Raw genomic sequence first — 288,358 nt, 5'->3', positions numbered from 1 at the left:
AACAACGTATTATTCAAAATATATGTTTTCTAATCACATTAGATCGTTCGCAAATGTGTAATAAAATTATACATCTTCGGTCTGTTGTTCTAGTATACCATTTGATAGACTGAGCGCTTTTATCCTATACACTTAGGTAAGTAAGTTCACGACTCCAAACATTGAGTATTAAAGTAGAAATTTTCAACATTTAAGTGTTTAACTACGGATTTATCTCTTGAAGAAAAAAAACGATAAACATATTTTTCATACATTCCATTCCAACTTGCTATAGGAATGCTCTTTTCCTACCTTAATATTATGCATTAAACTAATCAGCTAAAATAGGAGCTCAGTCAGATTTTCTGTCAAATAGAATTAAAAAATAGTTCTGACCATTCAAAAAATTTTATTCCAGAAGTTGGAATTCAAATCCTTAATGGAAAAGTTGCTTTGAATCTATTAGATATTCTATTTATTTGTTTAGAGTACATGACAGAAGAACAACATACAGATATAACTATTCGTAAAATACATCCTGAAACTAATAATTCTCGCTTTCAAATATTCATCAGTGTTTGAGCTTCCTATTTGCTTAAAGTACTTCAGCACTTGTTAATCTAACGATAATATTTAACCAGCTTATCTACTTAATAATGATAACTAAATATCGATCAATATTTAACCAACTTATCTGGCTAACAATGATAACTTCACATCATTAACATTTAACCAGCTTATCTACCCAACAATGTTAACTAAATATCATTAACATTTAATTAGCTTATCTACCTAACAATGATAACTTAATATCGATCAATATTTAACCAGCTTATCTACCTAACAATGATAACTTAATATGATTAACATTTAATTAGGTTATCTACCTAACAATGATAATTTAATGTCGATAAATTTTAACCAGCTTATCTTAACAATGATAACTACATCATAACATTTAACCAGCTGTTAACTAAATAACATTTAATTAGCTCTACCTAACAATGATAACAATATCGATCAATATTTAACCAGCTTATCTACCTAACAATGATAACTTAATATGATTAACATTTAATTAGGTTATCTACCTAACAATGATAATTTAATGTCGATAAATTTTTAACCAGCTTATCTTCCTAATAATTATAACTTAATATCGACCAATATTCAACCAGCTTATCTAATTAATAATGATAACTAAATATCATTAACATTTAATTACTTTATCTTCCTAACAATTATAACTTAATATCATCAATATTTAACCAGCTTATCTTCCTAACAATGATATCTTAATATCGATCCCTATCTCACAATGACAATTTAATATCGATCAATATCTAACCAGCTTATCTAACAATGATAACCTAATATCGATCAATATCTAATCAGCTTTTCTATTTAACAATAATAACGTAATATCGACCATAATTTAACCAGTTTATCTATCTAAAAATGATAGCTTAATATCGATCAATATCTAACCAGCTTATCTTCCTAACAATGATAACTTAATATCGATCAATATTTAACCACCTTATCTACCTAACAATGATAACTTAATATCATCAATATTTAACCAGCTTATCTTCCTAACAATGATATCTTAATATCGATCCCATTTATCTCACAATGATAACTTTAATATCGATCAATATTTAACCAGCTTATCTAACAATGATAACTTAATATCGATCAATATTTAATCAGCTTTCTACCTAACAATGATAACGTAATATCGATTATAATTTAACCAGTTTATCTACCTAACAATGATAACTTAATATCAATCAATATTTAACCCGCTTATCTTCCTAACAATGATAACTTAATATCGATCAATATTTAACCAGCTTATCTACCTAACAATGATAACTTAATATCGATCAATATTTAACCAGCTTATCTACCTAACAATGATAACTTAATATGATTAACATTTAATTAAGTTATCTACCTAACAATGATAATTTAATATCGATAAATTTTTAACCAGCTTATCTTCCTAATAATTATAACTTAATATCGACCAATATTTAACCAGCTTATCTAATTAATAATGATAACTAAATATCATTAACATTTAATTACTTTATCTTCCTAACAATTATATCTTAATATCGATCAATATTTAACCAGGTTTATCTTCCTCACTATGATAACGTAATATTATCAATATTTAACCAACTTATCTTCCTAACAATATCGATCAATATCTAACCAGCTTATCTATCTAACAATGATAACTTAATATCTATCACTATCTCACAATGGTAATTTAATTCGATCAATATCTAGCTAAATTATCTAACAATGATAACTTAATATCTATCACTATCTGACAATGTTAATTTAATATCGATCAATATCTAACCAGCTTTTCTATTTAACAAAAGTAACGTAATATCGACCAATATTTAACCAGCTTATCTTCCTAACAATGATAACGTAATATCGATCAATATTAATCCAGCTTATCTACCTAACAATGATAACTTAATATCTATCACTATCTCTCAATGACAATTCAATATCTAACAAGCTTATCTATCTAACAATGATACCTTAATATCGAACAGTATCTAACCAGCTTTTCTATTTAACAATAATAACGTAATATTGACCAATATTTAACCAGCTTACCTATCTGAAAATGATAACATAATATCATTAACATTTAATTACTTTATCTTCCTAACAATAATATTTTAATGTCGATCAATATTTAACCAGCTTATCTTAGTTACAATGATAACATAATATCGATCAATATTAATCCAGCTTATCTACCTAACAATGATAAAGTAATATCGATCAATATCTAACCAGCTTATGATTCTAACAATGACAACTTAATATCGATCACTATCTCACAATGACAATTTAATATCGACCAATATCTAACCAGCTTATCTATCTAACAATGATACCTTAATATCGATCAGTATCTAACCAGCTTTTCTATTTAACAATAATAACGTAATTATCGATCAATATTTAACCAGCTTGCATACCTAACAAGGATAACTTAATATTGATCAATAATTAACCAGCTTATCCACCTAACAATAACTTTTTCTCTAATCTGCAATTATAATTTGTCAAAATAATTTATCACGTCGTATTAGTTGTAGTTTTTCATATGTGCTGAACTATATAACTGTTACGTAACATAATTATGTTTAGCTTTTTTCCACTTTCATATTCTTAAATATAGTTGATTTTTGTTATTTTTTATCTGGGAGCATATTGGTACATAGGTTATTTTCAATACATTAATAAGTTTTATAAAAACGCAAAATTTTCAAACGAGAGACATAACACAAAAGATGTACGTTTGAAAAACTATCATACGTATTTACTGACGATCCATACTGAGAGAGAAGTGCTTCCAATTTAACGAAGATATTTGACTATGTAATGGCAAAATCTTGTCTTACAAATATTTTGATATTTACTTTAAAGGTTACTGCTTTTGTAGATGAGGATAAGGGTGTAACTTTAGGTGTATTTAGATTTTTAGAAATAATTTGACAAAGTGCCACATAAAGGACTTGTAAATATCATGTTTCCATAGATGCAGGGGATAATTTAACAAATTGGATAGAACAGTTACTGGATGAAAGAAAGCAAAGGACGTTATTAAATAAATTTAGTCAAACTGGATTAATGTCTTAGGACCTTTACCCTTTATTATTTACATCAATGACATAGATAAAGGAACGATCAATAAATGACTTAAATTTGCTGATGACATCAAGGCCTTGATTGTTGATAGCTGTGGAGAGGATTCTGCTGATTTACAAAAGGATTTAGATCATTTATTGGTTTGGGCAAATAAATGGCAGATGGGTTTTGGTTATAATAAATGTTAGATAATGCATATGGGTTATCATAATTTGAATTATAAGTATAATTTGTATGTGAATAACCTTAACAGTGTCATGAAATAAAGGATCTTGGTGTAATAGTTGATCAGTCACTAAAGCATCCAAATCAGTGTGCTGTAGAGACAAATATGATTTTAGATTATATCTACAGAAATATTAAATACAAATCTAAAGAGGTTATAATTTCATTGCGTAGGTCACTGATTAGGCCACATTTGGAATATCGTGTTGAGTATCAGACTTCTTACCAAAGGAATTGTTAGAAATGATTCAGAGAAGGTTACCAGAATGGTGCCTGGGATGGAGGGGTTATCTTATGAGGAGAGAATAAGGTTTCTGATATTATTTCCTCTTGAACAAAGAAAAGTTGGGATGATCTGATTAGGGTGTTTAAGATTGTAAAGGGAATTGATAATGTTGACGTACCAACGTTTTTCGTACTTAACGGCGAGCATAGTAGGACTAGGAAACAAAGATATAAATTTTGGCAAGGTAGAAGTCATCTTTGGCTAGGACAATTTTATTTTTCTAAGTGGGTGGTTTGCCCCTGGAGTGGGTTGCCTTCGGAGTTTGTGGAGGTAGTAAGTTTAAAATAAATCCTTAAGTATATCAATGATAATAAGTAGCTTTATATTTTTAATTAATTTATTTATTTGATGGTTTTACTTTAGTGATTGGACAACCGAAAGGAAACTGTTTGTTTGTTTTGAATTTCGCGCAAAGCTACACGATGGTTATCTGCTCTAGCCGTCCCTAATTTAATAGTGAAAGACTAGAGGGAAGGCAGCTAGTCAATTCCACCCACTGCCAACTTTTGGGCTACTTTTTAGCAAAGAATAGTGGGATTGGCTGTACATTATAACGCCTCCACGGCTGAAAGGGTGAGAATGTTTGGTGTGACGGAGATTCGAACCAGCGACTCTTGGATTACGGGTCGAGTGCCTTAACCACCTGGCCAATAAAATAGTACACCCCTCCTCTTCCTAAGAGCTCTGATAATTCTGTTCCATTAACTTTGCATATCATTTATGAGATATTTAAAATAACCAGTCAGAGCTTCAAACCACATCATTTTTATAGTATGTGAATTCTTTCACTCTAGCCTTTCCACCTGGTGGCACAAGTATTACAACATCGCATTATTATTAATTAATACATTGAACTATTCAGCTTCCTAGTTGTCTAAATAATAAAATTCGTTGTTTATATTATCTATAACTTCCATGACATTCTTATTAATACACATATAAAAATAGTATAAAATTTTGGACGCCATTAGACTTAGCATCAGTGAGAAAATTCATTACGGGTTTTAGATTACAGAATAATGAAAAAAAAAGGCTAAGTTTAACATTACCTTCTCATGAATATAAGACCTAGTGATTTCCGACACCATATTTTGACATACAACATTAGGTTCAACAATAAATGTTCTCTGAGAAACGATAAATAACATAAAATGGAAACCTGAAGATTGTTGTAAGTCGTCAATATTTTTTAAATATCAGTAATTTTATTTTATTTCAACTAAGCCGTTCCGAATTTAGCAGTGTAAGACTAGAAGGAAGGTAACTAATCATCACCACCCACTGCCAACTCTCGAGCTACTCTGTTACCAACGAATAGGTTATATTTGTAAAATATAAAGTTAATTATAAAGATACTGGTTTAATGAAACCTACGATTTCATCTACCAAAAACAAACTACATCGCTACCTCATGCAGAAGGATATTAATAATTTATTTCCTGTTAATAATAAGACAGGATCTTTCAAAATTACAAAAGGAACAAGTTAGACGTTTAGTAGACATTGGGTGTACTTTTCTGAGAAATATTACAAAGATGCCCGGCATGGCCAGGTGATTAGGGTGCTCAACTCGTAATCTGAGGTTCCCGGATTCGAATCCCCGTCACACTAAAGATGCTCACCCTTTCAGCCATGGGGGCGTTATAATGTACGGCAAATCCCACTTTTCGTTGGCAAAAAGTGGTCCAAGAGTTGGCAGTGGATGTTGATGACTAGCAGTCTTCTCTCTAGTCTTACACTAGATATAACAAATATAACAAAAGTAGATTATTGTAACGTTTAACTAATTTAAATCTTAAGTGGCAAACTAATGTTGCGTCATAGCAATAAAGATTCAATCTTGTGATCAGATGTTGACCTATAGCAAATCACTATCCGCTTGTTTTTGTTTTGTTTTTAAATTTCGCGCAAAGCTACACGAGGGCTATCTGCTCTAGCCGTCCCAAATTTAGCAGTGTAAGACTAGAGGGAAGGTAGCTAGTCATCACCACCCACCGCCAACTCTTGAGCTACTCTGTTACCAACGAATAGTGGGATTGAACGTCACATTATAATGCTTCGACTGCTGAAAGGGTGAGTCGAGCACCTTAATTGCCTAGTCATGCCGGGTTCTGTCCGCTTGTAATGAGACATACGTAACTGTCAGTGTGAGAGACATATTACACCCAGGTGACTGGGTGTTTTTCTTTATCATATGGGTATTTATAAGTTTACCACTGTTTATCTCATTTTCGACACACTCGCGGTGGAGCAATCAGGAATAGTCGATAAATGAAAATAAAAAATCCAGGTTCCTATGCTGTCACCAGGAAATACACTTGCACCACCTATCGACCAATTTTCTTTGTCTTAACGCTGTAGCTTGAAAACTGAGAGTCGCGTACGTGTCGCCGATTGAAATAAATCTGTCCCTTATCGCCACGTTATATGTTGTTCCTCAGTATACGACTTTAACTCTTTTAAGTAATAAATGCCACAGACTAAATCAAGATGGGAATCGTTAGAAATTATGGAGAAGTTAAACGGTGCAACATAAATCGTAAATAGCCAAGCAGTATCGTACAAGGCTAAATCTTTATGTTTGTTTTTGTCTCGACACGCGGGTGGTAAACACCATAAGTTCTCTGTTCCAATCTCATCGAGAAAGGCGTGGCACATAAATTAAAGAACACATTATATGGAAGTATATTTTGCTGAAAACAAGAAAAATCACTAAAGTTATCGAATATTTAGCGAATTAAGAATTGTATCTTCCACATGGAACCCGCTTATTTTTGTACTCCTATCTTCTGCCATTCTATTTACGCCTGCCCGGTATGACCGGCTGGTTATAATGTGACGGTTAATCCCACTAGTCGTTGGTAAAAGAGTACCCCAAGAGTTGGCGGTGGGTGGTAATGACTGGCTACCTTCCCTCTAGTTTTACACTGCTAAATTAGGGACAGCTAGCGCAGATAGCCCTCGAGTAGCTTTGCGCGAAATTCGAAACAAACCAAACCAATCACGGAGAACGGGCCCGGCATGGCCAGGTGGTAAGACACTCGACTCTTAATCCGAAGGTCGCGAGTTCAAATCCCCGTCACACCAAACATGCTCGCCTTTCAGCCGTGGGGTCATTGTAATGTTTCGTTGGTAAAAAAAGTAGCCCAAGAGTTGGCAATGGGTGGTGATGACTAGCTGCCTTTCCTTTAGTCTGACACTGCGAAATTAGGGACGGCTAGCGAATATAGCCCTCGAGTAGCTTTGCGCAAAATTCAAAAGAAACCAAATCTATTTATGCCCTCTATATACATGTTTTGAAATTTAGAAGGTTCAAAAGACTAAGTCCTTCTAAAAGCACGCAGTTCAAAACTTGCTTTTAACTAACATCACCATAGTTACATTACAGGGCGTCCGAAAATATTGGTACCATAGATGGTCTGCAATTTATTAATTTCAGACCTTTATCGAATAGTATCTTCCCAGGGCATTGCATTGACAGACGTGGGCGTAAGGAGTGGGTTCAAAGACGTCCGAACTTGATTCCCTTGGATATATTTTTCTGGGGACTGCTCACGGCACGTGTGTACAAAGGACACTGGACGTCTGAAACAACGAATTCGAGACGATTATCGAACTATTGACAATGGCATGAGTATGCTTCACAGTGTCCATAAAGAATGAAAATATCGTTTCCAAACTGGTTTCGAATTACAAGGACAGCACGAGGAAGACATTCTATGAAGTTACTTGACGTGTGCTGGCTTTTTAAAATGTTGATTCCAAACCTGTCACCGTGTATCCCCTGTATCTATTCTCTTAGAGCAAAATTTGCAGCATCTATCACTATCAACACGGCGTGTACAACATGACCTTTCACTGGTGTTTTTTTTTTCACGTATGATATGCACAAGACTCCCTGGAGCCATTTAAATCACATCTTCATTCGATTTGATTGCAAACACATGAATTTTTTATTGACGGCCATGTTTTAAATCTAGTCCTAATAACGTGGAAGGTAACAACAAACCTTATTAAGGATGAAATGAACGGAATGAATTATAAATTTAAAGCCTTTAGTTCTACAAGGCTAATTTTTCTTACAGAGAGCAAGTTCGTTTTTCTTTATCCAATGCGAGACTGAAATATAGTTGGAATAAACATCATATTCAAAATAAACGAGAAAGTTTATACCTTCAACGTATAAAGACGAACCACGTGTTGTAATATAGCACAGTAACTTTGTATCAACTGAGAACTCCTAATTCGATTGTTTGTTGGTTTGTTTGTTTTATTTTAAAATGCAAGTCAGCTCAATGAACTTATTTGGAATCTGTTCACCACAGGGATTGAACCCTGAATTTAGCGTTATGAGCCTTCGGGTTCGAATATCCTTCGTCTTTAGTTATAACTTGTTTAGAAAAAAACAAACGCTGTTTCAGCTTAGATTGATGACTTTAGCAATAAATGCATGTTTTATTTGGTTTGTTCACCTGAACATCGAATAACGTAGTCTAATTTTCATGCTATTATTCAACGAATAAAGAAATATCTAAGTACATTAACTTATTATTATTTTTTATTACGCTTTCGAATTTCTTCTTTCTTATCGTTTATTTCAATAACTAACAAGGAAGTTTACCTAAAATCAGAAAACAACATATTTAACAAATTTTTTTAGCCAAATTACCTTCACAGTTTCTCGCCCCAGAATACATTATAGACTTGTCTGTTTATTTGTTTGTTCTTTTAACAAGATTTTAGGAACAAACAGTTGGAACTTTTCTCTTCTGGAGTCCAGTTGTTTATTAGTTTCTGTTTGTTTGATTTTTTCCAAAAACACCAGTTAATGTTCGAGGTTTATTTTCGAACAGAAAAATACTTTACTGGTCCACTAATTATTGACACGTCCATCCATAACATCTTTCATTTCGAAAGTGTTATTTTAAACTGTCCAGAGTGCAGTGAGTGGTTCGAGCACTCTGTTTCCACCGGAGTTATGAGCCATAATGGCAAACACATAGATGATTACACTCTATGAAAACGAAACAAGTTATTAGAGGCTCCACCAGTAAACACAACACTAGCTTATTTTACCCACATCCAAACCCTGCAGGTAATACCTTATGTTGTTTATCGACCTGGCTAACCGACTAGAATTGAGATTACTAGAAGGTTCAAGAGAAAACAAACTGGTTCCCATACGTACAGCACAATTCGAGCATGGTCCTTCTTATAAAACATATTTTATTTTGATTACTACTAGCTCTAACATCTAATTTACTAAAGGACGTCATTAGATGCACGGAGTGTACAATAAGAAATTACTTTCCTAAAGAAAGAAATTCTTTACCAATTTTTGAAATTCTTGAGCAAACAATCGTGACGAAAAGCATTTATGAAACACACAAACTAAAGCAAAGCAGACCTGTTCACTAAACTAATTTATCGTCATATTTTGCAGAAGAAGTGGAAACACAAATTATCTCAGAGCTTTTGGAACAGTTAATCATTTTCAAAACTGTTATATATATGAATAATGAACAAGTCATTCCGATTTATTCATATTACGTTCACCCTATCTACATTTAGTATTTATAGCTGCTCATATGGAACTCCATCAGATTTTGCCCCTGAAGAAGAAATGTCCATTTTTGAAAACGCTCGAGTTACAGGGTTTCTGTTTTATTTCCTACGGCCCGGTATGGCCAGGTGGGTTAAGGCGTTCGACTCGTAATCTGAGGGTCGCGGGTTCGAATCCCCGTCACATCAAACATGCTCGCCCTTTCAGCCATGGGGGCGTTATAATGTGACGGTCATTCCCACTATACGTTGATAAACGAGTTAGCGGTAGGTGATGATGACTAGCTGCGTTCCCTCTAGTCGTAAGCTGCAAAATTAGGGACGGCTAGCGTAGATAGCCCTCGTGTAGCTTTGCGCGAAATTCAAAAAACAATTATTTCCAACATAAATTTAAAAATATGTAATATACGAACTCCACCCGAACCGTATAAACATAAGTAAGTGACTTTAAAATCAGTAGACCACCATAAGAGACCATGATTCCAAGCTTTTTAATTATTTAGATAGCAAAGCAATACAACTACCATTATTGTATTTCTGCTTCTGCAAATAATAAAGGAATTGTAAAAATAATCAATATTACTTGAATATTTACCCCTAAAGAAGAAAGGTCTACCTTTTGAAAGCACTCTGGTTATTATTTTTATTTCATTTCTATCAAGACTTCTTGAACATACGTGTTTTTCTAACAACATGAACTTTAATACTTGGAGATCCAGTGAGTACAATACAACCTTTCCGCTACATTTAGGGAGCAATTATTTATTCACAGCCTCGTTCGGGATGACTATGTTACTAGCGAATAAATATTTAAATAATAATTTTTGACTGAGGAGTTGATTGGTTGGCCAAACAAATCTTTCTAATGCAGGAAGCAATGCATAAGGAATGAAGGCCTAAATCTTCCGAGTATAGTACAAAGCCCTAATCAAATAGATATACTGTTTATATTTAATTAGTCACTTCGTTGCTAGGAAACGATAACATCTAGGAGTCTGAAAAAAAATCCATTAATTTTATTATTAAAATTTAATAGACAGTATATAGCACATTATGCTATGTTTTAATGTACATCAGAACTGAATTAATCAGGTTTGAGACACAGAATACACTATATTATAAATATTCCTTATTTTCATTGGCCCAACGATAGTAAGTAGCTGTGCGCATGACCTTATAACTCTGGTTAAAATATTACCACAAGTTAATGATAGTCCCAGATAATATATATATTAATACATCTCTTGGATCTTATGCGTCACAAAAAAAAAAAAAAGTGAATTAACAAAACAGGGGCGCTTTATTTCTCTAATTATTCGTATTATAAAATTCAAATTTCCTAAGTATTCAGTTGATATACTTTTGTATTCTCTTGTTCGCCACTAGGGAACAATGTGAAGAGAGAATTGCAAGTTAACGTATCTTCGAATGTTCTTATTATGTGAGCAATGTTCACAATACGTACAAGTATTTGACGGATTTTTCGCATGAAATAAATATTAACTTTATAATCTGACATGTGGAAAAGTCTTAAGTTTGAAAGGTAATACAATTTATAATAAGGATATAATAATGTATAAATGTTTACATTTTTAGCGAGTATAAAATCACTTTGAAGCAAAATGTTGATTTTTATATACGCCATATTAGAGATAATTTTGAAACAACACTTGTGTAAAACATCTATTTATAATTAAATGAAATACAACGTTAATATCTTACACAGTAATTAGTGATGTCGAGAAAACCCACTTGTAGAGAAATATATATGCAAAAACGGCTCGTTTGGGTTGAGAAAATATTTTACATAGAAGAGCGAACAACGTTTCGACCTTCTTCGGTCATCGTCAGGTTCACAAAGAAAGAGGTAACTGACCGGAAGCTGACCACATGTTTGGAAGGGGTTGTGTAACTGAGTGTCGGAATGTAGAGGGCGGTGTTAGATGTTTGAATATATAATTTTATTTATTTTATTATATTAATATAGGTATAAAGGCGTTCCTTTATATTGGTTTATTTTGGCTTTAAGTTGTTGTATAAGTAAGGCTTCTTTAATTTTGCGTTTGTTTATGTTTGTTTCTTTATTTAGTATTTGAGTGTTTTCTATGGTTATGTTGTGTTTATTTGACTTGCGGTGTTCGAAAACGTATGAAGGTGACTTTTTATGTTCTTTGAATCTGGTTTTCATTTTTCTACTTGTTTCTCCAATATAGAAGTCGTGGCAGTTATCACATTGTATTTTATAAATAATGTTGGTGTGGTGTTTGTCAGTGTAGTTTTTACATAGTATAGACCTCAGTTTTGCGCCTGGTTTTTGAATAAATTTGGTATTAACTGGAATGTCATATTTTGTTACTAATTTTTGCCAAATGTTGGTTATTTGTTTGCTGATGTCAGGAATATATGGTATACAGCAGTATATGGTTTCGTGATTTTTTTATTCGTGAGATATATTTACTTTAGTTGCTTGATTTTGCTTTCTGTCTAGGTGTGTGCGTATAATGTTTTCTACGGTTTGTGGAGGAAACTTATTGATGTTGATGAAGTATTGTTTTATTTTGTCTAATTCATCGTTAATTTTATCTGGTGAGCATAGTTTTATGGCTGTGTTTATTTGGTTTCTTAGTATGTTGAGTTTTTGTTTTGTTTCATGTGCTGAGTCCCAAGGAATGTATAGTCCAGTATGGTTGATTTTTCGGTGGATTTCTGTTTTGAATTGTGTGTCGGTTCTTGTAATTTTGAGGTTAAGAAATGATATTTGATTGCTTTCTTCCTGTTCACATTTGAAGTTACTGTTGGGATGTATAGAGTTAATGTGATTGAAAAATTAAGTATGTGTTCTATAGATTTGAATCCCGCAACCGTGTCATCTACATATCTGTACCAGTATAGTGGTGGATGTAATGCTGTGTTAATTGCTTGTGTTTCAACTTGTGTCACAAAAATATTGGCTAGAACTGGTGATACTGGGTTGCCCATGCTTAGGCCATTTGTTTGTATATAGTTGTGGTTGTTGAACATGAAGTTTGTCTTTATCGTGGTGAATTCTATGAGAGTTGCTAACTGGTTACTGGGAATTTCTATAGTTGGGTTAGGGTCTCGGATATAGAGTTCTAAGGCTATCTTGCAGGCTTCAGTGGTTGGAACTTCTGTAAAGAGGGATATAACATCGAAACTGGCCATTAAGGCTTTATGATTAAGTTGATTTAGATTAGACTTGAAATTAAAAGAGTCTTCGATGAATGAGCTGGCTGATGTTACATATTTGGAGAATGCCCATGCTATGTATTTACCAAGATTGTAATTAAACGATTCATATGTGGACATTATTGGTCGTAATGGACAATCTGGTTTATGAGGTTTGGGGATGCCGTATATTTGCAGTGTGCGTGAGTCAGTTTTACGTAAGTAGGAATAAAGTGTTTGTAAAATTGTGTTGGCTTTTTTCATTTGTAGTAGTAATTTGTTCAGTTGCGTCTCGTGTGTCTTTGTTGGATTTGTGAGTATTGGTTTAAATTTGTTCGTGTCTGATAGGATGTTATTCATTTTTTGGATGTATTCATTCGTGTTCATTATGACTATAGCGTTACCTTTATCTGCTTTTAGAATTTTTATGTTTTTGTCGTGTTTTAGGTTTTTAATGGAATTAATGTCTCTTTTTGTGAGGTTGTTTTTTAGTTTTCTGTTTTGTGAAATTATGTTGATGGTTTTGTGAGAAAATTCTTTGAAAAAATTGTTTAAGATGTTGTTTTTAGGTGTTTCTGGAAAATATAAATTTATAATTTTACCTGGGAAGTTTGGCTGTTGGATGTCAATAAAATTATCTAAGTTGTCTTCTTTTGAAGAGCGAACAGGGCCTGGCATGGCCAAGCGCGTAAGGCGTGCGACTCGTAATCCGAGGGTCGCGGGTTCGCGCCCGCGTCGCGCTAAACATGCTCGCCCTCCCAGCCGTGGGGTGTATAATGTGACGGTCAATCCCACTATTCGTTGGTAAAAGAGTAGCCCAAGAGTTGGCGGTGGGTGGTGATAACTAGCTGCATTCCCTCTAGTCTTACACTGCTAAATTAGGGACGGCTAGCACAGATAGCCCTCGAGTAGCTTTGTGCGAAATTCTAAAACAAACAAACAAGAGCGAACAACGTTTCGACCTTCTTCGGTCATCGTCAGGTTCACAAAGAAAGAGGAAGCTAACCACATGTTTTAAAGGGGTTGTGTAACTGAGTGTCGGAATGTAGAGGGCGGTATAAGATGTTTGAATATATAATTTTAGTTATTTTATTATATTAATATAGGTATAAAGGCGTTCCTTTATATTGGTTTATTTTGAGTTTAAGTTGTTGTATAAGTAAGGCTTCTTTAATTTTGCGTTTGTTTCTTTATTTAGTACTTGAGTGTTTTCTATGGTTATGTTGTGTTTATTTGATTTGCAGTGTTTGAAAACGTGTGAAGGTGACTTTTTATGTTCTTTGAATCTGGTTTCCATTTTTTACTTGTTTCTCCAATATAGAAGTCGTGGCAGTTATCACATTGTATTTTATAAATAATGTTGGTGTGGTGTTTGTCAATGTAGTTTTTACATAGTATAGACCTCAGTTTTGTGCCAAATGGCAAAAACTAATAACAAAATATGATATTCCAGTTAATACCAAATTTATTCAAAAACCAGGCACAAAACTGAGGTCTATGCTATGTAGAAACTACACTGACAAACACCATACCAACATTATTTATAAAATACAATGTGATAACTGCCACGACTTCTATATTGAAGAAACAAGTAGAAAAATGGAAACATAAAAAGTCACCTTCACACGTTTTCAAACACTGCAAGTTAAATAAACACAACATAACCATAGAAAACACTCAAATACTAAATAAAGAAACAAACATAAACAAACGCAAAATTAAAGAAGCCTTACTTATACAACAACTTAAAGCCAAAATAAACCAATATAAAGGAACGCCTTTATACCTATATTAATATAATAAAATAAATAAAATTATGTATTCAAACATCTAACACCGCCCTCTACATTCCGACACTCAGTTACACAACCCCTTCCAAACATGTGGTCAGCTTCCGGTCAGTTACCTCTTTCTTTGTGAACCTGACGATGACCGAAGAAGGTCGAAACGTTGTTCGCTCTTCTATGTAAAATATTTTCTCAACCCAAACGAGCCGTTTTTGCATATAAATTTCTTACACAGTAATTGCTCTGAAATGACCCATTTTAGGGCAAGTCTCTGTTTTTAATAACTATTTATTGTGTAGAATTTTAACATTGTATTACTTTTAATTGTAAATTAAACCAACACCCAAAAAGGTAAGAAAGAGGCCTAGGATAATTGACAAATTTGTTAATAGTAAAGACAAGTGCTACTCTAAAATAATCTGAATTTGTTATTATTGGATATCGAAAACACTTATACCAGAAAAAAAGCTCAATTGTTATTTTTCCGTCAGACTGCCCACTTTTACTGAGGTCTTTTAACAAATAAATTCGATTCGTAATCTGAGGGTCGCGAGTTTGAATCACCCGATATCTAACATTCTTTACCTTTTAGCTGTAGGAGCGTTATAATTTTAGTGTCACTTCCACTGTTCGTTGGTAAAACATCAACTCAAGAGTTTGCGGTGGATGGTGTTGCGTAGCTAGTTACCTTCCATCTAACCTATGATTGCTAAGTTAAGGACGCCTGACGCAGACATTCCTCGTGCAGCTTTGCGCGAAATTCAAAACAAAACCAAAACATTAATAAACAAACGTAATACCTTAAAACCATTAAGTCTCGTCATTTTCCGTATAAATCCACTTCATTTATTCTTTTAACTTAGAATTTGGCTCACATTCGGCCACTACATTTATTCAATGGAAACATTTAAATATAGACACGTCAAATGTTTGGAAGCAATAAATGATGCACAGAAAGATTGTGAAGGAGTACATATTGTTCCTTCATTTTCTCTTAATAAATTTTTTGTCTCCCGGAACAAAAAACTGTCTCTTCTTTGAAAAGTAATTCTACATATACTAACGCAAAATTTTCTCGTAAATTTAATAAGAAATCCAATGCGTCTTATTAGAAAAACTGTTTGTTCGTTTACTGATTTTCGAGCAAAGCAACTCGAGCGCCATCTATGCTAGTCGTCCCTAATGTTGAAGTGATAGACTAAGGGAAAGGCAGCTAGTCAACACCACCAATTATTGAACTACTTTCTACCAACCAATAGTGGGATTGACTGTCCCATTATAACGACCCCATGGCTGGAAGAATAAACATGTTCAGTGACGTCGTTTGAACCCAAGAGAGTTATGCAACTGGTGTGGGTGTGTGTTGCTGATAAACATTAGTTAAACATCAAAACCCTACGGTGGCTCATTAGTGTGACTGTACGTTTCTGCTCACCAACAAATTAAATATATTGATTTTTATGAATATCCAATTTTCTTTTTTTCTCTGATTATATAAAAAAGTTTAAAATGCGTTTTGCCCCAGAATTAAAGCAGTCCGAAATATGACCTGGTTACTTCCATAGTATTATAAGGCAGCAACTTTTTTCATTAAATCACAAACTTGTACTTCTCACAGAAACATATCTTTAGTGTTGGAACACTTGACTGTATTTCCAGGTTCGTTGCTGAATTTACCATACAATTATTTTGATAATAAAATTAAAAAACAACAATGTTATTACGCTAACGTAACAGACTGCTAATACTTGGTGTTTTATTACATTAATGTAACAGATTGCTAATACTTGGTGTGTTATTACACTAACGTAACAGACTTCTAATATTTGGTGTTTTATTACATTAACGTAACAGACTGCTAATATTTTATATGGTATTACACTAATGTAACAGACTGCTAATATCTGATATGATATTACACTAATGTAACAGACTGCTAATATCTGATATGATATTACACTAATGTAACAGACTGGTAATATTTGATATGTTATTTCACTAATGTAACAGACTGCTCATACTTAGAGTGTTATCACACTTTCTTATCAGTGTGTGTAGTGTATTTTTGAACAGAAAACAGCTGTCTGTTAACCTAGACAGATATTATTTACTTCTCATTACATCACTCGTTTCTTTCAAACTTTCACCTGTGACGTTTTTCTATTATTCAACTTTGAAATATTTATCTTAAAAATATATTCAACGAAAAGTAACTAATGACGTCACAAGAACAAAATGGCGAGATCTATGAAAACTTGATGTTAAACTATAACTTAATTGTCTTAGAACGGTCACCGAAAGCCATTTTAATTGTAATTTATGACGTCATATGAACACTATGGAAACATCCATATTCTTTGACAGCCTGACAACATTATTTAGTCTCTGTCAAGTAATTTCTTATTTTGAGCCTTAATATCTCACTAGAATTATTTGTTTTACATACTTGTTGTTAAAAAAATAATTACGGTCACCGAAAGCCATTTTAATTGTAATTTATGACGTCATATGAACACTATGGAAACTTCCATATTCTTTGACAGCCTGACAACGTTATTTAGTCCCTGTTAAGTAATTTCTTATTTTGAGCCTTAATATCTCACTAGAATTATTTCTTTTACATACTTGGTATTAAAAGAATAATTTAGTTTGTTTGCTCTCCTCTATTTTAAATTCTCGAAATTACAATTTTTAAAAGAATTGTTCGTGTTTTTTTTCTTTAAAGTATAGAAAATTGTTCACTATCACATTAAAAACATAATAATCCATTTAAAATAAATATTATCCGGTGAGTTTCTAAACCTTACTTGTAACTTAAGTAAAGACAAAATAACAACAACCATTTTGTCACTGAAGAAGAATCCTTGTTTGTATTTGAAATCGATGTAACTTAAAGAAAAACAAAATACACCGCGCGAATACAGTGGCTAAACATTTTCTTTCAGTTCACGTTTTCTGCACGCGGAGAAGAAACATCCAGACTGACATAATGTTTTCCAAAGGAAAACGTGCAATTATGTTATCACTTTTGACGATCTTGAAGAAAAAATGTCTTATATATATAGGGCCAATCTAATAGGGGATTCCAACACCAGCTACTTGAAATTATCAACTTGGGGAATCAAACGTGAAGTCATCTAAGCGCCGACAGTATTGTGTTATAAACCAAAAAATTTTCAGATTCCAAAGAATAACGATATTTTTCAATTATGTGAAATAAAATTTTCTGTCGAGGGACTAGATAGTGAGTAATTCCTGGAAAACTACATCAAAATATTTTGTAATTAATGCAAAGAAAACTTCCCCTTTGTAAACAAGATTTCATTTCACGTTTGCATTTTGTTCATCTTTATACAAGGACCCGGCATGGCCAGGTGGGTTAAGACGTTCGACTCGTAATCTGAGAGTCGTGGGTTCGAATCCCCGTTACACCAAACATGCTCGTCTTTTCAGCCGTGAGGGCGTTATAATGTGACGGTCAATCCCACTATTCGTTGGTAAGAGAGTAGCCCAACAGTTGGCGGTGGGTGATGATGACTAGCTGCATTCTCTCTAGTCTTACACTGCTAAATTACGTACGGCTAGCGCATATAGCCCTTGTGTAGCTTTGCAGGAAATTCCAAAACAAACCTTTATGCAAGATTATTTTTGTTCACCTAATTAAATTTTCCGAAACTTTGCAGGGTTTTTTTTCGCATATTTTACCCCTTTTAAGGGGGAAGGGGTTAATGTACTGTATTTCTCACGCAATTATCAACATGATTCGTGATGAATATTGCAAACAACACTGAAGCAGGTTCTTAATGAATTTTCTAATTGAATACCACACCATCTAACACTAAAAGAAAAACAACAAAGTTCTGTCAGAGACTTAAAATAGAAAGTACGATAAACATATCAGTTTTTTGTTGAAGTTACCTTTAATGAACTTAACGAGTATTTAAATATTCCTTAAAGTATTTACACGTCGTAAATTACGGGGGAAAACACGAAAATCATGAGTATTACATTTTTGAAGTCAGTATTTTCACTTTGCTCCCTAATTGATGTTTCACTGCTCACCTTTAGCGAGATACATTAGCAGCTGGTCGATGACCAGGTAACGTGGACATTAGCGTGAGTAAAGAAACCGGTACCACGTAAAGGTTCTCAGAGTTTATCAGTCTGAAGGAGCGACAAAACAGAAAATATTTGAACAAGCTGAATAAAGCACTACATATCACGACCCTCCATAATGGATTTTTCTTTCCATATGCTAGGTTATAATAATCGTCTTACGTATAAAGTTCAATAAAGAAAGGACGAACCAATCAAAACACATTCGAAGGTTTTTTTCCTTATAATTACTTTTACAAGGAGCGCTGATGTTCTGCTACAAATTAGATTCCATACACTAACTAAAATCTGTCCTGACATGAATTATCCAATATTCGTTTTTCCAGTTCACGTTAGAAGCATGCAAGACACACTAGCATTCTACACCTAAATTAGTAAACAAAATTAGTTTATCAAATGTTTAGGGTTATTCGCCAAAGAAACAGAAAGAATCACTTGGCATAATAGCAATATGTCGTTGTATTTCTTTAAAGCACCAGGGTATGAAACTTATAAATATGTATATATAAATATGTTATATAATTATTTTTCAGTAAGTAATTTGCATTATATTTACCACCTAGTAGTATCAAATCCATGTAGTCCCCCGCTAGGACAGTGGCAAGTCTTCAGATTTATAATGTTAAAACCAGGGGTTCGATTCCCATCGGTAGACACAGCAGATAGCCCAATGTGGCTTTGCTGTAAGAAAACACACAGAGACATGCAATTCTGACCTCTGACCTAGTCGAGAGGTATTTTGAGTGTTTAATTTGAACAGCCGGTGTTCTAGTAGAGCACTAAACAGAGCAAACGTCAAAACTACCGCAATCTTATTATTTATGATCATGTAGTAACTTAGTTTTGGCACTTCCTTCATTTATGGCCCGGCATTGCCAGGTGGTTAAGGCACTCGACTCGTAATATGAGAGTCGCGGATTCGAATCCCTGTAACACCAAACATGCTCGCCCTTTCAGCCGTGGAGGCTTTAGAATGTACAGCCAATCCCACTATTCGTTGCTAAAAAGTGGGTGGAATTGACTAGCTGCCTTCCCTCTAGTCTTACACTGCTAAATTAGGGACGGCTAGCGCAGATAGCTCTCGAGTAGCTTTGCGCAAAATTCAAAACAAGCCAAATCCTTCATTTATACCGTCCATTATCCTAATGAACATTGTTTAAATTAACATGACCAGTCAACCTCGAAAACAACTTTGAAACTTCATAATATCCAGTAGTAGAGTCACTTAAAAAATATGATCTTCAATCCTGGAACACAGTCCTTGGATAATTTGTTCCTCTATGGAATCACATTTCAGTCATATAATAACCTTTTAAAAAACATGGCTACCATTTCTAAGAAGCGCGATGAAAAGAAACTGATAATCAGGAACAACTTAACCTTTCAGTACAATGGTAACCCTGTCTCAGAAATAACCCTTCAACAAATGTGACAAACATCCTGCACAAACGGTTGTCAACAATATGAAACTGTTTCCTAAAACGCAGTCTTTCAGTAAAACGATTTTAATTTTAGTAGGAACCCTCAGCAATGTTACAAACTTCCCCTAGAAACAGTCTTTCGATAGAAAATACAAACTTTCTTCGGAAATGACAACGTTCTTACCAAACCAGTCACTCAACAGCAAGGCCACAAATTCTTTGGAACTTTTCTTCAATCGAATGATCCATCATCCTCTCAGTTGCATCCATCTACATGACCAGCCTATTTCAGAAAGAAGCTAAACATTGATTACCATCTTACAACTTTCTTCTTCGCCCTGAATCCAATTACGTCTGTTCTGTAGAAGCGACGTATAGTTCTACTCTGGACAGCAAATCCTCGGATTCAACCTGTTCATTCTCCACTACCTTGACAACAAACACTTTGATTCAAACTTTTTGTGCCCCCCGCTAGTACAGCGGTATGTCTCCGGATTTACAACGCTAAAATCAGGGGTTCGATTCCCCTCGGTGGGCTGAGCAGATAGCTCGATGTGGCTTTACTATAAGAAAAACACACACACACAAACTTTTGTCCTGCACTTGTGTTGTCAGTGGGTTCACTATCATTTGGTTATGTCTTGTTCTTTTTATTCCAGTGATAATTCAAAAACGGAAAATATCAAACCTGACAATAAGTTGTCCTTGAAACAATATAAATTTATTTTTGATATAAAATGTCTTACAGGAAAGAAAAGGCAGAAAAATGGTTTGAATTTTTGATTATCAAAAGTAAACCCGTCTCTCAAAAGGTAAAAAACAGATAAAAATAGCAAACATTATACGAGTTTTATTTTTTTAAGAATAAGACACATTGTTCACTGTTTCTGAATTTTTTTAATGAAGTCTGAATACTTCGATAAGTAACTACCAGCACAAACAGCTATGAACGGCATTTTTGCAAGTACTAAGTTATTGAACTAAATATGTTTCTAAATTTATTTCCAAAATTAGTACTGTTACTTTGATACTTCCTTCTAGTATTCAAGGGCAGATTGGAATATTCCCCCTTTTGATACAACACAAAAAACGTTTTCACACAATTACAAGTGGTTGAGATTAGAGTAATGGCACCATATGTGACAGTCTTGACTCCCCACCTTCCTTCCAGAAAATTTGAAGCCACCCCTCGTAAGATAATAAATTATTTAAGTTTTTGTGTGTCCTACAGCAAAGTCACATTGGACCGTCTACTATCGTGAACCGGATCCTAGTCTTGTAATTCCATATACTTCCCGCTGTCCAACTGAGGGTCAACTATTCAAACTACAAAAACGTTTTTGTACATTTTCATTTTTTTGGTCAAATACGTTGCGTTAAGAACCTCTTTCTATTAATTCATAACATACAGTTCTCCATTTGAACACAGTTCTACGTGTGTTTTTTTTTTTTCAAATTGTTGTTCACACTAATATTAATGTGTGAAACAACAATATACCTTTTACCGACAGCAACGACGAATGTAAGATTTATCATAATAATCGACATTATCTCTAAAACAAAAATTACACTGATAAAAAAACACTTTCTACGTTTCAGTTAATAAATTTCTATTTCTCGTTTTTCATACTCTTATCTCTTTCCTTATGATTACCATAATGTAGTATACGTCTCGTATCCTTATTCAATTATGGAACACATCGATTCAGGTGAAAACTGAGAACTCGCTACAGTTGCTGGAGAATGCACATAGTTCACAACTGAATGGTAAATTAGATTTCTCTCCGTCTTTCTTATGATTGAAACTGTCACGGAAAGTAAAGTGTGATAGGGTTAAAGTTCATTAAACTACCATCTTTCTACAAGACACCACACGCTCTGAACCGATCTGGTATTATCTGATATATTTGTTATATAAATATCTAATAACATACAATTTTATTTTATAATTCCAAAAAATTTCTTAGGACTTTTTCGACACGTTTTTTCTCTACTGAGGTAGTGGCATGAAGCCTCATAGTGGCAAACAACGGTATAAAGCAGTATGGTTATATTTAGAAAACATTCTAGAGTATTAGTTCAAAATATAATTAATATTTTACTGGATATACAACCACAGCCCCTGTCACTGTTAAGAGTTACAACAACAAATGACATTCTTACAATGTTTATAAACCCCAAACCCTGTAGCTGTTAACAAAACAAGAAGGAAACACATATTTACACAAAACCTATATCTGTTAAGAGTCACAAAACAAAAACGAAACTCATATTTACAAGGTTTACAACCATAAAACTTGTATCTGTTAGAGTTACAAAACAAAAACGAAACTCATATTTACAAGGTTTACAACCATAAATCCTGTATCTATTACAAGAGAAGAATGAAATACATCTCTAACGTTTTCATGCCTCATCAAGTAGGCACTATACTTGAAAATCACGAGTCAGTTTTCTAGAAATAACGAAAGAAAATTGTTAGGCTTAATATTTTATGTGAATATTTATCGTGTTTAATCTATCAAATATTCCTGGTCGTATGTTTATTTGTTATCGTCACAAAATTACATAATGGGCTGTCTGTGTTCTTCTCAACGCGATATCGAAACCCAATTTTAAGCGTAAAATCCCACAGACTTATCGCTGAGTTACTGAAAGGATAGATCATACGTCACAGTTTTTAAGATCACGAACGTACTCTGATATCAGGTCATACCATAAGTAAAGTGCATCATCATTTCTGTCTTTGTGAAAGGCTTTAATGAGTAAAATATGAAGTATTACGTGTATAAAAATGTTCAGACAAATAATAGAAATTAACCCAACTACACTTCTTCAAATCATTAATCAAATAAACCCTTATGAAGATAGATGTGTCTGAGGAGCGCATTAGACATGGAAAGCTTTATGAGTTTAAAAAAGGCAATAGTACAGCAAAAACATTCAAAGTGTTTATGGTGCGGAGTCTTTCAATGAAAAAAAATGTCGAAGGTGGTTTCAAAAGTTCAGATCAAGTGACTACAGCTTAAGTGATGCACCACTTTCAGGACCTGTCGAGTTTAATGATGACTTGCTGCTGGCTGCACTTGATGAAGATTGTGCTGTAACAGTTAAAGAACTAGCATAAAAGCTTAATTCAACCCATTCAACAGTTCACCGTCATCAGTAACAGCTTGTAAAGGTGTCAAAACTTGGAAAATGGGTCCCCGAGTTAACAGAAGCCAACCTTAGAACAAGAGTGGACATTTGCACTTCCCTGCACTCTCTTGAATGTAACTCATCTTTTTTGGATAGGTTAGTGACTGGAGATGAAAAATGGATATATTATAAAAATGTTGCGCACTGCAGACAATGGCTCAGTGCAGGTAAACTGGCTAAAGCACAGCCCAAAATAGACCTCCATCCTAGGAACATTTTGTTAAGTGTTTGCTGGGATACTGTTGGTGTGATCCACCTTGAGATGCTGCCACTCAATGTAATGATTACATCAGACTTCTATTGTCAACAGTTAGAGCACTTGAATGTTGCACTGAAAGAAAAGAGGCCTGCTTTGATCAATCGTAAAGGTGTTACACAAGGATAATGCACGGACCCATACAGTAAGGATCACATCTACAAAGATTGAAGAGCTAGACTAGGAAAAACTTCCACATCCTCCTTATAATAATCATATTCCGAAGTTTGCAGAACTATCTTGATGGAAATGAGCTTCGAACACATGAAGATATCAAAATTACCCTCTCTACATTCTTTTCCTCCAAACATGAAGAATTATATAGAAGTGACGTTCAAAAGCTTGTGAATCATTGGCAGGAAGTGATTAATAATAATGGAACATACAGTATTGATTAAATAACATTAAACGCGTTTGAAATCCTTTCTTTCTTTCTGAACCTAAAATCAGACATTACTTAAGGGATGACCTGATACAATAATAATTTGGTGAACTGACTATAACTTATAGTGTAGTAATTGTATTGTACTTAACATTGAATATGAATCAGAAAAATTACGGAAAACTTCAAAATTTACAACGACTTAGCCGTAGTTTGTGGAACTAATGGAGTAGTACAGGCACAGTTACATACTGAAAAATAACAAGATATGTGTTTTATGTGGAGATTCTAGTGAAATGAGGACATTATGGAACCGTATTAAAGTAACACAGAGCAAGCTTTAAAACAAACTTTAGTGGTTTATTTATGGATACCCTGCTAAAACAATAACATAGAGACATATTAAAGTAACACAGAGCAAGCTTTAAAACAAACATTGGTGGTTTATTTATGGAGACTGCAAAATAGTAACACAGAAACATATTAAAGTAACATAGAGCAGGCTTTAAGAACAAACTTTGGTGATTTATTTATGGATACCCTGCTAAAATAATGACAGAGACATATTACAGTAACATAGAGCAAGCTTTAAGAACAAGCCTTGGTGATTTATTTATGGATACCCTGCTAAAATAATGACAGAGACATATTACAGTAACACAGAGCAAGCTTTAAGAATAAGCCTTGGTGATTTATTTATGGATACCCTGCTAAAATAATGGCATAGAGACATATTACAGTAACACAGAGCAAGCTTTAAGAACAAGCCTTGGTGATTTATTTATGGATACCCTGCTAAAATAATGGCATAGAGACATATTACAGTAACATAGAGCAAGCTTTAAGAACAAGCCTTGGTGATTTATTTATGGATACCCTGCTAAAATAATGACATAGAGAAATATTACAGTAACACAGAGCAAGCTTTAAGAACAAGCCTTGGTGATTTATTTATGGATACCCTGCTAAAATAATGGCATAGAGACATATTACAGTAACATAGAGCAAGCTTTAAGAACAAGCCTTGGTGATTTATTTATGGATACCCTGCTAAAATAATGACATAGAGACATATTACAGTAACACAGAGCAGGCTTTAAGAACAAACCTTGGTGATTTATTTATGGATACCCTGCTAAAACAATAACATAGAGACATATTAAAGTAACAAAGAGCAAGCTTTAAGAACAAACCTTGGTGATTTATTTATGGGGTTCCTAATGAATTGCCAAGTAATACAGTCCCTTTCCCCTTCTCTCACAGTTGCTCAGCAGTTGTTCATATTTTAAAGAAGTTAACATGAGTTAGGCTATAAAACCATACACTGATGAATTACACGCAGAGACCCTGTTAAAACATACATTGACGAATTACACGTAGAGACGCTGTTAAAACATACATTGAAGAATTATACGTAAAGTCCCTGTAAAAACATACATTGATGAATTACACGTAAAGACCTGTTAAAATAACACAGAAACGCAAAGCATGTAAATATAGTACAGTAAGCAATACGTAACGGACTGGAATATTTTATTTCTAATATCGACCTCTTGGCTATCAAAACTCATGTATAATGGCTTTCACCAACATTAATTGTTATTGTTATCTAAATATCAAATGACAAGTATTTCAAATGCCTCTTAACGTTAGAAACAAGAACTCTAACATCTGTGAACATTTATACATTCATGACAAATAAAATATTACACTGAATAACAATTTAATATTCCACGTTGTTTCAATAAAGCCACACTTGTTGTTTTATTACCGTAACCTTATGACTCCATATTGGATCCTCAAGCGAGATTAACTACTATAGTTCATACTACTAAGAGCTTAGTACCAAATTGTTCAAGGCGTAGACTGGTTGACACATAATTGGAATTAGAATAATAACTTCTAATTTTCCTTCTTTGTTTAATACCACATATTAACCTAGCCATCTTAAATCTCATTAAGTTATTCAGGTATGCGACCTATATGGGAAGCTGAGATGCCAGCTTCAGGAAATAAACGTTACATGGACCTTACGGTGCTCTCTTTTTAATATCTTGCTTTGTCTTCTATCAGCATTTGTTTTTCTGTTTTATTAGAAATATCCGCCTCCCCATAGTTGATTAAAGATAGTTAGTTTTACCTATACATGCGAGTACCTCTGATCCCTGTTTAATGTTTGAGGCTTGTGCTTAGAGGTTAAGTGTGATAAATATTATATCTTAATATTCGAGGCTTGTACTAAGAGATTAAGTGTGATAACTCTTATATCTTAATATTCGAGGCTTGTACTAAGAGATTAAGGGTGATAACTGTTATATCTTAATGTTTGAGGCTTGTACAAAAAGGCTAAGTGTGATAATTGTTATATCTTAATGTTTGAGGCTTGTACTAAGAGGTTAAGTGTGATAACTCTTATATCTTAATGTTTGAGGCTTGTACTAAGAGGTTAAGTGTGATAACTGTTATATCTTAATATTTGAGGCTTGTACTAAGAGGATAAGTGTGGTAACTGTTATATCTTAATGTTTGAGGCTTGTACTAAAAAGGTTAAGTGTGATAAATGTTATATCTTAATGTTTTAAGCTTGTACTAAGAGGTTAGGTGTGATAAATGTTATACCTTAATGTTTTAAGCTTGTACTAAGAGGTTAAGTGTGATAACTCTTATATCTTAATGTTTGAGGCTTGTACTAAGAGGTTAAGTGTGATAACTGTTATATCTTAATATTTGAGGCTTGTACTAAGAGGATAAGTGTGGTAACTGTTATATCTTAATGTTTGAGGCTTGTACTAAAAAGGTTAAGTGTGATAAATGTTATATCTTAATGTTTTAAGCTTGTACTAAGAGGTTAGGTGTGATAAATGTTATACCTTAATGTTTTAAGCTTGTACTAAGAGGTTAAGTGTGATAACTCTTATATCTTAATGTTTGAGGCTTGTACTAAGAGGTTAAGTGTGATAACTGTTATATCTTAATATTTGAGGCTTGTACTAAGAGGATAAGTGTGGTAACTGTTATATGTTAATGTTTGAGGCTTGTACTAAAAAGGCTAAGTGTGATAAATGTTATATCTTAATGTTTTAAGCTTGTACTAAGAGGTTAGGTGTGATAAATGTTATACCTTAATGTTTTAAGCTTGTACTAAGAGGTTAAGTGTGATAAATGTTATATCTTCACAACAGCGAAGCCACTATTTCTTCTAATTATTTTCCTATTATACTACGTTATGTCGCATACCGTCTGATTCTTAAGTTGTTTCTCATTCGATATACTTTATATATTTTTGGAAAACAATTGAAATGTTGAAATCATGTTATACGTATCTCGGAGCTGAATTCTCTCAATTATCTAACATACAATAAGACATCCTTAGCGGCACTAATAAAAAACACAACAAACATCTCTAACAACTTGTTAATTTAAACCCTCAAATATCCCGACGGACAAGTAAATGATTCAAAGAATTGTTTTGGAGTTTTTATTAACCAATAGTTTTATAAGAAGACTTAAGCACTTCAAGTTTTAATGAGTTTTTAAGATGTGGTAGTTTTCGCTGACAAAAGTTAATTATTCTCGTTAAGTTGTGTGATCCAACTTTTTTCTCTTCCTTTTTTGTGATTCTAAGTTGATTTCAAATTTTAATAAACCCCTTTGTCCATACGTCATAGTTGAATCATCGTATTCTCTATATTTCTCTTAAATAATTTTTAGTTGCTTAGGCCTAACCAAATTTTTTTCACGATGTTCCACAGGTAGTTAATTAATAAAATTGTACGTGCATTTCATATCGTGATTACGAAACAATATCTAGCTAGTAGTTATCGAATTAAAACATAAGTTATAAATTTCTATTGGAAACCGCCTGAAGTAGACGTTTGTTTAATCCTGTATCTAGAATGTTTCCATATCACAATTTTCACTCAAAGCTACACAATAAGTTGTCTGCGCATGACCGTCCCAATTTTTGAACTGATACACCAGAACAAATACATATAGTCAAGTTCTTTCCAGAAACTCTTGAACTACTCTTGTCTGACCAAAAAATAGGATCTGATTGCTACACTTTTAGGGCACCCATGATCTCAAACTGCGGTGCGCGTCTTTGTGGCAGTGAAGTGTAAACTATAAACTCTAGGATTCACGGTTCGAACACTTTAATCGTTAACAAATTATTAATCAGGCTTGTGTATCATATCAATACAAATGTAGTGTCCTTAAATGACTCTTTGGAACTTGTAACGTTCATGCTTCAGTATACAACATATACTTTACTTTTATAAGATAGGTTCAAATACAGCGATGTGATTATATTCTTTTCACAGATACAAAGTTTTGTTGTTGTTGTTTTTCACGTTAACTTGACATCTTTATTATGATAAATATACTTGTAATCACTAGTGACTGGCTTATAAAAGTCGTACACACACTACAACAACTGTTGTCGCATCAAATTGATTATATAAAGGTGTTCTGACTACTGAAGAGCTCTGGATTGAGAGGAACCATCGTTGGCTATAGATATGACAAACACAGCGTGATTGAAAGGTTATTGTTTGTTTGTTTTGAATTTCGCACAAAGCTACACGAGGACTATCTACGCTAGCCGTCCCTAATTTAGCAGTGTTAGACAAGAGGGAAGGCAGCTAGTCATCACCACCCACCGCCAACTCTTGGGCTACTCTTTTACCACATTAAAACGCCCCCACCGCTGAAAGGACGAGCGTGTTTGGTGAGACGGGGATTCGAACCCGCGACCCTCAGATTACGATTCGAGTGCCTTATCCACGTGGCCATGCTGAGCATCGAAAGTTATTATAATAAATCTTCTAATTCACAAAAACCACTCGTGTTTAACCCAGATTCAGGGTAGAAACTATATTTAAAATTTAATGTTTAAAAATCTAATAAGCCTAATAGTAATATTCTACGATAAGTATAATTACGTTTCTCTAATTTGATCTGACATCAAATATTCCTTTTTTTTTAGATCCTTTGAATTGTAAAAATATGTTTTCACCTCCATTCTTTACGACTTTGTAAGTTTAAGCACACTTCTGACCTAAATAATATAGAATATTTAAATATGGTAAATAAACTTCTTATTCAGAATTAGATTTAACTCGGTAGCTTTGAAAAGACGCAGATGAAAATAAATAAATAGAACGTTTCACAAAATCCACTCTACCACTAGTAGAATATAAAAAAAACAACAGAGCAGTATAACAGATGTTTATTTTCTCAAATTAATTGTTTGTTTGTTTGTTTTGGAATTTCGCACAAAGCTACTCGAGGGCTATCTGTGATAGCCGTCCCTAATTTAGCAGTGTAAGACTAGAGGGAAGGCAGCTAGTCATTACCACCCACCGCCAACTCTTGGGCTACTCTTTTACCAACGAATAGTGGGATAGACCGTCACATTATAACGCCCCCACGGCTGGGAGGGCGAGCATGTTTGGCGCGACTCGGCGCGAACCCGCGACCCTCAGATTACGAAGCGCACACCTTAACGCGCTAGGCCATGCCAGGCCCTTCTCAAATTAAGGTGTGACGAATTCAACTTAAAACAAATCTTCCTCGTCCAGACGGCTTAACCACAGGGTCCATAAAGAAAGGTGGTTTATGATCCGTGATTGAAACTTAGAGGATGTCGTGCGTGAATCTCGTATCCAAGAGATAAAGAAAGCGTAATTATAAAAGTAGGGCAACCAAAAAGCCATTAAGAAACCACCATGACTCAAGCAATGTGATAAAACCTTGGCATTACGTAACATTTCTAGAGTAGCACTAAGCGAATTAGGCTCATGTTAGAGTTCTGAGCTATTCTTCACAAATATTTTATAAAATAAAGTTTTAAAACCACGTGCTTAACGATAGTTATAGAAGTAACATAACAACAACAAAGAAAAGACTTAACAAACTGCAAGCCTTAAGTTGTCGTTTATATTTAAGCAGAAAGCTACACAAAGAGCTATCTGTGCTCTGCCTACCACGGGTATCAAAACTCGATTTCTAGCAGTGTTATCCGTGGTATACACACCACTCTCCAAGAAAAGATCTCAATTACAGACGCCCATTCCAAGAAGAAAGGACTGGCTAGATTTTAACCTAACATAAAAACTCTTAACGAACTAGACGGAAGATTACGAACAAAACTGGCCCGGCATGGCCAAGTGTGTTAAGGCGTTCGACTCGTAATCCGAGGGTGGAGGGTTCGAATCCCGATCGCACCAAACATGCTCGCCCCTTCAGCTGTGGGAGCGTTATAATGTTACGGTCAATCCCACTATTCGTTGGTAAAAGAGTAGCCCAAGAGTTGGCGGTGGGTGGTGATGACTAGCTGCCTTCCCTCTAGTCTTACACTGCTAAATTAGGGACGGCTAGTGCAGATAGCCCTCGAGTAGCTTTGCGCGAATTTCAAAAACAAACAAAGAAACAAACGAACAAAACTAAATTTCGTAACAAATAAGATGAAAATTCGCTGCAGCCAATGGTCAAATTTACGTAGTAACCAAATAAAAATAATGGTCAGTTACAAGGTCATACATATTACAGCTCTATATATTGAATGGAACTGTTTCGAAAGTAGTTTAATACAGTACTAAAATATCAGCGGTATATCTTAGGTTTATAACGCTAAAACTCGAGTTTAGATACTCTCAGAGGACGCATCACAGGTAGTCTTACTTTTGTGCTTAGTTTAGACAATACTAAGTTTACTATGTGTTTCGTTCTATATAAAAACGAACTGTTCTTTCGTAGTGTCATATCATCCTTTAATTTCTGTAGAGCATATTGGGGCATAAGAAACATGTTAATACTTTTTGTTATTTTACTGCGACTCAATAATTTTGATATAAATTTTGTTTACTACAGGTAGCAGTTAATTATAATATTGCGCAAAAGTGTTAGGATAGTCAAAAATTAGATTTCAGTCTACTTTTAATGAACAATGAAAGGTAAATCACAGTTAAAACATCAAAATGTTATTAATCTTCATATTTGGTACAACAGAAACTCAGTGGAAGTGACTGAGTTCAGTAAACAGTTAATGTTTTGTGTGTCCTCCTTCTGCTTTAATAACTGCAGGCAGTATTTCAGAAATGTTTGCAACATATTTAGTCAAAGCGTCCTTTGGAACTTTACTTCAGATGTGTCTACCACACTCCAATAAAGTTTCTTTGGAAGTAATTTTTGATTTGTCAAGTTTTTATCATTCAAATTCCAGATCTGTTCGACTGGGATGAGATGGAGGCTTTGTTGGGGTCATTGTATTATTTGTCGAGGCTTTGTTGGGATCATTGTATTATTTGAATGAGTCCAGCAGTTTCTTTTTCAGCTAAGTAATTTCTGGATGAGTATTTGGTTTCAGTATCCTCTTGATGGTAGAATTCTTTACCAATAATACGCAAAACACTGGATATGTCATGACAAGTCACTATCTAATGGTACTTGCGTCTATTATTCCATCTACTTTACAAATATCTCCTGTCACCTTGACATAAAAAACACCCCCAAACCATCACACAGCCCCCTTTCATGCTTCATAGTAGGGGCTGTGTCTAGAGGTATCTCTTTTGCGCCGACTGTACAACCTTTGCTTTAAACAAATATTTCAAACTTGGACTCATCCGTCCATAACACCCTTTTCCAACCATCACTAGTTCAGTTTTTGTATTTTTGTAGCATATTTCAGTCTCTTGACAATATTTGAATATCGAAGTAAAGGTTTTTAACTGCTACATGACTAAATATTACATTCTTTTTTGAGTCTTCTTGATACTGTAGATCTGGACAGTTTTCTGTCATTTGGTACATGGTGGTTTATCTCATGTTTGACATCAGTGCCAGTCTTCCTTCTGTCTCAACCAACATCATGTAAAGCTATTATACGAACACTTTGCTCTACTGACAATTCTCTACGCTTATTGGGCCGTGGCATAACAACACAACTTAATATATACTTTATATATATATATATAAACACTGTTTTTATTCAGGTTTATTTGTGTGGTACCATTAAATTAAATTATCCTAGCATATACCGGTACCGTATACTAACTCCTTGCTATATTCTTTCTGTGTCGTACACTGCATGGGGTACGTGACAGTTATTTCAAACCCCAAATTTGATTAGTATATTCATTCAAACAGAACCCTTACAACATGCCCCTGATATAAGAATATGGAAATTCTAAAGAATGATAAGTATTCTCTCACCATTGTTCATTCAATTGTCAACAGCGATCAATGAACCATTACCATAATGTTGACATTTACATTCTGTGATGACATGGAAACACTATACCCATAAAACAGAAATATTAGCAAAATATTCTTCTGTCCTAACACTTCTGCACAATGAGTAATTTCAACGGTACTTTTCTTTCAATAATATGTTAATATATTAAAAGCATACTGCACAAATTGCATTATAGATTCAAATAAAATTAGTTATTTAAACCATTTAAAGATTTATATTGTTAGTTTGGGTTTATGGTTTAGTGAAAGATCCTGAAGTTGTAATGCGAATCTTTGAACGCTTAATTAAATAAAAACAATAACTTAGTGTTATAAGGTCATTTATTTCTAGTATTATTAGATCATCTTTGTTAATAGTTCATATGTGGAAAACTTTTATTGTCAGGACGAACAAATTACTTTAAAAACAACAATGTAATACCTGTTTTCAGAATTAACAATCCACTTTGAAAACGACAGTGGAATACTTATATTGTCAAAACGAACAATCCACTTTGAATACAACAGTGGGATATCTGTATTGTCAGAACGAACAATCCGCTTTGAATACAACAGTGGGATATCTGTATTGTCAAAACGAACAATCCACTTTGAATACAACAGTGGGATATCTGTATTGTCAGAACGAACAATCCACTTTGAAAACAACAGTGGGATATCTGTATTGTCAAAACGAACAATCCACTTTGAATACAACAGTGGAATACTTATATTGTCAAAACGAACAACCCACTTTGAATACAACAGTGGGATATCTGTATTGTCAGAACGAACAATCCACTTTGAATACAACAGTGGGATATCTGTATTGTCAAAACGAACAATCCACTTTGAATACAACAGTGGGATATCTGTATTGTCAAAACGAACAATCCACTTTGAATACAACAGTGGGATATCTGTATTGTCAAAACGAACAATCCACTTTGAATACAACAGTGGGATATCTGTATTGTCTGAAAGAAAAAAAACACTTTGAAAACAACAAGAAAGCTTAATCCACAGTTTCTCCAATGAGTAAAGAAGACACTGAATTTGAAACAGCAAATATTCCAATATAAATACCTTTTTTTTTCTGTAAATGACCAACTGATAATTTTAATAATGTTTATTTTTTATATACTTAAACACTTGTGTATAGAAAACTACAAGAATTTTGTTTTGTTTGACTTCTAATTTTTATAGCCATATATTTATACAGGGTGAGCCAAAAGTAGGTGGACAGCATTTGGAATAGGTTTATGTATCGGTTATATTAATGCAATTGTATATTATAACTATGTTGCAACTATATTATTTGTGTTATATAATTACAATTGTATAATTACATTTGTTTTAATTTAATCTGTTTTCTTTTTTTTTAGATTGTTAATAGAACCCATAATGTCAAATACTTTAAATACAGATAAAAGAATATGGGTGTTAAAAGAGTATTGGAAATCTCAAAATACTGAAACCGTAAGGAGAAAGTGGGTTGAAACATTTGATACTCCAGCTCCAAAAAGACAAACCATTTACCGTATCCGTGACAAATTCGACGCCACTGGCTCAATCCTTAATGCTGCTAAAACTGGTCGACCCAAAACAGTCTGTACAGAGAATAATAAGCAACGTGTTGCCGATGCATTTGTTCAAAGTCCAAAAAAATCCACCAGAAGAGCTTCTATGGAATTAAACATACCACAAACCTCTATTAGGCGAATTATAACGCAAATTGGGTTGAAACCCTATCGACCACAACTAATTCATGGCTTATTGGAGGATGATCCAGACAGGCGACTGCAATTTAGTGAAATTATGCTGAACAAGATTGAAGAAAACCCAGGAATTTTAGATAACATTGTGTGGAGTGATGAAGGTTCTTTTAAATTATCCGGTCATGTCAATAGACATAATTGTGTTTACTGGTATAGTGAGAACATGCATTTAACATTAGAACAACAGCTAAATCAGCCTGGTGTCAATGTTTGGGGTGGTATTTCAAGTTCTGGTGTTTATGGACCATTTTTTTTGGACGGAACAATTACAGGAGATAAGTATCTCGAAATTCTAAGGAATCAAGTTGTTCCCCAGTTACATCAACAACCTAATTTACATGACTTTCATTTTCAACAAGATGGGGCCCCTCCACATTATTCCAAAGGAGTTCGTGAGTATCTTGATGAAACATTTCCATTGAAATGGATTGGTCGAAGAGGTCCAATCGATTGGCCGGCACGTTCACCGGACTTGACCCCTATGGATTTTTTCTTTTGGGGAGTACTCAAGGAAAAAGTTTATAGTCAAAAACCAAGAAGTGTCGGTGATTTAAAAAATTACATAAGAGATGCATTTCAAGAAATTAATGCCCAGAGTGACTTGTGCAAAAATATTTGTCGAAGCGTAAGAGGTAGACTTCAAAGCTGTGTAAATCAAGAAGGAAATCAATTTGAGCATTTGCGTTAATAAATAACATTTTATTTTCATTAATATAATTGTCTTATTACATATAGTTGTACGTATACGTGATCTCTAAATAAATGTTTTTTACTGTCCACCTACTTTTGGCTCACCCTGTATATATTTCATTATAAACAAAACAGTTACATTTTTAAGGTGGTAAATAATTTGTTGGAGCTCCTATCGTAAGAAGAAATCAAACCCAAAATTTAAAAAAAAATGGTACGAGAGGACTGGGTCTGTCAACATCTTATATCGTAATCTCTAAGCAGGACTTCGTAATGGAACCAATAGCGTGAGGCTTGTTACAAAGGAATATACATGTGTGTATAACACATATACACACATACATGCATGTACATCAACCCTATCACAAGAAGATTAATACACAGAACGCTTGATAAAAGTGAAAAACAGCATAAAACGAAATGGATTTTCATGTGATTGAATTTTTAAGGTTGGTATCAGTGAATAAACGCATTAGCTTCATTGCTTGTTAGATCAAAGCCACATCGGGTTTTTATTTTCTGTGTTCACATCAGGAAAATCAAGCCCCAGATTTTAGCTTCATAAAGGTAATCAATACATAAGGCCTGTTACAAAAGAGTGGGTGTCTTAGTTTTGGCATAAGTGAACTCATAAATGTTTGTAGAAGAAATTTAATATAATAACAGAGACGCGAATTTTTTTGTTTTTTAATTTTCGCGGATAGCTGTATACTGCTAAATTAGGGACGGCTAGCGTGAAATTCAAAACAAACCAAACACATAATCAACAAATCATAACTGAATAATCACGTTGTGATCCCTCAAGACACAGGGAGAAAAATAAAAATATGGAAGTTAATTCACCGTGAATGACAACTTACCAAAGATACAAGTTTATCAAATAAACAACTTAGACTCAAATATTTAACATCGATGTTGAATGTCTGTCTTTATCAAATCACTAATGAATAATAAACGAAGACGAAACTTGCATACTAGTAAACTTCATGCATTAATCATTCCTATTCATATTAGCACCTCTATATGTTTTAAATCAGCCATAAGATCAGTTTACAGTGTTTTAGTTAGTTATCACCATTAGATTCCATGAAGGAACATAGGGCAGCAATCGCTTACGGATTCTTCAACAGGTATTTAAGTGAGTAGGTTGTTAGCCCGCTGCACCGAGCCGTCCCTAATTTAGTACTGTAAGACTACAGGGAAAACTACAGTCATCACCACCCACCGCCAACGCTTGGGCTACTCTTGTACCAACGAATAGTGGGATTGACCGTCACATTATAACGCCCCCACAGTTGGGAGAGCGAGCATGTTTAGCGCGACGCGGGCGCGAACCCGCGACCCTCGGATTACGAGTCGCACGCCTTACGCGCTTGGCCATGCCAGGCCCTTACAGTGTTTTGACTATTTCTAACTGTAAGTGTCTTAGACCAGTCGTAAGATCAATTTACAAGCTATGATTTTTTACTGTGTTTTAAAACACTAGTAAAATCACTGTAGAACGTTGCGAATATTTCTTCAAGTTTAAGACGTATCTGAAAAAATAGTTCAGGTACGAAATTAAAAAGTAAACTTTTCTTCTTATTAAAACTCGTCAATAACGTTATAAAAAATTTGGCCTGCCAGTTATGTTTTGTTATACCTGTTATTAATGTTTCCCAGTAATGATGAATTGGCCTTTAGGAACTACTGGTTTGTCTATATATCTCATTTGGTTTAACGCCCCTTAACTTCTTTGTGATGGTGTTGATATGTGCTGAGCTTTCACACTAAATTCTTGGGGAATTGACAGGTAATTCACAGACTTGTTGAGAAATAAAAACATCATGGTTAAATTGTAACAAATCTCTCGTAGCGAGTCCCACAATACTACACTACAAGATGGTAAAACTTTACGACTTTCAGGTAGAAAAATAAGCAGTTTACTTCACATTATTTTCATTTCAAACACTGGGCTAATTAACCTAAAGAGAAGGAAAATGATAGCTTGCACGTACACAGAACGATCTCCATTTTGTTCGTAAGCATACAAATGCCAATATTTAGACACAAAAAAGGTTAATTACTACTCATTTCGAATTCTGACTGCACTATCTTTTCTCAATTCGCCAGTATTTCATTAAAAGAATTTATACAATTCGATTACCTTCTTTTAGCTTTTTATTCTTTGAATTTTATCATACTCTTACCTAAAACAAATATTTAGGCCTAGCAATATCGTTATATTGTCAATAGAAAAAATATAGAAACGACACTCATCGGTGAATTTCTAAAATGGTTAACAATTGTTTTATTTTACGAAACAACACAGTATCTTTCCCAATCTTCAATAAGAAGACCATTCAAAAATACCAATTAACACATGATATTTCACAATAGTGCGTGAACGCATATGTATAGGAAATGTGGGTTCTTAAGTAATTTCAAACTATGTGTCAAAAACGCTCTTAAACACGTTACCTATGTTCCAAGAATTCAGAATTCTCCACCAAGTTACCTCAACGACAACAGGAGTTAAGACTAGACAATCAAGGTGAAAGATTCACACGCCCAGAATGGTTATTTTCCACTAGAAATGTCTTTTATTAAAATATATAAAATACGTATGTACTTTACGTAAAAACGATAAAAGTATTTTTTATCTCTAAATAAAGCCTTTCTTCTTCTATTACATATTCAAGTATATGAAAACATCCTAGTTTCCTTAGTTCCTGTGAATAAAAGGCTTCACTACAGTACTTCTAAAAGTACTAAATACAGTAAGGTACTGCTTCAAAAGAGATAAGAGTGTAAATCTTTCTTTTAAAAACACCACTTCTATCACCTGAGACACGAAATATGGCATATCTTGAAACGCTAATGGTCATGCTTCTTTGAGTTAGCATCTATCACTTAGTTCTATCATTCTTATACAAAAATAATTTAAAAGGAAGAACGAGTTAAAGTGAACAGGCATTATACAGATCCATTGTTCAACATTTATTTCAAATTTTACAAAATAATACAAGCGTCAGCGATATATATTTCGCGATGTATTCATTTTTTGTTGTATTTTTACGCTAGATGGTGTCGTGTAAGGCTTTCTCGAAAGTGAACTGAAACAAAATCTTCATTTGTTTGTTTTTATTTTTGAATAAATATTACTTTAAAATGTTAAATCCAATAAAAAAGAGATAACGTCCTAGAGCCTGAATATAGAAAAATATCAAAGAAGTTTTATCGAAACAATAATTACCAAATCTATGTTGAGTTCGTATTGGAAATTGAGAAATATTGTAGCTTCCTCTGCCTATGCACTAATTTAGGCTTAAAGTAGAATTGCGACTTCCACTTCTTTTATATTAAAAGAAAAGAATTCCAAGATTAAACAAATAAAACTGGGCTTTATTCATGAATTCTTGTGTAACCGAGTTTCCATTTATTAGAAGTTGCTTCCCAAAGTAAACCAATAAATTTAATCTTTTGAAAAATATTAACCAATAATATGTAATAGCTACGATTTAAACGTCGAAATACTAGAAAACCAGTTACCCTAAAAACTGTTATAAGACAAATAAACTGTAGATGCTTTCTTTTTTCACATTCTCTTAATTCGTCCATTGCGGCTCGAAATCAAAGGTGTGTAAAATATATTTTATATCTTTTACGACTGGTACTGAACAAAAAACTTATTCAAGAGTGACTTGTAAAAGACAAAAGATGGATCTGAAATTCAATTTTCACACGTCTCTAGTTTTGAATCTGAAATGAATAAATTAAGACGAATGTGAGAAAAATCTGCAGTTTGCATGATTTCAAGAACGACAGTTTGTTAGTAAATGGTCGTATCCATTTACACCCGCGATTCACTATAATCAGTAGAATAAAAATAATGTGGTATTAACACTAACTTCCCACCAGAGCAAGTTATATACTTTAATCAAAACTAAACGTCAACCCAATAATCATTAGAACTAATTATAACTTTCTTACGTTCTTACTTACAAAGACTGTAATGTGTTGTTTCAGGGCCGAAAACCTTATAAACTCTTGCAATATTTAGATTAGTTCTATATTCATGTTCTAAGCTAATAATTAAAAATCATCTCTACACTAAACGTATGACGATAAGGAGTTGAAAATACCAAAGCATGATTCATTAGACGCTCAACCAATACTGTAAACGAAAATAACATTAAAGGAATAATATAGTTGCGGGTAAATCTCAGTTTTATTTACGATCACAATTCCCTAAAATCATAAAAAAGTGTTGTTTGTAAATTGTCTAATCCATTAACAGAACAAGAAGTTGATGTTAGTAGCTCGTCAAATCAGTTCATGAATTCAATTTTGTATCTACTAGACATTACTTGGAAAAGTTGTGTGTGCGTGTGTATCCGCTTATAAGTGACGAACTGATAGACCGACTATCACCAGACTTAGCATGTACGGTTAGGGTACAAGGGAAAGTGGTATAAAAAGTTGCTATTTGGACCTGACTCACCCCTATATCACATCTAGGGACATTTATGGCCTCTTCGGGTAACTCAGCTAATAATCAATAGAAATGCTGTTTCCTGTTAGTAAGTCGTCGAATACACGTGCAACTCCGATTCTGTATATTACTCCACAAAATACAGATTTTTTGCGAGAAAACCTAGTTTTAACTTTCAATATATGGAGGTTTCCATATGATATTTTTCAAGTCGAATAATTAAAGGCACAGTTTTAAGTTACCACTTAACTGCAAATATATAACTCAAAACTAGAAAATAATCTCAGTGAATTTTTTAGTTTGTTTTAGGTAACACAGAAGAAACATACGGATATAATTTAGTTTGTTTTAGGTAGCACAGAAGAAATATATGGATATAATTTAGTTTGATTTAGGTAACACAGAAGAAACATATGGATATAATTTAGTTTGTTTTAGGTAACACAGAAGAAACATATGGATATAATTTAGTTTGTTTTAGGTAACACAGAAGAAACATATGGATATAATTTAGTTTGTTTTAGGTAACACAGAAGAAACATATGAATATAATTTAGTTTATTTTAGGAAACACAAAAGAAACATATGATATAATTTAGTTTGTTTTAGGTAATACAAAAGAAACATATGATATAATTTAGTTTGTTTTAGGTAACACAAAAACATACGGATATAATTTAGTTTGTTTTAGGTAACACAAAAGAAACATATGAATATAATTTAGTTTATTTTAGGAAACACAAAAGAACCATATGAATATAATTTAATTTGTTTTAGGTAACACAAAAGAAACATATGAATATAATTTAGTTTGTTTTCGGTAACACAAAAGAAACATATGAATATAATTTAGTTTGTTTTAGGTAACACAAAAGAAACATATGATATAATTTAGTTTATTTTAGGTAACACAAAAGAACCATATGAATATAATTTAATTTGTTTTAGGTAACACAAAAGAAACATATGAATATAATTTAGTTTGTTTTCGGTAACACAGAAGAAGCATATGGACATATATCACGACTAATTCGTAATCTGTTTTGCTTACGAGATGGTAGATGTGTAATTTTCACTCAGTGTGATGTATTTATGAAATAAGTTATTGGACCAACTTATCAACCTCGACTAGATCTTTTACACGACATTTAAACTATATATAAAATGAATTTATTTTTTCAGTTTTCTGTTTCTCTCTCTCTGTTAATTTTTCTCTTTCTATTGCTCTCTCTCTCTCTCTTCATCTGTCCCTCCAATGGTTTCAATACCCGTGGTGAGCAGAGCACAAATAGTCAACTGTGTATCTTTGTGCTTAACCACAAACAAACTTTCTTCTTATATCTCATTATCCCCACATTTAAATATTGACAACAACGGAGTTTAATCTACATTTTTCTTTTTCTATCTGCCCCTTTGAATTTTAATAGACCAAATATTGTATCCATTCATTTATATATTAACTTACAATTAAGGTAAATGTATATATACACAAACAGAGAAAGAGTTTTATCTATTTGTATCCTTCTATATTATCCATCCAAGAGTTTACTATAGTCTAAATATTAACTTATAACTGAATTGGATATTTTTCTTTCTCTATATATCTCTTCGTATTTCCATCTATTTTACTGATACATCTGAACTGACATGTAATTGTATTAAATCTATCCGTCTTCTCCAGCCAATATAATCCTCTGTTATGACGATTAAACATACGCTTGTATTCTAAACCTTGGATTTTCATCAAAAACCCGTTGTTAGGATTACTATCAGCAAACAGAAACCTGACAAAACAATACGAAATCCTAAAAAAAAAAAATATTTCTTTATAAAATGTCATTATTCAAGTAAAATATGTTCTGTAAATTAGAAAATAAATATATTACATAAACTTGACCGTGGGGCTTAACAAAACTAGCGGAAATCGTCTCTATTCGAGATAATTCTTTAGATTATTAGTAACTTAGGTGAAAAAAATTGAGAGACATTTGTTTCCTTATTAATTACAAGTTTGCGGAAATTTTAAATTGCAAGAACAAGGCAAGAATGAGTAACAACACGCGCGTTACCTATATACTCAGTTAAAATAACCAGTGTCTGAGAACCATTGCATCTGGATCTAAGCGTAATAACGCATGCTGTCTTATGGTGCAAAATTCCCCGGGAAACTGCGCGTGAGCACACTGCATTTCGTAAGAAGCCAGGCTCACGAGCAGATGTATATAGAAACAGGGAATAGTGCTAGCCTTTTTCGTGTAATATTAATAATTGTTTTCCTCTTACTATATAGTCTATGTTAGATGCCCTATATCTTATGCAATCTTTGATATAATTTTATTTAAGAAAAAATATAAAAATTTCTAGGTAGCACAACGCACTGTTCTTCTTTCCATGAGAAGGATTATTTAATTCTCTAAAGGGTATGTTAAAATGAGCTTCCGACTGCTCACGTCAGTGCCCTGTGCGCGGTCTTATTCCCTTATGAAATTAATATCATTTTCCATAGTAGTAGATTTTCTGGTAAGTAACTATAGTGATATTCGCCAGATAAGGGAACTTCTACAAATTAAATTCTTATGATGAGCGTTTTTCCTCATATGAAGGTCACCAATGAACATTATCATAATAATAATACATTCTTGATGGATGTTATGGATAAAAACTCAAAAATCGTTCTTGAAATTAGAAGACCTAAGCCTAATCTATAACAAAGACCACCTGGTTGAAATTTAATTCATAGACTCCCGCTGTGGTAGGCGTAGAAACAATACCAGAGTTTCAAATAACGGAGCAGATAAAAAGAACAATGAAATCACTTGCCCTTTCTCAAAGTTTCACAACTTTATATAATTCTTACTGTCATAAAACTAGGGCTTCCGGTGGTTCAGTGGTAAGTCAATAGGCTTATAATGCTAAAAGCAAAGCCCATTGTGTAGGTTTGTTTTGTAAAACCAACAAAAAACTAGAATACCACATAAGTATAATAACAAAACAACTAGGATATCACATATGTAGAATATCAAATAACTAAAATATTACATAATTAGAATATTACATATATAGAGTATCATGTAACTACACATCAATGACTCATTTTAGCTGCTTAACAAGATAATGCTAAGTGTGACCTGGTTTAGCTTTCAAATCAAGTTATGAAAGCCTATGTACAAAGCAATATATAGAATAACTAGTGAATTTAAAACAAATATTATTTTAGATTCTACACTACGGCTCGAGATGTTACACAATTTACAAGCGTGTAATTCTTCTTATATAGTTTATTACAAAAAAAAATTCCTTCACTCGTGATATTCAGAAATTAGTATAGTAAGTAACACTGGAATGCAACATTTTCAATAGGTTTCAATTATTAGTTTTTACTTTGTGCAAAATTTTTAATTTAACCAAACGAATCTAATGTGACAATTTTGTTTTCGTAATGATATAAAACTCATTGTTATTCTCGTCATATCAGTATTAGGCCCGTTTTTAAACACTATATTCTTTATCTACTCATCCCTTAGCGATTCTTCATGAAAGCACTCCAGCTGGCCTGAAGAGCTCTGGACTGAAAACTCGCCTTCGGTAACTAACATGACAAATATTGTATCAGATAAGAGCTGCCAGATCGAGCAGTAGCCTGACCAATATTTTGTCACAGTAATTCTAGGGCTTTTAAAACTTTGACTTACCCTTCAGTAATTGATCCTATATGGATAGACTTTAGGAATATGCAGGAATCAAGTATAGCAATGCATAATAAACTGCACGTAACTCATGGCGATTATAAGTACCAGTAATCAACACCTATTTTTGTGAATATTAAATAATTATTTGCAAATGTTTAAGACTTTCAATAAATTATTGCAAAATTAGCAGAAAATTCAATCTCAGAGTACCTATTTTTAAACCATGAACCAGCTATTAAGCTAGGCCCAGACAGACCGACCACAGTGCCCCCTAGCAATTTGAATTTGAAAACTTAAATCAAAACGTAACACGTGATGAAATAGTCAAGCTTCGAATTTGTAAGATCAATAGATTTTGAAGTAAAACGTAACGTTGAAGAACTTAAAAACTTGAAAATGTGTAATGTTAAAAAATGCAGTTTTAAAAAGCAGAAGTTTATGAAATTAGTGTTGTTTTGTTTTTTCAAAATATTAAAAGTTTGATAGGCATGTCCTGAAATTCAATGTTCTATAACTCAGGAACAGAAGCCACGTGCTAAACTGATTAAAAGCACTGTAAGATACGTACAAAGTTTATTTTCATCAAATAACTTTTGTAGCCCACGATTACATTTTCTCTTATTTTCTAAGTACGTATGACCTGATCGTAGGTGGCAGAACTGTTGGGAACACAGGGGTCACGTACCACCAACTTTTTATCTGGTTAGTGAAGTGCCCCTATAAATGGGGTGTATAGACTTGTGTATAGTTATCAGGGAACCCTCTATTTCAACTTTTAGTTCGGCGATAATGGTTAATATGGCACATAATGGTTAATATGGCACATAATGGTTAATATGGCACATAATGGTCAATATGGCACACAATGGTTAATATGGCACATCATGGTTAATATGGCACATAATGGTCAATATGGCACATAATGTGTCATTGGTCGTCGATCTCTCTTTTTTCGAACTCAGATTTGTTTCATTGCCTGTGACTTTTACATTTTATGAGTAAATCGTGCACGAATACTGTGTTTCAAAATATTTGTCACTGGGAAGTCATTCATTGTTGTCCGTCATATTGGTAAATCTATCAGATCAATGTAACCATTTTTTTTCATCACTTCGGAATGTATTCAGAACTTTGAATAGGCCTTCACTGATGTCCCTCGTTTTGGTAAACCTACCAGAAATTTTAATCATTTGTTCACTTATAGTGTGTCTTCGTAACTTTGAAAACTCATTTGTTGAAGTCCATCACGTTGGAAAACTTACCAGACCATTCAAACCCATTGTTTCATTTAGGGATGTATTTGGAACTTTTAAAAATCATTCGTTGAAGTCCCTCTTGTTGGAAAACCTGCCAGACCATTTTAACTCAAAATGAATTTCAAACAAACATCATGAGTTTGTTCATAGCAATATTTTTCTCTGTGTGTATATATATATATATTGTTCAATCTTTATGAAGTTAGGTGCAATAACCTTAACTAGTGATATACTATGAAACTATAATATAGCCTTGCGAGCACATTATAGTAGCTGTACATTGCTGTAATGTTAATGTATATCCACCGCAATGTGGATCCTGCTTCTGCAGTCACCTCCAAACTCTAAGGTACATTATAGCTTGTACCCTGGGATCCCTTCAGTTAGTGCAGCGTTTTTTATTTTTTTTATTTATTTTTGTTTCGGTTTGTTTTTGGTTATAACAAATTATCATAATTAATCAGATGTTTAGATTTTTGTTTTTAACGCAGTCCTTCCTTTTGATTTCGTTTATTTAACTCTATCAGTATTAATTTTCTCTAATATATATGTATGTAAATATTTATATATCGATGTATTATCCTCTATCAGCCCACCAATGGCTCAGTGGTGAGACTTGTTAGTTTACAACACTAAAATTCGAGGTTCGATAGTTACGGTAGGTGCAACTAAGTAGATAGTCCATTATATATAATTTTTACCTTAAAAATCGAAAAATACGTTCAGGTATATTACGTAATAACGTTATTAGTCTTAATTAACTTAATCTGTGGTGTAATATTTATACTAAGTAGCACTGCTTCGATCTGAAAGGGAAATTATGAAACATGAAATATGTATTCGTTTTCGATGCTGTATCTGTGTAGTTTTTTATTATTTTGAGGTCAATGTTTAACTGGGTGATTTACTACCACAATTAATTAATAGTCATGTGATACCATATATAATTCTTAAGTATTTCTCAGTTTGGTTTATTCATTTTAAGTTCGTATCAATTACAAGCATTATTATAACACCTCAGTCATTAAAAAAAAACCAAAAAAACATTACATCAGATAAACTAAAATAAGTTTTAAGTCTGTTAACAATGAGCCAACAAAAAATTGCATATATTATTCAATGACATAAGAACAGATGAATTTAATTCAATAAAATGTATTTCCTTGTTAAAGCAATAAACACAAAATATATTTTGTATCTGGCTGTACAACAACTTATGTATTGCTTTATGGGGCTGTTTGTAAAAGCAACAAGTGAAATCAAGATAGTTTCAGTAAGCACGAGATATGTTTGAGTCAATAAATATAGTCATACGACACTACAGTTAAAATACAAAAGATGCAGTTGTCAAAAACATCAAAATTAAACCACTGTTTCTCTGAGATTTATTCCATTACTAAAATGCATAATACGTAAAATTGAAAGCTTACGTAAATGGAAGAAATTCGAAAGGTAAAAATATTAACATTTCTACACACACACACACACAACGTAGAAATATGACAATCTTTATGAATTAACGTTGAAGACATAACTGTTTGTGAAAAAATTCGCTATTTAGTTTAGTGTTTATTAACTAATATACGGTATCTATATTACAGATTACTAAAGAGAGATTTCTTTCTAATATGTTTCTATACCACATTTTAGTCCAAAATAGCTACATATACAGTACTTGCTGTATACGTATCACAGCTTGTGCTGTAATTCGCTCCATGCTTTCGTGGGTTTAGCTTAGTAAGAAATATATTGCATTTTAAACATAGGCTGAATTATTAAACTAGATTTTTTTCCATGAACAATACTGTTATATAAAGACCGGTAGTTAAGATAATATCATAATCATCACTTATGTCCTAAATTATGATTATTTAACTTTATCTTTATAAACACATTATTATGAAACCTGTCAAACCAAAGTACGCGTTTATTAACAACTATTAGACTGACCGCGTGAGGTTAATTTAGAAAGAAACATCATAAGTTGAGAATGCAATATTGGAGAAATCCAGGCGAGGCTAAAGTAGAAATAGAAATCCAAGCTAGGCTGAAGTAGGAACAATACATTCTCAGAGACAGCAACTTACCATGTAGGTATGGGATTCGGTGATTCATAAAACAGTTAATGTTCTATAGGGAACCATACAGACTGACATGCAAACCAGGATTGTTAGTATTTATAGATGGCTCTTCGGTAAACTTCCAGCTGTCCTTTAAGGCAGAGCGATGCTAACAACAGTGCATGCTTCAACTGCGACAGTCGACCCATTACAATCCACTCGGTTGGGTGAGTGAGCGCGTGCTCACTCGCACCGCAAATGCAGACCACCACCCATTTAAAACGTACAAGAGAAGCGCCACCAGAAGAAAAACCCGACTGTGACGTTAGCCAGGTTAGTAAAACTGTGTACTTGTTTGTTTCATGTTTGCTGCTATTACGTGAAAACACTCAATTTTTTTTTATTATAAAAGGAAATAATTACGAGTGTCAAACACTATGTATCACTACGCAAAACAGATGTAGTGACAGGGAAAAATGTATGAATGGAGTACAAATTAACATCATTCTAACATCATAAGCTCCGCAGGAAAGGTCTCAATAATAAACATGCCCATCCTGTTTACTTTATTTCTTTGACCGATAAATCCGTCACATTGGTTTCCCAGTGAGTAAGCAGTAAGCATGCAGGCTTACAACGCTAAAATCCGGGGTAAGATTTCCCTTGGTGGAAAGAGCGAGCGGATAGCCAGTTTTGTAGCTTTGCACATAAACAAACTGTAACACTGCAGGAAAAGCACTGTATCGCCATTTCCTGAAATAACTTTAGAAATTAAACGAAGAAATACAAGTGAAAATATAGAATAGCGGTTGAAGTAAATTATCTTCAGTGGAATTTAGGTCAACCACCTCTAAAATAATAAAAAATAAAATTACGAGATCACCTCAAACTTTGAAATAGAAAATCTTTTGTATGCATTATTGTTCGAGAATTTCAAACTAATAAAATACTCTAGTGAAAGAATGACAGTTGTTGCAAAAGGAAGAACAACAAGTGTGTGTTTTTCTTATAACAAAGTCATATGTGGCTACCTGGGGAGTCTACCGCGAGGAATCAAGGGCTGATATTAGTGGTGTAAATCCGTAGACTTACCGCTGTACCAGTGGGCAACAAGTAACACTCCCTTAAAACTTCTATAAGTACTTCAACCCGTGAGGACATTTCGCAAACAATAGTTCATGTTTAGATTTACCATTACCTCATCTAATAGCATACATTCATGATTAATGAAAGGATATCTTAGAACACGAGGAGTTGTTTTCCTTATATGTGATTGTAAAAAAAACAACAAAAAAAACACATAAAAACTGCAAAGCGCAAAATGTGAAACTGTAAATTTGTACGTATCTTTCCACAAATAAAAAAACCTCCAAACCTCATTTGGTGACGATCCATTCAGAGGAGGTAAGGTAGAGGTTATAAAAAAAACGCTCATAAAAGCCGTAAAACGCAATATTGATGGACCTAATGAGCTTCCATACCAATTTTGTTGAAGATCCTTGCACACCCTGCGAAGTAGTTACATGGACATACGACAGGCAGTAGTATTATATTTCAAAAGATGAGCCGTGTCTACCATGGGAAATCAAATCCTGGATTTTAGCATTGTAAATCTGCAGACTTACCACTGTCCCTGTTGGAGACTACCAAATCATATATAAAGTGGTTATAAACGATACATGGGGACATCGTAGAAGATTTAAATTGCACGGGGATATTAAGGGTATCTTGCGGCTGCAAATACCGCATTTGTCACATGTTGCCCTCAGGGGTATCACTGAGGTTTCTTTCATTTATTTGTCATGGGTAAATTTGGGACTGTGGATGATATCGTAGCTCACTTAAACACTTAAAGAGACAAATGTGCAGAGAGGTGAACTAGTGAAATGTGATTACACCAATTCAACCGCCAAGAAACACCTTGGAGTGCGTAATATCCACAGACAGCTTTGTTCCAATGTTGCTGTATGTAGTGTTTGCAAAAAGTATTAAAGTGCACAGGTCACGAGGTACACGCAGACCACGAACATCTCCTGAAGTCAGCTATGACGAAGCAGAACAAGTGCACGTGGCTGCGTGTTATGTCTCCCGGTGTTTTGATTTACCAATGTCAACTGTTCTTAGGGCTTTTTGGTCAACCTTGTGAATGCTTACTTAAAAACTGCATCGTGCTAAAGCACTGAAAGACGTGTTGAATTTGTTGTTGGGAAGACTGGAAGCCAGTGAGTGAACAGTGGTTTGCCAGCATCCTATGGACTGATGAAAAACACTTCACCACTTCTAGATGTTTCAACTTTATTGTAGGCGCTGAAGGAGCACATTTTGAACGGTTGCTGTGATTAGATCACAGTGGTACCCCTGGTTGCACTATGTGACAACTATAGAATTTGCTTCTACTTGATATTTTTAACATTTCTGTGCAATTTCACCACGAGGCTTCGGCTCCCAATCAACGGGTTCCAGGTTCCAATTCTGTCATCGAATATGCTTGACCTTTCAGCCATGGGGGTGCTAAAATATTACGATCAATCCCACTAGTTGTTGGTGAATAAGCAGCCCAAGAACTGCTGGTGGACGAGGATGACTAGGTGCCTTCCTTCTAGTATTACACTGCTAAATTAGAAACAGCTAACACAGATAGCCATCGCGTAGCTTTGCGCGAAATTTAATAAAACAAACAAAACAAGTCAATTTTCCAATAACATACCGTTCATGGGATACGACACACTAAAATGCGAAAGTTTCATATTATTATATTGTTGTTGTTTTTGTATAATATTTGAGTACTTATAAAACTCCTTAAAGAATCATTAAAAGATAACCAGGAAATTATTTAATACCTGAAAAATAAAGAGTTCGTTCACACACACATCTATTTTAACTGTTTTAAGAAAAAAGAGAATTTGCACCTAACTTTCACACTACCTGTAATGTTCAACTTGGGATGGCTTGGTATGAAAGATGAAACAGTTCCGAGTCTCATTCCACCATCAGCAAACTCCCACCGTTTCGAGTTATCATCAAGAAATAGGAAGCTTAAAAAAGTCTGGAATCATAAGTGATGCACAGTTTTCTTAATTTCAGATAAGTGACTGATGATGGCGCTGTCAAAATATGACAAGGTCCAATTAATTCTGCTGTTAACCCAAACTTGTTTCGAAATACGAGAAGTTTGGTTTGCTTATTTTGAATTTCACGCAAAGCTACACGAGGGCTATCTGCGCTAGCCGTCCCTAATTTAGCAGTGTAAGACTAGAGGGCAGGCAGCTTGTCATCACCACCCACCGCTAACTCTTGGACTACTCTTTTACCAACGAATAGTAGGATTAACCGTCAAATTATAATGCCCCATGAAAGGGCGAGCATGTTTGGTGTGACGGTGATTCTAACCTGCGACCCTCGGATTACATTACAAGGAGAAAGTGTGGAACGCATCATTTAAAATTATTTAAAGTGCCTAAGGCTCTCGAATTCTCCGACACATTCCGTAAATAGATCGAGGTAGGAAATGGTGTGCGAGTAAGATTTCTATATACGTCTTTAGACGTAGAAAACAGCTTAGCACATATCAGAAAGTTGTCAGAAAGTATGAACTAATTAAGACGCTTTAATTTAAGGAATGTTTTTATTGCAATAAATCTTAAAGTTTTATAATTGTTTTAGATAATTTTCACAACTAAAACTTTTGTTTCCCACCCTATCAGTACAATAAAATAGTCCATCTGAAACAGTCCTTTGACGAAGCTACATAACAGTGTATTATTGAGCAGATAAACGTTCATTCTAAGGACAGATTCTACATTTATTGATATCATGTTCCGATAAACTGTTTTTTTAAAGAAAAGTTAAGAATAAACAAAGGTTTCTATGCTAACAATAACATATCAGTAGTAACCAAGGAAAAATCTGTCTAGTTGCGACGTATTGTACGGGTTTAAAATATTATACACGGTTAAAATTAAACATATTTTCACAAATCCACGCAAGCTGACAATGTTAGAAATAAAAAGTAAACGTCTCGAGTTGTTTTATTACATCTGGTTAGACATGTCGTTGAATGTTTAGGTACTTCTTACTCCCAACAAAACTTTAAAATATAAACAAAGATAAATGAAAGGAATGAGGAACTAGATATGTGAAGATCCATCTTGAGGACTGTGCCCAGACTTGGTAACTCTTCAAGTCAGCTCTCTGCGCATGGTCCATTAAATTTCTCACCGTCATTGGATGAACACTGTCAAAGTTGGGTACTCTTTTCTCCTTGTTCCCTAAATAATCAGCCTCTGTGCTAAAGGGAACTGTATATACACGTGCCAAATATTATTTAATTATATTTAAAATTAAAGCCCTTCTGTTGAACTAGATGTCTTCAGTGTTCCTCTTGACTTCTAAGAAGGCCACAGATTATAAAATGACAAGACACTGTATGAAAGAAAGTTAGGGAACTTTGAGTGTGCCAGGAAAATTACCATGACAGCCATGATGCATAGACAGACCACAAAACAGGTAGAAAGCCACCTCGTGACGATTAGTTATCCTATTTAAATATAAATAATTAATATTCAGGTATGAATATTATAAAATAACTCCACATGATGTTGAAAGAACACTAATGAACCATTATATATATATGTACAAGACGTCCAAACGTTTTGGAAACATTTGGAACATTATACCAAAAATTTACACCAAAATTTTTGAAGAAAAAAAAGGCAAATTAGCTTAAATATAATGTATTGCATTTGAAAGAATAATGTTTAAAATTTATTTTGTTTGTTTGTTTTTATGACACCGATAAATAGGTTAAATATCCGAGAAGTGCGCTACTTAAGACAAAATTATTTTTTCACTCTTGGAAACAGCAGTAAAGTATCCCTGAAAATAAATTTTGAAACAGATATATGTTTGTTTGTTTTTGAATTTCGCGCAAAGCTACTCGAGGGCTATCTGCACTAGCCGTCCCGAATTTAGCAGTGTAAGACTAGAGGGAAGGCAGCTAGTCATCACCACCCACCGCCAACTCTTGGGCTACTCTTTTACCAACGAATAGTGGGATTGACCGTCATATTATAACGTCCCCACGTTTGGTGCGACGGGGATTCGAACCCGCAACCCTCAAATTACGAGTCGAACACCTTAACCACCTGGCCATGCCGGGCCCTCAAGTTTTCAGATAGTGTTCAAGAAAATAGGGTTTGCAAAATTACTACTGTAGCATAAACCACACCCCCTACATTTTTATACCTTTTCAGACAATAATTACTTCATGTGTGAAGATTTAACATCATATATCAAAATAATTTCAAGTTTGCAGATTAACGATACAAGCGACAAAAGTTAGCGTTTCAGAAAAATAGGGTTTGCAAAATTAGTATTACAACATAAACCACACACACCCTCCATTTTTATACCTTTTCAGATAATATTTATTTCATATATGAAAATTTAGGGTTATACGTTAAAGGTTTGCTAATTAAATGAAGATCTAATGTTTTACAAACGAAAGAGATTTATTGATAAGGAAGTACTGAACTGGGTACACAAAAGTTGTAAAACAGTGAGATTGTCTGTTACTTGTTACAAAAGATCAAGTCAGATTGTCTGTCAGTTGTATTTACAAAAGATAATTGAGATTGTCTGTTACTTGTTACAAAAGATCAAGTCAGATTGTCTGTTAGTTGTATTTACAAAAGATCAAGTCAGATTGTCTGTTAGTTGTATTTACAAAAGATAATTGAGATTGTCTGTTAGTTGTATTTACAAAAGATAATTGAGATTGTTTGTTACTTGTAGTTACAAAAGATCATGCGAGATTGTCTGTTATTTGTAGTCACACAAGATGAAGTGAGATCGTCTGTTACTAGATGTTACAAAAGATCACGTGAGATTGTTTGTTAATTGTAACCACACAAGATGAAGTGAGATTGTCTGTTACTTGTAGTTACAAAAGATAACATGAGATTGTCTGTTATTTGTATTTACAAAATATCCCAAACGAGGTGAAAAGTTACACAATTGTTACGTTATAGGAGTTTTGGAAATATAGTTTGTTTGTTTTTTTAAATACTTGTTTCTCAATGCTTCCAGACCTAAACGAAATATATATAAATATAAGTTCTTAACTTATTACATATATTTTTCTCTTAAAAAGACACAAAAGAATTTACTTTAAGGCTTAATGTACTGTTTAATTTTCCGGTTACAGAGCTCTTGTTTTCTGTTTTTTTTAATAAATTCGTGAAAAGATTAAAATTAATTTTCTAAAAGTGTAGGAGAAAATATTAATAAACATAGCGTACAAAATGGACTATCTGTGCTGTGCCCATAATAAGTATCGAAACCCAGATTTTAGCGTTATAATTACCCAGATTTCCCACTGGGCCACTGTGAGTATTGCAACACGATTTTTAACGTTATCAGCCCACCGAAATTAACACTCAACTACTATGATGCAAAGCCACTCAATGAAACATGTACATTCTGAATGCAGTTTTTGTTTATACTAAATTAAAAATGAAAATGAAAATACAAACTTGAAGAAAAAAAACAACAACATGGAAAACAACTTACTTTTACTTATAAAAACAGTCACTGGAAATATTACAGATTAAAGGTCATATCACAGTGTTTTCTTGTGTGAGGCAGTGATTTTATCTGTAAATAGACAATTAGATCAATTATTTAAAGGATTGTTTATTTTGAATTTCGCGTCAAACTACAAAGTCCCTAATTTAGCAGTGAAAGACTTGATTAGAGGGAAGTCATCACCGCCCACCGCCAAATTTTGGGGGTACTTTTTACCAACGAATAGTGGAATTGATAGTGACATAATACGCCCCTACGGCCGTAAGGACTAGCTTATTTGGTGTGACGAGGATTCAAACCCGCAACCCTCAGGTTACAAATCGAGCAAGTCAGAATTGTAACTTAAATTATAGAGAATTAAATATACGGAACCCAAATACTTTTTATGCGGGAGGTTGGGGGAGGTAGTGAGCCCTAAATGGTACCGACGAAATTTTGAAAAATAATTTGTCTATGCATTCTCATAATTAAGGTTTAATTTAATGTTCATTTCTTGTGATATTTTTTCTCAGAAACGGAAGAATAAATAATCAAAATTCGAATTTCTCTATTAATCTCTAAATATCGAGGGTTTTAATTGGTGGTATTAGGTACTCCGGAAATGATTTAGCTGACCACAAATAATGTTTAATAGGTAAGGTAACACAACACGCAAAATAAAGTCGAACTGTACATAGAGAGCCTTTAACTTTTAAAGATATATTGATGTTTAATGCTAGTTATGTAGGTAATTTAATATGTAGAATTATACACGTTAAAATACAGTCAGCAATGAATGGAACTCGGTAAGAGGACCGAGAGCTCAGAAATAAAATTATTTTAACGTAGGTAAAAGTCCGTGTATAATTCTACATTTCAGTATATTCGTAACGTTTCGTCCATTAACCTATAACTGGTAATCTGGTATGACACAGACTGAAGTGAGAACCTTGGAAATAAAATTATTTTCGCCGTGTTTGAAAGGCAAGAACAGATCTACATTTACTGTGACACACAGTGTCTCCCGTTTCAGTTAATGTTGTAACAATTGAAGCATAAGGAGAAACAGAATTCGACTGTCATGGTTAAAAACAATAAAAATATTGCGCCAGCGAGGCGTAAACCGTAGATCAGTGGTTGGTGTGACATCACAGATCAAGGACCCATAAAGACACATTTGTTAGACACAAATGTCAGTCTTATTATGACGTGATATCAAAGACACGACCCATCTAACGAATTTATTGCTGATGATAACAGAATTTATTGAACACCCAACAGGTTGCTTTAATTTTCTGTCGTTACACAAACTTCTGACGTCGTTACCCAAGCCTCGTGTAAGTTTCTTTAGTTGCTGCTACTAACCAAACATTCTGCACAGGACGGCCAGACCTCAGGCCTTGGTAGAAACCACTGTGATGATTAAAAACGTTTTTTTGGTATTGTTTTCAATTCATTAGGTCCTAAAATGCATAAAAGTAAATAAATGTTAGATAATTGTGTAGTATTTGTTCCTTTTATCCGTCTGTTTAAAACATCAAAGTCAAGAAACATAATAATAATAAAAAACCCATAGCATTACCGTAGGAAGCAAGGGTGTAGTCAGGCCATATTATCATTTCCAGGGGTATGAGAACATAACCCCTCACACAAAATAGTTTTGAAAATGTAATGATATGAGATAGAATCTTTAGCCATGTTACTTGCAAGTAATACATACATATTGAATTAAATATATTGAATTAAAAGCAGATATTAGAACGCAAAATGTGGATATACGTGCCATGAAAAAGTTTGTTTTGAATATCACGCAAAGCTACACGAGGGCTATCTGCTCTAGCTATCCCTAATTTAGCAGTGTAAGACTAGAGGGAAGGTAGCTAGTCATCACCACACACTGCCAACTCTTGGGCTACTCTTTTACCAACGAATAGTGGAATTGACCGACACCTTATAACGCCCCCACGGCTGAAAGAGCGAGCATCTTTGGTGCGATCGGGATTCGAACCCACGACTCTCGGATTACGAGTCGAACGCCTTAACAGACTTGGCCATGCCGCGCCGAAAGAGATCTATATAAAGTTTGTTATAACTTAAAAGACAAGCAGAAAAAAAGAAAACAAAATTAGCCAAAAGACGCTTCATTAATTGAAAAGATCCCAAGGTACAAACTATAATGTGGGATTATAAAATGTACCCTAGGTTTTGGAGGTGACTGTGGAATAGGACACACATTGCAATGGGGATACACCGTTTATCAGTCTTAACCTTTTATTTCTTATGTGAGACTGGCGAATGAAGGCTCAGACTGATAGATGATGTATCCTCACCGCAATATGGGTCCTACTTCCGCAGTGACCTACAAAACCAATGGTACATTTTGTAATTCCAAATTATAACTTGTATCCTAGAATTTTTTCAATTAGTGCAACGTTTTCTGTTTAATTTATTCTTGTTTCGGCTTGTTTGATAAGTTATAACAAACTAATGTAATTAGTCAGAGGTTTGGATTTGCTGTTTTTAACGCAGTCTTTCCTTGTGAGTTTGTTTATTTCACTTCATTAAAATGTATTTTTTCACTAATGTATATATACACATTTCATTTTCACACTGTTTTGCATCTTTGAATCTGCCTGACTTCCTAAGAAAACTTAGTTGGTGGTTAAAAGCCGGTTCTGCTTTTTGTCCGAAGACCTCAGAAGATAATGGGCCATCTTTCGAACTGCACCTGAGTTGTCCAATGCTTCTGCTCTAAGAGGATGATCTGTCGGTTTAGAAGAGACTGGCATTTTTCACACCACTATTTTTTGATACTCCAGTAGATTCTGCACTTCGTATAATTTTCTGTCAGCAACAATCACTTTTGATAATACCATAGAATGAAACAGGGATGCTGGCAGTTTTCATCTTGACTGAAGTACTTTACACACCTTCCTTTCTTTAAGGCTAAGAGACAAGCAGGTTCGCTTCTTTGGGGGTCACTTTAATGCCTCGTGGTTAAGAGATATACTCTCAGAGGAGAAATGTGAAGTTTGGATTTATTTTCATTTCACTAACCAAGTTCGGATCCCAGTGACACCAAACACGCTCGCCCTTCAGCCGTGTGGGCGTTATTATGTGATGCACAATCCCAAGAGTTGACGGTGGGTGGTGAAGACTATCTGCCTTCTTTTTAGTTTTACACTGCTAAATGAGGAACGATTAGCCCAGATAGACCTCGAGTAGCTTTGCGCGAAATTCAAAACAAAACAAACCAAACCACAAACCAAATTTCTACTGTATGTCTCGAGTTACGGCTTCGAAATCTATCCCGAAGTTTTAGTCACAGTCACGCCATCATTGACTTATCACCTAATAATGCCAGTCATCACTTGTCACCTTCAGCACAGACTCCTCTGGTTGCCGGGCCAGCGTAGTTTCAGTTATAAACAGAATTCATTTACCTTCTGAACATATTTCCCGATCATCGGTAATACTTTTACACCCCTTCGCGTCTTATTTGTTACCTTTCTCTGGTAGTTCCAGGTTCGAATTCTCATCTCAACAAACATGCCTTTTCAGTCATGGGAACATTATAATGTAACAGTCAATTCCATCATTCATTGGTAAAAGAGTAGCCCAAGAGTTGGCGATGGGTGATGATGATTAGCTACCTTTTCTATAGTCTTTCACTGCTAAATTAGAGATGGCTAGCGCAGACACCCCTAATGCAATTCTGTGCGAAATTCAAAATAAACCAAACCAATATATGGATTTCAATAAATTTGTCACAACAGATTACTAAATAAGGGTATATCTAAAAATGACAATTTTAAAGTAAATTACACCACAATATTTTATTTCTCATGTCTATTAAAGAATTAATAACTTGAAATAATGTTGTTTTTATTGGGAAAGAGGCGAACGAAGTGAATTATGATTGGGTTTTAACAAAAGCCCTAATCCACTTATGGTAGAGTCATAGAATAATTTTATGATAAAAAAACATCAAAGCCACATCAGAATCGTGTCTACGTGCACGTGAGAGTGACTTTGTAAGGTGTCCAACTCTGATATTGACATATTTGGATCGACCTGCACGCAGGGGTGATCCGAAAGTTGACCAGTGAGTAAAAATGGTTGACTACATAAACTATTAGAATTCAGTTATCTTTGTTTTCATCACTATTTATATTACCTTTAATTCTTCAATAGCTTGTATTTGTTTGTTTGTAATTAAGCACAAATCTACACGATGGGCTATCTGTGCTCTGCCCATCAAAAGTATCTAAATCCAGTTTATAACATTGTAAGACTATGTTACTAGGAAGCAGTTCTTTGCATCTTTTCGATGATTTTCAACAGTTAACGTTTTATCAGTACGTTATGATATAATATCGTAAAAGCAAAAAGAAAACATTTTCTCCAATTGAATTACGTAAGTGTAACAAATTCATAACGTATCATTTGAAATAAAAACTACAAGCCTTTTTTTTTTTTTCTTTTACAGAAAAAGATGAGCGTTTCCAATGATATTTAAACATCAGTTTGCTACCTTACAACGTGACGTGATTGTTGCTGATATAAATCGTATATGACTGTCATACTCGTCATGGTACAGTAGTAGCCAGGAACGTCTAGTTTGATTGAAAAGGGCAAGCACGTTCGGCACGTAAAGTGAAACGGATAGCTCTCCTTGTCAGAATGGCTAAAGTCTATGAATTCTTGAATAAGAGTAAATAACGCCTTTAGATAAAACTACCTTAGTAGTCTTTGTAAATTATGGTTCAAGCTGAGGGATTAATTAATAGTGCTGAAAAGTACATTTGCTCACATTTCTATCTCTCACAGAGAAATAAAGTTTTAAATAAGAGCTTTTCACATGATTTATCGATACCTCAATACACGTGCTATACGGTTCGTCACGAGACATTTCAATTAACCTTTTGTCGTAGAGTTAAAGTTTCGGCACGAAACCCTCCATGTGGATTTTTATTAACCGATTTTTTTTCCAAGTAGTAGTCCATCTTGGGCGATGACGTTATAAAGATCTAACGTTTCACTGACTCGTAATGTAACCGGATATGTAGTAATTTCTGATTGTGACATTCGTGGACCTGTAAATTCCGATCTGAATTTCAACCACTCCACTTTCTTGGTTTATTCTCTGTACGTATTCTAGCCCTTACAAACACGTGATTTAAGTCCAATATTATTTTATTTTTATACTGTCCACCTCCATCAGTTAACTAGTTTCTCCACCGTTGATAATATTTAACCATTTTATGTTTGAAATATTTGCTAGATTGTATTCACCAAAGAGTTTTCATTGTTCTGTGTTTGAGAAAGCTACCATAAGATGAAAGAATATCATATTATCAACTGCGGCAACTTGTCATATAACTTACTGTCACATCAGGCTACCAAAACCCTCAAATAATTATAGGATTTAAGCCATCCATGAAGTACATCTCTAAAACCAAACATACAAAGAACGAGCACTCTCTTTGGTTTAACCATATCCAATAAAAAATCATGAAACATGTAACATGAATCTGTAGCTAAGTTGCTTCCACTAGATAAATGCCAAATAAATATTTGATGTTCATATCTTCCTATCTATCACCATGTAGGTTTTAGTCTTAACAAATAAACAACAAGACATTGGTTACTGGCTTGAGGCAACAACAACAACAAAAACAGTTGTTTCACACTGCGAGTACAAACTATATGTAGAAAAGGCAACAGCTTATAAACCTCAATATATGAATTCTTAGGGTGCAAAAAAAAAAAAAAGAGAAAGAAAGAAAGACACAAGGAGAGAAACGGTTATGAAGTATTTAAATGTACAGACCTTGTTATAAAAAAATGGATTTCTGAACACTATGGAGTCATTTTAGCCTAACGTTTTGATACAAGTGTGTGTAATAGATCAGCAACTGACAATAATGAATGGTAAACGATATAGTTATTGATAATATAGATGCATCATACCACTGACAGACATGGATTAATAATAATTGTCTTACCAGTCAAAGTCACAGTAGGTGACACTGCTGTCTGGCTTTGTTGGAAAATGGTAGGGCGACAAAAACTAAGTCAATCTAATACAACTTAATAATAGTGTATGTATAGTAAGTGGATAAAGTGGGGGCACATCCCTCTTCTACCCTATGTGGTGGTGGGTGCCTCTAAAATTAATGACACATTTAATATCCCTTATATATATATATTATAAAGTCTAACTCTGAAGAATATTTAGGAGATTTAGTAATTCTGATGAAGACCACAGAGAACTTAGCAACGATGTAGTCTTGTATATCATTTGTGATTTGGTCAAGTCAACAGCCCATTTTATACACCTAAATTATAATATTTACCATCATTTAAACTCCTCTTTAAAGATCAACTTTATATAATGTAAAAGAATGAAATAAACTGCAATGAACTCAAAATGAATTAAGAATTTTCTGATTTTATTTCATATCCTCTACAACAAAATATACGAGTAGCTTTATACTGTAAATATGTCCTAAGTGGAACAAATGTTAACATCTACTCCTTGTAATCAAGTGGTTCAACCAAACAACAAATAATATTACTCTTTCATCATAATATCAGCTTTTGCACATAGAAACCACATATTCTGGATGTAAACATGTCCTCCAACCAATTTTATTAAAATTAAACAGACATGGTTTGTTTGTTTTTATACTAAAAGTTTCCACTATAACAAATGATAACTTCACTAGTGTTAACACATTATTTCCCACATAAAGTATATACCACAGACTAGAAAATTGCCGTTTAGCAACGTAACAGCACAGATACTATACACGTTTAATACAGTAATACTTAAGTGTTCCAAAGTTCTCAATAATTTACTCTTTAACAATCATTTCATTTGCAGGTTTTTAACCATTTCCTATTTCACTTCTACTAAAGTTTGTTTTTTGTTTTTTTTAGAAGTACCCCACAAACATATTTCTAACAAATAATAAGGTATTTACATTCAATCAATTAAAAACCCCTGTACAAGGAAGTCAGTTAGACTATAAAATCAGACAAACAAATTTGGAGTCTGGAATGAAACTGAACCATTCTATCAGCTCGTCGTATGAACAGGTATGTGAACAAACCAAATCTTCACGATGATACTTCTAGAGCTTCTGACATTTGTTGAGCTCTGAGAATATTAAAACAAGCTTGGCACACTCTAACTGGCCTCAAAATCCTCAATCGGTTAATTTGTGACTCAAAACGACTGCACCTAAAAAAGATAAAAATTAGATGTTTCTTCATAATCATACAAAAAAAATGAATAATTCCCACAAAACAATCAAAGCAATGAAATAGTCAAAAATAATTAGATATCAAATGAACAGATAATAAAAGTGTTATTATCATCCTGACATTGGAAGTATAACTTATTGCACATTAATGTGATTCACTGTTATGTCACGAACATTTAAAAAAATTTCATGCTCTGACAATTTTATGTTTCCAATTTTTAAAACTGACAAATATGCTGTTATGATTGATCATTATGATCTAAGTAAGAAAGATGTTTTACTATCACACATGTGATCCATTATTCCATTCAGGAGAATTAGAATCATTTAGTGATATATAGCCATAATTAAGTTTTGGGTTTCTGAAAGTTAATTTCAAACTAATAATTATAATTTACTTTTCTGTCACACTAATGAAGTAACCATAAGTATGATAACTAGTATAATCTTAAAGATTTAACAATTCTGTAAAAGAAGCAAGCCTAATTTACCATGATTCTAGAATAACAATAAACCAATCAAGCTGACAATTATTAAACTGAAGTCCAGTAAATCTGTCTACAATATTCAACGTTAGACGACCAGATAATTAACAGCTGGAAGATACACTTACAAAAAATTTTTTCTGCTTTTATGGTATTAAATTACTAAGCTAGGGTTAACAATTAGTCTTACCACTAGCCACTCATAAACGCTCAATGTGTTTGAAGTTTATGGTTAATAGTAAAAATAAAAAAATCTAACTCTCTCTTTCTCTCCAAGTAAAAACTTGTCAATACCTACCGTGAACAAAACAACTGTCCACAATTTCGACAATGATGTCGACGTTCTGCAAAGGAGAAGCGAACTCCACAATCAACACAGTTCTCACCTCCTTCATCCTTAACCCAGTGATCAGCCACAGCTCTCCCTGGCTGGTCAGTTACGCTCCAACTAAAGACACGTCCTCTACTGTCACCCACGTAAATTGTCCGATGATCCCTATCAGTTACAAAGTAAACAATATTAGTATTCATTGATACTGTCACAAACTATACATCTTGTATATACTCCAGTATTACATAATGGGCCTCGAAGTAAAAAAGACACAACTAAGTTTTTCTTTTTACCCATTTTGATAAAACATTTTGTAGTCCACAAAATAAAAATTAATGATATGAACCAGTCAATAAAGGAAAGGAAAGCATTTTTAATAATCTGGGAGACCTTTCCTTAGAGGTAAAATATATATAGGTCATACACCTTTATAAAACAATATTAAAATTCTTAGCTACTTTACACACAGATACTGTTGTGTTACTTGAGAATGGCAGGTGTTCCTGCACTGAAATAAAATAAATCAATGTTATTTGTTTCGGCCATTTATAAAGGCTGCTGTCTGCTTGATTGAATTACAACTAGATAGCTGGTGTAGAAAAATTAGCACAAGAATGTGGTAATAGTAACACAGAAAGCAGAACACTTAATTACATTTTTTTTTTTTTTTTGCAGTCCCACTGAAATTAGTATTAAAACAGTTATAATTTAAATTATACTTATATAAAACATGATCATAAAGAAATCTGACAAAGGAAATATCTGTGAGATCATCTTGGCACTTTTCGATTAGTTCCAACAACTCTCTTTTCTATTTGTATAGTTTATGACTGGCTGTAATTGACCACAATTTCATTAGGAAAACAGTCATTAAAATTGACAACCTGCCCGACCAACTGATAATTGGGTGACATTCTGACCCTCTTAGATCTATTCTCATGTTTAATCACCACACAAGACATTCATTTCAATTGTACACTACTTTAAAAAAATATGTTTTACAAATCATATCATCTTCTTTAAAACAATAACATGCTGTATGAATATCTTTGTTCTATCTTTATCCATAAGACAGTAAACTACTCCACTAAATCAGTTATGGTGCACTCTGGTGACACTTATAAACTACAATATTTAATGTAAATCATCTTTTCAACCCTATTATTTTTCCACAATCAGTGAATTAGGTTAGTAAACAATGTCAAATTCCAGCAATTAATAACACAATTGACAAGCAGATTAAATAATATTTGAAAGATCATTTCTCACACTTTGTAAATACTAACATAATCAAAGAAACTGATGTTCACCAAGAAAAAAATTTCAAGTAATACCTTAGTAAACAAGGGGTTTCTTATTAAATATTAAACAATGACTAAAACAGTTTTCATGAGATTAATATAAAAATTTACTTTGCATTTGTGTGTCAAGAATTAGGTTAAAAATGTGTTACTCCCGAGAAAAAAAAAAAAAAATGTGAAGTAAGAAAAGAAAAATATTTTTCTCATCAACTGTACAGAGTATAGACTAAATATACAATACCCCCATTCCTGAAAGGTAAAGTACAACAAAAATATCTAAACTTACTTGGAAATTGCTAATGCTACCACAGCAGCTGGTTCAGCATTATCTCGCCTATCAAATGCCGTGTGCATGGTAAGCTTACTTCGAAAGACTAGCTGACATTCCCATTTGAAACCTAATAAGGAAAATTAACAGAATGTATACATACACCTCAGCCAACTAAGAATATGTGAAATGAGCAGCATTTATTTTTAAGTATGGTTTGGATTTTAAAAGTAGGAAACATTTATAACATTCAAGAACTATTTTGTGCCAAATACAACTTTACTTCAGTGCCACGAAAAGAACCACTTAAAATAACCTTCAGTGTTTTACTTATCTGTAATAGAAAGTAAATAGAATTCAAGTCTAAACAAAGGAACCATTTTAGTATTGGGTTCAGATAATGTTAAAAACAGTACCCGAGTAAACTCTGCTAGATTCTTCAAGCTCAAAAGATTTTACTTTTAATTTCTTGCATTTTCCAGTTACAACTGGTTTATGTTCATTTTCACAGTTACTGATAAAAAATGAATGCATACTTCATAGTTATGGCACACTTATTCCCTAGACAACTAGTGAAATAAATTTACTATCTCTGGTTCTTGCTACACTTATTTTAAAGGTAATTGACAGAAAGAACAGTCAAATTAGTTGTTTTCAGTAAAAAACAAACAAACAAGAACAATCAGTGCAACTTTGTAAAACAAAATAATTTATGTTTGTCTTTGAGCTTGAAGCTACAGAATGGGCTACATGTGCTGTGCCTGCAAGGAATACTGAAACACAGTTTTTTATTTTTATAAGCCTTCAGACTTACTGCTGAGCCACTGAAGGCTAAAATAATTGGAGAACAAAAATACATTTTTGTGTTAATTTTTGCAAATTCAATCTTTTTATTTGTAAGATTGTGCTCATGTTTTATAGATTCAACAACCCAAAACCAAATACCTTCACACAAAAATAACATTCTACCTAAAAAGTGACTCGTTTGTTTTTTGAATTTCATGAAAAACTACACCATGGCTATTTGTACTGGCCATCCCTAATTTAATATTGTAGAACTAGAGAGAAAGCAAATGGTCATCCCCATCCATGGCCAACTTTTGGACTATCTTTTACCAACAAATAGTGAGATTAACCATCAAATTATAATTTCTCCACTGCTGAAAGAGTGAGCATGTTTGGTGTGACAGAGATTCAAACCTGTGACCTTCAGAGTACAAGTTGAGTGTCTTAACGATCTGGCTATGCCAAAAGTGACTCGTAAAATCCTAAACTGTAATAAAGTTGTATTTGAAACAACTGAAAATTGGGCTTTTGTTCCTTGAGAAGCTGCATGTCCCCAGGCTAAATTTTAAAACTTAACACACTTGAAAAAGGTGGGCCAATAAAATTATAAAACTGTCAAAAACTTTTCTCAGTCAATCACATCAAAACAGCAACAAATGTTTTAGAGTTAAATATTTATTTCTCAATAGGTATTATACTTTCAACATCTCAGTATAAAAAGACTTTATAAACAGTCAGACACTTAGTCATTAAAGACAACCCCTGTCAACCTAGGATCCATTAATGTTATACACTACAGTGGTTTCTGGTTTTGTTATTTCATTAGAAAGTTCTTGTACTAAGCACACTGTGTGTGACTTGCACAAAATAATTAATACTGACAACAAAGATACAAGAAAGTGCTATTACATGCAACTAAAAAAAAAATGTACCTAAATATTTTCCAGTTAACTTTAGAAGATTGGTACATAACTTCCCTTTCACCTGTAAATATTATTAAAGTAAAATTGATAATGAGGAACCCACCTTTTGGAAAAGTTTTGAGATGGCTTCACTGGGAATTGATAAAAATGTTATCATAAATGTACAACGTTTTGACAAGGATGGCAAGATCTCGTCAAAACACCATTTAAATTAGAAAAACATTGCTGGCTGTAAAAAAGTTGTGTACTTGATAACGATCATACTAGAAATCTAAATACCGTACATGTTTTAAAAACTGATCTTAATTACTGTAAAAGTTAAATGGCTTATAGGTAAATAAGAAATAAAAAAAACCTTTATATTCTGTGAGCAATCACATACCTTGACGTAAAATGTTTTGCTTTTTCATTTCACTTTTCTGAATAGGATTGTCTGCAGAAGGATTCGCATCAATAAGGTCACCTTCAGTCACCATCACAAAGGACTCACTTAAAGAAGTGTCCGACTTGCTTATTCTTAAACTGCCCAACTGTTCAGTCCTACCTTCTGTTACAGTAACAGTGCTACTTCTGCTCATGGTTTTCTGAAGTTGTTCACCCTGAAGCAGGCTCACAGATTTCGAATGCTGAATATTACCAGAGTTAGAGCTTAGCATAGATTTTTTCATTTTTTTTGTATCACAAGTTAATTTTTTCACATTTTGCCAGTCATTTTTTCCTGCAGAATAATTATCTTTCTCTTTTATAGGTTCTGATGTATCTTCAGGATTAGCTGTAAAATATACAGACACATTTACACATAATTAAAATTTTGACGTTTTAGACCCTCTTTAACATTATTGTGAATTACAAAGATATAATAACTCTTACCAAAATATTTTCCAACCAAATAATGAAGATTAAAATTTGTTTCTTGTACCCACAAACTCTAATAAAAGAAACAAAATTCTCATAATTATACATCCATTAAGACCAAAATTATCCTAAGCCTATCTTAAGTGCATTGAAATAAAGCAGCTTAGTTAGGGGAAGATGTTGAAGGGACATTCTGAAGAGTGAAATTTTATTCCTTTATATAACAGTCACATCATCATCTTTATTTACTTTTTAATTTCTGGTAATTGACTTTTAGAATCAATATTGAGATTTGCTTCAGTTACTTTTGTTCTGCAATCATTTTTGTTTTGTCCTTTTATTTTGTTTCAGATTGACTGATCACAAGATTAAAGTCAAATCTTTCATATGATCCAGTGCTGAACTCTGGTTTAATCGGTATAAGTGGATGAGAACAGCCCTGTCTTTAGATGGAATGCCAATCAATCATAAGTTTGTTTGTTTGTTTTTTTAATTTCACACACAGCTACACAAGGGCTATCTGCATTAGCTGTCCCTAATTTAGCAGTGTAAGGCTAGAGGGAAGGCAGTTAGTCATCACCATTTGGGCTACTCTTTTATCAACTGGGACAGGGATTCAAACACGTGACCTTCCAATTACGAATCAAGCTCCTTAACCATCTGGCCATGCTGGTCCGTCAATCATAGGTCAACTTCCATATAACAGCTGGTATCCATCGTACAGTTGAGTACTTTGCACAAGGACACAATATTACCATGCACACCAACCTTGAAGTCACGACCAGCTGACTATGAGTAAAGAGCATAAAGCCAGTGTTCCATACTGCCATTTTTTAAAAAATTGTAAAGCTTGTGGGTTAATGAAACTTTATATTTAAATGTGGTATTTCTACCTATAAATATTCCTTTTACATTAGATATGTGTGCAACGTGAGAAATAAATAGGTTACATAGATTTGGATGAATATGTGGATGAATGTAAGATGAAGAGATTTTTAAAACAACAAATATAGACTTCACTGGGAAAAGAGGAACTCTCATGAGGGATGAAGAAGGCAATTTATGGTGAAATCTAGATAAACAGTAAGAAAAATAATAAGTATAGAGAATACAAAATGAAAAACAACTCATGATAATTATTTGAAGTTTTATTATTTTGAGCATCCTTAGAATATTTTACTCTGTCTAAGTACACTCAAATGATTCTTTCCCATTCTTCATTCAAGGAATAAATGGAATAACAAGTGACAAACAAATTAACGTGTTTCAGGAATATACCCCCTTCACTTACATTATAATTATCTTCAGTAATTACATCAATTTTGAAAAAGATGAGGACAAAAAAGGTAAAAATAAATGGACAACTTGAACTGACTATCCTTCTCAGAGGAGAAGAATGTAAGTCAGAAACATAATTGTCCCCTACCTATCAGAGGATTTTGTTCACAAAAGCAAACATTTTATACAAAAAATAACTAAATGATGCTAACATTGTGGTTACATTAAGAATAAAATTTAAAAAAACGTTAGTTAGGGTTTTTTAGAAATACATAATCCTTCCTACTCTTTTGTTCTTAAAGTTTTTGTCAGCCACGTTAATGAAAGTTTACAACGCTCGACAATACAGTTTTCTGTTGATCATGAACTTGATACTTTCACATCACAAAGCAAGACACTTTTACAAACTTTACCTAAAGTCTCATCAGTTTCATCTTCTGACAGTGAAAACTCAGAAAAACTTCTTCCAAGTACACCTTGGTACTGATTAATTTCATCTTCACAAGTAGTTATGCAGCTCATACGACGAACAATTTCTTGGCCTTTTGAAGCTTCGGCTAGTCCTTCATCAGAACTAATCTCTGGACTCTCTGGATCAACAGGCACTTGAACATAATCTGGTGACCACATCTAGTAATACAAATATAAACTAGCTTGCAGAATGTCATTGAAAATGCATGAATGAACAGAAATATTTCATATATTTACTTTAAAAATATTTAATTTTGAGTGGACAAAAAAAATAGTAACTGCCCCAATACTTATGGTACCATCTACAAGCACTACAAACAGACATTTAACTCCATGTGATACTGAATAAAAAAATAGTAGAGAAAAACAGCCTCATTTTTGACATGTCTGAAGCATTTAGTAACATGAAAATATAAGGCTATGAATTCACTAGATAAAAAAATAAAGAACCCACAACATAATGTGGTTAAAGTCAAAATGCATTTCAACATCCCAATATAAAAATGTGACCCCTTTTTAAGTTGGGTGTGAAAAAAATACTTGACAATTTAAAAAAATATACATTCACATACAACAAAAAGGAATATTTTGTAGTCTTAAAAACACGGTATTGGAACACTGTATAACAACATTCTGCACAATATTTCTAAATAAACTGAAACTAAATGAGGAAAAGTTTATTCTATAAGATGAAACCTTAAGATGATTGTTAAGTTATAAAGACAAGAGAGAAAATATAATAAAGTATGACAATAACATAGAGTAAATGACAAGGAATAATACATATATATAATTTAAACATGCAGTAGCTCAACATTTCAAGTACAACAATCTCCTTCACATGCAGAAAAGATGAATTAATTTGAAGCTTTGGTAGAGATATACACTGTATCATTCATCCTATGTTATTTTAAAATGTATTCTTCTTCAAGTTACCATGTTGACCATAACCTACTTAAATTACATTGTTACTTGAACCTGTAATGACTAAGATGTTACTTTAAGTTTCTATCTTAACAGCCACCTACTCGAACTACACCATCACTTGAGCCTGTAATGATAACATTTTGATTATCCCATTCGGTCATCTGAGAGAAACAAACACAGAGCAGCTGCTGAAGGTGGTCATTGTACCCTGTAGCTGTGTTCACAGAGGATAACAACTGTCCATTGATTGACCACAAAAACAAAAATGAGCCTGCACAAGTGGCAATGTCACCCTGAAATCAAATATAAGTATTTCATACTGGTTCATAAAGTATTGTATATAATGCAAAAAACAAACAGATAAGACATTAATTATAATGTGTAATTATTTTTATTTTTTTCAAGTATGGCTTAATATATATAGAAGACAGTTTTCTATTACATTAACTTTTCAATATTCCAATGTAAAAGAACAAAAGAAAAAAAATAATAATATAGAAAAAAACACATTTTTCATAATTTAATAATTCCTTCAAAGTATAGCCAATGAAATCACACAAATCACTATGATTTCTCAGCAGTAATGCTGAAATTTGGAGATAATTCCTGAACAGCTTTGTGGTTAAAAACAAATAGAATCACACCCAAGAAAGAATGGAAATTATTCTGAAATGTTATTAGAAATATTTGCAGTGAAATGACCTGAGTATTAGTTGTTTTTTCTAATATGCTACACAAAAAGAAACTTAAAATCTAGAAAATAATTCCTTAATGAAATTAACTATGCATCGTCCATTATGTGCACATTTCACATGGATAATAACTCAGCTTTATTTTTAAAACATTTATATGTACTGCAAGAACAGCCCCTACATTTGATCATTCATGAACCATGAACTTTACACTTTGTGATTCAAAGTCCTTTATATTAAAATGTACAAGTCTAAAAATGAATGAATTATTTTAAAATTGCTAAAGACAGATATGACTTCATTTTATTATATATTAAAGAAACAACATAACTGTATTCAAATAAATTATGAGAGTTTTTTTTATTATTCAGCATATATAATTAGCAACTTTGTAATCTATAAAATCTGCACCACAGGAATATTTAATTATAAGTTATTTTCATATACAACTGACAATATCTGCCCAACGACTTTGTGCAGATACTTTTCTTCAATGTGCTTACTGTATTCTCCTAATTATAACAAAATACTAAGCTTTTCTGTAAAACAGAACTAATTTACAGAGAAAAATTGTTCAGCAAAAAAGCTACCATTACAAGTCAATAGTTGTTTGTCCCATAGATCCTTATTTCACAAAATTCTGTTTATCTGTTACTTTTGCAGGTAAGATTTATAGATAATGTATTAAACTAGACTTGTAATTTCATACTTACGGTTAATTCATTAATTGCTATAGCTGAAACTGGGCCTGGATGACCTTGCAACTGCCTGACAAATACTAGTTGGCTCAAATCCCAAACAATACATGTTTTGTCCCTGGATCCACTGACAATTAGGTTGTATGCAGCTGATGAAACCAAACATGTTATAGGTTCCGTGTGACCGTAGAGATTCTCCTTTAGTACCAGTTTCTTCTTCTCTATTCGCCACACGTTGATCACCTATAAAAACACACACACATATACACAAAATTCATTTTAGAAATTGATCATAAGAGTTACACTGAAAGCTTTATGCTGTCCAAGAAAGGAAATACCATAAAAACAAAATCTTCATACAGTCCAAGAAAGGAAATACCATAAAAACAAAACTTTGTAACTGAAACAAACGCATTACTTTTTATATACCACTCTTGTTCTGAGGCAGATTGGAAAAAGAAACAAAGAGTTACACTTTTTAAAGTAACCAATCAAGACAAATGACACCTTACTGAAAAGATAACAAAAACAAGAAGACATTTTCAATTTACTGGATAAAATAACTCAACAATCAATTAATCTCAAAGACCTCAGATGGTTCAGTAATGATAAAGGCACAGTAAACATTCAACAAACAAAGACAACACTATGCTAATTATGGAAAATGTACTTTTTGCAGAGAGATTACCATCAAACAAAGAAAAAAATGAAGCCCTTAACCTTATTCTTGTTTTTTTTAACAACACTGTAACATCACAAGTTGCTATAAGTTTCTACCTTAAAACAATAAATAACACTTAATTAAAAATGTTTTCAATTGTGTATCCATTTCAACATTAATACCAATCCATGACCTTGAAAAAAGTTGATTTTACAAGTTACAATATCATTGTCATTGAAAGTTGTAGAGTCAATGTTTTGGAGAGCATAGACTTGTCTTAATTAAAAAAATTCTGTAAATTGTGTATCCATTTAATGTTGTGTATTATATTTTGTTTTAACAATCAACACAATTGCCAAGAAACAATACTTATAAACTGCATCCTTGTAAAATGATAAGAGTGCTTACGTCTCAGTCAAGTGCCAGACAAAATAAAATGTTTCATTTAAAACAAATTACAAATAAGACACAAAAGTTACTTTTTGAAACCAGTTGGTGTTTAAGTTACTAATGACGTAAATGGCATCTTGGCAACAATTATGTCTGTTGTATCCCAGCCTGCCTGATGAGCTCTGATACTGAGTGAAAGGCCTCATCAGCAATGATTACAGCACTATAGTGTGGATGACATATTATATTCTTTTTGTTATTCCTCCTAAGTTATTATATTTAGAATGAATATTTTGGATGCTAAACTGAATATTTCCACAATATACTAAACCATGACGACAGCTTTAAAAAATATACTGCAAAAGTTTTTTTAGAATACACATACAGACATGTTTGTACTGTAAGTAGTACCTAATACTAAGTTATTTTGTTAAAGTTTTTTCTATTACAGAAACAGAAAAATAAACTTACTATCTCATGTAAACCAAAAATAATTCTGTTTAGTACTAGACAATGTACTCACAGTATTTGTACCAGATGTTAAGAGAACTTTGCTATTTGGAACAGTACAACAAAGGATCTCTCCAAATGGAGTGTCTTCCCAGACCAAGGTAGCTCGATCTGTTTCATAAGTTCCTAGCCTCAAACTATGGTCAGCAAAGCCCCAAGCTACATAATAGGTGTAGTTAGGGGGCAGTATCAGCTTGTTCTGTTCCACGGCTTGTAGTGTTTTGTCGTGCTGAACAATCTGTCCTACTGGTCCTCTAAGCTCTAAAAGATTGGTAAAAAATACAGTATGATACTACAATTCAAAACAATGTTAAGTAAAAATAAATAAACTTAAAACATTTGCTTTGATGATGTTGATACAGGATGCAGGCTTATGAAAACAAACTACAAACTACACAAAACTATTTTTTTTAACCCTTTTTTCAATCATACTCAAAATCATCATTCAATAATTCATGTTAAGAACCAGAACCAGCATCAGCCTGCATTGTCCCTTCAAGTGTGGACAAAGTGGAGCAAATAACCAGAACCATCCTCAACCTGCATTGTCTCTTCAAGTGTGGACACAGTGGAGCAAATAACCAGAACCATCCTCAACCTGCATTGTCTCTTCAAGTGTGGACACAGTGGAGCAAATAACCAGAACCATCCTCAACCTGCATTGTCTCTTCAAGTGTGGACACAGTGGAGCAAATAACCAGAACCATCCTCAACCTGCATTGTCTCTTCAAGTGTGGACACAGTGGAGCAAATAACCAGAACCATCCTCAGCCTGCATTGTCTCTTCAAGTGTGGACACAGTGGAGCAAATAACCAGAACCATCCTCAGCCTGCATTGTCTCTTCAAGTGTGGACACAGTGGAGCAAATAACCAGAACCATCCTCAGCCTGCATTGTCTCTTCAAGTGTGGACACAGTGGAGCAAATAACCAGAACCATCCTCAGCCTGCATTGTCTCTTCAAGTGTGGACACAGTGGAGCAAATAACCAGAACCATCCTCAACCTGCATTGTCTCTTCAAGTGTGGACACAGTGGAGCAAATAACCAGAACCATCCTCAGCCTGCATTGTCTCAAGTGTCAAGTGTGGACACAGTGGAGCAAATAACCAGAACCATCCTCAACCTGCATTGTCTCTTCAAGTGTGGACACAGTGGAGCAAATAACCAGAACCATCCTCAACCTGCATTGTCTCTTCAAGTGTGGAAACAGTGGAGCAAATAACCAGAACCATCCTCAACCTGCATTGTCTCTTCAAGTGTGGACACAGTGGAGCAAATAACCAGAACCATCCTCAAACCTGCATTGTCTCTTCAAGTGTGGACACAGTGGAGCAAATAACCAGAACCATCCTCAAACCTGCATTGTCTCTTCAAGTGTGGACACAGTGGAGCAAATAACCAGAACCATCCTCAAACCTGCATTGTCTCTTCAAGTGTGGTGTAGACACAGACACAGTGGAGCAAATAACCAGAACCATCCTCAAACCTGCATTGTCTCTTCAAGTGTGGACACAGTGGAGCAAATAACCAGAACCATCCTCAAACCTGCATTGTCTCTTCAAGTGTGGACACAGTGGAGCAATTTAATGCTATTTTGAGTAAAATTTTTCATAAAAAATATAACATGTTTTAACTGCAAATATTGCTGACATTTCAAATGGTAATGTAAGCCACAACAGAAATGAACCAGTGGCTCAGATCATTATCTGTACAAATCTGGCTTTATCTGTTGATTTCATATGCTTAATTTTCATATATAGCATAAAGAGTTAAGTCAAATACTTAGGATAGCAAACTATTATTAGTTTAATATGTCTACCCTTGTATAAAAGTATTCTTTGCTAAGACCATTAATATATCATTCGCTCTAACTTAATTCTAATAATGAAATATCCCAACATGTTTTTAACTGCTACTCTAACACTAAATATGCTACTTTTAAGTGACGTATTTAGGGTTAGAGTAACTTCACTGTGCACGATGGTGTGAAGGGGGTAACTGAATTCTATGTAATGGAAATGAGTAGACATTTTAAAAATAAGCAGAAGGTAGCATGAGTTTTCAGCAAGATAGACAAATATGAAATACTATACTGAAGTTCAAGATCCGGATATAAGGACAAGATGCATTGAACATATTCTGATAGCATTAAACAACTATCGCATAAAGATAGGTATACACATGTACAACCAAGCTATTCCTCAATATTGGTCCACAAAAAAAAGTTGTTTAGTTTGAAGCACTCGTATATCAACTATGGTAAAGTTTAGTACCAAGGAAAAATGTTAATCTTACTTCAAATATACTCAGAAAGTAAATCTCATAACATTCAGTACGATTCATGACACAAGATGGTGTAATTCACATGGCAGACAAAAGAGAGTAAATCAGATAAATACTATTGTTTATTTAAATACCTTAGTACAGAATGTTTATTTTAGTTCAATAGTGTAAAACATCTACAGTCATTACTCTATTTTACTGTGAAAAAAATATAAGTTAATACTATTAAAGACCTACAACATTACATATATATTTCTTTCAACAGAACAAAAACAGAAAGTTGAATCTAGTTAATACTACCATTAAAACAACATTTGTAAACCAAATAAAACTTAAGTGTAATAAAAAAAATCTCAAAGTGTTATTGTATTTATGTAAAAACAAACTACCTTTTACAGGATGAAGAGATGGTCTCAGGTTATCCAAGTTATGGAAGAACAACTTATCTTGTCCAGTACTCAAACCAGGTACGATGGGGCCAGGATCTATAATACTTGTTCTGTTGTTAAGCCTTTTTGCTGGATGAGGCTTCTTAAAGAGCTAAAAAAGAACTTTCATGTTGAGCTCTTAAACAGACACATAAAGAAAACTATTCTTAGGTATGCTTAAAAAATATATCCTGAAATCTATATTATCATTTTCTTGTTGAGCTTAGCTCATTTTAAAATATGCTTCACTGTTAATTTAAAATTAAAATTAAAAGCAAAGCTTTCCTTTCTATTTATCTGTAACTCGTACAATTAAACAATTCTTTCCCACAAACTGTTTACCAGCCAACAGGATCACATTACTCAGGTAATTGAATTATTATAAACTCAAAGAAATTATATTTGAGATGCTTTCAAGAGATATGAAAAAAAGAAGTGAAAAGATATGGAATGTTGTAATATATTTGAAAGATTCAAACGAAAAACCTATTTGGTGGAACCATTCATAGAAGATATACTATAAGAGCATTTTGAACTCTAAATATGACATCTTAAAACAGTAGCAGTAGCAGTGCACTTGTATGTTTTGTTTTACAAATTAATTTTTATTAACCACAGGGTGCACTATGTTACAGATGTTGGTTTTTTTTATTTCTTTGATTATATTCTCTATGTAGTTTTGCAAAAGGACATACAACTAAATTTTTGACACTGAATCATAGTTTTCAAATGACACCCAAATTACAAGCTATTCTCAATGATTTATTCAAAACAATAATAGGAATATGTTTAATGAAATATAAAAGATTGAATTTTAATGTCACATAAACCAAATGTTCAGTATGAGTCAGTCTTGAAAACTAGCTAATTTAAGTAACCAATGTGTTTATTCAGTTTTCAAGAACACTAAATCATAGTAAAAATATTTAATCTTGAACCATATCACTTTACATCATCAAAATAGACAGATTTTATAATGACTACACAAAAATGAAATTCCACAAACTTCAGAAGCATCAAGATACACTAATGTAAGACAGTATACATTACACATGAATAAAATATGATCACAGTAAAAGAAAAAATATAAACCAACAAAGATCTGTGCATATACACAGATATAAATCTTATAATGTCACACTTAAATGTCAAATGAAAGAACACTTTCACATAAATGATGTTCAACAGACACTGAAATTGAATTCACAGTGCTTATATATAATATAGTAACTGAGTTCAACCCAAACAAAGTAATACAAAAGGTACTAAAATAGTCTGATTACAGAAATTTAACTTGTACAAATTTTACTTCCACATAATCAAATGCTATAAAATAAAATAAAATAAAATAGACACACAGAATGTATATATCACCTATACACGATACCTTATCATCTGATACCCATATTAAACATATCTCATGCTATGATATAATGCCGCTCTGCCAACATAATGCCAGATCACTTATAAGGTAAAGTGCTTCAAGTGTCTAATTATAAAGAATTAGATTACTTTGCATTGAAAAAAGTCCTATACAACCCACTATGTACTGTTACCTTCATCCTTAGCTAGACACACAGTCCTATACATCCCACTATGCACTGTTATCTTCATCCTTAGCTAGACACACAGTCCTATACAGCCCACTATGCACTGTTACCTTCATCCTTCGCTAGATCCACAGTCCTAAACAACCTGCTCTATAGCATTACCTTCACCCTTACCTCGATTCACAGCCCTATACAACCTACTATGTACTGTTACCTTCATCTTTACCTTGACCCACAGCCCTATACAACCTACTATGTACTGTTAACTTCATCCTTACCTCGACCCACAGCCCTATACAACCTATTATGTACTGTTACCTTCACTCTTACCTATACAACCTGCTCTGGAGGCATTACCTTCATCCTTACCCCGACCCACAGTCCTATAAAACCTTCTCTGTAGCATTACCTTCATCCTTAGCTGGACCCACAGTTAACTTGGAAGAGTAAATAAGCACCGAATAACCAGTAGAAGCTTGTTTTAAAGGACTACTCCTTCCTGTATTAAAACAACTTCTATTGTGAAATGTTCTTTGATTCAAAACTGAAACACAGTCCAATTCTAAAACATATACCAGCAGTCCAATAAAGCCAAACCTCTACCATATGTACACTGTTAAAACACACCTAACATCCAGATTCTGAGCCAGAACACCAAGAATGATGATAAACTTAACAGATTAGATACTCAGTATCCACTTTTCTAGCCTAAAAACTGTGACTGATGATACAAAATATGTAATAAAAATTGTGTTTAGAATAAAGATCAACACACAATATAACTAACAGGTTCCCAATACAGTCTGATTTAAATATGGATTTTTTAACAACTTATTTAAAAACAAGTTGTATCTTCTAAACCAACAACCAGGTTTTAGATGCAATCAATAAACAACACTTAAATTTCAAAAGACTTGAATTTCTTAAACTTTTCCTTAGGACTACATATTACATTTTGTTTTCCCTTTCTATGCATTTCAAAATTCTGGTTAACCACCCCTTTGGATCACTTGCTAATAATTAAGCCATGGAAGTCTCCCTAGGAAGTTAGTTTCCACTTGATTTGACTTAAATAAGTAACTTTTCTTTATACAGACAATAAGTTCTAGTAATACTGAGATAGACAATGGTGTTATAATCAAACAGTAAGTTCTAATAACAGTGAAATACAACACACTGAGGAAGAGGGTGGTGTTATAATGATCAATGGAAAAAAACATGATACAAAATCTCACACCCAATAATTAGAAATGTACACACATTATACATGTATCACATACATATATTATACATGTAATATATATATATATATACACACATCACATAAACTGAAAACTGAATAACTGAATGAGCAAAATCTCACTAGTTCTATATAAAGGACAATTAGTAATAAAATAACATTTACTTGTTTGGGAATCTGTCCAAAATTATTAATAAAACCAATTGTGGCATTCTTTTTCAAAGGGTCTTCAATACTATAAATGTCAACATTTCCTTCATAGAAAAGATGATGAAAGACATTCACAGCTTCCACTGCTGGCTGTCCCTGTTGCTTGTATCCAAAAATCAAATCAATCCATTCATGCAAGTGGGCACTGACAAAGTCACTCTCTAAAGCCTGAAAAACAACAGATACTAAGTGCATTGTAATCAAAACATGGCTTTCATCATAAATACCCATACACACACATCTCAAATAATGTAAGCTTACACTGGTTCAACACTAGTTTAAAACACTATTAATATGTAACGTTTACATTAACCACATGGTAATGGAGACAGAAGGAACCACACACTTTTTCTGGAGGCTATCAAATAGAGATTTAACAACATTTAGTTCCTAAATAAAGACATTAAAAAACGTAAAGAAAAAAAAATTGAATTATTACTTCAGGTTAGTACAAAATGAAGAAATTCATAAGTTAGCTTTTTCTTTTTTAGGGACAACAAAGAGCAAAAAATAGAGTATAATAATAATAAAAAATTACATAAGAAAGTATGTTGAATTTCACACAAAAGCTACTCAAGGGCTATCAACCCTTGATTTTGAAGTAATGGACTAGAACAAAAGCAGCTATTCAACAACACCCAATGCCAATTCTTGGGCTACTCCTTTCTGACAAATACTGGACGTGATCATCACAGTGCAATGCTCCCACAATGTTTAGTGTATGTACTTACAATAACTTATTAAAAGCATCACAAAAACTGAATTATTTACTTTACTTGATATGTTCTAAGGAAGAACAATTAATTCAACAATATGAGAAGCATGACTGTACTCAGTGTATCCCCTCATTTGAAATACTGATATTTTCCAACATCAACTTGTGAGTGGGAAGGAGGTGTTTATTACAGCTTTTGTTTAATGAATTCAACTTCAAATTTATAAAAGTAGAGGCAATGGTAGAATAAACATTAAATTTATATTAAATATCATGTTCCACCATGAACTGTCTTGTATAGTTCCATTAAATTAAATCAAGATCACAAATATGCATCAATATAGAAGATAATATTAAGGAAGGTTTCTCAATTACTACATTCAGATGTAACACATGTGTAGACATGACAGTTGTTTTGTTTTTGTCTACTCTGCTATAAAGCTGGCCAATAATGTAGTTTACAAATGAGGATGCATTTCTTTGAGCAAGGGTACTTCCAGAAAAGTACTTTGGGAAAGAAGTTACCTCCTCTGTTTCAGAGCAACTTATAATAAAAAATTTACAGTAATAAATCTCTTTGAAAATGAAGTTGAAAAATACCAGTGTTGCAAATTTAATATTAACTCACATTCTTTTCCCTCTTATCAGAAAAAATTTTCAAATGAAGAGTTGATAGACAAATGTGCTGTACATTTAACAGTTTGGTTTGAATTTTGCACTAGGCTACACGAGGGTTATCTGATCTAGCTGTCCCTAATTTTGCAGTGTAAGACTAGTTGGAAGGCAGCTAGTCATCACCACCAACTGCTAACTCTTGGGCTATTCTTTTACCAGCAAATAGTGGGATTGACCATCACATTATAATGCCCCCACGGCTTAAAGAGCGAGCATGTTTGGTGTGACGGGGATTCGGACTTGCAACCCTCAGATTATGAGTCGAGTACCTTTACCACCTGGCCATGCTGGACCATACATTTAATGATTTTTTATTTAAAACCTCAAATATCTTACTTTTTGATAGATGAGATACACATATTACACACGACTTTTGGGTTTGTGCTTGTAGTATATGAAACAAAATCCCAAGCACAGAGGCAATGTTTAGGAAACATTAACTGGGCAACATCAAAACACAACCACCTCTTTTTGTTATCTTTATCAAAACAGAAATGTAAAAATAAAAAGCATATTCAAACAAAAGTGCAAGTTTTCATGTTTCTATGGTTTTATTATACTGAAATGTTTGGTCATCATGAGACAGGTTTGGTAATATCAAGGAAACATTTTATATGTGAGAGGAATTACAGTTGCTTTATGCTTTATATATGCAATAATAAAAGGCATCCACAAAATGAGTACAAGAACCTTCTTACAAAACAAAACATTTTCCACAGGTTTTGAGAAAATCTCAGATTATAGCCAGTATGAGAGGTTACTCTTGTCCTTACAATGTATGTTCTTAAAATCAACTCTCATAAAAATGTGAAAATAAAGGTTTTTGTGAGTTCCTACCTGTCTGTGCACTCTGATAAATTCCCGGGAATCTCCTTTTGCCCAAGGTGGTAAGATGACATCATCAAGTTGTACACCATTTTGTTTGTAGCCTGCAGTGATATTGTAATTTAAATTTGTTACTATAATAAAATGTTTACTTAGATTACTGATTATTTCATAAATAAAAGCTACTTAAGTAATGTTTTTCTGTTTGTTATCAGGTAGACACTAGAATAAGTATCTAAACTAATTCCACACAATTTTTCCATCTATGAGTGATTTTCTTGAAAATTAAATACAGAAAGCATAGTATTAATACCAGTGATTCATTTATCACACACACAAAACATACCAGAAGTACTAGTGATCTATTAATCAGAAATATAAAACATATCAGGTATACCAATGATTCATTAATCAGACACAAACGTACTACCAGAAATACCAATGATCTGTTAATAAGACACATAAAACACATCAGAAATCTCTAACTTACTAATCATACCAATAAACATACATATCAAAAAGTACTTACCCACAAATCATGCATATAAAATGCACTAAAAATCAGGAATAACTAATCACATGGCAAATAAAAATTGCTAACAAACAAAATTACCAGGAATAAAGAATTCACTAATCACACCACAGAAAAGAAATACACAAACAGTAATTCACTGTAAATAGACAAGTTTACCAGAAAGATGTAGTCAATTTTTACATGGGCTGCCAACTCAAGAAGGTTTATGAGAAATAAAGATACCAGGTTTGTAATACACAAAACAAATCTGATTTAATACTTTAACAACAAGAACAGTTGACTGTCGAACTCTAAGTAAGATCAACTGCATATTAACTTAGTATTTGGCTTGGAATATTAATGAATTAAAAATTGTTTGCCATTATAGAAAAAATTCCTTTCAATATAACTTCATTTGCTCAAATATATTGATTTTTTTTTTCAAACTTAGCTTGCATCTTAAAGACACATCTTACGAGATATCAAAATAAAATCTTGATCAAACTGAACATTGATTCATGGTGTAACTTCTCTATATCTACTTCAGGATAAAGCAGGTGCAAAGTTCTGGTTTAATGAGCTAAACTGAGAATTATCTCATCAAGTAAGTACTTAGTTCAGCATAAGGTTTAACTTCTTTGTATATGTGTATTACTGTTGATCATATAGCTATACTTTATTTTAACAGAGTAAATTGATTCTTCCTCTTGTGAGATGATCCACAATCTAACTTAAGTTATCCATGGAATTCTTCATAAGATGTTACACTTACTACACAATAAACTTTAAATATATGTACTATTACCCTGAAACACTGACTATTTATTTTGCCAACCATTTGGTTATTCATCATCTCAGTAACTAATATCCAAAACATTTTGGTCTCTCTAATAGACATTTTCCATTAATGCTTCCTCTATCAACATGTCCTTTTGTGTATACTCTCAGGCTAAGACATTTAAAATTCGTATATTCAACTATTTCAACTATGATGACCAATCCATGCATGTTAATATTTATAGGAACTTTTCAGATTTCATCTGGCAGAAGTGGTCAATAATTTGTTACTTGAAAACATTTACTGGCTATGAACAGTTACAGATGAAGGTGTTTGATATATACATTTTTTCCCAATTTGCTAATCTTTCTCTCAATCTGACTTCTCTAGTACTGAGTAAAGAAGTGCACTTGACATGAGGTATTTCATCACAACCTACTCAAGATAACAGTCATCAGAATCCTACTACTCAACTCCTACCATCATAAATACATTACGTTTATCTTTGTGGACACAATATCTTGTTTAGAGGCACCTTACAAAGACACCTTAAAATGTAAACATGGTATCCTACAGTATAAAAATATATAATCTTAAAATTATGTTGAAATATCAGCTTTGGTGCTGCTTTAATGAGTCATGGCAAACATCACACATGCATCAAATATTTTGAAAGGAAATGAGTAGAGCCCCAATAATTTCAGTACTTTCAAAAGATCCAATTTTTGAAAGCACTTGAGTTATAGAGCTTTTATTAATTTCTATATATATCAAGACTATCTGAACCTTTGTGATTTTCTAACATTATGAATATATTTTCAAAGGAATGTTCCTGTTGTGGTCATTAACCAACAGGCTTGTTGATGGCTGTAAAAAGCTCATTTGCTTAAAACATTGGCATGAAAATAAACTACAAAGGTGATGTATGTCTAAAAGGATGAATTTCCTCATTTTATCACCTTTACATTTTTCTAATTAAATACATAAGAAAACTTACAAATCTATATCAATTGTTTCTTACCAGTTTCATATGCTGTTCATAGTAATACCAAAAACATAAGAACACAAACAACAAAAACATAAAAAAATAACTATTTAACATATACACTCACATACATATAAATTGATACAATAACAATCAACTCCTTACTAAAAGAGAAATTTTTAAAATAAAATAAAATTGAGTTCCTTTTAAAAATAAATAGATTAGGTGTAAGATATTATATAATGATTTGGGTATTTGAGAAGATTACTTACCAAAGTCAAATCTGTTAGAGTTTAATAGGAACTCAGATTGCTTACCAAAATCAAATCTGTTCGAGTTTAATAGGAACTCGGGAAGATAAAAAAATTCGGGAATTAATTCTTTCACATCGGCCATATTGTGTTTTGCTGCTGACAGCCAAGCATCTTTTATACTGTGAAACATTCGATCAGCTAAATCAAAGTGTCCACCCTATGGAAAATACAAGAAATTTTTACTTTACAAACTAACTAGAAGCCAACACAGACAAAAAGAGTACAAAGGCTCTGAATATTGTTAAATTTACTTTGATTTATACTGTTAAGCTTCAGAGATTACTTGTTTTCCTCTTAAACAACTTTACTGCAGACAAGTCAATGTTCCTGGTTTACTAAAAATAAAGATGTTACTTGTATTAAATGTTTTAGCGAATGTAATAAATGGTAGAAAACCTGGTATCAAGTGAAAGCATACAGAATGTTTTGACAATAACTGTTGAATCAAAGGAAAAGCAAAAGACATTTGTATACACTAAAATAATTTGTAAAATATTGAGGCACAGTAAAAACACACACACTAGCTGGAGTACTTGACCCCTGGAAGGTATCTTATGACATGAAAAGTTATTTCCTTTATGTGCAGTTGTGAAAAATGTAAGATGTTCTCATAAAAACTACAAAACACAAAATGTGAAACTGAAAATTTGTACGCATCTCTCCATAAACCCAATAAACCTCCAAACCACATTTAGTGAATATCCATCAATGGGGGTGGGGGTGATGTAGTGGTAAAAACAACAAAACTGAACATTTGTATGTATCCCCACATGGACCTAACAAACCTCCATATCAATTTTGGTGAAGATCCATCCACACCCTGCAAAAGTTACACTGACGTACAACAGGCTGTAGTACTATATTTATGTAGATACTCACACAGAAACATAATTTAGAGACATAAAATAAAATATAAATGCCATAGAACTGTGGTTTATGGTAAAATAATAAGATACCTTATCTACAAGAAGAGAAATTATAACATCTCAAAGTACAGTTTACAATGGAAAAATTTGTACAAATGCAGCAAATTAAAGTCAAAAGTACACAACAATCACAAATACGATGGATAAAGTGTGGAGGTAATAATCAAGAGAAGCGAGATATCCACTGGCTTCACAACTGAAGTAATTAAAAGGTTATTTTTTTATATTTCATTTATAGTCTATATAAGAACAGTTTCTTATGTCGTGAACTTTAATTGAAAGTCTAATATTTTTGTTTCATGAGAAGTTTACAGAACTATATTTTAAAGTTTCTGTTGTGATGTGAAGTAGCATATCTGTTATTAAACTGATTATTTCATTGCCACAGGATGGCCACATAACTGTATCACTACGCCTCATGTTTCAGCCTCAAGACAAACACAGCTTGTCTTTTTGATATTTTAGTAAAGTTTACTAAATTAGATCAGTAAAAGATAATAGTTTCTCGAATGGTCCAGAAATATTACAAAAATAATTGGAAAGTCTTGTGATTTTTTGTAACATGTATTTTTGAAAGAAAATATCTAACATGCTGGGATATTTTTGTTAGTTTTCAAGTGATTTCATTAAATATAAGAAACTTATGTCTATTGACTACATAAAAATATATATACAGTACCAGAACATTTAGCTAGAAATGATGTGTACTATAATACTAAGAGAAGAAGAAAGTAAACTTCCATGAGGGTTAAATAACCTACTTATAATACAAGTAAATCATTATATGGTTGTAAAGTGTACTGATAATAATGAAGGTTATAGCATAAATACTAAAAGCTGACATACTGCAGGTGCTAAGCTCAACTTTGTAAACATTGAACTACATATGTAAATAACACTTCAAATAATCTTTTGTTTCTTATTACCCAGCCTAATTAACAAGTTCTGGTGTTGAAGGAAAACCTTTTGAATTGCAATCTTTTGGTAAACAAAATACCTATCAAAAATTATATTTTTACATACCACTCATTTTGAATACAAAATGGATAAATTAATAGAAATGTGAAAACATATACAGTATAAGTCATTTTAATCACAAGTATTAGACCCATTAGTAACAATGAAAGTTGCTACAAATAAGGAGAATGCCAAGAAATACAGGTTTTAGGGCTGTGTGAGCATAACTTAATTTGATATATTTAAAAGGATATGAAATGATGAAGAAATTAAATAAAAAAAAGGTTAAAACCAGTGTTGGAAACAAAACAAAACAAGAAAATTAAAATATGTAAACCTGATATCAAAATGTGGCCACTATTTACTATATGATTAAGAACTTTTCTTCAAAAGGTCAAACAATGACCTTATGAGTACACTGAATCATACCTGAAGCCTAAGGAAATGCTGAGTGAACGGTTCCATTCGAAGTAGATAGGAAGCTACAATCATAGCAGATGAGTAGAAAGTCCCATAATGATAAGGTGGTGTTTCACCTGGTATAAAAACAAGTTGTACAATTCACGTCAGTTTTGTTCGCCATGAAGCAAACATTGATGAAGTATATCATGAACAGTGAATTTCACAAAACAAGCAAGGGAAAAAACTAAATATATAAAATAACCCTCATTCCAATTTTAAAAACCATTAACACTTTTGTAATGGGCTCAATATGATATACACAGGTTCGTCTACACATTTGCACACATTAAGTATTTGCAATATAACTTTTGATAAAACAGGTGTAACTTCATAAAACCTGGTAAACTTTTAGCAAAAGTTACAATTTGTTTGTACACTCAAAAAATCAGATTTTTAATGAAATATTTTTATGTAAGATTTGTTTGTGAAAACATCAAGACTGTTTCATTGCTAGTTTGAGTGCAAGGTGATTTCATGTTATGATTAAATTAGCCATTCTTCGTTCCAAAAATCTCAAATATTTGCATAATCTCTAAAACCTCCTAAATACATTTCAAACATTCATTTTCAATAAGACTATATCTTATGTTATTTTCTATACCCTAACTATGTTGGGTGTGCCATTCGACAAACCTAAAAACATTAGATAATAAATATAAATTATGCTTTTCTTGTGCTAAAATGACAACATATCACAATACAAAAATACAAATGGTTAGTCTAAGTGATTTAAGTCTCATAATGCTGTAAATTTATTTTTATTATATTGACCTTCCAGTCATGCCTAGCTAACATTACATAACTTGAAGTGATACAGTGCATGTGTACTCAGGTCACAATGGCCAGTAATATAAAACTGACATTTAGCCTTCCCTGTCTCAGCTGTCTTTTAGTGTACTAATATTTTGTAATGCAAGTCACATTTCAATTATTATACAATATATACATGTACATAGGTTATTACTACATAGAAATAAATTACTAAATTTATTTTTCTAAAATATGAAACAATAAATAAAAAAGTAAAGCAAACAATTATCTCCTGTAGTTATGACTTTAAAACTCAGTTGCTACTGAACAATGGTTACTAAGACTTTTCAACTTTTAAACGTGGAGGATATGAAATACAATTTTGTTCAGGTTTATTATATATATAGTCAAATAATCAATACATCTAATAACTATACTGATACCATACAATTCTATTATAATTTATTAAGCTTAATAAACAAGTCATATTTAGGTTTAAAAAATATGAAACTTTGAGCAACCTACCTTCTTGAAATCTTACTTCAAAATAACAGAATAAAATGTGTGAGAAAACCTCTCAGAGGACATTCTAAGCCATCAATTGGTAATTAACATGCCATATATTGAAGTAAGTGTATATGAGGAACCTTTCAAATATTCTGACATCACAAACATCTAATTTTAAACATTACTGCATTCAACATACCATGTGACTCACTGAAATCTACATGTAGGTGTGTTCTTTTAATATTTACTTTAAGTTAACAAATTAAATCATATATAACAAAGTTTGATTATAATCTACAATTCTATTCCAAACTTATTGACATAAATTTATAAAATTGTAGTTCAATATAATTTTGAATGTAAGTCAAAAAATGAGATGACATAGTCTTTGACCTCTGACTCGTCGCAAAAGGGTTAAAATGATGAAATACTTACACAGTATCTTTGCTAACATTTTTCAGGCTATGGTATTTTCTGAATGTGAGGAAACTGACAACCCTAACATTAAGACACAGCTCATTAATCTAAAGATTAATGGACATATAGTTCCAAGCGATGGATCCCAATACACAGTCTGAATTCTCTTACACTACACAAGTTTCAAGGAAACAGCTTAGCACAATACTTCCTTCTTTGAAGCTACTAAACCAGTACAACAACAAAATGGTTATGCTGATTATGTTTGGTGACTTTTTGAAATTGTCCTTCACTACAGGTGTGCCTAAACGTTGTTCTTGAGTTAATTGTAACAAGAGCAATTTCTTATTGAAGTAATTTGAATTGTTTTCTAGAATGTCCTTCAGAGAACCTAACAGCTTATGACAACACTTATGATTTGGTTTTGTTAGTCAAAGAAACAATTAAATTTTTCATATACAAATACTTTACTTCAAAAGTTAGGTATACAGACACATTTTAAAAACATTATGCATATCCTGTGACATCTATGAATAAAAAAAACAATTTTAATAGTTTATATGACTTAATAAAAGCATAAAACTCATGAAAATAACTCTAAAATATGTTAATAAAACATCATAATAGATTTATTTAAATAACCTCACCATGAGGATCATCCCATTCTCTGTATCGTTTCTTGAACTGCTCGAGCCTATCAGGTGTCTGTGCTCCCATTGGCTTAGAAAAATCTCTGAATGTCTTGCTGTTATGCAAATCCAGTTCCTATTAAGGTAAATATAATAAAAATATTCATATATTAACTCAAATGATAAAAATAATTTCATATTGAGACTTCTTGAACCAGTGTTTTCCTGAAATCATGCATACATTAACTGAGAACTACTCAAATAACCTTTTGCCTCATTTTTAGTAAATACAAGAACCAACTTTTAAAACATAAAACCTACATTTTGTAATGGTAAAATTCAACTGACCTTAAGCAGCTGGGAAAGCATTGTAATTAAGGAATATCAAATGTCACAATAAAATCAACAGCATACCACATTAAATTGACTGTAACAGTTACCACATTAGACTGACCACAACAGTTTTTATTGGTAATATGGCAGTTAAATTCATTGTTGCTTTATAACTGCCACCAACAAGAGGCCCTTTTTCCCTACTCTAGCCTATCACACTACTGGATGTTCAGATAGCATCTGTCTATGCATGAATGCTAGTTGTATTTTTATGGTTATTAATTCTTGCAATTAATTAACCTGAAGGTTGTTCAATTATAGTGCTGAATTTATGGGCCTAAAAAAAGATATTATGACAGTTGTTTTTCTTTCCCATGGTTTCTGAAAATGGCAGTTACCTTATATTCAAGATCACCCTCTAATTGAATCAATATGGTATTTCCAACTCCCACAAGATATCCTATTACAACTTACAACAGTTTGAGTTTCTGAATATTCACACACTTTTAATGGGTAAATAAATACAAAAGAAATACCACTACTCAGTCTAAAGATACCTTAACATTTTCTGAGATCCAGGTGTTTATAATCAACCTAGGTAACTGAGCTTGAAATACATTCAAGACTTTAAAAAGCGGTGCTCGGCATACCATTGGATTGGTTTTAAAATATAAGTAACACTCATTGTTGAAAATTATAGTGAAACTTTATTCTTAGTTTCTTTTATGTTTGAATATAAGATTATTTGAGATGAAGAAATACTAGACATCTTTGAAAAGGTTGACTCAGCAACCTCTTATTATACAATAATATTGTGTATACTAGTAATATCAAGTTCACATTTCCAAACTATACCTATAAACATTGTAGTATATTCAAGATTATAGTAATGGTTATACACATAACTAATAACTTATGGTCCACCTTAATCAACCTAAAAAAACTACTGTTATTTGGTACATACCTCAGATTCATAGTCTGCCAACACCCAAGGAAATACAGGGTACTGCATAAGATCATTGTATGAACGACCAGCTAAGGTGTTCAGGTGCATGAGATACTGAAAATTGGTGATTTCTCCACGCTGGAAAAATAAAAAAAAAGTCCCTTATTACGATGTAATATTTGTATGTAATTTTTTTTACATATACTTGGTGAAAAAAAATAAATAAAAGAATTATTAGCTTTAGGCTTTCACAAAAAATACAAAACAATTACAAATTATTTTTCCTACGAGTGGTAATAAATCCAAAATAGTAGGTGTCCAGAAAATCATGATACATAAAAAAAAATCATGAATGTGTTTTATCTGCAGGCAGAGTGATTTTTTTTCCAATGGTCATTAGTATACATTAGTTTCAACTTAAAATAGTGCCATTTAGTGGCTTTAATAACTGTCTGGAGGTAAAATAGTGCTATCTAATTGTCATTTGTAATTGCTCAAGTGAAATATGGAAAGTGACTGTCATATATCTTACCATTCAATGTTTCAGTACCACAGAATGAAAAGAAAACAACTACACACACAAATATCCAGTACTATATGTGTTACAGCATGTAAAGTTAAGAAAGTACCATCTGCATCATGAGAAAACATACTCCACTGATACTTACTTATAATACTCACACACACAAAGACCCACAGACAAGTTCTTTTATGATTACATTATGTTACAAAATTTTTACTTTTTTTTGTTCCTGGGCAGAAAGTGTTATTTCCCAATTGCTTATGCCTAAAGTAAATGGAAAAACTTATTTTTCTCTTCAAACTTTGTTTTTGTGACCTGGGAGTGTATAACGAAAACATGATGAGAGACTGTATTTGGGGGCTGATACATGAAAGTGATTTACATTACAGTCGCAAATCTCGAAAAACTACAAACTTCTAAACATTTTTGTATAACTTTAGTATAAATACTGTAAATCTTGATTCATATGTTGTTTTATTCAGACCTTATGTAAATAAAAATGTGCAAATTTGCTCATTTTTACATAGAAAATAGGTTAATTTCTAAATTTCATTATCCAGATCACAAAAGCAAAGTTTGATTGGAATAATGGCCATTTTCTGTACTTTTACAACATAAGCAATTAAGAAATAACAAATACTAACCAGGAACAAAATTTGTGTTACATAGTGTAATACATACAAGAATAAATTAGGTCACATAAGCAATAGTGGCAAAGATGTACAGTAAAAATTACATCATCAGAAACAATGTGTGTGTGTGTGTGTGTGTGTGTATTCCAAAACATTGAGAGCTTACAGCTACTAGGCAAAACTGTGTTTATTTGACATTTTTAAAAGATATTAAGAGTTGAAAAAACCCTGTTTTATTGCTATAAATTACTAGTTGGCATTTGCAAGTTGCATTTTTTGAACATCCATCAAATTGTAAATTAAAAACAAGTATTGTGTACTGTGACATGTCATGCATGTCTAACATACAAAATTACCTACAGTGGCAATTCCCAACACACTTAAAGACTTTTTCTGTTATAACAGCAATACCACACACCACAATCTTTAGTTATTTTTAAAGCTACTACATTCACAGTGCCACAATAAGCCAAAAACTAACTTACCACCCAACGCTGAGTAACAGATGTTTCTCCAATTAAACTGCTCAGCAAATTAGCACTGTGAAATAGAGTTATTAGATAATTATAACTTTAAAAAAATGTAAATTGTAATCAGCATTAGAATTGGTGTCTTCTCAAAAACTACATCATGGTTTCAAAGTTTACATCTCTCAAATTATACTAATTTGCCATAAAAGAAATTACAGTTGAAACTGACCAACACCAAATACAAAGCAAATGCAAACAAATAACACTGCATAACAATTTTTTTGAAAATTTTGCTTCCTGAAAGTTTTTGATGATTGTGACAGATACCTGGTGGGTATGCACAAATATAGTTTTGGTTTTGCTTCATCATGCAGAACTCAGAGAAATAGACAGTTAACTGTTTACCGGCAATAACATATTTAATTGCGTTTATGTTTCTAATAAGCTATTAAGTTCAACATAACTAAAAGTGTTTTGCTACTGATTTTCGTTTGTATTCAATGTCTGGTGCATCACGTTGCAGTATCCAACAGTAGTTAGCAAGCATTGACGGATTCCAGTTGCCCTGATATCGTTTTTCCATTGTAGCAATGTCCTGGTGAAACCTTTTACCATGTTTGTCACTGACAGCACTGAGATTTGCAGGAAAGAAGTCCAAGTGTGAGTGGAGGAAATGAATCTTGAGTGGCACATTGCACTTCATTGTTTTACATGCTTTGAAAAGTTTGTCTACCAGCTGAATGTAATGTGGGGCTGTATAATTGCCAAGAAAATTGTCAACAATGTCTTTGAATGCTTTCCAGGCAATCTTTTCCAGCCCAACAAACAGATCTTTGAACCACTTGTCACTCATAACAAAAATGCCCTCTTTGATCTCAGCATCAGTTATTCTTGGGAATATCTGTCTTAAATAACAAAAACCTTCACCTTCTTTGTTCATTGCTTTCACGAAATTCTTCACAAGTCCCACTTTTATGTGAAGAGGAGGCAAAAAAATCTTTGCCAGGTCAACAAGTGGTTCATGCGCCACATTTTACTGTCTTGAAACCAATTTTTTACAGAGTGGCTAGCTCTGTCTAGAATAATGTGACTCTTTGGCACAACTGTCTCATTCACAGATAAAACAACAGTACTTTGTATAGCCAAGCTGCAGTCCCAGTAACAGAGCAACGACTTTCAGATCTCCATAGATATTCCAGTTGTACTTGTTGTACTGGATGTGCTTCAGCAACATTTCCATGTTCTCGTAGGTTTCTTTCATGTGTGCTGTATAGCCAACAGGTATTGAAGGGTGAACTTTGTCATTGTGTAACAGAACAGCTTTGAGACTTTGAGACATTGATGAATCAATAAAGAGACGCCACTCTTGTGGGTCAAGATCACAACCTAAAGCAGAGAACAATTCTTTGATGTTAACACAGAAACAGAGACTGTCAACTTGTGTAAAGAATTTGGTTATATCATCTTGGCGACTTCAAAAAACAGAAATTTTCCTACCTGGTGAAAGCAAACACCATTCCTGCAGTCTCAAACCCAGCAACTCGGCTTTTGCTTTTGACAGACCCAAATCTCTGACCAGCTCGTTTAATTCCATCTGTGTTATGAGATGTGGATCGCCTGAGGAGCAATGTCACTGCCAGTTCCCTGCATTGCAGTTTCTTTATCTTGTTTGTCCAAGACCCATTCCTCTGGTGGTTCTGGAATTGGAAGACTATCATCATGTGGCATGGGTCTCATTGCTAAAGGCAGATTAAGGTATTCAACTGACTTCTTGTTTTTGGCAGAGAAACCAGATACATTAGTCAAACAGAAGTAACAGTCCATCACATGGTCTTTCTGTTCTCGCCATATCATCGGGACAGCAAATGGCATTGTCTTTTGAGTGCCTCTGAGCCAAGCCCTCAGACAGACAGCATGTGTCGCACAACAAATATGAGGCGTCACATATTAGTGACCAATTAGTCTAAATCACCAATTTTACAGCCGAAGTACAGATGTCATGCTTTCTTTAAAAGAGCAGTCACTGAGCATCTTAGATGAACAAGCAAATACTCGCCACAAATATAGCAGCATGTATCGCAGCTATTATGACACTTGACGAGACATACTGACAGACACCAATCATCCTGTAAAATGTCTATAACATCTAACTTACTTGTTACAGTGCTACTGAGGCAATGCTATATTCTGAAACAATACGTACACAACTATAAGGTCTATATTAATCTAATGAGCAGCATCTGTGTATGTAAGCCTGCTGAGACAGTGTCAAGCTGGCTCCAGCCTGCCCAGGCTGCATACTTCCACAGAACAACTTCCAACCTGGCCTGATTTCAAGCCTGGACATGTCCAAACTGCACAAAACATTGTTCATAGGTCTCTTACACAAACGAAAATTTTTGGACACAAATATAAAAAAAAAACATGACAAAACTGAAAATTTTGATGAAATGGTACGTGATGGGCAAATTTGGATGTGATTTTTGTAATCAGCAGCCAAAAATATATAAGGAACACTCAACAGTGTTCAAGAAGCAAAAACTTTGTTGTGCAGTGTAATTAGTAATAAAAACAAAGAAAACATTGAAAAAAGAGTGAATGTACATATTATATGTAGTTTTCATTTTAAGATGACAATTTTTTCTTCTTTCCTTCATCTTTAACAGTTATTTAAAATTACTTGTTCTTAAAAGAATCAGTTCCACAGTTTTCTTTCGTCTTTAATTCTTATTGATTTCAGCCTATTTCTTTTTACCTACTACTCTAACGTATTTAATTTTCAACAAAATGGAAGGAACAACTCTATAATATTTGCATTTTGTTACAATTTCATTCACTGTTTTCATTAACATTTCAATATTGTCATAACTCCTAATGTATTCAGATTTAAGAATTAATAAAAACTAAAGTTATATTCACACTGAAAAGTTTAAGACGTCATTAGCTACAGACACTATTTGAGTAATGATACAAGTATGGAACATTACTTTAACTTCTAAGATACAGTTTTAACACATCAACTAAATAAAAAAACAATACAATGCAATCTTATTCAAATCTGGTTTATTTAGTCTATACAAACTTTTGCTTTTTTGTCCTAAAGTGTTTCAAACTTTAAGATTCAGATGTATGAATTTAATTACAGAGGAAATGCAAAGATATTAAATCATGTGTCAAAGTTACCAGGTTCATCATGATGAGAAACCCATGTGAAGTAAAAATGTATTCTAATAACAATTGGTATGGGTATCAAAACTTTAATTGAAATAAAATACAGAATAATATGCAGAACAACATAATGAACATCTTTGGTCATTGTTCATAACAGACAGTTTGTAAACTCTTTGTTAACCTGAAGATAACCTAAGAGGGTCAAAATGTTGTTCTGTACTTCATTTAAAAGTTTTAATACCAGTCATTTTTAGAATACAAAGTCACAAGATGTTTGAAAATAAAATATTTCATCCAACACAAAATTAAAGCTGCATTTACCTGGATTCTACGCTAGCCCCTCTCCTTTGTCCTGCTAAAGAGTCTTGGGCACTGTCAGTAATTGAAGTAGCTACAGTCATGAACCTAAAATATTAGCAAAAAATTAGTGTGTAATCACACAGTACTACTTGTATGTGGATGCACATGTACTTCAATATACCACTTTGTATAAGTAATGACACGGTATTACTTGTATGTGGATGTACATGTACTTCAATATACCACTTTGTATAAGTAATGACATGGAGTATTACTTGTATGTGGATGTAAGTATACTTCAATATACCACTTTCTATAAGTAATACTTATAGTAATACTTCTCTTCCATTTAATTTTCTTTCTCCTGATGAAGAAGACATCACAACTGAGCATTATTTTTAACTAATCTCACACTTATGAAGTATTATGGTTAACATTTTGGTGTTTTCTCACCAGAGGGATGAGGAAAGCAAAAGTCATACCTTGCATACACTTTGTTTCTCACTTTTCGAGGAAATGCTAAAAGGTGATTTCTTCCATCTGCCGAAAATACTTCAAGAGCAATTGGCTGCAAACCAAAATTACTATCATTTTTAAATGAACTCAATACCAAATCTCATAATTTTTTTGTAAACTCTATAAACATTTTTAAACAAACACCAACTTCATTTCAGTTCTTAAACAAACATATATCATGTCAAAAACATCTTTATTTGCAATAAACTCAAAAGTATTTGTCAAAATTACTATGAACAGTTATGTTCTCAATTAAAAATGTAAAGGAATAACATGGGAAAAAAATAAGGATTACTAGTATTTATAACTGTATGTCATTAGGGTTCCAAACCAAATAGAAATGTTGAATTGTAAAAAATTAAAAAAAACTTTCATGGCAGTAATTTTTTAAAAATCTCCTCACCTGAAGTAAATATCTTCGTTTGTGTACTTCTTTAATATCTTCATAAGCAAACTTACTGCACCTAAAGAACCAGACAGTTAAAACTATAATTTTTCTTTAAAACTAACTTATTTTACAATTTCATTTCAATGTTTTCTTCCAAAATTTTTACTTCTTGCATTCTTCTTTGTTTTTTGAAATTCGCACAAAGCTACACGAGGGCTATCTAAGCTAGCCATCCCTAATTTTGCAGTGTAAGACTAGAGGGAAGGCAGCTAGCTAGTCATCACCACCCACTGCTAACTCTTGGGCTACTCTTTTACCAACAAATTGACCATAACTTTATAATGCTCTCATGGCTGAAAGAGCGAGCAGGTTTGGTGTGACAGGGATTTGAACCCGCGACCCTCAGATTACGAGTCAAATGCCTTAACCCACCTGGTCATGTCGGTCAATCTACTTTGTAATTTATTTACAACTTTCTCCTCAGGATAATTAACAATTAGCAGATTATGTAAAGTAAATAAATTAGTGTCTACTGTTTAACTATTTCAAAAAGATATGAATTTGTAAAATCATTGAAAATAAGCTGAGAGAAAAAATGTTAAAGATTAGAAAAAAGCAGAATAGAATATCAAAAAAACCTAGTTTGTAGAATTAAAATTTTGGTATTACTAAAAAAGATGTAAATAACTAATTTACAATAAAAGAAAAAATAGCTACAATATGATAGTAGAAACTACTGTGGAAATAAAGGGATGACCCAAAAAAATTGAAGAATGCTTTGTACAATATAAATTGAACCACATATAAATTACTAAGTACAGTATTTATAATGTGTTAATAACTAAACTGTTTTTTTGTTATTATTTTATGCTACTTGGAGACTTATCCTAAGCAAGCCCACAAATATTTTTTTTAAAGTGGAAAGAAGTGAAAAATAATTTATCATCCACTTACAAACGTTTCTGGTGCTTTGTATGAGGAGATGTACTTGGAATTATTGGGTCATGCATGCTAAATAAATAAAATATCATTTTTATTTATCATTTCAGAAGCAGCCTCAAATAAAGAAGACTGTAAACATTACTTAACACACATTCAAAACTTTCCCATTTTGTATTAAAATCTGTTCATACAAGGACATTGATTAAAAATGAAATATGAAGTAATTAATTAAGTCGTAAACTTAGATAAGGTTATTAAGAACATTAATATACATTTAAGAAAAAAAGAGCTTGTAAAAATATTTTTAATGAGTTAAAATTGTTAAGATAAACATAATCAATAGACAAGAAAAATTAATTTCAAAATAGATTTTTTACAATTTTTCCCATTTCCCACCAGTATATTTGCTTCATCGTTTTCTTTGTTTTGTATCTCCAAGAAGTCTCTACATTATCATTAAAACATCAATACATTTTTCTTCAACAAACAACACTATGATATTCAATAAAATAAGCCCTTGGAATCTCATTTTAATGATCCTTCATTAAAATACCCAACATCCAAAAGAAGAACACTACCATTCGCTCAAAATATTTGAAAACTTGGATTTGTGACATGTCACTGAGTTAGAATGGTTTAAGGCAGTGGTTCTTACCCTGGGTTCAATCGAACCCCAGGAGTTCGGTGAGTCAGTCTCAGGGTTCAGCGAAGGTCAATTATATAGACCTGTGAAAGGACACTGTGTGTGTGTCCTTTCCTTTGAACCCACTCGTATGATTCGTGACATCATGCTCCACTTGGCCATCATTGGCTGCAGCTGATCACATCACATCACTTGGCCTTAATATCTGTGCTGCAGGGAACTTTGTGCACTTAGCAGTTGACTTGTAACTGTAGTAATCGTGCATCATTTGTGACTTTTTTTCCTAATCTTTCAATCCCTTTATACTAACTATGTCGAGCAAAAACAGAAAAGTGGTCGAACAAATATGTACAATACAGATTCATGTGTATAACGGAACATAATGAAAGTCAGCATCCTCAATGCATGATTTGCAATGCCAAGTTGAGCAATTCTAATCTAGCACCAGCAAAACTAAGAGAACACTCCCTAAAGCTGCATGGAGATGGGAAATACAAGAACACAACACTTGCTGAATTCAAGGTAAAGAGCCAGATTCGATGAAAAGGCTACTTTGCCTGTTCTCGGCTTTGTACCCATCGACAAACTGATCCTCACAGAATCGAATGAAGTTGCGTACTTGATCACAAAGCAAGGCAAACCACACACCATTGGTGAATCACTCATAAAACCAGATGCGTTGAAGATGGCAAATATCATGCTGGGAAAAGCTGCTGAAAATAAGTTATCCCAAATTCCTCTTTCAAATGACACCATCAGCAGCAGAATAGATGACATGAGCGATGACATCTGATTTCAAGCCCAGCAAAATTCAGCTTTCAACTCAAGGAAACCACCGACGTTTTCAATCTAAACCAGCTTGTTGTATTCATGCACTATGTGAAGAACGATGAGATAAAAGATTTTTTATTTTGTAAGCCTCTTACAACAACAACTAAGGCAGCTGACGTGAAGAAACTTGTGGATGACTTCTTCAGAGACAACGATCTTTCGTGGGATATGGTTTCTGCAGTTTGTTCGGAAGGAGCTCCAGTCATGCTGGGATGAAACTCTGGTTTTAATGCACTGGTGAAAGCCGATGCACCACACATCATTGTAATGCACTGTGTTCTGCACAGGCATGTGTTGGCAACGAAAACCTTGGCTTCAAAACTGACAAAAGTATTAAAAATTGTAGTGGAATGTGTGAACTTTGTTCACCATAGTGCCCTGAAGCACCACACCTTCAAAGAGCTGTGTAATGAAATGGGCTCTGAATTCGAGGCACTTCTGTACCATTCTGACATTTGGTGTTTATCCCGGGGAAAGGTGCTGAATCGTGTTTTTGCCATGTGTGTGGAATTAGCCCTGTTTTTGCAAGAGAGCACCAACATTGTCATGCAGATTGCTTCGAAAAATCTGAGTTCACTCTCATTTTGGTGTACATGGTCGATATCTTTAATGCTCTCAATCATCTCAATCAACAGATGCAGGGTGGTGGAGTCAACATCATCGAAGCGGAAGAAAACCTGAAGGCTATTAAAAAAAAGCTACCGTTATGGAAATGACGAACAGAGAATGATAACTTCTCAAACTTTCCCCTGCTGGATGACTGTGTAAGTAAGATCAAAGATGTGTCTGAAATCGGAGACATTTCTGTACCCGGGGAACAGAAGCAAGCAATTGTCATGCACTTAGATGAGCTCGAAAAGTCTCTCAACGGATACTTCCCAACCAGAGAGTCATATCCAGCATGGGTGAGACAGCCGTTCACGTTTAGTGTTGTGGCAGCAAATGTCAATGATGAATACTTCGACGAAATCATTGAACTTCAGCAGAGCCAGGTTCAACAGCAACTTTTCACAACAACAACGCTCTCAACGTTTTGGTGACACCAAATTGTAGCGTACCCTCTTATTGCTAAGAAAGCCCTTGAGATACTCATACCGTTTGTTACATCGTATCTTTGCGAGCAATCCTTTTCGGGGATGGTAGACATAAAAACAAAGTAAAGGAACAGACTTTGTTGCGAAAATGATATGACAATGGCACTTGCCAAGGTGAAGCCGCACATTTCTGAACTTGTCTCTGAAAGCCAACAGCAAAAGCCACATTGATTTGTAGTAAATATTCATTGAGTTATGTTTTTGTTTGTGTGAATTTCATGTTTTGTTGGTTTTGTTCTTTGAACAGTGATATTGTGTGCAACTGATGTATGGTTTATTTTGTGCACTAATAAAATATCTACTTATGTTTTGAATTTGAAAAAAATCATATTTTATTTTTCCAATTACGAAAGGTTCAGTGAATGCAAGTACGAAACTTCCGGGGTTCAGTACCTCCAACAAGGTTAAGAGCCACTGGTTTAAGGATATTCTAACTTTCAGCTGTAAACACAATATCCTGTGAAAAGTAGATAAAAATTGATGCTATAAATATTGCATGCTTTTAAAATTCTATCCTGACAATGATTTGTGATGAGTGGGCATTACAAACACCATACACATAAACTGTAGTTCTCCACTGTAAAAACTTACTCTTATCTAAATTTACTTGTGAGAGATAAAATTACTGGAAAATCGTTTAACTTAATGAAATCTAAGATCAAGATTCAAAAACAAACTGGGGTTTATAACCATTCTTAACCAGAACTGTGTAATTCTGGTGACTGGTTATTTGGAATTAAGTAGAAAGTTACACAAAGGCTATCAGTGCTTTGCTCACCATGGATATCGAAACCCAAATTTTAGCAGTTAATTCTGGTTATAATTTTGTTCACACTTAGTTTCTTAATTTTCAACCACTAAACTGTACAGTAATGTTTTTAAAAAGGCAGAGAAATATTTGTGAAACATATCATGTTATTGTAAGAGTTTAACGTAAGACAAATTACAGGTTGTATATCTGTAAAAGAAAACTGAACAACATACTTAGCAGGTAGTGTAGCGATGTCTCTGATCTCACGTGTCTTAAGCAAGGTAAACCCATCAACTACATAAAAGTGTTCTTTGCCAAATAAGAGAAGACCTTCACTGGTGTCTAAGCCTTGTATTCTTGCACAGCGAAACATGTAACTGATCTACAATGACAGAAAAGATCACAACTATATAGTCTTTATACAAATTTATCATGAAAAGAAACCGATTTATATTTATAGTAAAATTGTGGATAAACAGTGGGAATGATTTCAATTTTAAGAAAATTTATATAAACAACTTAATCACTTCCAGACCTGGGAGGATTTAACCAATTTCTTGATTTTGTTTCCATTCTCACAGTGAGAATATTTAACCCAAGTGCCTGAAATACTAAATTCTGTCTTGTATAAACACAAAAAAATGTGTGCATTTTGAACAGTTTCTCTATATATTTCTGTGTTCCAGAATTTTGTTGTGAGAAACTGTTAAAAAAAAAAAAAAGCTTTATATTGTTTGCTTGTGCTGTGCCTATTAAGGGAATAAAATCCAACTATTAGTGTTTTAATGTCCTTCAGTTTACTAGTGAACCAACCAGAAGGAAAAAATAATCTTTACCTGAAAATAAAATTTCTTAGTAAAATTTGAAGAAACAAAGTTTGAAGGATTTTTTTAGCACTGTACTCATTTACTGTCTCAGCACAAAACTACACAGCTACAATGATAAACACATCTTTAAACCAAAGGTATACAAGTATCACTACAAGTCCTATAATTCTGTATCTTCTAAAATCCAACAATTAATACCCAATGACTTAATGCATTCCATCTCACATTTTAGTTGTTTCATACTTATATTGGTGTATTTATGTTAATTTCACTTTAAACTTAGGTTTTACTTAAGAGTTTTGTATGAGATAGTATGCAACTTGTATTACTTAACAGAAATATACTGTAATAATTAATTAATTAAATACAATAATCTTTAAATCTACATCAGCAACTTGTAGAAAACAAAATATTTAATATTTTGAAAATTTTCAATAAGAAAAAAAATTAATAATCCAAATCCAAATAATATTTTCTTTCAAAAAGCAAACAAACAAAATAAATGATTCAACAATTACTAAAATTTGAAGAAGATAAAACAAGACTGGATGAATGAAACTTTGTAGAATGGACAGCAACTGCCTGTTGTGGAGAAAAAAAGTGTAGAGGACAACATTTCAAAAGGTGGAAGACTTGTGTCTCTACAACAGGGAGTTGCCATCCATTCTACTAAGTTTTATCATGAATACTCTGCCTGAACAATCTATCAAAGAAAGACTGGACGAAGTTAAAAGAATTATTTCACATTTTCCAAATAGCTTAGGACAGGGAAGAGAAATAATAATTGAATAACAGGCTGCAAAAAACAGAATAGGAACAAAAAATATTTTCCTTAAAACAAATTACTTAAATTTCTTAGTAGATTTAGAATAAAATCTATAGGTTAGCTGTTTAGTTTTCTTGACCATAAAATTCATTTATTTCAACTTTAAATTCTTTGAACATAAACTGCACAACAATTCACTTTATTCATGCATCTAAAACAGCAGATTCTTCTTTCAAGACATGATTACTGCAGTCTTTCCAATGAAATACTCTAGTATATGTACATAAAATAAAATACTATAACTTACTAATGATGTGGACCCTAAAACAGACATAGCCTTGAAACTATTAAAATTAATAAATAACTGAAAAACAAATACACAAAACATTTTCCTTAAAACAAATCACTTAAATTTTTTGACAGATTTAAAATAAAATAAAATTACTCTTTAATCCACTGTGTAACATGTATGTCTTCTTCTGTACAATATCCTATTCTGTAAAATTCCATCACAAAAAATCATTGTTCATATGTTACTTGATTTTCTTTACTATATTTTCTATTATACAATAAATTCTTAATTGCCTTTAATGTCATTTCTTTTATTAATAAACTTAGTTGAAAAAACAAACAAACCTTTTCTCCTTCCTCCAATAACCTTAAAACACTCTGACTATCAGGAGTTTCTTCCTGCTCAGCAGATCCTTCTGGCCCTAAATCCACTGGTTCCTGTTCTTCCTCATTTTCACTAAAACTGCGATTTGCTGGTGGCCTTGGAAGAAGATGGGCCATACGAAGACCGAGAAACCCTAAACAATCAAACTGAACATTACGCAAGTGCATGCACACACACACAATTACATTAAATAAATGTAATATTACTTAAAAATCAAAAAAGTATTCATTTTTTTACAATTCATCTCAAATCACACAAATACAAGCTTATTAGCTATTATTTCACTATTTATATCAGTGTGCAACAAGTACATTTTTTTTTAATACAAGTGTGCCTACTATGAAAGCTAAACTTTCACATGGCAAAAGTTTGATATATCAATATAAGAGAGCTTGTCATACACACTGGGAAAAAATCACATTTAAATAAAATACAAATAAATCAGAAATTGTTTCAAACAGTAAAACGTTTACAGAATAGTTTCACACAAAACTATGCATTTTCAGTAATTATCTATAATATCTCAAATACTGCATACACATTCCAGCAAGTACAACTAAAATGTCACTTTTTGACACTTAGTACAACATAACAGCTTCACTTGATAACACAACAGTGGCTTCATTGATAACATATCAAGAACTTCTCTATGTTAACTATATAGTCTTCTTTATCATAAAATTTAATTATTTCAACCTGAAGTTCTTTGAACATAAACTTCACACCAATTCACTTAATTCATGCACCTAAAACAGTAGATTTTTTTCATTTCAAGACATGACTACTGCAGTCTTTTGAATGAAATACTCTAGTACATGTATATAAAATAAAATGCTATAACTTACTAATGACATGGATACTAAACAGACATAGCTTTGAAACTATTACAATTAATAATAAATTGAAAAACCAACAAGCAAAGAAAACTTATGTTACCCAAAGATTTCACTGATTAGAACCTTGGTTTCACTAGTAAAGGCATCACCAAGTTGACTAGTGGAACCACTTTTGTAATGAAAAATTTGTGAAATGTACTTCAGTCTGTTTTCCTCAATTCCACAAGGATAGTTTCACCAAGTGCAAACAGTTTCAAGTATTAATGATTAATAAATATTCATGTTGTAAACGCAATTACATGAAAATGTACTGTCTGGGAGCAAACACTCCACAGCCTAGTTGCAAGTACTTTTCTCAAAGTCAACCACAACTTCTCACACAACATACCAACTTCCCTTTCCTCAGCAACCTCTGTTTCGATAACTAGTTCTTCAGAAGCAATGCTGTTCAGGTCAGATTTTGTGTCTTCTTGTTCAACAAGGTACTGAGGCCTCCAACGATTAAAATATTCTTTGCTGTCAAAACTTGTAGGAAGTTTATACTTCAGGCTTTTCTGTTAAGAAAGATGTACAACATAAGTACATAACTCCAAACCTATCAGCTCTATTATACACAGATAAAAGTTCTGCTAAACAAATTTCAAAATCTATAATTAATGCACATATTTATACTACATTACAGAACTGAGAAGAAAAACAAAAACAGTTGTTCATTTCATAAGTACTTCATTTATCAATAATAAATAAATAATTAATATCTGAAGTAATTGTGAAGCATACAAGTGTCTGTTTTTCCCTCAATTATGTAATTATGGAATTTCACCAAGTGCCAAGGGTTTCATTTATCATCTATATACACTACATTAAGTGAACAATTTTAAAATAAGCAAGTTACAGTTATTTAAAGTTTTATACTGGAAACACAAGTTCACAACATCTCATACACTTTATCTTTATTAAAGCAACAAGACAAGTGAATTATTTACACAAATTGTGTTTTACAAAAGTAAGTCAAAATTGATGAATTTTCCATATTAAAAATTAATTCTAGAACCAAATGCTAGCTTAAAAACTTATTCTATGTGGTGGATGGTGTTCAAGCTATCTTTATTTCAATCTGTCTCTTCAAAAAGCTCAGACAGCTTTTGTGTAGTTTTGTAAGAAATCTGATAAACAAGCAAATGAATTTTATTTTTGTTCGTACCAAAATATTTTAAACACTGAAATTGTAAAGTATATAGAGTAACACAGCAACACTTGTCACTGTTACCACTGCAATGCTTGTCATTGTTACAAGATTTTACACAAACAATACAACAAAAGATAAGGATTATACCATTAGAACTAAGTGATATTTTATCTTACACTTCCACAAATATGATTAAAAGTCATTAATTTCTTTGATAAACACTTCAGTGAAACAATTTTAGAATTAATAGGTAAAGGCAAGTAAATTAAAAAGCCAGATACAAGTGCTTCTTTCCATTAAACTTTTAACACATTAAATTTAGCAGTTCCCATACACAGCATGGTTTTCTTTGAAGATAAACACCTCAGTTTCGATGAATAATCATTCTCAGAGGTAGACAAATAAATAATAAACAAATATAAATTACTTATCATATTTCTTAGAGTGAACTAGGAACACAAGTCTAAGAACATGAGTGAAGCAAAATTGAACAGTAATGATTGCCATTCATTTATTAATAAAACACAAGAATACATACATTTTCACCATTTTCCAATTCTGGCCGATACATATAATTTGCATAAAACTGCTCATTTGGAACCATTTTTTTCCTCATTCTAAAGGGGCCTGTAACCAAATAAAAACATTATGACTGCTGCTTTACACTGCTATGATTGAAAGTACCTAACATATATTAATGTATTGAAATAGAAGTACACACAACATATTCACTAATAAATATATCATGAACCTAAATTTTATTCATATATCTTTAAAACAGACTACAAACTTGTAAGGCTCATACTAAAAGCCACTAGACCCCATGCATCCCAGAAACTTGATCACCAAAATATAACAGAAAATGAATGCTAGGTATATATTACATTTTGGTTACAATAAGTCTTATGATCAGTGGGATATTTTGAATATAAAAAAGCACCATTCTAGTAAAAAAAACAAACAACATTTTATGAATTCTAGTTATTTAATTTAAATTCTTTAATGTAATTTATTCTATAAAGAACACAATAATTATTGCTTATTATTATTATCACTATAATTATTACAATTCAGATATCAAGAATTAAGGAAATAATGTCCTGCTCCTTCATTAGTGGAAAGGTCACATGTGCTTATAAGAGTATTTCTGAAAGGTCTCATGAGCTTACGAGTATTTCTGAAAGGTCTCATGAGCTTACGAGTATTTCTGAAAGGTCTCATGAGCTTACGAGTATTTTCAAAAGGTCTCATGAGCTTACGAGTATTTTCGGAATGTCATATGTGCTTACAAGTATTTTCGGAATGCCATATGTGCTTACGAGTATTTTCGGAATGCCATATGCTCTTCCGAGTATTTCTGAAAGTTCACATATGCTTATGAGTATTTCTGAGAGGTTACATATGCTTATGAGTATTTCTGAAAGGTTACATATGCTTATGAGTATTTCTGAAAGGTTACATATGCTTATGAGTATTTCTGAGAGGTTACATATGCTTATGAGTATTTCTGAGAGGTTACATATGCTTATGAGTATTTCTGAGAGGTTACATATGCTTATGAGTATTTCTGAGAGGTTACATATGCTTATGAGTATTTCTGAGAGGTTACATATGCTTATGAGTATTTCTGAGAGGTTACATATGCTTATGAGTATTTCTGAAAGGTTACATATGCTTATGAGTATTTCTGAAAGGTTACATATGCTTATGAGTATTTCTGAAAGGTTACATATGCTTATGATTATTTCTGAAAGGTCACATATGCTTATGAGTATTTTTGAAAAGTTGCATATGCTTATAAGAGTATTTCTGCCATGATATCACCCTTAGAACCTTTAAGATAGACTCAAAGAAAATACTGTGAGACCAAAAAACCAAAAATTAACAGAGGTCTGGGAAATTCTGATTTTGTGTGTGTGTGTTCATGTTCATTTTCCTGACAGATATCTGTATTTAAAACAAAAGCAAAATAATTTTCCTTTGGAATAAAAAAATCATGACAAAAATATGTAGGTGTTTTAATAGTTTTTACTAAAAAGTATGAAAAAATCAACTGCAGTGTGGAAGAAAAGTCTAAAATAATTCACAAACTAAACTTTTTTTTTCTTTAAAGTGAAACAAATTACTACAGAAGTGAAAAAAACAAAATAGGAAAACACTCACTGGAGAGAAATGTAATTAAAAAAAAGAATATGTTAAAATAGAAACATGTATGAAGACCTATATTATTATTATTTAAACATCCAGAAAAACACACAAAACTGTTTCTGTATTTACAGTTTATTTTTGAATGCATGACAAAATATGTATTATGTTGAGCTTTCAACAATATGTATAGACACATAATACAATAAAGTATACTACATACCTTCTGTCATGTCCAACTTCCACTTATCAAGTCGAGAAGGGACTGGTGGCCCCCACAAGCCACGTTCTCGAGTTAGCTCACTCTCAACCAAAAGCCACTCTTCAAATACATCCTTCTGTAAATGTTGCTGGCTCTAAACCACAGAAACATCAAAATAAACTTAAAACTGTTTTTAAATTAATGCACAAAACACAAACCCATAAGTTATTTATAACAGCCTTACTTGTCTAGCATTGGTTATTGGTGACCAAATCATATGTAAAGAAGCTATAAAGAAACACAAGAACAGCTGTTCTTACTTAAGGAAGCCTGCTAAAGCCCCTTCAGTTGTTCAGATAATTTAGAAGGCTTATAACTCTAAACATTTGGTTTTGATACCACAGCAGTAGAGCACAGACAATCAATTGTGTAAACTTTTTTTGCTTAACATCAAGCAGTCTATTTAAATAAAACAATTACTAATAACATATTATAATTCCATTTCACACAAATTGTATGACTCTGAAGTTCAAGAAAACAAAAATTTCATAAGTTTGTGTTTCTTGTAACTTTAGAACAACACAAAATTTACCTTTACAGTACAAGAAAAGCATTGTTTAAAATGATAATAAAATACAAAACCTATTTCACAAGGAACAAGCAAGTCTACAACACAAGAGCTATTTCAGTTTACCATTTTTTATTTCATGTTTATTACTATTTGTTGTCACATTCATTGATGAAAATACTTTTAACTACATTTGTACAAGATCCACCAGATGAAACCAGAAAAGTTTTAGTTTCTAGTGCAGTTATGTATCTTGTGCACAACAGATCTAACATAGCTGCAAGTTTACATGTTCCTAGCTTGACTATGCATTTTGTCTAGCAATTATGAAAGAAGTCATTTTTATTTCCAGTTATCAGCTTATCTCAATTCACAAGAAATCTTTTAGTTTGGAATAAAATCTGTTTTAATAACAAGAATGCTGTGATTGTTATTTTTACCAATATGTTCACCTAGTGGCAAATGTGTTTAAATGCATTTCAATACATTTTAAATCTTTGCAGATTGTGAAATGTTAATGCTTTTACATTCACTCTTTTGTCCATGCAATTATTATTAACTTTTGATCAAACCAAATAACTTAATATATCTTTCTACGAATATGCAAAGAAATAAAAAAAAAAGATATAAATCATCAGCATGGTAATTTACACTGTCACACCTAGCCTCAGTAATATTCCATTAAGTTCAACCAACTTTGGAGACTTGTGTTAGTCCTAACTGCACGTACTAAGCTAAAAATGAAAACTAATTAATATAAAAAAATTAATAAAATCAATTATAAATATTTAAAATGTATGCACTTCCACTAATTCAGTTAACATAAAAAAGAATGAATATGCTTACAAAATGCATTAAGACTAGTCATTTGCTTCATGTATAATCACCTATTCAGTATCCTTTGAATAGCACGGCATCAGTACAGAAAAAACTAACCAGTGTACCTTTCAGTAACAATAAAACTTATTTACATATTTATTACAACATTAGCTTATCTAACATCTTTCTTAAATGTGACTTTATCAATGTCTGTCTTTGAAGAAGTATTGTATTAAGTTTGAAATAAATATTAAGATATTTTATTCACCTGTTGCCTGTGTTTTAGATGAAGTTCCACCAAGTCCCGTACTATGGATATGTGTGAAAAGGTCCATAAGTGAGCTTCCTGAAAAACAAGTAACTGAATAAGTAAAAGTCTGTACTCTAAATAAGTAAATTAAACAGCACGAGTCAGGCAACCCTTAACAAGAAAAACAAATAACTGAAGAAGTAAAAATCTACACTGCAAGTCAGACAACTTAAAATTAGTTAAGCCTAAAACATTATTTAGCAACACTCACATCACCTGTTCATTGTCACACCTATTACCTTCTAAAACATAAGAAAACTTGTGAAGCAGTATTTGATACCAGTACTGTTGATAATATATCAGAGAATAAAGCAAACTGAACTTTAGGGAGAAGCAGTTTCTTCATCTATTCCAACACAGAGAAAGAGGAGTTTGTAAAGTAAGAAAGTGGGAGATAGCATATAATACAAGGAGCATTCATCAAATATGGCTCTTTTTCAATGGTTTTTCTTTCTGTTATTTGGTAAAAATGTAACAATTAACCAAGTGAGTCAAGTTCACTGTAAAAAGTTTTTTTCTTCTTTGCCATCAGTGTTTTATTTTTAAACCCAGTTTTTGGGAGTGATCTAGTAACCACAATTGTGTTAAATGTTTGTTATTATAATGATGAATTTTGAAGGAAAGTATTTTATAGATCAATTTATAATATATAAATTTGTTTATTTACACTACTTTGTTCTGAATTGAAATCTATTAACATCAATGATATACAAGCTTACCTTGAGAGACATTTTTGTGGTTGCAACTCGGGGGGAATGTTCTTTCTTTATTTTACGGCTGGCTAAGCGACTCAAACCTCCAGTAACTTTCTGTAGTCGCTATAAGAATAATTATGTTTGACTTGTTTTCAGGTATTAAAACAGTATTTATATTTGATACTGGAGTATCTCAGTCAATTTTGTTTTTCTTGTTTCAAACTGTCACTTATTGCCACATTACTTTGCACAGGTTGCTTATATCACATTTATTTTTTAAGTGATTCTCTGACCATTTCTGGATAATGTAGTCTTCATTCAACCATTAGGCACCACAACATTTTCCTAAAGTTTACTGAAAGCTTGTATGTATTCCTAGTAGTACAGTGTTTACACATATGGTTTTAAGCCTAAGTAGTTACACACCTTAAAAGCCTATCAATATAATAAAACTACTCCAAATTACTCAAGGCAAAATTCTTTCATGAACACTTCAGTACAACACACTTACATTTCACTAATGTGCTTTCCTTTTAAAGGGAAAATTTCAAATAACAAGAATAAAATTCTGTCAAATCAACTTTAACTTCAGATTTTGGAACAATACTGGTTAAGCCAAATTTAAAATTTAGGTCTGTTCATTTCACCAATATTATGGTACCTTAAGATATACTATCACCTTCAAAATTAGGACTAAAGTTAATGGTGAAAATTAACACTAAGTCAGTGTTCAATACAATTAAAAACCCAAATCACAAAGAGACCAAACAATACCAACATTCTGAAGTTGAGACTGCAGCTGCCATGCCTCCCTATAGCCAGATTTCCGCTCTCCATCAAGAAAGATAAGCCACAGTTTACTGGCCTGTTCGTGAAGACTATCCCACAGACTATGAAGTGGTGGAGGCATTCCAGGGTCTTGAGCTGGGTGAATACTGCTTAGTGAAGTCTTAAATAGTTCTTCTAGTACCTTTATGCAGAAACAAATGACGTGTGAGATATTCAAAAGAATATTCCTAAAAATGATATCAGCAGATATAATCAGTGAAAGCAGAGTAATATCCTAAATTCTAAAGAAAACTTTCAATATATTTCAAATTAAATCCCAAGACAATTACAACTTTTTTAGCTTCCAACCTTCACGTACACCTGAAGTTGTTTTATAAAGGACATTAAGGTTTCATAATGCCCTTTTCTTCAGTATCCTGTACTCTATTCAACAGAGTTGATTTTGACCAACAGTTTACCAGAACATTTTTACAACAGTTGAACATGTTTTAAAATGGTAAGATGATTTTCTCTTCACATTATTTAAGTTTATATTAACATCTTACATTTTTATCCAATTTCCTTAAGTTCATCTCTTCCTCAAAGAAAGGATCTTTGTAAACCTCATACACATCTGTCCTCTACCATTCACTTAATTAGCAGAAGTTTCTAGATCGTTTTGTTTACAAGATAAAAACAAACTACGTGGTGTTCTTTTGTTGGCCACTCTACCATCCTCTCATATATACCAACTTCTCCAGAACTGTTGAGGATGGGGTTTTTTGGGTTTTTTCTTTTCTGCACTGTTTGAACCATTTTTACTATGAAAGTTTAGGGTAAAGATTATAGTCAAATGGCAATCTTCAATAAAAAAATTTAATTTGTTCTGATAAGTACACTTATCTCTATGAAATGTGGATTTCTTTGTAGAACATTGTGGCAAGCTACTCAAAGGTTACCTACACTAGCCATTGCTAATCATAAAGCATTAGACTACAGGGAATCTAGCCAATCACACCACCATCCAATATAGTTGGATTGACCATTATGTTACAATGCTTCAATGCTTGAAATAGTAACCACATTTGGAAACGGTTTAAAATCAAGAAGCATAAACATCGAGAAATCTGTGGAACAAGGTTGTGATTACCCCATCCAACCTGATGAGCTATGACATATAACTGTTTAAAGATTACATGTATAAACACAAAACATTAAGAAAAATGGTGTCAATGACCCTTCACTGTAACAGTTACAATCTTATATTTTATTACCTCTCTTTAACAACTCTCTACACTAGCTTTTACAGCATAACACACAAAAAATGTATTTTTAATACCTCAAATCATTAAAAAACATAAAAAGAAATGACCAACCTGTCGTTTGGACAGATAGAGTTCTTGCCACAGTCTCTGAGCTGCAGATATGATTAGTAAAGTACCTTCTTCAGCTGAAGTTAATGATGCTGATTCTTTTACTAAAGTACTGACATTAACATGCCACGTGGTCTGTCGTTGACAGTCAACACTGAACAATATTAAACAAAGAAACTTCAGACATTTGAAAATAGTCAAATAAAATTTATTCAGATCTTATACTTTTGTATGCAAACAAATCCACAAAGACTTGTAGACACAAACTGGAACCTGACATACAGAGAACTTGTATTACAATGACTGTTACTGTACTAGAGTAACTCCAGTTCACTTTTCTCCTTTATAACTGCACATTGATTTTTTTCAAATATACCAACACACAGTATTACTATAGGTTTCACACATCCATGCAAGGTAAGATATACAGCCTTATCTCTCATACCTAAATAAAAGAAAGTCTGGGTTTAGAGCTCTAACATGAATGTAAAGGTATCACTGAGCCAAGTCTTTCTGCTTTAAAGTATTTTATACACAAAAAACAACAGCAATACTTTGATATTTTAGTGAAAAAATTGTTATAAGTTACAGAATCACTTCTGCAAAGATGTGCAATATGCATTTAATCAAAACCTGAGGCAAAAACCATGGAATTTTTGGACAAGACTATGAAAATAAATATTTCCTGATGTTTCAATTTTTGAAGAAATTATATCAAATGGTTTTAACTTTTTTAATATTTAAAAGCATCACTAATATTTCCTCCAAGTATTTAAATACAAACACACAGTACACATTTCAGTCAGTAATCCCTATTTAACACTGTATTTTATCTTTCAAATTTGTATTCTCTGCAAATTTAAATTACCAGTACACTGATAAAAGCAAAAAAAAGGTTTATAATTACATCTTAACATGTGGTAGAGATTTCAAAATTTCATTGTTATTGGTAGACAAGATAGGTCATGTAACTTAATGACTCAAACCTCTGAAGCCTTTCCTTCACTACATGTAAATGTGTTTTACTTCTTTACAGTTTGGTCTCACCTGACTTGAGCTTCAGTTGTAAGCTGCAGCAAACAGTAACAAAGGCATCCAATAAACTCTGGGTCATTATTAGCTGATGACAGGACCACTGATCTGTGTGTGGTAACTTTCTGTAAACATTCTAATACAGCAAGCTGATCTAGATAACAATGAAAAAAAATACTGAACAAGCTGTAGCAAACAAGAAGAAAAATATCCAATAAACTCTAGGTTATTATTAAATGGTGTTAGTATTATTACATTATGAGCAGAGTGTTGAGTAATGTATATTAAAACAAGCAACATGCAATATTACAAGCACAAACAATACCGACTTGTAGTTGAACTACATGAAACAAAGATAACCTTCTGACATTCTCAGATCATAAAGATATCTTAAGTTGAGAGACTTAGAATTTCCAAACTGGGGATATCCTTCATACTTAATGGCATTGGATAACAGAGGAAAGGTATCAATATAGTGTACCAGGACCATCTAGAAAGAGATCTACAGTAAGGTGTGCCCAGTTGTGGTAAGCAAAGTGTAGCATCTGTAACAGGTAAGAATATATGATGATAAAATCAAGAGGCACAAACCATACAAGTGTACAACACTAAACTACACAATTTGTGTCTGAAGTCTTCTGTACCCAAGTTGTTTCCATGATATACCCATTCAGTTATCATATATCTTACAGCACCTGGAGAATGAAATGGGCATTTAAGCTCTCCCATAGAATGCAAACCATGTACACAAAAATCAGTGGCAAAAACCATGCAAATGTTCCAAGCAGCATGACTGATCAAAATCTCCATCTGGAAAAGTGCCTCAAGTCTTCTGTACACAAGCTGCTTTTGTAGTAAGCCATTCGACTGTAACATACCTCACACAACTGGAAAATTAAAACATATTACTGCTATTCCATATAAAGACAAACTGAACAATTAACCTACAGATTTCTGTGAGATCAAATTGTTGAAATTAATGCTGGTAAATCGTTTTATTTTACACTAGATGAATTATGGGGTGCAAAAAGAAAGAGTGGTATGCTTTGAGTATGACAACTTTATGATGGAGCATTTTAAAATGGAAACTATGGTGCAGGGCTATTTTTGAGACAGACAGTCATTAGATAGTGCATGGTATTATAAGATGGACTGGTGAGGGTCCAAAATAATTTTAACATAATATACTTAACCTTTTTAATAACTTTCAATAATTAGCACAACACAATCACTTTCATTCTAAAACAATCAAAAGAAAATACAGATCAAGCTAATACAGCAAGCAATAACAATGACATGAAATTAACATTGGGTCTTGAAATAATCACTTCTCTGTTCAATTAATTTTAAATATTCAAAAGTTCAAGATTTTTTTTCAGTGTATATGAGAACTATTAATTTACAAACTTATTTAATGCTATGAATGGACCATCCAATACTATTAAAAAAAACAAATTAGAATGATATCTCTAAATCAGAGTACAACCTACCAGTAACACAATCCATAGGTCTTGAAAGTTGGTAAAGAATAGCTCTATTTAAACTATGATACACAATAGTCAGTCCTGTAGAAAGAAGTAAACAAAAGTTACCACTGCAAGTGAATTCTAAAAATTAACCAAATGATGAGGCAATGTTCGATGCTTATTAAATACATTCAAGACAAAAACAAAAGTCAACTCATGATAAAAAAAAAACTGATGTTTCATACAGGAAGATTGAAACAAGAGTATTTTACGGATAGTTAATTTTAGTTGTAACTTAAATACATTGTATACAGGAACAGTTATGAATTTCTAATGACTAAGTTCTAACAATGCATGCTCTATTAACACACAAAATCTGTTACATAAGGCTTTTACCTACCAATGAAAGAATGCAATAACGTCTACTGACTCCTTGACAAACAAATGTAATTAGGGTTATAAGTTCAACACTTTCCAAACCAAAAGGATCATATATTTCTTACATGACATGCTGCCAGATGATGCTCAAATTATTTAGGCCTTCACATCAAAAAACTTGCACAAAAATCTAATTTTTTTATGAAAATATTATTCAAAACAAACATTTTTACATAATACTGTATATTACACACACTTATGAACCTTAAAAAGGTTGCAAATGTTATAATTTTACTAATTGTAAAACAAAAACAAAAAAAAACCTGCTTCTCAGATCCAAAACAAGACTAATTAATTCATTACAATTTCATTATAAGAACCAGCAGCAGATCTCATTGCAAAAACAAGACAGTTGGGTTAATAAAAGCTGTCTCTCAGATACGCTTGCGAGAGTAACAATTACACATGGTTACCTACAGTTTCAACACAAAAAAAACATGCATTTGTTATTTGAAGTGATAAACTAGAAGGAACACAGCTCATCAAAATTACCCATTGCCATCTATTGAGTTACTCATCATAATGGATAGTGGGATTTAAACATCACTCTTATAAGGAACCCACAGCCTCAGAGTGCAGAGTACAATTTCTTTATTAGAGGGAACACAAACTTCAGTCCCACAGTCTAATATACTGACCACTGGGCTGTACTCTGCACACATTATATACGTTACTGACCTAACACAAAAATTCAAGGGCGTAGTTTTTCACTGAAAAAAATTTAAAAAGTTATACTCTGCCAATAGTATTAGCTTTATAATGTGTTTCATTTTCAGTTGTTTATTTATTCTAATTAAATATTTTTTAAAATATCAACTAAAACATCTACTTAACCAATATTATGTTTCAAGCTGCATATCTGATGTAAGTTTTTTTCTTCTTCAGAGGTAAACTAGGAATGGTTTGCCCCTGAAGGAGAAAGATCCACCTTTGAAAAGCGCTCTTGTTATGGGGTTTCGATTTCATTTTTATCAAGACTTCTAGGACCTACATGTTTCAAGAACATCACAAAATATGTTTTTAATATTACATAGTATTTTATCAAATTTACAATGCTAGTATAGGCCAGACAAGAACCAGCTACTTTGCATGCCAGACTTTAAGCCCAAAGGTCCATACTTTGCATCCCACTGTCAAAATAATTACTTCTGTGGTTTGTGGATCCATTATAAGATTAATGGTTACATCCCAATGGAGGAAAAGCTGGAAGCTGTTTGTTTCAGATGTTAGCACAGAGCTACACAAGTATTACCTTTTCCAGCTCTGTGCTAGCATCTGAAATAAACAGAGAAAAAGTAATATGCTTGTTACAGTAGTTTTACCAGGTTGTTCCCCATCTTAAATCAACCACACTAACATTTGTTTACTGTACCTAACAACTAAAGGAACTTGTACATTTCCAACACTCACCCTGCTTTGAAGCTTGAATGAAAATTTTCAAAATGAAGTCTAACACTTCTTGTGGTTCTCGTGTATACATTCCTATAATGAGAAATAAAGTTAATTTCAACTTGATGAATTATTAAACAAGTATAAGTTACTTATTCAAATTGCAAGTGTTTTTTACCACTCTAGTAAAAAACACGTTTTCTTACTTATTAAAAGTACACAGTGCTGTGCCCTGGAATATAAACTTACATTAACTGCTTCTTTTAAATAATGTTACAGATTATACGTATGCTATTTTTAAGATTCTTTACTACAGTTAGAACTTGAAGAATAAGCAGCATCGATGCTACTAATTTATTGTTTGAAAGTATTCAGCAGACAAACTGTTTGAAATATTTAAAATAAATACGATGAAAAATCTATTAACCTATCAACCACTTGGAGCCAAGTCCAGCAGCTTCAAAGAATTCCACCCCTCATCAATAACCCTGGACAATGACATTAAAACAACAGAACCAGGATTCTTATACTGGTGGACTTTATGTTACATGTAGAATACTTTTAGTTGTCTTTCACCCACCACAGTGAACCTGTAGTTATGTAGAATGTAAAGAATATTGCTGTAACATATTCTATCACTAGGCAACTTTTCTTTTGGTAAAAATAATGTGAAATCCAGTCTGTTTAACAATAATAAATTACTTTATTCCATCAGTAATGAGAGTTGCAGGTCTAATTTCACATAACTTTCTGACACAGACTCTGAAACTACACATTTCACATAGAAACACAAATTGAGAATTTAATGAAATAGTTCCATTTTGAAAGTGTGTGTGTTTTCTTACAGCAAAGCTGCATTAGTCTATCTGTTGCACTCAAACTCCAAATAGTTCACCTGCAAGGTGATTTTTATATATCAAGTCTAAAATTACTATTTTAATCTTAGAGTTTTTACATTTCACTTGCATAATTTTTAGAATCTCATAAATGAATATCAAAAGTTTTTTAAGATACATGTTTATTTATTTTCTTTTCTTAAGCCTATTCAATTGTTATAGAATTCAGTTGACAAGCTGAAAATATTTTTCTATTTTATATACATACATGTATAAATATTACAAATAGTATTCATATACAATTCACTTACACTGTCTTGCAAGTAACCTCAGTTATATTTTGTACTTTCAATAATCATCTGCTGCTTTGTGATAACAAATAACACTATGAAACAAAATTTTTACTTTTTCTTGTTCCTGCTTATGCCTAAAGTAAATGAAAAAGACATTTTTTCTTCAAACTTTGCTTTTGTGACTTAGGTAATGAAATTTTCAAATTTGCCCATTTTCCAGAACATTCCAGGTAGATTCAGTGCTGAGTAGCTGATAAAAAATTTTCTCGAACTTACAATAATTTTCTAGATTGTTGTAGAACTTACGAGAATTTTCTAAAACTTTACATAGTAATATATGTACAGGGGCTCACCACTTCAGTTTAGTTCTAGCTGCCTAAGTAAACACATAGACCTATCTGATCTTATCAGAAATGGCACCAAGAAGCTGCAAGCATTCTCCTATGCATGTGGCCAATTTATCAAGACAAGAGCAGAAATGTAGTCTGTGTTAGCATCTGCTAAACTGTGTAAAGCCTACAAGGCATATTTCAGCATGCCTGTCGGGGATCAAGACAAACCCTGAGAACCTCATTTTACCTGTGAGTACTGCAAGAAAACAAAACAAAACTAGAAGGTAAGACAGACAGTTTTTGCTTGCTTTAAAAGTAAGATTTTATATTATGTAAATTTTAGACCTTTTAAAATTTAAATATTTTTTTTTAATTTCCAATAATATAGAAAAAATATCACATAAATAACATATACCATCCAGGAACAAAATTTCTGTTACATAGTGTAAACATCTGCTGTTTTGTCAAATAGGGGTGGGGTTCAAATAGCTTAAAACACCCATTGACAAGATAAATCATTTTTGTTATTTCTTTCAAACTACTAATCTCAGAAGTATCAACTAACAGGCCTTACACTTCTATAATAGTTAAACATTTTCTAACTTCCATTATTTTGCTTGTTACTCTCTGTTTCCACTCATCCACTTATGCATTTCACTTAGGCCTTCTAGAAATCTCTATAACCTCAACATCAATAAATTGCACACAATGTTAGATGGCCTTGACATCAATGAATTTAAAATCCAAAATTAATTCATTAATAATAATAGTTGCATCAAACAGCCTATTTTTTTATCTGACAGAAGTCTTTAGAAACTTGTTTTTTCAACACATCTTTATCTTTTCATTTTCAACTTCCCTGTCCAATTCTTTTTCTTTTGTTATTTATGCCAATATGTCAACTGATGCCTACATGGCTTTATTTCTACTACATACCAATCCCTGTACAGAAACATGTTTCACTAATACTTTGCACACGTAAATGATGCTATCTTATTTACACAGTTCAGGCAACAATAAGTTAAATTTAATAAAATTCATTAAACCTTTTAAATATAATTTTTAAAACACAAATAATACATTATTAACTCAAATATAAAAGTACGACTTAAATACAATTTAAGTGTCTTTGTTGCTATACCATATTTAGGTAAGAAACAACTGGAAGTGCTACACTTGATCAAACAAATAATAATACTAACAACAGTCACATGTACATTGTAAGAAAAGCTGCATGCCACCGCCACATTACCACTGGTTTGGTATAAAGTAAACCAAGGTCTTCCAAATGACTGTATACACTTAGGTAAACTAACAATATGTACATTGTACATCTAAAGCCAATGTACACAAGATGAGCATAGCCAACATGAAGTGTCAGAAAATGTATCTCTCTTTTCCAAAGAGTACAACTGCATACTTTGAATGTTATCTGAGAATAGTTCAAACATGTGCAAGTTAGAGTCTAGGCCCTCATACACATTGGCAGCTTATGTGGCTAAGAGAGAACACCAATGCTTAAGTCAAGATTTCTCATTGCCTGTGGATCATATGGCAAAAACTGCTGTTTAAGTATTTCTTTTTTAGAATATTCCTTTTGAAACAAAGGAACTACAGCTTACACAACATAAAAATTCCAGTTATAACACTAATTTCATTGACAATTATTTATAGTAAAGCTGTTTAATTAGATTTTGAATGTAATGTACTACATTATGCAGAAACGAATTTTAAAAATTGTGGTGGTGGTGACTGGATTAAAAATCAAGAGTGGTCTGATTTGACACTTCATCAGTAATTCTAGGCCTAATACATACACCAAAATGTTCCATCATCAACATTACACTAAAACAAACATAATATTACAGTATCTTAAACATGTCATTTTTAACCAACTACTAAGTTAAAATCTGACAGTATGGGAAAACTGACAAATTTAGCAAATTACAAATAATTACATATCATGTCACATTTTGTGTTAAAAAAATAGCAAGAAAAGTTGTCAGTAGTTTCAATGACAAACCAGATTTTACAACCCACTATCTACATCAAACTGGATGAAAACTAAGCAGGGTACATACTAACCTTGCCACAGTTTGTCTACAACACAGCTGGAGAGATGAAGGACATTAGAAGGAATGTTTGCATAACTTCCACCAACTGCTATAGGTAATGCTGCTTGCTCCCCTAACAGAATGTCTGCTGCAAGAAGATGGTCCATCAGAGAGGAGAGTATTGCTGTTTGAAATTCACACAGACTGGACTGACTACAGTTTCTTGGTGCAACCTGGCGAGCAATGATATACGTAAACAAGTTTGTTAATAATTAATATTAAACATGAGATGACATGTTAAATGTATTAATATATAATATGGTGATATTTCTATGCAAATTAAAAATATAACCAATTATAATCAACTTTTACTGTTAACTTTGTTTAAATACCTACAAATAAAATTCTGGAGAAGTAATGTCTACTACATTTCCAAATTTAGGTGGCATATTTTCACAAAATATTACAAGCTTCTAGTAAACAAGAACAGTATGTTGTGGACAAAAAAATCAAACACATTAATAAGGTTTTCTGTGTCAAAGATATGCCTGTGATGTACAAAATCAGTCTGAGTCAGAGCATGAGTTGACATTTATATCAAGACTAAAGGTTTTGCACAGTTTACAAACAGAATTTGTATAACTCATACAACCTCCTAAATGCATATCTATGGCTTTTCCAGTGTTCCTATATACTTAATCATGTATTTTCTATAACACAAACTGTTGTGAGATCACCAATTTTAGGTACATGAAAAGTCAGTAATTCTGATGTTTAATACATAATAACATGTTGAATGCCATGCTGTATAAGGTTGGGTCATGCATGATTTAACCCCCTCACACGTAAACAGAATTAACTTGGAATTAAAACTGGAAAAATAGAAATAAGTCCCAGTAACTAAATGGAGCTTTAGAGATACACCAGTGAATCTTTACAGTGTATGTAGAAACCTAAAGGATGAATAAAAGTAAGTTAAAAGTTAATTTTCCTTTCCTATATTTTTACATTCAGCTTTGTTTAGGGAATTTTAATGGACATACACATGTACGTGTAGATGCAAACAAGTGCGTAAATATTAAGGTGTTTTGTGCTGTGAGATCCTTGAGATGGTAGATATTCACGAGTTAAATATTTTACATCTTCAACAAAATAATGTTGGAATTACAAAAATGCATCCTAGACATAGATGCATCTGAATATATCAGACCCACAGATTTTTAAATATTGAGATAAATCAAAGTTCTGAAGAATTTTATCACATTCCTATGGTTGAAAGTTATTACCTTATTTAATAAATTTGTATTTATATATTTTGTTTCTTTAAGATTAGTTTATTAAAACTACTAATATTATTATTTACTTTGCCCAATATATTCATTGGTCACCTCATTCAAACTATAGATTACTTGTACACCTAAGTTATGGAATTTCTTTAGTTATTTTAATATGATATTAAGTTCACACTAAAACTACTCTAAAAGTAACTTTAAGATATTGGTAAGGTAAACAGAATGTGCTACTGAAATCACGTACATTACTTCTAAATTATTTTGTCAACTGATACATTAATAGCTCACTGTTACTGGCAATTACATCATCATTTATTATTTTGGAACTTAAAATGTTAACTTCATAGAATAAATTTTATTCATAATTTCTGTTAAAAACCTTTTTATTTCTATAACTTTACATTGTTGAAAAAAGTACTCTCTGTAGCTAAATGCTGACAATAAATGGTAGTTTAAACATGGGCCTGGAACACACTTTTACCTGAAATATTAATTTCCCATTAAAACTACATATAAGGCTTGTCCATAGCTTAAATCTAATGGAAAAAGCTACTAGGACATGGTTCATATATCACAGACACACTCCCTCTAATATGTGTATATGTAGTATACACACGTTTGACTATCAAGGCTCGAGTCTGGACTGATCACTCAGTACCTTTATAACAGCAATACTGCCTTTTATGTACAAATACACTCAAAAGACAAACCTCCAAGACAACGTCCACAACAGGTTGTTGTTTAGGGTTCACAGGTAAAGACAAACTGTCCACAACAATGACACGTATGAAATCCATAACGAATTTCCGAGCTGGATGGGAAGACAGAAGGCCAGATGTGGGTCTCCTTTCCTCATGACCACAATGCTCGCTACTATCTGGACTAAAGATTGGCTAAAGAACAAGTAACACAGTGTATAACCTTTGCCCATTCTCTCTGTACACTAATGATCTGAGTGTTATTTAAAAACAAATACAGTTTCATATGGTTCTAAACAACACTGGCTTTCTACAACCAAGTAGTAAAGATTTTGATGTCTTTAACAACCAAATAATATGATTACAAATTTTATATTAAAAGTTTTAATTTTAAGTTTGTAAGTGAAGTCAAAGCTGATAACATATCATATTGATTATCTATGATGTAACAACAAAAGGTTATTTAGTATGAACCAATAACAGTAACACACACACAACAGAGGTTAACTAACAAAAACCACTTTTCAAGCATCATAAGATAAAACTGTTTATTCTGAAGGTAAACCAGTTAAAGACTATGGGTTATCTTTTATATACATAGGGTAAAAACCTATGACAAGCAAACTGGTCTGCTTTTATCCTTATTAAATTGATCTTAAAATACTAGTAAAATGTAAAACTAAACAGTGAGTTCTTCTATATTAACACTTAATAGTATATGACAATTATTCTTTTACTGTAAAGAATTCTTCTGTATTAACACTTAATAGTATATGAAAATTATTCTTTTACTGTAAAGGCCTACTAGTCAGGTGTCACTCATTTTAAAACTGAAGCCTTTATTTATTTCTTGTAAGAACTTGCAGTAAGCAATGTGTGGAATCAACCACATCTTTTGGTAATCATGAACAATTGTTTACAACTGAGTAAAATTATACTTTTAAGGCATGAGAAAAGGAATGCAGGACTTTAACACACAGCCACTCCCCTGATTAACAACCCACACTCTTATTTAAAAAAGGAAAAAAGTGATGTATAATAATAACATTATTAAGGCAATATGTCAATCAAATGAATAAAGTGCAATTTTACTACAGAAACAACAAAAGATGTCATGAAGATAAAGACAAGTGACATGGTTTAATGATCAAAAACATTATAAGACAACCTGTCATATCTTTGGATGAAGCAGAAGTAATATACTCATGTTAGGTAGGTAACTGGAAACTTCAATAATACTTTTCAGTACAATATGAAACACTAAAAATTACTGTAGTAATTAAGTGTTTAAAGAAGGATTTAATCTGTTAACGTATACTTGAAGGGTGTGTACGGACTCGAAGTTGCCAAGTTATTTTTGGTTAAAAAATAAAGGAATTACAAATATTAGTAAATAACCAACAGTCAAAGTACAATTAGATTATAGAAATTCATATCATAAAAAACATTCTAATTAATATTCTATATGAATTCAAAATCAGTAAATAACTACTAACAGGAATCACAAGTGTACAAAACTTCAGAGCGATTTAAACTTAACAATACCGGTTTTTCATCTAAAGGAGATGCAGTGTCACTCAGACATTCTGAGTCTTCTGGAGGCCATGGAAAGATGGTGCTCACAAGAGCACTTAGAAATTTGTGCGTCATACACTTGTACATAAAATCTTGTCGGTTGTGGTACAGATACATGAGGAACTGAATAAGGGTAACAGGATAATCATATGTTGCTAGCTTCTCTACAGATGGACTCTGGATCTGCAAAACATGAAATAGTTTTAATTAATTAATTTTAAAATCACTGTATTCAGTCAACATTCACGTGTTAATGATGAAAAATAAAGGAAAATTAAAAGATTCTGTAAATGAATGTCAGAATAATAATTTATTTCAATAGATATAATTGTAAATTACAAGTTCTCCTTTCCAACGTATCACACGTCTTGTATCTATTACTAAAAAACTTCTATCCAGAATACTCTATAATAATGAACAAAAACAGTTGAAAACTACAAGACTTCCCGAGGTTAACCTGAAAGAGGGAAGAACTCTGAATAACAAACACCGCCCAAAGATTAAGTGCATTTAGATTAACACAAATATGGTTCAGAATAGATGTATGCCTCACTCGGATAAATCCTGAAACTTTAGAAGAAATTATGCTTTAAATTTCTGGACCTAACAACATTAAAAGAATATTTAAACATTATGAATTAAGTGAGGGCTGTTGCTAAACTTGGGAACAAATTCTATATCATACAGCTTATTTACAAACTGGTCATTACAAGTAAAGTTATATAAACTAATGTTATGGACAAACCTTGGGACAGAACATGTTTAAAATAGTGCCGTTGCAAGAAAGTAAAATGTGGCTTACAGTGATATGAGTGTTACACAAACTACACACTGGTGCATCAGTTCCAGATAAAAGAAAATGATGAGTTACAAAACTGTGACCAATGCATAGTCAAGTTAGAACAACTTCTTCCTTCCAAACCTTACGGAAGCAAGACGGCCAAAGTTCAATACAGGGTTTTATTTGGAAAAGCTTGTTGTCATGTTGCTCACTCCAAGTCGATTTCCAGCTGTCATGGAGCTGAGCCTTGAATACAGGACCATAGTCCATGTACGGAATAAGCACAGTGGTGATAGTGCCAGAGCAGATAGATTTAGCTGCCTTGTCTGCAAGCTCATTCCCGCAAATACCAACGTGGCCTGGTATTCAGAAAAACTGGATAGAAGTAGATGCTAATGAGAAATGGGCCAGTCAGTTTTGAATATTAGTGAGAACAGGGTGTAAACTAAAGTGAAGTGATTCCAGGGCCAGTAGAGAAGTAAACGAGTCAGTATAAATAGTGCAGTTGGAGTATTGCTTAGCTTCAATATCATCTAGGGCAAGAGAAATGGCGTACTGTTCAGCAGTGAACACAGAAGCTGTAGAGGGGATTTTTTGCACACAACCGCCAAACTGCAACAAACCATGGCAGAGCTCACACAGCCACCTGATTTTGAACCATCCGTATAAATTGGAATGGAAAGATTGTTCGATAGATGTTCAGTAAATAAAAGACGGTACTTCCAATCGGGAGTATCTGCCTTTTTCAGATGACTTAAAGAAAGGTCACATTTGGGGGCTGTAATTAGCCATGATGGGATGGGCTGACCTGTAGAATCTGCAATGTTATCCAAGGACAGACCCAATTCATCCAATTACGCCTGGACGTGAAGGCCAAAAGGAGCAATGGCAGATCATCTGTTCTGAAAAAGTATGGCCCACTAAGGAAGGAAAACACATCCCTAGGTGGGATGCTTTGGTAAGGAACAAAGTTTCGAAGAATATAGTAAAGACAGTTGCAAACGGCAAAGGTGTAGAGCAGGTTCATGAGATTCTACGTATAAGCTCTGAACTGGGAGGTGCAGAAAGCCCCAGTGCAGAGTCAAACTCCTTGATGATGAATGGGGTCCAGCATCTTTAAGACCGAGGGTCTGGCAGAGCCATAGACCTCTAAAATCTGCAATGTTATCCATCCTGCAGAGCAGGTTCATGAGATTCTACGTAAAAGCTCTGAACTGGGGAGGTGCAGAAAGCCCCAGTGCAGAGTCAAACTCCTTGATGATGAATGGGGTCCAGCATCTTTAAGACTGAGGGTCTGGCAGAGCCATAGACCAGTGATCCAGAGTCAAGTTTCGATTGAATAAGAGTACGATATATCTTTAACATAGAACATCGATCCGCTCCCCAACTGTTGGTAGAGAGAACATGAAGGATGTTCAGTGCTCTTGTGCATTTGACCTGTAGCTGCTTGAAGTGTGGTATAAAGGTCAACTTACGGTCAAAGATAAGCCCCAAGAACTTGGTCTCAGGGACCACAGGCAGCAAAACTTCACCAATACGGAGTTCAGGATCAGGGTGAATACCCCGTTGGCAGCAAAAGAGCATGCAAAAGGTTTTAAAGAGAGAGAGAAATTAAAGCCGTTTGCCGTGGTCCACTTCAGTAGAAAATCGAGGGCAGTTTGTAGTTGCCGTTCAATATATCTCGAGTTTGACAACTGACATGAGATGTGAAAGTCATCGAGATAGAGCCCATTTGCAACAGTGAGAGGGAGTTGTTCAATGATGGCATTAATCTTTATACTGAAAAGTGTGACACTCAAAACACAGCCCTGAGGGACCCCCCAAGTTCCTGTGGAAAAGAACGGGAAAGTATCGAACCCACACGAATTTGGAATCTCCTGTCCATTAAAAAATTAATAAAAAATGGGTAAATGGCCACATAACCCAAATATATGGAGGTCTCGCAAAATGTCATACCTCCATGTTGTGTCATAAGCCTTTTCAATGTCAAAGAATATTGATACAAGATGTTCTCATTTCAGAAAGGCTTCTCTGATTGACGTTTCAAGGTTAATTAGGTGGTATATGGTGGGGTGCTGTCATCAGAACCCACACTGGGTGGGCGAGAGGAGGTTGTTTGATTCGAGGAACCAAACAAGACGAGCATTAACCATCCTCTCTAAGGTCTTACAGATGCCGCACGTCATGCAATTGGACAATAGTGTGAAGGAATCTTGGGATCTTTCCCAGGCTTAGACAAAGGTAAGATAATAGCCTGCCATCAGGCATTACAAAAAACATTCTCCTGCCAGATCCAGTTAAAAACAATTAAAAGAATATCAAGTAAAGCAGGAGATAGATGGTACAGCATGTCATAATGTACATCATCTGGTCCAACAGATGTACTGCCAGACCGATGAAGGGTCAGTTTCAGTTCCATTAGTGTGAAGGGAAGATTATAGTCAAAGAAATAGTCAGTTCGAAAGGAAAGAGGTAAACACTCTGCCGAGTCTTGATGGCCATGAAGGTGGAAGAACAAGCAGAAGTGCTAGATATCTGACAAAAGCTTTCACCTAGAGTATTGACGATGCTCCAGACATCAGCTACTTCTTGCTATCAGAGAGTAAGATCGAGAGGGGGACAGAATTGTAGTGCCCACTGACCTTTCAAACCCTGTCCCATATGACCTTGGAACTGGTGGTAGAAAATATGCCAGTTGTGAACTTAATCCAAGATTCCTTCTGGCTTTGACGTCTTATCCACCGAGCACGTGCACGAGCCCACTGGAAAGCGATGCAGTTTAAAAGTGTGGGATATCTATGGAAAGTATCCCAGGCCCATTTTTGAGCCTTCCGTGCCATGTGGCAGGCAGGATTCCACCATGGATGAGGATATAGTAAAAAATGTGTCGAAGTTTTAGGAATACATTGAGCAGTTGCTTGTATAATACAGTCAGTTACTGCTGCCACACAGTCATCTATTGATGGCTGACAGACAATGACAGGATCAAGTTCTGCAAGAGCACTGAAAGTGGACCAGTCTGCCTGATCCAGCTTCCACCGGTGCACGCAGGTAGGGTGGCATCAACCACGGCTAGTCTCTCTCAAAAGTAAAGGAAAATGATTACTGTCAACCCTCCATGAACAAATAGGAGAATAATGAAGGGGGGCAAACTGAGAGATCAATAGAAATAAAGGATTGACTAAGTGCATGAAAATAAGTAGAACTAGTATTGAAAAGAGAAAGGTTGTGATCAGAGAGCATACACTCTGCAGAGCGGCCCCTCCTATCAATATCAGCACTTCCCCAGAGAGGATGATGTCCATCAAAATCCCCCAGGATTAGAAAGGGAGATGGCAACTGTTCAACAAGAGCATCAAGGTCTGATTGATCATATATCTCTCCAGGTGACAGGAAGAGAGAACAAACAGTTATGATATGACCCAAGGAAACACGGATGGCTACAGTCTCCAAGGGTGTGTTGAGTGACAAAGACAGGGTGGGCACATGCTGATCAACCAAGTGCCACCCCTCCATGTACTCTTCCATCACACAGCCTGTCATTTCTGAACAGAAAAAAACTGCCCAAACGTTACTGTATCGGCAGGTTTTAGAAATGTTTCTTGTAAGGAAAGACATACAGGATGAAAAGTATCCCAGACCCATTTTTTTGCCTTCCATGCCATGTGGCAGGCAGGATTCCACCATGGACAAGGATATTGTGGAAAATGTGTTGAGATTTTAGGAATACATTGAGCAGCTGCTTGTATTATACAGTCAGTTACTGCTGCCACACAGTCACCTATTGATTGCTTACAGATGATGGCAGAATCAAGTTCTGCGAGAGCAGTGAAAGAGGGCCAGTTTACTTGATCCAGATTCCACCAGGGCATGCAGGTTGGGTGATATCAACCATGGCCAGTCTCTCTCAAAATTATAGGAAAATGATCACTGCCTCGTGAATTATTGTCAACCCTCCATGACAATGAAAATGAAAAGTGGGAGAATAGTGAAGGGGAGCAAATTCAGAGATCAATAGCAGTAAAAAACTGACTAGGTGCATGAAAATAAGTATAAGAACTGCTATTGAAAAGAGAAAGTTTGTGATCAGAAAGCATACGCTCTACAGAGCGACTCCTCCTATCAATATCAGCACTTTGCCAGAGGGGATGATGTCATTAAAATCCCCCAGAATGGAAAAGGGAGATGGCAACTGTTCAATAAAAGCATCAAGGTCTGATTGATCATATGTCTCTCCAGGCAACAGGTAGAGAGAACAAACAGTGATTGTATGACCCAAGGAAACACGGATGGCTACGGCCTCCAAGTGTGTGTTGAGTGGCAAAGACAGGGTGGACACATTCTGATCAATCAAAAGTGCCACCCTTCCATGTACTCATCCACCACACAGCTTATCATTTCTGTACAAAGAAAACTGCCGAAAGGTGACTGAATTGGCAGGTTTCAGAAATGTTTCTTCTGAGGAAAGACAAACAGGTGTGTAGGAAGCAATCACTGTTTTGATGTCATCCAGATTAGAACGTAAACCTCGACAGTTCCATTCTATTTACGTGTAGGCGATTTGGGTGGAAAACACTTCTTTTATGACCACGTATTTTTTCCTTACTGTACTTATTCGAGGGAGATCTATTGAACTCCATAGATCCTGCCACCCTGGGTTGACTAGGCACGTCTTTGCTGTTGGAAGGGGATTCCAGTGAGTGAGGACATGAATGAATGATTGTTTTGCATATTGGAGTGGAAGAAGAAGATGGATCCAAGGAAATGTTTGTACCTGAAACCAAAGAATGTGGATCTTGGGATTTGTTGGAATGTATGTAAGGGACAGAGATAGGTGTTGAAGTTGATTCATCAACTTTTTTAATCATGGAGGTCAAAATACTTTTCATTTGTTTGGAGAACAATTCTTTTGGATGAACAGAGAGATTTATCTGTACTCCCACTGTAGTTGTGCAACAAAGTGCAGCAGCTTAGTCCGAGATGAGGTGGTAGACAGCAATTTTCAAGCCTCAGCATAAGTAATGTTATGAATCGTATTCAAACACTGCACCTCTTTTTCTTCCAACCATTTAGGGCAAGAACGAATGTAGGATAGATGAGAGCCATTGCAACTGATGCAATAATGGTCCATTTCACATTTGTATGCACCATGGTCCTTGCTTCCACAACGTGCACGTCATGGAACGACGACATGACGTCTTTGAGTGGCCAAACCTCTGGCACTGGAAACATCGGAGAGGGTTTAGAATGTATGGCCGTACCCTGCAATTTAGATAACCTGCCTTGATGGTGGCAGGTGAATCTGGTGATGTAAATGTCAAAACGAGGATATTTGTTGGCACTGTAACTCCATCTTTGTGAGTGGAGATGCGCCTCACTGCAGAAACTCCTTGAGTAGAGAAACCAGCGAGAATCTCTGACTCGGGGACATTCTTCAAATCCCTCTAAACAGTAACTCCTCGTGATGAATTCAAAGTAGCATGGGGTGTTACCTCAATAGGTATATCCCCAATTGCCTTTGAATGTAAAAGGAGTTCACTGCGTGTAGATGTGGATGTTTCCACCAATATGTCACCAGAGCAAAGCTTCTTCACTTACTTTTACTTTGGAGAGCCAGCAAGTTCCTCTAGTCCCTTCTGAATGAAAAAGGGAGACATCTGAAAGAGAATGTAATATAAGAAAATTAGGTAAAGGTATTACAGATGTTGAAGATTGTTGCTCAGAATCTTCAAGACGTGGTTGTTTACCTATGGACTGTTTTTCACTATTTTATTTAACTTGTATTTGGAGGATCCATAATAAAAAAAGAGAAAATATTTGCCCACTGACCCCACCCACCATGCAGTCCTCTGAGGGAACACACTACAATGCCCAAAAGGACACTGCATCAACATGACAGTTTTATGAGCATTTTACCCAAACACCAGCATCAGATACAATGTCTACAACACCAGTTGAGAACATCTAAAACTGGAACTTGACTGATCCTGGCCCAAGTGGACCAGCCAACTGACCTTAGGGAGGCCACCCCAAGGCTGCCCATCTACAGGAATTCAAGACCAAAGTGGTGTGTTAGGGTTGGACCCCTCAACCACCAGGATCCTCTCCTTCCCTTCACGGGTCACAACGCACAGCAAACACGAGTGGATGTTTAGATCCCAGAGGAGGTAAACTGAAAAAACAGAACCTCCCTGGGAGGGCCCCTCACCACCAAACAAAATTAATCGAGCCAATTAAAAAACTTTATTTACATTAATAATAAAATACAAGTTATGGGGCTTCAAACACACACTCATGAATAAAATTCACAGTACCAAAATGTACTTGCATTCATTATTATATCATAGCCTATCTTTTTTATTTCTAATGTTGCTAATGACATGAATAACTACAAAAAAAACAGATATTAATATCTATATACAATGCATAATGTAGTTTCTTTATATAACAAGTAAATTGGAAAAATGACTATTTTGGTTAACAAGTAATAATATCCTACAGCGTTAATCTAAGAGTGGAAAATTTGAGATATTCTTAACAAAAAACAGAATATACAATTCAACATTAACCTTTTAAGAAACTTTTGAAAGAAACAAATAACATCAGAAAAACTTCCTAACAGTCATTTCACATGGTTTCAGTATGTTGATAACCAAAGTGACTAGTTAAATATAATATCATATTGGGAAGCTTGTACAAACCTGATTTAAGAGTGACCTGAGTAGAACAAGAATAGCCACAGCAGTATCAAGACAGATTTCTTTTTTACCACATCCTTGGTCTCCAAACAAGGTTGCCCAGATAGTGTCTAATGTTAACTAAAAACAAAAAAGGTCCAATAAGAAAGCTCTATATGTATAAGCACACATTAAACTCATTTTAATATTTCAGACTATTTAGTAAATAGAAATAAATGGTTTCACCGTTCTTAATCAGCATCAAAGTCATCGGCCAGAACAAAATACTGACATACATAACTTTTTAAAAAACCTTGTCCATATCTCATTTCCAGTTAGCTTATGCACTCATATCGCATTAACACTTTCCACTAAGATATATATAAAAAACATGTCTATTCACATTAGGCAACAAATTCTATGTTATGATCAGCCAACATCTGACATTGTAATCAATGTCTAGTTGTCATGAACCCAGTATATTTGCAATCTTAGATGCTTCCAAAATGGAAGTCTTACTCAACAAATTGCAAATCTTGTTAAGACTCAAGCTTACAGATTTGTTTTAAAAATTAAATAAATCATTAATTCCCATCCTTAAATATTCCTTTTATCAGAACAACAACAAAGTGTGTATCTTAATGGAACTATATTAGATCAATTGTTCCACTTCAAAACATAGCTGATTTCACTGAATTATTTTTAATGTTAGTGGCCCATCATGTATTCAAATATTATTTCATTGCTCTTGGAATATCACGTATAATGTGAACTATTGTTTCTCTTTTCTGACACTTCTAACCTCTTTGAAATAATAACACAGACATTATTATTACATCCTGATATAACAAATGTTGGCAAGTCTCTTCACTAATACAGTCAAGATTCTTGTTTCCATCAGCTACAAGAACAGCAAATAACACATTTACAAGTCTTTAATACCTTATCAAAATGTTACAGCTATCTTTTATAAAAAAACCAAAAACACAGAATGTGAAAAGGAAAAGATGTAATAAATTTTCATATGTCCAACTTCATTATATATTTACAACAGAGCAGTTGGCACTATAAAATCAGGATTAAAGGTACTCATTTCTAGTCAATGTTAACTTCTTGTGCTCTATTTACAACAGAGCACTTGGCACTGTTAAAATCAGCTTAAAAGATACTTATTTCTAATCATTGTTAACTTTTTGGACTCACTATTTTTCATAATGTAACTGCTAGCCATCCTATATCATCACATATTAAGCAGGGTTACCTGCTTTTGTAAGATAACCTACTTCTGTATCATGTCCAAAAGTTCTTGAATAAAAATGATTTTTCTCATTCTGCCTCTATTGAAATTTTAATCCTGTACTTTAAATACTGGATGTTCACATTAATAACATTCATATACATACGTTGAGATACTTATGAGATGCTCACAGGTATACTGAAAAATAACTTTTATAATTAATATTATTTTTCATTATCTTATATGATCTAACACAAATATTTTAAGTTTGTAATGAAACTCTCTAAAGAGAGAAGAGTTGTGACATGATCACTTTTTGACCTATTTAGTTAAATAGTTAATACTGTTATCAGTCAACAAAAAGATAACATACTTATCTATTTTAAACCATTTCTCCTAAACTACCTGAATGAAAATATTTCTGGTACTAATAAATGAGTATTTAGAACAGTAACAGTAAAGAAGAATATATAACAATAACATCAACCATACTAAGTCTGCTATAACCAGTGTCAACAAGATTTTCTGCTTAATACCAGGGCTCATTTAGCTAGCTGAGGTATTACAGATACAGTAGTGTTTCAGATGCTTTTTATATTATCAAACTGCATGAAAAATAATTGTGTAATTTCATTTTTTGACCATACCCATGTCTTCCTCTGAATGTAGTCATATACTTCACAAAACAAGGTCTTGTATCTGGAAAGTACTACTTAGAAAATTAGCACTTGTTCATGACTCGTGTGTGTTGGCTATACACCAGAACAGTCTATTTATGTGCAAAAAAATATTATCAAACTCTCCAAGATAATGCTTTTGCAAAAAGTCAACTGGATACCTGAGACTGCATCTTAATTTTCTGTTCTGGTAGCCCCATCATGATTGTTAACAGTGGCAAGTAAATATCTGGAACAGTAGCCCATTCTTGCAAGAGCCACTGAAGCTGCTGGAAGCCTGGAATCTGATAAACTTCCTGTTTGATTTCACATTTGATTCCAGCACCTTTACTAGACAGCCCTACAGGCAAACCTGAAACATTCACAAAGCATTAAGCACAAGACAACATCTAAGAAATGTTACATTACACTTATAAAAATCTACTCTTCATTAGTACAGATTTCCAGCAATGCTTATTGGAACCTAGAACTACCTGAGAGACATGTCTGAAAAACCTTACGTAATACTCCTAACGAATATTCCAGTAAGTTAAAATACCTCATATCATTACACACTATCACCTACCATCACTTCTATCACATATCAAACTTAACATATCTTCATTTTAAGAAACGTTTACCTCTATACAGTTCAAGTGAAAACATTTTTATGCTGATTTCTCTATCTGTTTTGGATTGTTTTTTCAGTAAAGTAACATCTGGCTATTTGCTGCAAGGAATTGAACTTCAGATATTAGCACTTAATTCCATAAACTTATCACTGTCCACCATAAAGTACAAAACTGAAATGTGTCTGGTGGGCTTATTACACATTTATTGCTGCATAATATATCAAGTATCAAAAAATTAAATATTCAAGACATATCGAGAAGCAGAAATAATGTCTCAAACTCATGTACCACAAGAGAAATTTGGCTTTGAAACAATTATCTGTGGTCCACTAGTGTGTCATGTCATCCATAACCAAAAGTTGGTTCTGACCCACTAGAGGAGCACAAGTGTTCAAAGCAAGTAAAAACACAAACTTCCAAAGGATAACAAACACAAACAGTATTTTTCACCATTCCCATATTTAAACAAGTTTAAAAATATGCATAATTCAGACTATAAATACATTAAACTGATAATAAGTTACATCAGGACTATTTTTGAAGAAGCTGTGAATGGAAAAAAAAAAATTAATGAATTGGGAATATAAGTTAACTCATTTCATACAAAAACAACATAAGAAATAAATGAACTGGAAATATCTATCAATTTATTTTATACAAAACAAAAACTATAAAGAATGCATATAAAATAAGCAAGTATTTTAAGGTCACTTATTTATATAATAAAAACACAAGCAGATTTACCTAGGTCACTTGACCACACAATAGAAAAAATAAACTATTGTATCTTATCAATGGGCCATATACTAAAAAATAAGCTATTCCATCTAATCACATGGGCCATATACTAAAAAACAAGCTATTCCATCTAATCACATGGGCCATATACTAAAAAACAAGCTATTCCATCTAATCACATGGGCCATATACTAAAAAACAAGCTATTCCATCTAATCACATGGGCCATATACTAAAAAACAAGCTATTCCATCTAATCACATGGGCCATATACTAAAAAACAAGCTATTCCATCTAATCACATGGGCCATATACTAAAAAACAAGCTATTCCATCTAATCACATGGGCCATATACTAAAAAACAAGCTATTCCATCTAATCACATGGGCCATATACTAAAAAACAAGCTATTCCATCTAATCACTGGATAATATAACAAAAAATATGCTCTTCCATCCAATCACTGGGCAATATAACAAAAAATAAGCTATTTATTCTAATCACTGGGCAATATAACAAAATATAAGCTATTCCATCTAATCACTGGGCAATATAACAAAAAATAAGCTATTTATTCTAATCACTGGGCAATATAACAAAATATAAGCTATTCCATCTAATCACAAAAAATATGCTATTCTTCTAATCAAATGGGCCATATACTAAAAAACAAGCTATTCCATCTAATCACTGGATAATATAACAAAAAATATGCTCTTCCATCCAATCACTGGGCAATATAACAAAAATAAGCTATTTATTCTAATCACTGGGCAATATAACAAAATATAAGCTATTCCATCTAATCACTGGGCAATATAACAAAAAATAAGCTATTTATTCTAATCACTGGGCAATATAACAAAATATAAGCTATTCCATCTAATCACAAAAAATATGCTATTCTTCTAATCAAATGGGCCATATACTAAAAAATATTCCATCTAATCACTGGATAATATAACAAAAAATATGCTCTTCCATCCAATCACTGGGCAATATAACAAAAAATAAGCTATTTATTCTAATCACTGGGCAATATAACAAAATATAAGCTATTCCATCTAATCACTGGGCAATATAACAAAAAATAAGCTATTTATTCTAATCACTGGGCAATATAACAAAATATAAGCTATTCCATCTAATCACAAAAAATATGCTATTCTTCTAATCAAATGGGCCATATACTAAAAAACAAGCTATTCCATCTAATCACTGGATAATATAACAAAAAATATGCTCTTCCATCCAATCACTGGGCAATATAACAAAAAATAAGCTATTTATTCTAATCACTGGGCAATATAACAAAATATAAGCTATTCCATCTAATCAAATATAACAAAAATAAGCTATTTATTCTAATCACTGGGCAATATAACAAAATATAAGCTATTCCATCTAATCACAAAAATATGCTATTCTTCTAATCAAATGGGCTATTCCATATAATTGGCCATATAATAAAAACTCACTCCATCTAATCAGTTGACTACATAATAAAAATACATACCCACACACATTCCCATATTCTGTTGAAGAACATGCTCGGTATCGGCCAACCATCCACCATTAGCTGAGGCATCACGAAACTTGGATCTCAAGGATGGTGGTGTTAAAAGTGCAGACAGTATCTGCAACCCCCATACCACAGTACTAACATGAAGGTGGCTCTGAAGAAACAGTTGTACCCAATCAAACCCCAACACCATCACGACTTCTTCACAAAACCTGTCATGAAATTCACAAAAACGTAGTCTCTAAACACTTTTTTTCAATGAGAAATCTTTCAATGAAAAATTAAACTAAACTGATATGAAAATATAAAAAAAGGTTTATTCAAACTGGTAAACCATTTCTAAGGCACCATATGTAATACTAACAAAACAATAATTTCACCCACACAAAAAATGTCTAGAAACCTGAATGCTTTTGGAAACATTTTTTCTTATGCTGACGTAATGACTGATGAACTAGAATATGTATCTCCTCAGCCTAGAATAAAATTAAAATACAGCTAAAAATAAGAAAGATTACTCTAAAATTGGAAAGCTCACTCACTGTAAATTGACACTTCTTGAAGGAGACAAAAGAAGTGTGTGGAGAAGATGAAGACAACTGTTTCGCAGCTGAATCCCATGGGCACTGACCATACATGACAGATCACCACCAGCTGCTGAATATATATATCAAAACACATTCTTACCACGTGTTACTTGTAAATTGGCAATAGTTGCTCAATTATTCTTCACGGTTCACAAAACTTTACAAAGTTAAAGTTGAAGAGAGCATGTTCCTGGCAAAAACTTGGTAATCAAGACAGAGTACAAACATGTTAACATCATGATTTAAAAATAAAACTGTTGATGACTGTTGCACTGTGCAAAATTCGGTTAAGATTTTGATTAAATTAAGTCATCTGACTCACTTCTATTTTAAATAAACAATAAAAGAATAATTTCTACACACTTTTAAAAAGTCCATTGCAATTAACATATAAAAAATTATCAATTTGTTTGCTTGTTTATTCTTAAGCACAAAGCTACTTAATTGATTATCTGTGATGTGCCTACCGTAAGTACTGAAAAACAATTTTTAACATAATGAGCTTTCACATTTCTGAGCACTATGGTGTACAAATCTAGCAAATAAATAATAAAATATATGCTAAAAAGACTGGCATAGATCATTTTTCATATCACAGGTGAATATTTCTACTCTTAACCGAGTAACATTGGTTCAACCTTTTTTTTCTTTTGCACCAGTCTGCCATCTTCACATTCTTTAAATTTATGCATCTGCCAAAAGTAATAAATATACACAATTAACTGCACTTTAGACGAACAATTTAAAGGCAATTTGTAACTTACTTTGTCAATAAAACACATTAATCAATTTGTTTCAGAAACAGTTGTCTTTACACACTCTGATGTACATATTTTTACAAATATCTTTCTTCAGAAATGGCCGTGACATACATCCAGCTATAAGTATATCCATTTTTGAGAATCGGCTATGAACCAAAATAAACATACTGAGCAGCCATTTGTAGTAACTTCACTTGCACTTATTATTTGAAAGTTTTCAAACTGTTCTATATTGATATTCACAAGAGAAAGCGTGATAAAATGAATATTTTTGATGTGTCCAAACTCACTTTTTATACTATCAGCCAAATTCTTTTTAAATTTTCCTACATTTACTCAATTTCTCCATGTGGCACAGAATTATTAATGCTTTCTCATCAAAATTCAGCAACTTATCAAGGAACGAAGATATAAAAAGTACAATACTTTACACATGAAAAAGACATTTTTATAGAACAGACTGGTTAAATGTTTATTGTTATAAACTAACAGATAAATGCAGCTTACTATCAGTTTTACCTTCAGCCATCAACACCTCAAGATTTGACAAATCCATGTGTTGATTCATTTATTTTTCATACAAATAAACATTCCATTGCATAGTAATAATGATGTTTCTACTGCCTATTTTGTGTATTCTATCATGATTGTGTTGTTTCTTTCTGAAATCAAGTCTCAATCCAAAACCCACTAGAGATTTCGATTAATATATATTCTCAAACTGCCAGTATATATACTCAGATTAGAGTTTAAAAAACTTGTCCTTTTAGGATCCTATATAGAGATAAAAGTTTAAAGCTTCTACGTTCAAACAGAAAATGAAACTTATATTTTCTTAAGACAAATCATACATTAGAGGACTAACCACATAATCTGTGATGACAAGAAACCCACTTGATGTAAAAATGTATCACAGGATGGCTGATATGGGTATTAGCACCTTTACTGATAAAGCAGAGAAAACCTTTTGACTTTCTTAGGTCATAACATTGTTCTTTGTTTTATTAGTAAAAGTGTTAATACCATAACAGCCCTCCTGATATGCATAACCACAACGTTTGGACATGAGTAACAATTCTGGTTTTTCATATTTTTCTTTAAACAAAAACTGTGGATAGGATATGTACAAGATACACTAGAAACTTTAAATTAATTAGATTAACTAAAAAAAAAGATGCAGACACTAGAGATAGAATTTAAAATTCTATTAGCTCTCTTATTAGTTAGACTTCATAACTTAGTTCCTATAATTTTTGGAAACAAAAAATAATTGATAGTTACTTAAATTTGTTACTTGCATATTAAAGAAAAATAGTTTTGCTTCTCCAATATCTCACTCTTTTTATTTCATAGAGTTGATCCTTTTAGGCTTTATAAGTTACAAGTGGTTGGTATATTCAATTCCACCTAATATTTGTCAAGTATTAAGTGTCAATTATTAAAAATTTTACATAGTTACCTATTTCAATAATTTCAAAAGATACATATTATGATAATGAATATTTAATTACAGAATAGCACCACAGCCATTCCAAAATCAAATTGTAATGTGTGACAGGAGGCTTTCACACAAATCAACACCATCTCTTACACTTCAAGGTTACTGATAAATTTCTCTCATGGAAATCAAGATACCATGTTTAACATGTAACAACTGTTCTACATTTTGACCTGAACATTTGAGTTACAACAGTATAAATAATACATAAACTGTGAAAGCTATCATAAGCTTATGTATGCAAGACAGCTGTAATCACTGGATTGTCTTAAACCATATGGTATTTATATTCTACGATTTTTTAAAACATATTGCATTGCACATATCAATCACACTGAAAACTGGACAACTGATGTTCTGTTTCTTGTATGGTATACAAGAAAACTAAATTGACAGATAACATAAAAAAAAGAGCCTAAAATGACAAGAAAAATAATACACTTGCAGCTTCTGCTACAGAACCCTATATCTGGGTATAATTAATTGCTATCATATTCGTGCTCAGAGATGCCAACTATTTTAAATGACTGAGCATAATGATTATAGACAGAGCCCTTGCACAGTTTTAGTCCTTTTAGATTTGCAAGAAACAAGACAATCTGGTGAACGAGGCCTCTTTTTTTCCATCTTGTGAATGATCGCATTGGCGTTTCTATGCCTTTTAGAAAACGAGAAATACCCATCTACGCGAGTGCTGATTGGCTGACAAGCACTGATGACGTAACTATGAATATCCCCACGTACCCAGTATGGAGAAGCACCGCACTCAAACTATTGGTAGACGCCGAAAATACAAATATTTTTTTATTATTTCAAGCACAAACATGATTATCGCAAGTAGCCATTTGGACTATGTCTTTTATTTATTATCAAAATTTATTTGTATCTCACAAGAAATTTTCTTTTCACCCCTTTCAAGCCCTGGGGGAACAATTTATCACTTTATTGTATAGGCTTATATAATATATAATAATTTGGGAGTTGCAACAAATCGTAATATTTGTCTGTATGAGCATATAGTCGTAATGTATACACCAAAATCGTAATGATTATGCTCAAATCATAATGGTTGGCATCTCTGCGTGCTCTTTTAATCACCATAAATGCTGAAATTGGAACCAATCATCTTAAAATTGTCAACAGACAGTAACTGAAACTTTACTCTGTTTAAAAGATAAAAAATTAAAAAATCAGTATTGCTACTGAGTTAATAAATAGAATATTTCACACTGAATAACACAATTAAGTTTATGGGATCCTTATAAATGGTATGCTTTCTTTCCTTTTGTTTTCTTCTTTAATATTTTATACATAAACTATAACAGATGTTTAAACTTATGAATAAAAAACTGAACATTCTTAATTATAAATATCAAACCTAACGAGTCCTTTGGTTCCGTTCCTGTATGAGAGGGTAACAAGTCCTCTTCACTTATATTCATTGTTGGAAGAGTGGCTGCAACAAACTGACCAAATCTGAAAAACAAAAGCGGTTAAACTTCTAAGTCAGGATCTTTTTTTTAAAAGTTTGCAAAAAGTCACAGTTGAAAAATTAAATAACACACACATACAATTTCAAATCAATTAAACAACTGATTCCTTCTACATGTCCATAAATAGTTTCTTGGCATTTCCCCCTCTCGTTACACTATAATTTCTCAACTTGTTAAGGACCAGAAAAGGGTGGTCATCAACCACATGACTAATATTTCTTTTTCAATAACTATGGGATCTATATATACTTTAACAGTAATTGTTATTTTCCCTCTCTAGCCACACAGTATTGGAACAAGAAGTCTGTGTAACTAAAAAGTCAGTTGATACTTAAAAATAATAATCATACAAGTTCTGTTGTATAATTAAATAATTATTAATTCTCAAACCAAGAGCATGTCCATTAGTTGTGTCTGGGGAGAACCCATTGTCAAGTTCTACCCCTAGTAGCCCTAGATTAATTATTGTCTTTTAAGATTGGTAAATTTCCTATATTGTAACTTCTGTCAATAATGAAAGTGTTAACTTTTTTCATCCTGTGTGCTGTCTCAAAGAAGCCACTGTCTCAAAAATACTAATTTTGAATTCAGAGAACTAGAAAGATATAGGCCCAGCATGGCCAGGTAGTTAAAGCACTCTACTTGTAATCCGAAGGTTGTGGATTCAAATCCCCGTTACACCATTCCTGCTTGCCCTTTCAACCAAGGGGGTATTATAAAGTGATGGTCAATCCCACTATTCACTGGTAAAAGAGTAGCCCAAGAGTTGGCAGTGGGTGGTGATAACTAGCTGTCTTCCCTCTAGTCTTACACTGCTAAATAAGGGATGGCTAGCACAGATAGCCGTCGCGTAGTTTTGTGTGACATTCCAAAAACAAAACAAACAAAAAAAACACTAGAAAAATATGAGCATGTGTACATGGGTACACCTTAAAGACATCACACACAGATATAACAAAGTATCTAAAGAGATTCTTGAAATGTTTAAGTTCACATAACAAAATGAAGACAGATCTAACGTCATAGTTACCAATAACATAAATTAGTATTTATCGAAAATAGTTCAATGAACAAAAGTATCAAATCACAACAAGCCAAAGAGCAGCCTGTGTTATAGTGTAAAATGAAAGTATACTTATTGAATGTTTTGAACACTGACATGTAAAAGCACATTTATTTATTTTCGAAATAAACAGCTTTCATTTTCAACAAATCCCTACAGTATATTCAAACAATTACAAATAACAACATGGATATTAATGATTATTTGAAACTTTTAAAATCTATAATGGTTGGACTTGCAACAAAATAGGTGCAACCAAGAAAGTACCAGTAACTTTATGCTTGACCTAATTTGTGTGTTAATTTGGAATCACCATCTGATGGCAAAACTTCAAGTAATAGTTGTTAAATTTATTTAACCTAGTTTTGTTTACTTATTACAATTCTAATTATTTTTCACAACTAGAATGATATTCAAAACAATCTCTGGGTATGACTGAGTGGGCAGAAATTTCTTGGACCTTTATACTATCAATACTACTGTCAGTATAACTGTTCTTCTTTGAAAGTGTGCAACTGTTTGTAACAGTTCCTGAACTTTAGACACTACACTAAGTTTCCATTACTTTCAAAGTGTTTTTTGTATCAATAACTTTAATAATACAGTGTAAACAACCTCTAAGATGGACTAAAAGAACATGGAGAAACATAATCAAAGAAATTTAAAAATACTAAAACTTACCTTCTTATATCATTTTTGCGATGGGTATTGTGAAGCAATGCAGCTAGTAAGTTGTAGAGGACACGAGATGAATTACCTGTTAGACCCGGACACCTCAACACATACAGAAGTCTCGACACCATGTCAACATCTCTTAGAATTCCTAAGTTAGTTCTGTGTTCACTAAATATTACAAAAACTTTTTATAGTAAGATTATAATGGACAGATAAAGGAATAAAACAGAAGCTTCAAAAACTCGTATACATGATAGAAAGGTAGTTTAATTAAATTTTTAATGTAACTCACTAAAACATCATGCATGACATGTGCAGAAAAAGATACCTGCAGAGAAAAGGTTCAAACAAGAACAAACTACAAGTTTTATTTTTTTTTGATACTTCATAAGTTTGTAATTCTGAAGAGCAACAACAGATAAAATAATCACAAAGTTCTAAACACACTTTACATTATAAAAACAGGTATTTTATTTCAGATGAAACAAGTGACAATACAAAATAAATATATAACACTATGTAACAAAATTTTCACTTTTTCTTATTGCTAGGCAGAAAGTGTTATTTCCCAATTACTTATGTCTAAAGTAAATGGAAAAGACCTATTTTTCTCTTCAAACTCTACTTTTGTGACCTAGGAGCATATAACGAAAACATGATGGGAGATCATTTACATTACAAACGCAAATCTCGAAAAACTACTCACTTTTAAACATTTTTGTATAACTTTAGTATAAATACTTGTAAATCTTGATTCATGTGTTGTTTTATTCAGTTTTATTTGCCCATTTTTACATAGAAAATAGGTTAATTTCTAAATTTCATTAACCAGGTTACAAAAGCAAAGCTTGAATACGAATAATGGCCATTTTCTGTACTTTTGCAACATAACCAATTAAGATATAACACACTCTATCCAGGAACAAAATTTGTGTTACATAGTGTTATATATTTCTTAATGAAAATTTCAGACACCCACCAGGACTCTGTGACTAGTTCATACAAATGTTCAAATAAAGACCGATGTAAGTCACCTGGAGCATTCATCCACACCTATAAAAAATCCATGAAAGTAGCTGAAACAAAATCATGACCATTGTAATTACACATGACATATTTCTTAACCAACTCAAAGTTTTAACCATCACATCCATGTATGTGATTATACTTCTGAACTGAAAAAAATCTTGATCATCATAATTATGTTTGACATATTTCTCACCCAAAACAAAACAGAATATCAAATTCATAATGAAAGAAATTACAGCAAATTCTTTACCATCAATACTTTCCTTTAAAAATATATAACAGCACATTTGCACAGCAAATAAAACTAAATTTTAAAATTTGCTTTATGGATATTGTAAATGCTTTTTTTTGACCTCCAATATTTTAAAGAGACAAATTTTAAAACCACGTCCTGGGACAATAAATGCATATTAATGTTTCATCTCAACTCTATTTTAAATTCCCAATTCTAAAAGTGAAAACAAAAACTTACTTCCAAATCACAAAGAAGGTCTCTAAAAGCAGAAATGTTAGGAATAACACTGGATTCTCGTCCACTATCCACCGTACCAACCAAAGAAAATGTTAAATGTAGAATGTGACTGTTCAACAAAGAGTATTTCTTCTTCAACAGCATGCCTAGTGTCTAATAACAAAAAAATATCCACAAATGAATGTTTCCTTCTAATTTAGAACAAAGTCACCATCAAAAAGATTGTTATTTTTTAAGTTTCAAAAGTCTTCGCCTGTTCAACAGCTAGAGTATCTGTCAACATTATGAGCTTGGCTAAACTAAAATTTCATTTTGAGCATCCTTAAGAAAAACTGAAGAAAAAAAAAGTTAAAATATTTAAATAACAAAATTTGTAGCACTTGTCTCAATTGTACAAAACAGTATTACATCCATGGCACTTCAAATGTATCTAGATATATCATTTAATCTAGAATTTAGAAATGATTCACACAGAAACATTATAAAATTTATATAAACCACCTTTTATAAGAATAATCTTTGTATTTATTCTAAATGTTTTACAGCTAATTAACAGACATGAAAAACAAATACAGTTCTTCACAGTTGTCTAAAGCTCAAACGTTTTCTATAGAATCACTTGACACTAACGTTTAGTTCATTTTTAAAAAAAACCAACAAGTACCTGATATCTGTGCTTCCTATCCATTTCAATCTCGAGAGCTCTATGACTTTTCACAACACAAACTAGTGCCTTAACAGCTGCATATACTCCTTCAACATCTTTTGCCATAGCGACTAATCCGAGCAAAGCTGCTGTTCCTCCCACGTTCTCAATGGTCACTGCAACTGGTCGAGGAACAAAAGTTCGAGCTCCTATAAAATAGATACATATGGGAATTAAGAATTAAAATAATGACTTATCAACTTTACACCAACAAACACCATTCTGTCAAAATGAAACAGCATTAAAACTGTTTCACATAAGAAATGCACAACAGTGCTATCAGACATTAAAGCTCCAAACAACTGTAAGGGTTAAAAATTGTTTTACATATTTTGTTACCAATTACTTCATCATAGTAATGTCAAAAGGAGACTTCAACCTTAATGCAATGTCTAAAAATGAAAAAAAAATGATTAAAAACATTTTAGGTACATTAAAAAATAAAATCAGCAGTTCAAATACTCAAAAATGGTAAACTGTTTTACCATTAACAGTTCTTTTGATTCTGTGAACTGTCTGATGAATGTAATAACAAAATAAATTCATAAAGGACTTGGATGTCTGAAGCTTTTTTGATAAAAAAAAAAAAAGAGTAAAGTAACAGAATAAGTATACAGGATTTAGAAAGAGGAATGTTACAGGTACTTGTCCTTATCCAATTTTCCACTTCAATACTCTTCAACTAATTTCTAATGTTGTTCTGTCACCAAATACTCTGCTTTATGAGAACCCTTTCTGCAAAATTTTGTTAGATTTTGTTCTTGCTTGTGATACAGTTTTAGTATTTCATCTTCAGAGCCTTTTACAAAGTGACACTACCATACAACACATTTTCTGAAAAGCTAACATGTGGTTCCATTTCCCCTTGTGAGAAATTCTATAACAATGTCTGTAGTACAATATTTCAATGCCACCCCTCTCAGTTTACTTATTTCCAAACTGCTTTCCTAAAACTGTAAAAATGAGTCTCTGTTCCATACTTTTCATTTCACAAGTCTTTCTCATGCATTGCTAGTGTTTACTACATTTCACTTATTGTATCATTCCCTTCCCCTTTTATAGAGGTTCAACTTCCATTAAACAATTCACACACATCTGTACTAGTTTCTACCAAAATGTGTATATGTACTGTTTATAGTCATATGCAAAAACAAAATGCCATTCCTGTTCATCAAAAAAATTTCACTGACATTTCAGTGTTGGCTGACTCACCAAGATATCCAAACAAAACTCCACCAAGTGTTCTTGCTGGACCTGTAAGATGACCTGCTGAGTTGTGAAGTATCCTTATAGGTGTAGCATTTTCATGAGAAGACATACCCATCTGCACAGGAAAACAAACAATTTTTTTTTTTTTTTTTGCATGAGGATAAGTAACATTTCTTTTAAAAGTGGAAATGATGTGAATTCATAAAGATTTTCTTTTGAAATAACAATTATCCCTTTGTCTTAAATCTTAAAGTCATAGTCCATTATCTGTACCAAATTTAATAACCAACAAAACTTACTTGAGGGAAGGTTATTTGTACTAAATAAACGTGATCTTGAAGACAAGTATAAAAGCTTAATAGATTTGTTTTGAATATGAAATTTTTCTGATAAACAGATTGATAAAAGATGTTTTTGTGAAAACATCATATGCTACAAAATATTAAAATCAAGTAATTCTTCCCTATAAATTCTTCAGCTCTAAACCATAGCTTCTTTCTCTTAAACAGATCCTGGTAATACTTCTATGAAATAGCCTACTTTTGCAAACTATCCACAAATGACTTCACAAAGTAACCTGTTTCCCTTAACAGGTGCAGATTATGTCTTTACAATGTAACCTGTTTCCCTTAACAGGTGCAGATTATGTCTTTACAATGTAACCTGTTTCCCTTAACAGTTCACTAATGATGCCTTTATGATGTTGCCTCGTTTCTCAAACTGTTCATTGATTATGTCTTTATAACATAGCCCATTCTTCCAGTTTGTCATTTAACATGAAATTTTTATCTAATGTCACTCTTTCCAATATATTTATTATGCATTTCCATAGAAAAAAAATAGCTTTTTCCAGAAGACTAGAAATGTAAACTATCCTTCACCAAATTGTTTTCTTATTAATGGTCTACAAATCCATTTAAATTTTCCAAAAAATATAACAATTTGTGGTTTACCAATTACTAATTTTTTTTGTGTTGTCAAGTGTGGAAAAATGTTCTCAATATTATCCTTCTAAAAATAATTATTAACATTCATTAAAAGACATGCACAAAGTATAAAAAAAACATTCTATATACTACATGAAAAGTGAAGAGAGTCATTATAATCAATCATAGAATTAAACACAAGTTTTATACAGCTGGTACTATATCTTTGAAAATATTCTAAATTTATGACAATAAAATAAAATAAACTGTATTATCATAAATGTAAAATTAAAAAAATGAAAAAAACTGATTAACAAGTGGTGTATATATTTAAAAATATAAATAAACTTTATATCTACTTCCTATCTGATATATAATATTTCATACCTAAAGATTTAAAGGCAAACATGATGAATCTCTGCCAAATCATTTGGCTCATGGGTCTAAACTATGCATTTTTAAGCTCATTGTTCAGATCAGCCTGTCCATAACAACACAAAATAAAACTGTGGCATTATAAATGTTTCATGAACATTCTAAGTTGTTTCATAAATATTACCAGTATCTGTAACTCTGTGACACTACAAATGTTTCATGAACACTACCAGTATCTATAATGCTGTGACACTATAAATGTTTCATGAACATTACCAGTATCTGTAACACTGACTCTATAAATGTTTCATGAACATTACCAGTATCTGTAACACTGTGACACTATGTTTCATGAACATTCTAAGTTATTTCAAAAATATTACCAGTATCTGTAACACTGCAATACTATAAATGTTTTATGAGCATTCTAAGTTGTTTCATAAACATTACCAGTATCTGTAACACTGTGACATGAAAATCTTTCATGAACATCTGAACTATTACATGAACTCAACCAGTATCTCTGTAAAAAAAGCAATGAAAACTGTGGAACATTCAACACACTTGTAAGCCAACATATTCAAACAATTCCAGTTTTAAGATGAATGATAGTTGAACAAAGAAAAACATTACAATATATTCACTTCCTTTAGTGAAAACTAATGTAATCTTTGTCTTTAATGCTTTTAATTGCTGTCTGTGTTTTGCAATAAAAGCCAACTTACACAAAATCAAACTAGTGTAAGTAGAACTAAATGACCTTAAATTGAGGAAGCAGCAATTTAATAATGACTTTTCTTCAAAAGGTAAAATTGTTTCATATTAATATAAATCTTGAATTACACAAACTCACCATTTTTGCTACTGATCTTGAATCCTTCTTACTGTACACCTTACGAATCTTGGCCAAAGTCATTACGGAAACGGATGTGGCATTAAGTCCAAACATCACCTTCTCCTCAGGCACAACTGGCGGATTTGGATCCGATTCTAATGGAATCAAGAAACAAAGTCTTTAAAGAGTACTTTTATAAAGGTAATAGTGCTGTTACAGAGGAGACCAATTACATTCTTCTCCTTTACAAAGAGTCCAAAGATGTTACCTTTCCACATCACAAACATATTAAAGTAAAAATGTTATTTTAAAATGAGAAACACATCTTTCTAAGCATAAATGTTATGATACAAATACTGTCAACTATGTTTTAAACTATCTGTATACATACTTAGAAATATTGATACGTATTTTGATGAAAACTATGAATGTGAAGTTAGCTTATTTTTATTTTGATGTTTTGTTTAATTATGTGTTACGAAGTACGAGATGTTATAATCTTAAAAATTTGTACAACAAATAGAAAGTGTCATAAATAAAAGTGAAAGAGTGAAGCAGTAAGTATTATGTTAGTAACTAATGATTAATGAAAGAAAAGCTAATGAGCTATCCGGAAGAGACTCAGTTCAGCATCAGTTATATAGTTCAGTATTATGCTATTCAGTTTACTCAGTGAAACAGATGTGGGATTTGATATACAAGTTAGACCTACATTTTTTTCAGAATTTATGTTCAAAAGTTTATTTATCTAATGTTAGGCTTGTAAGTAAATATGGCTGAAACAAATTGAAAAACTAAATTAGTTTGTTATTGTTACAATGACTGGACTTAAACATTATGTTTACCAAACAATCAACAAGACACCATCCAATGATGGAACATATTACAAGTGAATTGAAAAACTTACATTAACTCATTATTCTACATAACATTTTCACATGAATGCAGAAAAAAAAAATTAGCTTTGTAAATAAGTAAAAGCATTCAAAATTTACAGATGGCAACATAGCTAAGCAGTGAAATAAACATTTTTCTTTGTAAGTTCTTTTGTTACCATTAAATATTCCCATGAAAATAAAATTAGAAATATTTATCCCTACTTAATCTAACTGACTTTGAGAACAGAATTATATTAAATACACTTATTCAACAGTTTATTATTAATCACTGCTGTTTCTAATTTCTGACAGATGTGAAATTCTCAAATTTTATATGTGTGCCTACATGTAATTTTTTTCTCTTTTTAGTGACATTCCTAACAAAGTCACACGTGTACGTGTTTTCTGCTTTTTTCATCATCAATGTTTTCTTTAAAAAATCATAACATCTCAAACAAAAAAAAAACTCTCAACCTACTGCTCTGACTCGTTCCCTGAAGGCAGCCAATGTACGTTGGACCGAGTTTGTAGAGTAAGTGTACAGTTGATGCTGACAAAACATCTTCCATTAACAAACATGGCCCTTGTCGCCACTGTAAAGTTGACGGACGACGAAACTGAGGAGGTGTTCCAATAAAACCATATACAGAACTAGCAATTGTAAGATTTGCCGCTCCACCACCAGGGTTCTGAGATATGTAATGCAACTGCAAAAAGACAGGTCAAATTCTGATTGTCACTCATCTAAGTCCTATTTCTCACTTGCATCATATAAAAATTAACTGTTACTTTTTGTTAGATTTCTCAAAAAATGTTTACCAACGTTCAAAAAAAATATTCAAGCATTTGTAATACCAGTTCAGTTTGATACTTTCTGATCATAAACATCCTTATTTCAAAAAAATAAAATACAGAAACATATCCATAGTATAGTTTGTTTGTTTGTTATATTTCACACAAAGTTACTCGAGGGATACCTGTGCTACATAACCCTGATTTTGTGGAAACCAACTAGAAAAAAAGGTAACGAGCCAACTCTACCCCCTTTCAATTCTTTGGCTACTCTTTAATAATAAATAGTGGGACTGACCATCATGATGTCCCGAACAGCTGAGAGGGTGATCATATACAGTAACTGGGTTTGATCTTCAAGTTATGTTAGTATGGATGTGACACCTTTCAGTTTATAAACCACAGGAAAATTTTAATCTGTAACCCTGAATGCTAATCCACATACACAGTGAGGTCCACTTCCAGCAGGTGAATGCGAACATTCTGTATTCAGTTAACGGCTTGAAAAATTACACTCAAGTTTAAAACAGTCACAGTCAATGAATTAAAACAGCACAGCTCATACTTATAATTATACTATCTAATCCAGGAATCTACTAATAAAAAAGAGATGTTTCATATCATTTAATTGTTAGTAACAAAACTTGTGCTATTAAAAGCCTTTTTGGACACAGAAGCATCAGTGAATGTAAATATTACACAAGCTGTTGAGTGTTTGTTCAGAATAAAAACATCATGAACACTTCAATGAATGATAAGGATAAACGAATGTCACAATTATGACATCCAATAAAATATAAAGTGCAGTAACTGTGACCACTATTAAAATATAAGCAACATGTACAATTTATAATTCTGTTTTAATCTTTGGGATTTTGAAAAAATATCTGATAATGTACTATTTCAAACAACAGAAGTATTTATTATAATTTAGAAATACTATCTTTATTTGCAAACAAATAATAGAAATTATTCACAACACTTCAGTGTGCACATCCACTTTGCTTCTGTGATTCATCTTTAAACAGTACATACCAACTATTAAAATACTATATATAATAAGTAATTCATGTCATTAAATAAGCAAAGAACAAATCTTTAGTGAATAACTATATGGTACCATTGGTGAACACAAAAATATATTTCATTTACCTTTTGAGTACTTAGATGTTTACCATCCAAATATACTGTCATGGAGCTATTTTTTAATACAGCTCTGTTCAGAACAATCACCAGATGGTGCCACTGACCTTCCTGAAGTAATTCTGGTGACCAGATACTGATACAACTTTCATCTTTAACTTCTGGTTCCCAATCACAGCAACCTACAAACATTAATTAAAATTATATATAACAGTATTTCAATAATTAAATTATATGTTACAATTTTTAATTACATGCATTTTAAGTAATAACTTCACTTAATATTTAATAATTTGTTATAATATCTACCAAATATTAGGTATTGTAAATATAAACCAATAAATTTATTTGTTGTCCACTAAAAGTCTGTATCATTATATAATAGGATTCTTTAAAATACTGATAAATTTTAAATGCAGTAGAGAACTGTCTTGGATTCAAACACATTGCTTCCCACCAGTGTAAAACATTTTGAAGTGTAAAATTCAGTAATTGAAAATAAGACCTTTTATCACAAACCTTTTCATTAATGAAGAAATTGAATATAAATTAAATGTCATAAGAGATCCAAGAGATTTCTAGATGAAAATTTCCTAAAAAAAACTAATAGGGTAAAGGTATCATCTTGGTGACAAAAAATGTGAAGTTCCTTCGTAATCTTGTAATTACATTTCTTAATAATGTAAAAAATCAATTAGTCATAATTATACAGAAAGAAATTTCAAAAACAAGAACAAATTAAACTATAAAAAGCATTTAAAACACATTCCTCAAAAAATTCTTATAAAATGTCCCATCAATGCTAATATCTTACACAGTTAAAACATTAAAGAGCCACTGTACATTACTGACTTTTATATTACTAATAAAATCATTAAGCTACCTACATAATGATTTGTCAATGTATATAAACAAACAAAATTCACATTTCATAATTCTTTGTTTATAAAATATCTATCATCATAATGTTACAACTACGACTTCTACATCAGCTTGCAGTTTTAAATTTTTTTCTTATAAAACAAACTTCACCTAAAGAATTTCAGTTTTCTTTGGATCTTTACATTACTCCAAGTGTGTTCAAAGATCTTTCTGCTTTGAAATCATTGAAACAATAATCAGTTTCCTTAATTATAAATAAACAGTTATGTATTAAAATGGTATATTAGAAAGAGTACAAATTATTTTTCCTAGATATAGTTGATTGCAATATAAGTAACCATTTAATGATTACAATATATCACAAAACAACCTTTTCGTCCCATATTTTTGTATATTTCAAACTGAAGTACCTTGTTCATAATATTTCCATGTTAATTTGTTAAGCATTTCATTTAGGAAATTTTTCAAATCAATGGCATATTGAGTAACCAACTGACCATCACACCTAAAGTTAAAACATTTTCATTTGCCAACAATTAAAACAAATAAACAAAGTCTTTGTACACAACATATCATGACTTCAAAATAAACTCCTAAAGTTATTAGTAATATTTATTCAGTTTCTAAGGGCTAACAATGAAGTACTACTTAACTCACAAAGATTTGATTGTCACAAAACACAAACCTTGTCCTGTTTTCCATCAGGTTACTCCATTAAGTGTTAATCCATCTAAATTAATGAATGAATATCAAAGGTATGTTCCAAATGTGTTAAGAGTTTTACTCATGAATGAGCTAGCCAGGTAAAAACATTAAGATTAAAGATGATAAAACATTCTAGGTGGCCATCAGAAACCAACACAAAAAATTATTTAACTTCTTTTTCCCTTAACTCTATTACTCGATGAAATACAAAAGAACTGAGTCTTTACGGTTTTAATAAAGTAATAACTTATTAGTACACAGACTAATTCTCCCACTAATTGTTGTTCTTACGTGACTGTTTTAAAATAATGTCCAGATAGCCTTGTAAATAGCATCACTAAAAGTTACCTGACTGAGGCATCGGCACTTCTTGAGTGCTTATAAGAAGTGCACTATCTTGAGCAGAGAGTAGAATGCTCAAGCAAATTAGGTGATCTTCTCTGCCTTGAATATTCAGAACAAGAGTTAAGAAACGTACTGGTTGGGGAGGACCAAACTTATCAACACATGTCCAAGTAGAAAAACTGAGGCCTGGCTGAGGAGGAAACATTCGATCCCCTGCAATCAAATTACATCAGACAACTGGTGAACTTAGAATATAATCTTATCCTGCTATCTATAGCAAAGAAAAAAAATTATATAATAAATGAAACAATTTAGGTTTTCAATCTTAGAGCAAAGGCTCTTAATACGTGATCAACAGAAAGGTTATGTAAATAATTACATAGAAGGAGCAGCATCAGTTTACTGTGTAGCCCAGTAACTTAAAAAAATAATTCAGGTTGTCTACAAATAAATCAGTGATGACAATCACTATCTCAGATAACACTTTAGCCATTTCAATAATTTCTTTGGATAAACAAATCATTATAATACAACAGGTTCTTATGGTAGTTATTACAGGAAATTTACAGCATTAAATTTAAAAAACAAACAAACAAATAATGCTTTATGACTCTGAAACTATACAAATTGTTTGTCAGGAATTGGCATTCTTGTATAATATATAGTTTAATTTTTTTTTAACTGTTAAAAATTATAAAACATATTACCAAGTACACTGAAAGTGTAATAAACAAAGATTGCACTATGCAACACAAATTTTGTTCCTGGACAGTATGTTATTTCTTAATTGGTTATGTTGTAAAAGTACAGAAAATGGCCATTATTACCTTCAAACTTTGCTTTTGTGACCTGGATAATGGAATTTAGAAATTAACCTATTTTCTATGTAAAAACAGGCAAATTTGCACATTTTCATTTACATAAGGCCTCAATAAAACAACATATGAATCAAGATTTACATATATTTATACTAAAGTTATACAAAAATGAACAGAAGTGAGTAGTTTTTTGAGATTTGCGACTGTAATGTAAATCATTTTCACGTATCAGCCCCCAAATATACTCTCCCATCATGTTTTCATTATACACTCCCAGGTCACAAAAGCAAAGTTTGTAGAGAAAAATAGGTCTTTTTCATTTACTTTAGACATAAGCAAATGGGAAATAACACTTTCTGCCCAGAAACAAGTAAAAAAATTTTGTTACACAGTGTAATCATACACAGTATTTTATTTTAATGAAGGGTTTGGTTTTGTAACACCTGGTTTTATACAAAAATAGATATTTTTTCAGCACCAATGGAAAAAGAGTAAACTTATGTACATGCCTCCAAACTAATAGAAAATACCTTTCTACATTTAAAGACTGTAACCCTTTACTTCCATATGTCTACCTGTCTGAAACTCGTATAAATTCCAAAGAGGACAATAAATGTGTAAAAAAACTAAATGACCAATGATTGTTTTATTCACTTTCTATAACAGTTGTAAATCTTCACTTTACCACACAATTCCAGATTACCACAAGTGTTTACTGGTTTGTATAGGTCAGAATAACTAGGTAATTAAATAATAAATACATTAAAAATCAACAAATATCATACAAGGCATATGGACAGTTTGAAGTAACAAACTGATTAATTTAACTAAGTGGAGCTTACTGGTGGCATTAGAGAAAATTTTCCTTCAATAGTTTGATTACAAAATGATGCAGCATACACAAGTAATAACACGAAATGTAACAGATTCTATGATTTCTTATGAGAAATTCTAAATATGAAGTCACTGAAATAAATATTATAGTTCAAAAAGGTTCAATGTTTGTTTTTATATTTAAAGACTTAAGTAGTGCATGAATTTAATTTTGTCTGAAACTTTTCAGAAAATGTATATGCACTTTTGGTTAAACATTGTGAAAAGTTCAAGAATAGATGCCAGAGAAATAAAAAAAATAAAAGCTGACGATAATAAAATGCAGTTTGCAAACTTGGTGATCATCAGAAAGTTTTGTAAAGATTTCCATTTTGGTCACAATTAACTACTTATCCCTAATGGTCAAATAACATTGTTATTTAGGTTAATTGTAAATATTATCACTCCCATATAATGTTAAAAAGTCATACAAGTGAAAGCTTCTTGAAATGCAGTTCCTATCACGAAAAATACTCTTATAGAAATAAAAAAATCCTAACTCACTACTTTTCACTTGTCAAATCAAACCTACTTTTCACTTAGAATGAAAGTAAATGAAGTGTGTAAGACCATTATTTTTCTGAGTTCCACAAGTTTTATTGAACAGTAACTGTTAAAGACAATGATAGAGAATTTAGCTTTAAACTTTTCTTGTGAAATGAACTGAATCTCATGACTTGCCTGTACCAATTCCTCCAATGATGGCTGATTCAGCTCCTAAAGCAACCATCCCCACACCCACAACAGATGGTCCACTCACACTCTGTGGGGCTACAGAAGGCAAGTAAAGGCAACTAAACCCCTCACAGCTCATGTCAAACTCTACAAATGGTGGTGTTACTGCTGTACCATGTAGTCTGCAATCTCTAGGTGTGGTCATAGAAACTAAGGTTTTGACTCGAGTAAGAGGCACTGGCCCACCACTTCTGTGATTGGCTGGGCGACTTTCATTCTTAGATAATCTTTCCTGTTCATGTCCCATTTCCTCAAAGCTTCTACAACAAAGTGGAGACCCCATTCTCAGGAATTCCCTGAGTAAATAAAATTGATGAAATAACTAGAAAACTCTGAGTTTTCATCATCAAAAGTGAACTGAACTACAGATTGTTGTTGTTTTAACATCCTCAATTTCCCAAAAGTCAGAAGATTTTCTACACTTAAACAAAACAGTCATAATTTTACCTACATTTGTAATAATTAGTACTATAACAACATAATATATGCCAAATATCAAAGCTTTACAGTTTCCAACTATTTCTACAAACTAGAAAGACTATTATCTTAGTTAACTTTTTAAAATGAAGCAAAATGAAAACAAATTACAGAGAATCTAATATGATAAAAACCAAAATAAAACTGACAACAACCATTTTACAGTATAAATGATTTTACTGATACTGCCACCAATAACCAATCAACAGTCATAGCAAAGTTACAAGTAAACACTGACCATGTAAATTAATGGTCCAGAGTTCATAAAACTAATCTAGTAAGAACAACTGAACATACAGAATATATAAAGACACAGTTTACAGTTAACACATTTATAGCAATGGAATAACTCACCCCAGGTCAGTCATCAAAAAACAACTTTTATTTATCTAAAACTTGCTGTCATCCTAATTCCATATCTCTTCTAGTACAAACTAATCAGCTGTTACAAGAATTTGAAACAAATCTTAAATGCATTATGAACATCTTATTGAAAAATAGAACATCAGTACAAGAATATAAGGTGAAGTATAAATGTATAGTATTTTTCAGAAATACAAATTGTGTATTAATTATTCTAAAAAAAAAAAAAAAGTACAATTTTCCTTATATACAATATTTGGCAAACTTTGATGCAAAACTAAAGGGCAGCTCTCCATATTCAAAATATAAACACTAAAATACATAAAGAATTAAGATAGAATAAAATGTGTATTCTAATACACAGATATTCCATACTGTGTTTTGTACGAGATGCAAGAGCTACACACCATACTAGAGAAAACTGGTAAACTGTATGTCAAAATAATTAACTAGTTTTCAAGTTGCTGTGGTATGCATCTAAGCAACCCAAGTTGTAGATTCTATCATGACACAACACTTTGCTTACCTCAGATCCCTTGGCTCAAGGGCTTGAGCTGCAAGCCGTTCAAGCATGTATTGCATTGCTCCATGTAGCGGATGACTTTCATTCTCTAAAGCTAACTTGCAGACAGTTAACAATTCACAAGGAAAGCCAGCATCACACATAACCTGTTGGTTTCTTTCAGTTCGAACCAGAGAACGAAGAACTTCAGCTACGTATACTTGAAGGGTGGCTGCCATCTGAAAATGAAACAAAACACAATTTAATATAGTTTATTCTAATAAATTACAAAATATTCTGTTAATGTGATGATGGCTGGCCACATTTTGTTTAGTGCAAGAATAAAACAATAAGTATTAATGAGGTAATCTTGACACGCTGGTTCCCAAGCCTGTTTTGCTAATACTTTCCAGGGTCACACTCATCATTTTGCAATCACTATTTTAAGAATAGTGTACATGTAGCCATTGTGTCCTAGCTAATAAGTAGCCCTTTAAAAAGGAGATAAAGCACGACTCACCTGTGGGTCATGTGAGTTTTAATGGAAGACTGTAATCATGACCCACCACTGGATTGTGTGGGAGTCAACATGCTAACAAAATCATCTAACACTCAAATTATTAGCTATACACAATTGTTAGCACAAGTGTTAAAGGCAGTAAACTGCAACATTTCTTCATGCAATGAGAGTGAAGGTTAATATTTGAAGAGTTAAAGAGATACTACACGAAAAAGGTTTGGCAACAAAAAAACTTCTTTTTAATGAGATACTAAAATAAAAAGGCTTAGCAAAAAAACTTCACTTGACAAAGAGATGCTACAATAAAAACGCTTAGTAAAAGACACTTCCCTTGTTAAAAGATACTTCAAGGAAAAGGTTTGGTGAAAAAGTCTCACTTTTTAAAAAAACACCAATAAAATAAGTTTAAAGAATCTTATCTTACTTGTTAAAGAAACAGAATTTTTATTAATAAATTTTTATGTATGGGTGAAAACAAATATGTACAAGTTTAGTTTAAGGACAAAAGTTTGGTTCACCTAGACCATTCCATTCACAAAACAAACTGCTAAAACAAAAATAAATCACTCAAGTCTTTAATAAGCCTTCCCTTAAACTCCCTTAAATGAACTGTATCCATCACATCTTAAGGCACCCCATTACAAAGGTCAACCACCCTGTTATAAAGATAAAGATGTCTTAGGTGAAGTTGATTTCTGCTTTTGCTCTGCCAACATGTATAATTGTGTCCCTTAGGTTGTACCTTTCTAATTATCAAGTGAGTTGATAAAAAAAAACAATTAACATGCTCGATAAGATTCTGCCAACATTCGTCAACATACTGCCAAATCACTGCTGTAGCTGCTACAACAAAGAATTTTGTGGTGAGAGCTAGGACAAATATACACATCGACAAGAATATAAGGATGCCTATAGAAAATAATTTTGATTTTAGTTGTTTCATTTTATTTAATTAGGTTCATTTGAAAACTTACATTAAGAATTAATTGTATAAACCATACCACTTAATAACACCTTTTTATCAGATTTCCTTCAACTGTTTTACTTTTCATACCAATATTTAAATCAAGTTGAATGTATAAATATCTTTTAATTCTATACCATGATTTAATTAAGACACAACTGTATTGATACAGTGTAATTATTTATTCAAGTATAGAAAGTCACGTGTCTTCTTAAAGAGTGTAATTATTTAAGTTTAAAAAGTGGCTTGTTATCTTATAGATTGTAATAACTTATTGAAGTTAGAAAGTGGCTTATCTTCTTATGGAGTGTAATACTGACAGTGTAAGAAAATAACCTACAAAGATTAAAAAAATAAGGGAGAGAGAGGAAGTATATTCCACCAAAATATAAGTTAGATTATAAATCTTTAAGCCTCTAATTCCTAAAACTATTCATGATAGACTGAAAGACTGTCAATGAATTCAAAGTAAAAATGATTAAACAGCAAAACCAACTTAATGATTAAAAGTAACTCTTGAGTACAAGTATACCATGAATACTGCACAATATTAAAAAAATATAATTTGTTGACAGAAGCAAAACTTAAACTAGTATGTTTTGAAACAATAAGTGGTATTTGTTACCAAGCAAATACCAGCCAGCTATCTTTAATATATGCTTCTCCTTACTGGTACAATGAAATAAAAATACAACACTACACCACTTCAATACCACAGTAATTTGGCAAAATTGTATCTCAAGTCAGCTGGTATGGATATTAAAACTTTTATTAAAATAAAATAGAGAATGTTTTGACTCTTTTAGGTCATCTTCAGGTTAACAAAGATTTTGGAAATGTATCTAGTACATCTAGACCAAAACAAAAATATTAGATTCTTTTATAACTCATTTTGTAAACAGCTGAAAAAAGCTAGGAATTTTACCTTTTTATTTTTTTCTTAAAGAAATAATTCAACATGCTGAAGATATGAATGTCCTTTGACAAAACACGAGCTAACCAGAAAAACCACAGACCACTAAGGTACAAGCACAACTCATCCCTAATTTAGAACTTCTGGCAAGGTGATAGGCAGTAATCATCACCCACTGCACATGTTGCTAGGTTTAACTGAGTAACAGCTAAAATGTCCCACAAAAGACAGTGTGGAGTACATGTGGTATCATCACAGATTGAGCCCCAGACTTTCCAATCTAAAGTCATGTACAGTAATAACTAGGCCACGTCTATTATACGTGAATGGACTTTTAGCAGAACTTTGTACAGATTATTTACATATTTTCATGTGCATCTTAAGTATGTAATTTTGTAAAATAGAAATGTAAGATTATCATAACAACAGATGAAACAAGACATTTTTTTTTATCACTTACAACTTCATCAGTACTACAAGTAATAGATGGTATCAAATGCAGCATTGCTATTATAACACCTGGATGGACAATCAGTGGATCAGGAGTTTGAGGTGAGAAGTTAAGTTTGGCAACAACAGATTTCTTCTTTCCTGAGAGATCTAGAGAGCCATCAGAAGAAATCTGTCGAACAGGGGTACTGCACCACAGTTGGGGTAAAGGATCGTGTGGTCTGTAATATCCAAAAATTATGAAAGAGGTTAGTAAGTACTACTTTGGTTAATGCTTCTTATTGCAGAGTAATGTGAGCTCACTCACACACTTTCATGAGATCTGTAAGCTTTGACATAAACCAAAATCACTTGAGTGTTTTAAAGCTTCATGTTATTTTTCTTCCATTAACCACAAATGACAATGAGGAAACTGCTTAAGAAACCCAATAATTTTAGAGTTTTTGGAAATTATAATTTCTTAACCGTCTCACACTGGAAGAAAGTCAAAGTGCACATCCCACAACTTTTTAGTGCGTTAAATTAAAAATCTATTACAATAATATTCAGTTTTTAACTATCCTGAAAACATGTGCAAACCTTACTATTTAAATACTCACACATTCAATTCAATATGAATAAAAGATATAAATATATTTTATCAGATATTTTGTTCAACAACATATTAAAAGTTTATCAAAATTCCTAAAAAGGTCTAATGTTAGGTCAAAGTGTAACTTATAAATTTATTTATTAACAGTATTAAGTACCATAAAATTTAGCCTAAACAAAAATAAAACAAAGTTACAGTATATCTCTTTATTAAATATAGGTTTTAACTTTTTCAAACCACACATTCAGGCACATTCTCCCACAATTATTTTCAAGATTTCCCAACACTTATCACCACACCTTATAAAATGTTCTAATTTTGTGGAGAGTAACATGGCTTGGATTAGTTTTCTGTCAAAGTGATATAAATTTTATTCGATACCATCACCATCCAATGATTAAATCAGGATTTAAACAAAGCTGCAGACAAATTATTATTTTTAATAGAAAACAGTAAGTAAATCTCAGGTACAAGCAATAAAAGTCAATAACACACAAAGTGAAGATGAAAGTGGAAACAATCACAGTGATAGAGGTTCAGATTAAATTATAGTGACACTGATCAGTTTAAGTACACAAAAATCCCCAACATCTTATAAATCAAGGTTATTCAACTGTTCATTACACTCTCATAATCTGCTTATACAATACCAACTTTTACCTCTTCTACTGAAAACAACAGATATAGTTGCTAAAGAATCAATTATGCAGCAAATTTTGAACATTTTAAATTTATCTTTGTTAAAATCTTATTGGCTAATTCATCACATACAGTCAGTTTATGGTTACCAGATGTATGATTGTTATTCTATGAAATGAGGCTTATTATTTATAGGAAGCTTTCAAACCTGACGCCTCTGTAATTTATAGTAGTAAATACTGTAAGTTATTTTAACAATATAAGCATGATCCTACGAAAATTTCTACATATTTGTTTAACCAGTTTAATTAGCTTCAACTGTAGCTGGCTGTTACTCGTTGTAATTCTAGGTATCAGGATGCAGATATCATTGCTGTAGAATTGTTGTTTCACTTCACTACAAGTTAAATGAGAAACTCAAACACTAATCTTAATTGGAAATTACCAAAGTTTTTGTTGTTTAAACATTTAAGGTAACCTCATCCAACAATTGTGCTAAATGTTTTGATAGTGCAGGTGCACCCAATTATAATCTCTCACTGTGTATTATAATGACATACAGCTGTAGGTTCCATGATATCTATATAACCAAAGTGTTGTCATCATGTGCAAATATTACTTCAGCAGTGCACGTATTGTGTAATGACAGTCAGCCAGGGTTAATCATAAAAGACTGTTTCATTACAAGTTAGCAATATGTTACCAGTATCCAACCAATGAAACAACTGGAAGCTTCATACTTTGATATTAATTTCATGACCACTAGATCAGTGCTCATTACAGGCTGGTGAAAAGTTAAAAATTAAAAAGATGGTTGTTTGGATTAGTTTTAACACCTCATGCAGAATAGTGAGCATACATTGTGTTGCCTATACTTTGCAGGCCTATGCTACAGAAAACATGATAGCTACAAAAAGTTTAGGTAAATACTGTTTTCATCTTTCATTTATATCACTTACTGAGTCCTTTTCCTTTACCATCCAAATATTCATATGTTTTGTTTTTATTGGTAGTACTAAACAAGCATTTGCTAGATAAATAGAAAACACTGTACATAAAGTAAATTTGTGTTGCACCATGGTTCAGATTGTCTTATTTCCTGCATATTAGAAACTGTTATGTTGATACTGGTCAGAAATGTTCAAAAACCTATCCAACTTACCCATCTGGGTAGGATTTTTAGCACTCGTTCAAACACTATTATTACTTATAACCAACAGAAAAGCAAAGTTTTAATCTATCAAATAATGTATTATATTACATTGTTTTCTGTACAAAGTATTGTCTATTTTGTCTTCAGTTCAAAATTTCTCTACGTGTTCAGATCGACAAGTTTAGGGCAATATTTAAAGGCTGTTATGCCATAGTTAAAAAGCTAGATAAATTATGATACTCATAGGATGTTGACTGCTTTCTATGCATCATTTACTTAATTAATGTAGTGTACTAGAACCATTAGTGTTTAAAAAGCAGACTTAACTTTCCCTAACAGCTGACAACAAAAAAACAAAACATAGATAAGTACTATATTACTTATCTACATTCTTTATCTATTATTATAAAAGTAATTTAAATAGAGAACTTATAAGCTTATTAGATAAGATTAAGTTGTTTAAGTTATGAAAAGAAAAAAAAACATTCATGATATGCTATCACGTGGTTCATGCATCACGTCATTCAATATGGTAGACTGATCTAGGCATTCACTGGGTGAATTATTATTTGTGTAGCAGGATTATTAGTTAGACAGTTCAGAGAACAGTGAAACAAATATATATTGTTATGAGTTTTAAGGAATTTAGGATAAAGAACAGTAGTCTCCTGTTACAATCTGCAGTAAATCTAGAAAGCAGAAGATGGTAATTTGGATTTATTTCGTACTTTTTATAGCAGTTACAAAATATCAGAAAAAATAAGTTTTATTGAAAAAAATTTAATATTTATTTGAAATATAAATTTAAAAAATTTCATACAAAGAAGATTAATTTTAATCTTAACATGAAAAACCACTTTGAAGTGGAACAGTCAACACTGGACTTTGTACATTCCAAGACATATCTTCAGTAAAAAGTACTTTATTAAAAAATAAAACTCATTTTTTGTACAAAAGACTTGTAATGTATGGTGAAAGTTTACCAAATTTCATGAAGATACACAAAACATTAAAAGTTGTTGTATATACACTTGTGATAACTTTGTAATTACAAGCTAAATCACATCTACAGAGCCTATATGGAAAGAGTTAATAGTCTAGATTGTTGAATTTCTTCAAACAGAATCTATAAAACTTTTGCATTTTACATGCTTACTCTAAATCATGAACAAAACAAACTATGTTACATCAATCAGGTTAAGTAGTGGGTTTGACCACAAAATAAAACAATGAACATGGATCATAAAGTATTTGTAAAAGAAAGTATCGACAGCACGACATTGTTCTTGTAGGATGGAAATATAGTCACATTTCTTACCGATGTATCAGCTTTACCTTTTAGCTTTAAATTTAAAGCTGGATTTAGCCAAAGTATTGTAGTTCAGCTCTATAACTAAAATCTGAAAAGAGCACGATTCAGGTTTAGTAAAATCATGAGATCACACATCACACATTGGTGAACTATTGTTGTATTAAACCAGAAGTTTTTCAAAAGCTTCAAGGCAATTACTGTTTCCCCTAGCTAATAAGTGTCTTTGAATGCACATGTATCTCTTCAAGTTTATATCAAATGGCTTGTAGAAACCATTGCACTCATATTTCCCTTAGGCACGATCACACTCAGGTTGAAAATAGCACAAAAGCATGGTCAAATAGGTACAAGCCGTAACATAAAACTGATAATAATAATTACACTTCAAAAACTAACTCTAGTTCACACCATTACAGTTACTGTCATGTAATTTGATAATACAAATAGCATCATATAACAACTGTGTTTATCATATCCTAACCAGCTTCATAAACTCTGGAACTAGGCAAAATGCTCCACAAGCATAGGATTCTTATAATTAGTGTAAGGATATCTATTAAATGCAGAATACTTTCAAGAAAGACATTGAAAAATATCCCTTAGTAGTTATATTCTTTTCTTGTAATGGAAGGATAAAATATAGACAGTTTTTAACTGTTACATCATATCACTCATCTTAATCTGACTAAAAATTATGTCATAATTTAATTCAGTGCTATCTGTATTTTAATTATTTATACATAAATATTCCATGCTTTACCAAATCAAAAAGACTATTACCAATGAATAATATATTCTGGGTTAATTTGACATTAAAAAAAAATTGACAAAATAAAGTTGACCTATATGAAACATTGAAGAATGACTTCTGAGGTCATGGTGAGGTTTACAGTTAAGTGTTTGAAATCTGATATTTAACCAGATATGGTGTTAAAAATTTGTTTGTTCCCTTGACCATCCAACTTAAGTTAGCTTGCCATTTACAAACACTCGAGAAATGACCATAGTTTGCAATAAATAATAAAAAAACATTTACCATCAATATTTATATGCAACTGAGATTCAAAAATAAATTCTACCAGTTCAAAAAATGACTCACAAAAGGGGGTTCAAAGGCTTAATTGCATATACTGACATTTCAAAATAAGCACCCACATGATGGCTATAACCACATTTATTTTCATTTACATACATAAACTTTTACAAAACGATTAGAGAAATTCTTTGAAAACTTGATAACAAGTTGATGAAACACAAGGGCCAAATTTGTATCTCAGAACAGCTGGTATGGGTATTAACACTTTCATTATCTTTGCTTTATTAATGACCTTGATGATCAAATTTGCATTTTATATTTTTAAAGAACATTTTTTTCTCTTAAACCATTAGGATAATTTCTCTGAAGAAACATCACACACTTACTGAAAAACATGCAAGGTCAAAAGTGAGAGACCAGACAACACTTAAGAATTACCATCCATAACTTTTGAACACATTCACCACATTAGAATCGCATCATTCTAACAATTTATTTGCGAAGCATTCTTCGAAAAATATAAATTATATTAGAGCAGTTGTAACTTAATCATACAGCTTGACTGTCAATTACTCGTTAACTGAAAAAAACAAAAATTATACAACTTTATCCATTGATAAAAAAAAATTAGCACTAAAGATAAGTGTTTCATAAACATAACAAAACCATTACCTGTCAAACGTGTCCAATGCCATATGATATAGCAGTCTCATGATCAAACAGCCAGAAATAAGAGATACTGGAACAGCTCTTTCAGACATCACTGGTTCACTGATTGATTAAAATAATAAGAATAATTTAATTAAGTTTGTTATTAGTTACTTTTCTCAATCATCAGGCAATACCACAAACATATTCTGTCAGTCGTCATAACTAAGTCTTTCTTTACAATATGAGTACAATACAGTGCATATAAAAAGTTCAGTTTCTATGGATATCCCACATTTCTATACTTTATAACTGTCCAAGGCCTTTAGCTAAAAGCAGTATCAAGGCTAAGCAACTGATAAAACAATTAACTTTAATACAAATTTAATATACGAAGCAACACTGTTACAAACAATTTCTCTCTCTAATTCTTTCCCATCTTAAAAGCTATAACAACAATTAGAAGGCATCAACCATAAGTAGAGGTGTTTATATTTCCATTCAAAATAAACAACACAATTTAGAAATATTTAACAGTCAAAAACAATGTTTTTCTGTAGGTTTTTCTTGGAAATATAAATTTTTATCCTTTCTTTTTATAAAAGTTGCTCCCTTTAAAACATCTTTTAAGTACCAATACTATCATTTTTTTTAAAACCATATACACTAGAAACATTTAGCAAAACAACATACCAAATGTCTTCAGCTATGAAAAGTGAATGAAAAAAATCAGTTCCAGAAAGTTCAGGACTACTAATGGTCATCACCTCTTTCTCAGACGAGAAACAACCAAGTAACCTAACTGTATCTGTCAGACTAGTCTGGCATATCTGGAAGAATGAAAAGGTTATTTTCATCATTAATTACTGCATGCAGACAATCATTTAAGTAACCTTCTAATTTTCACTAAAATCATAAGCAGAAAAATCTTAACTAAATTTAACTTTCCACATATTACATTATAAAAAAAATATCCTAGTTGCTTTGCATCATAAAACACAAACTGTTATAAAATAACAAACAATACCCATAAATTTTTTATTCTAACAAAAAAGTAACAGAAAAGTACTATAACTTGATTGACCTTTGCAAACTTTTGATGTCACGTAAAGTAAATTCAACAATAATCACTTTTGTTATATCTTACAACTAACTATTCTTAATACTACCTCAGAAGCAAAAAATCTTGCATTTCCAGGTTCATATCGCATGGCCATGGTCAAAGTATGCAGTACTGTTCTTAGCAGTATAAGAATTTCTTTCTGAGGAACTGCAACAAAACAACATATAAATTAGTACAAGAGAATAAGAGATTTCAACTATTAAAGTTTCTTTCTGTCATACTTATTACACATTTTAAATTCTTCAAATATTATTCTTCCACTGTCCTTATACTTTGTATATACAGGGGTTGAACAAAAACTAAAAACAGTGAAAGGAATTATAAAACATGTGGCTCCAACCATTGGTTTTCTGAAGACTCAAGTTCCATTCTTCAAGGAGACAATACGACATAAAGCACAGCGATTTTGTTCATACATGATGGTCTTACAACCACAATAACATTCACCTTATGATACTTGAGAGATGACCATCATGCTGAAATAACCTATGATACTGTTCCTTTAATCAAGAAGTTGCAGAACTTGAGTCACTTATTAATCAGGCTCCTACAACTGCCCTCTTTGAGATTCAGTTAAATAACATTTCTTAAAAGCCCCATATTGCTCGACAATTAACCAAGAATTGAGTTTACCTATGTTCAAATAATACATGTCTAAGAGGTCATTGGAACAGCAAGTTGCTCAGCAAAATGAGAAGCCAGTCAATTTAAAATTTAGAAAAAACATGGGCACAGGCATCAGCAAGGATTTCTATTCTTCTGTCCAAACCTTGTATATATGTTTTAAAAATCAAACCAAGAAGTCCCCAACTGTTAGAGATAAAAGTTAAAATAAGCAAAAATAACTACAAAAAAAGTTTGCAGGATAACTTTGACAAACTTCTTTTTGTTACACACTGACAAGAGCAAATGTCTATGTAATTGTTTTTAGTCATCAGTTTGACATCTTTGGAAAATCTTAACACCTTCTACTGTATATAGGGTAACTACTCAGTTTTAGTGTAATAACACATTATGTTCTACAGAGTTGTTGGTATGTATCATTATGGACAAGCAGAGAATTAGTGACTTGTTAATAAAAAGTATATTTTAATACCAGACTAACCACAAATAAAATACATGTATTCAACTACAATTGTATTTCACAGAGTTTAAATACTATTTTACTTCTGTTTTTTTCAGTAAACAGAGGAGAAGAGGTTCTTTTTATACTAACCATCATTCCAAGGAGGTCTAGGTGGATCAGCGAGACAACCTTCCATAGACACAAGAACAGAGACTACATATACAAACCCTCCAACTTTCCGGAAAACAGTTCTCGTACGATGACTTTCACCCAACACAAACAAAAGTGACTAATAAAAAAAAAAGGAAGACAATAACAAATTACTTCTTTTTTACAGTTGGATGCAATGCTTATCAGATTTGTATGTGTTAGTATTTCACATGTACTCTAATAATAATAATAACTGTGTGCATTCAGTTAAGACATGAAGTTCAATTAACTGTAATAACAATGACATTCCTGAAGCTTTCAGAATAATCTCAATTTGAAATACCTGAAACATACTGAAAAATATTTTTAAGGTACATCAGGAATATGTCTAAAATATATTTTTGTACACAACCCAAAACTCTTTTGGAAACCAAGTTGTTATTCTGTTTGATGTTTTGGTTTCACACTTTTGTCATAAGCATCCTGTTCAAAAACTTATAAACAAGTCACTGTATAACAGGAAACAGAAATCATTATATTTTTCATGTCACGTATGAGCTATGAGCAAAACATAATAATTTAGATGTATGAAAATAAATCACATGCAAAAAATATTTACAGCATTGATGTGTCCAATACCAAATACAATACACAACTTAAAGAAAGTATTTTCAGTATTTAAGATAGAAAAACGTTACAAATTAACTGATGTAGTGATAAAACTACAGTTATACATGTAGGTTAACTACAAGATTGAAAATTAATTATCAGAGATCTTGCACTAACAAGTATATAGTACATAATTAAAAGTACACAATACCAAGTACAACCAAAACAAACTATAAAAAAAACAAAACATTACAATAATAGCTTCTATTATGGTAAGGCCTTACTTTAAAGATTAAGTTTAACTATAAGGTTTAGCACTATCAAACAGATCCTGTATAAACAAGCAGCCAGTAACTAATAAAAATTAAACAGTACTGAGTACAACCAAAACAAACTATTAAAAGTGATATTACAATGATTGAGATTTTAGAGTGATACAGACATGCAAGAGAAAATTCAGTTGAGCTCACAAATTCTCATAAAAGTACAAGTGGGTTGCATATGCAACTGCACAGGAATATGCATTTTTGAAAATAATCAATGACAACATTTGAAGTTCCACGCTGATGAAAACAACTATATACTCAAATTCTTAACATATACACGTTAATACACAAACAGTTAAGTGATGACTTAGACAGAGCCATCAAATATGTTGCTCCAATTAAATGTAGGGCTACACAGTCAGACACTACAAAATTAAAATAATTCCAGGAAAAGTAATTTCATACGAATGCTCCCAGACGTACCTTTAAAATATCCACCTTCAGATCTAAAGCTTTTATAGGAGCTGAATGCATTAATCCTAATAAAGTTCCCATGTCATCATCTCCTCCTGTGTTCAAGACCAACTGCTGAACAATCCCTAAAGCATCATGACGACAGTTTGGATACGGAACTAAATTATGGGCACATCGAGCTCCACCACATTCCCGAAAGACATCTAAGAAGGAAGGTTGTTAAACATGAATTAAACCACAAAATTTAAAAACCAAATAAGAAAATAAACATTAAAAAAAAACTCGTTTTTTTGGAAACCTAACAGACTAGAAGATACCAATGAAACTTATAACTACTCAGCAATATAATTTTCATACATGTGAAACTAATAAATAGCTCTCATTTCCAACACATTTTATAGAAAGATACAAAGTCCTCTGTTGATTTATATGGTATTAGTAACCACTGTAAGTAACACTGACTAGTATTTCTAGAGGTCTTTCTCCAGTAATGTTTTATATTAAAAATGCTAGTTAAAAGAACCATATATCAAAATATTACATAAAAAAGTCATATTGATAAATATTACAGTTTTAAAGAAACAGAACAGTGGAAAAACAATGTTTTTAAATTAAGTTTAGAACCAAAACAGTAAAAAAATAATCCACAATTATGTGCTCTTAACCATTAAAGAAATATAATAATGCCTCATTATTACATAGCACACTGTCTGACATTCATGGACTGTATATAAAACTCAAACAATTGTCACAATCGTGGTGAAGATTTTCTTTATGAGTATTTGTACGAGAAAACATTTGTGTTGCTATGTTTTTAGGTATCTTTTACAAGTAACAAAACGAAAAAAGACAACTTCACACAAAAGTTGCATATTCAATGTTTTGTTTTTACATACAAATCCAATAATACACTTCTTACTTCATCTAACAAAATACATCAAGTGATACTGATGAGAGCAGCAACCCGTAATTTAGAAGATTAAAAAAGTGCATAGGGTATAACATAAACATAGAGCACAAAGTTCACACACTTGCCAAGTCTAAGAGATATGAAGCTTTTCTATTCCAACATGGTCATAACGTTCAAAAAATACAACTTAAAAAAATACAAAATTGAAAGTTTTATTGCTTACTTACTAGCATTGTTCACATTGTTTTTTAAAAGGACAATATGAGCCTCCATCACTAATGATCCAAGTTTACACTCTTCATGAGGTACAACTGCAGGAGCTACAATACAAAAAATACATCAGTATCCACCAATCTTCACATCGATGCATTTCCCATAGTAATAAAGATTGAATTGGAAGCAAAACAGACAATTCTCTGTATATTAAACAAAGCAGTACAATATCTGTTAGATTAAAACTCTGGCTTTCTATTGGTTATAAATAATACAACATTAAATATCAGAAAGGACAACACGCAGTTTCTAAAGGAAAGGGTGTGAAGAGAACATTGTAAGATGGTTCTGTAACTAAGAAAGATTGAATCTATAAAACCTATGCTCTGTTTGAGCAATTACAACATTATAATGAGTAATTTACATTATATTCCATGCACCTTAAAGACATGGTAAATAAAATTAGAGAAGAAGAGATGCCTAGAGGACTAGAAAGAAAATGTCACAATTCTTATAATAATGGAAATCCAGGACTTCTTTTTAATTGCCTTATAAGATTAAGAATTTCAAAGTTATATACTAAAAAGTCGGGATTCTTAGCAATGTTTATATTCCAAATTTGTTTACTTACTTCATTTATTTATCTACCATGATAAAGTAGATTCATTAAATTCTGAATGTAACTTCTAAAACCTTTCATTGTGCACAGAAAGAAATACTTGTAGCAAAATCGTTAAACACCACAAAAAATAAAAATTAAAAAATGTTTTATTTCTAAAATTTACAACAGAAAAAGTACACAAAATATTACCTTGAAATTCTCCATCAACTTCCACACACACTTCCTTTAACAGAGTAGCATATCTATGTAGACAAGTCACTAACACTTCTAGAAGGCCTACTTCTCGAAAAACATCTTTAAATACATTGTTGTAGTGTAAAATGTTGAGAAGAGTCTGAAGACATGTGATACTACACTCTAAAGAACTACAGAGAAGCAAAACATAATTAATATGAAGCACAAAGCACAGATATAAATGACTTTACAAGAATGTATTTAAAACTGTCTACAGACACAACTGCATGCCTATAAATAGTTCATTGAAATACATATCTTATTCACAGCTACCACTAGGTTCATGTAGAATTCAGTTTTTAATTTCAACTAATACAAAACCATAACTTTACAAATATATTTTCAAACCAGACGTGTAAACTGAGCAAAAAAATTGAATAATAATTTTATGAAATAACTCCATGTGATGATATTATTATGTAAACAATATTCACATTTTTCCATGGGCCCTCTGGTGGTTTATAATGTTTAAAACATACCACAGTATTGCCCATAAAGATGAACTTAACATATAAAACACTTTTGAAATTATTCTTTACATATTCTATCATTCTGTTAATAATTAAGCTGCATAAAACATTATGACATAACAGTTTTTCTTATTGTTTAGTAATGCTAGAAGTCAAACCACATCTCCATGGGTATTTCTCATGCATTAACACTAACATAGATAATGATAAATTTCATTTTCAAACACAGTATCAGTAGGCCTGATTAACCTAATAACTTTAACTGTGACAGAAATGTTTTACTGTAAAACAAATCCTCTGAACCATTTTGTTTGCACGTGTCAAAGTACATGTGTATCCACATTAACATTATACAAATAAGTAAGCATTTATGTTTTGGTTAGGTAAACTCACCTCTGTGATTTCAGTAGTATGCTCAAACTGATTAATTCTTTGCATGGTACAAACTTCAAATCTTTTACAACAAACTCCAAGAGTCGGAAAAACTTCACCTAATAGAAGAGTTAATAAATATGTTGTAGTTTCTTTAAAACACCAAATCTATGTCCACATCACGTAGACTTGTTGTCAAAAATACGCAATATGTTTCATTTTTTTTACATGTACCTCTGCAAACCTACTTATATGATGTACAGAAAATGTACAGGCTCCTTTTGTTGGATTACTATTTATTTCCAAAATTTGTATTTCAAGAACAGTTCAAAATCAGTTTTTATTCCTCCAACAAAATTATTTTATATAATAAAATAATTGTTTAAACAGGGGGATAAACATTTAACCAAGTATTTAAAAAACATTAAAAACATGCTGTTTCATTAAGTTTAAGATATTATGTAACAGACTATTGTCATAAATATTCAATAAGTGACACAATACTGAAAAACTTAACAAAATTTAAGGATAACAATGGACCCACTAATCTATTTAGACTGACCCATCTACATAAATACAACTCAAACTCAGCCCTTATCATTCAAATATTTATCAAGCTTTCTTTAAAACACCTTTAAATTTACTGGATCCATCATATCTGTAGGCAATTCACTCCAAGGGCAAATCACCCTATTAGTAAAATAAAGTTGTTTTAGCTTAAGATGATTGCTTCCTCATAAAAGTTATATTTTGTCCCATAGTTTTAACATTCTCACCAATATGTTTGAGAACAGATGATGCATTGACACTATGAATCCTTTAACAATCTTAAACACCTAAATCGGATCCTTTCTAGCTCGTCTTTGTTTTAAAAAAATTTCAGGAATCTCTGCCCGTCCTCGTCTGACAAGACTGATAATAATACCCCAAATGTAGCCTAGCCAGAAACTTCTATAATGCTATTACAATGCCTTTCAACTTGCATGCAATATTTCTGTTGGTACAACCCAAAATCCTATTTGCCCTACCATTAAAAACGGCACACTGTTTGTAAGACTTAAACTGATCTAGACAACCTAGATCATTTTCTTCCATAACACTGTTAAGGTTTATAATTAAAATTATGATAACCCTAATGCATTACTTTTCAATTATAAGAAATTTATTAATCATTTCTTTATCTATGTCAAAAGGTAAGTACGGTAGGATTTTTCCCTAGAAAAAATACGTTGAATATCCAACCTAATATTACGCAGCACCATGTGAAACAGTAAAATAAATAAGTATGTTGCTTATGATATAATTACTAATTGAATAGTTTTCTAATTTTCATTTGCTAGTTTTGGTAAAGTTTTCTTGTCTAAATTATAAGCCTAAGACACGTATCTTCTCTACAGTAAGAATTAAAAAACCTCCTCGTGTTTATGTGGATAAATATACTAAAAACAAATTCTAAGATATGAAAATGATTCTGTAAATTTAGTCAAGAGAGTCCTACAGATTATGAAGTAATATTTCATGTGACCTATTCACAAGGTGATGTTTATAAAAACATTCAGGTTAGATATCCTCCATCAGTGGACCAACTCTGAATTTTATATTAACTTGTGCAGGAAAGAGTTTATGTCAATTGTGGAAATATACTTCACACAGATTGCTACTGATGATTTCTAATCATGAAGAAATGTTTATGTACTACTCTTAACTTCCATAACCTGTTCTGTATAATTCAGAATCATATATTAGGTTTTCAGAATATTTTAACTCTTAATTGTACAAAACTGTTTAGCTTACCTGAACATCAACAGGCTTATGATGAATTTTTTCAGCAAACTGTGAAAGAGTATGCTGTGATTCCAGAATGAAGTAATTGGCTTTATCAGAATGATATATAGTACTGATAGCATCAAAAAGGAGATGACACAGATATGGTGTTTGTGCCTAGTAAATAAACAGACGAGAGTACAGTGCATTAATCAACTTGTAACATTACATGTTCATGGTAGAATCCATAACAGTAATGTTAAGACCTGCAATGACTTTCAAGCACAGAACAGTTGTATGCCATCCATGCTTTATGGTATCAACATAGGTATAACTTAGACCACATCAACTGATAGCCCAAAATATGAATATACCTCAACTGCAGAAGACAGTATCTGTCAATAACTTGTAAGCTTTTGATCAGGTACACCCATGGCTTAGCAGTAAATTTGAGGGCTTATGAAACTAAATTTATATGCAAAAACGGCTCGTTTGGGTTGAGAAATTATTTTACAATAATTCTATTATAAACTATTACAATAGTTCACAAAGAAAGAGGTAACTGACCGGGAGCTGACCACATGTTTGAAAGGGGTTGTGTAACTGAGTGTCGGAATGTAGAGGGCGGTATTAGATATTTGAATATATAATTTTATTTATTTTATTATATTAATATAGGTATAAAGGCATTCCTTTACATTGGTTTATTTTGGGTTTAAGTTGTTGTATAAGTAAGGCTTCTTTAATTTTGCATTTGTTTATGTTTGTTTCTTTAAGAAACTTCCGGTCAGTTACTTCTTTCTTTGTGAACCTGAGAATGACCGAAGAAGGTCGAAACGTTGTTCGCTCTTCTATGTAAAATAATTTCTCAACCCAAACGAGCTGTTTTTGCATATAAATTTCTCAACAAGTGGGTTTCTCGACATCACTGATTATGAAACTAAAGTTCAAGATTCAATCATTGTAGTAGCCAAAGCGCATACGTTCCACTGTGCAAGACTGACTAAAGGGATAGAAACCAAAATTTTAACAAAATAAGCCCTCAAGCTTAACACTATTGAGCACCAGAGGGTAAAAACAAATTTCTGGTCATGTATTTTTAAATGAACTTTAACATATAAATGGCTTTTGCCTAAATTATTTTACAACTAAAGCAGTACTTAAAAAAATGTAGCTTTTATTATTATTATCATTTGTATTATTATTATTATTCTTTATATTTGCAGATTCTTATTTTATCTATATAAAATTAAAATGTTCCTGAAGAAGTAGCATCAGTGTCAAGTAACAAAATTTATCATTTAAGTGAAAAAAATATATACCAATTTACAACAAAAAATGAAAATATCATTAACTCTTAAAATCTGAGTAGAAGCAGAAAATCTGGATTTACCCAGGGGGTGATGACAGTGTTGTCCAATAACATTTTTTACCCAGGTGGTAGTGACAGTGTCGTCCAATAACATTTATACCTCTCTGGGTGAAAACTTATCCAAACCATGTTGTTATCCACGTTTTATAAATAGACTAGAAAATTTATAAAGTATGGTGATAATTATCAAGGCATCACAAAAATAATTCTGGAAGAAAGTGGCAAAACATTACAGCTATGAAGAATTACACAGTGAAAAACTAACTTCATAGTTTGTAATAATAACTTAAAGTTACTAATCATAATATATTGGTTTCTACTGCTGCATAAAATTATCAAGCTAGTGCAATATGTTAGAATAATTTACCAAGAAAATATGTCCTTCCAATGTTCTCATTTGAAAAGCAGAAATGTACATACCTTTACAAATGTTGTAAGGAGAACTTGAAAGGCCTGAATATTTCTCACACTAGTACCTATTTCATAAGTAAAATATGAAAATTAAGAAATGTTTCATAGCTTGAAATTTATGAATACTCAGCAAAGAATGATATTTTAACTACAGTTTTTTTCAAGACAAAATCTGTATGTGCTGACACCATTTTTTAAAGTAGTGAAAATAATCTTCTTGAAAAATATATTAATAGAAAAATGCATATAAATTACAGAATACTTATAATTTATATGTAAACTAAAGGGGCTATCTACTAGGTTAACATAACAGATTAAAATAACTATGATAAACGTCTATGCTTTATTACAACATATCTCAATAACTCAATTTTGAGAACAAAATGTGCAGCCAACTTCAGCTACATAAAAAGAAAATATCTTCTCAGCTCCAATCCCCCTTCTCATAAAACTGCTCATAAAATACCTGTTAGTTTAGATTTTAGACTCTCCACCTGCACCATTTGCATAAAAATGACTATTTACACTTATTACAACTTAAAACAAATTGCACTTCCATCACCTTTTCTAAAAAAAACTAAATTAAATAACACTATTACAAACTGTTTTGTTTGTTTTACTGCTCTTTTCAGTTTTTAAAATAAAGTGCTTTGGTTCTTCAACATTTTAGTGGTTGTGTACGACATAGCATCTTCTATTTCCACTAGAATAGTGATACAGAAAGGCAACACATCGAAGTACATCAGTATTAATTTTATTAAAACACTGCACAGGGAAAGTTCTAATTTCAATGTCAAAAGTACAGTTCAGGACACACTGGGCATCACACAACCCATTTCACACCTCACTAGAAACTGTAGTTTCAAGCAAAGATGTTCCTATCAGTCTAGCTAACTGATTTGTGGGCATAAATGCCAGTTAACTGGAATATTTATTCTTTGTCTGAAGTTTAAACTAAAAACAAAAGCTGCTACGTTAAAACACGTTAATTTTTGTTTAATAATACAAGACTTGAAAAATGAAAGCTATTAAAAATTTTAAATTTTGATATAAAAATACTGCAATGAAGTGGTAAAGCTTATTTGTTAATGTTGCTGAAATTTAAAAAAGTATAATACAGTAATGTTTTCAAATCCACAATAGAAGTATTCCAACAGTTTCAGAGTCACTGCCTTAACAATCCCACTAGCAAGTTATCAGTAACAGCATGTAGTACCAAGGTTGATTCAAAACCTTCATACAGTGGCACCAGTTCCTACACAACTTTGTTGAATTATGAGGTAAACAGCATCTGAAACATACAATTTACCTCTCCCCATAGGTTGAGGTAACACAAATCCTGGGATCTGAAAGAGACTTCCTGAAGTAGCATGGCTGGGTTTTAGTTCAAAAAATCCACAAGTGGTCAGTGATGCCAATAATAGGATAAGATTACGAAGTGCTTCACAGGCTTCTAGTGAGGTTTCTCTTTCAAGCCTAAGTAATAACAAAAAAAAAAACTCTTTCATATTAAAGGGCTTAAAAGCAAATGTACCATTTACCTAGTGTTTTAGCTTTACACCAGATGAAAAAAATAACAATCCCTTGGTCTTAGTATCCAAACCCACAACAATAGTCATTCTGTTTATATAGCAGATCTGTAACCTTATGATAAAAACAGAAAATGGTTCCTTAGACTTCAGTCAAATATATATATAAGCCCTCAACTTACTGTTGCCCAGTTTTCAATTACAGCTTCTTGGAAAATAAATTGGTATCTGTATTTAAAGTACAACAAATTACCCCACTAGCACCCACTTTGATATTTCAGAAACATTTACAAAGTCCAAAAGTGCAATACAAGTTATATTGTTTCTTTTCTCTGTATTTACAGCTACCAAAGGTTTTAATAAAAACAAAACAAAACAATAATTTTATGAAGAAACTCACTAACTCCGATCAGGACAGTTGGCAGCAATTTGATTTCAGAATTTATACCACTTACAGTGGATATGAAAAATTGGTGTCCTAATATTTGCTTCTTAAATATCTGAACTTTACCCACCACAGAATTATAAGGCCTCAAGCCTACCACTGAACCACCACTGGCAAGAAAGAAACAAATGAAAAAAAAAAAATGTATATACTACATACACCATAAAAAGTGTAAAAAAAATTAACTTAAACCAGGTCACTAAAACTAAGTTTCTAACTGAGCTTAAGATTATTCAAATTTTACTTTCTACAATATAAACCAATCCACTCAATGTGAATGTGATTAGTTATGTTGTATGTTTTGTGTTTGTTTTGTTTTTTGTTGTTGGGGGAAAAGTCCATCAAGAATCTTCACTATCTCCACTTGTAGTTATAATACTTTCATTATTACTTTACCTCCAACTATGTACTACTAATAACTTTACTAACAACATTAACTGAAAGCCTAAAAAAGGTGATTATCATTTTCTGTTAGGTTATGATTCCAGGAGTTTAACCTTGTAACTTTATGTCTTGCAGTTGAAAGTAAACGTCATATTTTTGAGTTAAAATGAAAGTTATAATTACCTAGAACCAAATTTAGAAGGAAAATTACCAATCCTATGCCTAAATTCATAATTTATCATTTATAAACAGGATGCCTGTCTTCAAAAATGTTTAGAAGTAATCACTTGTACAGTCAGACGACTTGTATTTGGGCTTATTTTGGACAAGAACAATATGAAAAACATCATTTTCAAATAATTCTAACTTAAAAACAATGAAAAATCATTTCTGTATCAAGTCTCCATAATAAGAACTGCAGGTATTCTAAACAATCTTAACCCTAATGAAAACAAACCTATAAACTTAATACAGATTGTTAGAATGTCTGGAATAAGCCAAGGCACAGAAGTTTACCATGGCAACAGTTAATTGATGTTCATATTATGGTATTAGCTTAAAAAAAATCAGTTCTCTACTAAGACCTTAACCAGATTGCTGAAGACTCCATCTATGTTGAGTTCACAAAAACTTACCATAAATCAAACAAAAATACTGACATGTAATATGTTTTTCAATACTATACAGTAGTATAAAGATGTCTAACCATTTCTCATTATTTTCTAAAAAGTGTTTGTTTATTTCAAATTTTGTACAAAGCTACATTAAGGCTATCTGCACTAGCCATCCCTAATTTAGTAGTGTAAGACTGGAAGGAAGGCAACTAATCATCACTACCCACTGCCAACTTTTGGGCCACTTTTTTACCAATGAATAGTTGTATTAACCATCACAATATAATGCCCCCATGGTTGAAAGGGCAAGCATGTTTAGTGTGATGGGGATTTGAACCCATGACCCTCAGATTGGGAGTGAAGCATCCTCAGTTTTCTGACCATGCTGGGCCTAAAAAAAATTAGACCCCTACCCCTAGATCTACACCCATACACATTATGCTTATTCATTAGAACTGTAAGCCTATAGAAATAATAACCATGTTAGTTCAAATACTAAAACATGTGTATACCTTCATTTAGTGACTTTTCCCAGATCTCAGTAACCAAAGTCTGTTACCTGCACAAACCTTAAAAGCATTTTGTTTATCTATTCTTTCTTGAAAATATCTAATTTAGTCTAAGACAAAAAAAATTAAGTCTGTGTTGATCACACAGTTTTAAACACTACTTCCAAATATATTTGCTAATGCAAGTTGCAACTCAGTTTGCAGCACAAAATGGTAACTTACATTTTTAATCTTAAGAGTTTTATACGATTAAGAAAAAAAAAAAGATCTTAGCAAATACAATATTTTCAGCAATACTTACTTCAAAAGGAATTCTGATATAAATATATAACCTTGACATGAGCGGAAATCATCAAGTAGAAGTTGAGAGACTTCACTGGAATCTTTCAAAAAACAGAATATGGTGACAAACATCTCAACAATCTCTAGTGGAGAAAGCTCCTGAACTCGCTGCATGTTTTCCACACACTGGGCAACACATCCTTTACCTGTAACAAATGTTTCCATTTATTAAACAGTATATCCATCTTCACACAAGACTGTTGTAGATATTCTCAAACAACATCAAAATAATCTGTATTAAATCATGTATGTGTAAACTGTCTTAATTTATTTATCCTTAAAAAAGCTTTTCCTTATTTGCCACATTTCACACAAGTCAACTGCATCCATGGTATATTTAACTATCATTTTTCTGAAGTCAATGACAGAAGATTATGAATCAGGTTAACCTCGGACTTTTTCGTAAATTTGGTTTACAGCTTAAATTACTATCATCTTCACAAACATGTATACATAATAGACATGCTGTAATACCCATCAACTAATAGGGAATGTTTAAACTTAATTAAAACATTGCAAGTTTAACAGCAACCATATATTTCAAAGTAACATGAACTTTATCTCAAAATTTTGAAATTATAACAAACTTTCTTCACAAAAAGTTTGCAGTTTGTTCTCCATCTACTAACAAAGATTTTGAGGTGATGCCATCCTTGAACTACCTACATCTCACTGACCATGACAAAAGCATTGTTGTTTGAGAAATACAATGCAGTTACTTTCAAACTTTGACCTTGAATCCCATTAGAATATTCAATGTTGTCTCAAGCTTCAACTTGTCAAGATTTGTTTGATATTGACTCAGTAGGCTGGAGTAATACACCAACAGGCTTTATAAAATAAGGTTAAGTTGAATTTTAACCACCTTAGGACATTTCTTACAATTCATAGTTTCTAGATACAAATAGTAGTTGAGGTTGGCTCAAGAGGCTAAGAACAGTTATAGTACCAACAAAAACGCATATCGTCTTTATGTATGTGTGTGTGTGTGTGTGTGTGTGTGTGTGTGTGTCTGTGGATAGATTGTATTTCACATCTAATAATTTAATATTTTGTAAAACAAATTTCATAGATATCACCTGAGATAAAAAGTCTGCAGGTGACTTCCAATTATATATTTATTACATATTTAACCTACATTCTGTATGTGTGTGTTTTCTTATAACAAAGCTACATCGGGCTATCTGCCAAGTCCAATGGGGGACCTATCTACATTCTACACTTAAATAATGTTTGCAAGATGCAATGCAGCATTTATATCATATAATAAGCATTAAGATTTATTTTGCTTACTGTTTAAGACTTTTTGTTTATCCCTCTTAAATAACAATGGAAAAAAAATAATTCATATGTGTAATAGAACTTTTACAAAGCTTAATTTCATACCACTTAATACAAGCACAATAAAGGAGCTTTAAAGCTACAAACCAACCATTAGCTGCTGAAGATAATAAGATAGTTAATACAAAACGTTTTATTCTCTAATGCTTTAACACAAGAGGATGTTAGCAATTCATAATCTTTAAGTACATAAGCTATTATTTTTATTATTATTCCTGCCAAGTGAAGATAAAACAGTTTAATGTTGTTAAAGTTCTTTTATTGTCTAATTGATAAATGTGCAACACACATACCGTCAATGTAGAACAAGTGTCAAAATGATTGTGGTATATAAATAAATACAAAACTAATTTTCTTTCAAGGTACTGACTAAATAAAACATTATTATTGAGAACAAGCAGAACAGTGTTCCACAAATTAAAATACTATTCAACTGCTCTAACAGACCAAAACTTTTCTATTATTAAAAATACACATTAGATAGTCTAAGTACCCATTCTGGTAAACTAGCAAGTACATTCTTAGAAAGATGTACACTTCATACTTTTTTAAAACAGCATTCATGCCTTAAAAATATAAAATCTTAGCATTCAACCACTACAGAAAAAAATATTTCTGTCTCTCAGTTTGGACCTCTACAAAAAAGAATTTAACACATAACTGAGATTTGTTTCAGAGGTGTCAAATGATTTAGAAAATCAGCTCAGTCATTTGTAAAATTTCCAAGCTGGAAGACTTACTATGAATGTAGCTAACAACAGTATCTGTGAGTCCATGACGTGAGATGGTCATAAGAACCTCTGATGAGCTCTTCCTCCAGACAGTATTGTGTACTGGGCACCAGCTAGTGATGGCACTGAACAAAAGTGTGAGGTCGTCCCTACGAGCAAGTTCTTCTGCTGAGACGGGATGGCTAAACATTCTCACTAAAATCTGTACAAATAGTATGATCTCTACTCACAATCTTATCACAAGTACAAGTTATTACAATCACCTTTCACCACCTTTGAAAACTGAAGTATTCACTTCATACCAGTTGTTAATTCCAATCTATTCACAATCACCTAGCAGCTATTATTGAAAGCATTAAAATCAAAGATCAAAAGTCATAGCTGCCTCATAGAGACTCAACCCATGAGTGTATGCAATCCAACTTATCTATTACAGGAATTTATATTCAAACCTTCAATAAAATAAATTACATCACTGGAGTAAATGTCTTACCACTTATGCAGCACTTCTGGTTCTTACAAGTTAAGAATGAGTGCAAATTCAGCTAATCAAAAAACTTTTGACATCTGTGAAAAAACAGTTCTCCAACTCAGTCATTTTTTATATCAGCAAGTTTCACAGTGCGAATTGAACACCAGTGGACATTCCCATTTCTTTAAAGCTTTTATCTTTTGCCACACTCAAGTAACATTGAATAAAACATTTTATTTCTTCTTTAGAGTAAATTACAATGTAACAAAGGGGAAGAAAAGCTAATCACTTTATTATTCTAACTTATTTAACACTTCACTGTCTCAGGTTATAAATAGAAAACCTAACTAAAATATGCAGCTGTAACATCAATGCCACTGAAGAACAAGAACAGTTAGATTCAGTGATTTTATTGCATATGTTCTATGATACTGTTTCTATGATTGCCAGGATATATATTGCTCCTTCCAACACCACACATGCAGCATATAGCTGATTAGAGCTGGAATTTCCCTGATTATGGTGATGCAGATGAATTAACAATATTGTAGAATAATTTCAATGTTAAGTGCAGCATCTGAACCTAAGGTCTATTTTGATTACATGTATGGCAGTTCTTGTCAGTTCTACTGTAAGAGTCAACATAATGAAATATGATAAAGAAATTGCCATATAATTAACATACAACATCCATACAGACAAGAATTACTGCAAACTAAAAACAAAGCTGTGTCACATTTCAGTACTGAAACATACTCATGGAGAAGTAAACAATTATACCTGCACAAATACTTTCTGCAGAAGGATACGGCACTCACGGGGTGTAAATTCACTTTTTCCATCAACTTCCTGAGAATCATCTACTTGAGGAAGATCAAAAAACAGATACAAGCATTTTACCAAGGTCGATGGTAGAGACGTAAGAGCCATAACTTCAATAACCGAGGAGTCTCCAGCTGCCAACAAGTTTACAGTTGTAAGAAGTATCCATCCATTGCTTTGGTCTTCTATACTTTCTACCTCTAGAAACTTTGCTATTGCACAACTTGCAGCTTCTAACAGATAAACAGAAAAAGCAAGGTATAGATTCAGATCTCTAAAATACACAAACAAGTTTATTCAACAGAACCAAAGTTTATGAAATAATAATCAGTGATGTCAAAAAAACCCACTTGTAGAGAAATATATATAACGGCTCGTTTGGGTTGAGAAAATATTTTAGGTAGAGGAGCAAACAATGTTTCGACCTTCTTCAGTCATCAACATTGTTTGCTCCTCTACGTAAAATATTTTCTCAACCCAAACGAGCCGTCTTTACGTATATAGAGCCGAAGTATATTTACGTAACACTGTATTTGATAAAAAAATTTGCATAAATCATTTTAGATAACAAATTTTTAAACACAGTTTTTAAATACAAATAACTTTAACTTAGTTCTCTCATCACAAAGAAAACTAACTAAAACCCTCTACACAGGTTAAGGAAAAACATTTTCATAACTTAAGCTTTGAAGAAGTAGAGATCAAATAATTCTTATTCTATAATTGTGTTAGTAAACTTGTTTTATTTTTTTCAAAAGTGATTAAAGCAAATGGTACAAAATTTAAACTGAAACTAAAACCAAAGAACCTTTCTCTATGGATAAACTTTAATTCCTTCAATTTTTAAGTTGAAAGAGATGTGTTGTTTTTTTTCAAAGTAGTTATAGTCTAAAACAACCATGTTTTCTATATCTGTTTTTATTAAATATAAATTGCTCAAAATATGCATTTCATTAATAACTGACACTATTTAATAATAAACAAACTTTTAATTTCTGACAAAATAAAGCTTGGACCTCACCAGTACTTTGATTTGATGCACGTCTCCTTATTTCTGATACCATCAGTTTACAAACCATCTGGCAAAATGGGACAATATCACTGAACTTTTCTGTTAGTTCACTTCCGGGGCTATTTTCAAAAACCTGTATGTTAAAAAACAAAATTATATATACATATCTAATTAAATGTTTTCTTTATTGTGAGATAAAATTAACCAAAATGTGCACTGCAGCTTGTTGTGATGCAGGTATAATGTTCTTGTACTTCTTAAAATATTGCAACATCAGAATAAGATTCCATTCTGAAAAATGTGTAATTGTTACCAAGAAATATTCTCTGTAAGGCCTTAAATTTGTTATACATTTATGTAAGTGGTCATAGCTTTACAGTACACTTTGATAAAATCAGATTTCTGCTTACAATTTACATTACATGATATACCACACAACACAGATTCCAAATCTGTGTATTACAAGCAATATGAAAGATTCAAAAATTATTATTTCAGACGAATACAAATACAAATCTGTGTATTACAAGCAATATGAAAGATTCAAAAATTATTTCAGACTAGTCCACAACACTGATGCAATGTTTAACTGAAATACTTTTCAAATACATTAACTAATAAGTCATAAAACAAACAATTAACTAAAATTAAGCCTACTAATCTTCCAACATTTCGGACTTGAACTTATATCAGAAAATTATATTTTACTAACAATAAATAAATAGTTACACTTTAATTTGTATTTATAGAAAAACTATTAATGCTATCTGCAACACTCTACCACCTACCATGATAAAAGATTGACAGTCACACTTCTAAAATACTCATAGCTTCCAGCATGAGAAATATTCTACAGTACTTTATAGATTCAAACCAACCCTAACTAACAGCATTAATACTGAATGCAAGAGGAACCTAGAAAAGTGAGCACAGCATACAGACTTACAGTTGATGATAGTACCAAAAAAACACAAGAATTAACCAAAAAAGAGAGATGAGGCTCCCAATACTTAACTGAAATATCATGTAAACATGCTTCATCGAAAAATAAAAACATCTAAATTTTATCAAGTTCTCATTAAAGCAAGCTACCTACACTGTTCAGTTTAAAGCACATGAAAATAAAAATACAGACAGATGAAGTTTTCTCACAAAAAATTGAAAACATCATTTGTTTGATATTTATATTTAAAAAAAAAGACTTTTCAGTTCTTCCTTTAATTTTATCCATTAAACCAGAGACAGTAAAAAATTCAACAAAACTGTAGAGATACATCAAGGAGATTGGTTGGTTGGTTAGTTTGGTGTTTTATGGCACAAAGCAACTTGGCGATCTGATGTCAAGGGAAGGAAGAGAAAGAATTAAAATATTTTAATAACATTAGTTATTGTCAACTATTTACATATATTCATCTATCCTATAAATTGGGAAATCATGAGACAGCAAAGACAGCTTAAACAACTAATGAAAAAAAACAAAGCATTCCTGTAAATGGTACCACAAACTGTCAAATACTGAAATGTTTACCTTGCAGAATAATGGAAGCATGTTATAAATACGATGCTCCTGTTCTTCCTGGCTTAGTGCCTGAGGAGGGTGCATCAACTCCATAAAAACCTTGTGAAGATGCATCAGTCCTAGAGCTGCATGTTGTTTGTTTACAGTGCAGTCTTCTGGAGACACAGCTGACCCTCGAGAATGACCAGTCAAAAGCTTCCTCATGATGTTCATTCTGTATACATGATTAAAATGTATGGTTTAAAAATGCTGAAACTTTCTATGTCAGCTGTCTTTTGAAAATAATGTAATACCAGATGTGCTTGGTACAGGATCTCTGAAAGTGTTCTGTTTAAAGAATAAATAAAACTAAAATTAACTATAACAAATATTTCTATTTCTTTATTTTGAAGTTCATGTATCATGCCGTGTTGTAGCCCACAGAGTGTATAATTCTTCTCATGATTCATGGCATCCACATGTTTTACCAATATCACAGTAGTACAAATTACAATGTTGAGCATCCCCTATGTGACATCATTTTCATGTCTACTGACTGACTAACAAACAACACACTACTGCATAGTGGTGTTTGTGATGAGAACATGTAATCCCTCCAGAAACCTTTAACCTCCTTTTGGGAAACAAGTTCATAATACCTTAAAGGTTAACTACATTTCATAGTATCAAAGTTTTGATTATGAATGACATATAAAAACTATAGATACATTAATTTTTACATGTAGCCTGTGTAAATACTAAAGTCTAGTTTATTTTAACAAACTTGAACATTAGAACAAATTACACATTTTTTCCACAATTTACTTTGTATTACTTGAGAACTGAAAAACAAAAACTTTCTTCTTCATTCACAACATTAATATGTAATATTTCAAACAATAGTTTACAAAACTCATAACATACGAAAAGGCACAAAAGTACAAAGGACAGTTGGACAATATACAGTAACAGAATTATCTAAGTATATCCAAACAAATCATAATATCCATTCAAGGAAATCATGTGGGAATTTTTAAATCCTTATCTAAACCATTCTTAGAAAAACACCTAAGTGAGGGCTTTTTTTGGGTACTATATATACCAAAAAAGATGTTCGAAAAACCTATAAACAAACTTTCCAGTTGTTCAGTTTGATCTCAAATATAAGCTGATTTGATTGCTATATAAAATATTTTATTTACTTCACATTCATGTAAATAATTTATAATCTACTTCATCCAATCATAATCAAGCATAACTTACAGGTATTTTCAAAAGTTGTAATGTATTAGTATGTATTTAGGCCAAATGTTGTAGCATCATAATGTAAAAATTCAGGCTAAAGTAAAAAACAATTAAAGAGAAAGAAAATCATGCAACAAACATGACATGAATAATTAAATTCTTAAAGGATGACAGTTTCTTGGTAAATACAAACCTACTCTTTAGGAACAGGTAGAAAAGTTATTTAGAAACATTTTGTTTCTACAGTAATTGCAAGAAGTACAGAAATGAGTATTCTGACATTAGTTTCATTTTTCTTTGAAGTTACAATAAAAAGGTTACAAAAATAGAAAATATTAATTCTAAAATGTATGGGTTAAAATTGTTTAAATACAGTTAGAGTTATTTTTTTTTATTTAAAGCCTCCTTTGTTTTGTTTTTGAATTTTGTGCAAAGCTACACAAGGGCTATCTGCACTAACCGTCCCTAATTTAGCAGTGTAAGACAAAAGAGAAGGCAGCTAGTCATCACCACCCACCGCCAACTCTTGGGCTACTCTTTTACCAATGAAAAGTGAGATTAATTTTCACATCACAACACTCCCACAGCTGAAAGGGCAAGCATGTTTGATGCAATGAGAATTCGAATCTGCAACCTTCAAATTACGAGTCCAGTGCATTATCTACCTGGCCATGCCGGGCTATATTAAAGCCTTGAAATATCATAAACAATTGTGCACTAGGCCCCCCAAGAGGTTGTACTGGTTATGAAAGGGTTAGTATCACATTATATTTTACCTCTACAATGCTAAATGATTTTTACGTTTACTGTTATCATAAACATACTTCAGACAACATAGTTTTTGTATATAGAAAGTCAGCAGGATAAAATAAACTGAATCTTAAACAGTGAAAACTGGTATGCCCAATTAAATTTATAAAATTATATTTTGTGTCCAACCAAGTTCAAATAATGTCTAATCAAAATAATAACATGGTCTAAAATACAACCAGCAAATAAAATATTTTCTTGTAGCAGTATATATTTGACAGCCTTGGCATCTTTTAAGATATTTAATGTCTTACTCTACAAAAAAGAAACTGAATATTCAAGAAAGTAAACACACAATATTTAAAAAATAGAAAACAACAAACTTTAATGACTATTTTTAAAAAAATCTTCAAAATAAACAGAAAAATTCGGAATAATAAATTATCACTCATACAAGTCCTGTCTCAAAAATACAGGTATTAAGAAACTATGTACTTATCACCTGACCTCCACTGTTAATAAGTATCTGTAACTAAACTACTAATCACCAATAGTCTTGAAGAGATTTGATAAAAAAAACATTCAGTAGAGTTTCAGAAAGCCAAGTACTTGTGATAAAGCTTTAACTTATTTGAACAAGGACACCTTGTGAGCATTACTTGCATTAAATTCATAGAGCTCTTAAGCTACTGCAAAAGACTGACTGTCAAGTTCTTATGACATTTGTGAAAATGTTCAAAAACAGTACAAGCAAATTGGTCTGAATTGCAAATATAATGGTAATAAGTGAAAAATGTGGTTGAAGGAATTTCAAAGGTTTAGATTGTTTGTAAGGCTCTGTCGCTTATTAAGTAAATCAATAGGCTGGATAGTAACGTATCTTAATTCCCTGATAATTCTGCAATGTTCCAACTTTTGTACTGGCCACATCTACTAGTTTTCTGTTCCTGAGTTTATAGGGAAAAAAGCTTGAATTACACAATGATTCAGACTGAGTTGCAGTTGTTGTAGTAAGGTGATACACGTTCAGCTATATGTGCTATGATTAAACAAAAATATGTTGAATTAGTTTATATGTGTGTACAAAACATTTATATATAACTTTTAATGATTAACCTACTTTTAAATAAAAATTTCTCTACTTGTAATTGCTTTAAAAATGAGCCCAATACTTTACAATATTTATCAATTCTATGTTTATTAAATCTTTAATTACATTCACTGGTAAATTATAAAAATACCATTGCATATAATCACTGTTTCATTACAAATATTTTGAAGATTTTTCTATTAATATGTACAAAAACACATCTGACTGAGGAAGTTCGACAGAAAATAATGTATTCTCGTTGTATTTGACTTCTACGTTAAAAATTAATCAGAGAAATATAACAGCCATATTCTCCTTCATTGTCCTATTTATCGTATTTAATTTTTTGAAAATAATCCAGTGTATGTATTTATTTAAGTTTGTTTGTTTTTATTAAATTTATCTTTTAGAATATTGTTTTTTATAATTGCTCCAATTTTAAAAAGACCTCTTCATCTCACATGAATATATATTATCCAGCATTAACCCTAATTTAATAAAAGTTTCTCAATTCATTTGCTATGAGTCATACTTGAAATCTATTAGAATAATTTTCTTGTAAGTTATAGTTAAACCATCATTTGGATTTGACCTCAGCTGACAAGTGTGATAAGATTAACACTAAAATATATATCTTAAAAGTAACCTACGTTATAACAATGAAACACTAAAGACTCATCTCTCTAGATTAAAAGGTTTGGTGTTTTATGGCAAAAAGAAACTAGGCTACCTGCGCCAGATTAAAAGGAAAAAACCTTCATACTTTGTACGAGTTTGACTTTCAATGTGTAAATGTACAAGTAAAAATAAAATAAAAAAATTGTGGAATGAACTATTAATATAAAAAAAACAGTGACAAAAAGTTAGCTATTCCTCACACACAAACAAATTACTAAAATATCAAATCAAAAGTAAAATAATCAATCACACCAATACACCTAATTCATAAAAACATAATAGTTCAAACAACCTGAGTCACATCATTAGGTAAATTGTTTCACATGCTTCTAATTCTAACTGCACTGTAACTAATAAAGAACAAACTTCTAACTTTAGACCTATCACTTTAATACTCAAGTATACATTTCCAGCCTTTATATTTTACTTATCACAATGACAAACCACGAGAAGGTTGTCCAGACTTTTAACTATTTCCATGCTCCAAGCACATAAATATACACTTCTCAATATTAAGGTTAAATTTTCATGTTAAGACTTGGTCATTTATCCACTAGAGTGGAAAATAAACAACTAATAAACCACTCCCTTGTGATGTACTTAACAGAAAACTATAAAAACCAAATATACACCACCAACTGCAAAACCAATAAAACAATGACTCTACAAGAAAATAAAACTGCAAGTCAATGAGATCTAATCCACAATTTTTTTAATGTTAATAATCATTAATTTAATGCCTAAACCTACAAAAGGTTTTCTAAATTCCTTATTGTAGAATCCAAAACATTTTAGTTCAATGCTGAAAAGTGTTAAGTCATGATGCAATATGGCAGGATAAAGTTGGATAGTATTTCCCAGTTGTGTGACAAGGATGCTACTACTATTAAGAAGAAAAGATCAGAGGAGAATTGTCAATAAACATATGCTGAAATCCATGCTGTGGTAACAAAGACTAAATGTGTGTCAGGTTTCATCTTAAAGTCGACACTCTGTATAAGGCTCTACTGCAATGCAGTGTCCAGCTGTCATTCCTTCATATGAGGAAGACACCAACATTCTTTTGTTTTCTTGTTGAGCACAAAGTTATACAACAGATTATCTGTGCTCTGCTCATTATGGATATCAAAGTCTGACTTTTAACATTATAAGCCCTCATACTTACCAATGAGACATTAGGTGGGGAGGCTAATGATGTTTTTAGAAAAAATGCAGAGAACGATAATTACAGTAACACTTGGTTTTAAAAATATAAGATACATGATGAGGATGCTTAAAAATATTCAGTTTTGTTGTCTTTTTTTTGGTTATTGTTAATGTATAACACTACACATAAGATTTTGGTTCTCAAAACTGTTAGCACATTAGATAGAAATATTTTAACTGTAAGATGTTAATTACTTGAGCTGGTAAGTCTGTTGAAGGTGACATAATATTAGATGTAAGATTAGGCTTAGATGATCTGTAACCACACTAAATTTTCTAAGCTGGAATTGCTAACTGGTAAAATTTTTTTCCTGATAACATAGTATTGTATGATGAAGTATTTTTTTCAGTTATTGTTAAATAGGTATTCATAGGTTAAGAAGTAACTTTCAGATAGGTAAACATCTATTGTTTCTGAGTTTGAGAGGTTGATGTAGCTTTGATGGACTACATGTACATGAATGTCTCTCTTTTCCATTGTTCTATGTACAAATAAAATACTAACTTTGATATTTAGATCAAATATCTTACTCAATAAGAGTTCCTATCAAGTAATTCTCTCAACCAATCCTTCTGTAATTATTCAAGTCCAAGCAATTTTCCAGAAATGCCTATACAGAGAATTTTGGGTTTTATTATCAATATATCAGGAAGCTACCTTCAATGTATTAAAAATTACTTAGTTATAAGCTATATCATTCAAAACCTCCCTTATTTTAAGGATCAGAAACTATGATAAATGTTTCTAAAATACTCAAATACCAGTAAGAGAAATCATACATTTCAAAACAATAATAACTGTTGTTTTGGTATGATTTCTACTTTCTAAAACTTGTTTTAATAAAAATAATTGATATTATAATAAATATCAACATTTAGAAATAGTTTGTTTCTTTTTACAAACTAATTAAAACAGTAAAACATTTTATAAATACAACTAAAACTGTGAAGTTTACTTGCACCTTCATGTATCTTGATTCATTAACAATGAAGCCACAATATTCATTTAATTCATGGGGTAAGACCAAGAATGACTTCATTGGATGGACAGCTCAATTCCAGTTTGAAATAATATTTTCTTAAATATTATTTAAGAACACATTTTAAATAATGCTGTATCTAGTCACACAACCACTACTATCTGTTAATTAATTAGAAAATATTAAACAACTCATAATATTTAAAGATAACATATATATAGTTCTGATTAAATCTACAATTCTTCTAAACTAAAAGAAGATTACATGTAATATGTAATTAATTTTAGAGTTAAATATCTGTTTGACTGTTAAGTGTACTTGGTGGTTATACCCTCAAAATTTATTATTCAGTAATACTCTTACCACACTGTATTATTACTGTTACTTATATACTTTATATTACTGCTTGTACTAATAGTCCCCCCTAGCAGTGCCAAAATGATTAAGAAACTTTAGAGAGTGCTGTGCTCTAGGGTGGTTCCCACAGATATAGTAAAATATGAAACCATGAACTCTTATATCCTTTTTCTTTTTCAATTGGTGAAAGACTGCTTGCTCAAAATTTCAACAAACCTACATTTTATTTCTGCTTTACACACTTCTTCCTTAAGATAATTCTTGTGATTGTGCATAGGAAGGGTAAACCTATCATATTTATTTCTGTAATGTAGTGACAGTGGCACAAATATTTCTAAATGCATCAAGAAACCATTTCATCACAGTTTTTATTCCTCATTGCTTGGCAAGGCAAGAGCATGGTGCTCATATACTTATGTGTAACTCCACGTTACTTGGGTTCAATTATTTATTTAGATTTTTTAAATATTTTTAATTTATTTTAATTAAATTTCCCTTAATTTGAAAGCAAAATTTTTGGCTAAATCTTTTATCATTATACTTATAACTTTTTCAGGTTTTCACTATGGTTGTTACATGGTGTCTGAAGGTTTCTTAATGGAAACATTAACAATATGACTACCAGAACAAAACTACCATTGAGTGTACAAATCCTGCAAGTGTTCTATCATTTCTATTTTCAGCTGAAGTTGATAGTGAGATAAAATTCCACAAAAGTAATCCACCTTGTTCAGCTTTTTTATAAGAAAGCTGGCATTCCTACTGGGCCAAAGCAGCATATCATCTCCAAGGTAGAAGATCTCTTCCTGGGGTAAAAGAACACCCAAATAAATAAATAAACTAGTCACAAAGGTCCAGAGCTCAAGTTCATAAAGTCGGTTCAGATGTTATTTGAAATTGTCAATCAAGATAGTCTACAAATTCTGACCATACAGAAAGACAGATTTCCTCACTGCACAAAGATAAGTCAAAAATAAAAGGAAGGAAGAACCAAATACAGAAGGAGAGAAAAATAACTTAGTAAATAGTCCAAAAATTTAGAATAGAGGAAACTGCTGAATTGGAGACTAATCAGAGAAGTGATGAGCACAGTGCTATAAAAGAGGCAGAAAGAGCAGTGAGTGATGCTGGTCCTTCACATACTTCCCACTGACAAAACAAACTTTTAAGGATGCAAACACTCTCAAGCTAGACTCTGACCTGGGTTGTTGTTGAAAGACAAGAAGAAGGATTGTCATTCGTATTACTGTCACAGCAGCTACCAATTTTAACCAAGATGCAAGCAAAATCAATGTCAACAGATCCTTATGTCCTTAATATCTGGCATGTAAAGTGAAAAAGAACTTTTAGATGGATTTGTATCTCACAGTCTACTGGGATAGTAAACTACTGCCTAACTTAAAAGGCAAAAAGACCACCAGTTACCTTCCAATTTTGGTGTCCAGATCTGGAGTCAATCAACTATCTACAATGCTGAAGTTCCTGAACTGAACAGGGCAGGCCACAAATAATGCAACTATTAAACATTTGGACATCAAGAAGCACATTTGTGGATTGACCTCTGACATGGCTTCTGCAAACACAGGTCACAAATCTGGAGTTTGCATCTTCTAAGAAAAGAAAAGGATGTCTTTAACAGCCTTTCAGTATCAACAGCTGTAACCTAATTCCAAGAAGTCCACTATGATTTCAACCCTAAGTACAGTACATGGTAAGTATTCTTCCACTTCTGAAAACAATCAATTCACAAACACTGGCATCATTTCAGGGTTATTTACTAAATTTTTACATTATTTTCAATTTGTTCCATATTGTTCTAAAAACTATTTGTTCAGAAAACAAAACATTCAAGTTTCAATAATCACTTTTGACCTGTGCAAGACACCAGAAATCTCAACTTCCTTGAAATTTCTCAAGTTTTTTTCTTTTGTTTTAAGTTCAATATGATAGATTAAGGTAATTAGAGCAGGAGATTTGAGGATTTCAAAAATAACAACCACCTTAATTTGTCTCATCAGTTTAGGCTAGACTTTCTGAATCATTGTTACTATTCATTAAAACTTAAATCCTTCTCAGCAAAACACACACACAAGCACCACTGATGGTGTGAAGTATTTGTATTATTCTGATAATTTAATGTAATATATAATTTATTTAAATAATCCTTTTACCCTACCTCACTGGACTAATAACAGGCAGGCTGAGAAAGTATTATGTTCGTTGTTAAACATACACGAGTGAATAACGTTTCTATTTATCGTTAATTTGGCTTTAGGTTGTCATATACACCTATTTATGAAATCTCGTTGAAGTATTCTTTCTCCTTTGTTCTGAGGTACTTTTGCAAGTTCACCGACTGCACAATGGTTTAATCCCGTCTGAGCCTTTTCGTTAGTACAAAACACCAGCACTACTACAACGGTGCTAGTGTTAACAGTGTGCTACTACTGATGTAGAGTTTGGTGGATATTATTCCGAAAGTTAATGGTACTTTTTTGTAAGCTGGATTGCGAACTATCTTAAAGTTGATTTAACAACATTCCGTCATGTTTTGTAGTTGTAGACTAGTGTTAGACGCAAGAATTATTTCTCATTAAAATCTTAATATGCGCATTTTGATCATTAAACCAACCTCAAATTTAAACTTAATAAGAAACTTACTTGTCAAATCTTAAATACTTTTAGGTCTTTATTTACATAGCTCTCTCTTCTCGCAGGTTTGACACGTTTAACCAAATTCATATGTTACAACACCATCTTCTATTTCACTTACCAACCAACTAGTGTTAAAAGTATTAACCACTTCTGTTATTGATTACATAAAAGCGTCCCCTACATATAACACTTATAAATGTTTTGGCAACCACAATTACTCAAGATTAAAAGGAAATTAAAATTCATTCTAGAACATCACTGTTTAAATATTTGTTATCTTATTATCTTGGAATAAACCATTGTTAGCAGCATTATTGCAAACGGTAATTTAAAAAAATAATATCTTGAATTTGTTATCAATGAAAGTATCATGTCTCAAAAATTAAACAATATGTTATTACAGTTTGTTTGAAGTTAAACACAAACCCACTCAATGGGCTATTTGTGCTCAGGTATCGAAATTTGGTTTCTAACCATGTACGTTATATTATTGCTTTCACTATTGAACAAAAGAGTGAGCTTGCTTATCTGTTCAACTTGTTTACAGGTGGAGAAGAGCTTTTCTTGATGTTTATCGTTAATACAGAAAGAGCTGTTTTCAAGGTGCTTGAAGAATTAAACTAGAGTGAGAAAAGCTATTAGTTAAATAAGGTACATCCAAAACCGTGACTGAATCTAATAACAAAACAGCAAAATAGTAAATTAGGCTTTCCAAATGTCATTTGATATTAGTAGAATTTCTGATTATTGAACCTATTTTAAAAAATAAAAGGTCGGCGGAAGACAAGGAAAATTACACTTAACAACAAGCATAACTGTTTGATTGCTTTTGTAAGCAAGTTGTTAAAATAGGTCAGCAAAGTTTTTTTCTGGATAGAAAAAATTGAAAGTTAGCATGGTTTTATAAAAATCCGGATTTTCTCTCCTGAAACTGAGGAGGTTTTCATTGTTTCTGTTATTTTTAAGACTGTAGAAACTGTCCGCTGGGTTAAACGGTGGTAATTTATTTATATATTTGTTGTAAAGCACAAAGCTACACTATTTGTGTTGGGCCAGCCGCGGGTATAAAAACCAGATTTTTAGTGCCATAAGTCAAGAAAATTACCACTGAGCTAATGGGGACAAATGTCCAAAAACTTTATTAACAGTTATAAATAAATAACTTGGCAGGTATTTATCAGCAGTATCTCGCTTAATCTTGTAGCCGCAAACCTCTCTTTTGTTTCCAAGTGCTATATTTTTAAAGATTAATGTCTAGTGCTATTCCTCTAACATGTGTACCCAGAAAATCTGCAGTGTATTCCTTCAGTTTTTTGTTCTTGTTTTTTAATTTATCTATCCCAGTTCTCTCATCAGGAAGACGTTAGCGTCATCCCCGCTTGTAGATTTTCCCATATCAATTAATTGCCTTGGGAAGTGTGGTGTCTCACAGTTAACCAGCAAAGGAGCGTTTTCTTTTCTTTCTTTTTGAATTTCGCGCAAAGCTACTCGAGAGCTATCTGCGCTAGCCATCCCTAATTTAGTAGTGTAAGACTAGAGGGAAGGCAGCTAGTCATTACCACCCACCACCAACTCTTGGGCTACTCTTTTATAACGCCCCCACGGCTAAAAGGGCGAGCATGTTTGGCGCGACGGGGATCCGAACCCGCGACACTCGGATTATGAGTCGCACGCCTTAACTCACCTGGCCATGCCGGGCCTAACAAAGATAGGCTCACTAATAATTCGTTGTTTTCATATCTCGGCCTTAAGTGTAGATTTGTTCCGACAGCTTAGTCACAGAGAAAGAAGCAAGACACTGATTCAAACAAATAGCAGAGTTCAATGTTTTACAGTTAACGAAGTACAATAAACACTACTCTGCAAGTTACAGCACTATAAGATATAGTTAGTTGGTAAATGATTGGTGTGTATGTGTATAGCTATCAAGTTAACTGAAGGCTTTATTGAACAAAAAGTTCTATCAGTGCGTGTAATTTCCTCTTGTAAATTAAGCTGAGTAAAGAAAAGCAAAAAGTCAAAAGAAAATGACTTCAATTAAATAAAATACAGTAATTTTAATCGCTGCTACAACCTCGATGATATTTCTCTAACAAAATAACAATTACTAAAAGTGCTGCAATTCCATAAATACTTCGCATTGACGTGAAGGAAGATGCGAAAGCAACGCTACACTCTTGAAACTCTAAATAAATGCTTCACTGTAACTATAAGAAAACACACACACACAAACCAGCATTTCACTAGTAATGCACAGTAAAAAATTCTGTATAAGACGTATATGTTTTATAGAGTTGTCAGCTAATTTCTTTTAAAACCTTGAGAAGTGCAGTTGTTAAAAAGTCTTCAACCATCACAGTTCTGCGATCTTCATCTTGCTGAATTCTTTTAATTTTTTTAATACTCAGAGTTCTTTCCAAGTGGTAAAATGCTCCTAACTTTTATATATAGAAATGTTTATTTTGAAATTTATAAACGGCTGCTTCAATCAATCATGTAGTGCAAAATTTGTAGATATGGAGTCGTATTATAATTGATAATTTATATTACTTTCTCCCTACTATCTTCTTTCTTTGCATTTCCTTTAAAACTTTCATTTTTTTATTCATGTTCCAGCTAATTCTTGAACCTCTTTAATACTTTTTATCGTCTTTAGTTAAAATGTAATCTACTTGTAATTATTTATAATTAGGATTTAACTTAGTAATAATAATGCTTCATTGCAAACCACACAGAAAGTTCAAATCTACCAGTCTTATGAACAAAGGCCTGGCATGGCCAAGCGTGTTAAGGCATGTGACTCGTAATCTGAGGGTCGCGGGTTCGCATCCTCGTTGCGCCAATCATGCTCGCCCTTTCAGCCGTGTGGGGCGTTATAATGTGTGTCGGTCAATCCCACTATTTGTTGGTAAAAGAGCAGCCCAAGAGTTGGCGGTGGGTGGTGATGACTAGCTGCCTTCCCTCTAGTCTTACACTGCTAAATTAGGGACGGCTAGCACAGATAGCCCTCGAGTGGTTTTGTGCGAAATTAAAAAAACAAAACAAATTTATGAGTTAACGTTGGTACCATCCCAGGTACCATTTCTAGTAACCCTTTCCATTAATTCAATGTATTTCCTAAGGTAAGGAGCCCAAGACTGAACACAATATTCCAAATGTGACCTAACCAGTGATCTGTACAATGAAATTATAACATCTTCAGACTTGTATTCAATATTTCTTTAAATACAATTTGAAATTCAAAATGCTCTACTACTAGTAATAGCACACTGTTTGAATGGCTTAAGAAACTGATCAACCATTACACCAAGACTCTTTTCTTTCATGACATTGTTAAGGTTATTCCTACCCAAATTATAGTTACACATCAAATTGTGATAACCCACATCCAATGTATTGCGTTTATCATAAGTAAATCTACCATTTATATGTCCAACCCTCTAAATAATGTAAAGTAATAGCATCATTTTCACAGGTAGCAACAACCAAAATCTTGATATCATCAACAAATTTAAGTCGTTTATTGACCATTCCTTGATATTTGTTAATAATGAAAATCAAAAATAGTGATGGTCTTAAGACTAACTCCTAAAGTACACCACTTGCAATATTAATCCAGTTTGACTGAACTCCATGTATGACAATCTTCTACTTTTTCCCACCAAGCCACTTTTATTCTATCCAATTAGTTAACTTATCCCCCCACTCTTATAAAGACAAGTTCACAAAACTTTTAATGTGGTTTTTGTCAAATACTTTCTGGAAATCCAAATACACCAAATCCACACTCTTACTCTCATCTACTTATGCAGTAACATTTTCAAAGCATGTAAAAATATTTATAAGGAAAATTTTTCCCTTAGTTAAACCATGTTAACTATTCGATAAAATCCTAAACTTTGTTAAATGATTTTGCAAGGTATCTTTTATCAGATTTTCAAATGACCAAGAAGGGATTCACTCTTGATTTTAATGCCTATTGGGCAGTTGATCTAACAGTAGTCAATCACTGTTTTTTTTTTGTTTTAAAGGTTTGGTGATTTTTAAAATGTATTTAAAACTATAATTGAGATTCCAGATTTTAGGTGTTTTTTTTTTTTTCTTTTACTTTTTAAAATGTTAAGCAGAAGTCATACATATTTCTACAGATATTTACTTTGTTTATCATAACAAGAACTTTTAAAGTGATTTGTGTAAAGATATAATTATATCTTTGGACTTTTAATCGATGAATTTACAAATACACTCTAAAAATTATCTTTAATCATAACAAAAGAACTTGGGTCTTAATACTTTGAACGTCCCATCCTCTACTATGCCACGATCCTTTTCTTCAGTCACTCTACTGAGTGAATTCCCGTCTATACCAAACGTTTAAACCAAATTATAACAAATGCACTATGTTGCACTTGCTGTAATTAAAGGTTATTTGACAAATATTCGTCTTACTTAGCAACTCATTCATGCCATTCGTAGACAGTATCTCAACAATCCTGATATTGGTAAAAATTTCCAAGAGTTCTGACCAGAAAACTTTACAAGTTTACTAACTATGACTATATTAGTGTCTTTATACATTAGAAAGATCAAATATCTGAGCTCTATAGAATACACATATTATTAATATTATTTTGTATCATTTTTCATCATTAACACATTTTAAACATTGTTTAATTACGTTCATAAATTATTAGTTGTAGTATTCAATCAGCCATAACGTCCTTCCCACTTCGTCCTTCGGTGGATCAACGGTAGCATCATAGACTAACAGCACTTAATGCAAGGATTCGATTTCTCACTGGACAGAGGCAGATAGCTAATCACGTAGTTTACGTCAATAACTTTGATTCTTCAATTTCTGCCTTAACCAAATTCAATGTTTCTCATCTTCAATCCTTCTTACAAATATCATTGTGCCAGTGAATCTCCATCTGCGTTTCTTTCTTTTTCTTTTGATTTTATCAATCAGACGTTTTGTCCCTGGTGGTTCACGATAAGCTTCAGCGCTTATAACACTTAAAAGGAAGGAACAAGGGGTCGATACCTGCTATCTCATTAAGTAGCTTTGTGTTTAACAACGAACAAACACATATCTTTCCAAATATCATTATTAATGACGTATAATGTATTCTCAAAATGGCTGGTATGGGTATTAATTTTATTTTAATTAAAGTTTTAATACCCATACCAGTCGTCTTGAGAATACATTTTTACTTCAAGAGGGTTTCTCGTCATCACGAATGACGTATAATACTAATTTTTCTAAAGAATACTAGATGGCAGACTAAAGTGTCACCCGCAATGGCACATGATTTGGATTGGGAGTTCGGTACGGAGTTATACGAAGCTTTATATTCATTAAAGAGCAATGACAACAGAATTTTGAGTTTTGAAGAAGGTGAACGTTTTAGAGTTTTAGATACTTCGGTAACAGTGCAAGATTCAAACTGGATACGTGTAGCAAATCAAAATGGAATTGCAGGCTTTGTACCAAGAGCTTACGTTAAGGAAAAGAAGGTAAGTGACCACGGTACTACTAGTATGTTTTAAATTTTAGTGAGGCTTTCAAGTCGCTAAGAGGTACAAAGTAATTATACTAATTAATATTAACTACTTGTAGTAGACCATATTAAAATTTTTCTGATTTTCATCGCAACGAGAGGTTTGTGGACCTGTTAATTTGGTAATTATGCGGATGTAATGTGCGATTGTTGCTGTTTGTAAGAAAGTGACCGTCAGTATGTGAATTTGAAAAAAACAAAAAAATCTGTTGGTTTAGTTAAAAGATTAAGTTAATTAGGAACTGATTGTCATTAGCAAAAAGACTATGTCATTGTGTTGTTGACTTTTTGAGTTTGAAGTTTAAAATGAAGTATATGGATGAAAATAGAACTAAAGAGAGTGAAAATAAACTTGACAAAAGATCAGTGATTAGTGTTGCATTATATCAGATTGTGGTTGAAAATAGTATTTAAGTTTATCTAATGTTTCTTTGTTGGCCATTTAGGTTTCCAGAAAGATTATAATAGCATCTCAACTAAGCACGTTACATACAGAAAGCTATTGCAGATGACTTTTTGTTTAATGCCATAGTTCATTAGGTCATTTGGGTACATAATCCAAGTCATCAAAAATGTAACCAGTGCCAAGAGACATAAAAAATATAGTTAAAGTACACTTCAACTTTAAGTTTCTGAATAGTTTCAAATCAGTCTTTTTTTTTTTCAAGGTCAAGAACTTTGTAACAGTTTATTAATCTTTTATAAACTGGCTGCTTTAACAAAATTAGAATTTCATGAGGGAAAATTTCTCCCTACCTTTAAAAGGAATACACACACAAGACTGGTCAAGTAATTTTTTAACTTGATGCTTTATGCAAAATGTCTTATTATGTTCCCTCGTAGTTTCAAGCATACTTCTTTATGGTAACAGAGCTGTGCATCAGATGCTGAAAAATGAGGCTTTGAAAAAGTTCTTACATAATTTAATCACTTTAATAAATTTAGTAGACTTGTGGCTTTAACAACAATTTGACATCTATGTAATTAGTCTTCTGAATAAGTAAAAACATGAGTTCAAAAAATGTTTTAAGCATTACAACTATATTTCTGTCTGTGTAATGAGGTTGCTTAGAATTCTAATGATCAGTGTTATTCATACTTGAAATTTTTCAGATACATAAGCGTGAATACCTATTCTGTCAAAGTTTTTGTTTTTAGCTGAGAGTTTTCATTCTTTTATCATAGTTAAAAATAGTCTTTATAATATTGAAAGTTCATTTTGTATATACTAGTATTATTCTCTTATGCTCAGCATTTTATCTAATAATACAAATCCTTTATTTATACATTTATGTGATATGATGGTTTTGGGTGGATAGTATGATTTTAGAAGAAATTCATTTTTTTGATTAAACTTATAGGAATAGCCAAATTACAATATTTCTCATTTAGATTAGTCACCTGGTTTTAACTGACACTAACAACTTTGCAATTGTCTAATGCAGAGTGAACTTTTGAAGTCAAAACTAGCAATTAAGTTCTCATGAGAGAAACAAAATTAATAAATATTTTACTAAAACTTAGTTTTATTATAAGGTTAGTTTTATAATAGGAATGATGTTTTGATCACACACTGGTTCAGTTGGTACCAATGATCACCATTACCAATAATTTTGGTACACCAGATACATCTAAGAAAATTTAGCAGATATTAATGGGAGTAACTGCAATATTTATTGTATTTTGGTTTTAATTTTTGTGTTATTTGTATGGTACTGGAGACAGAAAGATGTTTTTAATATGGTGCAACATTAGTGCAGAATCTGTTTTTGATGTTGGACAAAACTGAATATATCAACTGCATATTGTTGGTCATTGTGTACTGTCATGACATTTATAGTATCAAATTTCTTGTGCCATATGACTTGCGTTTAATTCATAGCAGATAATTAAGGTTATGATGAAACAGAATGTAATTGAGAGATTTTCACAAGTTCATGAAACTACTTCCACAATTATCCTACACATTCAGAGTCTCAGGAGACCAAACACTGGGTACAATTTATTCCACTTGAGCATTAATTCATGGTAAACAGAGGACTAATCTGCTGGTGTATTCTCTTGACCTTCGTATATTAAAGTATTACATCAGTATGTGTAAACAAATTGCTCTTTACTATGATAAACATATTTAACATTACCTACAAAATGTATTCCAAAGATGGCTATATTATTTTAGTTAGTTTTAATACCCATACCAGCTGTCTTCAGAATACATTTTTACTTTAAGTTTCTTGTCATATTGAAAAACATTCAACAGTTGTTGATGCTACTGTATTGTTTTGTGCTGCCATCTAAGGTCCTTAATAGTATTCATCTGTTACAAAATGTGAGCACTACATTTAAGAATCCTGTACTTATTGTTGAACTTCAGTTTGTAAGGAAATGTATTACGTTAAACATTAAATAAAAACTTACAATTGTATTTGTACACACAGACCAAAATGTGGAGTTGATGAAGCATTAACCTTTTATCTTTTACACACACTTAAACATTTAAAATAATTTATTTACAAATAAGCTACCAATCTCAATTCTTGAGAAATAAAATACAATGACTATTGATTAAGATAGTCAATTTATTATCTGATTTATAAAATCAAAGAAATTATATCTGTTAGTGTGAATGGATACTTCTTGTTACTGAGTAAAACACACTATTGTCACATTCACGGGATACAGGTATTTTGATAAAGCATGTTGATACACAAAATCATTTCCTTTCTGTTTTAAAACTAGTAAGATGCAGTGTTATGTAGTAAAACTAGTTGAAATATTTTAATAGTTACTTTAAAAGTGTAGGTAAGGTATATGACAGTAGCTGATATTGAATTTTTTCGGTTAATATTAGGTTCAAACAACTGAATTCTTGTCATGGTTGGAAAGAGCAATATCAGCAATCCATCAATCTGGTGAATCAACCAAGGAACCTCGTCGAGCATCTTTAAGGTAGAAAGTTGTTCTAAGGAATTATTTCTCATACAGTTGTTTTTAATCTCAAGAATTGATTGTAGAGGAGTTTGACAAGCCACAGCTGATAGGATGGATACAACAGTCTTTATCTGTTTCATAACATATTTAGGAGTTTGTAACTTAGGATTGATTAAGTCTGCCACTAACTCTTACCAGAAGTAGTATCCATCAAATAAATCTACCTTTTGGAAAGTGTTAGTGCTATGTGTGCTGACATCATAACCAGTTCTGGTTCTATTTCCAGCCATTGTGATCTTCAGTTTTCAATCTGACATTTATGAGGCCTACTTATGTCATAAATACTTAAACTTATTAGACATTCATTATCTCCACAAACACACTCACTAAATATATAGTGAGCTATTTATGTGCCTAGTTTGTTGTGGTCAAATAATTGCTATGACAATAGAAACAACAAAACCTTCTGTGGAAGATAGAGAGTTGAAGGTGTGGCTACAAAATCATTGAAGTAATTCGACAGTTTAAAAAAGTTTTCAGTGTCTCCTATTTTCCTACATTTGATGCTTAGCTATATACCAATCAGTGAACTTTAAAAATAACAATAGGAAGTTGTAAGTTAGCACTTTAAAACATTTTATATGATTCTTCAAATTATCAACATCTTTCCCATCCTTGTGCTTATTCTTTGGAGTGTACATATTACCTACAAGCCTTTTTCTCTGAGTAATGGGAATATGCTTAGATGTCTAGAAGGAACAATAAAATAGCTTACACAAATTAGAATAATGATGCACTTTTCTTCCAACTAAAACAAGAAACTTGTTAAGTAATTGTTCTTTGTTAAGCCTAAGAGATTATCAGTACTATCACGTGTAAACACTGTATGTATCCTTAAATTGAACTTGTAGAGCATGAAAGATTCAGACAGATCAAAAAGTTTGGTGACATGTGTGGCATTTAACACTAGCTTTATGAGAAAAGTAACAATTTGTTTGACAGAGTGAGTTTAGTTTGCGATATGTGTATATGGTATATCTGTGGAAACTGGATTTAACTATGATGTGGATAATAATAAGCTTTATAAACCACAGTTCTTGGGATGCAATTCTAAATTAAGGATGTTACTCTGATTTTCAGAAGTTGGGAGGGGGAGAACTACCCCAAAACTTTTCATGTATTTTGCACTTCTGTACTTGTTCATAGTGTGTTAGTCTGTGATGAAAAGTATACCGTCCCTGCTGCAACTTAAGGGGGGACAGTCCCCTTAAGTGAAAATGAAATAAACACATCCCTCATTCTCCATGTAAATTACATTTCTGTTCTTAGCTTCTTTACTGGTGGAGTTATTACTGAGGGACAATTCTGATGTAGTGATTTAAAGATACTTTTCTGAGGAAGCTATTTTTTAAGATGTAGTTCTTTAAACCATGATTATGGGTTTTATTAAAAAGTAGGTAGTAGGTCAACACTGAATTCATTTGATGTTATTGAAATATGTTTGATAAACAGTTCAATAGTGCTTGTTGTATATATGTTGTGTAATTCACCAGGATGTTACTTGACTTGCGATCATCGCTTCTAAGTCATTTGGGAAACAAAGTATCTGAATTACCTGAGGCTGTACTTGTTCATCAGACAACATTTCAAGATGGTATGTTAACTTGAAATGTATTTATAATTAACAAATCAACTTATCATAGTTTATCAGATAATATCTCACCTAAATGTTTTTGCACATAAAAATTAATAACATTTATGAAATTCAGGTTTTGTATATAATCTGTCACAGAATTTTGTACTTTTTAAGAATGTTTGCACACATACTTATGTCAAATTGTATAATGTTAGCAATTAACATACACAAATTAAAATCTTATTTTACCATAAAACATGCTTGTAGATCATTGTTTGCTAACTTATCATTACATTAGATTAGTTAATGTAATTAATGGTAAAAATAATAATCATTGGTCTTTGAGGTGCTTTATTTGATAACAAGACTTCTGTTTCAAAATTCCTGAGAATCTGTGGAAAAGTAACATTTTTGGTATCATATCACAAAGTCATTAAGAGAAACTCTGTGGTTTCTGTATCATTTAATAAAACATTAAGGGAAAGTTCAGGTTCGTGTGTCATGTAATAGAAGAATTATTGAAAGTTCATGTTGTTGTTTTTTTGTATCATGTTATGGAGGGTTACTGAGAGAAAGTATTTTGTATTTCAATTGGAGAAATAACTCACTTTTTATTTATTTTTTCCAGTAGCTAGTAACACAGCTGGAGTTATTGTTCACACCACAGATACACAGACTAGCGAACACGAAGAGCCCTTGCCTGAAAAGAATATATGTGGTCCAGAGCTGTTAGTAAAATTGGTGGAAGAAGTAAGAAGGAGAACCAACCTTAGTCACCAACAGTCAAAAAATGCTGTTTCTGTTGTCTTGGAAATTATGAAGGACCATCATCCTGATTTGAAGAAAATGTTAGCAGGCCTAACAGATAATGTATGTACTGTTGTGTATGGTAAGAATGATTAAAATGTAAGACACCTAAAAACTGAAGGCTTGAGACAGGAATTATGGGATTAAAACTGATTTGTAAATTGCTGACAGGAATGCTGAGAAGGGAATGAAAGGTTTTGTTTATTCCTGTTAGAACAAATATTAAAAAAATCTTGATTTTGGAAGTTCATGACCTAATATTCCAGTAATACTTGTTTTCATCATATTTCCTTACTTTATCAGTTTGGTACTTCAGTTCTTTACTATACTAATTGTTAGAGTGGGGCTTTTGTTGTGTATAAAAACATAAGCATACAGTCTGAGTATTTTCTTAAACATATTTGTAACAGTACTAAGTGATTATTATGTGGCTAACAGTTTTTCTTTCTTGCAAATTCATTTAGGAGATTCAGAATGTGAATAAAGATGATGACAGGAAGATATGTGTGGTCCTGAACAAACTGTGGTTATGTCGTAATGATCAACAGCAGCGTAGCTGGCCAGTACATGAGGACGAAGCAGTTATTAAAGAAGATTTGACTGAATTAGCTACTCTCTTGGTAAACTGTAACAATTATTGTTTTATGTTGTAATGTTTTAATGGTATGGTCCTTACTTTGCTCATGTACCAGTGTCAAAATATTAAATTTTGTAATCCCAAGAATATTAGAATCAGTGGACAAAAGAACTGTTGTTAATTTGTTTTCATTCATCTAGTTGCATTATCAAAATGTGACCTACATTTTTACTACAAATCAACTGATTTTGTTCCTACCTTGTATTTCAAGTTAATGAAAACTGTTTAGTCATATATCACATCAAAACGAATATGTTATGAAAGGTGAAGCTGCACATCCCATAGTTCGTTGTGATTTATACTTCTAAAAGTAAACCTTGTAGACAGAGAAATGGTAACTTAAGCTTTTGAAGTGCCCTCTCTGTTTTCTCAAAGAAGATAATTATGTCCATGAATCACAGCTCGGTGATGTGTAACTTGCATTTCTAATAGTAAACCCTGTAGAGACAGAGAAACAATAACTTAGGTTACTGAACTCCCCACTTCATTCTGTCAAATTACATAACTATGTTGATAATTATGGCTTAATAATCTTTCTAAACATTTTTTCTCATGTCACTGCTGTAACCTGTTTGTTAATGTTGCTAATTTCAGAGTTAGTCAAAAGCCGCAGTCTAAATTATCAAAAGGAGTATACTGTTTTGATTTTTATGCTATATTCACACAGAATATTAAAACATGGTAATATGGAGTTCACTTTAAGACCTGTCAATTAAATAATCAATTTCATAGATCCCTCTTTAACTGTACAACATCATCAGTCTGGTATGGAGTAACTGTAAACTGCCGTTTTCTATTTTACTCTGCAATTTCCTGAAGTTGCAGTAGGTTCATTGACTTCTCTTTTGAAACACTAGTTTTAAACAGATCTCATGTATTTTAAAAGTAATTACATTCTTTATTTTTGGCTGGTTATTTCATAACTTTTATATCATTTATTTTTTCTTCCAGATGTCATTGTATTTACTTCTGTGAATGTTTTGTACTGATTTGATGTTTATGTTTATAAATGAAATTTATATAGCATTCTCATCTGGATGACTTATTTGTACATTTCATCCTCTTATTTGATGTTAAGCTTCCAATTGTGACAAAATTTGTAATTTCTCTAAAAATCACATTGTTTGAAATACTGCATGAAGTAATAACATTTGTTGTATAATTTTAATTTTTTCTTTCTGTTTTCCCTATTTTTCTCCATTTCATTTGTGTTGAACATGGCAAAGTCAGTAGTTTGATTTGTTGACTTACTCTCTGTTCATTGAAGTTGAGAAAAGAATGTTGATGCCTTAGAATAGTCCTCTAATGGGATGGCAGTAAGTCTTGTTGGCTTAGTGCTAAAATTTGGGGCTTGATTCTCTGTGGTTGACAGAGCAGAAAGTCCAGTGCAGTTGTGCTTAAGCAATTTCTTAACACATGTGAAAAGATAAATATATTATAAAAATGTATCAATAGATCAAATTTGCTCAATTCACAGTTAATGGGGTTCATTAATCAAAATGGCATTATCTATAAAGTGAACAATTTGAATATAACAAAGACATAACAATAATGATATTTTTAGTGTTATGCCAACAGTATTTCAGTTATAGAAATAGCAGTTTTTTTATTAGACTGAATGGTAGAACCATTAGTACATGAGCTTATAGATGTGCATTAATGATATATGTTTTTATATGTAATAGCTGTCACAATTTGAAATTCTCAATTTTAAAAGAAACTGCAAACAGAGAAACTGATTAAAATTAAGTTAACATTTGTAAAATAACACTGTATATAGACATTGAAGTAATTTATGCTATAAAGAAGTATGCATGTCTTACAATGAGACTAGGCCTATTCTAAACAGATTAAGCCAAAACTACCTTATCTAAATTTCTCCTATGCTTCTCTGCCCACTGAAATTCTCTAACTTCAGATATCTTAGTTTAATCAACTAAATACTGGCCTTATGACACAGCCAGCCTTATTCAGTTCTCTGTAGGTTTGTCTTATTAAAAAAAAGTTTTTAATAATGTATATAATATTTATTATTTCAAGGGTATACAGATGCTAAATAATTTACTTTTTTTGCAATTTCAAGAAATTTTGTTTCTATAATGTAAATACATGAATTTAATTTATGGCTTAAGGAAATTTTTAGTTGTAAGTATTTTCAAAAGCTGTTTTTAAATAACTTCATTCAATTGTTTAATAGCCAAAGCTGACAGGAATCTTTTATCACATAAAATTATGAAAACTTTTCTAAGAGTGAAGCCTTTATTCTTTAACATTACCAAAACAAAATAGTAAACTGTTGTTCATTATTGGTTAAAATCTGTCATTGATTTCATATGATTGTGACATTTAAATAAGAAATTATTCTATAGGAAGAATCTGATCCATTCACATCACAGAAGGTGCTCAAAAGTCGGAACTATGAGGACTTAGTCATGTTGGCCACCTATTATCAGATGGTAAGGAGTGTAAAATATAATAAATTTATCTGTATACACGAGTTTATGTATAATTTTAATACACAGGAAAGTCTCCTTGCATTTTATGTAATGTAGTTTTAGAGTGTAATTATTTTTTCAAAATTAAGAATAAAGCCTATTATAAGGCAGTTTGTTTTTTGTTAAGCACAAAGCTACACACCAAGCTATCTTTACAATGTCTACCACAACTATTGAAATCTAGTCTTCAACATTTAAGCTCTCAGCTCTGTGACGTACCATTGAGCCACTGAGGGCTATATGAGGGAAGTAAAATAATCATGCCATTGTATAAAGATCGTGTATAAAAATGCCATGTTTGGGAATACTTGTTAAGCAACTTGTTCTTGTTTTGCTAATTTACTGTGTTGTGGTAAGCATTATCAACTTCTTTTTAATGTTTTTATTTCAAGTGTAAAATCAGCTTTATCTAATTTTAAAAATGTTACACAAATATATTAAAATTGGACTTCCATATGTTTTGCGGTGTCCAATTATTTTTGGTCACTATCAGGTGTTTTCTGTACAGCTAAACCAGATCTTTAGAATTGTGGAAGAGAGAAGTGGATGTTATTTGTAGATAAAGATATGGCCCCAAACTTAGTTATTTGTGGGAAAAGAAAGTTCAATTTCTTAAACCCTTTTTTTTTCTTCTGCTTTTCTTGTATGATAGCTCTGAACAGTCCTCTTCCAGATTACAGAAATCTGTCTGTAATTTTATTCCTAACTTTACATAATAGATATTATTGAATTCTAAACTTGAGTAGGGTTTAAATTACACCATAGTTTACACTTAATTACTGCCATGGTAGGCATTGCATTGTTTTTAATCCAAAGTATTCATAAAACAAAGGTTTGAAACTTTAAGTACCATATCAAACTTTTTAAACTACATATTTCCAACTTTTTGGGTTTATCAACTTTTATGACAGTTAGAGAGCTTCAAGGTCCTGACCTGAAAGGAGCTATTCTCTTGTTTTCTGTAGCTAAGTTATTCACTAACACACTATATTTTAGAAACATTTTAACTGTGTAAATGTAGTTATAATACTTCTCAACAAAGTAATTAGAGATTTTACAAATACATTGACATCATACGTTGTACCAGCAGAATATACTAGTAATTGTGTAAAAATAACAAGTGTTAAAACAAGTATTTTTAGTTTTGTAAAACCTTAGCATTTAAGCTTAAACTAAAGTCTGTTATCCCCTAGTAGCATGCTTCAGTTACCAACATGTGGTAATTAAGCATATGTTGATCTTAAAGGAAAAAAATTGCAAGTAAGTTTTTATGTGGCTTGCAGTATTTACCAATAAATTTGAAGTAACATCATGTGACGTATTAATTAGCAATACATATTACTAGGTTAATTTTTAGTTTCACTCTAAGTAAGTAGTTTCTTTTAGTCAATAGTTAGTACTAAATACAAACTGACATCACTGATAATTTCAGTTGCATAACGTGCAGAATACAACTGACACTATGAATAATTTTAGTTTACACTGTATATAAACTTCACAGATAAATGGAACTTCACCTGATGAAGCTTAGAAAGTGAATGAAGCTTCTTTAATATTTCCATTAACATCCTAAAAATTACAGAGCTTAAAGCTTAGATGTTCACCATATTTGTCAGTTTCTAGGAATTAGCTATCTAAATCATACCAATTGAAGATTCATTACACAAGGTCTGTAAAGATTCCAGAAACTCATGAAAGGGGTGCTCAAATATGTTCAGTTCTGAAAATTGTTAACTTTAATTGTTATTAAAAATATTCCCCTTGAAATAATAATTAAAAAGAAATAAACTAAATAGCTGGTTGTTAGAAAAGTACAGGTTTGTTTATATTTCATACCAATTGTTGTGATTCTTATGTCTTTAAAAATTATAATTTGCAATTTCTTTTTTTACTGGTAGGAATTTATGATGAACAAAAATCTCTGAAAAATGCATATTTTTAATCCTCTTGGACATGATTTAGAGACCTGGAATTTGTTTTTTGTTGTTTGTTTTAAGTCTGTGAATCATTTTGACAGGATAGTCAAATTATTCTGGAAGAATTAAAAATGATATAATAAACAAGGGTTATAATTCATTTGCCATTGTGAGAATATTTCCTTAACTGTTAGCCACATTTAAAAAGGTTTGTCAGATTAACAGACATTTTCACACTTAAGAGTCTCAATAATTGCATGTTTTCCTCAATTATCGGTGAATTTTTTTTTACAACTTTTTGAAACATGAAAAAGGTAAAAGGAAGTCTTATTGAACAAATTGTAGATACATATAGGGGAAAAAAGAGTGGGGAAAATAAATTGAGTAAGTAATTTTGAAACCTAAAATTGCTATTATCTGTTTTGCAGTTAAATATTTATTTCCTTGGGCAATGACCTTTAGGGATCTTTTGTTATTTTATTTTTACATTGATGCCTTAACACCACAAAATTGTTCCTTTCTTTTTTTTCTGAATAAATTAGATGAAATATAAGTATAATACTTGTGTTGTATTAATTTGGAGTTACTTGTAGGATGGTTCTGTAAAAACTGTCTTGCACAAAATAATACTATTTTGCTTAAACAAATTGATGTTAAGGGGTCTATTATTTCTTAAGTATTTAAAAATTTAATTTATTAGTGGTCTGTAAATACAAATGTCTTATTTTTGTTATATCGTAGGAGCCTCGGCGTGAATTAAGGTTAGATCTTCTTCGGGTGTTTGTTATTCTTTGTGACCTTGACATGACAATTGTTAAAGAACTGCTTTACTCGGTTCTACCAATGGAGCTAGCTCGGGATATTCAAACAACAGTTGATGGTAAAGAACATTTTTGTATTCTTAACAAAACTGTTTAATTTTCTTTATTAATCTAAGTAAGTTAACCTTTTTCTTGCCTGCAAGGCACATAAGGCTCTTACTTAAGATGGGTTTCCTATAGCACAAGTAGAAGAGAATGTAACACATTTCTACTGGGTGCTTGTTGCAGGTTAACTCCAGCTACCTTCTTATAACTATCATACAGCTGGGCAGACTGAAGCAATAGTGGTAAAGTAACTTGTGTAAGGATTCAATGGCTTGGAGCTGGCAGGTTTCACACCTGTAAGCTTTTGATTATGAGTCCAAACCTTTAACTGCCAGATTGTGTTGCCTCCTTTTATTGATGTGTTATGATTAAATGACAAAGATACATAGTTTTGATGATAGACAATTTAGTGTACAAAATGTTTTATATTCATATCGGGTAAGAATGTCTCAGGTTTTCACAGTTAGTCCTGCTTTCTAAGAATGACAGTATAACTAACAAGTATGTTTTAACAACAATATTTTTATTACACTTGTTTAAAAAGTATTTAAATGATCAGTTTACTACATGCACAATATATGTATAGATATAGATACATGCGTATACACTGGCTGGCCATGTTACGAGGAATCACAGCTAACAACATGTTAGACCATCCTTTGCCCTAATAACAGCTATGATATGACATGGAATAGTATCCACTGAAATTTGTTCTGAGGGTTTTTCCCTTTCAGTCATAAATATTGTACGAGATAGGCAGACAATGGTGTTAGTAAATGTATCTTTCAAGTTTTCTTAGGTGCTTATGTGGGTCAAGATCTGGGGAGTCTAGAGGCTATGGAAGGTAGCTGAAGTTTACCATGTTCTTCAAACTCTGTGTACACAGTTTGGGTACAGTGGACAGAATACTGTTTTGGAAATAGTCCTCCCCATTAGGGTCCACATGAAGCATTGCTGGATACACTTAACAATAAAAATGCTGAGGGTAAGCAGTGCCCTTCATTATGTCTTATAAAGGGGCCCATGGTATGGCAGAAAAACATGTGTCAAATATTGACCTCACTACTGGAGGCCTCAAAATTTAGGACCACAAAAGACATGAATTATCCCAAACCTTCTCCCATCTATGGCAAAAAATATATAAATCTTGATTCGCTGAACCACATCACCTTTTACCAGTCTTTATTAGTCCAACTCTTTATACCACACAACATTTCTTTCTTGTTGGTAACAGATTCAAGTGGTTTACACAGTGATTTTCTACTGCCATAGTTAATGGCAACCTTCCTGTTTGTCACTACATGTTTGCAACTAAATTTGCCTCTCTAAGCAGACATACTTTTGCCCTTGTTGATAAACTCAAATGATCCATATATAGAAGCAACCTACCAAGGAAGTTGTCTTAACCACTGAGACATCTGTTAAGTTTCTTTTGAATCCTGCAATATCTTTACCTCGCCCCATATTTGTTAGATTGGCTGCTAACGTTCTTGCTCTTGTCATTTATAATGTTATATGAATCAAGTGATCAACCTTATTTGCTTCTGCTGTTCATGTCAAAATCTGAAAGAGTACATAATTTCTAATAAACTGGCCAGCTAGTATATGGTGCTTACAGCTGTTTCATCTGTGTTGTTTGAAGTGAACATCACATGTATTCTGTACTTTAGTACATTCATATGTATTTTAAGTTTGTTCCTCACTAGCCATAATGCTGTTACTGTTTTGCAAATAAAATATGGAACACATTCAGTTCCTTTTTTTTTCATTGAAGAAGTGATATATATAAGCATAGTTCGTATGAAGTGAATTTTCTAGTTTGTAGCCTCTGTATTCAATTTAGAAATGTATATATATTTTTATTCCAAGTGCTAACAGCACTTGCACATTTGATTTCATAAATTGTTTTTAGCATTGGTGTGCAACTAATCAACCTTTCACATCTGTTCCTGGCTCTTTTGTGGATGTCATGACCTTATCTTGTTTCACATTCAAAATTTAATTACATGACTTTATTATTAATGTATGTCAATGAAACTTGATTTAAAAACAAAGACTATGTAATTGTATATTTCCTACATTTTAACTTGGTTATATTAAACAGTTTTTAGCATTCTTTGTTTTTCTATGTTGTGTAATGTGTTTGAGCTTTGATTTTTCTATTTCAGAATTTCCTAATGTTGACTCTAGGTTTTTACAGTCTATAACCAATTAGAAATAAACTATACATAAATACAAGCAATACTATAGAGGTTCAACCTCGTACTTTTTGATTTATTGAAGTAACAAGAAACTTGTCAAACCTACCAGAAAAACTCCGTTACCTTTCTCTCACTCTAATTCTTGAGATTGTTTGATAATCAATTTTGTATTGCTGATGGACTTTTTTATAATCAATAGAAAGAGTAGATTCTTCTCTGTTAAATCAGACAAGTCATGTCATTTTATCACCATAAACCACTACTTAGTGAAAATATTTCATTTGAAATGATTGTGTATTACTGTTTTGAATGCTAAAAGATTTTTTAGCCTATTTATAGGTTATTTAGGAAGCTGGATAAATGACAGTAGTTTTGGAACATTTATTCTAGTTACTGATATGTTTTATTGTGTTTAAAAAGCTACACAAGTTTTTTTTTTTTGTTTTGGACACCCAACTTTGGAAGACTCAACAAGACTTGTGGAAGTAAAAATCTACTGGAATAACTGAAATGTACAAAAAAAACACAAACTTTTCAGCTTAACTTCACAAAAATTCAATAAAATATAAAAACATTTTGTTAGCTAGCTTAATTATGTATTAACATTAAACCTCATAAACACGTGGTGCTTATGTTAGACATATAGGAGACAGCTAATAGATTCATACTATAATTCATTGCTTTTAACAAGAGGATAACTGCTCCAATGATACAAAATACAGCAATGAAACTGTAAAATTAAAAGAAATCAAATATGAAAAAGTTAAGAGGAAGTTGTTAAAGTAAGTATTTGAATAGTTTAAGTCAATACTGCATTCATTAAAAGAAAAATTGTATTATTCATGTGATTTCAACATTATATTTCACTGTAAATTGAGTTTACTACACTTAGTGTTAAGATAAGGTGAGAGATAAAATGTATATTTTACAGAAAATAACTTTTATATAGGAAGCATTAGAGGCTACTTAACTGAAATAGGACAACAGGCATGTAATATCTATTATAGCTTATAAAAATAATTTTATGAATTGAGAAGGTAAGTAAACATTGTTGTGTAAACCTTTATGATTGATCAATTTGTCTAAGTATGTGAACAGAGAGATAAAACATAATTTGCACATGCATGAAGCTGCTCGTATTGGCTTTAAAATTAACGTGTTCTTAAAATTGAACATTTTGCTGAGATCAGAACTGATATTTAGCAACCTTGGGCTATGACCTAAGTTATACTAGAACCATCTGAAGATCTAAATACAAATGCGATTCAACCATCTTTGTCTTATGTTAAACTGTGTTGAACTTGTGATGTCTTTAGGTTTTATGAAACCTAGATTTTTGAATGTAAAATAGAAATGTATTATCACAACTACATTGCAAAATTAAATTTAATATTAAATAACATGGTCTTGATTCTGTGTAAATATTTAATACATACTTTACTAAATATCTGTAGAAATGATTTCAGAATACGATGTAGGGTTAACTTGAGCTTTTGTGAACAATCCAGCAGATAATAAATAAGCAAGAATATGTTACGATTTAAATGAATTTCAAGTATTTTCCATGTGTGTAATTAAACATTTAAATGTCATAACTAGTGTAAAACTTAATTTGATGGTAATTAAGTAATGCTGTTTTATTAACATGATGTTGAAACACACTGCTGATATATAGTTGCTTTGTTTTACTTAGATTATATACTGTTGAAACACACTGCTGATATATAGTTGCTTTGTTTTACTTAGATTATATACTGTTGAAACACACTGCTGATATAGAGTTGCTTTGTTTTACTTAGATTATATACTGTCGAAACATACTGCTGATATAGAGTTGCTTTGTTTTACTTAGATTATATACTGTTGAAACATACTGCTGATATAGAGTTGCTTTGTTTTACTTCTTAGATTATATACTGTTGAAATCCACTGCTGATATAGAGTTGCTTTGTTTTACTTATTACATTATATACTGTTGAAACCCACTGCTGATATAGAGTTGCTTTGTTTTACTTGTTACATTATATACTGTTGCAACACACTGCTGATATAGAGTTGCTTTGTTTTACTTATTACATTATATACTGTTGAAACCCACTGCTGATATAGAGTTACTTTGTTTTACTTATTACATTATATACTGTTGCAACACACTGCTGATATAGAGTTACTTTGTTTTACTTATTACATTATATACTGTTGAAACCCACTGCTGATATAGAGTTGCTTTGTTTTACTTATTACATTATATACTGTTGCAACACACTGCTGATATAGAGTTACTTTGTTTTACTTATTACATTATATACTGTTGAAACCCACTGCTGATATAGAGTTACTTTGTTTTACTTATTACATTATATACTGTTGAAACCCACTGCTGATAGAGTTACTTTGTTTTACTTATTACATTATATACTGTTGAAACCCACTGCTGATATAGAGTTGCTTTGTTTTACTTAGATTATATACTGTTGAAACCCACTGCTGATATAGAGTTACTTTGTTTTACTTATTACATTATATAGTGTTGAAACCCACTGCTGATATAGAGTTACTTTGTTTTACTTATTACTTTATATACTGTTGAAACCCACTGCTGATATAGAGTTGCTTTGTTTTACTTATTAGATTATATACTGTTGAAACCCACTGCTGATATAGAGTTGCTTTGTTTTACTTATTACATTATATACTGTTGCAACACACTGCTGATATAGAGTTACTTTGTTTTACTTATTACATTATATACTGTTGAAACCCACTGCTGATATAGAGTTACTTTGTTTTACTTATTACATTATATACTGTTGAAACCCACTGCTGATATAGAGTTACTTTGTTTTACTTATTACATTATATACTGTTGAAACCCACTGCTGATATAGAGTTGCTTTGTTTTACTTATTACATTATATACTGTTGAAACCCACTGCTGATATAGAGTTGCTTTGTTTTACTTATTACATTATATACTGTTGAAACCCACTGCTGATATAGAGTTACTTTGTTTTACTTATTACATTATATACTGTTGAAACCCACTGCTGATATAGTTACTTTGTTTTACTTATTACATTATATACTGTTGAAACCCACTGCTGATATAGAGTTACTTTGTTTTACTTATTACATTATATACTGTTGAAACCCACTGCTGATATAGAGTTACTTTGTTTTACTTATTACATTATATACTGTTGAAACACACTGCTGATATAGAGTTACTTTGTTTTACTTATTACATTATATACTGTTGAAACACACTGCTGACATAGAGTTGCTTTGTTTTGCTTATTAGATTATTCTTTTGTTGTTTTTTTTTCAGCTAAGGATGTTTTAATTTGCTGTACAGAAGTGTGAACATCTAATTTAGCTTTTCTTCCATACCGTGTAGATGACATCAGGATAAAGCAGTCAGCAATGCTGTTAACCATTCTTTTCAGCACTGGTGAAAGACTACCCAATGATATTTATGGTAAGATTTTTTTTTTTTTAGATCTTTGTTGTAGCTACATTTAAATGATAAATGTGAAATGTGTGTCCAGTATTAATTGTTGCATGTAATATGAAACTACACAATATAAACTTGCATAGTTTGTTTCTAAGATGGTTAATTTAGAAGTGTTTTGAATAAGAAGTGAAACGTTTAAGGTATGACATTGTTGTACCTTGGAAGACTGAAATAATCTACAAAGGATGGAAAAAGTACAGTCAAATAATGACTGACAAATATTTCAGTGCAATATAAACAAGCTAAATAATAATAAAACATGCTTAGACTCTAAGCAAAGTTTATTGATAATGAGAAGAAGAAAAATTATACCAGATTACCAAAAAAAGATTTTGAAGGAATGTTACAAATTTAACTTTCTGTCAACAACTTTTACCAATTTCATTTTGGTAGGTTTGGTTTGAATTTTGCTCAAAGCTTCACAAGTGCGCTAGCCGTCTCTAACTTAGCAGTGTGAGACGAGAGGGAAGGCAGCTAATCATCATCGCCCACCACCAAGGCTTGGGCTACTATTTTACCAATGAATAGTGGAATTGACTGTTATATTATAATGCCCCCATGGTTGAAAGGGCAAGTATATTTGGTGTGATGGGTATTTGAATTGATGGTAGGAATCCTGTCATATACAGTTTAAGATTTGAAGATTTTTATCCTCATTTTTATGACTGGTTTGGTATTTCAAAAGTGAATGTTGTCTAGTATCATCACTTCTGTTAAGAACAACATTTTTTGCTGTGGTAACTTAACCCTTTCACTACTGGTCTCAAGTGAAAGATCATGTCATCTCATTTGTTTGAACTACTATTTTATGAATTTATGTCAAGTCTGGAATCAAACTATAGATAATTCAAATTTTAATATTATATGAGTTCATTTCTTAATTTGAAAGTAAAAATAAAAAATACAAGCTGTCTTATAAATATAGATTTTAGTGAATAACGTGGTATGTTGAATGTAGCACTATTTAAAATTAAATGTTTGTCAAAATACTAAGTATAGTTTTGTACAAATTAGGAACTCAAATTTCTAGTTTTCAAGCTAGTATATCAAATAAGAACCTTAAATCTTTTTCTTTTGTTGAGAAATGGCTTATGTACTGAATCAAACACAGTGGCCCCATTTACCTCTATTTTTGTAAATGGTCCCTTGTAACCAATAAACAGCTTAGAATGTCCAGAATAGTCTTTTCAGCCATTTTAATCTGTGAAAGGGTTACCATGTTCTTTTGATCCAAGATTTCAAGAAGGCAGGTTGTGTCTTTGGTTTGTTTGAAGTTTCATATTTTTTAAAATCAAATCACATCTTAATTACTAAGCTTAATAAATTATAATAGAATTCTATGTTATCAATATAGATATATATATATTTGTTATTCAACTGTATATACAAACAAGTTTATCCTTCACAAGTGAGTACAAATGTGGTAGTGAGAAGAGATTGTTTGCTTCACTTTTATTTATTGTTCTGTATTTTAAGAAAAATAAGTTTAATTTATTTCTATATAATAATAACCTATGTATAATAACTGAAATGTGACTGTATACTACAAAATACTAGTTCACTAAAACAAAGCCAAGACAGGGAAGAAAGACTAAAGATTAGTTTTATATTGCTGGTACATAATATGAGTGCACATGCACTGCACCATTTCAAGTTATATTGTTTTAGCTAGGCATGACTGAAAGGTCAGTATAATAAAAATAATAAATATATATGTAAATATATAGCATTGTGAGACTTAAGCTACTTAGACTAAACATTTATATTTTCATGTTATAATATGTAATCATTCTAGCATGAAAAAAAGCATAATTTGTTTTTCCTAGTTTTTTTGTGATGGATATGAGTTTAGTCAAATGATAGACCCCGCACAGACTATAGAAAATAACAAAATATAAAGTCTTACTGAAAACAAACATTTCAAATGTAATTAGGAAGTTTTAGAGATTGTGCAAACAGTATTTGAGATTTTTTGGATGAAGAGTAGTTTTTTAATCATAACATGAAATCACTTTGCACTTAGACTTGTAATGGAACAAATTATTTTCACAAATAAATCCTTAGTAAAAATTTAAAAAAAAAATGATTTTTTGTATACAAAATACTTGTAATCTTTACTAAAAGTCTACTAAATTTTGTGAAGATACACATGTTGTATCAAAATTTATAGTGCAGAGATTTAATGTGTGCAAACGTGTAGATAAAGTCTTGTGTATTATACCAAGCCTGTACCAAAAGGGTCAATGCAGATGTGCCTTTTTTTCTTAATTGTTGAAATTCATATACATATTATAAATTTTAAAACATCCAATAATGAGCTGATTTGTTTTGTTTATTGAAGTTTTTATAATATGACCTTTGTAAATTCAATTTATTGTATGAACTGTTTCCCAAAATTTTAATAAATTGGTTTTATTAGCATTTTATCAAAATCAGAATCATAAGTTCATATTCATATCCATTTAAAAAAAAAAAAAAGGGGTATTTCTAAGCCTTTTTTACTTTCACTTAAATATCCTTGAAGTTTGTTGTGCTGACACATTATAGTAATTTTATGTAGCTAAAACAACTTAAGTTTACGTCCCCCAATGGTGCAGCGACATCTCTGCAGACTTGCAACACTAGAAACTTTGTATCGATGCCAGTGGAGGGCTGAACACAGATAAGCCTGTTGTGTAGCTTTGTACTTAATTAAAAAAAAAAATCAGAAAATTAATAATTAAAATAAATAATTTATTGATGTTTTCTGTATTGGATTTACAAGTAGAGGTAATTAAAATAATATAAAGTTAATTTATAGTAAATAAACTTTATTGAAATCCAGCCTGTTGTGAAAGATTAAATATTTTAATATATTCAAGAAATAGTAGCTTAGATATTCAAAGCTGAAGATTTTGAGAAATATTAAACTTGGGTTTTCTTTGTATTCTTGCTTCTAGAAGTTTTCAAACAAACAATGTTTGTTAATATTGGGCTTTTCTAATTGTTTTAAAGTATTTTAGGATCCATTGTATCAAGATTTATAAAGTCTCTTAAAACAGCATTTTATTTTTGTTTTTTACAGTTTCACTTCCACACAGTTGTCATGTGCTTTTGCATTTCTGGATTCAGTATTTTGTACTCTGTGATCTTGCTGTTGAATGTATTAAGAATATTTTTTTTGTATTTTAACTTGTGATAATTGAATCTTGTACAGTGTAATTTTTTTCAAGACAGGTGATCATACAGTCACCATGCATAACAAGGATGTCATTATGAAAGCATGTATTTTTGTTGCACAAAGGAGAGCAAGACAGCTGTCGACTCATTCTACTTGTATTTATTCCTCTTCTAAATCATAGTTTTCTTATTCCACTGTTATTTTTCTTGGTGAAAAGGCTATATCAATGAAGACTTCTGCAAGTTTGTTTTTTCATGTATGGATGGTTGCTTTGATGGTTCAGTGGATGAAGAGATGGCTGATATGTTGCTGGCAGTTCTACTTGCTTTCAATCTTCATCTTGAGAAAGCTGAAGACAACCTCATACTCCTTACGCTCAGCAAACAGTCTGAAGCTGCTGTATTCACCCAAAAGCTCTTGTTGCTTGTGAATAGAGAAGGTAGGTTTAATGGTGTTCTTTCTTTTGAAAAGAGCAATCTTGTTTGTTCATTGTTGCTGTAGAAGTTATTACAGTATACCTGCAGAATTTTATAAACATGAAGTAAAATAGCCATTAGTATCAAAAACAGTTTTAATAAAATCTACGGTAATGAACATACACGTGTACCTGCTATATTACGTGAAAAGCATTCCTAAAAAACAGTATGTTATACAAACTAACATTATAACATGCAGTTTTTCCTATAGGAACAGTGTTACAAGTTGGGTATGCTTTCCTGCAAAATGATTTTTTCCTTAAAGTCAATTTTATTAATGGAATAAACCACTTTTACAATGCATATTGATATATATTAATGTAAAGAAAAATATTACAAGGAAGAATTTAACTCTTTCAACACAGGCTCAGTCAATTTGACTGATCATGTAACCTGTTGGTACACTTTCAAAGTCTTTATAGATTGGATACTACTAAATTGTTATTTAATGTGTATATCTTCACAAAATTTGGTAGACTTTCAGTACACATTGTAAGTGTTTTTTACATTAAAAAAAATCATATCTCTTAATGAAGTACATTTAGTAAACTGAAGGTTTGGCCTTGAATATATTAAGTATTTGTTTAGAATAGTCTGTGTGCCAAGTGACTTAAGATTTTAATCATTTTAAGATTAGAAATACTTTTCTTCGTTTTAAAAATCCCAAATTTCATTTGTATAATCCCTAAAACCTCCGAAATCAAAAGTTTGTTTTCAGTAAAAATTATATTTTATCTGTAATTTTCTCTATCTTTAATTCTCTGCATAGTTCATAAAATTAACTGACTTTGTAACCACCAAAAAAACATTATCTGAACTGCTCTTTTTTTCTTTCTATAATGTTTTCGAAGGTAACATGAAACTACATTTATTTATCCTCAGTAGGTTTAAACTCCTTAAAGTATACATCTGTGTATAATTAAATTTTATTGTTGTATTGTCCTTTGAACAATGTCTAATTACTATGTGCCATTGTACGTTATAAATCACTTGGAAAACATGCAGTTCATGTTACTGAGCTGTTTTTGTGGATGTCTCATGAAATATTTTTATTATTTTTAATTTTACCTAATTTAACTTAACTAACCTAAAGAGATTTCTATTTTGATATTTTATTTTTATAATAATAAATAAAGATGAAAAACAAGAAATAGTATTTACCCAATACTTTTTTGTTTTTGCTGTTTGAATATTCATGACACCTTTTTTTTTATGCTAATAGTGGAAGTGCATTAATTAACACTCCAAACAAAATACAATAATAACATGCAAGAAAGCAGACAATGTCCTCAAACAATCACAATTTTTCTGGCTTTTAAACTGTGTGACAAGTGCCATTAGAAATTCATCCCGACTAAGCTTTGTGATTCCTGTGGGATCAAAGTTGTATTACAAGTGAAATTGATGACTATCTGTTCAGAAAACAATGTAATACAACACATCATTCGATGATGAAAACTTTAGCATTTATTGGTTTAAGTAACATATAATTAAGTGTAAGAGAGAACTATTAACAAATCCTGAGAAAGGATGTGACAGGAGGGGTTTCATTTTCTGTTTGATAGCTCTGTTGTGAAAACGAAATGAAGCCTATGTATATTATGGCTTATCTGAGCAATGATGATTTTATAATGAGCAATTTACATTTAATTTCATCATTACTGGAGGGGTGGCAAATAAATTATAGAAGATACCTGGAGAAATTTTCAGATGTGTCACACTAAGGAAACTCCAGTTTTGATAAACATTGCCTATAGAATAAAAACAAACTTTATATACTATAAGAATATGGATTATTATCAAAGATTTTATGCTAATTGTTATAACAAAGTATTTTAATAAGGTGTTGAATGTGCCACATTCAGTAGAGGATACCTATGGATATAAGAGGTGATGATTGTGTCTGAGGGTTTTGTCACAAATAAGAATTGTTAACAGTGATGATATCCAGTTGATATATCAGTGCATTCTGATCTTTATAAATAAGTGTATTAAATTATCTATATGCATTGATGAGTTTACTTTTATTCCAAGTAAGTAATTTGGTCTGATTGAAAGTTACAGGTAATTATTTATGTCTGAGTTTTATTACAAACATGGGTGATGTTATTTGTGTGTGCAAGGATTTTTAATACAAACACAATGTCATTTGTGTATGAGGGTTTTATTGTGAACACAGGTATGCTATTTGTGTCTCCAAGGTTTTATTTATAAACACAGGAGATAGTAACTTAAACTTTTACTGCCAATGCAAGTATGATAAAATTAAATCTTGTATTTTGACTCGACTTGATGTGTGATGTTTGTATTGGTTCTTATATTACAAAATTCGACTTTCTAAATACAATAATCATGTAATCAGTTGAGTTCTTTTTTTCTAAAATGGAAACATTGTTATGAATTCTCAGTGATCAAGATGTCCTATAGTACCAGGTCACATAAATTCTACTGCTTTGCTAAAATCTGCTTGTTTTTTAACATTTAGGTTTGCAACTGTTTCACAATGAGCATAATTCAGTATAAAACATAATAAATTAGTCTTAACCAAATTTTCAAAATGTAATAGTAAAAATGCACCAAAATTAGGAAAATTACCCTCAGGAAAAGAGAGACAATGCATAGAATGTGATTCAAGAGCATCTAAAGCAAGCTCTGGACCTTGGCTGTAATGGCACACATTCCCTCACTTTGCTTAGTCAAATAAACCTCTCTCCCCCACATGCTTTTAAACTGCTTCCTAAACTTTGTTGTCATAAACATGCAAGAAAAGGTCTTTACAGTTCAGTAAACTCTATTGCCAACCATAATAAAGAAAATAATTCGTGTTTTAAGAGGTAATAATATATTTTTTATCATTGAACTTATATTCTATACTACAACAGAACTCACTTTTCTATTGCAGTTGACCTAGTTAATATCTTACAAAATAGAGGAAATGTCCCTAACTCAACTCTCAAAATGCTTCTTGATATATTTGGAAACCCAACTACAGCAAGTCTTTTCTACTTGAATGATACCAAAGTTTTACTTGACATTATTACTCGTCAGTTGATGGACCTGACACCAGGAGACAAGGTATTTGTTACGTAGAAATTCCAATGGGCCTAAAGTTTAATGTAATAGCTCTAATAAACTGAAATTACTGTTAATTAATTTCTGATCAAAACTAAAAAATTAACCCAGTAATGAATACAGTAACTGTAACATCCCATTCTTATAAAGATTAGAATGATTTTCATCAATTGGATATCCTCATTATTAGAAAAAGTCGTTGTGACTTCTTGTGATCAGTTTTCAGTATATATGGTGTATTGTACTTTCTCACAGAGACCTCTCAGGTTTTAGTTTCATTACAAACAAGATACTTAAGTCAGATTTGTTGATTTAACATTTTTAACTTTGATATTTACAATTTCACATTTGAAAATTCTAACTGTAAAAGCCAACAATAAATATTTAAAAACAGTTTATAATACTCAGTAGATATGCTAGATACAAGAATTTTATTTCTCTCAAATAAGTCATGAATTTCATATTAGAAATGTTAAAAACAATCATACTCGGACATGAATTCTGCTCACTGCACATCACTCCATGCAAGACCTTTGTACAATAATAGGATTCTGTCTTCATGAGAACTAATGGCAGCAAAAGTATTTGGTTGTAGTTCAGAAACCAAGATACCTCATTGGGTCTAATGTTAAAAAATATAAATTGTCTACATTTGAATGTGATTCCCTTTTGCTATGTAATATTTCACACAATGTTTTTCCATTAAATAATTTTGTATACTTGCTGCTACAAGTTTGTTGCAAACCAGTCTCTTAAAAAATTTTTATTTCTTTGCATTGTTTACTTTTGTGAATCATGCTATGTATGGTTTGTATAGATTGAAAATAAGTGCAGCAAGTTGAATCGTTTAACTGAGAATAGGATCTTCTTAATTTGCTTTGGTGCGAGTTCCATTCAATCTACTGGAACTAATGGGAGCCATATGGGGATTATTCTTGTATACTTATTTTTACTGGTAAACAATTTACAACTTACATTTCTCAAAACTTATTTTACTTCCATAATAAAATTTAATTGCCCTTTTACATTAAAATAACCAAATAATTTCCTTAACAGCAACAATCTTTTCTGTTCCTAGCGTCGTCTAACATACCTAGCTTTGGCTGAAAATGTTATTTGTCACTCGGATTACGAGACTCACTTTCACCAAAGAGAAAACCTCCAAAAAATCTTTGAGAATGGGTTATCTGGAGAGTGTTCGACTCCTGAAGAAAAACAACTGGCCAAGCAAATTTTGCAAAGGTTTCCTCAGTGGTTTACTTATAAACCTGTATAACTTTTACAGTCTTTGGTAAAATAATTTTACTAAACTAACAGTTTGTGGAAATATCTTACTCAGAATTTAAATTTGTTGTATATTTCTCAACAAGTTAGATAGCAATAGACTATCAACAGCATATGTTATTTTTTGCTATTGGTAGTGTTTGTTTCCAATTTATTAATTTTTGAGGCAATATATGTAAAATTTAAATCTGTTAGAAGCAGCCCTTGAGAAAATAAGTAATTCTTTAAAGATATTTTGAGAAACTTTGTTTTGATTACATTTCCCCAACACTTTGGATATTTCCAGCTTAAAAAGCATTAAAACTGACAACATAAGTGTCATTGTTGCAAATATTTTCTTTGTACAAATGCCATAAGACTTGTTGACCATATCATGTAAAAATAGTGCATTCTAATGTTGCAGCTAACATGTTAGTGATGTTTACTATATATACATATATCTGATTGTGATGTAAGTAAAGTTTATGAATGAACTGGATATTGTTTACTTTAAAAAATCCTAAAATAACGTATTTGAACTCATCAGTTACATGCTAGTCCTCCAACAAGTAAGCGTTAAATAACTGAGGTTATCCGACATAAAATCAAGCTGAACAAATTGTCAAGTTCAGCACTGAAGCTGCATCTCCAAAAACTATCTATTTAAGAGACCTTCACTTAAATTCTAATGGTACTTTTTGAAATAGTTAACTCTTCTGTGTAAACTTCACTACAGAGATAAAAGCTGACACTCAAAACAATTATATTGGTGCTTATAAGATCTAAAGTGAAAAATTTCATGACAATGGTGAAATAGAAATACACATCATAGTCAAAGTTAAATGCTGACAGTAGTGACTGGCAAAACAAATTGTTTAGGAGAATGATGTACTGTACAAATTGTATAATTACACACCCATTCATAAATGTAGCCACGAACCATATTGGTTATAACTAGTCATCAGGTTTGTCATCAAGTTGTAAGTAATATGCTTAAAAACTTATCTTTGAGTTACAAATCAGGCTATACACATCTTTTTAGACATTTACCAAGTTTATTTATACAATAACCATATACATCACATTAAGAATGTAACAGTATGATTGACATGCCACTGTAGACAAAGGTTGGTTATTAAAACTACTTTGGAACCTCATCTCCATTATATCTTATGGCAATGCTTCTTCATAACCTGATAAGTGTGGATTCCATTGTCAGGCCATCAAGTCCAAAGCATACTACTACTTCGTAGGGGTTTTCCATAATCCATCTGTTGTAGATGGAAGATGATTTTCCAACTTCCATTTAAACAGTTCAATCACACAAATACATGTGACATATTTGATGTTTTTCATGGAATAGTGAACACTCATTCTCTGGAAGTTACTTGTGTAAACATTAAGTTCTAGCTAGAAATCTTTCTTGCTTATGTACCATACCTTTTGCCATTGACCTTTACATTATCAAATGTTACTATACTTCTGATTCTTGACTTAAATGGGTTAGAAATGCAATTCAACCCACAAGAGTTGTTCATGAAACTATAAACAGCACTAAATGCACTATTCCATCTGTTGGATCCAAGCCAAACTGGGAAGCCCTAGTCTTTTGCTAAAAGCCTCTTCTACAGTGGGTGGTTGACACATTGTTGCACATTCTTGTGTTTCTACACAAGTTCTTGACTGAGGAATGACTGGGTACTCAAAGATGATCTATATTCCTTTATTTTCTAATGTCATTTTCGTTCAAGGACTCTCCCAATCTTGCAAGTTCTAAGTTGCAGATCTGAATATTTATGATCTGTGTACATGTCAGAAATGATTCTTACATACCTTAAGATATTTTGCAATGGTTTCACCTTACCTACAAATACCAAAATATAACTTCTGTGAGCAGAAATGCATCAGAACTACATCAGCAAAATCACTAATATTATGTATTCAACCCTCTGTTATATCAGTTGTAAATATTTAATTTGAAAATGTTTAATTACACAATAACAAAAAAAAAACCATAACCCCAGTACTGAAAATATTTGTAGAAATGCCATTCACTACTCCAGCATAAAACAACAAAAATAGTAAATCAAGTTAACATTTTGAAGTGTTTTACAAAGTAGAAAAGGATGCATCAATCACGTAATACCATGCAGTTGTTGTTGTTTTCAAAATATGTAGCATTCCCATGCTCTTTGTTTGTAAAATAAATAAACTGGTATTACCAGCAACTGATGTTTTCATAATGTTAAGATTTTTATTTGTTATCAGTAAATGAGATTAAGTCACCAGCCAGCAAGCTTATATGTCTAAATAAGTTAAAGTTTCAGGTAGTCGCACTACTTTAGTTGTTGCACAACTTACTTGCTAAACAGTGAATGTTTCGATTTTATTGGTAAACATGATCCGAGGAACTCATACTTACAAGCACTGCAATTCAACAAAATACAGTGCATCTTTTTATATGTATAAACACAGTTATTACATAAAAACAAAACATAAGCTACCTTTAAGCTATAAGCAATCTCCAAGCATATGACTGTTTATATATCCTATTATTTAAACCCCAAAAGTCATTTTCCTATTATAAAAAATGCTTCAGTGATTGAGATCTATCCCAAATTAACTTCTGTAAAATTTCTGTCCTCCACTATCAGTTGGATACAATTTGCACAGAACACACAGACCTGACTGCAGTACTCTCGCAGCACAAGTGTAATGAAAAAGTTTTATCTTCGTTGTGCGATTCCTGCAGATCAGTACCTATTTGTACAATACTGAATAATACCATTAATAACGTCTGAAAACAGCAGAGGGAATTCTGATTATCCAGACCCCTTCCTCTATACCTTGTAATATGGTAAAAAATAGTAATTTATTTCCTTCCCTAAATCCATGTTTCCTTATTAAATATTAAACCCATTGTCATACAATTAGAAATGACAAGAACAATGTAAACAAGAAATTTAATGCTTTACTAGACATAAGGTTGATGAATGATGTCAGTCAACAGTTTAAAGGTAGAAAAGATGGAAAATAGGCTTAGTAGAGGGAATTGAACCCAAGACCTTGGAATTAGATTATGTAGCTGTAATTGAAAACTGATGTAAGAGTTGCTTGTATCAATTGGATAAACCAGCTTTACACGTGGGTATGTGCTACCATCTGTTGAGGAAATAAGGGATGGGTTGGTCAGATTAACTCACAGAAAATGTTTATGATCACTAACATACAGTAAGTAAAATTTAACAATGTTTAGACTATTTTTATTTCATTTAAAGACAGACTTCTTCAAACCATAAGTATGATGACAAACCTAAAATCCTTGAAAAAAAACAACAAAAAAAAACTTAGTTGTTTGAAACTATTCTCGACCACAACGGGAAAAAAAACTGCCATTTGAATATAGTTTGTCCAACCATTTCCTAACACATCTTCTATGGACATACTAAGCAAGTTTGCTGTCCATTTTATCCAAGAATTCACATTTTGATTTAACTGATTTCAGAAATATATTTTTCCCTTTAAGCACCAACAACAGTGGCCATCACTGGTACTATGCTTATGGAATACATCACTGCCAGGTGCAAGTGTATTACGATGTCTTTGGTATAAAACTAGACAAGAGTGCCAAATGAATGTTTTGTTTTGGATGGAAGCCAAATATGACATATTACTTGTGTTAACCAAGAATGACAGTAATTTTCAAGTATAAATAACAATCTGAATCAACTCCTTGCAAGCTTAGCCAGTGTGAAGAGGAATAAACTACATATTTCCACAGAAACAGGACTGTAAACCTAAATATTGGTCAAATTGAAATATCACCTGATAAAAGCAAAACACATAACTTGACTTGTTCTCAATTTTGCACAAAGCTACACGAGAGCTATCTAAGCTAGCCGTTCCTAATTTAGCAGTGTAAGACTAAAGAGAAGGCAGCTTGTCATCATCACCCACTGCCATTTTTGGGCTACTATTTTACCAACAAATAGTGTGATTGACAATCACATTATAACACCCCTACAGCTGAAAGGGTGAGCACATTCGGTGGGACAGGGATTCGAACCTGTGACCCTCAAAGACTAACTACTAAGATACCTTTGAATACAAAACTAATACTCTAATAGTAACTATGAGGTGAGCACATTTGGGAAGGTTTTGGTCACTGATCATACTTGATTGGCTCTCACTGCTTCCTTGTCAATTGAACCAGCATGATACATTATCCATAATATTAACTTGGAAACCCCTTACCCTTATTGTATGCACTGTGATAACACACAAAATGTGGTTACCAAAGTAATATTCTTTCTATCAAGGAGTTTTCAATTTTTAACTTCTGTATTCTTTCGTTAAATAATTAATAACTAGCTAGATCTTTAACCCAAAACATTTCCATATGATCCAATGCAAAAATGTAATCTTGCTGTGGGTATTCCCCACCACAAAGTTATGTACACCGAATCTTCAAGCACGAGTGTTCCTTCAGTAACCCATCTCTACTACTCTCACACCTTACACTGTATCAAAAGTATTACAAAAAGAGTAATTTATTCTAAATCATTTTCATTACAATAAACCTCCAATATACAACTAAGACATATGACAAATATTTACCTATTCCACTTTTTTTCAAATGTTCCCTTTCACATTAAAGTAAAATTTCTTTCAGATTTGTTGAACTTAAGATTTGGTAAAAATCTTTCCAGACATAGGATTTAAGATCAAATAACTAATATACTATTATATTCAAAAACAAATAGAAAATAATTTATACAAGTAATATTTCAGCAAACACAGTAACATCATCATTTTTCTACTTTCTCTTAAAAACATGTTCAACAATTAAAAATTGGACATAAAAGTCAAGATTTGAAAACAATTTTTCTTTCTCCATACCATCCTTATTTACTTACATTATTCTGTTAGGAAAAACGAATCCCAAAAGAATGCCTTTATTTCAAATAATTCACTGAATGTTTAATTCCTAATAACTGTATTTTCCTAGTTTGTTCACATATTTCAAAACATTATTACCTTAGATACCATTAATTTTAGCCTCTGTTTAACATTTCTATTCTAGTTGGTACAGCATGGTTTCTCTGAAAAACAGTAGCACTTGCAATGAGTAAAAGTATTAACTGGGGGAAAAATTATTTGGATTTAGATTAGAAACAGCACACCTGAAGATTTCCTTATAACAAATGATTATTGTAAATCTTCATGTATTTTCTGATGTATTAAGCAAAGCCCTATGCTAGTTTTCAAGGTAAGAGACAAGAATTTATCCTTATTTCAGATGGATACAGGTTAGTGTTCTGATCTATGACTGTTTTTCTAAAGAGCTCTTTAAAAATGTGTTATTCTATCTACAGAAGAAACTCAAAGTAACAAAGGCTGTTCCTAATGAGACCCATGGATACAAAGAGTTGATAGCACAAAATGAATTAAATATAACTTTACTGACTTGTTACATGCCAGACCATGTGCCTGTTCATTGATTAGCTTAACTGTGGTCATGATTCAAGTACCAGATGGTAGACAACAATCACCCCTAAAACAACAACTTAACTCAAATTCAAGGAGGAAGGCATGTGTTTATTGTTTGGTGCAAAAAACAGACAAATGTATGGAAGCATAACATACTCCAATAAGTTGCAATTCACCATCCTTTGTACTGATGATAAACTTGGTCCACTTATGATACTTTTATTATTGTCAAATAATTTTCAACAATCTTTTAAAATGTATTAGTACTTCCAATCTTCTTTACAACACACTTCTCAACATGGATAATTCTTTTAATAACTCTGATAACAGAACTATATTGTTTATGAAGTACTTAAACAGGTTTTAGTTTTAAAAAGTTAACTAATGCTAATTAGTCATAATAAACTTATTGAACCACAGTGAATTTCTACAGGTATCTGGAACTCTGCATTTGGGTTTGTTTGTTTTTTTTGTTGTTGTTTTTTTTTTTTATTAAACAGAGTCAAAGAAGAAAAAAGTACTACCTCAAATGACCAATGCGTGTAATAATTACAATTTTACAACAAATAACATAGCATTTTATAAAAAAAACTCTGAAAAGTTCACTATTCGTGAATGTAAAAAGATTTATTTACACACCAACACAAAATAAAAAAAAAAAATGTACATTGTTTATTACATCATGAATGATTTCAATCATGTGCACAATCTGACATCTGGTGGGCTTGTCCTTTAACTACTTCTAGCTGGCTTGACCTTTAGTAATGAATATCTCTACTTCCTTTGTAATATGATGGACAACCAGCTCGAATTAACAAAATACTTGTACAATAAATAATGAAAATCCAATTTCATGAACAGTTATTTTAATTATTGTAGTTCTGAATAATGTAATTATGAAATAAAGTTGATACATTTACACTGTTTCATGCCCACTGATAGGAAGTAAAGAAACTTATAGCCCTCTCCCCCCCTAATTAGAAAACAAACATATATAATGAAGAAATACTAATTATCCACCACTACGTCACATGGCATATTTTCTGGTCCATTCTCGTGCAAGTTCATTATACTTCTCACGATCAGTCTTGTAAATCTTAGCAATTTCTGGCACCAATGGATCATCTGGGTTTGGATCACACAACAAGGAGCAGATAGACAACAACACTGATGGAAAAAGAAAGAACTCTGTTACACCATCAAATGAACAATAACTCCACTATCATACACAGTATTTCCCTGACAGAAACAACACAGCATAAAGCTTTTACAGAAGTCTGGGAATCAATCTAATATTTTCAGAAATGACTAAAATTTAGAAAGTTTTTGGAAAACAGGGTTTCATTTGCATTTGGCAAGCAATGATGTCCTTCTTGTACTATAGTTGCTTCAGTCTCATGGATGTTCTAGGTTTCATAACACATGTTGAAAGTACACATGAAAGTATTTCTTGAGAGAGAAGCAAAGCTCCAATTCTGAAAGGTACTAATCTAATGGCTGTGCACAATACCTGAAAAATTATAAGGCATACAGAAAACTCACCTTTCGATATTGTAAGTGCTGGGGACCACTGTGAACGAAGAATGTCTAAACAGATACTTCCATTGCTATTGATATTTGGGTGATAGATTCTTGTTGTGAAAGCAACCTGAAGGCCAGAATTTAAACAAACATTAAGTACAACTTGTTATATCAAACAAATTACAATATTAAGATATCAAAACAACATTCACCATTTCAAACTGAAACACCAGTTACCAGGTCTTGAATTATTTAAGCATCATAAGCTAACAACTTCTTACTTCATTTAAAATACTAACTATAACTACTGAGAGAAGCAACACTACCATCCATTTCCTTGTCAAAAACACAACCAAGGTTATAATAGATGCACAGCTATGTTTGTAGCAAGGCTAGCCACAAATGATTAAATACAAAATAAGAAGCAGATATGAATCATTTGGAATTCCTCGTTACAAACAAATAAACATAAAACACTAAAGGTAAAAGCTTGTTCAACATGATGGTGTAATTATTGACTGTATTATAACGGAAAGCTACAACACATTACCCCTCAGTGTCTACTTAATACACATAAATACAGAACATCAGTAAATAACTAAACGTAAATATTCCAAGGAGCATTTTGAATTGTGCATATCCTCCAACAGATATGATTTCAATATCATTGGTACATCGAGGAATAGGTTTTGAGCCAAAAAGTGCATCGCAACTACATTATTTACGAACAAGTGTTTAGTTTGAGAAATAACCAAAAGATCCTATTAACTGATATTTTTTTAAACTGTTACTTCATAGAATCATGAATCATTAAACACATGATGGTCCAACAAACATCTGGATAAAAATGTGGCAGGACCCAGTCTAAGTTTATGTAGAAATGTTAAATTATGCACACGTCACAATGTATTGCATAAGAAATTTTGTTTGTTTTAGAATTTCACGCAGGGCTATGCGAGGGCTATCTTTGCTTGATGTCCCTAATTTAGCAGTGTAGGACGAGAGGGAAGATTACTCATCACCACCCACCACCAGCTCTTGGGCTACTCTTTTAAAATAGTGGGGTTGACCATCACATTATAGCACCCCATGGCCGAAATGGTGAGCATGTTTGGTGCAACAGGGATTCAAACCCCCAACCCTCAGATTACAAGTTGTGTGACTTAACCACCTGGCCATGCTGGGCCTATGGAGAAGAGATGAATGAAATTTATATCTCAATTTCACTCCTGAAAATGATGTAAATGTTGAAACATGTAGAGTCCACATTTTAGAAATATGTAACTATCATTTTAACGTGTTAATTATTATTTTAGATACCTGTTTTGTTTTCTAAACACTGTTTTCCAGGAAAAAAAAAAATCAGTGAGATTCTATACAAGACACCACAAACAAAAGACGCTAACACTGCATTTGTTTGTGACAGAAATGATTAAGGAGAGTTCCTTAAGAAATAATAATGGCATTACATACATAACATTGAATAATTCATAATAAACTGTTTCATGTGAGCATAATTTTAATAATAAAAGTGAGACATGAAAAAAACAACTAATTAGTACTGCCTGTTGTAACAGCAAATTAGCATTTAATTCATGCTTACATAATAGCAAACTGAATTTAAGATAGAGTATTCCTGATAAAATATACATGTATATTTATTCTAACTACAAGCTTACAAGAGCAAAAAAAAAACATCTTAAGTACTTGGGTCACGAGCTTTGTAAAGTCTTCCACTCAGTCACTTGAATAAGACTTCATGAAACAAATAAAGATATTGTTCAACAGTTTCCATTGGGATGTTGTGTGACAAGTAATAAAAATTTTGTTTTGCAAAAATTACGTGTCATATAGGAATGATGATATCAAAAAGATAGAGATGAATACCCATACAAAAATAACATAAGTAGTTTGGTCATTTAAGAAAACATACAACCAAATGTTGAATTCCTATCAGTTGCACAAATTCAGATTTGAAAAACATTTAGCCTGAATTGTGCTATACAGTCTCACAGTGGTTCAAAACCACTAGGTTGTAAACTTGTACTTACTGGTTAGTTAGATAGGAAGTTTTGTATGATTTTGTGTTACCATAATATGTTGTTTTTGTAATTTTTGATTATTGCCATTCCCCACATCAATTTTCCAAGTTTTTTTTTTTAAACTTGCTTCCTCTCTGTTTTCAAACAATTTAATTGAAGTAGTTTAATGAATGAACATTTATTTTATTTTTAAAATTCAGTGATAATATATAATGTTAATATCAGTTTTATCAGTTTCTCTACTCTTGAATTACATCAGGAGCCACTAAACCTGAAGTGGTTTCTCCAGAACAGTAGAAGTACCTCAGAGTAGTGGACAGACATTAAGGGTGTATTTACAGACTCCAAGTCTTCCAACTTTATGCCTAACTCACTGCATGCACATACAATCAACACCATATGCTATGGTCCTGTTGATTAATGGAGCACATACCACAGAGGTCTTAGGCTATGAAGCAAAATACTACACACACACACACACACCTTTCAGGCCCTATTGAAAATCTGAGACAGTTAAATAATTAATTGTTCTTCTTGATATCTCAAATATTAATTTACATTTTTTACAGAAATTATTTTGGCAGATATTGTGTGCAATTAATAGTTGCACACCATTGCTACACCCTTGTGCAAATTAATTAAAACAAGATGAAAAATTACAATTTTTTTCAATTTTTTGCATTTTATTTCTGTGAATCCAAAAATTACTCACAAATTAATATATTATATGACCGCCTTTATTTTTCAGAAGATCATTAATCCGCTTTGGCATCGAGTCCATGAGTAGATTGCAATCTTTACTAATTTTTGGATCATGGTACCACACCTCAATTATGGCCTCAATTAGCTTATCTTTCGTAGTACAGTCTTTTCCCCAAGTCTTTCTTTACAAATCACCCAAAGATTTTCAATAGGATTTAAGTCTGGAGAGTTTCCAGGCCAGTCCAGCACCTTTATTCATGTTATAGTCATAAAATTCTTCACAAGTTTCGATGTGTGGCACAGAGCCAGATCTTGCTGAAAAATGCCAGATCTGGAAATTTCTTTTTCAATTCTGAAACAACACTTCTCTGCAAAACACTGATGTACTGTGGTCTTTGAATCGTACCTTCTACGATATGTAAACCTCTGATGCCACAGTAGCTGAGAAAGCCCCAAAACATCTTCTTCAAGGGATGTTTTATGAACCGATTGATGTGAGATTCTCGAAGTTTCTCACCTGGAGATCTGCAAACATGCAGATTTCTTTGATCCTGTACGAAGAAATGAGTCTCGTCACTGAATAACACCTTCCTCCATTGTTCTTGTTTATCAAAACCCAATGATACCGTTTTTTTATTCATTGAGTTGGTAAGAAGTTATTTTTTGACTTGTCTCCTTGCCCTTCTAACGCAATTTCGAATGATGTAATATTCCTCAAAATTTCGTCATATATCCCAAAAAGTAGATCGACCATACTCCAAAACACAGCTAATGATGCCGTCTGTGTGAAAAAATTACTATTAAAAAAAAAAAATCAGCGGGTCCAGCAACCTACACTGGCCACCATGCTGAAAATATTGTAAAATGACCATTTGTTTCAATTAATTTGCACAAGAGCATATTCAAGACCAATTTCTACTGCTATATAGAAAGCAGAAATGAAATTTATTTATGAAATATGGAAATAATACATGTTTATAAACTGAACACACTGCTGAGTAGCAGTTTTCATTATTTCCACACAAAAATAGGTAGTAGAAGAACAGAATAATATTACTATTATACATGCTGTGAAACACTCAATAACGTCAATTAGGTGCACAAATAAAGTTGAAACATAACATTACCAGTTATTTGTAAGCATCATAAATTAAAAGACTGAATTTGATAGCCAATTTTTTCTTGGTCCATCCCAACTTACTAAGCACTACAATATCTTATAAACAGGCTTGGATGATGTTAGAAAGGTCTTAACTCCTACCACCTAAAGTTGTTTATTACTACTCCATATGACTGATCTAACACACACAAGCCATTTGTCAATTTGGGTATATGTGTAACTTCTATTATTAATCATTTTAAATTTAAATTAAGCAATTCTTAATGATATTTGAAATGTTCTTGAAAACTGTTTCTTTGACAAGTTGGACAAAGCTCATTTAAAATAATGCAGAATATATAAGCACTTCTACTCTCTAAAGTAGTTCAAAAATTTGGTTGCTTTTCAATGATGAATAGACACTCCACAAAAGAGTTAAAACATACTTTTAGTTACACAAAATATAATTACAAAAGGTTTAAAGAATCAAGTCATGATCCAAATTTATACATCAGTTTTACAGATTGAGGAAAGAGCTTTCTTACCTTTGGTGGTTTAAAGGGGTAATCAGTGGGGAAATGTATAGTCAGGAAAAAAACTCCACCTTGGTAGGGGCTATCAGGCTGTTGATAAACAGAACATTTGAGTATGTTAAAGGTTTACATGTCAGAAGCACATAGCAAAACAGTTATGTTAATAAACTGCAAAGATTTTAAAATCTCAGACAAAGGTGGCATGAAAAAGGAAAATATAACTGTGTGGATAGTAATTACTGAAATCATCAAATTTATGTACACTTGTAATATAGCAAAAACTATGTATATATATGAACAATTTCCTTCAATGTAAAAGTTAATTTTAATTTCATTCACAATATTATAAGAATTTCCTCTACAAAGATACATGATTTGCTTGTTTTAACCTTTAATATACTTATATAGGAGCCATGAACGTAGAAGCATTGGTTTTAGGGTTTTTTTTTTATTGAAGGGTTTAATGTGAAAACTTTCTTTTCAAAACACAAATTTCTCATTTAAAGCTAATATATAAACACTATAATTAAATGTCAACTTCTATTTGTTGTTAGATTACATTTGAGCAACTCAAACATAATTAGTAGAACCCAAGTCACTTCTATCAGTTCAAGTCTTCTTGCATAAAATATGCTAATTTTACCACCTATTGTGTTATACAAGTACTTGTTCCATATTAATACTTGAAGTAAGCCTTAAACTTACACATTATATGGTCAGAATGGTCTAACAAAGGAGATGAGAATTTTGTCCAAACTCAATGGTCCAAATACAAATATTTATTGTCTGTAAAGGAACTACTACAGGGCATACTTGAATTTACCTATTGTCACATTCTTGTTTTTATCTCATTTGTACTAAAATACTATGTAGACCCACTTGCACAACTTTCCTCAGTTTAAACTAATCTCACCTACATAAAGAAATTGAAATGTCATGTTTAATAAGCTTAACATGAACCATAGTTAACATATCCAATAACGTACTTAAGAAGCTCAGAACAGCTACTGTTACCCAAAATTATCAGTTATACTAATTTGTAAAGAAAAATTTATATTGCACTGTCAATAAAGATGATGCAATGTTCTTAGCTCTCTCACTATGGGCTCATCTCAGAGACCAACCTTATAACCATTGTGTTTGCTATATAGTCTTTATTTTATAACCTTTAACATAGTAAATGTATCTTCACAACATTTTGCAGATTACCAATAAACATGAGGCTTTTATACATGAAATATATTAAGTATGAAGATTTTTTAAAATAATTTCCCACACATCTTTCTCCTTTGATTGTTGACTATCCAACATACAAAGTAACTGATTGTAACATTAAAAAATGGTTTCATGTATTAGAAAATTACCAAATTTCACATGTATAATCTCTAACCTCTAGTTTTAAAAAAAATATATATTTCGTCTTTTTTTTTTTTGCTATTGTCTGTGTTTTAACAACTTGATTGTTCTTGTAACCACCATAAAAATGATTAAATAAATGTAAATTATGCTATTCTCATTCTATAGTCACTAGAAATAAGTGTTCAGTCTAAATAACTCAAACCTCATAACATGATACACATGTATATTTTTATTTTATTAACCCTTTCCCTGGTGTAGCTTTATGTAAAATTCATAACAAACCAATTAATCTCTCCCCACCATGCCTAACGTTACAGAAATTGCAATAATGTGATACACATGCACTTGTGTTATCATATCCAGTTGTATAAAACTAACCTTTACAAAGAGACTGGTCTTGGCTTTGTTTTAGTGGACCAGTATTTCATAAAATAGTCATATTGCTTGTATATATATGCATTGTTACTATTCATTTTAACTTACCCCCATAGACCAGTCATTCTCAGCCTGTGTGCCACGAGAGATTGGCAAGTGTGCTGCTGTGTGTCTGAAACACATTCAACTTTCTTGGGATTTTACAGCAAGTCAAACACATCAGCTAATAAAAGCTACTCTAGAGACACTCTGAAACCTTCCAAAACATTTGATGGTTTTCATTGAACTCGAGCACTGAGAAGTTCATACTTAAATTTCATTCTCAACTGTAATGGTTCAACTGTTAGTTTAACTGTGGCACAACAAGCACTTCCTACGTCATAAATGATGCATCAAACAATGAAACTGCTTTTTGGAACACATTCTGCAGTAAGCTACAGCTACTGCACTGTAGATAGTAATTTTATATCAACTGCAGAACTTCATGCTTATCGTGTATGAATTAGCTTTATCATTTATCCATGGAAAAATATTTAAATAAGTCTGGTGCTGCAAAGGAGAATGTGTTGAATCAAAATCAAAGGAATCAAATGAGAGTACAAAAACGAATACATCGAATACTATTTTATCGCTTGGAATCAGAACATTCTCAATTACCATTCTGCCTACTCTGCAATGCAGCTTTATCAAACAAGGTGCTTGTTCCTAGCAAACTGAAGAGATACTTGGAAACAAAACATTCAGCTGTGAAGAATAAACCAAAAGAATACTTTGAGAATCTTGCAGCTCAACAACATGAACAATCAAGGAAGCTTGTGAACTACATGAAGCTGCCCAAAGCTGCAAATTATAGGGTTACTCAATTGTTGGCAAAATGCAAGAAAGCTCATATGGAGGCCGAATCTGTCATTGCACCAGCGTGAGCAATCATCGTTGAAACTATGTTTGGGATGGATGCTGCCAAAAAGGTTAAGCAAGTTACACTGTCCAATGACACAATTTCACACAGAATTGTAGACTTATCATCAGATCTGAAGGATCAAGTTTGCGAACACTTCGAAGTGCCTGAAGATGAATTGTCTCTGCTCTGGTCTCTTTAAGTTGAATCTACTGATGTTATTAGAATAAGCTGAAGTTCTGGCTTTTGTTTGATTTATAAAAGATGGAAAAATCATAAACAAATACTTACTTTGCAAAGATTTAAAAAGTACAGTGAAAGGCCAAGACATTTTTGAGTTGGTGAATGAAAACATTTTGCTCTTCAAAATACATTGGAATAGCTGTGTCAGCATTTGCACCAATGGCTGTCCTTCAATGCAAGGAAAAAAGAAGGGATTCATCACTCTGGTGCACCAACAAAATCCAAACATTAGGACTGTTCACTGCATGATTCACAGAGAGGTGCTCGCCTCCAACTCTTTGCCGAAAGATTTGCAGTCTGTTATGAATCAAGTTATTCAAGTGATGAATTTCATCAAGTCTCAGCCACTTCAATCTCCACTTTTCTCTCTTCTCTATGAGGTGATGGATTGAGACTATAAAAAGCTACTGTATCACACTGAAGTTCGATGGGTTTTGAAAGGAAAGGTGTTAAAGCATCTTGTCCAACTAAAAACTGAAGTAATTTCTTTCTTGGAGGTTGGGGAAGCAGGTTTTGAATTTTATTGTCATGATGAGATCTGGTGGCTGAAGGTTCAATTTTTCTCAGACTTCTTTGACAAATTAAATTCTCTGAACTTAAGTCTCCAAGGACCATCTGAAAACATTATTACTGCAACGTCCAAACTGAAGGCCTTAGATGAAAAGGTGATGCTGTGGAAGAATAAGATCTAGAAAGGGTCCTTGATTGTTTTCCTTCTGTTAACAAATGTCCGTCAAGGAAGAAAATTGTCCCTCAAATTTTGAACACATTAAGCAACCTACAGTCTGCACTAAAACATTACTTCCCGTCACTTGCTGTCGACAAATACAACTGGGTGACCTGTCCATTCGGAATCAATGAAAACAAATCTTACAGCTGAGGAGGAAGAACAGCTCATTGACAAATTTTATCAGTCATTGTTTCCCGAAAAGAGCTTGGATGAGTTTCGGATCTCTATTTAAAATTCATATCCTGCAATCAGTTCAAAAGCAGTTAAAGTTCTGCTTTCATTTGCATCTTTGTGGTTTTGCAAAATTGCATTTAAGCACTGACTGAAATTAAAGCCAGAAAGAAAGAGAGAGGCTTTTACAGTCGATGATGAAATGTGAGCTTGTTTGTATACGTTAGAGCCTCGCTTCAATTTGATTTGCTCTTGGAAACAGGCACAAGCATCATATTGAAAACATGTGTAAAAGTAAAAAGTTAAGTTCTTGCTATACCACAAAATCAATAAAAAGCCTTAGAACGACACTCATGGCCAAAGCAAGCGATAGTACTGTCAATGTGCAGATGACAATAATATTACTTTCTTTGGCCATGATTTTCGTTCTAAGGCTTTTTAAGTTAACTCTTCTGTGTTATGTGTATCTAAACATGATACACAATGACATTATTATCGATTGCTTTGGCCATGATTTTCATTCTAAGGCTTTTAATGCTTGCAGTATAACATGTACCTAAAAAAATCATGCATAGGGTATATGTAAACAAGCAGCAACATGAACTGCTAGCAAATTTTTCAATTTCAAAAACTTAGCTTCCGTGTTAGCTTAACATCTCATTTCAAGGTGATTGAAAAAATAAACTGAAGTTAACTGCTATTAACACAAGATCTTTGACTTTTATAACCCCTAGAGGATTAAAAGTAGTTATTTCATCATGTGAAGTCTGAATATACAAAAATCTGCAATCAGCATTAATTACATTGAGAGCATAATTACACTTCTTTCTGCCATCCCCTTGTTATCTTAAGTGAGACTAAAGAAGCACCTAACAAATGTAAGAAATTACTCAAGGTACTAAACAGTTTTTTAAAGCTCTTGCTGACCTGTGTGGGTACCTTTGTATATTCTACTCTGCCTTTACATGTAATCTTTCTTACAACTTGCTTGCAGAAGTCCATTAGATGTAAAATAATGGCAAACAGCATTTACTAACACCTACATATTAATAAACTGAGGTCTGGCAGTTGATTTATTGTGCTTATTCTCATTATGGTTCACTCATCACCTAAATGTTGGGTTGTGTTACCAATAATTTTGTATCCCATTTCACTTAAATACATAAAATGTATTTTATCTAAAGAATGTTTGTTTACATCTGACTCTTTGTGTTGCTTTGCAGACTTCTATTTTTGAACTAAAAGGGTATGGGAAAGGTAGCTAGTCAACAACACTCACTACCAATTCTTGTTTGTTCTTATTTGATCAAGCAGACCAACAAACCTAAAGTACAATGAGGCATAACTATGAACTCTTGGATTTACAAGTCCAGGTTTTATAACCACCAGGCCACACCTGGTTCATTATGACATAACTTCAGATTTCCTGAACAAATCCATTTGTCATATTACATGTCCTATACTTTAAATTGCTGAGATTTTTAGCACCTATTAAGCTTAAGATATTTCAATCAAGATCTTTATGTAGATATTAAGCAATCGAACAACAAATTCCTAAAACCATAGCTGTTTTTTCCCACAGTCAAGCAGTAACTTACTGGCTGCTGCTTCAAATATCAGTCAACATTACAGTGGTATTAACTACAGAACCAATGAAGCAGCTTACTGATCCATAAGAATACCACAAAATGTCTACTAGTTCTACAATACGTACACACAAAACTACACAACTTCAGCCTGTTCAGTTGTTTAAAACATTAGCCAAACTGCTCTGGAACAAGTAAGCTGTTCAAAATTTTTATAGATTGAACAAAACAGGAAATAATACCACAAATGTAATACACAAAATCAATTCATCTCAAACTTAATTTGCTTAAAACACTTGGAGATCTACATCCATATCAGTGTAGGTTTGTACAAGTTACAATGTCTCTGAAAGGAAAAGATACTGTCACATTTAGGCTCTAATAATAAATATATATACTGCACAATTTATCAATGTTAGATTTGGAATGAATGTAAATGGTCAAAAATCTTCTCTTTTTGAAGGTTATAATTTCCTGTTTTACTATGGTATTTCTCAATGCTATCAGATATCTTTAAAATTAGTTACTTTGTACTATTTACAAGTTTTAGAAATTCACTGCTAAAATCTCAAGTAATGTGTCACTTCGAGCCCTCAGTGATGAATCTTGAATAATAAAAAAAGTGAACTCTACAATTTGATACAACCATATGAAATTAACATGCCCTTTCCATGGCTGAAGAATAAAAAAGATAGGATATAATAGTACTTACTGGTCCCATAATAGTGGCTTGCCAGTGAAACACTGAAAGTGAAAAAATATACAATCAAAGCATAAATTTATTTACTTTTTCTGTCTGTCTTATTCCAAAGATTATTAATATGGTAAAAGTTAAAAATACTGTAGTTGGTTTATAGTTCAAAATGTAGAAAATAACAAGAACAGTTACAGAAAATATAAAACTTTTTAGTTAGAAGAAAGACCTTGACATACAACAAAAATGCAAATAAACTGGAGGACAGTGATACCAGTACCACTGGGCAGAACACATTTTACACTACAATATCTCAGAGTTTCTACTGTTTTCTAACATCTTGTATTCATACAAAAGATTACCAAAGTCACCTGTACACTACTTGTTTCTATGACAAAAACAAAATTACCATTTATAAATCAAGTCTGCACCAATTTTCCCCTAATGCCAATTTGCACACGTTTTAAATATCCATCTTTTGGACAATTCTAACATACACAGGTTCCTATTTGTAACTACTTATCAAAGTCAAGGTTTTTTTGGATTTTTTTTAAACCAATACATACAAAAAACTCCTCTTCCCATTTTAATTCACAATTAATTTGTTTAAGGCATCTAGATTTTATCCTATGCACATCACATGGGTAGGGGTCAAGCCCATGACCTTTCAGTGTCACTCAACATGGCAATACATATTGATGTAAAAGCTAAACTATTCAATTTACTCTACAATACTAACTTGACAACAGTTAATGGTATAACAGAATAAGTATCAGATAAAATACATAGAGATACTGAATGAAGACAACTGTAGATGTTCATTCTCGACGTTCTACAAGTGTTTCTCAAATGTGGGTTCACAAGAGTGCTTCCAGGTATGCACAATTCATTCAGAAATATTATACAAACATTTGTAAAAATATGACTTACAGAATTAAAAAAATAATTATACAATTGAAGTAATAAGAATTATAATATTTCATTCTGGAATAAAGCTTTTTGTACATATGAATTTTTTACACAAGTAACTGATATGTTTGGGGATGCTTTATTTAATTTTTTTTAATAAAGGGATCATCAGATTACTAAGTTTGAGAATCACTGTTCTAAAGGTTATGCAAATACATGTATACTATACCACACACTCCAGCTTGTCAGCCTTAGACTGGCATCAAGTACAACATGTAAACTATATCACACACACTAGCTTGGCAGCCTTAGTCAGACTGGCATCAAGTACAACATGTATACTATATCACACACACTAGCTTGGCAGCCTTAGTCAGACTGACATTATCAATTCACAAATATGTATTAAGTACAAACTTTTGTAACAGCACAAAACCTTGACATTTTATTTAGATACATACAATACATATAGAATTAAGTCAAAAGTCTTTCTCCAATATAGGTTCTGTCCAATGGATTAAATCTGCGTATATCCAGTTAGGAAAATTCAATAACTAGAGGTTAAGTTACGTACTTGCCAAGACTCGAATGTGGTATTTCAAATCCATGCATAATGCACAAAAACAAAGTTAATCAGGTAACAGTTTATTATTGTTTCAGTTTATTTACCAACAGCGCTATAGAATGTTGCGTGCAAGGTACACACACACACACACATTTTCTTTGGCACTTAAAATATATCATGAATGAGTAAAACATTAAGTACATTCTTGAAAATGCACATTATACAAAAATATTTCATTACGATGAGTTTATATTTAGCACACAGTTATTGTATTTGTAATACTAAAGCAAAATTATACACTTACCCTGAAAGTACCCCATGAAGGAATATTGACTACAATCCCAGATCTACTAAGTTTATATGAAATATGGTAACCTTTTAATTAAATGTAAATATTATACACAAAAAGAAATTCGTGCATGTTACAAATGTATTTGTACTCATGTCTGAAAGTTTTTAGCATCAACTTGACTGAAATGCCAGTAATGTGGAGTGTAAGTTTTACTCCATTCCTTTAGAAGGTCAAGCTTAGCCTGTTGAATAATTGTTCTTTTTAAACATCTTATTGAATCTTTAATCATTTGTAGTTTATTATGACGTATTATTACTGCTTCGCAAATTATCCTAGCATTTCTTTGAAGAAAACACAGTAATAAAAGTACACTGTTTCAACAAGGTTTTGTGTAATGGTATAATAAAAATATCTTGGCACCTCAGGATGCTGGTTTAGATATCAGTGTTTTTCAATAAAGATGGCTTTTTTGACATTAACTTTCTGACTGTTTGATTTTAATTTTTGTAATTATATTTTATGTCAGATGAACACAGGTTTTGTTCATTTAGTAGGCAATGTCAAAATATTTTGTTAACTCAAAACAATTATTAAATATTACTTTTAAATTTATCCTGTTCAAACACTGCACAAATAAATTCTTTACCTGGTTACTTAATTATATCTAATTGCAACTGCAATTTGTTTTAAATAAAACATCACCATCACTGGTGATAGTAAAACACTTGTTTGATGTCTCAACATTAAAGTTCTCCAGTAAAAAATATATTAAAAAATAAGTCAAAGTTTTTCAAAAATAATCTTTTAGTAATTTTTTTTCTTGCAAAGCACACAAATGATGACTGCTAGAAGATGTCATAACACTAAATACAGAATATTTTGAAAATTAATTTGAAAATAGTCAGATCAATAATCACACATTAAAATAATCTAACTTTTGAAGCTGGTACACCCCTTTTAAAATTTAGTACAAATCTATGTAGCCCTGTTATCCTGATACCAAAGATCAAAATTTATGCATCTTCAGTTATTATATTTATTGACATTTTTAACTATTACTGTGATAAAGTTTAACTTCATAAAAAAATACAAATATTACTGAGTTACACAACAATACATTTTTCCTTCTGTTTTGTGCAGCCATTTCAATGATCATGTCCTATACATGCACTATATGAATATAGCACTGAAAAACCACAAATTAATTCTATTAATTAGATCATTCCTAGACAGTTTAATGAAAGCAATTGCATTAAGAAATCCTTCCCCCCTTTAAAACTTGTACAATATCATGTGCCATACAAGTTTATTTCCACTGATTTAGATTAACTTGTAAATCAAATACACAAACCATTTATAAATAGCTTTTACTTCAAAGTCCAATTAATACTTAAGATAATCCAAGTATTACCTCTCATTTTTTAGTTATGGACCAAGCCCTGGATAAAATCTTGAAGACAAAAACCTTTCAATCAGACAAAACAATAATGTATCACAGGTTATTAAAAAGTTTGGTTTGTTTTTTTGTGTTTTTGTTTACTTTCACACAAGATGTTACGTAAAATGATAGTTTTTTTTTATCAGTAAAGCTTACTGACTAGAGGAGGAACAGCATCACTGGTACACATAAGTTGTTAAATATGACACTCATTTCTCAAGATTTACTTACTCTGACAACCTCCAATCTTTCTATTACACATCAACAAACATGAATAACTTTTCTGTTATATCCCCCCCCACAATTTCAGCATAGTTTTAAAATATATAACTTTGCATTTTATATATATATAGTAAATGACCATACCAAGTTTCTAAAAATATATTAATTAGCCAGATATTCCTGTAGTAAAAAACTACCTTTGTAGGGATATAATGGAAAAGTATCAGAATTTCAATTCCATCCTATGTAAGTGATTATGAATATACAAAACCAAGATCTTTTACTTCACCAGATGAATGGATATGAAGAATTTAATTAGTGATTTTGTCAAGGTCAAACAATATGTACAGGGTATAAAAATCATTGGTTTAAAGTTATAGTTAAAATGAAACTAAATTTCTTGAATTAAAAGCAAACATGCTTACAGTCATCTCCAACAGGACCGGCTGAGCACTGAGCTGGAGGATCACGACCAAGGTCTTGTAGCTCCTACAACAGACAAAATACATTCATGTACAAATATCAATATGTTACTTTGAAGAACTCCAATACTATATTCTAGGCATGTTTCTGTCGTAAAAGTTTATTTGTTTCCCACATATACTGCAGTAGTATAAAAAAATATGTATCTTGCACATAATTGCAAACACTTATTTTTTGATTAAGGAATGCTTGCTAGTTAACAAAAAAGTTTTTTTTGTTTTGTTGTTGTTTCATAAATTTGTGCAAAGCTACATGAGGGCTATCTGCACTAGCTGTTTCTGATTTAGCAGTGGAAGATTGGAGGGAAGGTAGCTAGTCATCACCACTCACTGCCAACTCTTGGACTCTTCTTTTACCAACAAATAGGGGTTGGCCATCACATTATAATGCCCCTACAGCTGAAAGGGTGAACATTTTGTGCAAGAGGGATTTGAACCTACAACCCTCAGCTTTGCAAGTTGAGCACCCTAACCACCTGGCCATGCTGAGCTAAACAAAAAAGAAATTAAATTTTAAAACCTAACAAAATCAGTGTTTTACATTTAGTTGATACTTTTACATGTAAAATAAAATGTTAGATTTCTACAGATTGAAATATCAATTTATCTGTCATGACTTTTGATTTTTAACATCAAATAATGTCAACTGATGTCCATTAGATCAAATTTAAAATAGTGAAGTATCAAATTCAAACATTTTATGCACTGAAATATTTTTCAGCAATGAAAAAACTTATGAAATAAAATGACTCAGCAGCAAATCAACAAAATGTAGTCTTAGAAAGTTTTTTCAATGAAGGTTGAAAAGCATTACCTTGAGACACTTATGAAAAAAAACATTTGCATTATAAATGTTCAGTGTAAAATAGATGGTTAACTGACAAAATAGTTCAATAACCATTCACTCTTTCAATATTATTGGTAGACATAGTACACACCAACTACAACATTCTTGTTCTTAAAACTCAGTTCTTTTTAAATGAGATATGTGCATTATAAAATAAAGCATACCACTAGAATGAAGCCTATAGATGTAACATATTTTCAAACTTTATTAGATATACTACAGGCTATTATCACATGCATACTACAACTATTCATTTTTTTAAATTCATGTCTCGTCTGAACATAACAGCCCAAGTTTTACACTATACTAATATTTATTAGGGATTGGAAACTGAAAAAAAATTCAATTCTAGTTTTTGATATGCAACGATTTCAGTTAAGTTTTTATATTTTTCAATTTAAGTTTTTCATTTTTGATTTCAATTCCAGCTTTTCATATTTCTTTTAAAATGTCCATTAATAACTGACAAGTTTTTTTATGTTTAATATTTATAAATGCCACACTTTCACAAGTATCTTTTTTCCTTCTCCTGTCCCGTTTCTTCTTCTATGGGATGAACCACTGAGTTTGTCTCCTATTTATTCTTCTTTTTATTTGTTCAGTTACAATATTTATAAATACATAGTTAAAACCAATCTTAGTAAAACCAACATATTTAACGAAAAACAACTTAATCTTTCTGGTATTTTTTTATTTCACTTAAACTATTTAATTCATAGCTCTACAAACATATCAAGTTTTAAAATGGGAATAAAAGAGGTTTCTAATGCAATTCCTTTATTATATAAAAAAAATACAAGCATTATGTAACACAAGCTTGCTTGCATGTTGAAATTAAAATAAACTACAATATTTTCAGGCAAATTGTTTCTTTGAGAACTTAAGATCATTCTAAAAACAGAAAATAAACTTTTCTACATTGACTTGTGTCATTGAAAATATGTGCACAGCTATAATTTGTACAAGTCCTTCACACTTCACCTTCGAGTTCCACCATGAAGTTAAACTGCCATCTGCTGGAATTCTTTCTGTATTTGCAGTCTTTCAGGGCTGAAGCAAAGTCCTTCTTTGGAGTATGAGTTTTCTTGCTTTGTGCAGCCACTCTAAGTATGTTTTACTACTCATATTTGATGTACTGGATGCCACCTGCTCCTCAGATTCCAAAGTTAACTGAAGTTCAAGTCTAGGATCCATTACAAACCATACCTTCATAGAAGTCCTCCAGAGTTAAATGTTCTTCTTGTAACCATACTGTAGCTTTTAAGCTAGTTCTAATACATGCATAATTTCTCCCAAGACTGAAGAGAAAGTTTTAATTCCATTATTATTTCAATAAACAGAACAGAAGATCATATTGCATGTTGAGCACCACTGCATCACCATGACTATAATAGGCACATATTTGCATTTAAAACATTCATTATAGCTGGAGTATGCAGCTTTTAATATAGTTTTCACACCAGAAATATAGTACTTGTATGCAGTCCTCCATTTAAAGCATCTTTTACTGTAAGTTGCAAACTATGAGCAGCAAGTTTAACAGAAAATATCACCTAGTTTACCTATATCACTTTCAATTTCACAGCTTTAACCATATTTCTAGCATTATCAGTAGTGATGGAACACAGTTGATTTATACTTAAAGTTGTATTTTGATAACACAACTATTTTTATGTTTCTTCCCAAATGTCCTGAATACAAGTTTGTCACAGATATTATTTGAAGAGTCTCTCCATTAATGACTAGCACAGATCTATCCAAACAAGAGGCAATGTCAATTTTCAGCAAAAACACTGTTTTGCAGCTCTTCACTTTGTTTCACAACTTCTGTAGCTTTTTCATCAACTGAAGTCGAAATTTTTTCCCAATCTATTGTTGTGTTAAGCTCCCTTTTAATTGGATCGATTATTTTATATAAGCCACACACCACTGCAGAAACAGGTCTCCCATTTAGGGTCTTCAACTCAGTCATATCATTAAATGTTTTTTGTCCAACAACACATATATTACAATGGACATTCTCATCTTGTGGAAGCAATCTTTTCATTCTTGAAACTACACATGGTTTTGAAGTATCCTTGTGCTTCTAATATAGAGTGTAACTAGTTAGATTGAAAGTTGCTTTTGTGAGAACCAGCAATTGTTAAATATGAATACACTTCATTAGTTTTGTAATACCCCATATTTGAAAATGGTAAAAAAATGTAAAAACCGATCAAAGACAACATATAAAGATCTTCCTTGATATGATACAAATGGGTTAAGGAACGTTCACTATTTCTCTCTAGCTTTATCTAAAGCAAATGTATGCTGAAAGGACTATATATCCTGGTGCACAGCTTTTCACAGTTTGATAGGCAGAGCCTAGCAACTTCAGTTAAGCCCAATTGGCTCACTTCACAAAATTACCCTTGATATATCATGGTCGTGTCATATTACAAAATTGTTACAGAGTAAAACATTTTAATTATCACTTGTTTTCTAAAAAAGACAAAAAAAAAAAAAAAAACATGCCAGGTAAGTGTGCTGTGTATGGATGTTTCAAAATAAGAAAAGAATCAGTAAAAACTGAGATTTGTTACTTTTGGTTTCTTAAGGAAAGAAAAATGCAGTGGATTCATTTATGAAGATATAAGGACCATGTCAACCATCTCAATATTTCACAAAAAATGATTATGTTGACAATGTGAGGTTGGGGACCCCAAGTCAAATTGATTGATTGATTTAGTGTTTTATGGCACAGAGCAGCGAGACTATCTGCGCCAGACATTCGGTAAAAATGTAAAAAAGAAAATAAAAAAATAAATAAATAAATGTAGTAACAGACATAAATGGAAATGAAGGTAAAACAAAAAAGTATAAAACCAATGTTGACACCTAGTCTACAATGTTAAGATAGAAGGCAGAGTATAAGAAGTTGTAAGGTATTTACTCTAGCAAAAAGGTAATGATCATAACCTGCCAGGAAGACTAACAGGTAAGTTCAAGAACCACCGTCAGTCACCTGAAGTTGGTCTTTCCAGTCCTGGTTCCGGGTTATGTGTCATAGCAACCAGTATCAAAATGTAAAAGAATAGAAGTTTTAAAAGATGCATACCAAAATTGTAACAATGAGTAGCCAAATGTCCAGTAAAAAGATAAAGTCAAGTAAATGGAGTAAAATTTGAAAAAGTAATTGAAGATAAAAGTAAAATGGCAATTAAAACAGAAAATGGCATAAAAACCAATGTTGACATCCAGTCAACAAAGTTGTAAAGAACTACCTGTAGCAGAATGGTAATGATCATAACCTGCCAGGAAGACTAACAGGTAAGTATAAAAACCACCGTCAGTCACCTGAAGTTGGTCTTTCCAGTCCTGGTTCCAGGTTATGAGTCAATATGGCCAGTACTAAAAAGTTAAGTAGTAAAAGTGTGAAATGATATGAAGCAAAAGTATAATAACAACTCGCCAGGATGACTAACGAGTAGTTCAAACAGGAGCGTTAGTCACCTGAAGTTGGCCTTTCCAGTCCTGGTGTCGAGTTATTTAATGTTCTGGCCATTGTCCAATGTCAAATTGAAGGAGAGAGATTAAAACTGTAAAAAAGGAACTACAATTAAAAAGGTGTAATGAATAAATATGCAACACTTAAATGAGATTAAAAAGATTAATGGCCATTAAAAAATTAAAAACATTATCAAGGTGGACAGAGTCACCATCACCAATAACTCTGTCCAATGTTACAGACTGACCCTGGGAAAAAATATGTTTAAAATATTGTTACACAAACTACACATTGGTGCATCAGTTCCAGATAAAAGAAAATGATGAGTTAAAAAACTGTGACCAATGCGTAGCCTAGTGAGAACAACTTCCTCCTTCCGAACTTTACGGAAGCTAGATGGCCAAAGTCCAATTTTGGGTTTGATTTGAAAGAGTTTGTTGTCACGTTGCTCACTCCAAGTGGACTGCCAGCTGGCACGGAGCCGAGCCTTGAAGACAACACCATAGTCCATGTACGGAATAGGCATAGGAGTGATGGTGCTGAAGCAGACATATTTAGCTGCCATGTCTGCAAGCTCGTTCCCACGAATATCAACATGGCCTGGTATCCAGAAAAACTGGATTGAAGTCGCTGCTAATGAGAAATGGGCCAGTCGGTTTCGAATATCAGCGAGAATAGGATGTGAGCTAACGTGTAGCGATTCCAAGGCAAGTATAGAACTAAGCAAATCAGTATAAATAGTGCAGTTAGAGTACTGCTCAGCTGCAATATGATCCAGGGCAAGAGATATGGCATACAGTTCAGCACTGAACACAGAAGCTGTAGAAGGGATTCTACGTGCAACTACTGACCCATAGCAAACCATAGCAGAGCCCACTGAATTACCTGATTTGGAACCATCTGTATAAATGGGAACTGAATGATTGTTTGAAAGATATTCATTGAATAAAAGACGGTACTTCCAATCTGGAGTATCTGCCTTTTTAGGTGACTGAAAGAAAGGTCACATTTGGGGCTGTAATAAGCCATGGTGGGATGGGCCAACCTGTGGAATCTGCAATGTTATCCAAGGACAGACCCAATTCATCCAATTGCGCCAGGATGCGAAGGCCAAACGGAGCAATGACAGATCGTCTGTTCTGAAAAAGTACTGCCCACCGAGGAAGGAAAACACATTTCCAGGTGGGATGCTTTGGTAAGGAATGAAGTTTCGAAGTATATTGTAAAGATAGTTGCAAACGGCAAAGGTGTAGAGAAGGTTCATGAGATTCAATGTATATACTTTGAACTGGAGAGGTACGGAAAGCCCCAGTGCAGAGTCAAGTCCTTGGTGATGAATGGGGTCCAGCATCTTTAAGGCGAGGGTCTGGCAGAGCCATAGACCATTGATCCATAATCGAGTTTCGATCTAATAAGAGCACGATATACCTTTAACATTGAACAGCGATCTGCCCCCCAACTGGTAGAAGAGAGAACACGGAGGATGTTCAGTGCTCTTGTGCATTTGACCCGAAGCTGCTTTAAGTGTGGTATAAAGGTCAGTTTATGATCAAAGATAAGCCCCAAGAACTTGGTCTCCGGGACCACTGGCAGCACAACTTCACCGATATGAAGTTCAGGATCAGGGTGAATACCCCATCGACGGCAAAAGTGCATGCATACAGTTTTGGAGAGAGAGAAATTAAAGCCGTTCGCCAGAGTCCACTTCCGTACACAATTGAGAGTGGTTTGTAGTTGCTGCTCAATATATCTCATGTTTGACGACTGACATGAGATGTGAAAGTCGTCGACATACAGCCCATTAGCAACAGTGAGAGGGAGTTGTTCAGTGATGGCATTTATCTTTATACTGAAGAGTGTAACACTCAATACACAGCCTTGAGGGACTCCAAGTTCCTGTACAAAAGAACGGGAAAGTGTCGAACCCACACAAACTTGGAATCTCCTGTCCATTAAAAATTTTTTTTATAAACATGGGTAAATGGCCACGTAACCCATATGTATGGAGGTCTCGCAAAACGCCATACCACCATGTTGTGTCGTAAGCCTTCTCTATGTCAAAGAATATGGATACAAGATGTTGGCGGTTGAGAAAGGCTTTTCTGATAGATGTTTCAAGACGAATTAGGTGGTCTGTGGTGGAGTGCTGTCGACGGAACCCACACTGGGTGGGTGAGAGGAGGTTGTTTGATTCAAGGAACCAAACAACACGAACATTAACCATCCTTTCTAATGTCTTACAGAGACAGCTCGTCAAAGCAATTGGATGGTAGTTTGAAGGAATCTAGGGATCTTTCCCTGGCTTAGAGAAAGGTAAAATAATAGCCTGGCGCCAGGCATCAGGAAAAAATTCTCCTGTCAGATCCGGTTGAAAACAATCAGAAGGATATCAAGAGAAGCAGGAGAGAGATGGTGCAGCATGTCATAATGAATATCATCAGGTCCAACAGACGTACTGGCAGACCAATGAAGGGCCATTTTTAGTTCCACCAGGGTAAAGAGACAATTATAGTCAAAAAGACAGTCAGTTCGAAAGGAAAGAAGTGAACGCTCTGCCCAAGTCTTGATGGCCAGGAAGGTGGAGGAACAAGCAGAAGTGCTAGATACCCGGCAAAAGCTTTCACCTAGACTGTTAGCGATGTTCCGAACATCAGTCACCTCCTGACAATCAGAGAGTAAGATCGAGAGGGGTACAGAATTGTGCCCATTAACCTTTGTGCCCATTAACTTGGAACTGGTGGTGAATATGCTGTCCCATATGATGTCTTACCCACCTAGCATGTGCACGGGCCCGTTGGAAAGCAACCCAGTTTGAAAGTGTGGGATATCTACGAAAAGTATCTCAGGCCCGCTTTTGAGCCTTCCGTGCTAAGTGGCAAGCAGGATTCCACCACGGACGAGGATATCGTGAAAAACATGTTGAGGTTTTAGGAATACACTGAGCAGCTGCATGTGTAATACAGTCAGTTACCGCTGCTACACAGTCGTCTATTGATGGCTGATTTACGATGGCAGGATCAAGTTCTGCGAGAGCAGTGAAAGTGGACCAGTCTGCCTGATCCAGCTTCCACCAGGGGCACGCAGGTAGGGTGGCATTGACCACGGCCAGTCTCTCTCAAAAGGATCGGAAAATTATCACTGTCAACCCTCCATGAAAAATGGGAGAATAATAAAGGGGGGCAAACTGAAAGATCAATAGTGGTAAAGGACTGACTAGGTGCATGAAAGTAAGTGGAAGAACCAGTATTGAAAAGAGAAAGATTTTGATCAGAGAGCATCCGCTCTACAGATCGGCCCCTCCCATCAATAATAGCACTTCCCCAGAGGGGATGATGTCCATTAAAATCCCCCAGGATTAGAAATGGAGATGGCAATTGTTCAACGAGAGCATCAAGATCTGATTGATCATATGTCTCTCCAGTGGACAGGTACAGAGAACAAACAGTGATGGTATGACCCAAGGAAACACAGATAGCTACAGCCTTTAAGGGTGTGTTGAGCGACAAAGACAGGGTGGGCACGTATTGATCAACCAACAGTGCCACCCCTCCATGTACTCAACCATCACACAACCTGTCATTCCTGTACAGAGAAAACTGCCAAATGGAGACAGTATCAGCAGTTTTGAGAAATGTTTCTTGTAAAGAAAGACAAACAGGATGGTAGGAAGCAATCAGCGTTTTGATATCATCCAGATTAGAACGTAAACCTCGACAGTTCCATTGTATCAAGGTGGCCATTTTTAAGAACGGGTAGGTGAAGTGGCTGGAGAACCCTTCAGTTTACGACCACGTCTTTTTTCTTTACTGTCTTTAGTCGGAGGAGGTCTATCAACCTCCATGGATCCTGCTCTGGGTCGGGTGGGCAGGTTTTTTGTTATTAGAAGGGGAATCTAGTGACTGAGGATGCAAACGAATAATTGTTTTGTCTCTTGTGGTGGGAGAAAAAGATGTATCAGAAGAAATGCCTGTATTTGAAACTGAAGGACGTGGATCTTGAGGTTTGTTGGAAGATATGGGAGGAAGAGAGATGGGTGTGGAAGTCGATTCATCAATCTTTTTAACCACGGAGGTCAAAAGGCTTTTCATTTGTTTTGAAAACGATTCTCTTGGAGGCACAGAGATCTGTCTGCACTCCCACTGTAGTTGTGGAATGAAGTGCAGCAGCATATGTCCGAGATGGAGTTGTGGACAGCAATTTCCGAGCCTCAGCATAACTAATGTTATGTGTCGTTTTCAAACGCTGCACCTCTTTTTCCTCCAACCATTTTGGGCAAAAAGGAAAGTAAGAGGGGTGAGAACCATTGCAGTTTACACAATGTGGGTTCATGTCACAGTCATAGGCATCGTGGTCCTTGCCTCCACAACGAGCACATGTCAGGGAACCACGACAAGATGTCTTTGAGTGGCCGAATCTCTGGCATTGGAAACATCGAAGAGGGTTTGGTATGTATGGCTGAACCCTGCAAATGAGATAACCTGCCTTGATGGTGGCAGGTGCATGTGGTGAAGTAAATGTTAAAACGAGGGTATTTGTTGGCAGTGTAACTCCATCTTTGCGAGTGGAGATACGCCTCACTGCAGAAACTCCTTAAGTGGAGAGACCAGCGAGAATCTCTGACTTGGGAACATTCTTCAAATCCCTTTCAACAATAACTCCTCATGAAGAATTCAAGGTAGCATGGGGTGTAACCTCAATAGGTATATCCCCAATTGCCTTTGAATTCAAGAGGAGTTCACTGTGTTGGGATGTGGATGTTTCAACCAATGTCACCTGATCGAAATTTCTTTACTGACTTTGGAGAGCCAGCAAGTCCCTCTAGTCCCTTTTGAATAAAAAAAGGGGACATTTGCCCTAAAGGTTTTTCCGAAAAGAGAATGTAATATAAGAAAATGAGGTACGTGTGTTACTGATATTGAAGATTGCTGTTCTGAGTATTCAAGATGTAATCGTTTACCTATTGACTGTTTTTTCACTATTTTATTTAAATTTTTGTTTGGGGGATCCATAATAAAAAAAAGGAAAATTTCGGTACCCACTGACCCCACCCACCATGGAGCCCTACAAGGGGACACACTACAAAGTCACGCAAGGACAATGCAGCAACGCCAGGGTTTCGTGAGCACTATACCCAAACACCAGCATCAGGCACAATGTCCACAACACCCGTTGAGAACTTCCAACACTGGTACTTGGTTGACTCTAGCCCAAGTGGACCAGCCGATTGACCCAAGGGGAGCCCACCCAAAGGCCGCCCGTCTACAGGAAATCGAGGCCAAAGTGGTGTGTTAGGGTTGGACCCCTCAACCACCAGGATCCTCTCCTCCCCTTCACGGGTTGCCACGCACAGCAAATACGTGGGTGGATGTTCAGATCCCAGAGAAGGTAACCAGATAGAACAACCCTTCCCTGGGAGGTCCCCTCACCACGTACAAGAATCCACACCGAGGGGCCCCAAGTCAAAGAAATAAAAGACAATTGAAGAAGGATGCAGTGCAGTCTACTCTTATACAAATCTGTGTTGTCTTAAGTATTAATGCATTCATTTGTTGCATGTATAAACAACTTCATGAACATTTTATGTAAAAAAGCAGTATAATGGTGTCTTAACTTGCCACCTTTACATTTCTAACATCTAATGACTTTTTTGTAAGAAACAAGTTATTAGCAAAGATAAACAGATTCTCTGAATACTGTAAATAAAGTAATAACAACATTACTGAACAAATACACTGCTCCTGTCATGAAATAGTTGACAGAATCTCTCGTGATATGCGACAAATATTATACATATGGTGTTACGAGTGCACTGACGAAAAGTGATAAAAATAAACGTTACTCTTGGTATTGTTGAATTACACAATCATTATTTTTATAAAATAATTTCAAACTTCATCTGTCTATTTTGGTTACCTGTTTATCTACTATACTGTATAACTTTAGTCATTTTGTCCATATTTAATCTACATATAATTTTATCTTAAAACTATATGAACATGTGTGTGTGTGTGTGTGTGTGTGTGTGTGTGTGTGTGTGTGTGTGTGTGTGTGTGTGTGTGTGTGTGCGTTTTATCCCTTCAATTTTACTGTAAAATTGGCTCAACTAATTTATATCACAATAAATAAGATATTTATATCACCAAAACAAATCCTTCATTGCACTTAATTGTCGGGTGATGTTCATCACTCACTGCATCCAAGCTTCAGGAAATCACGCTCTCCAAAAGGTGCTATTTTGCATTGAAGCATAATATCTCAAAAAATATCTTTCACTTCACTTCATAACTTTTCATATCTACACAGTAGGTAATTATTTATAACATAGTAAAAGTTTATAATTCTATCGACAGGCTATAGTGAAATATACTGCATTTAAAACTGCATCAGGGTTTTAATAATAATAGGACTTTCTCCATATTTCATCATCATCACTGGATGTTATAAGAAGTATTTACATTAATAATAGGTTAATTAAATCAAAATACCAAAGAGAGCAAATAAGAATCTAGAATAACGTTGCTTTTAACAGATTAAGAGCTATACGAAAGTAAATGAGTATTTATTCATGGGCAAGAGAAGCCTGTGTTTCTAATTAGCATAATTCCTTTAAGACACTTTGATCATCTGAACATCAAAGGAGGCCAATTTCAAGCTTGATGAGACCAAATTCTAACTGTACACTGACATATAATTTGGAAAGGTAAGAAACTGGTCATTCTCTTCACAAGATAACTTTTATACTTCCCAAAAAAATTCCCTTCCTTTTCTATTTTATTCTGTGTTGCCACATCTACAAATACAGTAGTAGTCACCTTCCACACAACAGCAGCATCATTAAGTAAAAACTTAAAATAATTGAAGCCAAACAGATTTTTGCAAGAGCATCATTCCCTTAGTAGGTTTATTACGGTAAGACAGATTAAGTGGGAGGATCACTGAGGTCAGTAAGAACATTGGGAAAAAGAGAAAAGGATGACATGATGGACACCCAAACACAAATGAAAGGCCCAGACTGACCTCAGGATTTGAGTTTGTTGGTGGAGTAACACATGCAGGGAGTGATTCCCTACCAATGAAAAGTTAGATAACTGATAGTTTCCCATGAAAAACCACAACACAAACCTTTTTATTTAATTGATTCAAGTTCATATTCCAATTTAAATTTTTAAAATTCTTTCAATTTCATTTTTTTCCCAATATTGATTCCTGAAAAAGTACCAGTTTATTGATTTGAATTCAATTCACTTTCCCATCCATGATTTTTAGAGGAATAATATTTCCTAAGATAAATTTAACAGTAGTTTAAGTCATTTTACTTCCAGTGTCTGGCACTGCTCCTCAAGTCGTACCTACACGCTCACATCAACGACAATCAAAACCTCTCAGCCGTAGTACCCTTAATTTACTACCACTATAAACTAGTCTTAGCATTGTACAATTTTATGGCTGGCTGACTAACTGAAGATGTGATAACACTTGTCAATGCTTCTTTGAAACTAAAAACTTTAACAATGAATATTAAGCAATATTCCTCAACCTGAAAGTTGCCAGATGGAAACAGTTAAATAAGATAACCATATTAATTCTGAACTTATAAATAAACCACAGTTTAAAGACTGATAAAGCATCTGTACTAGATATTTACCTAAGGGTTTTGAGGAAGGTTAAAGACAGGATATACAAGTCACACACTAATCTTTTTTCTAAGTCCTTGAAGAGTGGGCAGTTGCCATAAAATTGGAAGTCAACTAATGTAATTCACCTTTTCAAAGGAGGTGATAAAGAAAAGTATTCCATTAATTATAGATCAGTTCTACATCAGTGGTAGAAAAAGTTACTGAAAGCCTTATAAAAGATCCCTTTCAAAGTCATTTAAAAAAAACTTTAAAACTGTTACACAGTCACCATGTTCTCATGAGGAGCAAGTCTTGTCTTAGAAATTTTTTGACATTCTTTAAAGAGGTTAATGTTTATGTAGATGAGTGTAAATTTGGTGTACCTGGATTTTCAGAAAGCATTTGACAAGATCCCACTTAAAAGGGTTATTAAAGAGTTCTCTGTAGATGCTGGGAATGGGTTAGCTCATTGAATAGAAAACTGGTTAGAGGAAAAAAAAAGCAGAGTTCAGACAAACTGGATTAATTTCACAAGTGCAGCAGCTCAGGGGTTAGTGTTAAAACATTTGCTCTTTGCAATTTACCTTAAAAGTATAGTTGAAGAAATGGTCAATATATTATTTAAATTTCCTGATGACCTTGCTGTCTGTGCAATGGACACTACTCTTTTATAAAATGATTTTAATTACTTCAGAGTTTGGCAAATAAATGGCACACAGCTTTTAATTATAATGAATATAAAGTAATACATGCCATATATTACAATTATATCAGTGATTTTGAAGGGAATAGCCTAAGCAGGGTTATGGAAGAAAAATACTGTAGTGTTCCTATTGGTCAGGATATTAAATCATCCAAGCAATATACTGTTACTAATGGCAAATAAGATTTTAGGTTATATCTACAGAAAGACTGAATGTGTCTACAGTGGCTATGTCATTTTATAAGTCATTTATTAGATCAAACTTAAAGTAGTGTGTACAATCTTGGGCTCCTTACCTTACAGAGAACACTAAACTGTTGGAAAGGGCTCAGATGTTTGTAACTAGAATGATACCTAAGATGGAAAGGTTATTATACAAGGATAGGATAAGATCTCTCAACTAGTTTTATCTTGATAAAAGAATTAAAAGAAATGAGTTATTTACATTTATTAAGGGAACAAATAGTGTTGATGTATTATTTTTTTTCATATTTAATGTAAGAATAGTAAATGTAGGAGATACAAATACATTTTGAAAAGGAAAAGTCATTTTCAGCTGAAATAGTTTTATTTTAGCTATCAGGGTGGCTTATGGATCACATGCCCTTCATATGCAGTGGATACAGTTAATTTAAGGGATAGCTAAATGAAAATTCGAATGATAAGGGCTGGCTTTGAGTTTTTTTGTTTGAGGGAAGATGGAGTAGTAGTTTCACAGATAGGACAACCTTAACAGATAAAAGCTCCATTGTTGTCCTTTAACGTAACATAAATAGTTAGTATGTTAAAAGCTGAAAACAAATGACTATTTCATAATTAGCTAAAAGCAAAATATTGCCTCATTGTTCACTGCTTATCATATTTATATGCTACTCTTGTTCTATTAGAACCCTGATGTTAAAAGTAGAGCTTTCTAAGTATTCTATTCTCACTTAAACCAACTTACTTGTTTTCAACACTGTATGAACTCCAGCTAACATTCAGTTAAAATGCTGAAATGTAGCTCTACAACAGTAATCTACTAGTAATAAAACTGGTATTACCACTGGTAAAGCATTACAAGTCATTCATACTAATAGTAACAGCTATTATTATAATATTAATCAGAAGAATGTATCTCAGTTTGCACAGACCATAAAACAAATTAAAAATGATAAAATTGTTAGGCTTAACATATTTAAACAATAAGAACATGAATCACTATCTTATTTTTATCCATATCATATATGTGAAATATTGAGCTGTTAGTGTTACAGTCACAGAAAAGAAAACAAAAAAGACGTTAAGCCCCAAGTCCAGCCCTCTTCTATACACTATATCTGTAATAATATATTAGTAATTTATTACAAACCTTTAAGCAATATCATACATTAATACTATTACAAATAATCATAAATACATAACTTATTAAGGTTAATATTTTACTACCATTATTTCAACATTAAAACCTTTTTAGCTCTAACTCTCATTTTCTGAAATTAAAAGTAACTCCGATTCAAAATTCTAATAGTAATACTGAGGAGTGGGAAGACCCCTAAGCCTATTTACCAAATAAGAACCAACACTGAACGACTGATAAGTTTAGAATAAGAAAGCCACATTTAACACAAATACAAGTTCATAAAACTTCGTTACACTGCTTTAAATGTTACCTTATTAATCCGTTTTAATGCCATCTGCTAAATGAAAATTTTATATTTCTCACGATTAACCACCAAACACTTCCACCGCCCTCAAACCCCTCCTTTCCACTTATAGACAAAATTCGAAGACCTGTTTCCTAACATTATGACCGTAGGTTCAGGCGGATGAATACATGTCGTCATCAGATTATTCTACTAAAATGATTAATGCTGTAAAATAACCACGTGAGGAAGACTTGTTGTTAATGCATAGCGTCTTTAGGTAATAATACTAACGCTCTTTTTACAATAGATGAAAGAGTTATACAAAAAATGTGAGAATTTAAAAACACTTCTCCTTATTTATATTTATTTTACTACGGGTTTTTTCTCTTTAGGAACTCATTGTTACTAGAGGGCGATGTACCAATATTTAGGTTTATTTTACAAATATGTTTTTCAGTGTAAACTACAGAACAGGCCAACTGCGTTAGGATTGCCGAAAGTATCGAACCCATATTTGTAACGTTGTAAACCCTCAAGTTATCATTGAGTATTAAAGATCCAATGTATTATTCTGGTTTCGAATAATATGGTGCATATAACTAAAATGAGAAACAAAATATAGGTCTAAAATTTATCACACACACACACATATAATTTGTCATAACCAAAAACAAGCAGAAATAAAAATATATAAACGCTGGATCAGTTGAAAGGATCTCATGATACAGGCTATAATGTGTCACATAAAATTATCCTGGGTTTTAGAGATGACTGAAGAAGTAGGACCCACATTGAGGTGGGAATACACCGTCTATCAACCTTAACCTCCGTTCGTCAGTCTCAGATGAAGAATAAAACAAAGGAATAGCAATAGAAATTAAAATAATAGAAATATAAATTAGTAGAGCGAGATGTGGATACTCACAACGTCTTACACCAGTATCACTCTTCACTGCCTGCAGACAGTTGTGGAAAGGTGAATGTTCTCCAAATTAAAGAAAAATAAAAAAAATAATAAAAAATAAAAATAAGGTTCTACCATTTGGGGGTAAGTAAGTTAAATAAATTTATTTCTTGAAGTTGATAGTCTAGTAAACGAATTATACCAGTATGAAGAGTCCCATCCAGTTATCTAAGCTGATGAGTACTCCAACTATCAATTTTTATACTCTAAACAAGTGAACACCATGAAATTAGCCGAAATAATAGCTGGTCAAAAGTTTAACACCATAGTGAAACGAACGTTAATCGGTAAACACATAAATAAATTTGGTCATTTGTGTTCAAGCATTAGCGTTGTCAACATTTCTCACTGACATCTCCTATGTTACATTGGGTAAAAAACATGGCAAAGGCTAAAAAGTTGATAGAGTTTGAATGTGGCAGAACTGTCGAGCTACAAAAGCAAGGTTCCTCTCAACATATCGTCGCTGGTGAGATTGGGCGTAGTAAAACTGCTGTTTCAAATTTCTTAAAAGACTCTGAGGGATACGGAACGAGAAAATTTCGCCAGCGTTGAGCAGGAGGATTCGACGAGTTGTCCGGAACGACACCAGCCGATCGTCGAACCAGATTAAGGCCCTTTCGGGCGAAGAATGTAGCTCAAGAATAATAAGACGGCATCTACGAGAGAAAGGCTTTAAAAACTGTAAACGTCTTTAAAGGCTACGCCTTCTTCCACACCACGAAACAGCTCGGTTAAACGTTGCTGAGAAGCACCAAATGTGGGACGTAGAAAAGTGGACGAAGGTTTTGATCTCTGATGAGAAAAAATTTAACCTGGATGGTCCAGATGGCTTCCAACGTTACTGGCATGATAAGGATATCCCACTGGAGACATTTTCTACACGACACAGTGGAGGAGGTTCCATCAAGATCTGGGGTGCTTTCTCCTTCCATGGAACAATGGAGCTTCAGGTTATACAGGGGCGTCAAACAGCAGCTGTCTACATTGGCACGTTGGAGAGAGCATCGTTATTGACTGAAGGCCCTCGCTTGTGTGGAAATGACTGGATTTTTCAGCAGGACAACGCTGCAATCCACAATGCCCGCAGGACAAAGGACTTTTTCACGGCGAATAACGTGATTCTTTTGGACCATCCTTTTCTTCAGTCTTACACTGCAAAATTAGGGACGGCTAACGCAGGTTGCCCTCAAGTGGCTTTTCGCTAAATTAAAAAACAAACAGATAACGATGCTAATTGTTGTTCGTTTACTTTTACAGCCTAAAATACAAATTTCGGATTACGGTCGAAAACACCAATAACAGTGAAAATGTAAACCAAATGAGTCGATGTATTCTAATAATTTTGACTTTTTATGGTATTTTATACTGTGTTTAATAGTGACTGCATTATTTAGTAGTTTAATTTTTAGATTTAATCTACGTAATTAGATTATTTTTGTTATTTATAAATAATTTTGCAACTATTACTTTCTTATCTACTATGATTGTTTTAATTACGTTAGTAATTTTTCACGTTTCAGTCAGTGCGTGGTCAGTATTCAACAACAGGTTTTTAATCAGCAACAATAATGTTATTATTACATTATGTAACACAAATTTTGTCCCTGGATAATATGTGTTATTTCTTAATTGCTTATGTTGTAAAAGTACAGAAAGTGGCCATTATTCCCTTGAAAATTTGCTTTTGTGACCTGCACAATGAAATATAAAATGAACCTATTTTCTATGTAAAAACGGGCAAATTTGCACATTTTCATTTACATAAGGTCTGAATAAAACAACATATAAATCAAGATTTACATGTATTTATACTAAAATTGAAAAGTGTCGGTGACGCTTCCTCTAACTTATAACTTGCACACTTTCATCTAACAAATCCCACTCCTTGAGCCTAGATGTCAAAAGCTCGGCATTCGACTTTGTTAGACCAAGATCTCTGATCGAGTCATTGAGGTTCTTTGGTTAGAGTAGTATGGATTTCTCTAACCAGCTGCACCTTTGAAATTGTAATCTGGATCTTCAACGTCTACCTCTTCTGATTTGTTGCTCTCTTCTGGTGGAGCGGGTACAGGGAGTTCAGGGCAGTGTGGCACTGGGGCGATGGATGATGGAAGGTACGGAAACACGGTATGAAATGCATTCTTGCCAGCCCGACATTTGGAAGGGTCCACCATGCAGAAGTAGCAATTGCTTGAGTGGTCAGTGGGTTTACGCCAAATTCTTGGAATAGTGAACTTCATGACTCTCTTTTTCCCTCTGTATCATCCTGCAAAAGAGCAAAATAAAATTGTTATTATGAAGAATAAATTTATTTCATCCACAACTAATGTGTAAAACGTTCATGCATAATATTTTATGTGATTTTTTTTTTCTATATTATTGGTAGGCCTGGCATGGCCGAGCGCGTAAGGCGTGCAACTCGTAATCCGAGGGTCGCGGGTTCGCGCCCGCGTCGCGCTAAACATGCTCGCTCTCCCAGCCGTGTGGGTGTATAATGTTACGGTCAATCCCACTATTTGTTGGTAAAAGAGTAGCCCAAGACTTGGCGGTGGGTGGTGATGACTAGCTGCCTTCCCTCTAGTCTTACACTGCTAAATTAGGGACGGCTAGCACAGATAGCCCTCGAGTAGCTTTGTGCGAAATTCCAAAAACAAACAAAACTATATTATTGGAAATTAAAAAAATATATTTAAATTTTAAAAGGTCAAATATTTACATAATATAAAATCTTACTTTTAAAGCAAGCAAAAATTGTCCATCTTACCTTCTATAGTTTCTTTGCAGTGTTCACAGGTAAAATAAGGTTCCCAGGGTTTGTCTTGATCTCCGACAGGCATACTGAAATATACCTTGTAGGCTTCACACATTTTAACAGATGCTGTCACAGACTACATTTCTGCTCTTGTCTTGATAAATTGGCCACATGCATAGCAGAATGCGTCTGGAGAATGCTTGCAGCTTCTTGATGCCATTTCTGATAAGATCAGATAGGTCTATGTGTTTACTTAGGCAGCTAGAACTAAACTGAAGTGGTGAGCCCCTGTACATATATTACTATGTAAAGTTTTAGAAAATTCTCGTAAGTTCTACAACAATCTAGAAAATTATTGTAAGTTCGAAAAAAATTTTTATCAGCTACTCAGCACTGAATCTACCTGGAATGTTCTGGAAAATGGGCAAATTTGAAAATTTCATTACCCAAGTCACAAAAGCAAAGTTTGAAGAAAAAAATGTCTTTTTCATTTACTTTAGGCATAAGCAGGAACAAGAAAAAGTAAAAAAAAAAAAATGTTACATAGTATCATGGAGCCTGCGATATACTCGTATACGTCCAAGACTAGATAATATTTTTATAACTGGGCTGTATTTTTAAAGCCTAACAATAAATAAACCAATAAAAAACTACAGATATAATGAAGAAAGTTTCAGATTTAACCAATAACAATTATAAAATGCTTGTTTGAATTTCGCGCAAAGCTACACAAGAGCTATCTGCGCTAGCCATCCCTAATTTAGCAGTGTAAGGCTAGAGGGCTGGGTTTGTGTGTGTTTTTTTATAGCAAAGCCACATCGGGCTATCTTCTGAGTCTATAGAGGAGAATCAAACTTCTGGTTTTAACGTTGCAAATCCGTAGAATTACCGCTGCGGGGACAAAACTAGAGGGAAGGCAGCTAGTCATCACCACCCACCGCCAACTCTTGGGCTAATCTTTTACCAACGAATATTAAGGATTGACTGTCACATTATAATGCTACCACGGTTGAAAGGTGAGTATGTATGGTGTGATGGTGATTCGAATCTGTGATCCTCAGGTTACGAGTCAAGCGCCCTAACCACCTGGCCATGCGTGGCCAAAAGTTATAAAAGAAGGTAAGTTTCAAATATAAAACAAAAAACGAAACAAGTTGTTTGTTCTTCTTTACTGAATATCTCATGAGTGTTGCAACAGAAAAGAAAGGCACTTTCATTGATCACTATGTATACAAGGAAACACTTTAATAAACTAAACTCTGTGATGCAATGTTGTGGTGATAGCTGATTTTAATATAAAATTTTCAATAAAATCCTTTCCCTCACTGATAGTGAACATTACTGAATGTCAAGTTTAAGTATATTGTTATAGAACTGTCAGACAATTCCCGAAAAAAGGCCACAGTAACTAGCAGTTATACAAATAATAATAATATTTCATATAATAACCATAATATATATTAAACATAAAACATAAACAAAACATTTCTAACACCCTAATGCTTAGAATATGGCAAAGGATCACAGTCTACTGGCCCGGCATGGTCAGGTGGGTTAAGGCGTTCGACTCGTAATCCGAGGGTCATGGGTTTGAATCCCTGTCGCACCAAACATGCTCGCCCTTTCAGCCTCGGGGGCGTTATAATGTGACAGTCAATCCCAGTATTCGATGGTAAAAGAGTAGCCCAAGAGTTGGCGGTGGGTGGTGATGACTAGCTGACTTCCCTCTAGTCTTACACTGCAAAATTAGGGACGGCTAGCGCAAATAGCCGTCATGCAGTTTTAAGTGAAATTCAAAAAAACAAAACAAAATACAGTCTCCTTTAATTTAGGCTAGCAAAATCGGCTGACTGCATAGAAAAAGAATGAATAAAAATCGTTAGCAGCAAAACATTGGGGTGAGAGATCAAATTATACTCGGACTCTCAGTTTAGCTATTAGGGGTAGTGCCCTTCCCTGTTTCGATATCTGTGTAGACAAGAAGCAAAAATAAGTATCTTTGACCATCTTCTTCAGATGATACCAGAATTATACTTCAAGACAAAATTAAAATTTATACGAGTTTCTTGAGCATTAGTTATAGGAATTTACAGGGAGGATATCACATGAATCATAGGTTAAAGAATTATACAATTTGGAAATTGTTTTAACAAAATAAACAAACGTGTTTTTCTTATAGCAAAACCACATTGGACTATCTGTTGAGTCCACCGCGGGAAATCGAACCGCTGATTTTAGCGTTGTAAATCCGTAGACATACCGCTGTACTAGCGGGGCCCAACAAAGTAAACACATACGAAAAAACAAAGTTAACATGGGATAGCAAAATCTGTACAACGATACATTTTGACAAATCAAAGAAGTAAACTCAGGACTCACAAAATTCAAACTGTTACATCATCAGGTGATACACAAGTATAGATAAATACAGGAAACTATTATCACGCATACATGTACAGCTCCAGGCTCGGCCCCACTGAAAATTTGAGGAAACAAGGACCGTCATATAAAGTATTATTTCAATCATTAAGATTTCATCTGTTTGTTATCTTTATTATTAATACAGATAATTCTTTATTCATTATTAACGTAACTTTTTGTCAGATAATCAAGTTTGTGCAAGGAAATGTTTCAAAACGAAATTATATACGCTTTGTGCTTCCATCTAGTTACATAAAATAAAACTATTATGAAATGTGGAAAAAATAATGTTTAAACTGAACTCACTACTAAGTAATAGTTTCCTTTATATGTAGTAGAAAAACAAAATAATATTACAATATTATATATGTTCTATATAAATTAAACTGGTATATTCTATTTGAGAACAATATTTTCAATTACTATTTTCAAAAGATACAGTACAGAAAACATATGCTCATATCGTACTAGGGAAACACAATTTTAGAGATTGTGAATAAAAATGTTTGTTTTAAATGGTATAAGAAGGAATAGGTTTTTAAAGTAAGATTAACCTTTTAATAACTTTCTTATTTTTTCTTGAAGATATGAAGCTAATGAATCATATGTTGACATAGTTTATAGAAAGAGATATGTGTGTGTGTGTGTGTGTATAGCATTAATGGCTGTCAACAAACCTTGAAAAGTACATTAAACAAAACAACACAACTATGATATTAATTATGTATATAGAAAAGTGAGTGAGGAATCTAGAATTATTCACGAATAATTTTTTCGGAGAGAGGGGCTATTTTGAAACTATGATTTAATCAGCTGTATTCCAAGAATCAGCCAGATTTTAATATCCACTAATTGGCTCTGTTGTTGGAATCATTATTTATATTTCTGTTAATCTACATTTGAACAGTTTAAAATGAGCAGACAGTTTATATTATATGATTAGTTATTGAGTTAAATAAAGAAGCAGAATCCACGTGCACATATATATATATATATTGTTACTTTGGTACTTTACATGGAGTTTAAAGGTACATTAATTTTACTAATTTCAAATATTTAAGGTATAGCTATGTTTATAGGTATAATAGTCTTTAAAAATATGATACTGTTTGCAAGTGCAGAATTTGTAGTTGGTATACTTCTGATTACAAGTTTCTAATTTATTATGGATATGACACTGTAGATATATCGTGTTTATAGGTACAACCTTACTCTAATAGATGTTGAATGTATATATTTATGTGACCAAAAGTACAGAGAAGTCTTAAAACGCTAATAAATCGATATGCTGATGTTTAAATATTTTTCTTTGTTCTTAGAGTGTGTTTCTGTTATTATTGTTAATGTTTATATTTATGACTATATTTACAATGTAGATGTGTCATTTCTCATTATATTTGATTTTAGTTTTATCTTTTCTCTGTAATGATAGATATTTTAGTGCAAAAATATGAGCAATAAACAACAAAAACTTTTAAATTCTGAAGTTTAGTTGTGTATAAAGTATTTCTGTATAAAATACGTATCATATGGCCTACACATTGTATTGAAGTACGTTCAGCTTGAATATACTTGATAACAAGTTAAAATATAGATCTTTTGTCAATATTCATTTCAGGTATTGTAATTATATATCTTTCCTACACTTATATCAACTGATCAGTGAATATCAAAGATATCTATAATAAATTAACTGTAACATTTCAAGACCGATAACAACACACCAGTACCTCCACTGTCCAACTTGCAAAGCAAGCCAGTATAACACTGAGATAAGTCGTAAATCGGGTAATACGTCGTCTTAATGTCAGTTTTGTAATATTTAAAACAGCTTATCTGTTGGATAATAACCCCAAATAATAGTAATAATGTTATATACGCTTAAAATCATATATCAACATAGAATCATCGTGAAAGATAAAAGGGAAATTCATAACACTACACATACACATCTCTGTTCGAAGTTTAATCGACGGTAAGCTTTTGGCACCATCGAATTATATCCAAAATCCACCATCTTTCATTTTCCCTATCGTACCTCTTGTTGTTGTTAATACGGGTTTTATGAATGATTCAAACCTTTAGACAGTTTTGTGAAATTTTTCGTCAGTTTTCCTGATACATGATTCTTGATTTTCAAAACAGATTTTATGATTCAAATGGTTGGATCTGTAATTTAGGCCTAAACATTTGAATAATACGTAACGATTTAAAATAATTATTCAGTCAGTTACATCTCCAGAAATTTTTGCTATTGCTGACTCGTTGTATAACTTCTTTTTTCATATGTTTCTTATGATTGCTTATCAAATTATTTACACACGATTTGTTCAGAAAAAAACGTGTATTTCTCTGCAAATTAGAGTAACTATAACACCAAATAAATTTTAAACAGGATCCTTAAAATACATTTCGGTTTTCCAATATCGTAACTTGATCACTAAATCTAAAGATATTTATGGAAAATTATCCATGTAATAAGACTAGCTGATTTTAAAACGAACAAAAGTTATCTTGTCTATCATGCAATTAGTTAGTTAGTTAGTTATCACCATTAGATTCCATCTAGGAACATAGGGCCGTTATGTAGGGCCGCAATCGCTTGCGGATTCTTCAACAAGTATTTAAGTGAGTAGGTTGTTAGCCCACTGCACCAAGCCGTCCCTAATTTAGCAGTGCAAGACCAGAGGGAAGACAGCTAGTCATCACCACGCACCGCCAACTCTTGGGCTACTCTTTTACCGACGAATAGTGGGATTAACCATAACATTATAACGCCCCTACGGCTGGGAGGGCGAGCATGTTTGGCGCGACGCGGGCGCGAACCCGCGATCCTCGGATTACGAGTCGCACACCTTACGCGGTTGGCCATGCCAGGCCCTATTAGGCACTGGAGAATCGAAATATGTAGAATAATGTACAACACAGGTTAGTACACCTCTATGAACACCCCAATACTATTGCCAAGTTTAGGCCTGTTAGCTAAAAAACTGTGGAGCGGAGTCACCCAGAAAAAACAACAACAACTAACATACAACGTTAATTAAAATAGGATCCCATAATAATTAACTAGGAAAGAAAATTATACACAATGTAAAGTTGTCTATTGATTGTGCCACTAATTACGTTATAAAAATACAAATGATATCAAAAATTACATATTTAAATAAGTTGTGTACGAAAATAACAATGTCCTGGAATGGTTTGAAAATTAGAGCAAGGTATGATAACATGACGTTAGATATTCACATCTGTCCAGCCAAGGCTGTGGAGGTTTTATAATGTTAAAATGAGTCTAGTACTGCCATCAAATGATTCCATTCACAGGGAGCTGCAGTTACAAATCCACCACAGATGGCCATGGGGAACTCGATCAAAAGTTGTACTCTGATGAAAAGATCGTTCATGAGAACTACGTTTCTTTTATACTGTGGTTCTGTACTCTACGGGATCAAGTTTATTTCTAACATAACCTTATCCACCCATAAACTTAAAACTGTTGTAATGATATAGGTCAAGCATGGTGCTGACGTACTGTCCTAGTCGCCATTTGTAAAACAAGAATGGCTATATGCGAACTTTGGGATCTTGGACCTGCTCGTTTGGCCTATGTCTCGTATTACACATGTTCTACTTCAGTGGTTCCCAACCTTTTTTATGCCCCGCACACCTAAAAAAATTTAATATGTTCTCGCACCCCTGACAGTAATTATTTATTTAAGAATAAAGGTAAAGGTGGCCAAAACAAATGTTATCTCGCACCCCCTAGAACGCTATCTCGCACCCACAAGGGGTGAGAGCACCCCTGGTTGGGAACCACTGTTCTAGTTGAATATACTAAAACCAGGCTGTTGAAGAGTATTCATATCATGTACACAGTAGAGATCCTTGATGAATATTTGTTTCACACTCTGTCATTATATGTCTTTTCTAAACTTATGTCAAGTGATCAACGAGAATCGAATATACTTTAACTGGAATTAAAATCGAGAAATGGTGAAGCAGGATATTGTTTTTTGAACAACTGAATTGACTTACAAGAAATTAAGTCATTGAATACTCTTTGATTTCAAGTTTTTGTAACTCCAGTCCCTAGAAAGGAAAATTTATTAAATTATTCCCATTACAGTGTATTATGTAAAATTTGTGATTGTTTTCACATTGTCATTTTCAATTCCTCTACCATTTGGGCAGCACAAACAACGCTTGAGTTGGTTTTGTAACATTCCAAACACTAAGAACTACTCTGGTCCTTTCCAGCTCTTACTTGTTTTGTAAAAAAAGAATTAAGACTGCAGGTCAAACAAGTAACGTATATACTGTGTGATTAAAGCACAACTGTCATTACAATACATTAGGTGTCCGTATTTAGTTTTATTAATTCATAAAATTATTCATATTTAAAGATCGATAGTAGCATGACTGTATCTTCACTGTCCACTCTGAAAAGAAAACTGGTAAATCACAAATATAACTGGTACATTGATAACAGATGAATTTCATATATACACTGCTGGCCAAAATCTTAAGGCCAATGAACATAAAGAAAAAATATGCATTTTGCGTTGTTAGACTCAACCACTTATTTGAGTAGAGCTTCGAAAGATGACAATAAGAAAATGAAAAATAAAAATAAAACACTTTTTAGCATTTAATAGGGAAATTGTGAACACTATGAAATTAGCCAAAATACTAGCTGGTCAAAAGTTTAAGACTATACTGAAACGAAACGTTAATCGTAAACAAGCTAGAAAATTTAGTCATTTGTGTTCAAGCATTAGCATTGTCAACATTTCTCACTGACATCTCCCGTGTTACATTGGGTAAAAAACATGGCAAAGGCTAAAAAGTTGACATAGTTTGAACGAGGCAGAATTGTCAAGCTGCAAAAGCAAGGTCTCTCTCCATGTGCCATCGCTGGTGAGATTGGGCGTAGTAAAACTGCTGTTGCAAATTTCTTAAAAAGACTCTGAGGGATACGAAACGAGAATTTCAAGTGGTCGGCCCAAGAAAATGTCGCCGGCGTTGAGCAGGAGGATTCGACGGGTTGTCCGGCAAGACACCAGCCGACCGTTGAACCAGATTAAGACCCTTACGGACGCAGAATGCAGCTCAAAAACAATAAGACGGCATCTACGAGAGAAAGGCTTTAAAAACCGTAAACGTCTTCAAAGGCCACGCCTCCTTCCACACTATGAAACAGCTCGGTTAAACGTTGCTGAGAAGCACCAAACGTGGGACGTAGAAAAGTGGACGAAGGTTTTGATCTCTGATGAGAAAAATTTAACCTGGATGGTCCAGATGGCTTCCAACGTTACTGGCATGATAAGGATATCCCACCGGCTACATTTTCTACACGACACAGTGGAGGAGTTTCCATCAAGATCTTGGGTGCTTTCTCCTTCCATGTAACAATGGAGCTTCAGGTTATACAGGGGCGTCAAACAGCAGCTGTCTACACTGGCATGTTGGAGAGAGCATCCTTATTGACTGAAGACCCTCGCTTGTGTGGAAATGACTGGATTTTTCAGCAGGACAACGCTGCAATCCACAATGCCCGCAGGACAAAGGACTTTTTCATGGCGAATAACGTGATTATTTTGGACCATCCAGCGTGTTCGCCCGAACTGAACCCTGTTGAAAATGTTTGGAGGTGGATGGCAAGGGAAGTCTATAGAAAAGAACGTCAATTCCAAACATGATCTTCGTGAAGCCATCTTCACCACTTGGAATAACATTCCAGATAGCCTTCTGCAAACGCTTATATCGACCATGCCAAAGCGATTTTTTGAAGTTATTCGCAATGATGACCGTGCAACTCACTACTGAGACCTCTTGTTGGGCATTTCCTACCCTGTTTAGGACTTTTTTTTGGTATGGTCTTAAACTTTTGACCAGCTAGTATTTTGGCTAATTTCATAGTGTTCACATTTTCCCTATTAAATGCTAAAAGGTTTTTCATTTTTATTTTCTCTTTTCTTACTTTCATCTTTCGAAGCTCTACTCAAATAAGTGGTTGAGTCTAACAACGCAAAATCCATATTTTTTCTTTATGTTCATTGGCCTTAAGATTTTGGCCAGCAGTGTATATACATTTAATGTTTTAAACACGTTGTTTACTAAATAATCAATAATAAATTAATGAGAACGAAGTTGCATGTTTGTTAAAATCTTACATCAATATAGAATCCTTATGAAATAAATGGAAAATTTAGAACACAACACATATACAAAGTCTAATCTTATCTAGTTGAAGTTTTGGCACTGACATTCAAAATGCGTCACCTTTCATTTCTTTTCTCGTTGTTGTTGTTAAAGTGGTTTTAATGAACAGACCGATCCTTTATATAACTGATGGCTGTGTGAACCCGAACCTTGTCATAAGATTCTTTATTTTCATAGCGGATTCTATGATCCAAAGGTTCAGAATTGTGACTATTTATTTTAGTTTTTCAGTTGAAACAATACATAGGCCTAGCCTGGCACAACTGTTACCATCGTTTTTACATCTATCAAACTCGCAAGGCCAAAGGACTCAAACTCGTGTATAGATAAACTGAGATAACTAAAATAAATGGGGTGTTGTGAGTAAGGTTATGGTATACTAATTATTACATACATTATCAAGTACAAATCACAACTGCTACTATGATATCCATTTCAATCTTTGAATTAAGTTCACTCAAAAAAAACAACTAGCAGATACGCTACCTCACGGAATGCTGTTTGTGGTAGTAATTACCTCATTAAATTTAGAAAAAGTGAATATTTCCTAAAAAAATATTTTTTGGGGAAGTACTGCACGGTTAAAGTGTCAGAGTTGTGCTAATGTAAACTGTAACGTTTTTATATGTTAAAAGCGGTTCCGATTATTAAAAAATAACAGTTTTTGAACAACTCCATTTTAAATACTAAATTTACAAATTACTTCAATAAAGATATAATCAAACCCTTACTCTCAGTCATAGTGAAATTCGTATTCGTGTTGAGAAAATACTTTTATTTAAATCTGCGTTCTGTGAAATGATTTTTCTCCATACCGTAGTTATTTTTCTGCCTGAATCTTGGATACCCTAAATGTGAATTTTTTAAATAGATTTTTATTTGTGTTGCCATTCAATAGATAACTCTACGTTGTATTTATTATATTGGTAATACACATAGATACAAAAATACAAGCCCACGCACACTGTAATAAAATTGTGTAAATTTATATCAGTTTGAAAATAATGATAAATAAAGTCAAGTAAACAACAATTTAATAAACCTAACTTCCCTGCAATTTGTGCAAATATAATAAACGTTTTAAAGAATATACTATTTTATAAGGGTGACATTTTTATACTCGCGGCCCGGCATCGCTAAGTGTGTTAAGGCGCTCGACTCCTAATGCGAGGGTCGCGAGTTCGAAGCCTGCTCGCACCAAACATGCTCCTACTTTTTCAGTTTATTAATAATATTTCAGTTAAAATGTAATTTCTTGTATTTAAAAGACTCGTAACGTTTGTTGAAATTCTACTAAATTTTGAAAATATACTCTTATTATATTAAAAGTATGAAGTATCAAAATTGTAATGGATATAAAGAAATGACGTGGTCGGTCAATTCGACCGAATACATGTAGAAAGAGTTAACTGCTCTGGCTCTGGCATATGATAATCAATTGTATGTACATACGATAACTTTGAATGAAGTTGGAAAGCATGGGTTTTAGAAATGTTCCATTCACGTTGATCCAGTGTTCTGGGGTATTTGTACCACCAAGAAAAAACATTCCATCTTCACTGGCATCCTCTCTTAATATAAAAATATAATTAAAATAAGCGTTTTGATCATCAGAAGTATTTGTTGAACGTACAAAAACATAAAGGTAAGTTTCATCGAAAGTTGTATTTTAGGGATTTCTTTATCTGTTAATAGATAACAGACCCTTCATTTCCACCATAAAAATTGATATTTTATTCTAATTAAAGTATATTTTTAGAGTTACATTTACTTGTAAGTTGATAAGATGTGACAAAAATATAATTCCTATGACTTTTTAATAAACACTTACATGATATCAATGTGTCATTTGGTTGTTATTTAAAGTGCAATATTGAATGATGTTTTCTTACTTATATATAACGTCAATGTATTGCATTAAAAATAGGCACAACAATATAGGAACTATAAGATATATATCCATCACGGAAAGAAGAACAAGTTTATGATAGCTAGGAATGAATAGCTTCTCCACTCCAATTTTATATTTTGTTTTATTTAAGATCCATTGTTTTAACTCCTATTAGTTCAATACAAATACCAATATAATACCCATTTTAATTATGGAATGCAATGTGCTCTACATTTGTCTTGTCTCCTTTTAATACTAATTTACCCAGCATTATTATTTTGGATAACTGACATAGCTACTCTAGCATCTAACTTTTGTTACATGTTCACTGTGATTACATTATAAATAGTATTCGAAACCATTTTATGCTATTAATTGATAATAAAAAATATTTTACAAAGAATAAATTGCCAATAATTTAAATTTCTTTTGAGACCCAAATTGTTTAAATAAATTCCTTGGACTATACAATTTCGTGTATGCCCCATTATAGAAAGTTGGCTGTTAGGTTAAATAGTTAATGAAATGTCCTAGATAAAAGTATTCTCAGATATTTCGAACTTAAAATCTAAGAAAGGATTTTGCTGGAAAAATTGTTCTAATGGTTAAAATAGAAATAAATCCATAAAACATTTTTTTTAATGTTGCTACCATAATTTCTGTCTTTAAGTATCAGTAATCAACTATTTTCCCGAACGTTCCAGCATCATTTTACAACACCCAGCTTCATGTATGTCTGCTATGTGCTTCATAATGTAAATATTCCTCTAAAGTTAAATAGTAGCTCTGTAACATAAATCTTTTTACAAGGGCACATGTGATTAAAAATAACAGGTCTACATCATCTATTACAATGGTAAGTTTTGACAAATGTATCTTTAAAGTTGAGTGTTTCCTTTCTTTAAGCAGTATAATAAATATAGCTCTAAAGTAACACTCTTAAACGTTTTCCCCAAAATAAGAGGCACAACACAATTAGTACGAAATATACTCTTCAAAAAAAGAAACGCAAAAGGGATATTTTAGTTATTTTAAAGAGAAATATAAGTAATAACGTTACAAGCTCAGAGTATGTGATGTTACACGTGTTAAGACACTGATTGTCAGACCAATATGACAATAAAAGTTGTGCACTTTGAAAACGGAGGAAAACATCGGATTTTTCGCCAAAACGCATGCGTGTCCAATAAATTTGTTTGAGAGATCTGCATGTTTTGCAAGTGCAACATGTGCAAAATCCCTATAAAAGTGACGTGTTCTCGGTTTCCATAGCTCAGTGTTAAGCCACCGACACGCAATACAGTTACGCCAAGACTGACTGAAGCACAACGCAACAACGCCATTGGTCGCTTTAAAGCAGGCGAATCTCGATCAGATGTTGCCAGAGCTGTGAATGTCCACCCAAGCACCATCACAAGGCTATGGAATCGTCACCAACAACATGGATCAACTCGTGACCGTCCACGATCTGGCAGACCTCGTGTGACCACGTCCGCACAAGATCGCAACATCCGGTTACGTCACCTTCGGGATAGGACCACCACTGCGACGTCTAGTGCCTCAACCATACCAGGGCTGCGTAGGATTTCCGATCAGACCGTACGCAACCGTCGACGAGATTCTTAGGCCCCATGTGCAATCCATCATGGTGAACGTCAACGACGTTTTTCAACATGACAACGCCCGTCCTCAAACAGCCCGACTCACCACTGTGTGTTCTTGAGACACCACAACATCAACGTTCTTCCCTGGCCCTCCAGATCACCAGATTTAAACCCCATCGAACATCTTTGGGACGAGTTGTACCGACGTATGCGACGGCGACAACCTCAACCGCAGACTCTATCTCAGCTTGCAGCAGCTTTGCAGGCTGAGTGAACAGCCATTCCACAGGATGTGATTCGTCATCTCATCGCTTCCATGGGCAGGAGATGCCAAGCAGTTATTGATGCCCAAGGGGGGCATACTCGTTATTGACCTTGAGTGACGTTAAACTTCACCTAGTGAGCGTGGACTTCGCCTTTGCAGACTTTGGATGTTCAGCAGTGAATGTGCAAAGTTTAACATATGTCATACAGAACTACCCGGAATAAACTTGTTAACAATGTGTCTCATATTTTGCCTTATGCGTTTCTTTTCTTGAAGAGTATACATTATCTGTCAGTTGATAGTTGCTTGTGGCATAAGTTTGTTTATTACAATTTAACTGTGAAACAGTAGTGGCAGTATGAAGTTTTATAATGTTGCCATAAAGCCTTGCATTTTATATGTCTTTATCGTATTAGTATCAATTGAAGCCCAAGAAAGGGATTAATTGTCCACCGATTTAGAAGAATAAACATAACAAGAGTGCTGAATGAATTAAACAGTGACAGAAATTTGTGATGAATATTGAGTCTAGGTAACTTTTAATATGATTATTACCAGTAAATGTCTTTAATCTCACAATACAAAGGTAACCTGTGCTATTCTAGTCAACTAGATGTTTTTGAATTAATTTTACTGGTTCATATCACCTTTTATGTGAGCAAACAGAACACTCATCGGCTTAGTTTGAATTTCGCGCAAAGCTACACGAGGGCTATCTGCTCTAGCCGCTAAGATAAGTCTTAGCAGCGTAAGACGAGAGGAAAGGCGGCTAGTCATCACCACCCACCGCCAATTCTTGGGCTACTCTTTTACCAACAAATAACGGGATTGACTGTCACATTATAACGCTCCCACGGCTGAAAGGGTGAACAAGTTTGATGCGACGGGGATTCGAACCCACGACCCTCGAATTACGAGTCGTATGCTTTAACCCACCTGGCTATGCTAGGCCCTGTGTTATTATATAAAAACAGATTGTCAGAACGTGTGTGAAACAGACTTATTGCTTTAACATTAACACAGTAAAAAACAACAACAACGAAAGTTCTACGTGGATCACTTGAAAGTCCATACCTTTTTATAATACTTCGTTTTAATTTCTTTTATTTTAGGGACACAGTTAACTTTTATTTTTCAGTATTCGTGTTATTAATATTCATTGTAATACCATTAAGATTACCTACCGCCACATCAAACGTTGAGCTACATACTAGTAGCACTCTACCACTAGGGTTGCCAATCTTAAACATTTTTGAAGTAGGACTCTTTTGTAAGGGGCAGTTCACAAGGGAACTCACGTGATTTAGACTACTTTTGGCCCCCTTGTCATAATAAGCCACATGGACGGCCCTTAACCAGAAAAAACAACAACACTGGGACAGTTGTAGTTGGTAGTAAAATATAAGCAACGAAAGTAGGACAGTTGGAAACCTTACCTTCCAACTGTTACTTTTATCATACATCCTCGGTTTAAAATACGGGAATTATTTTATGGCATTGCATAGACTCGAACCCAGTTCACCAGCTTCAAAAGTTTAGATCTTTCCAACAGGGTCAACTCACGCCCTTTCTTGGCATGTACAATAGTAAATATATGTATGATACAATATACTGAGTAAAAAAAGCGCGTATAGCACTTACGACGTCAACAGCGGCCTTGAAGTCGAATTACAAGGTACTGCATAGACTAAGCTGAATGTTGCCTTGCCCAACTTACTATGTACTTACTAATATGAGTCACCACCACTTCTATAGAACTTTGTTATGAACGATTGTAATCGCTAGTACTTCTAACAATAAGCATTTATTTTAAAAGCTTGTTAGGTGTGGCCAAGTAGTTACCTTGTGTTTTAGATTGTTTTAAAGTTAAGACACATTAGGCTATTTGCTGTGTCCACCTCAGGGAACCGAAATCCGAGTTTTAGCATTGTAACTTCGAAGACTCACCGCTGTCCCACCGGGGAAAAAGAAGTTAACATACCAAACTTCGGATCACGACGTCCAAGGTTCGTACCTCCATGCTTCTGATTGGCGAAATTCTTTCTGGTCAGTTGTTCGAAATTACGAACTGCTTTATCTGGAAAAAAGGGGCCTCTGACCTGATCGCTAAGCCCACGTGTGCATAAGATGTAGTTCAGGGGTTGAAAATTCCAATATTCTAAATATGTTCTAAACTAATTATTCACGTTATTATGAGAAGAAAGAAAGTGATGATGTCAGATATTTGTATGATTTACAAAATAAATAATTAATTAATTTTATTTACAATCTGTAAAGATATTTATAGTATTTCTTTTTATTGTTATTTCTCATTATGATATTTTAATTTTGATACCTGCTTGATCAACGGTTGTTTTTAAAATCGTTCATTTTATCTTGTTTCTCATCATTAGTTCAACCTTAAAAATGGAATACGAAATTTATTCGGGTAGTTGAGAATTTCTACACTAGATGCCACTCTTAGCTGGATCACTGTCAAGGAGTATTACTACAATTTTTCGTATCCTAACAAACTTACTAAGGAAACAATAACCATCACAATAAGCTAGTTACATAAAGATTAAACAAAACTCTAACTTGTAAATCAAATATGCTCAATTTAACTTTATTAAATTTCGTAGCCCACGCATGTTGTTGTATTTCGAATTTCGCGCGAAGCTACTCGAGGGTTATCTGTGCTAGTCGTCCCTAATTTAGCAGTGTTAGACTAGAGGGAAGGCAGCTAGTCATCACTACACACCGTTAACTTTTGGGCTACTCTTTTACCAACGAATAGTGGGACTAACCGTCACTTATAATGCCCCCACGGCTGAACGGGCGAGCATGTTTGGTGCAATGTGGATTCGAACCCGCGACCCTCAGATTACGAGTCGATTGCTTTAACCCACCTGGCCATGCCAAGCCCACGCACGTAAGTGAATTGGTAATAGTTGTTATTCAATAAAGGGCGATTCAAAAGCCAGCGCCACCTATTATTTTCTGAATCTTCCCTTTACGTTAATTCTAAATAAACATCGTCGATATCACGACACGATGTCGCAGCAGAACCATTTCCAAGGTTAATTACATCCAACCAATGTTAAAGAAAGGTAAACATGGTTCGGAACCTTCCAATCTCGCACTTTGTTTCTAATGGGACAATTAAATATTGAGTACCATCTAATTCCAACAATTCAGTGATTGTAGAGCTTCAGTGTAATAAACTTGTATGTCTACAGATTGAATTTTCAAGTTTTTCACCAAAACTTTAAATATCATAGTTTAAGATTTACCCATATTTAACATTTAAGGCCTTATTATTTCCTTATCACATAGCTTCGTTTGTTTGCACTTAAACGCAAAGCTGTATAATTAGCTCCCTGTCTTTTGCTCACCACGGATACTGAAACAGGATTCTAGGCGTCAAACGTACGCAGACATACTGGTGTGCCACTGGGTTCAGGTGAAGTGGTCAAGACGTAAAAATGAAGTAGAAAATTGGGAAGTATGATTTAGGGAAATGACATGGAAACTGAGCGCGTGCAAAGTAAAATAAAACTTTATTTAACAGTCCACTGTGATCTAAAAATTCGTCAAACTTAAACCCTGGACGAAAATTGTGTAACTATCAATAGAATTTTTTAAATCTATTTATTACAAATTACTTAGTGCTGATTTTTTGGATCTTGAATGTTACTAGAGGACGCTAGCTATCTCTAATTTTGAAGTGAAATTGAGAAGGTAACTAGTGTTTTATGTCGCACTTCATCACGTAAACGTAAGCCATCTTAAACGCGCTACAATAAAATAAATACAATAAAAAGCTTCGATTGTTTGACCTTAATGTTCAACACGTAAATACACCAGTGACTGGACTAGTCATTGCTCCTGTTAAGCCATCATGGTTTATAAGATGCCCATGTAGGTACGTCCAGAACAAAATTATGTTTTGCTTTAAATCGTTTTCAAGGTTTTTGCACCGTTTATATTTTCTTCATATGTTAATGCTATGTTCAGGTTATTAGAGATTGATCGACTTCCAACAGGAGGATCCGGGATCGAATCCCGATTCCTACCAAGATAGAAGTTGTTCTCGTGGGTTTGCGCTTAGGGACTTCTGAATTGATAAGCTGTAAAGAAAGCATGTATTCAAGTCAATAGCACCCGCCGCCAACTTGTAGGTTGCTTTATGGAATAGTCGAATTTAATCATTATGTCTATAACGCACCCACAGCCACAAAGTGGTGGCAGTTTTGAGGTAGTAAGTTTCAAAATACCCCTCTTCAGATCCATAGTCCAGTATATTAACCACTAAGCTATTTTCCGCCATCTTAAAAGCGAATTAAATTATTTGATTTGCATTAAAAATGTGCAAATATCTTGTTCTAACTGGTTTGGTACTGTTTGTCGTGACCAGGTAAAGTCACTTACGATTTATCGTGAAGTTTTTAACAGTTTCTCTTTGTGTATGCGATATGTGCTGGCTGCTATTTGTACATTATTCTTGGAATATTACCCCTGATATCGTCATCAAACCGGTAGGCCTCATGACTAATCGAAGAAAGAATGGTGGTCTTCAAACTGCTTTGACTAATCTGTTATTCGAAATTCCTGTGGTTATTTAGTGCACTATCCGCTGTCGTACACCCTCACTCTCATATAATTATAATACCTTATACACAGGGGCGTAGACTTTTTACACCCGATAGGAGGGGGGGGGTGATTTTTGCAACCACTTATGTGGACTGTTCAATTTGCAAATTGGTAATCTCTGATTACGTGAACCTGAAAGCTGTAAACATGCAGTCACAGAGTAATCTTGTTGCCCCGATAATTGCATGTATACTTAGGCCTACTGACTGATACTTAAGAACTATCGCTTAGATCGAAAAGCTTAGAAGCACGTCTATATTAAAGATGTACATTTCGGCTACTGAAAAAGCCAACATCTAGGCCTAATTATGTAATTCGATTGGTAAGAACACGATAATCACAAGAACAAACACACAATTTGTAGGCCTGTGATGCAATAAAACAATTCAACAGACAAAACTGTAGGGTATGCACCATACCCCCAACCTAAAATGAAGGGGGGATGTATACCCCTTCCCCCCAGGATCTACGCCTCTACTTATACAGCACTAGGATTTAGTATTTCACGCATAGCAAGATTTACTGCTTAATGTTATGTGTTTCTTGAATACCTCACCGCAATCATAAATGTCTAACAAACTATTTCAGCAGATACACTAGACCGTGAAACATATTTACAAGTTTTTACCTGGTTACAAACCCAATAAACCGTTAACATTATCATTTCTCTATGCTTTTACCTGATTCTGATCAAATTTCATAGGACGGTTGAGTGATTAATTTTTAGTAAACGTAGCACAAAAGTCAAGGTCAGATTGAAGGTCAACCACTTTTATCACAATGGTACAAATGTTAACAAAAAGAGGCATCTTCGCATTTACCCCTACATTTTTTAGGGCTAGAGATAAAGTAGTAAACTTTCTGGTCAAGAGTCGCATCTTGTGAGTGCCGTACCAGTTTCATTTTGAGTTCAATAATTTAAGTAACGTAAATTTAGGTTCCAAAACTCAGTCTTCAGAGCTTAGGTCTAAAGTTATTTCCAGAGCTTCAGTGTACACGTCACTTTTTCTTATGAATATATCTGGTGTCACTGTTACGTTCATATTTAAGAAAAGGTTTAAAACAATACAAAATATTTCTCTCCATAAATGACATTAGAGCTAACAAAGTTTCGTCCTTCACGACGACGAGAATCCCACTTGAAGTAAGAATGTATTACGGGTGGTAACATACATACCAACCATCTTCAGAACACAATGTTTCATCCTTACTGTTTTCATATATGGGGATCAGATAGTCTAAGGTTCAAACCCAACATATTCATATAGTAGAATGCTCACTTATTGAGTATGGAAGTCATGAAACTATTAACCTGTTCCCTCATTTGATTCCTACGCCTCAATTTTCAGCCGTGAGCATTTTACAGCTGTCACCATTCTAGTTTAAGGGGAGCCCATTCAGGCGTTAAGTGTTGTTGAATGGTTGCATTCCCTCAGGCTAAAAGTTCTAAATCAGAGACGGCAGTGTTGAAGCCTTCGGTCTCACATTTCATTGTAAATATCACTCGATGAGATCACCTAGTTCTTCAACATTAATAACCAAAGTGTATGCGAGTATTTTGTCTGAAAACGTGGAACGGAAACAGTTACAAAAACGGAACTTTTTTGTTTTTGTTTGTCATTAAACAAAAAGCTACACAGTGGGCTATCTGTGCTGTGCCGACCACACGTATCGATCTTCGTTATTCTAACAACGTGAGACTCCAGGTTTCCCGCTGATCTCCTGGAAGGGAGTAGAATATTTTGAAATAGAGATTCTGATTAAATCAGGTTTTATCTGGTAGTTTCTCGTTTTTTTTCTGGCTTCTTTTAAGGCATGAACCACAAAAATACTTGTTGATCGTAAACCTTGATCGTTTAAAAACAATATAATTACTACTCTGGGATATCCAGTGAAATGTAAGATAAAGTAAAAACAAACTATAAAACATTTATTTATGGCTCGGCATGGCCAGGTGGTTAAGGCACTCGATTCGTAATCTGAGGGTCGCGGGTTCGGATTCCCGTCACTCCAAACATGCTCGTCCTTTCAGCCGTGGAGGCGTTATAATGTGACGGTAATTCCCGCTATTCGTTGGTAAAAGAGTAGTCTAAGCGTCGGCGGTTGGTGGTGATGACCAACTGCCTTCCCTCTAGCCTTACATTGCTCAGTTAGGGACAGCTAGTGCAGATAACCCTCGTATAGCTTTGCGCGAAGTTCAAACAAACGAACAAACAAACCATTAATTTATGTGGGCTATTCTCGTTAACCCACAGTGTGACCAAAGAGTTAAAACTTAGTTAAATAATTCTTGGTAGATTCAAATTAAATTTTAAAAGTACACCACCCGTCAAGAAGTAAATACTAAAAGTAATAAAATATGTGTGTTGTGTTACCTAGGTGAAGTAGTTTATCAGTTTTATTACTAAATATTGGCTCCAGTCAAGATACACCACACAATGATCTCGAAGTCGGAATATTTTTCAAAATGAATTAACTACCTTGCTCACTTTGTGAACGAGATATATTCAAAGTATTTGGTTTGTTTTTGAATTTCGCGCAAAAATACACGAGGGCTATCTGCGCTAGCCGTCCCTAATTTTGCAGTGCAAGACTAGAAGGAAGGCAGCTAGTCATCACCATCCATCGCCAACTCTTGGGCTACTCTTTTGCCAACGAATAGTGGGATTGACCGCCAAATTATAACGCCCCATGGCTAAAAAGGCGAACATGTTTGGTGCGACCGGGATTCGAACCCGCGACCCTCAGATTACGAGTCGAATGCCTTAACCCACCTGGCCATGCCGGGCCTTTGCTTGTTGTCAAGCGCAAAAGCTACGCAGTGATTCATATGTGCTCACCGCGGGTATTAAAACCCGATTTCTGGCGTTATAAATCCTGAAATAAGCTACAATAAAAGTGAAGAATATTATCCACATTAAAAAAAAGAGAAAAAAACGAAGTTTAAGACTTGAACTTGAAAACAATGCGAGAGCTTAACATTGTAAATAATTTCTTTTTAGAGTGGGCCAGATCTGGCCTAATGGTTAACGTACCTAGACTGTGAATTCGATATTCCGCGGTTAGTGATCCGTTACTACTGAAATACGCACCGTACTTTAGGACCGTGGATTGTTTTTTTTTTTGTTTTGAATTTCTTGCAAAGTTAAACGAGAGCTATCTGCGCTAGCCGTCCCTGGTTAGCAAAGTAAGACATGAGAAGTCAGGTAGTTATCACTACCACCCACAGCCAACTCTTAGGCTACACTTTTACCAACATATAGTGGGGTTGACTGTTACTTTATTACATTCCCACGACTAAATGGGGGAGCATGTTTGGTGTAACAGGGAATTCGAACCTGAGACCATGAGACAGGGAGTCAAGCGCAGTAACTACCTGACAAAGGTTGTGGATACTTCAACAAAAATCAGAAAATCAGCAGTGAGACATTTCTATAAAGTACAGAAGGTGTCTTTCTAGTGAACAATGAACTATTGTAATATAAAGTGACAAGAAACATTAATGACGATGAATAGAAAGTTGTTTTGTACTTCTGACGTTTAACTTGTTACGCAAGACACGTTTATAGTTAAAAATAAAATTGAATCGTAAAATATGTTTGTTAATTTATGTTTCACAACCGAAGTAGTTCTCAGTTTTGTTTTAGTACTCAGTATTGTCTCCAGTAAAGATAATTCACACAATGAACTCAAACTTGGAATACTTCAGCACTTCTCACACCTCACTCTTTCTGGTCATCATCAGTTATTTTCTTTAAACAACTTCATTGGGTTTTGTTTATGCGGACTTTCTTTCATTTCCTTTAAAAGACCAGTATTAAATTTGTGAGAGTGTAGAAATGATTTTTCCGTTTATAATAAACAAAATAATGAGTTATCTTGTTTGATTCGTGACTCAAGCTATTAAAATTATAAACGTTTCTGGCGAAATCTTGTTTTTCCTCGTAAGAATGGAAACACTTGAAAAACACCTTATTATTATTTATTACTTTATACAAGAGGAAAGTTCCCATTCACCCAACTTAATGTTTCTTATTACTTTATGTAAGAGCAGAGTTCTCATTCACCCAGCTTAATGTTTCTTATTACTTAATGTAAGAGGAAAGTTCTCATTCACCCAGCTTAATGTTTCTTATTACTTTATGTAAGAGCAGAGTTCTCATTCACCCAGCTTAATGTTTCTTATTACTTAATGTAAGAGGAAAGTTCCCATTCACCCAGCTTAATGTTTCTTATTACTTTATACAAGAGGAAAGTTCTCATTCACCCAGCTTAATGTTTCTTATTACTTAATGTAAGAGGGAAGTTCTCATTCACCCAGCTTAATGTTTCTTATTACTTTATACAAGAGGAAAGTTCTTATTCACCCAGTTTAATGTTTCTTATTACTTAATGTAAGAGGAAAGTTCTCATTCACCCAGCTTAATGTTTTTTATTACTTTATACAAGAGGAAAGTTCTCATTCACCCAACTTAATGTTTCTTATTACTTAATGTAAGAGAAAAGTTCCCATTCACCCAGCTTAATGTTTCTTATTACTTTATGTAAGAGCAGAGTTCTCATTCACCCAGCTTAATGTTTCTTATCACTTTATGTAAGAGGGAAGTTCTCATTCACCCAGCTTAATGTTTCTTATTACTTTATACAAGAGGAAAGTTCTTATTCACCCAGTTTAATGATTCTTATTAGTTAATGTAAGAGGAAAGTTCTCGTTCACCCAGCTTAATGTTTCTTATCACTTTATGTAAGAGGGAAGTTCTCATTCACCCAGCTTAATGTTTCTTATCACTTTATGTAAGAGGAAAGTTCTCATTCACCCAGCTTAATGTTTCTTATTACTTTATACAAGAGGAAAGTTCTCATTCACCCATCTTAATGTTTCTTATTACTTTATGTAAGAGGAAAGTTCTCATTCATCCAGCTTAATGTTTCTTATCACTTAATGTAAGAGAAAAGTTCTCATTCACCCAGCTTAATGTTTCTTATTACTTAATGTAAGAGGAAAGTTCCCATTCACCCAGCTTAATGTTTCTTATTACTTAATGTAAGAGGAAAGTTCCCATTCACCCAACTTAATGTTTCTTATTACTTTATACAAGAGGAAAGTTCTCATTCACCCAGCTTAATGTTTCTTATTACTTAATGTAAGAATGATTCATTGTTCACTATAATGAAATCTTCTGTTCTTGTAAAACAATGTCTGTGGGCATCAGGGTTGAGTTTCAGATCAAATGATTTGAGATGTGATGATGTTGAACAAACTTTATACTTGTAATTTTTGGCCATTATAAAAGTAAGTCAGCTCCCTTATTCGGCTCAGCTTAAAGAGCCCTCGAAGAACTTGTGGCGAGTTTGTCTCAATGCTTCTAACGTCGGTAAGTTTTAGGTTACCTCTTCCAGTTAAATTTGATACACAGTGAAGATCGAAGAAACAGGAATAATTTTGTAGATATCTTTAGTCTGGTGAACTGATATACGAAATATCGAACAGAAACTCAGTGTTCTGATTAAATTAGAAAAAAAAAAGTGTTTCTATTTAAAAAAAAACAATTCATAGTAATTTTTTGGTATTAACCAGTTTATCCATATCATTCAAAATATTTCAGTGATCTTAAATACAACGTTTGTCATTTTTCGTCGGTAGATGTCACTAGCTTGCGTGTGAGCTTCAGTACCTTTTTCTCATATCTCTCGTCATTATCCTCTATTTATTTTAAACAAAATTACTAGGCTTCGTTTATGTGAACTTTCTTTAAAACATGCATACTAAAAACATGAGAGTCTCGAAATTATTTTCTATACATATTGGGTAAGGAAACAAGTGAGTATTAGAAGTAAATGTTGTATCACTGTCGACATTATTAAGATCATATTAAAAGGCTTAGCATGGAAAATTGGTTAGGGGGCGCTCGACTCGAATCTGAGAGTCGGGGAATCGAATCCACTTCACAGTAAACATGCTCAACCTTTCATCCATTGGGGCGTTATAAAGCAAAGATCAATTCCAATATTTGTTTGTTAAAAGAGTAGCTCAAGAATTGGGGATGGCGAGCTGCCTTCCCTCTTGTCTTACAATGCTAAATTACGGACTTAACCTACAAAAAATAAAGTTTATAAAAACCGTAAAAACTAAGTATTCTACAAACGTAACCTACAACAAATAAGAATGAACCTTTACAAAGTTTATAAAAATATCTTATAGATTTTAAATATTATAAACACTTAACCTGCAACAAATAAGGATGAACTTTTACAAAGTTTATAAAAACATTTTACAGGTTTCAAATACTCTGTAAACTTAACGTACAACAGAAAAAATGAATCTTTAAAAAGTTTATAAAAATATCATATAGATTGTAAATATTCTAAACACTTAACCTACAACAAATAAGAAGAACCTCTATAAAGTTTATAAAAATGTCTTTCAGATTTTAAATATTCTACAAACTTAACCTACAACAAATAAGAATGAACCTTTACAAAGTTTATAAAAATATTTTCCATGTTCCAAATATTCTACAAACTTAACCTACAACAAATCAGGATGAAACTTTACCAAGTTCAAAAAATATGTGAGATTTTAAATATTCTAAGCACTTAACCTACAACAAATAAGAATGAACCTTTACAAAGTTTATAAAAATATCATATATATTTTAAATATTCTAAACATTTAACCTACAACAAGGATGAACCTTTACAAAGCTTATAAAATATTTTACATTTTAGAAATATTTTATAAACTTAACCTACAACAGATAAAAATGAATCTTTAAAATTCTATAAAAATATAATATAGATTTTAAATATTCTAAGCACTTAACCTACAACAAATAAGGATGAACCTTACAAAGTTTATAAAAATATCTTAGTGACTTTAAATATTGTACAAACTTAACCTACAACAAGTAAAGATGAACCTTACGAAGTTTATAAAAATATCTTACAGGTTTCAAATATATTATAAACTTGACCTACAACAGATAACAATGAATCTTTTCAAAGTTTATAAAAGTATCTTATAGGTTTCAAATATTCTGTAGAGTTAACCTATAAAAGATAAAAATGAATTTAACAAAGTTTATACTTTTGTTTGGAATTTCGCACACAGCTACTCGAGGGCTATCTGTACAAGCCGTCCCTAATTTAGCAGTGTAAGACTAGAGGGAAGGCAGCTAGTCATCACCACTCACCGCCAACTCTTGGTCTATTCTTTTACCAACGAATAGTGGGATTAAACATAACATTATAACGTCCCCACGGCTGAAAGAGCGTGCATGTTTTGACGCGATGGAGATACGAACCCTCGACCCTCAGATTACTAGTCGCACGCCTTAACACGCTTGGTCATGCCGGGACCAAAGTTTGTACACCTATTTGTATTACATAACATTATAAACACCATCAGGTCAAGAATAGCCGGTGAACTTCGGCCAAACTCCCGAAACCAAGTGTTATCAACGTGACATCTGTCGGCGAAAACTTTCAGTACATATTAGCCAATACTCATCCTATTCATCGCACTGATAGTAATAACAAAACGTTACAGTATTTTACTGCATAATATTAATACTCGTTTCTTTGTTTTAGCGTAATGCTACACAGTGAGTTCTTTGTGCTGAGTCCGTTTGGGTATGTCAAAATATTTGAAAATAACCGCTAATCCACCGAGGAAAGGATTTTAATATGAGTTACGTCATTGTTTCTGCACTCGTACAATTACAGCTAGAACAATAGTGCGTTAGGAAGCAGAGAAATAATACATTAATAAAGAATCGCTGGAATATGTATATATACATAATAAATAAATTTTATAATTCAAGGTACCGATAATTAACATCACAGCGACAATGAAATACAGAAAAATGTTTTTTACAGAATAAGCATTTTAGAAGAATTGTAAGTTAGTGTTATGTGGAAAGAAAAGGCTTAGCCTCCAATGATAATATTTATCACTGCTAAATAACAAGTGTTTCAATAGTTCTCTTTTATACACACGGTATCGGAATGTTGATAGTTTATATTTCGCATGTGTGAAATTGCTAGGTTAACTCTACAGAGAGAAAAAATGCCTTGATAAAAGAGCAGTAATATTATTATAATTTTCTTTGTGAAGAATTGTTTATTTTGGAATTTCGCGCAAAGCTACACAAGGGCTATCTGCGCTACCCCTAATTTAGTAGTGTAAGACTAGAGGGAAGGCGGCTAGTCATCACTACCCACCGACAACTCTTGGGCAGGTGGTTAAGGCACTCGACTCGTAATCTGAGGGTCGCGGGTTCGGATTCCCGTCACTCCAAACATGCTCGTCCTTTCAGCCGTGGGGGTGTTATAATGTGACGGTCATTCCCACTATTCGTTGGTAAAAGAGTAGCCTAAGTGTTGGCGGTTGGTGGTGATGACCAACCGCCTTACACTGCTCAGTTAGGGACGGCTAGCGCAGATAACCCTCGTATAGCTTTGCGCGAAGTTCAAACAAACAAACAAACCATTAAATTATGTGGGCTATTCTCGTTAGCCCACAGTGTGACCATGGAGTTAAAATTTAGTTAAATAATTCTTGGTAGATTCAAATTAAATTTTAAAAGTACACGACCCGTCAAGAAGTAAATACTAAAAGTAATAAGATATGTGTGTTGTGTTACCCAAGTGAAGTAGTTTATCAGTTTTATTACTAAATATTGGCTCCAGTCAAGATACACCACACAATGATCTCGAAGCCGGAATATCTTTCAAAATGAATTAACTACCTTGCTCACTTTGTGAACGAGATATATTCAAAGTATTTGGTTTGTTTTTGAATTTCGCGCAAAAATACACGAGGGCTATTTGCGCTAGCCGTCCCTAATTTAGTAGTGTAAGACTAGAAGGAAGGCAGCTAGTCATCACCACCCACCGCCAACTCTTGGGCTACTCTTTTGCCAACGAATAGTAGGATTGACTGTAACATTATAACGCCCCCACGGCTGAAAGGACGAGCATGTTTGGTGTGACGGGGATTCGAAACCGCGACCCAAAGATTACAAGTCGAACGGCTTAACCCACCTGGCCATGCCGGACCCAATATTTCTGTATGAAATGTCATTAGTTTGTGTCATGTACTTGTTAAAAATTAGAATTATCGAACGATTTGGGGTGAAATTTGACGAAAGAATTCAACAATAGATACGATAGTTTGATATCATTGTCTATGAGTATACTTATGTAAAATAAGGCTAAGTTTTATAGATTACAGTACACGTTGGTAATATTTTATTTATCGGTTGACTTGAATTTCTAAAGGACAATAGTCTGAATTTATTTATCATGAATTACTGTGGCATAGTTAAATCTAGCAAACTCATAAAAAACTTCAAGTCGAAAAGAAAGTAAACAGTCACCGTAAAGCTAGTTGTGACGTCAGCAGTTGAACAGCAAAGTCATGTCATGCGCATGTTTTTTTGTTTGTTTTTTTCGAAACGCTTTAGCAGCAGAAAAAAACAATCCTAGGACGTCACGTCAAAGAGCACTTGGATTTGTACGGTTATATATATATATATATATAGATTCGAAGTCAAACTTGGTCATGTGACCAATCTTGGTCAAAATATATAAAGTAATATTGTTGGAAAATGGAGCGTTTCTAGTTCCATTTTAGTAGAATATAAAAACAAACAAAAAGGAAACTAACATTGTCGTGTGTTTGACACGAAACTTTTGACAGTTAATATTTTTTAAGTCATGAAGTACATGGTAGTTTTGAACGAGTGATCGCACTAATCTCGCTGAATATGTAAGGATCGGATGACACAAAAATATTCCCGCGCTTAAGAAAATATTAAAGAATGTCTTAAGCCTATTCGCAGATGTATTGTTATTGTACAACTTGTAACCTGAAGCATTCCCAATAATCATCATTTTAAAACTCCTACTAATGGTCGTACAGGTGTATAGTGTGACACGCCTCTTAGAAACTAAATATACCTTTTCCCTGGAATTTGTTTAGAAAGTGTGTTAACGAAATGTGATAATGTAAATTCAAGCTCTGGATCGAGTGACGTGATACTGAGTGGAAGAGGTAAGCCTATTCTTAACCTGAACAGTTCAGTACAAATTCGGATGTCATTAATTTAGGAATTATCTACTTATTAACTGATGATTTGTAAGCCTAACGAAACTTTAACGGCAGACGTGGTACTCTATTGATAAAAATGTCAACCTGACAATTGTTTTTATTATTATTTATTAACATATTATGCATGAATTTTATTTAAATTTTGCCATTATCTGTATGAAAGGACAATTTGTACTCGCCGCCCTTAATTATAAATTCACATGCTAGGGGAAGTTTGCAAAATTACCGCTGTGCCATTGGGGAATTCGGTGATAGGTTTAAGAACTATGAAAATAATTATTATAAATCTGTAGCTCTTCCCCTGCCCTTAGGTGGTTCAGCAATAAGTTTTAAAGTTTATAACACTAAATGTATGAGCTCGATCGCCGCGGTGAGAAGAGGATAGACAAATGTGTAGCTTTGCACTCAACAACGTCAAAGAAAAATCAAGTGTTTCACTTCCCAAAGTTTGAATATTTTATTGTTGTTTCCTTTCCACGTTTTAGCGAAATGATTTTGAAAAAAAATTAATAATTATTAATTCCCATCGTCAACATCGTGGATCTAATAGAAGCGTAATAGTTTAAAACTACTCTGACATGCTTATGAAGCTGGTAGTTTTTGCAATATTTAAGAAATTATCAAGTTTAGACATAGGGAAGTCTGATGCATAATAAGATACGTGTCTTATGAAATATATTCTGAATTTGCTTTTGCTCCAATATCTTATGAGTGACTTCCAGGAAACTAAGTCTTTTCCCTTTCAATTCAGACAAGACTAGTGCAATGAATGCTAAGTAATTCAGTGTTACGTCATTACAACAGTTCGAGTTACTCGATATTTTGTTCGGTCTTCTCAGCTTTACTCACACTGTATGGGACCTACTAAGTGACTTTCAAACAAATCAGTTTGATTCTTGTTGAGCTACAGTTTATATTGTATGAAAGAGTTCAGCAGTCACGCTAATTCTTATATGCCCCTCAACAACGCTAGAAACCGGGTTTCGATAACCGTGGTTGGCAGAGCATGGATAGCCCATTATTTATCTTTGTTCTTAACTTCAAACAAAAATGTTCTTATATTAATTACACCTGCATTACAGCTTAGCCCAGGGGCATAGTCACCAATTTTGCGTTATAAAGGCTGGGCTAAGACTCAAACAATTAGGAAAATGGTGGAAACTAACAAAGGCGTCTATGGTCGAATCAAGTCCGCGGTCTTAAAATATATAAAAAACAAACAAACTGGAGTGGGCTAAAGCCTTCTTAGCCTCTAAATAACTACGCTCATGCAACAGTGAGCTTGGAGCTTGTAACGTTAAAAATTCACTTAATATTTCAAAACCAATCCTTCAATATCAAGAAGCTTTAGAATACATATATATATATATACATATTTTTTCAAATGAGTTTACGCCCTCTATTTGGAAATTCTGGATATTAAAAGAGGCTATTAACACAAACTTTACTGAAAAAAAAAATTAACCGACATTAATTAAAAGCTGTGACGAATGGTTATTTCCGATAGGATGACATGTACTACTAGATTAAACCAGAAGGGGAATTATAAACCCAAGAAAACAGTTAAAATATGAAACCCCCACTAAAAATAGGTCTGATTGTATCTGACTCAACTTTCCCCACTGTTACGTACATTTCAATTATTTTTTATGACTTTACAATATTTAGGTGTTTTCAATCATTTCACACACACACAAAACACGGAAAGTGTTAAATACCGACATGTCCGCTTCCACTTCAAGTAATCATCAATTCTTCATGGTATATACATAAAAAAACTACTTTATATATTATTGGAAAAAGAAAATAAACATCTTCCTTTAAACCAAGTTTATACAACGTTCACAGCAAATTTAATTCAATTTGCAAAATATTTTAAAAGTATACACACTGAATAATTTTACTTGCATTGTGAATGTTTGTAGTTACTAAATGTCTTAGCCTGAGACTAACTTCGTTACTATAACTGTACTGCTAAATAGATTATTTCATAATTAATTGTCATAATTACTCTTCATGTTT

The 288,358-nt window shown here is 32.7% G+C and overlaps 4 protein-coding genes across 14 annotated transcripts in view; 1 reads left to right on the top strand and 3 right to left on the bottom strand.

Annotated features, from left to right (window-relative positions):
* LOC143233580 (coiled-coil domain-containing protein CG32809-like) overlaps positions 1-46,440 on the bottom strand; it is a 397,453-nt gene extending 351,013 nt beyond the window's left edge. For 2 of the 3 annotated variants that reach the window (XM_076469932.1, XM_076469934.1), the window contains exon 1: positions 46,301-46,435. The gene's annotated coding sequence lies outside the window, so the exon portion shown is untranslated. Of the gene's footprint in view, positions 1-46,300 lie in introns of all 3 variants that reach the window. The other variant, XM_076469933.1, reaches the window with a different exon arrangement.
* Positions 46,441-59,271: 12,831 nt separating this feature from the next.
* On the bottom strand, positions 59,272-189,468 carry bchs (WD repeat and FYVE domain containing 3 bchs). Of its 3 annotated transcripts, none has more exons than XM_076469929.1 (69): positions 189,305-189,468; positions 180,368-180,572; positions 178,849-178,972; positions 177,786-178,060; positions 176,543-176,735; positions 174,421-174,607; positions 171,948-172,114; positions 170,648-170,703; positions 168,886-169,032; positions 167,113-167,210; positions 166,205-166,380; positions 165,408-165,500; positions 164,280-164,473; positions 162,922-163,060; positions 161,752-161,852; positions 161,276-161,412; positions 160,607-160,705; positions 155,213-155,423; positions 152,380-152,594; positions 150,960-151,309; positions 148,591-148,800; positions 146,665-146,837; positions 145,199-145,427; positions 143,861-143,997; positions 141,710-141,821; positions 140,456-140,646; positions 139,792-139,944; positions 139,270-139,343; positions 138,297-138,458; positions 136,438-136,535; positions 132,756-132,870; positions 132,208-132,425; positions 129,503-129,693; positions 127,452-127,568; positions 119,940-120,152; positions 118,407-118,589; positions 116,436-116,637; positions 112,911-112,982; positions 111,087-111,161; positions 109,612-109,750; positions 108,568-108,718; positions 107,202-107,393; positions 106,448-106,546; positions 105,687-105,764; positions 104,053-104,185; positions 102,223-102,311; positions 100,884-101,049; positions 99,620-99,792; positions 97,624-97,772; positions 94,084-94,140; positions 93,145-93,205; positions 92,708-92,793; positions 92,247-92,330; positions 88,770-88,824; positions 87,148-87,267; positions 85,869-85,986; positions 83,515-83,621; positions 81,206-81,359; positions 78,624-78,715; positions 76,352-76,564; positions 73,358-73,508; positions 70,698-70,945; positions 69,139-69,366; positions 67,835-68,026; positions 66,749-66,965; positions 64,585-64,974; positions 62,512-62,623; positions 60,892-61,089; positions 59,272-60,086 (listed from the first exon to the last, which is right to left on the bottom strand). In XM_076469929.1, the coding sequence occupies exons 2-69, from the start codon at positions 180,569-180,571 to the stop codon at positions 59,963-59,965; spliced, it is 10,467 nt and encodes a 3,488-aa protein (XP_076326044.1). In that variant the 5' UTR covers position 180,572; positions 189,305-189,468; the 3' UTR covers positions 59,272-59,962. The 3 variants fall into 3 exon arrangements, with proteins under 3 accessions (XP_076326044.1, XP_076326045.1, XP_076326046.1); XM_076469930.1 differs by having other exon boundaries at positions 132,756-132,867; XM_076469931.1 differs by lacking the exon at positions 94,084-94,140.
* A 5,003-nt stretch (positions 189,469-194,471) lies between these two features.
* Positions 194,472-222,082, top strand: LOC143233576 (NCK-interacting protein with SH3 domain). Of its 7 annotated transcripts, none has more exons than XM_076469921.1 (11): positions 194,472-194,815; positions 197,711-197,808; positions 199,344-199,444; positions 200,094-200,296; positions 200,698-200,853; positions 203,240-203,326; positions 206,023-206,161; positions 211,746-211,826; positions 215,240-215,461; positions 218,401-218,573; positions 219,649-222,082. In XM_076469921.1, the coding sequence occupies exons 1-11, from the start codon at positions 194,600-194,602 to the stop codon at positions 219,844-219,846; spliced, it is 1,674 nt and encodes a 557-aa protein (XP_076326036.1). In that variant the 5' UTR covers positions 194,472-194,599; the 3' UTR covers positions 219,847-222,082. The 7 variants fall into 7 exon arrangements, with proteins under 7 accessions (XP_076326036.1, XP_076326035.1, XP_076326041.1 ...); XM_076469920.1 differs by having other exon boundaries at positions 200,058-200,296; XM_076469919.1 differs by having other exon boundaries at positions 194,473-194,815; positions 200,055-200,296.
* A 2,280-nt stretch (positions 222,083-224,362) lies between these two features.
* On the bottom strand, positions 224,363-255,666 carry LOC143233577 (ubiquitin-conjugating enzyme E2-17 kDa). The gene is made up of 6 exons (XM_076469927.1): positions 255,490-255,666; positions 241,128-241,191; positions 237,295-237,326; positions 231,233-231,310; positions 226,866-226,971; positions 224,363-226,490 (listed from the first exon to the last, which is right to left on the bottom strand). Exons 1-6 carry the CDS (start codon positions 255,511-255,513, stop codon positions 226,351-226,353), a joined length of 444 nt encoding a protein of 147 aa, XP_076326042.1. The 5' UTR covers positions 255,514-255,666; the 3' UTR covers positions 224,363-226,350.
* Between the last annotated feature and the right edge of the window lie 32,692 nt (positions 255,667-288,358).

This window comes from Tachypleus tridentatus, chromosome 12 (assembly GCF_004210375.1).
Source record: "Tachypleus tridentatus isolate NWPU-2018 chromosome 12, ASM421037v1, whole genome shotgun sequence".
NCBI lineage: Eukaryota > Metazoa > Arthropoda > Merostomata > Xiphosura > Limulidae > Tachypleus > Tachypleus tridentatus.
This window is presented reverse-complemented; position numbering and strand designations above follow the sequence as displayed.

What these genes read in the sequence shown, in the direction of transcription:
- bchs (XM_076469929.1), bottom strand. Translation starts at nt 180,571, where the DNA reads ATGAACATCATGAGGAAGCTTTTGACTGGTCATTCTCGAGGGTCAGCT. An exon ending in TGCAGAAAGTATTTGTGCAG is followed by an intron (nt 176,736 to 177,785) that starts GTATAATTGTTT and finishes CTATTTGTACAG; the next exon opens with ATTTTAGTGAGAATGTTTAG. An exon ending in TGAAACTGATGAGACTTTAG is followed by an intron (nt 64,975 to 66,748) that starts GTAAAGTTTGTA and finishes TATATTTTACAG; the next exon opens with CTAATCCTGAAGATACATCA.
- LOC143233576 (XM_076469919.1), top strand. Translation starts at nt 194,600, where the DNA reads ATGGCACATGATTTGGATTGGGAGTTCGGTACGGAGTTATACGAAGCT. An exon ending in CCTCGTCGAGCATCTTTAAG is followed by an intron (nt 197,809 to 199,343) that starts GTAGAAAGTTGT and finishes GTAATTCACCAG; the next exon opens with GATGTTACTTGACTTGCGAT. An exon ending in TGGCCACCTATTATCAGATG is followed by an intron (nt 203,327 to 206,022) that starts GTAAGGAGTGTA and finishes GTTATATCGTAG; the next exon opens with GAGCCTCGGCGTGAATTAAG.
- LOC143233577 (XM_076469927.1), bottom strand. Translation starts at nt 255,513, where the DNA reads ATGGCATTAAAACGGATTAATAAG. An exon ending in ACCCCTTTAAACCACCAAAG is followed by an intron (nt 226,972 to 231,232) that starts GTAAGAAAGCTC and finishes TCTGGCCTTCAG; the next exon opens with GTTGCTTTCACAACAAGAAT. An exon ending in AGCACTTACAATATCGAAAG is followed by an intron (nt 226,491 to 226,865) that starts GTGAGTTTTCTG and finishes TTTTTCCATCAG; the next exon opens with TGTTGTTGTCTATCTGCTCC.